Here is a 288,358-nt window from a genome sequence, read left to right as displayed (position 1 = left end):
CATGGAAGTTAATTGCCCAGTCACATAACCTCTAAAGAGCAGAATCAAGATCATAATCTAGAAATGTCAGGGTACTAACCCCACTGCTTCTCAATATGCTTCAAAGGGATTTTGTATGTTCCAGAAGCCCTCAGTAGAAGAGAGTAGTATAGTATATTATACCCTGCAGACGTTAATTCAATCAAGCTTTCTGCTGTATACTGACATTCCAAATGGAGATATCAATTTCTTTTGCATTTTATAGCAGGAATGAAAATAAGAATGAAATAAGAAGACTCCTGTATAGCAAAATGTCACCTTGAATGCCAGTGCTATAGTTTTCAAGTAGTTTGAGCCCAACATCATGTATTAGATCTTAAAACCCAATGTGAGAGCATAAACAGGTGAGGCCTTTGGGATGTGATCAGGTCATGAGGTGTCTGGGATTAGTGACCTTAGAAAAGGGCTGGGGAAATGCATGAGATCCATGTTGCTATTCTGCCAGGTGAGGACACCTGCCCTCCCCAGACACCAGATTTGCTGGCACCTTGACCGTGGATATCTCAGCCTCCAGAACTGTAAGAAATACATTTCTATTATTTGCAAATTACCTAGCCCATTGTGTTTTGTTAGAGCAGTACACACAGACTATCAGTCTAAGACTAAAACTTGTGTTTAGTTGATTTTTTGTTGAGCTCAAAGTTAATATTTTTGCCTTATCAGTTGCCTGGCAAATCAGTGGTTTTGTGGTCAGTTGTGCTTGGAAAATATCATGCACTGTTTTCTAGGGAATCTGCCATGAACAGCTCCAAACTGTTTCCCCTACTCCTCCTGAAATGGATGAATCATCTTACAAGTACAGGTGGTACTAAACCATTTTCCCATCTTGGAAATATTTTTTCAAGTCGGCTGTGGTCACTTCTGCACACAGGATCTGTAGGTTTCCTTTTTAAATGTACACATCCACGGAGCACAGAGGGGCAACTGACAAGCCACGTTTTTCCTCTTTGGATCTTTCTGCCAAACCCTTTTTGTCTTTTTAGCTGTGCCTTCACTAGGACACTGAGCCACTGAAATTGATCCCAAGACCCTTTGCATCCTCTGGACTCTAAAATCACGTTCTCTGTCTCGTTTATTAAATGATGTGTCTAAATTGTGGGACTTGACAAAGTAATTTCAGCGATGCAGTTGTGAGCAGAGTTAGCTACTGAGGAAGCAGGGGAGAGCTGGGTGCCGTGGCTGATTCCAGGGGCATTTGGGAAATATGAAAGTGAGATGAGTTGAACAGCACTGAAGAGCTGTCCGCAGGCCCCTCCACGGTTATGTGTCGTATAATATCATTTTTTGTATTTACTTTGTCATGGTGTTGGGGATTGAAGCCAGGGCATTCTCTCTCTGAGCTATACCCCCAGCCCTTTTTACTTTTTTGTTTTGAAGCAGGGTCTCACTAGGTTGCTGAGGCTGGTCTCAAACCTGTGATCCTCCTGTATAAGCTTCCCAAGTACTGGGGTTGCAGGTATGCACCACCAGGCCCAGTTTGAAGAGTCCCACAATATCTTAACCTAAAACAAAACAAAACACTGCTGTTTCTTTTTTCTTTGAGAATCATCAATGCCAAGGGAGCTATCTTAGGAGGTCTCTGACAATTTATCTTTGATGCATTTTTTTGTGGGGTCAGTCAACTTCATAGGCCTGTAACCTCTGTAGTTGTACAGGTTCCGGGGACTCAGAAGTCCTATATTTGATTTAATGAATTTTTAACAAAGGGCCCTATATTTTGTTTTGGCCTTAAGCCCTTCAAATTAGCTTGTCCTGAGCCTAAGAAATTTCCCCCGTTCTAGACATCAGAGTATCTAGGAAAATCCATACAGGTGCAAAGATTTTGCATCCGGAGAACATTTAGAAGCAACCTTTTTTTTTTTGGTGGTGGTACTGGGGTTTCTGGAAGCCCTTCTACCTCCGGGCTACACTACCAGACCTATTTTATATTTTTATTTGGAAACAGAGTCTTTTAAGCCAGTGCAGCTGGCTTCAAACCTGCGCAATCCTCCTGTCTTCGCCTCCCAAGCATGGGGATTACAAGCATGCGCCACCACGCCTGGCCTTAGAAACAACTTTTAAGGATATACTACAGTTTAATGTTAAAGCATCTGTCCCTTGATTTCAAAGAAAGGACATGTTTCTAAGTGGAGGACCCACTCTTGAGTGTCAGTGGAAAAGTAACTCTTATAACTAGCACTGTCGTCTGAAAGGAGGCAATACAGATCCCAAATCCTTCTTGGAATCCAGGTTCTAGCTGGAAACATGTGCTCCTAGTCTGCATGTAGAACAAGCTTTCAGATAAAGATCAGTAGCATTTTTGAGATAACTCTGAACATCCTTTTGATCGTTGAGGACTTACTGTTTTCTGGGCACTGGACCAGAAATGATTGATGGACAGTATCTTAATTTGGGTACCCCACAAAGCAAACCCCAAAGATTTGAGTGAAAGAGATTTATTGGAGAGGTAATCACTGGAAATCCTTATGGGAGAGCTGAGAAGTAAGAAATGAAGGAAACCAAAAACAGTGTGTTTTCATAGCGATTACTGCTATGGGCAACTAGTGCCCAATCTTAGTGGAGACCACTTAGTGGAGAAAGATAGGGTAGAGAATGCATTGGAATTGTCCCAAATAAGAACAAGGAGTTTATGCTTTACCCTTGACTCTAGGCTGTCTTTGGTTGAGGGCTGCCTCAGGTATATTTACAGCAAAATCTTCTTTACAAGAATAAGCATAGACCTTGGATGACAGAAAGCACTTGGCAAAGACTCACAAAGCACTTGCACTAAAAAAAACTGTTGGTGAGTTTGTGCTTTTTGAGTGTTAAAGGCAAGGGGATAATGGAAAGAATGACAAAAGTTGGGGCTTCTATTTTGGACAGGTTGGGAAGAGAAGCCTTTCTCAAGAGCCAACACTTGAGAAAAGACCTCTGTTTTCTCTTTTTTTCTTTCCTTCTCTCAAGAATGGAAGGCAGGCTTGGGATGCACCCTAGTGTGAATAATACCACAGCTTCAATTCCCAGTATTAAAGAAAAATTCTTAAACTCCTATAGAACACATAATAGGCAAAAGATGGAGATATACTCTGACCTTTGGTGTTTGATCATTTGGTTGCTTATGTTCTTGAATCCCTTTTTGAATACTGTGACATCTTTTCATATATATTCGTGGTTTTCCCAGTCATAGAACTTTAATAATCAAAGCATTAAAGTTCATAAAAGAAAAACCATTATCAAATTTAAAGTGAGGAAAATGTGTTCTAAAGCATGGCCACTTTTTTTTAAATTGGAAACTTTATTATGCATTTATTTATTTATTATTTTTGTTGAACCTGAGGGTTGAACCTAGGGCTCTGTGAATGCTAGACAAGTACTCTACCACTGAGCTACATCCCCAGCCCTCTATTAGGTGTTTTATCTATGTTCACTGTTTTTTTTTTTTTTTTTTTTTTTTTTTTTTTTTTTTTTGTGTGTGTGTGTGTGTGTGTGTGGTACTGGGGATGGAACCCAGGGGCATTGTACCTCCAGGCTACACTCCAAGACCTATTTTATATTTTATTTGGAAACAGGGTCTCTTAAGCCAGCGTGGCTGGCTTCGAACCTGTGTGATCCTCCTGTCTCTGCCTCCCAAGCACGGGGATTACAAGCGTGTGCCACCACGCCCGGTGTTATGTTCATTTTTAATTCGGTATATCTTCATATTCTTAAACAACTAAGAAAATAAATAACTTGAATAGGATTGTGAAGTAACATAAATTTCACATTAGAAAAAAAATATGATTCTCATTTATTTGTCAGAACATCAAGATAAAAAAGTATTCTTTATTTTAAACTGTCTGCAAAATGACTTGCTTTTTAAAATCGTTGTATAGGTAGTGCTATTAAAATATTTATGTTTTAAAAATATATTTTCTAGCAAAAAAACTGCTGAGGAGTAAATTTGGGAAATTTTACCTATACTTTTACTATAAAATATAATTTCAGGAAGCTTAGAAATCACCTTGTTTTCTCATTTCCTGACTTCAAATTGATGTAGTTATTTAATAGAACTCATAAGTCATTCTAATGGAATTTGCAGTGATCATAAAAGGAAAACGCATACGACTTATTAATTATGAGGAGATATTTGGCTTGTTAGCTCACTCACAGGATGGTTATCTCGTGCATGGTCTTTGTGCTATATGCAGAGTCTTTCGGTATATAGCATCTCTCCCTGGGCTACAAGCAATGTGCTCATGAAGCATGAACTTGTACTTTTCTTAGTGAAGAGATGGCAGAATTCTAGGATCACATTTAGAGAACAAGTCTTTCTCTGGAAACTCTTTTGGTTCAACTTAAGCCTAGAAAAATAGTCTTAAAAATAAAGTCCGACAATTCCTAGTATAGCAGGAGTTCAAAGAAAATTTATATTTTGCATCCACCGCCTGATTATTTACAAAATCATCCATCAGATTCTTTTCATCTGTGTCCTCCATTTGGGGCTCATTACCTGTTGATGTGGATATAAATCCCCTGGAGATCACATTAAACTCCAATTTTTCATCTACCAAAATTCAGATGATATCCATGCTTCTTTCTGGCCCACGGATAATTTTGAGGAACGAGGTTTCTGAGATGTTTAATTTTATGCATCAATGTGACTGGGCTAAAGGGTGCCCCGATTGATGATAAACATGATTTCTGGGTACATCTGCCAGGATGTTTCTGAAATTAATTCATGTTGAATTGGTAGGCTGAGTCCTACCTGCACTGTCCTCACCAGTTGAGGTGAACAGCATTCACAGTCCTTTGAGGACCTGAAAAGAATATAAGGTGGAGGACACATGGAATTCTCTCTCTGCTTGAGCTAGGACATCTGTCTTCTCCTGCCTTTTGACTTCGGTGTTCTTTTGTCTTGTGCTTTCTGATTCAGACTGAGATTATACCACTCTTGTCCCTGTTTCGTAGGCCTGTGACTCAGATGAAATCACATCATCAAATTTCCTGGTTTTCCAGCTCGCACTTAGCAAATTATGGGGCTTCTTGGCCTCTATAACTGGGTGATTCAATTCTCATAATAAATCATTTCTTATATACATCTATTGGTTCTGTTTCTCTGGAGAACCCTAATGCAATCTCGGATATTTTACTTCAGGATCCATCTGGCTTGACTGCAGGTACAAAACTATTTTGAAAGATATTGCCTCCTTTTGAAGAAAAGAGATTTTGTAGATAAAGTTTAGCCTGAAACTTCTGATGCAGATAATCATTTTCATGTGGCACTGGGAGGTTATCTTCTCAGATTCAGATGAAGAATTATAAGGAAGGGAGAAGTTCTCGGAATAACTGGTCTGGTATGCAGCCAGTGAAACTGCTGCTTCTCTACCTAGACTCACAGTTATTCAGGAAGGGTTTTCTCAAAGCTTTGAGGCTCCTGAACAATTGAATTTCCTGTCCTAGTAGGGGTCATAGTTCATGACTTCAGAAGGTTGCATCTGAGACATAATAAGTGATGCTAAAAGCCGAGGTCTAGTTTAAGCAGTAAGGGACTCTTGATGTTCAGGAAGGGATTGGTAGAGATTATGGAAGAAGTCCAGGTTGTAATTACAGAGGCAGGCACAGCTCTCTTCTCCTTAGCAACAGACTGTATGAGGGGAACGAAAGCCTGGCATAGCAGAGGTCCCTACAGAGAAATCTGTGTGGAGGCAGAGTCAGAAAGCAATTGAAACAAGTTTGCAGTAATGACTTTGGGGACCAGAGTGCCTAGTGAATGGAATAGGAGGGCCAGTATTATCAGAGGTGACCTCTGATTTGCAATTAAAATGGCTGTTGGCTATGTTAATGACACCTGGGTGGGAGGATTGTATAATGTGGGTGGTACTAAGTTGAAATTCTTTATCATGGACTTTGGATGGAGAAAAGTTTTTCCTCTGGTTCCTTGTAAGCACAGTAGTAACAGATGGTTGCTGCTTTCTTGCTGGTTTCTGTTCCCAGAGGAATAAAGTAGGAATTGGTGTTGAGAATTATCCTAGCAAAGATGTTGGCATTTGGACTGGCAGTTTAGGATAAAAAGGACATTGCTTTTGTATTCAGGCAAGGCAAGGAAGAGTAGTGAAAGTCATGAGGGCCAGCCAGAATCGCTTCTGCGACCTTGAGCAGACTAAATGACCTCTTTTAACACCATTTTGGTTCAATGTAATGAGGGTAGTAATGCCTACTTTAGGTGGGTTGGGTATGATGTCCATGAAGTGCCTAATAGAATATTTAGTACGTAGGTTCTAGTAATTGGATACATTATTTTAGAAAGGTATTTTGAAATACAGTTCGTGATTAGATTTCAAGATGATTAGATTTCAGAGTTCTAGAACTCTGAATTGAATTTAAACTTCAATCTCATTAGTGGGGTACAGCAACAGAGCATTGGACTTGTATGGGATGCAAGATGTTAGAACAAAATGCTCAAGTAGTAAGAAGACTGGCAAATTAATATATTCCACAAATGTGACAAAATAATAATTTATTTACAGAGCTCTTGGTACATTGAGGTGATAAGTAATACATCTATAGTGCTAAAAATCAGAAGACAGATAAGTTTTGGTAATTGTAGGAACTTACAGATTCTCTCCAGTTTCTTGTTTCATTCACCTTGATTGTGTGGATTTTGTTGTTGTTTGGTGTTTTTGTTTCTGGTTTTTTTTGGTGCTGGGGATCATATCCAGGGCCTGAGCAGTACTAGGCGATTGACTGATACTGAGCCTCACCCACAGCCCTCCAATCATGGGTGTGTGCACATGCGCGGTGCTGGGGCTTGAACCTGGGGGATTCTACCTCTCCACTGCACTTCCAACCCCATTTCATTTTGTTAATTTGAAACGGGGTTTCACTAAGTTGCCGAGGGCCTTGCTAAGGTGCTGAGGCTGGCCATGACCTGCAATCCTCCTTTTTTCATCCTCCCCAGAACTGGGATTGCAGGTGTACATCCCCAGTCTATCCAGTCACCTCTTAACATAATTTACTGTTGCCATCCACGGTTGATTGAGTACCCGTTAATCAATGGCAGACTCTCTGCGGGACTTGTAATAGGATTTGTGCTGTGTAGTACTGGAGTCATTTGCTACATGTGGCTATTTGGCACACAGCCTGTGGCCAGTCTGAGTTCTGTCCTGGTGTGTAAAATACACAGTGGATTATTTCTATTGGACAACAGTGGTCTAGACCACATGGAAACCACATAAGAAACTTCTGAAGAAATTGGAATAATCAAACTCCTTGTGATCAAGCTGAAATAATATAAAACCTCATACTGGCTTGGGGAGCTTCCTTATCTGAGATCTGTTGTCTTTTCTCAGAGAAGGATCCTGCTGCAAGTTAACTGAATTCCCCAAGGCAAACACTTTAGGTTTGTTCAGGTCTAGTCTCAGAGTCATAGTTAAGATAAAGTTTTCACATTATTTTATACTCAGCTTTCTGTCAACTTTGTTCTAAGTCACACCTGCTGACTATTATGTAAAACACAGTGTTTTATCTAAGGGGTATCTAAGGGGTGTCCCCCTTTACAACACATTTCTTTCTTTCATACACAATAAAAGAACATGAAACAAAAGAAGAATTATGAGGTGCACCTTTGGTCAACATTTATCTTGCTGTAAAAATGAAAAGTGAAATGGTATTGCAATTGTTGGTCCTCTTCCTTTGTAGAATATAGGGGATCAACAGAATAAACATGTTTTTTTTTTTTTTTTTTATTCTGAGTTGTTAGGGAGTTATTGAAAAGGACCAGCCGTCCTATTTCTGCAGCAGAACTAATGTGAACGGAGAATGGTAAATTAAATAAGGTCAAGATGACTTAGCCAGCTGCTCTGGGCATCTGAATGATCACTTGTGAGATGCAAGTAAATGGAGGGCCTGCTATTAAATAGAGTTATGGTTTTCAACTTGGAATGAACACAGCGATGTGGCTGAGTAGTCATATTAATGGGATATTTTGGGTCAGTCATTTGTCTTTACATTATCCCAGTTCTAGAAATGAGAATGATTAACAATGCACTCTAATCATGAGGAAGAGAGGCCAGCCTGTCGATAAATTGAAATTGAATAATGGGCTATGATCACTTCCACCAGCAAATCAGTATGTTCCTAAATTTTGATTTAACATTTTATTAATTTTTTAAAGACCATCTAGGAATATAGTGGAGGACTATTTTGAGCCTCATGCAAACTTTGGTGAATCCTCTTGAGAGGGTCATCTATGACTTTATGGGTGAGCTGAGCTTTAGGATTTCAAAGGTACTTAAGTATGGTTGGACTATACCCTAGCATAGTGTGTGTGTGTGTGTGTGTGTGTGTGTGTGTGTGTGTGTAGAAGGGAGATACTATATCAGTGGGACTCTGTTAACAAAAATGTTTTATGTTGAAGTTCTCTAAATTTCTTGAGAAATTCCAGAATAGTTTCTTTTCTTTATTTGTTTTAGTGTTGTAGGTTTTAGGATTATAGCATTAAGTCACCTTGACAAGCTCCTAGAATTATAGGGAAGTACATCGAGCCTGCTTTGGGGAAAGAAGGATATACAATGGCAGTATGTTTGCCTTCCCGCTCTAGCCCATTCCAACAATAATGGACAATTTCATTCATTCATTCATTCATTCATTCATTCAAGGAGCACTTATTTAATCACTGAAGGCACAGGAATGCCGTGGAAGGTAACTTTGAGGATATTTATAAAGGACAGTATGTTAAGTTCTTGGTTTGAAATGGGCTTTATCAATGTCTGTATCTCTGACAGAGTCCTGAGAACCACGTTAGCAGAGCATAGACCATTTTCTTCAGCTTTGGAATCTAAAGTCTGGGGTCAAAAAAATCTAGAAGAGAAATGATCCAGTGCTACTTACTATCTCATACTCTCCAGTCCTTCAAAATTATTCTGACTTCTTAAAAAAAAAACACACTATTATTTGTTGCTTAAAACATCAGGTTATCTTCAAACAGATGGGTTTGTTCTTACAACATCCTTCGTTTTCTGAAAAAAGGAACTGTGATTCATATTTCAAACTCCAGGTCTTCCAGATTTTTATTACTTCACACAATTGATAGTACATGGAACTTTTGAAATTATAATTCACTCATTTTGAGTCCTATCTTTCTGGGGGTGGTTCAGGTTCTTCAATGCATTCATCTTCATTTATTTACATTTCAATCAGGCTGTTTATTTGCTGTTAATCCATCCATCTGGATGATTTCTGTCAAACTCAGCCTACAACAGCTGATAGGGAACATATTACATAAAAGTCATTAAGGGCAGAAGAGAGAGAATGAGGCTCTGATTTCGATCTTTATTCCGAATTCTCAATATCTCTCCCTTGGTGATAGCAGCAGGCAGTCTGTCTCCTATCTTCAATCTTGACTCTTGAAGATTGAATGCCCAGTATTCAATATAGTCCTTGTGTCTCAGCTTCTTAAAAGATCCTTGTTAAAACAAACTGTTCATTGTTTTTTCAGACCAAGTGACTGTTACTTCTTTAACCTTTTTGATGCTAATTTTCAACTATGAAGTAATTTCTTTGCCTTATACTCCGAACGCAGTTCATGAGCCAAACCCATTGTCCCTGTGTTCAAGATGTAAACGGCATCCTACAGCTTTTCACAAAGTGAACTGTGACCTGCGTCAACTAAGCCTCTAACTTCACTCATGTGGACTCTTGTAGTAGCCTGTCAATTGGTTTCTCTGCCTTGTTCTTGGCATGCTGCAGCCAATTTCCAGACAGCCGACAAAAGTATTCCTTTAAAACTTAGGTCACATTGTGCAACCGTACTGATGGAAATGTTCAAATTGTTTCCTATTTATCTTGAAGTCAAAAGCATCAATGCCTGCCTGCAGGATCCGGCTTCCCTACCCTTCTGATTGCATCCCCTGCTAGTTTCCTCCTTGCTTACTCTGCTATGTCCCAGACATGTTGGTCTCTTCAGTCTTACAAAACACACATTCCCCACAGGGCCTTTGCACCCGCTGATTTCTCTTTCTGGAATCTTCTTCCTCTGGATTTTCATAAGATGTACTCTCTCATGTTTCTTAGGTGTTCATAATTCCAATTCATTAGTGACATCCTTTTTGAGGCCCTATCAAAAATGGTACCCACTATCCCTCTACCTAATTTGATAGAAATGTAATAAATATTTGTTGGGTGAGTGAAATCACCATTTTTTATGGAAAAATATTTAATTTCCTGTTCTATCTATGGGACTAGATAAGAAATGCATAAAATGATCCTCAGCATCAGAAAACAAGTAGATGTTACAACAAAGATGGTAAGAAATCAGACATGGTAAAAATTTTAAACTGTATATTTGATGTTCTCGAAATACAAAAAATAACCCAAAAGAATTAATTATTGAGAACTGGAAATCTCCCTAGTAGCAGCTAATTGCAATAATATCAGTAATCTATGTAAATATAATGTGGCCAGTACAGTTTCAGGTCTCAGTTTCATGAAATACTAGACAATCATTCTTCTATGATAAAATTTAAGCTATAAATATGCTTGACAAACTCTCTTTTATTGTAGAGTGTACCTTTATGTGTAGTGTGTGCATAACTATGTATCCATGCTTCAATTATCAGTGATTATTTTAAACTAATATACGCTATAAGGTGTTCAAGTCATTTCATAGTATTAAATAGAAATTCATCATTCTTGTTACTGATTCATAATCATTACTACATACAGGCACTTTTTATATACATTGAAATTTGTAGAAGGAATATATCTTCTAGAACCTGATATCTTGTATTGAATAACTGTGGATTTACTTAACTGCCTGTGTTTGTTGCCTTATCTCCAAAAGAGAGAAAATTATATATTTCTAGTTGAAAGGTAGAAATACAGAGTACTTTGAAATTCAATAGGTCTCAGATTTGTAATTCATTATGAGGTATCACATATTTATTACTAAGACTAAAATAAGAAAAGAGAAGGAAAAAGCAAACAGTATCAGGAGACTAAGTATGCACAGCAACTGAGATTCTGGGACTGCTGGTGGGAATGCAAAATGCAAAGTTTGGTTTTTCTTACTGTGCTCCACATAAACTTACATATAAATCAGAAGTGTTGCTTTTAGGTATTTACTTAAATGAACTAGAAACTTAATGCTTAACTCAAAATCTATGCCTCAATATTTATAGCAGTTCTTTTTATAACCACCAGGAAGTGGAAACAGTTCAGATATCTTTCAACCAGGAAATGAGAAAACGATTTTAATCCATACAATGAAATACTACTTTGTACAGAAAATTGTAGTATGCTAAGAGAAAGAAGCCAGAGTTAGACAAGAAAGGCTATATTCCTTATTTCATGAAAAAAAGAGCAGCATAGGAATATAAAACAGTCTAGTAGTTGTGCAATTTTGGATGGATAAAGGAAGTTTGGGGACAGTAATTGTTTTCTGTCTTGGTGGGTGGTTAGAGTACTGTATGCATTTGTCAAAACTCACAGAAATGATACCAGAAAGAGTGAATTTTAATACATGTGAATTAAAACTCTTAAAGATATACATTTGTATAATACTCTATACCCTGTGCTATTTGGTATTATTAAAGTTAAAACTTTGGATTCAGGCCTTCTTTTCAGTTGTATAAAGAAATAAAATTTTTTACTTATATTATTAAAATTACTTTTATAATATTTGTAAAAAATCTCTTAAAGATAGAGAATTAATTCTCTTGATCATTGAAACCAGTTGTGCTTATGAACCTAGGCTTTGATAAGAACTGAATGCCCTAGGTGGGTAAGCACATCCCAGTCTCATGTCTCCATTTCATTTGACTTTAGTGGCTCTGCTTTCCTGCAGTGACTTTATCTTTCTGCGGTGGTTACTTGAACTTTGATGCTCCTGCATGGCGATCAATGACAGAACTCCTTCCCCATCTTCCCAGAGTCCCCTTTATATTTCAGGGTCACCTTTCCAGCTGACTAGCCTAACTCCATGGTAGCAAGGCTTACAAAGACTGGGAGTGTCTCGTAGGTTTGAATCATAGACAAATTGGCTGCCTAAGTTCCTACCTAAAACTAAAGATAAGTGATAAGGAAACACAATCAGAGCACAATGTTGTCCATACAAATCACTCCTGGCTATGTATTTGGGACAGTACCTTTTAATATGGTACCTGTCTCAGGAGTCTCTGGCATTAGTGGCTATGTTCTGGGCTTTAAAGTTTGCAGAGTTCAGTTTCATCGATAAAAATCAAGCTATCACTGTACCCCAGTATTGGACTTCCATGAACCAGCTTCTGGTCTAATGGAACAGATGGTTGACCAGTTGTCTGTGGCAAAACAAAACAAAACAAAACAAAATAAAAGTCTGACAAATACAAATACCAGTCCAAACTTAACTCATAATGAGAAAACCTTAGGCTTTGGAGAGGTTCTTTAAGCTATACCATACTCATTTTTTATTCTCCTTGAAGGCTGAAAAATACATTCTGTTTGTAAAGAATGTAAATATATAAATGTTCTTGAGATCATGATTCTCCAGAGAAACCAGCCCAATTTCTATTTTTCTAGACTATTTTACATCCTTCAATGTTCACTGGGATACTTTTTTGCACCTGTTTTAAGAGTGCTTTAGACCTAGATTGATCATGAGACAGACTTTCTACCTGCAGCTGAGAAGTGAATCAGAACATTAAAATGAAATGGTTTTCTCTCTGGCATTCTGTTAGAGCAATAGCTCTTGAGTTTCCCATGATGCTATTCTTACTTGAATTTGCACAGATCATTTTCTCTCTATACATAGTAATTTGAGTGCAGGAGTAAAGGAGTGGGAGAAGACTGTAATTGAACACCCGCTCTGGGTTGCAGGAATGTGATAGGCACTTCTTGTGTATTATTCCATTTAACTTCACAAAAGCGGGCAAGGTGGATAATTTTGCTGCTTTGCAAACAAGGAAGCTAGGTCCAGGAGAGGTTAATTGACTTGTATTCTCAAAGATCGGTCTCTCTTGCTCCTAATCACACTCTCTCTAGACTCTTCTAGGCTCTATGTTGGAATACTGGTTCTCGTCTTGCTCTCACTTGCAAGAGGGGGTGGATTCCACAGGTCTTTTGAGCCCTGGAGCTTCTCCTTGGACCTGTTTGTCCCGTTTTATTTCTCAGAGTCCAGGGAGATTTGGCCTAATTCTGCAAATGTTTCAAAACTGTCATCAAATACTCAATCATCATTTGTTTCTTTTTCTCTTATGACAACCTTTGGAGGAAGATGGCGTTTCACAGGTCCATGGCTCTGAGCAGCAGACCCACAAGGCTCTCATATTTTAAAAATCTTCCTTCTAATCACCACAGAGAAAAGCCAAAGAGAACAAAAATTGCAAAATTTCAAAAATAGTTAAAGCCTTAGTCCTCAAGCCCAGTTTATGTAGCAGATAATTCCCAACACTTAGGTGCTATTCCTTCAAAGATACTAGAAGACTCTTTAACCAAAATTAGGTACTTATTTTTTTTAATTCTGGAAATTACAATCTAGAGCAAGTTTAAGGTGTCCTGCTGGTGAAATTCTTCAACCTACATTGGACTTGAAGTGACTCTCCAGTTCATTATGAATCTTCTAAAAGTAAAGATGTGTCATGTTAGAGGTAATGTGCTACCATCGGAGCTTGAAGAGTGGATAGTATAGTTAGTTTAAATCATTTTCACTGCTCAGTACTGGTAGTCAAATTACATATGACCATCGAACATTTGAAAAGTGACCAATCTGAAAAATGTTGTGTGGTATAAAACTACAAAGTGGATTTTAAAAACTTAGGAAAAAGTTGACTATCTCAATTTTTATATCAATTACATGTACACTGATTATATGAAAACATTTTATAGATACCAGGTTAAATACAGCATATTCTTTAAAATCACCTTTTTAAACTCTTATTTTCAGTCTGGGGATTCAAACCCAGGTCTTTGAATGAGCTGTGCAAGTACTCTATATTACTGAGCTCCTTCCTAGCCCCTACCTTTTTTGCCTTTTGAAACTTGTGTTTTTGAGGTTCTTATAGATGCACATTCGGATTATAATTATAATTATAATCTATCCTATATGATTTTCCCAAACTGTTGCTGTCTTACAGTATTGCAGTACAGTGGCACACCATGAAATTGACGTTGGTATGATTTACTGATATCGGTCTGATTTTGCAGTTTTACCTGCACTCGCTTATGTCTTATGTTCTAGGCAACTTAGCCATCTGTGCAGATGTGTATGGCCTCACCAAAAATAAGACGCAGGAGGATTCTGGCTTCATGTTTCTTTTTACTTTTTTAATGGTGCTACGAGAAAGTCCGACCTGACCTAAGTATCTTGTGTTTGTGACTTTTGTTGTGCGTCTCTTGGCACCATAGGACTGAGACACAGGTTCTACAAATGGTCTCTCCCCGGGGGGTATCTGGAAAGACATATAGATATATAAAATAATACAGATTTGTACTTTCCTGTTAATTCACTTAAAGAAGGTAGGTTTCCAGAAAGCTGATAAACGATTTTTTCTTTTTTTCCCTCAAAAAAAAAAAGCCAGTGAGGCAAATAAGTTTGGGAATCTGTAGTTAAAGACATGCTTGTTGGAAGTAATCAAAAAGCATATTTCTGTTACATTTTCTGTGCACTCCAGATATTCCTCTGTTGAATTATCTGTTTTATTTTGCTAACTCTAAACCAGGCTGCTTGGAAAAGAATAAGGGAATTGTGCCTTTAAAAAAAAAAATCATTTTGGGAGAGTGGGATCATCTGTGTCCCTCCCACTCCTTCCTCCTGATGTGTGTGTGTGTGTGTGTGTGTGTGTGTGTGTGTGTGTGTGTCTTTGAAACCTATGTGTTTCTGCCCAAAAAGAAACTTTTCATAAGGTTAGACAGCAAGAAGGGATATCTTGCCACCACTGCCCATGGTATTTAGCACACTGGCTTGAGACTAATTAAATGGCTCATATTTATCTGATATTTTATTCCTTTGGGCTCTAGAAACATTTTTTTTCCAACTTAAGCTTCACAAAGAAATCAGCTCAGTTAGCTTATGGTAGAGGCAAGAAGCAGGACACGGGGCACTTCAGAGCAGAATAGAACTAAGATAAAGGCTGATGCCATTTTCAATTAAAATTGCCTGGGGAAATGAGGTAGGCAGAGAATAATTACCTGGCTTGGCAGACACCCAGGCTTCTGTTCCCAGGTGCTGAGGGTTTTCTGGCGACCACAGCAGCCAAGGGCTTGGAGGGTTTTTGTGATCTCAGATATACTTGAATGTTCTGGTTGTGGCATATGCCTGTTTTAAGTCAAACTGTGTAGCATGAGATGTTCTAACAAATGCATCTCCATAAAAAAACAAGATTCCAAACAAACGATACAACAAAGCCTCAAATTAAAGAGATTTCTTGGACCAGATTCTTGTGATCTGGATTTGTGACCAACAGGATGCTGGAGCTGGGATTGATTAGAGGAAAAACCAACAATTTTAGTTGCTCACCTCCTCTGTGGAGGGCCTGGCACACCGGGAGTCCATGGTTTGCCAGTACCCAGAAAGACCACTGAGTAAATGTCAGCTGACACGTGGACCTTGTCCAGCAAGTTGTGGAAATGAGTCACTGAAAACAATTCTGTGTTGAATGCAAATGTCACGATTTAATATTGTATTCCCTACACTGACTCCACCTGCAGGACTCATTACCAGGGCAGCTAAGCGGGGCTTCCTAGGGTGTGTGCTGCCTGGTGGTGGTACCCAGAGTCATGCTGCCCCTGCTGCGGCTGGCTACACGTGATAGGAAACATTTGGGGTTACCGAACTATAGACCTTTCCTTTCTTATTCTCTAGAGGAGGCCCGATTTCTTCTCCACAGCTTTTCTCCTCTGCTTTTAGTGTTAGATTTTGCTATATTCCATTTTAAATTTTTTTTTATATTGTGAAAATTTCAAAATGGAACATGAAAGCCGGGCACAGTGGCAGTGGCAAAAGTCTATGATATCAGCTGCTTAGGAGGCTGAGGCAGGAGGATTGCCAGTTTGAGGCTGCCCTGGGTAATTTAGCCAGGCGCCGTGTCAAAATATAAAACTGGTCTGGAGTGGTGGCACACAGTTGCAATCCCCGTGCTTGGGAGGCGGAGACAGGAGGATCGCGCAGGTTTGAAGCCAGCCATGCTGGCCTAAGAGACCCTGTTTCCCAATAAAAATATAAAATAGGTCTGGGAGTGTAGCCCAGATAAGGATTTACAGGAACCCCAGTACCACCAAAACAATAATATATAAATAAATAGATAAATAAATAAATAAATAAAACTGGCCGGGCATGGTGGCACACGATTGTAATCTCAGCATTTGGGAGGCTGAGACAGGAGGATCGTGGTTCAAAGACAGCCTCAGCTACTACTTAGTGAGGCCTTTTGCAACTAAGTGAGACCCTGTTTCAAAATAAAGAATAAAAAAGTAGGTTTAGGGGTGCAGCTCAGAGGTAGAATGCCCCTGGATTCTATCCCCAGTACCACAAATATATATATAAATATATATATTATAACTGTGTTTATAGTTTAGCAGTAGAGTGTCCCTAGGTTCAGTCTCCAGTATGGAAGGAAAGAAGGAAAGAAGAAAGAAAGAAAGAAAGAAAGAAAGCCAGGTGTGGTATGCACACTTCTAATCCCAATACTTGGAAGTCTGAGACAAGAGAATCATGTGTTCACCGCCAGCCTCAGCTACTTAGTGAGGCCCCCTACAACTTAGTGAGACTCTGTTTCAAAAATAAAGAATAGAAAATAGGGCTGGGGGTATAGCTTAGAGGTAGAATGCCCCTGGGTTTCATTCCCAGTACCGTAAAAAAAAAAAAAAAAAAAAAAAGAAAAGGAAAAAAGGAAGAAAGAAAGAAAGAAAGAAAGAAAGAAAGAAAGAAAGGAAAAAAAGAAAAGAAAGAGAGAGAGAGAGAAAGCAGGCATATTGCAAGAGTATTTATATGAAGCACAAATGAGACAGAAGAGCTGGGTGCGGTGGCGCTTGCCTGTAATCCCAGTACTTTGGAGGCTGAGTCAGGAAGATCACAGGTTCAAAGCCTGTCTTAGCAACATAGGAAGGCGCTTAGCAACTTAACAAGATTCTGTTTCAAAATGAAAAAATAAAAAGGTCTGGAATTTGTAGCTTGGATGTAGAGTGCCCCTGAGATAATCTCCAGTAACACATAAGAAAAAAGAACGAGAAAGAAGAAATCAATTACATTTATTCTTTTCCCTTAAAAAAAAAAGATACAGGGAATAGAGGAATGCCGGCATTTATTTTGAAGACTGTAAGCATGCTTGAACAAGACGGTTGCTGGTTACCTATATATGTCTGTAAATTACACAACTAGGGCTATAGGGTACAGGTCCCAGTCTCCCCTTGGCCGGAGACATGTGCTGAATCTGTTTGAATGCAGTGCGTAGGTGTTTGGCCACCACTTTGTGCCATCTAATAGGTGGATAGTAGCTGGGCATGATGGCCACGCCTATATTTCTAGTACTTGGCAGGTTGAGACAGGAGGATCACGGGCTTAAGGCCAGCCTCAGCAACTCAGTGAGGCCCCCAGCAAGCTAGTAAGAATCTGTTTGAAAATTTAAAAAAAATTGGGGTGGAGTAGAATGCCCAAGGTTCAGGCACTAGTACATCCCTACCACATGTGTGTATGCACACACACACACACACACACACACACACACACACACACACAGAGAAGTAGTCCCTGTTTCATGGTGTGGAGCATAAGTGGGTGCAGAGCCAGGTACAGTTAGTTCCACAGAGAAAGGCCTCTGCAGCCAGTTTGTTAGGGTTCAGATCCATTCTCTTTGGCTGAACTGGAACATGATTCTGGACACATGAGGAAGCCACTCTGGCCCAGTCTCCTCACATGTAAAAGGTTTGCTGAGCTATACAGAGTTCACATATGCAAACATTGACGACAGCCTCAGCTACTTAGTGAGGCCCTTTGCAAATCAGTGAGACCCTGTTTTCAAATAAAGACTAAAAAGTAGGGCTGGGGGTGTAGCTCAGAGGTAGAATGCCCCACGGGTTCTATCCCCAGTACCACAAAAATAAAAAAAAATTAAAATTAAAAAGAACTTGGACTTAGTAATTTCTTGCCAGTGGGTAGTTACTGTGCTCACTTATTTTATGTCTTCTCAACTTGTCAAACAGTTCTGCTTCCAAATGATACATGTTAGAAGAGAGATTCCTTGAATATTTCTTTTTTTTTCTTAAAAAATCCCCCAAAACTCATGCTATATGCTAGAAGATGTACTAGACATACATTGTATTACCTTTTTAATATTTATTTATTTATTTTTGGGTTACAGGGGATTGAACCCAGGGGCCTCCGAGCTATATCCCCATCCCTATTTTTTAGTCTTTATTTTGAAACAGGGTCTCACTAAGCTGCCGAGGGCTTCACTAAGTAGCCGAGACTGGCCTCAAACCCAGATTCTCCTGTCTCAGTCTCCCAAGTACTGGGATTACATGTGTGCACCACCACGTTCAGCTACCTTTTTATTTTTAAATATTAAATGACCATATATTTGTTGACTCTGGGTAAATTCCAAATAACTTAGTTGAGTGAAAAAGCAGCTGAACTGGTTAAGACCATTTAAAAAATATAATTCAAAAAAGTTCAGCCCATCAGTTATTTGGTTACTGTTTTAACAAAGCTAACATTACTTACAATTTTCTTGTGTTTGCAGTCTTGTATATGATTTTTTAATATCAAATTTCTAGATATCTAATTTCATGAAGTTTAATTTAAGGTAAAGGAAACATCTCAGGAAGACTTAGAATTTGGTGGAGTACATGCGTTATTAGAGGTAGATAAAAGAATATTACTCTAGAGATGAAAGGGAGAATTAGTACTGGTACTTAGGGAGCGTAGACAGGAGGATCACAGGTTCGCAGCCTGCCTCAGTTACTTAGTAGGGCTTCTGCAACTTACTGAGACCTCTTTTAAAATAAGAATAAAAAATATGCCTGGGGGCATAGCTTGGAGGTGGAATGCCCTTGAGTTCTATCCTCAGTATTGCAAAAAAATTTATATATGTGTGTGTGTGTGTGTGTGTGTGTGTGTGTGTGTGTGTATTTATAATTTTATATATATATATATTTTTTTTTCTGGTTTTGACTTTTACATAACCTCTCTGCAGTTTAGTTAGCTTCCTTGTGATGTAACTCAGGTTCCAGCTTGAGAAGCACTGAAGCTAAATTGCATACCAGCAGCTAAATGTTCACTGGCAGAAACCTAAGGTGGTCTCCAAGGCGTCTGGCCCTGCCTCACACAGCCCGAACAGTCCAGAGCACTGACTGTTCACTCCCGTGAGGACTTTATCTACAGAGCACACTTGGCTTTAAGGAGATCTTGTCCTTCCTAGACCGTGGGGGACTGAGGAGAGAGCTAGAGATAGGGAGAGAAAGAGAGTCCTTGCAAAGTAGATTTTCCACTACTACTTTGAAGATGGCGGAGGCTGCCTGCAAGGCATGTGGGTGGCCTCTGCCAGGTGACAGCCAGAAAGGAAACAAACCTTGAGTTATATAACCACAAGAAAGGGGAATTTGCCCAACAACCTGCCTAAGCTCAGAAGTGGATCACTCCTCCGAACCTTCAGAGAGAAGTGAAGCTGACCCCACGCCCAGATTTCAGCCATGTAAAAACTGAACAGTGAACCCAGTGACGGTGTCTGGCCTTCTGACCTACAGAATTAGGAGCTCTTAGATGCCTGTTATTCTAAAGCACTGTGCTTGTGGCACACTGTTATGCACCCATAGAAAATGAACCCACGACGGAAATCTGGCAAAAAAAATGTAGGTCGGTAATTGCAAAGCCATTGCTATTATTTCAAGAAAACAAATTCGTATGCATGATGAGTTCCTATGAAGAGCTCCCACTTTTACATGTAGCCACTGTAAGTGACAGATGCAGCAGCTGTAACTTTTCTGTGCCATTTATAATGGTTTTAGACGCAGGGAGGGACACATGAACGGCTCAATAGCCCTCTCCTGGCCAGTCAATGATGATGGCAAAGGAAAACCTGGAGAGTGGGAAGGAGGAGTCCCTTCCATGCAGCAAAGGTTGCTGTTGGACTTTCCCGGAGGGATTACTCCCTCTGGCAGGGGGTGGAGTGAAGGGGTTTCTGGGTAGGCGTGCCCAGGAGGGCATCCTGCAAGTGAGCATGTGCGATCAGTTGGAAGGACAGAGAGAACTGGAGGGTGTGAGCTTTGTAAGTTCACCAGAGCTGTGTCTGTTTTGTTACCCAAAGCTGAGAGGACCGAGCCTGGCACATAGAGGATGCTCAATAAATATTTGTGTAGTGAATCTGAGGAGATTGTAAACCTATTAACACCTTATATGAACATATCAAATGTGATTGCCTTGGTAAAACTAGTTTCTAAGACTCGATTAGTTTTGATGTTGTGCACAGTACTGTTTAGGCCAACATGGTGGCCTCTTGGCCCATCCATTTCCTTTTTTGAATGTATTAGGTTCCACTTTTGCAATTCTGCAAATATTCCATGAAATCGACACTGGTGGACAACCATTAAAAGAGGATGAAAATCATAATATAGAGCTTATATACCCATTTATTTTTATTATCATTAAGAACAAAACTAGGTTTTCCTATAAATGGGACATGGGAAAGATGATATCCTTTACATATTTAAGCCATCCTATAAGCCAGCCATGGTGGTGCATGCTTGTAAACCCAGTACTTGGGAGTCAGAGACCGGAGGATTGCAGGTTTGCAGCCAGCCTCTGCAACTTAGTAAGACCCTCTGAAACTTAGACCCTGTTGTAAAATAAAATAAAAAAATAGGGCTGGGGATGTAGCTCAGAGTTGGAATACCTCTGGGTTCAATCCCCAGTACCCTTCTTCCCCCACCCCCCGCACACACACAAAATAAGCCATCCTTTAAATAGGAAATTGGGCAGATATGCTATCTGGGACGCTGGGACAAAGTAGGTCCAATTTCATTTGAGGGCTTCTTTGGAAGTCATTAGTTATGAATGAGAGCGGAGCAGGGCTCGATGTCTTCTGTGTTGTCTGGATTCCTTGCACTCTCAAATACTTGGAGGGTTTCTTTCCTCCATTGACCAAAATATTTTGCTATTGGCTAAGATTCCCTGTTGCTTTAAAATAATTGTGTGTTTAAATTCTGGCATTGCTAGCGGTGCTTTGCAGTAAGATGCTGGCGTTTTCTCATGGTGTGCTTGATTTCATACATGTGCCCTTTGGTAAGGTCAAAGCAGTTGTAGATTTCCCATTATGTGGAGTCCTCTGGAGAATCACAGTAGTAAGATTTTAAACATGGAGATGTTTACCATTTACCATGTTTTCTTAAAGAATGTGAATTGCTTTGCCATTTTTTAAAAAGCTAATTAATACTTTCTAACAGACTCCTTGGGATATGACCTTTGTTTTATAACTGCTTTAATGAAATATAATTTACACAATATAAAATTCAGCCTCTAAAAATGTCCAATTCAGTGGGTTTTTTAGCATATTCACGGCATTTTGCAACCATCTCCACAATCTAATCTTAGAACATTTCCATCACTCCAGAAAAGAATTCCCACACTCATTAGCTATCACCCTCTGTCTTTTCTGCCCCTTAGGTCCCAGAGAGCTGTGACCTGCTTTCTACCTCTTAGGATTTGCTTGTCCTGGACATTTCATATACATGAATGATACAATATATGGTCTTTGTAGCCAGGGACAGTGGTCTACACCTATAATTCTAGTATTAGAGAGGCTGAGACATGAGGATTAAAGGTTGGAGGCCAGGAGGTGGTAATTTAGTGAGAATTTATTTCAAAATAAAAAATAAAATAGAAGGAAAGGAGCTGAACCTTCCTGAGTTCAGAGTTCAATCCCTTAGAACACACATACACACACACACATGTGTATTTGTATATGTATGTATGTATGTATGTATGTATGTGTATTTGTATATGTATGTGCATGTATATACACACATATATACACATATATGTGCATGCAGTCTTTGTAATTGGCTTATTTCACCTAGCATATTTCTTGAAGTCATCCACATCTTCCACTCTATTGGATTGCATTTTTAAATTTCTGAATAATATTTCATGATGTGGCTATAACATTTTGTTAGTCCATTTATAGAATAATGGATTCTGGAATTGCCTTCACTTTTCCTGTTACTTATAATGCTGTTTGGAAAAATTTTATACAGCTTTCTGTATGGGTTCATTCTCTTGGGTGTTTATGGAGAAGTGGAATTGTTGGTCAGATGGCCACTCAATGTATAGCCCTTGGAGGACCTACCATTGGAGACTGTTTGCCTAAGTGTTGTATTGTTTTGCAGTCCCACCAGCAGTGCATCAGGGTTTCAGTTTCTCTAAGTTACCATCAAGCTTGTGATTATCTTTTGATCATAGTTTTCCTGCTGGTTATGGAGTATTATTGATCTGTGGTTTTGATTTACACTGCCCTGATAGTTGAGCATCTTTTAATGTATTTGAATATAAATATACTTTCTTTTTGGAGAAATGCCTATTCAGGTCATTTGCCCATTTTTAAATTGAGTTGTCTTTTTGTTGTTGTGTTGTAAGAATTTTTAGATTCTGGCTAAAAATGTCTTCTTTATCACATAAATAATTTACAAAACTTGTCTTCTGTGGATTGTCTTTTCGTTTTTCTTATCATATTCTTTGACACACAAAAGTCTTTAAAAAGATCTAACTTATCTATTTTCCTTTTGTTGTTTATACTTGGTGAGTTATGGCTAAGAATCCATTGCCTGACCTATGGTTAAAATGACTTACCTCAATGTAATATTTCTTTTTAAGAGTTTTATACAGTAGTCTGCTCTTGCCAGTGGGGAATTCATTACAAAATCAGTGGATGCCACAGATCTATTTAGCGGATCATACTAAACCCTGCATATGCTGTGTTTTTATTTTATATGCATGTCTGCAGTAAAATTTAATTTATAAATTAGGCATAGTACGAGATTAAATAATAACTAACATTACGATAGAATAATTAAGCTGGGCACGATGGCACATACCTATGATCCCAGTACTTGGGAGGTTGAGACCAGAGGATTGCAGGTTCAAAGCTAGAATCAGAAATTTAGTGAGCCCCTCAGCAACTTAGCAACACCCTGTTAAAAAAATAGAGCTGGGGGTGTAGCTTAGAGGTAAAATGCTGCTGGGTTCAATCTCCAGTACCATCTTGACAAAAAAAAAAAAATAGAACAACATACCAATATACTATGTAATAAAAGTTATATGAGTATCTCTGTCTCAATCAAAATATTGTATTTAATTTACCCTTCTTGTTTTCTGTGGGTAACTTAAACCATTGAAGGTTGAATCAAGGATTGAGTAGTATAGTTTTATATCTATGATCCAGTTTGAGCTAACTTTTGTATGTAGTGTGAGATAGGTGTCTACCTTCATTCATTTGCTCCAGTCATTCATATGATCCAGTTTGAGCTAACTTTTGTATATAGGGTGAGACAGGAGTCTACCTTCATTCGTTTGCCTCTGGCTATCCAGTTCTTCCAGCACCATTTGTTGAGTAGACCATCTCTCCCCACTGAAAGGGCTCAGTACCTTTATTGATTACAAAATAACTTTTGCTTCACTAGCATCAATACAATATTGTGATTTTGGTATTTTTATAGGGGTTCCTTCTGTATTAATGGGAAAATATCTTCTTTTGAATATAAAGCACAGAGACATGCATAAATACCCTCAGACATACGCCTCCACATACACTCATGCACATAGTCCTCCATTACCAGACTCCCTTTAACCCTTTGACGCCCAGAATAATAATATCCGAGTGAAACACTTGGTAGATGGGCGTCTTCATTCACATATGATTGTGACACCGTTGGTTACAGTAGTTTGCCTATGATATGCCAGCAGCCCAATGGTTCATGACAGACTTTCTGTTGCTTTGCTTCTCTGTAAGGCATCACACCACCAGCTTTCTCAAATCCTGCAATGTCCTAGGTATGCACCGGATTAGAAAGGTTTACATAGCAGTATGACATGTTATGCTGGATGGTCACAGTGGAATTAGAGAAAGGAAGGAACAATATGTGTTCAGTCTTTATGCCTTTGGTTACAAAAAGACTTGGACAGTCAGAGGTTTCTCAAAATGAGGAGCAAGATGTGGCAGGGTCATTAATCAGTGAGCTTTTTTGGAACTCAGCCAGTTTCATAGTCCTGAAATGCATTAAAAAAAAACAATGTAGTTTCACTTCTCAGCTCTAGGTGAGCCGTTCAATTATCCATTCCATAGGGGTTTACTGAGCATCCACTGATTGCAGGCTATGGATGCTGGGTGCTGGGATTCACGTGGTGGACTTTAGCACACACATAATACCTGTCCTTGGGATGTTTACTGTCCTATTTGTACATAACAGCCAATATAAATTAATGTAGAAAATGCTGTACAGGGGTAGAGGATGCTACCACAGGAACTAACATGGTCAGGGTGTTTGGGTTTGAATGCTAGCTCTGTGTAATTCTTTTCTTTTTTTCTCTCTTTCTTTCTCTTTCTTCTTCTTTCTTTCTTTCTTTCTTTCTTTCTTTCTTTCTCTCTCTCTCTTTCTTTCTTTCTTTCTTTCTTTCTTTCTTTCTTTCTTTCTTTCTTTTGCAGGAATGAGGGTGGAACCCAGGGGCATTCTAACTTCAAGCTACACCCCCAGCCCTATTTTTTATTCTTTATTTTGAAACAGGGTCTCACTGAGTTGCAAAGGGCCTCACTAAGTAGCTGAGGCTTTCTGCAAACCACGGTTTTCCTGTCTCAGCCTCCCAAATGCTGGGATTATGAGCGTGAGCCACCATGCCCAGCTCTGTGTGATTCTTGAATATTCCCCCAACTTCTCAGATTCTTCTTCTAAAAATGGGAATAATCACAGCACATACATTTTAGAGGCCTTTTGTGTGCTATATATGGTGATGCAGTGCGTGCTTAGAGCCTGGGTTATGGTGAATATTTATTACCTTAGGGAAATTAGTGTATATAGTATCACATATTTGCTAATTTTATACTTAAAATGGGATGATTCTTCATGTAGAAAGTTTTGGATGAATTGATTTTTTCCCAGTTGCAGTTGTGAAAGTAATATTTCACAGTAAAATATTATGTAATTGTTAAATGTTAGATTAACATTTTTGTTACCTCCTCTCAATACCAGCTCCCCAGAGGCAGCCAAGGGCTCTTTGCATATAACTGTGTTTGTGAGTTTACATTATAGGTGGTGAGGTTTGTATGGAACTTTTCAATGGAGTCACAGTGCACACTACTTATAGTTTTAAAAAGTAATAAAATGATGTGAGAATTGGTATCAGGACTGTCCATTTAGACCAGACTTGCTTCTTTTTTTATGGCATAGTCTTGTCTTATATGTCTGCACCGTCCATCCTGGGACCTCATTGAAGGACCCTGCTATAGACTTCTCCATATTTGGATGGCAGTCAGTATTCCAAATTCCACCTTTTATGGACATCTTTTTCCCTGATTTTGATTGCCAGTCTTTATGGGTTTACCTTCTTCGCACATGCAGCCGGGCTTTCTCTTAATTCTGTGTACTTCTGATACTACCTGCAACTCTCTTCATGCTCCACTTTGAAAAGACCTTGAAATTAAAATTTCAGCCAAAGCAGAAATCCAATGTCAAATCCAGAACCGAGGAAAACAGCTTATTAGCAAAGAAAATACAGGAGCATACATAAAAAGTAATGACTCTTTTGTGGGTAGATGCAGTTCCAGTGCAAATCTTTGCTGTTTAGCACTACACTTCTGGGAAAGGTTTCTTCCAGTTACAGTTCATCTAAGGACATTGGAAAGATTCTTGCAATTACAGTTCACCCGAGGACACTTTACTATCAATCAGGAAAAGGCAATTATATTTACTTTAAGAAGAATTCAGATAGCCTTGATGTTCACTTGCTGCTTAGTCTTTCACTAGATTAAGAGATTGAGTTGGAGGTGAACGGCATTGTAGAGGGGGGTGCATAAACCTTTCCAAATGGGCAAAGCCCTTACTATTCCCGATTTGATGACTGTATATTTTTGTTGCCTAGGACTACTGTTACTAGTTTTCTTTTTCTTTTTTCTTTTTAATTGGTGCATTGTAGTCATAAATTATAATGGGACACAGGATGGTAGAGGCATGCATGCACACGTCACTCATTTAGCCCTTCCCCAATCCCCATCTCATTCCCTCCCCCTTCCTTCTTCTCATGTTTGGCGTAGTGATGGGCTTTGATATGTTTGTGAATGCACATCGTGTGCATGAGGGCGATGTCACTAATTTCCTAATGTATCTTTCTGGTGTGTTTTTGGAATTATGTTGTCGATTCTGATTTGGAAGTGCAAAGGCTGTCAGCCGGAGAAGTCTGAAAGTCGTGGACACTGCCCTCTCTCATGTCTGTGCCTGTTTGCTTTGCAGGAGACGGGGCCGTGAGCGTGACCAAGTGGACGTCACTTGCCTTTGGTCCACAGGTGCCTGGTGAGTACTCAACAGCCAGTGGCAACACGTTGCGAGTGGTGAGGTTCTAGAGCTTTCCTTCTGCAAAACAAATCTCTTCAATCATACTCTTGTCACATCTGGAACCCCTCAAAACGTACCCACAGACGTATCTTTATGTAGAGGAGTAGTAAGCAAACCTTCTCAGGATTTTTTAGATTTTCACTTACTTATTCCAGTACTCACTTGAGCATTATGCCCATGGCTAAAGTTTCTCCTTGCTGTCTGAGTCAGTCTTGCCTACATTTATTAAGCACCAGATGTTATTAAAGTTGTGTTTTCTATAGTTCTTTCTGAGGAGAACTGTATGGAACCTTTCAGTCCTGTGTAGGTTTTGCTAAGATTTCCTTTAACCTGAAAAAAATCATAGCTGTGCTCATTGTCAGCTAGAACCCTCCGCTTGGAGTCTAATGCCTAGGGGAGGGATCGCAGTACATGTGTTCATGCTCCCCTAATGTTCCATGTTATAAACTTTTCACAAAATGTCAAAATGGTAACCAGCAATATTTTTATATTGGCAGTTTATTTCATTTGTCAACTGACACTTGCCCATGCTTTAGGTTAGAACCAGATTCCTAGCAAATATGATAGTCTGTTCTTTTCTGACCCCTTAATCAACTTACTATTAAAAAAAAAAGAATTGTACCACTTATCCTTTCTTCTTTTAGGAGATACAAACCCCTTTTATAGTGATCATGTGAATCAGCAGGAACTCCAGGTCCCAGACATTTGACATCTGTACTGTTTTCTGAGAGTGTTGTATATCATGTCACATACTTTATTATCTGTTGGCTTAACCTGTGGCTGACTTTCCTCCGGCCTTTCAGTGAGGGGAGGGGAGGAATCATATAACCTGACACTTCTTCCAAGGGATACGTGCTTAATGATGACATGAGAACTTCAAGACAGTAGATTTATTATCCAATGTTTCTACCTATTTTTAGTGAAGTGCACTATATATTACTGTTCACTAAGGATGACTCATAAACCTTGTCTCAGTAGGCAAAGCAGAGTTGAAGGGTGTTGAGTAATTTTAGGGTCTCTAAATCAGTGTAGACAGATCATCTACTTTTTATTCTGTTTTTATTACATTTTCTGGACTTTCCTCTTCCCTCATATAAGAGTTGTATCATAGGTCATTTTTTAATAATGTGCTTTCATTGGTGGATTATAATCTTATATCATAATGCAAATCACGTTAACAATGACATCCATGGACACAGACAGCAGTTGGTGCCCCCCACTCCCTGTCTCTCCATTACAGAATGAGACTGACATTGGTGTATTCATGTATATACACATAGTCAATGGTAGTATTTTCATTAGTGATCCTCAGTCTTCCTTCTCCCCTTCCCTTAGACCACCTCCCCAGCTCCACCAAGGTTTCTCCTCCATTCTCTGGAGTCCCTCTTATATACCATTACTCCCTAGCTTTTGAATATTAGAGAAAACATCTGTATCTTAAAGGGTTCCCATGAAGAATTATGGGTTTAATGAATATAAACACTTGATTCAAGTTAAAAAAAAAAAGAACCACAGGACCCAGAAGATGTTGGTTAAAATTTTAAGTTCAAAGAATTAATTCCTTTATATGAGGTGCATTTGATTTCATGAAGACTTGGGATGGTACCGGATTCTACAGCAACTAAAGTGGAGTGTGGGTCCCTCTCTCATCTCCATGCCCCAGGGGACTTGATTGGGCTTGGTGTCTCCTGGATTTTGGGCAATCTCTTTGTGTTAGTTTTATCCTCCTCCTCAACCCCAAAGAGACTTCTGTGTACCCCTCCATCCTCTCCTAAAAACAAGAAATAGCATTAGTTTCTATTCATGTAATATTCAATTTTTGGATACCCCAAATTGTTAGTTTTTTTTAAAGTACTGAACTGAGGTCTGATTCTTTTTATAATATCTTTCCACACTTAAAATATTAGACCCCAGAACTTGAATTTCTCTGTTTTTTTTTTGTCTTGAAATATCTCCTTTATTTCCCTGTGATTTCAACAGTGAGCAGCTCTGACCCCATGTTAGTCCTAAATGGTTTTTTTTAAGTTGATTAAATCCAAAATAGGCACTCAGAATATATTTGAATTTCTGTAGCGGTACATTGTAGATTTTGCTTATTTATGGGACAGTGAACTTAGCTTACTACCAGAGTTAGTCAATAAGCTGCTAAAATATAATACTTAGATAAAACAACCATTTTTGAGGAATTATCTTTACCCTTCTATTGCTAGCATGACAATAACTTTTGGGGAAGAGGGATTTATTAGTTCAATCAAACTACAAGCCACTTTGAAGTTTGAAATTCACATTGAGTTTGAATTTTACACCTAGGTAATTTTCAGTGAGTGGAACTTATACCTACATTAAGTTGGAAAAGTAAAATCTAGAATTTAAAAACTTTCCTTGAAAGAAAGAAAACAACCCTTAATAAGGGTTGTTCCCTCCTATAGGATTTTAGTTTGGAAGACATACTATTCTTTTGAAAAAAATTTACCTTGTGCATTGGGTGCTTTTGTCCTTTCCAAATGATTTTATAATTGTTGCTATTAAATACTGATTATTTTCAGAATGTATAACGTCAGTGTTAGGTGTGCAGTCCGCCAGACTTTGGTGTTGACTTCTCTCTGTTTTTACATCTACTTTAAAACCTTATGCACCATCCTCATCTGACTTCTCTTATATCTAGAGACACATACATTATGTCAATGATTAGCATATTTTCTCTAGAGCTAAGATCGGCATTTTAGGGCTACTGTACTGTTCCTTTGGAACAGAGATACCAAAGTGCTTACCTATCAAACCATGTATATTGCAGTTATTTCAAACTCTAACACATTGTAGATGCTCTGACCCAGGGCACAAGAGCAAACCCAGAAACCCAGAGTTTCTCATTTTCTGGATCACATCCTTGCATGCCAAGAGGCTGGCGCTGAGCATCGCAGAAGCAGGCCTGAGATGATGACTTCTGCACGAGTGTTTTATTAAATCCCTGGCGCATCAGTTTCCCGGGAAGCTAAGCACAATGCCCGCCCCAACTGATCCCTGGAAGAGCTCTGTAACAAGATTGTCAGAGCCAGTTCCACTTGGAGATGGCTTAGCTGGATTTCCCATTCCCCCATGGCTGTGGGCAGTTAAGATGGAGATAGGTTGTACATTTAAACTTCCAGACCCATGTGTGTTCTCCGCATTTACCAGTGAAGAAGCTCCAGTGGCTGAAAGGGGCTCCTCTTAAAAAGCTTGGGATCCATCCCTTAGAAGCCAAGCACACAAGGAGGGAGATGGGCATAGGGGTTGGTTGATAGAGACCCAGCGGGGTCTGGGCAGCACACTGACAGTGTCTGTTCCAGGGGGCAACATCTCACCTGTTTCTTGCCACCTGCAGGAACACTTGACATCTATATGGCCATTTCTTGGTATAAGTTAAGAACTTTCAGAACCAATATAAAATTTATTTTCTAGCTGGGCATGGGGAAACAGGCCTGTAATCCCAGTGCTTGAGAGTCTGAGATAGGGTTTGAGGCCAGCCTCAGCAATTTAGAGAGACCCTTAGCAACCTACTTCAAATTAATAAATAAAATAGGACTGGGGTTGTAACTCAGAGATATTGGATGTTTCTGGGTTCAATCCCTAGAACCAAGAGGAAGAAAAATTCACTTTCTTCCCCTGAGCCCTGAGAATACAGTAGGCTACTGCTTCAGAAATCTTAGCCCTAAAACGATGACAGTGTTGAGACACCTAGGTAATTTTCAGTGAGTTGAATTTTTACCTACGTTAAGTTGGAAAAGTAAAATCTAGAATTTAACAACTTTCCTTAGCCGGGCATGGTAATGCATACTTGTAATCCCCGCACTTGGGAGGCTGAGACAGGAGGATCGCGCAGTTTCGAAGCCAGCCTCAGCTACTTAGTGAGGCTCTCAGCAACTTAGTGAGACCCTCTTTCCAAATAAAATATAAAATAGGTCTGGGAGTATAGCCCGGAGGTAGAAAGCCTCTGGGTTCCACCCCCAGTACCACCAATAAATAAATAAATAAATAAATAACAATTTTCCTTAAACAAATGTCACCATGAATAATGATTTCAGTGTCTTGAAAAAAAGAGACCAGGAGACTGTTTGAAATTGTACAACTGGCATATAATCTTGCTAGAAACATTTTCAAGCATATTTATTAACTTAATTATTTTTGTTATTATTCTTTTAACGATCTTTATTTCCTAATAATTCACCCTTGCCTTTAAGAGCATTTTTCTTTATAGAAGCTTTTTAGGGAAATGTATGATATTTCCTTAGGTAGCTTCAATTTACTATCTCACAAAAGTTCATGTTTGCCCACCTAGTCTCTGAGACCAGTACTATTCAAAAGATAAATATGAGCCAGGTGTGATGGTCCACACCTGTAATTTTAGTATTGGGGAGGCTAAGACAGAAGGAGTACAGGTTCAAGACCAGCCTCAGCAAAGCCGGGTGTGGTGGCGCACGCTTGTAATCCCAGCATTTGGGAGGCTGAGACTAGAGGATCACGGTTCGCGGACAGCCTCAGCTACTTAGTGAGGCCCTCTGCAACTCAGTGAGACCCTGTTTCAAAATAAAGAATAAAAAATTGGTCAGGGGGTGTAGCTCGGAGGTCAAATGCCCCGTGTTCCATCTCCAGACCTGCAAAAAAAAAAAAAAAAAAGAAAAAGAAAAAGAAAAAAGACCAGCCTCAGCAATTTAGTAAAACCCTCAACAACAACAACCTAGTGGGAACTTGTTTCAAGAAAAAAAAATACAAAAGAATGAGGGTGTAGATCAGAGGTAGAATGTTCCTGTTACCTAAAGGGAAAAGAAAAGATACATATTAGCAGTATATAAAATTTAATATTTTCTATTGCCTCATTAAAGAAAAACAAACAGCTTATAGTCTCCTCAACAGAAACCTGAGAAATTCAAAATCATACATGAAATGTATTTGACTAAGATATCTGGCTTAGCATATCCAATTATCAGGTCACCATTTCATCAATATGAACATTACTGAGATTTATCATCTAATGTGCGTTGTATATTTACAACACATACAAATTCTCACTAATGATATTTCAAGTACACAAAAGCAACCTTTAACTCATGGCACTGTACTGAATAGTCTAGCTTTAGAATATTACAGAAAAACTCTGGTAAAAGTCTTTATTGGCTTTGACCTTAGACTATCAGTGTTCCAGACTCAACTTAGAATCCTCCTCAGTGAAGAAATTAGGCAGCCCTGTTATCCAATGAAAGTGAGTTCATCTGCCTGTCTTTTTCCATTTTTTGTGGTACTGTGGGTTGAACACAGGGGCAATCTGCTTCTGGGCTACACCTCCAGCCCTATTTTATTTTGAAACAGGGTCTCACTTAAGTTGCAGAGGGCCTGACCGAGTTGTTAAAGCTGGATGCAAGCCTCTAATCCTCTTGCTCAGCCTCCCAAATACTAGGGTTACAGATGTGTGCCACCGTGCCTGGCTAGCTCATCTGGCTTAGACGAGCCATTACTGTACTGAAATTCCTGTGGGCAAGATTTAGGGTTAAAAATTTGGATTTGACAGGTAAGATATTATTGATAGCCTCAGTACTGAAGAATTCTAGGGCTACTTCTTGGAAAAAGTGGGTCTTGAGTAGCATGTTGAATGTAGAAAGATTTTTTGAGGGAGAAAGAAGGAGTTTTTCAGGAATGGAAAAATATATGTATATATAATGTGTGTTAGGGGAAGATTCTAGAAAAGTACTTGCATATGAACTCTGGAGGCTACTGTGTTAAACGTACCATAGAAAGGTAGTTAGTGATCAAACTGATGGTGGGCTCAAAGACTTGGTTTTTGCTGTGTATGCAATGCAGATCACCATTTTCTAGTGGACATGTTGGGTTGGTTGGTTGTTGTCTAGCAAATCACTGGAGAATGTACTGACCTGCAATAATCCTAGTCACCTTTTAAACTCTGGGTTTTTTATAGGTCATAAGTTCATTGGGTAAGGGCTAAAGTGATGTGTGCATGTATGCCTCTGACATCTTGTAATCCATTAAGATGCATGACTATAATGCACCAGTAGAAAAATTAAAGATTAAAAAAGTTCGGGATGGGCTCAGCTGTGCATTTCTTGCTTGGGGGGTCTGTCATCCAGTTGCAGTTATGTGCAGCTGATATCGGAAGAGCAACAGGCTGGAGCAGTTGAGGTGGCTGGTACCTCTCTCTCTCTCTCTTCACGTAGCCTCCGGATTTCTCCAGGTCTCTTCGTGGATGCCTGTGGGCTTCCTCACAGCATGGCGGGTGCAGGGCAGGTAGGCTGCCTCCATGGGCTATGGTGTGATTATCCCAGCTGACTGTGTGACTTAGCCCGGGAAGTCAGGCCTCATCAGTCACATCCAGCACATTATTTTCATTGCAGATGAGTCACAAGTCTGCCCATTTCAAGAAGAGGAGACTGAAAAGTCCACCTCATGGAGGAAGGGGCATTAGGTCACATTGTATGACAAGAATGTTGCATTGCTTCTGGAAAAAATCTCATTTTTGGCAGGACCCTGGCCACTGCTACTGCTTTGTACAATGGCCCCCCTGAGCCATGCTCAGAGAAGGCTCTACCTGAGCACATTTATTCTTGGGCACAGTTATGCACAGGGCACTCTCTTCTTTCTTTACCTTGCAAGCTGGGCTGGGGGGACTTTAACAAAATCGAAAGTCTTCTTAGGCTCTGAAGAGCCAACACTAGCCCTTTCCTCTTTTGCATCCCCAAGTGTTAGACACCTCTTCCCCCAATGTTCTCCTTCCCTTCCTAATCTGTGGAAGGTTTGAGAGATGAGAGAGAGAGAGAGAAAAAAAAAAGAGCAAAAGCAAAGAGGAGAAAGAATTTTCTAACTTCTAACCCCTCTCGCCCAAAGGGCATCCCCCATCCTCATGCTCCTCTGCTCCAGAAGAGAGAGTTCTCCACTGTGGCCAACTGCCCACTCTTTCTTCCAGGCTTTTCACGATGGCTGTCTCTTGCTCTAGCTCCTGTCCAAGGCCACCTCGGTTGTCCTTCCTAAGTTGATTAGAAGAAGGGAGAGAGGGCACAGAGCCAACACATGACTTTGAGAGACAGTTTTCCTAGCAGTTGCTAAGGTCAGTATTCTGCCAAATGCTATTGTTCCTGATTTTCAAAGGCAGATTTCCACCCTTTTCTGGAAATCTCATCTGCACTTCAACTTGGGCCCCAGCGCTAGGTGCCTGGGAGCATTCATACCCTCTCCTTTCCCACCTTGCTTTTTATAGTTTGTTTGTTTTTTTTTTTTTTTTAGTATTACAACCTTCAACTAGAAATGATTATGAGAATACCAATGCCAGTCTCGTCTCGTTGTCTTTTATGGGGGAGGGCAGAGTGGGGACGGAGCCTGGGAAAGGCCACCAAGTGTTGTGTGCACGTGATGTCACGATCACTGTGAATTATATTATGATGTGAAACTATAATGCACCAACAAATGTATGAAGAGGCCAGTTGTGTAAGAGCGTAGGTGATGTGTGTTCAGTTCTGCAGACTTATTTACTAGGAAATGCATTTTATCTTCTTGTGGAACTGGAAGTTGAAACTAGGGATGCTGTACCACTGAGCTCTTTATGTTTTTATGAAAGAGGGTCCTGCTCAGTTGCTGAAGTTGGCTATGAATTAGTGTTCTTCCAGTCTCATTTTCCCGGGGACAGGGATTACAGGCATGCATCACCACGCCTGGCTTATAAAATGCATTTTAGAAACAGAAACCCAATAAAAGGGCTACTTATTGAAAAACACTGATGGAATTAAATATTAATTGCAAAATCTAGGTAGTAGATATATGACTGTAACCATCTACTATATGAATGAATATATATTGTAGAAAAGTAAACTCTTATTTATTTTAAAATAAAACTTAGAGGAGCATTAACCAGCAATTATAGTAGGGTAAGTTTGAAAACAGAATTTCAGTTTTTCATTCTAGCAGATGTTCAAGGCTTGTCCTGTTTTTCTGTTCAACTTTTAAAAGGTTATATTAGCATTATTATTTGTTCCAGCTTCAGTATTCCCTCAAGGTTCAAAGAAACTGGAAAAGGTCTGACAGTCTAGGATAGAAAAGTAGTCTAAAATGTTAGCTGGTGCCCTTATATTTCATAGTTTCTGTGACCGTGTCTTTGACAAACTGCATGTGAGCCCGCTATTGTGAAGTCGTTATATACTTGCCCACGGGCCCCCGTGGTGGTGGTGATGGTCGAACTTCTTGTTCCAAAAAAGGCTCTCTTGTCTCCTCACCCAGTCTCCATGCTTCCATTTTATTTTTATTTCTTTACTTTTATTGGTGCCTTTTTTGTCTCACGTCACGATGTGGTTTCTGGCGATACTGTGGTACCTGCACACAGCACTCAGTGGGCTTTCGCGACCCGCTCTCCCCTTGCCAGTACCGGGTACTGAGACTGACATTGGTATTTTTGCATATGTGCATACTGTCAGAGGAAGTGTTTCCTTCATTAATTCGGCTTCTCCCTTCCCCCTTTCCTAGACCCCTTCCTTGCTCCACTGGGGTTTCTTCTCTGTTATCTAAAGTCCTCCTTTTGCCCCAGTTACTCCCTCCTACATATGAGAGAAGACAGATGGCCCTTCACCTTCTGCGACTGGCTGAACTTCCTGTCCTCCAGCTCCATCCATTTTCCTACAAATGACATAATTTTGTTCTTCTTTATTGCTGAGTAGAATTTCATTGTGCATAAATCCTGAGAAGTCAAACAACAAATTCTTGTGAGAATGTGAGGAAATAAGGACTCTTATATGGTGGCATTGCAAATTAGTACAGCTCCTATGAAGATCAGTGTGGCGACTCCTCAGAAAACTAGAAATTGATTCACTGTACGGTCCAGTTACATGAGTCCTGGGTATCCTTCCAAAGTGACTGAAGTCAGAATATTATAGTAATACATGCCTACCCGTGTTTATAGCGGCACAATTCCTAATGCTTTCACTTTAGATTACATATCCTGGATCTTTCCTAGGTCTGAAACAGGGACTCCCTCTCCAACAGTGGAAGTGATTCTTTTGTTCGGTTTATTTCTATAGATGGGAGGAAGAAAAAAAAAAGAATGAATTTAATTTAGTTTCCTGCTACTTTTTTTTTGGAGGGTATTATCAATAGAGCCCATGGAACTTGTCACATTTGAAAGGCCCTTATCTAGTTTAGTGAAATAAACTCAGGAGCTGGCATCTTGCACTGGGCTCCAGCAGGAGAAGACAGCTTGCCGAGGACTGAGGACTCCACTAAGCGTCCCTGGAGAGGAGCCAGCCAGTGACCTTGGGCTCCAAGCACCAGGCACATCAGCTGTTTCATTCCTTTCCATATTTCATGGCCTTTGGGGGGATCACGTGTCACCAGAGCAGGTGAGGAGCAGTTTACTCCAGGGGCTCAGTCAGTGACAGGGCTGACACCATCTACTGACTCTTCCCATTATGGCTGGAGGATTTAGGATTTTACAGCAAGGACTCAGGCTGGGAGAAAGCAACCCTCCTGTGATGAACGAGCTGTACGAAACCCATACAGTGGCAGTGTGCTTTTCATACCCCTCGAGTGATAAAACAGTGGACCAGAATTTGGAGAGATGCTGTATATTTTTGCCTTGAAGCTATGTGATGAAAGAACCCTTATGGAATTGACAGAAAAATAGAATCCAAACCCACTTTCTTCAAGATATTAGACGTTAGTGAACACACTGGTCACTTTAAAAGTCTGTCACCTGTCTATCCATCAAGGTGTGAAACTGTAGGAACTCTGCAGCCTCAGGCCTTGTTTTTCCCATCTATAAAATGAACACGAGGTCATCTTTGTACTGTTTTGGCAAGTATGGACAAGAACATGGTGCACATAGGACCTGTCATATCATAAGTACTCAGTATTTTCATTCGAATGTTCTTTTAGTTTTTTTTGCGGATATTGACGTTAGACGAAACTCTCTCATGATGCTCAGAACTAATTTCTAGTTAACTCTGCTCGGTTCTCCTCTGCAGCCTCCTGCTCTTTCTTCTGGACAAACATGAACACACACACAGGGTCTGTAAGGATGGGGCTCAAGGAGCTCAAGCTGCTACTTGTCCTCACTTTGGGGCCCCCTCTTACCTGACGATGCTTGGCCCTCCAAGGCCTTACCAAGTGACATTTCTGTGGACTCTGGCCCACACACATGCGCTCCTCTTCTGTTAGAGGCCTGCCACCATCTTTACATTACTTCTTTTCACACATTCACACCATGCTTACTTCTTCCCTCTGTCCATATTTGCCAGCGCTCTGTGTTTCTTGGGCTCCAGTCTTACTGTAAGACCTCAGGTGCGTTTCCTGGTCTTGTCATCTTCCCTCTGCTTTCTTTCTTTCTTTTTTTAAACAGAAATTAAGTTTACATAATAATAAAAGTTAACCATGTGAAGCCAGGCATGGTCCTGCACACCTGTAATCCCAGTACTTGAGAGGCTGAGGCAGGGGGAATCACAGGTTCGTGGCCAGCCCCAGCAATTTAGTGAGGCCCTCAGCAACTGAGTGAGACCCTGTTTCAAAATAAAAAGGGCTGGGAATGTAGCTTGGGGATAGAATGCTATCCTTGACACCAAAATTAAATGGATAAATAAATAAATAAATAAATAAACAAATGCCACTTTAAAGTGAACAATTCAGTGTTATTTAATAAATTCATGATTATATATAACTATCACCCTATCTAGTTCTAATTTATTATTGCCTCCAAGGAAAAAAAAACTCCATACCCAATAACCAGTGGCTCCCCATTTTTCCTAGCCCTGGCCTCTGGCAACCATCAATTAGCATTGCATCTATATGGATTTATCTGTTGTATTTCATACAGAGAGTCATACAGTACGTGACCATTTGTGTGTATCTTTCCTTACCAGGCATACTGTTTTTACAAGTTCATTCATGTGATAGCAGTTATCACTATTTTGTTCCTTATTGTAACTGAATAATAGTGTTCATTATATGTATCACAATTTGTTTACCCGTTTATTCATGAATGAACATTCAGCCGTTTCCATCGTTGGGCCATTGTGAATAGTGCTGCTATGAATGTGTGCGTATGCAGGTATTTGAATCCGGTTTCAGTTCCTTGAAGTATCTACCTAGGAATGGAATGGAATTGCTGGAGGACATGGTAATTCTATATATAAAGCTTTGAAGAGCTATAAAAGTTTCTCATAGTGGCTGCATCATTTTATGTTACCACAAGAAATCTTGAAGGTTTTAATTTTTCCCCATTCCTGCCAACATTATTTTCCTTAGTTGTTTTTTGATTAGTTTTGTTTCTCAGTCTTTCTGGTGAATATGACATGGTACCTTGTTGGGGTTTTGATTAATATTTCCTAACAACTAACGATATTGTGCATTTTTTACTTGTTAACTGGCTATGTGATTAACTTTTTTGGAGAAATATTCTATTCACATACTTTGCCTTTTTAAAAAACTAGGAGTTTAATCCCGGGACACTACAACTAATAGAGCTACATCCCCAGACATTTTAAATTTTTCTTACGACAAATCTAACTAAACTGCCCAGGCTGGGCTGGAACTTGTGATCCTCCTGCCTCAGCCTCCCATGTAGCTGGGGTTACAGGTATGCACCTCTATGTTAAGCTCTCAGCCAATGTTTTAAGTGGATTCTTTGCCTTTTGGTTGCTGAATTCATTATAAGAGTTCCTTTTATTTTTTGTGGGTCTGGGGATGGAACCCAGGGCATTCGACCTCCAAGTTACACCCCCTGCCCTATTTTTTAGTCTTTTTATTTTTGTAACAGGATTTCACTGAGTTGCGAAGGGCCTCGCTAAGTAGCTGAGGCTGTCCGCGAACCACGATCCTCTGGTCTTAGCCTCCCGAATGCTGGGATTACAAGCATGCGCCACCACGACCGGATATAAGAGTTCTTTATATATTTCGGATACTTGATCCTTATCAGACAGGACTCGCAGATATTTTCTGCCATTCTGTAGCTTGTATTTTCACTTTCTTGGAAATACCTTTTAGTAAACAAATGTTTTAATTTTAAGTAAAATTCTCTTTCTTTCTTTCTTTCTTTCTTTCTTTCTTTCTTTCTTTCTTTCTTTCTTTCTTTCTTTCTTTCTTTCTTTCTTTGGTACTGGGGTTCCTGGAAGCCCTTCTACCTCCGGGCTATGCTCCCAGACCTATTTTTTATATATTTTTTTAATTTGAAAACAGGGTCTCTTAAGCCATCGCGGCTAACTCTGAACCTGCGTGATCCTCCTGTCTCCACCTCCCAAGCGCGGGGATTACAAGTGTGTGCCAACATGCCCGGCCCTTGTTGTTTCTTTTTTAACTGTCATATTTATGACCCATCCATATTCTGTTGTCATATTGACGAGCCCAAGGTAACATTCATTTACCCTGATTTACCCCGTGATTTCCTCTAAGGTTTTTAGTGTTAGCTCTCATATTTCGGCCATTGATTACTCTGCACATGATGTGAAGTTGAGGTTCACTCATTTGCCTGTGGCTAGCCAGTCATCTGAGACCATTAATGAAGGGGATATTCTTTCCTCGTGGCCTTGGTTCCCTTGTCAAGGAACCAAGGAATTATCAGATGTGTGGGGGTTTATTTTATGACTACCAAAATTCAAATCCATCGTTCTACCTGCTTATTCTTTGCTATGCCTTTCTAGTATGTTTGGAATTCAAGAAATGTAGATCTCTAAGTTTCTTTTTTTCAAATTTCTTTTCTTTCTTTTTCTTAATTGGTACTGGAGATTGAACTCTGGGACATTCTACCTTCACACTACACCCTCAGCGCTATCTTATTTTTCATTTTGAAATAGAATCTCACTAATTTGATGAATCTCACTAAATTGATGAGGCTGGCCTCAAACCTGCGATCCTTCTGTTTCAGCGTCCCAATCACTGGGATTAAAAGTGGGCACCACCAAGCCCGGCTTCCTTCTTTTATTATTGTTTTGGCTTGTAGTGAGTGATTCTTGAACTGTGACATTGTACCTCGAGACAAGACAGCAGCCCGGGTACAAACCCACGAGGTGCATGTGAGGTTATTGTGGGTATTCTAGGATACCAAAGGCCTTTTGCTTAATGGCACTGCATAGAAACCATGATGAGAACTACTTTGGTGATTTTCAAAGCAAAGCTGGAACATAGGCTGTTGGGTTGAAGCTGCTCATTAGAATTCAAGGAGCACCGGGCATGGTGGCGCACGCTTGTAATCCCCACGCTTGGGAGGTGGAGACAGGAGGATCGCGCAGGTTCGAAGCCAGCCGTGCTGGCGTAAGAGACCCTGTTTCAAAAATATAAAATAGGTCTGGGAGTGTAGCCCGGAGGTAGAAGGGCTTCCAGGAACCCCAGTACCACCAAAAAAAAAAAAAAAAAAAGAATTCAAGGAGCATGTTCCCGGGGCTTTTGAAAAGAGCCAATGTGCACCTTTTCCATGTGTGGTGGATAACTAGACATCATTTTGATTTGTGCCCATGTTCAACTGTATTTGTTATCATTTTCAATTGTATAATAATATTTTAAGACTATCCCATATAAGAACAAGATGTAACCTAGGCATCAATATCAGTAAGAAGTCAGAATTACGGTGAGACCGAGCAAGGTGGTTTTGCTGGTACCAGTTGCTGAGATGAGTCACATTTGTTTCTAGTATATTTGACCTCTGGTCCATTCCTCTGAGAGATGCTGGAGCCAGGTGGGGTTTCCTTTTGGAGAGAACTCTTAGCTGTGAGTTCTTTAAGCAACTATTCTTTAAGCATTTCTAGATGGTCCTTAAAGTCGTCATCCAGAAGGAGCTGAGAGGTTGTTCCTAGTGGATGGGAGAAAAGTTGTAATCCTGAGAGACTTTGACAATGACAGTGTAGGAGAGACACACACATGTCCTTTGGCCCATGCCCACACGTCAGTGAGATACAATTAGAAACAGGGTGTGTGTGTGTGTGTGTGTGTGTGTGTGTGTGTGTGTGTGTGTTATACATTCTTAAGCCTAGAGCATTCATTGAAGAAGTCAACTCTGCAGGGAGATGTGTTTGGATTAAACCAATTAAATGGGGGAAGGAAGAGGGCTAGAGCAAGATACCCAAGGAGGTTTGCCTCTGGCCCCTGTGGGCACTTGTGAATCTCAGATGTTTCTTTGTGTGCAGGTGAGAGAGGTACTTCTCTCCCTAGTGGCCTATGTTGGAAAAAAGTGTGGAGGAGGAGAGTTAGACTAGATTCCTGAGCCTCTCTTGCTCTGCAGAGGCCAGGCTGGGGGCCTGAAGTGCAGCCCATCCTGCAGTTCCCTCCTAGGACATCCCATGTCTTCATGTCTCACCAGCATGAATCCAGCTGGTGCTGAGTAGAACCCGTCTAATTCATACACTACGATATTTTGTTTTCTAGAAGGAAATGAGTCTTTAGAAGGACTAGCAACAGTATAACCCCATTAAACAGGTACCAAAAGAAACGGCCTTCTGTATGTAGGTGCTTCAGATCAGTTACAAGCGTGAACAGCTAACCTTTACAGCTGCTATCATGGATTTAGAAGTTCTACAAAGGACAGGTTTTAGGATGCTGTGCAGACGGGAAAGGGCACTGTCCTGTGCCCTTTTATTCACAGGATGTTCTAGAAGAGGCAGATGTAACCTTCAGTGACAGAGTAGACCAGTGGCTGTTTGCTTATTTTGCTTATGCAGAGTGAGTGTGTGTGTGTGTGTGTGTGTGTGTGTGTGTGTGTGTGTGTGTTAGTCTAGGAATGTTGGCAAAGGAGGCTGAAGGAACTTTTGGATTGTTGGACAGGGCAGAAACATCTGGATTGTGCTGCTTCTTCCTTGGCTATATTTTACTGAACATAACATGCACCTCAATGAATTTGGCAATTTGAGAGGAGTGATCCATCTTTCTCACTACAGAATATTACATTAGGACAATGTAAGATTTTTTTTATGACCATAAAGAAGGGACTTCAATTTAAGAGTAATGATTAAAACTTTCAAAATGCTACTTTGGGGCCAGAGGCTGCTGATTTATCTAAATTGCCCACTGATAGAAACAGTAGGCAAGAATAAGAAAACCTTTACAATCTTATCAAACTGTAAGATTGTAAAAAAAGAAAATTGTAAAATTGTAAGCTCGTAGAACTAAGCATCTTTTTCTTATTTATAAAATATGCTATTTTCTCTTTATTTGGTGGACTTATTATTTTATTTTATTTTATTTTATTTTATTTTATTTTATTGGTACACTATAGTTTCACACCATAATGTGGATCATATTGACAAGGGCATACATTCAAACAGGATCTTTTAAAACTAAATTTAGGGGCTGAATGTGGTGGAGCACTTCCTGTAAGCCCAGTTCTTGAGAGGCTAAAACAAGAGGGTTGCAGGTTCAAGGCCAACTTCAGCAAGTTAGTGAGACCCTATTTTAAAAAAAATAGTATTGGGGATGTAGCTCGTAGGTAGAAGGTCCTGGTTTCAATGCACAGTACCACAAAAAAAAAAAAAATGGGAGAATTTTTTGAACAAAGGTATAGAAGCCACAGTTGAATTCTGGTAGCTGCAGTCTGGTAAAGTGAATAGGTTGTTTCCAGCATTTGAAAGAGCTTAAAGGAGGTAAGATGAGGTTTATTGTGCATCGATGGAATATTACCAAAAATCAAATACTATCTTTGGTGAAAACCAGAGTGTTAAAGGGATCAAAGGTTTTATACTTAGTGAATCCAAGGGGGACAAAAGTAAATAAGAATGGGAGAAAAGCACTCCTTAACGTTATTTGGAAGTGCCTGCTCTAGTCATGTAAAAGATGTTGAAGGCTAAAATACTGCGCTAGCCTGCTCACCCTCCCATGTTTAGAAGATGAAGCTGAGAGAAAAGCCAGTCTGTTACATGTTTATTTGGGTTCAATGCTGGATGTAACTTCAAAAGAACAACTTCTTTTCTTTCAGCATCTAGGAGTTCATTAATTCCCAGATGCAATTCATACCCCCAGAGTGCTAGACACAGTGATTATATTGTCAAAGGCTGGTGGTGCTACAGCGGGAGGTGGATTTTGGTTCACTTCTTAACCAAATGGTAGTCTACTTGGTGTGACTACATGTATCTCATCTTAGTTGGATTCTGATCACTCAGAACTGAGTTTCAGATTTTACCTTTTAGTGCTTTAGTGTCGAATATGACGCAGACCTAGAAAATAATTGTATTTTCCTCTTCATTATTGTTTTCTAAATGATCATTTTTTTGTATTTGATGTCTATTCACTCATTTAGCAAATATTGATTGTGTGTCTATCATGCATCGAGCAAAATTCTAGGCACTTGGAAGAGAGCTGCAAATAAGATGAATCCCAGGTCTTACAGAGTAGTATTTTCTCATAGGGGGAGATAGAGAATAAAGATGTAAATAAACGTAAGAAGAGATAACCGGGGATGATATGCTGGTGACTGACTCTTGTAGTGTAGTTGATTCACTTGGACTTTTTTTTTTTTTTTTGGTGGTACTGGGGTTCCTGGAAGCCCTTCTACCTCCGGGCTACACTCCCAGACCTATTATATATTTTTGAAACAGGGTCTCTTCAAACCTGCGCGATCCTCCTGTCTCTGCCTCCCAAGTGCGGGGATTACAAGCATGTGCCACCACACCACGCCCGGCACCACTTGGACCTTTGGTCAAGCAAGATTGTCCTGCAAAGGTGACATTTATGCCAAGACACAAATGATACAAAAGTAGGACTATGAGGAACTGGCAGAAGAACTTTCTTTCTAGACAAAAGAACAGCAAGTGCAAAGGTTGTAAAGTAGAGATAGTGCGTTCAAATAACAATGACCAGTGGGTGCACCACAGGGGAAGACAGGATGGATGGCATCAGAGATGTGGGCAGCAGCAAGGTGCTTGGTCCTCTTTAGACTGGGTAGCCAGGTAGCCAGACATCGTGGTGCATGCCTGTAATCTTACTATACTACGTGAGAAACTGAGACAGGGCATCACAGGTTCAAGACCATTTTCAGTAACCTACAGAGACCCTGTTTCAAAGACAAAACAAAAAATAATTAAATTACATTAAATTCAAAAGGGCTGGGGATGTAGATTGGAGGTAGAATAGTCTTAGATTCAATCCTCAGTACCAAAAGACAAAAACAAAACCCAGATACTATTGCTGATCTGTGTTTGTTTTAAAAGGAATGAGAATCCTTTGATAGACATGATTTGTGAAAAATAAACTGGGAGTTTGGAGCTGGAGATAAGATTGGAAGCAGAAAATTGGAAGCAGTTAGGAGAATTTTATTAGTAACAGAAGAAAAAAGCCGTAGTCCTGAGTGCTGGAGGTGATGCTGGAGGGACCATCGGAAGCCTTCAGAACTATTTTGAAAGACATGGCACCAGCACATGAATTGGAAATGGACGGTGAGGGAGAAAGACACTGGGGATGGCTCGTGCTGTGCCAGATTAAACAGTGGGGAAGAAATTTCTGGAGATGAGAAAGCCTAGAGGGAAAACTATGAATTAAAAAAAAATTGTTCTGTTTAATCCTTAAAGTTTAATATTTTATTAAATATTCCAGTGGAAATGTCACGTAAGCAGTTGGATATAGGAGACCTACGGATGGAGTTGTGAATAAGGGAAACAAGGAGCAATTATAGCTTTGGGACCTATTCAGGCCTATGTACACTGAGACTGGTAAGGAGTAGGTTTAGGAGAATTATCATCGATGAAAAGGGCAAGAGAAGGCTGGAGTCTTGAGGCGACCATGTGAAATGGTCATTTCAGAGAGTAGAGTCACCATACTGAAGGAGGATTATTGGAAGAGGTTTGAGCGTTCGCGCTAGGTTTGTGGTTATGTTAGTTTAGAATGAAAGCTGACCGGTTTGGTCTGAATATTTCTCCAGCCTAGTTCACCTCTATGGCCAACCAGTGGCTCAGTGAACAAGGAATTTGGGTGAGATAATTCCTGGGGAATTAGCAAAGGTCACAAGAGAGGAGGGAAGGAAGCAAGTGTGTGAAGAGTACCGTACGGTGGACGATGGGACTTGGGATGGGGAGGAAGGGAAGAGGTGTGAGGATGATAATGGGTAATGAAAGAGGGGTAGGGCCGATGAAGTGTAGGTCTCAGTGAGATTGATTATTTTTGGGCTTGAACTTCCAGTTCAGGCTGAGCGTCCCTAAAGTAGAAACCTGAAATATGAAATGCTCCAAAATTTCAAACTTATTTAGGAGCCACCACAACTGGAAAATTTCAAACCTGACCTCCTGCGACGTGTCATGGTCAAAGTGCAAGCACACCAGAAATATTGTATCAAACTGTCCCCAGGCTGTGTGTGTGGTATATATGGAATATATATGAATTTCATGTTCAAATGAGAAGATTGTATAAACTCACTCCAAGGGTATGTATGTACATTGCATATGAAATAAGTGATTTTTATGTTTAGACTTGAGTACCATCCCCAAGATATTTCATTATGTATTTAAATATGCAAATATTACATATTTGCATTATATGAAATAGAGATAGTCTAAAGTCCAAACAAAATCTGTATTCTGAAACACTTTTGGCCCCAAGCATTTCAGATAAGAGATAATTGATCTGTAGTATACAAGATAATGAAGTCTGGGAAGAGGAGGGATGCTTGTATGTGATTTCAAAAGGGATTGGTACTGGAAAAAGGGGAAAAGTATTGGGATTACAGACATGTACCACCACTCCCCACTCCTCACCTTAATTTTGTTAGACCATACATGTTACAATACATTGGCTCAACAGAGAATGATGGCATATAATTGTAATCCCTGTCCTTGGGAGGCTGAGACAGGTGGAAGGCACGGTCCAAGACCAGTCTTAACAATTCAGCCAGACGCTCAGCAATCTAAAAGATTCTGTTTCAAAACAAAAACAGAAAAAAAGGTTGAGGATGTAGCTTGGAGATAAAATGTCCCTGGGTTCAATCTCCAGTACCACAAACAAAACAAACAAACAAACAAACAATAAATAACACTGGATTTGTAACAGTGCCCCTGGGTTCAATCCCCAGTGCCACACATACAATGTATTGACAAATAATAGAGCAGAAAAACATAGAGTAGTAGTATTTAAGATCCCTTTGACTGAGGGTAATATAAACTGACTCCATTTCTGTAGATCATACTTCTCCCTGTCGCAGAAAAACTGATTTCTAACAGCCAGCAAACCATTCATATTGTAGCCTTAGGCATTTCAAAAGACTGGTCCTTTAACCACTTGCTTTCAGAAATCTCTGGGAAGAGAGTGAATGGGCCAGCATTGATCCCAAGGCCTACCATGGGACCAGGGACCAGTCAGCCTTGGTTGGCAGAACCCCAGATGGGAAGGTGGGTTTTGGGGCAGATAAAGCAGACACCAGCTGGTTTATATGATGAAATGACTAAGAAAGGTGCAGGCGAGACACACTTTATGCTCAAACCTTTACTGAAGGGGAATGAGTGCAAATTAGACTCGCAGTCGTTGTGCTTGGCACTTTTCACACGCAGCCTGGATCTTGTTATTCTCTTACCTTTACAATCGAGTTCAGCAGGGAATCTATCAAGCTATTATTGCCTTTGTCTATTCAGGCCAAATATCTCCGTTGCTTAGGTGTCTTGGCTTATCTGTTGTTTGTGTATAAAATCTCTTTATTGGTGTGTAATTAACCTGCATTTAGAAAGTGCACAAATTATATAAAAAAAAAACTTTGGATTTTTCAGGAAGCAAATGCACCCAGGTAACTTGATAAAGAGAGAGGACAATCTCAGTAGCCCAGGAGCTTCTTCTGGTCACTCTTCCTTCTGTGAGGGTAACCTCTCTTGACTTTTTATACCATAGATTAATTTTGTCCCAACATTTTGATGTTTACATAGGAGATACGGTGAGCAGGTGTGCCAGAGCTGATGAACAGAGAACCTCATTTAAATGACCTGGACGTTTGTGCTTGCAAGGCCTGAAATTTTTGTTGCAGTTCACCTCTCCCAGAGCAAGGAAGAATAACCTTCCAGCATAAACAACTACATTACCCTCAAAGGCTGCTGGAAGTTATATAATGATATAAATTGACAGGACACAGGGTCCTTTTCTCCTCTCCAGGATTTTCCTCTGCTGTCTTGTTTTCATTTGGTTGTTTTTGGTTTCCTCTTTTCAAATGTGAATCACAGGAACATTTATAGCAAGAGTCCTGCGGGGAACAGCCTCCTTAGACCGGAGCTAATTGCACAAGGCAGTGTTTAATCTTTCATTTGTGTGTCCGTAATGGAGATGGCCTTCTGATAAAGTAACAGATGCCGACTTAAGTGCTCTTCTGTCCTCTGCAGCGGAGCAGGGCTGGGAGATGTCAGACGCACAGGCAGGGCTTTCCTGGACTCATTTGAATTGATGGGAGAGGCACTTACTCCAGGCAAGCAGGAGCATTCTAGGAGAGTTTCTATGGAAACTAACAATGTCAGATGAGATCAACGGCTGAGAGCTATTTCCTCCAAAGGCAGCGTAGGTTATATGGTTTTGGATAAAAGTTGGCTTGAAGGAAACAAAAGAATAAGATGATTTCTATCATGGCAAAGGACAACTGAAAGATGTTTCTTCTTTCTTCTTTCTTCTTTTTGTTACTGGAGACTGAACCCAAGGGCATTCTATCTCTGAGCTACACCCAAAGCCCTTTTGATTTTTTTTTTTTTTTGAAACAAGGTTTGTTAAGTTGCCTAGGCTTGCCTTGAATCCACTATCTTCCTGTCTCAGCCTCCCAAGTCCTGGGATCACAGGCATGCACCACTGGGCGTGGCACTGAGAGATACTTTATTTACTCAATAGCATATAGATTGCTGTGGTTATGTATCAGCCCATATAGGTCATTATGGCACCTATGTGATAGTTTATATTCTAGTAACTTCCTAAATAATACCTTAATGATGTATTTGCTATGTCTCTAAAATGCAGAGCATGGAATAATTGTGCCACTCTCCAATGAGTCTTAGGAGAGAACAAGTGGGAAAAGATTAAATAATTTTAAAACATGGACTTTTATGTATTATATAATTTATTTCTTCCTGATTCTCATGAGTGTTTTATATATTGCAGTATAATATACACACGAGAGAGAAGCACAAACACTAATTTAAGATATTTTTTCCATGGTACTGGGGAACCCAAGTGCATTCTACATCTGAGTTACACCCCACCCCTATTTTTTATTCTTTTTTTTTTTTTGAAGCAGGGTCTCACTGAGTTGCAGAGGGCCTCACTAAGTAGCTGACACTGTCCATGAACCAGATCCTCCTGTCTCAGCCTCCCCCATGCTGGGATTACAAGCTTGCGCTACCATGCCTGGCTCTAATGTAAGATCTTTTAACTGTATATATTTCTATGTAACTACTTCCCTGATCATGATGTGTGTGTGTGTGTGTGTGTGTGTGTGTGTGTGTGTGTGTGTGTAGATAGCCTGATGTGTGTATGTACACATACATGTTAATATTATCAAGTATGTGTCAAAAATACTCTCATCGACTCTTGCTTTTATTAGCTCTCTCTGTTTAAGGACCACTTGTTCATATATCTAACCTGGGCTGACATATACAATTGCTCACTTTGTATAATAATTAATCTGTGAAGCCATTAGGAACCAGTCTAGTTTCTAAGCGCTCAAAGGTACTTAGTAGACTTTCACTAACCTCCTTAGCAGAGTTCACTTAAGCAGGGTTGGCAGGCTGTCTTGCAATGCCTGTCAAGGAGGATGTCCCTGACTTACAGCAGCTGTCTTTGCTAGCTGAGCATCAATATACTCTCCCGATGCTTAGGAAACCCTTTCCTTTTATGAAGTGTTCCGCTAGGCATTGTCATCCACAAACATCAATCAGAATATGCCATCCTAAAGTTTCTAGACTACAGTAGAAGTTAAACAATGCAAATAAACAATTAAAACTCTATATAGAAGTTTCTAAAGTCTCTAAGAATGTAAAGACAACAACATGTCCAAGTATCTGTTCATGCTGAATCCTGAAGACAGATGGGTTTGGGCAGAGGAGCTAATGGAGACAGGAAAGGGCCATAAAAATGTAGAAAAAGAAAGAAGTTACGTATTTGCACCATAAGATTGCCAAATAGAAGTTATGGGATAAAAAAAAAATGGATGACGAAGCTCTTATTAAAGTAAGAAGGCCAGAATGCAATACTGAAAAGTTTAGACTTATCTGGTAGGAGTTTGCTCCTCCAGATATTGTCCGGGGACCAGCAGCATCACCTGGGAGCTTGTTAGAGATGCCCTACCTGATCTTATGCCTCTGAATATCTGGGATGAGGCTCAGCAGTCTGTTTTCACACGCTCTCCAGATACTTCTTTTTGCATGTACTTATCTAAGTGAGGTTGAAAGGTATAAGAACAGACATGCAAATAGCATTCCCTTCCCCATCCCAGCTTCTGCTCCTCCTCCCTCCCCAAACATGTTAGTGAGATTGCTAGTGATACCTTCGGAGATGGCCAGAACATTATTTGTCATTTCTAGGTAGTTCTTAATGTACACTCAAGTTTAAGAAGCAGGACACTAGACCACAGCTCCTGAGAATGCAAACCAGTAGTGTTGCCAAAATTTGCGCCACAAAAGAGAAATTATAAGTCGTGTTAATAGATATTTTGCACAAAAGTGACATGCTGTACTGAACACAGTTAGACATGTTTCATTATCATGAGACTCACAGCAGTCAAAATACTCTACTATAGATTGTGAGTGCCCCCAGAGGGAGTTACCTTATGCGGGCTTTTCTGAGATTGTTTTTATGAAATCCTTTCTTTCCTAGTATTTTTAATAAGAACTAGTGGGGGGATGAGTCTTGATTAGCACACTTTTAGGGATATACTATCATGGGCAGTGATGAGCCAGAAGAAGCTTTTCATCAGGAGAGGAATGGAGTAGCCTGAGGAGAACCAGGCTCCGGGAGCGATTTTGGCCATTGGGTTGGTTGGGAGGCTTAGGATAGGCGGTGGGATTTGGGAAGGAGAAAGTGATGGGCACCAGTATGGAGTCTTTGTGGAGAAGTCCAGGTGAAAGCTGGAGCAGCTGGAGTGGAGTGGTGTGCCAGAGCTAGCCGGCAAAAAGTACGGGTTCCGAAGAGAGGTGTGAGGATGAAGAATCCAACTCTTAAGAATTTGATTCCAAGAATTTTTAAATTCTTATGTGGGGGGGGTAGTGCACCAGTCTACCATCTCCACTGGCCAACCCCTGCTCCTGGGTCAATATTTCCTACTGGCCGACGACTGTTCCTGGGCCAATATTCTCTATTGGACTATGGGTTTATTTCTCTAGAGGTATTTATACAGTTACAGGTCAATCAATATCCTCATGCTGTCACCACCAGAATACAATAAAGACCAATCTAAAGCACATACATTATAGGTAGGTTAATCAGTACCCTCCTGCCATCACCACCTGATCTTCTTTCTCCCAGACCTTTTACTTTGAACTTTCCATGACCCCAAACCTCTGGGCGAAGAACAGTTAGCTGAATCAGAAATATTCTTTTAGGGGAAAACCTTAATGGCTTCCCACAGTGGTGATGTAGAGACATGCAGAGGTGGGGATATCGGAGGAAGGACTTTGCACTTGTGTACATAGAACCAGAATACACTATCTTTTCATTTGTCTGTAAGAAGTGCTGCCCTCGTTTCCATGTGAGCACGCAGCTCATGGCCCACGGAGATGGTTTCTGAAATCACAAGTGGTCGTTTGGCCACCGATCAGATTCCTGCCTCATTGGTGGTGCAGACTGCTAGACTTCTATGTGCTGTGGCATTGACATCCTAATTCATCCAAAGCTGAAGATGCAGGGAAGGCTAGAACCATCCAGGAGGCCAGGAGTAGTAGCCGCGCTGTAATTGAGGGGCACTGAATAAAAACAAGGAGGTCTAAGTAATTTGTTTTCTAGCCAGTGAGTTTGGGAAACTATGCCCTAAAGGGATGCCTCATTTTTGTGTGTGTCTGTATCTTTGTCTTTCCTGCTGGGCAGAGCACTGGGGAACAGCATGTTCTTTGATTTCCAAAGCTGATATTATCATTTGAGTCCTTCATACAGATGACAGTGTCACCGAGCATTGCCACATTTCTGAGTGACTGGTGCCTTGACTGGTTTTGAGACCACAATACCTGTCTCTGGGATTCTCCAGGGCATAAAAGGCAAGTGGAAATTGCTAGCAGTTCCTCATTAAGGAGGCTTTTAAGTGTAGGTTTTCCATCCTATAAATGATGGTACTCAAAGGTGATCAAATTATCTTTGAAGGACTTTTCTGAATTATCTTAGAAAATGTCCTTCTGGGCCTCTGGATTGCCAATGTGGTCATCTAGGGTGAATAATTATTCAGTAGGGAAAGTGAAACATTTTCATTTTTTAATAGAAGTAATATATGCACATGTTAAAAAATAGTGAAGGAAGACATAAGTGAAATGGATCAACTTCTACCCTCCTGCTCAAATCCTTGGAAGTAATAATTTAACTATTTCTGTTTTTAAATCCTGTGATCATTGCTATAACCCAGATTTATCTAAGTCTTCTAGTACGTCATTGATCAGTTTTAGAAACTGTCTATATTAACTTATTTAGTGAATAAATATTTAACTCATATAAACGACATCTTATTTTTTATTGTGTGTGTGTGTGTGTGTGTGTGTGTGTGTGTGTGCGCGCGTGTGTGTGTTTTACTGGGGATTGAACCCAGATGTGTTCTACCTCTGAGCTATACTCTCAGCCCTATTTTATTTATTTTTTAGCTTGAAATAAGATGTCACTAAGTTACTGAGGGTGGCTGTAAGCTTGTCATCCGTTTATTTCAGCCTCCTCTCAAGTTCTGGAATTGCAGGCATGCACCACCAAACTTTGTTTTAATTTTTGTATTTTTTAAAAAAGGATCTTGCTTGGTTAATTGAGTCTCACTACTTGCAGAGGCTGTCAGTGAACCTGCAATCCTCCTGTCTGAGCCTCCCAAGTTCTGGGGTTACAGGTGCGCACCACCATACCTGGCATACCTTGACTTTTATACTACAGTATATATACTACCGTTCTTCTGTCAGTGCTGTGTTTTGGATCCAGTAGCATCCTGTACTTTCTGCTTCTAATCTGTCAGCATTAGAAAGTCCAGCCTGACACTCTACCTTGTCAGATGGTGGCTTTTGATCCAGTGTCCTTCCTTTCAATTTTCTTTCTTTCTTCCCACTTCTTTTAATATTGATCCTCTTCCTGGCCAGGTATTCTAGCCTTTCCTTTGTTTTTCTTTATATTTTATATCATGATAGCTTCCCCCATGTTGTTAGGTGTTCATTACAAACTAAATTTTAATGGGTTCATAGAGTGTGGAGAAAAACATATAAGGTTCTTCGATGATGCTTCTTTGCAGACTAGCCTAACAAATTGACTTAACTCCAGTCTTTCATGGTGTGAGAGACTGCAAACTTACATACCAAGAGAGAAAACTTGTGTGTGTGTGTGCAGAAAAATCACATATACATGTTTGGAGGCTAAAAGGGTCAGAACTAATGGTAATAAACGGGAAGCTCAGCACCGCCTGCTTGTTGAGTATTCTCTTGGTCTCTGGGTATATTTCAGGACCCCTCATGGAGTAGGGTCTCCTGAACATTTAGGTTGACTCGGGTCAGAGAATGTTTTTTAGGACTGCACCTGGAGGGAATAGTGCAAGAGGGCCGGAGAGTGACGTCCAAGGTGTTTTGGGGTAGTTTGTTCTGAGAGCCGACAATAATGAGTGTTAACTATGTGTTAGAATCGCACTAACATACTGTCTGCCTCTGTTCCTTTCTGCCCAGTTGGCTCTTCCATTCTCTCTGCAACCCCAGTGTGTTGTAGATAATGTTATCACTTCAACATTTTAGCATTTGATTTTGCTTTTATGCTGTGTCTAAGTTTGATTCTCCCTCTGTCCCTGGGGGCAGAGCTCCAAGCTGTGCCCATCCACTGTGACCTGGCCCGTCAGGGTCTGGGAAGCTGCTTTTTCTCAGCTTTGATCTCTGTATAATACACTCATCCCTGCATGTGTCTCTATCTTCTATCTTGTCTGCAGTTCCTTTCTCTTAAGTTACTCGTCAGTTCTCTTCTTTTTTCTCCTCATTGTCATTTCATTGGTTTCCTGGGGCCTATGGAAAAAAAAGAGAGAAGGAGAAAGGAAAGACAAAAATATGAGTTGATTCAACAACCGTGGCCCTTATGGTCACTTTGTTATTTTTTGTGATCGGTTCTGATACACAGTGGATTTGGTTACTGCATTTCCTCCTGGTAGCGGAGAATCCATTTTGGGGATTCACTGAAAGGTTTTCCATTAAATCAGTTACATTTCTTCTTCCATTTTGTCCCTTTCTTTCCTTTAGTTTATGTAATGAAATATATTACCATAGAAGGAATGTTTAGGCTTAGTTTTCATAGAAATGTAAGCAAAACAATAAAAAAAATTAAGTAGGAAAAAATATCTGGTGTGTTTAGGTTTATTGTTTAACTATGAAGCATTGAAGGCATTTCTGATTTATTTGACAGTAGCAATGATTGTATGGCTGTAGTCAATACCATCACTCCTTTCACCTCTTCTCTGTGCATCCTGATCAATTTTTCTCTTTATTTCCTTCTTCCCTCCCCCCTCCCTCCATCCTTTTCTTCCTTTCTTCTTTCCTTTCTCTCTCTCTCTGAACCAAAGAGCCACCAGCACAATGGGAAGCAAAACTGGCCACTCATAAAAGAAAAGGAACTGAGGTGGGTGCTAACCAACCCCAAACATGATCATCCAGGTCAAGATAGTTGTGGGATGAATCAACACACATATGCAAGTCTCCGCCTGGAGCAGCCATGGGAATGAGAGGCTCTAAGCCCAGGGCACAGTCTGGAGGAGCCAAGATGGGGACAGCTCCTTCCCTAGAAAAGGTCTGAGCAGGAGCAAGGCAGGCGGGAGCCTATACAGGCAGTCGAGTTAAGGGGTTAGCAGAGGCATGAGTGGATGTCAGGACTGAATCCATTATCTCTGGTTACAGGGATACAATGATGCTATATAATCATCCCTCCAGAACCTTGGTTTATAACAGTAACATTTATTTTTGGTCACATCTTTAGGGTCAGCTGGGCACTTTGGTTTGAACGGGGCTTGTATGGGCTCCCTCATGTATTTGAGGTCAGCTACAGGTCAGTTGGGGGCTGCCTATGTTGGATTGCTTCAGTTGAGATAACTCAGATTCATTTCATGGGAATTCTCAGGGTCTGTCAGGTTGTTCCTGTTAGACCTATTAGCTTGTTAATGGCATCTGAGGAAAGTTCCTTAGGGAGGGAGAGAAGTATGCAAGGCCCCTTCCTCATCACAGAGGCCCAAACATGTCCCAATGCCATGTCCATAGTCAGAATGGGAAGAGACTTCAAAGTTATAGGACAGAGCACAAGGGTCCAGGGAGTGTATGAACTGGAGCCACAAAAGCAATCTGCCATAGGCTTCTATACTGAGTATTGTGCCCAGAAAAGTAGTTGGTCAGACTCATGGGTCTAGGAAATTCTCTAGGGCTCACAGGTTAGAAAAAAAGAAATTCAGCAATAGTTATTGTAAGATCAATTTTAAAAAGAAGGTTTGAGATGAAACTCCTTCCAGTCTTCTCCTTAAGGATCAAATGAAAACAAAGGGATGGCTCATGGGTCCCAGCCCAGCATGCCTCGATGCAATAACTCAATTCATGCCTTAAGGTAGATCATTCTGCCTGGGGAAATGTAATCCAATTCGATCCATGACGGGACTGTCTGAAGTTTAGGCATTCTTCTGTGTTCTTGAAGATTGACATAAAGGGGCTTGAAGCTCAGTGGGCAGAAATGAGACTCTCAAGTTTCTTTTTGTTTTTCCTGGACATAGTTTAGCTGGGGCTTTTCTGAATGTGGATGTATTTCTTCCACATACTCTACCTAAGTCAGGGAATGAGAATCTTTCTTTTTTTTTAAAGTGCTTTCTCCCAAGAAGCAACATAGACATCGGCTGACAACCTGTTAAAAAGGCAAATTCTCAAGCCCACCTTGAACACAAAGAGTCAGAAACTCTAGGGCTGGGACTCAGAGCCTGTGTTTTAACAGCCCATTGGTTGATTCTAATGCATGTTTGGTTTTGAGATAGTCAAATTAGGTTTGCATGTGACTTTGATATGTTCAGAGGGGAAAGGCTATCTAGACATATTTAAAAATAAAAATACAGCTGGGCGTGGTGGTGCACACTTGTAATCCCCGTGCTTGGGAGGCGGAGACAGGAGGATCGCGCAGGTTCGAAGCCAGCCGTGCTGGCTTAAGAGACCCTGTTTCCAAAAATAAAAAAGGATAAAATATGTCTGGGAGTGTAGCCTGTAGATAGAAGGGTTTCCAGGAACCCCAGTACCACCAAATAAATAAATAAATAAATAAATAAATAAATAAATAAATAAACAAACAACAAACAGACAAGGAATTTAGTTATATTTTATTTTCAACTCATTAATGAGTAAAATTTTTTAGTATAAATATGCTCCATGTGATATTTGGGATATACTTAATACCATTATTTTTTATTATTTGAAAATCAAATTTAACTGGCTGGTATGGGTTTTATCTGCCAATCCTAGAAAGAGGTGCAGGAAAAAAAATGCAGAAGGTCAAAAGAACAATCAAAATCATGAACAGGATAGAAAGATTTATAACTAACTCTAGGGAAAAGAACATTGGTGGAATTAGTAACTTGGAAAATTTTATTTAAAGGGAAGCTGTTGAGATATTCTTCGTGCCTCCTCAAATTAACCTAGAAGAAATTTCACTTAGAACAGACTTACTGCAAATAAATGACTTCAGTGGGGATCCTTAGTGATTTTGCGATTCTTGATAGTAGCTTGACGCATTTGGAAATTTCATGTGTGTAATTCAGCCAGTTGAAGCAGATAATTTCTCAAGACCCTTCAAGACTGCTCAACGCTTATTTGAATTAGCAATGTTTATGCCCTTTTTGTTGTTGTTATTGTTATTTTATGTTCAGAGATCTTTTATTATTTTTCAATTTTGAGTGTATCTGGAAGATTGGCAGGCATGTACACCGGTAATTTTAGTACTTAGGAGGCTGATACAGGAGAATTACAGGATTGAGGCCAGCCTCAGCAAGTTAGTGAGATACTGTTTCTAAACAAACAAACAAACAAACAAATAAATAAATAAATAAGAAGGACTAGGAGTCTACCTCAGAGGTGGAATCATGAATCAATCCCCAGTACCTCCTCCAAATAAATAAATAAATTAAATTAAGCAGAGTTTTTAAGAGGATGTTTTAAGCCCTATGTTGTGGTGCATGCCTGCAATTCTAGTACTTGGGAGGCTGAGACAAGAGGATCAAACGTTCCAGGTCAGCCTCAGAAGCTTAGCAAGATCCTGTTTCAAAATAAAAAAATAAAAGGTTCAGGAGTGTAACTCAGAAGTAGAATGCCCCTGGGTTAAATTCTCAGTATTAAAAAAAGAAAGAAGGAAAAAAAAAAGAATGCTTTAGAACTGGACTACATGGTTTCAAATCTGAGCTATGCTATGCAACTTTAGGCTAGTTTTGCCTCAAATTTTATTCTATAAATGGGAAATATTAATTATTATTTATAGGTTATTACGAGACTTCATTGAAATATAAGAACTATGCCTGAAACATAGTCTTCGTTAAGTGTTATATTATTTTTTTGTGTGTGGTACTGGGGATGGAACCCAGGGGCATTCTATCTCTGGGCTACAGCCCCAGCCCTATTTTTTATTCTTTATTTTGAAACAGGGTCTCTGAGTTGCAGGGGGCCTCACTAAATAGCTGTCTGCGAACTGCGATCCTCCTGTCTCAGCCTCCCAAATGCTGGGATTATAAGTGTGCGCTACCATGTCCGGCAAGTGTTATATAATTAAAGGTTTGAATCTCCTTATATATCCTGAGCATTCAGAGAGTTATATAAGCAAAAGACGGTATTCAGTGGCAGCCCATTGTCATGTATCAGAGAAGAAATGTCCCTTGTGAGTAATAACGGTCTGTCCCTCTGTGACCTCTAATCTTGAGGTGTTAGCTTAAGCTCATGAGGATCTTATTTTGTGGTATTACAGCATCTCAGTCACGAATCATTTCTCTTTTCTAGCCGAATGAACTTTCCCACATCTTCCAGAAACCCCCAAGAGGTTTTGGTTTCATTTCCTATTGCGTATTGAATTAAATTAAAACACTATAAAATAATGCCATATAATGTCACAGAGAATATAATGACATTTCCAAAATATTTTTGAGAAACTTGAACTCTAAATCAATTTAGTTCTGCTAGGAAGAATAAGGACTTATTCATGGAAAAAAATTTAATCTGCTGACCACTTTTTATTAAAATTATGGATCCAATTGAGATTAGTTATTTTCAGAAGCTTAAATTTTGAAGATGAAATCAGGTGATCTTATTTCTCAATTCTGGTAGGGAAGATAAAGTAATATTGGCTGCCTAGAACACGTCATTTCTGGCTATACTTAATTGAATCATCTGATGATAATCCCAGGTCTCTGGATGAACAATAAAGTATTTCGTCAGTTGCTTCAGGACTCTACTGAGATTTTTTGATTATTAATAAAATAAGGAATGTTTAAGTAGACTTTTTGTTGTTGTTTTGTTAAAATTATTACATTGCTTCTTTCAGTGAGGTTCCCTTTTGAATTTGCAAAATGATATGCACTCAGTCATACAGTGTTTGAATTTTGACAGCTTGTGGTGATGCCTGTTATTTTTCTTTCCATGACAATAATCCATTTTGTTGCTTACACACTGGCTATGAACATTGACATCTACTGTTCTTCCTGAGTCTGCGAGAGGACTGAGTGTTCTGAGGACTTTGGCCAGGCTTGATTGGTCTGTCTGGGCTCTATCACCTGTCTGCACAGTGGGTGACCGGCTGGTGCTTAGAAATGGACAGCCTCTTCCCTTGCACCTCTGAGAGTTGGCTAGTTGTGGGTTGACGATGGATAACTGGTCCATGAACCTCTCCTGGTCCAAAAGGCTTGTCCAGGGCTGAATAATACTTAATGATCCGCAAAATAAATAAGTATGTTATAGGTAGATATAGATTATACTCTGAAGAGTGCATGGGTTAAGTTCAAAGTTGATGTAATTGAGCCATTGTGGTTGTAATCTCATCAGTGGATAAATCCTTTATGATGCTTTTACTGAGTGGCAATCTAAGCAGGCATGTTGTAGGTGAAGAAGTGGGTACCTGAGGATGGTGCTTGAGTCTTTGAATCCCCTTTCTGCCACATTCTTTGCCTTTGGCCTTCATAATGTGAGAGCAGAACCTTGCTCTAGCCTTCCCTCTGTTTCTTGCCTCCATCTCCTGAGATCTATAGACCTGGCCTCACATGGACTGAACCTGGAATCTCCAAGAAACTTGGCAAATGAACCCTCCTTCCTGCAAGTTGTGTGCTCAGTTGTTTTGATTATAGCAGTAAGAATGTTGACTGAAAGCTGGGCGTGGTGGTGCATGCTTATAATCTCAGCATTTGAGAGGCTGAGACAGGAGGGTCGCAGTTCGCAGACAGCCTCAGCTACTTAGTGAGGCCCTCTGTAACTTAGTGCAACCCTATTTCAAAAAATAAAGAATAAAAATAGGGCAGGGGCTGTAGCTCAGAGGTCGAGTGCCCCTGGTTCCATCCCCAGACCCCCCCCCCACACACACACAAAGAATGTTGACCGAGACAACATAGGAATGCCAAAGGGAAAAAAAATCATATTATATGACAGCTATCATGGCACTAAGAATGAGCCATATATTGTGGCACAAGCCTATACTCTCAGTGCTTGCGTAGCTAAGACAAGAGGATTGCCAGTTGGAGGCCAGCCTAAGCAATTTAGCAAGACCCTGAGACACTTAGTGAAACTGTTTCAAAATAAAAACTAAAAATGGGCTGGGGTATAGCTTAGAAGTAGATTGAACCCCTAGGTTCAGTCAGCAGTTCCAAAAAAATATTGTGAATTAGGATCTAGTAGTACGTGTGCATCTTCTTATTAATGCATACAATGGTAGTAGCTAGCAGTAGTCTTTTTACCTACCTGTATTGTTGTAAAGTAGTAATGAGAGTACAAAGTATATCAAGGCACTTCAACAACCATAATGTGATACTAAAATATCTGTGGTTTCTATTGATGACAGAATTCTAGCTCCTGTTATTACTGCTATGATTTTTTACCTACGTCCAGGACTGAAGAACACTCTAGACTTTAAAGAGAAACGAGTGTAAACAATGATAACAACGATGCAGCTTGTTCCCTTCTGAGTTCACGGATCCCTGAATTCTCTAGAGTCCAAGTTAAGGAGACCTAAAAGCTTGATGTAGATCTAGCTCTAAGACAATTCACAGTGCGGTCCAATTGTCATCACATGAACTTGAGCCTAGGTTAAATATACTAAAGTAGTTTATGAAGTTATAGGTATGCACGAAAGTTCAGAACACTTGCATGTACACCAGAGCACCTAAGACATTGCACTCACGCTGGAGGAAGGGGGCGTGGGTGGCACAAGGTAAGTCCACCTAGTGATGTGTGCATGTATGAATGTAGGCATGTGTGCATATATGAGTTTATGCGTGTGTGCATGTATGAGTGTATGTGTGTGCATGTATGAGTGAATGTATGTGTGTATGTATGAGTATGTGTGTGTGTATGAGTGCATGTATGTGTGCATGTATGAGTGTATGTCTGTGTACATGTATGAGTGTATGCACACATCACTAGGTAGACTTCCCTGGGTGTCACCCCTTGAAACTGGCATTTTTAAAACGTGGTTGATGTTTGCAATTTTTTCTTTCAAGCCATCTAAGTGCTTTGACTGTGAGGCTTTTTTATTTCATTGAAATTAATACCAAATTTGGAAGTATTTTAGCACACAAGGCTAACTTGGGTAATTTCTTCATATGGGATAAAGAAATAGTTTGTAAGATTAGGTATAAATGTGGCAATCACGTGAAATTAGCACATAGTTTTTTTTATTAATTTGGCATCTTTTATACATATTAGACTGTAAAAAGAATTGGCTGCCTTTTAAGTGAAATTAACTTAGTAAAAATCACATAAAGGATTTATAGTATTTGTTTTTATGTTGTGTTTCATTGAATGAAGAATTTTAATCTGGTGTAGAGAATCTTTTATCACTGAGATTAATACCTTTATTTTGAATGTATTGAGCATCTAGTTATGTCTTCAGATTCTTTAAGGCCCATCTTTTTTTTTTTTTTTTTTTTTTTTGCTGAACTGGTTGTTGAACACAGGGGCATTCTACCTCTGAGCTATACCTCCAGCCCTATTTTTATTTTTTATTTTGAAATAGGGTCTCACTAAGTTGCAAAGGACCTCACTAAGTAGGTGAGGCTGTCTGTGAACCACTATCCTCTTGTCTCAGCCTCCCAAATGCTGAGATTACAAGTGGCACCACTGTGCCCAGTTTAAGGCCCAGCCTCAAGGCAGGTTCCTTCCGAAGCTTTCTCCGATCAGTATTAAATCCTGTTGCTGCTATAAACAGTCACCACAGAATTAATGATTTTAAACAACACAAATCTATCATCATATAATCACAGAATTCCAAAATCCAAGATGGGTCTCATGAGCCAAACTCAAGAGGTAGACAGTACTACACTCCTTTGTATGGGTTCTACGGGAAGGTCTTTTTCTTCATTCATTGGCTTGTGACTCTAGTCCATTTTCAAAACCATGAAGTCTTTTTTACAGTGCCATCTCTGTTTCTTATTCTTCTGTCTCTTTGTTCTGTGTTTCAGGTCCTTTGTGGTTACCCGAGTCCCCTTGACCATCCGGGAAAATCTCTTTATAGGATTGCTGAGTAGCAACCTGGATGTCTATCTTTACCTTCCACTCCACTCTGCTATGTCAGATGCCATGCTCACAGGCTCTGGGCACTAGGAAATGGGCACCCTCAAGGGGCTATTATTCTGCTTTCTATACCCTATAAGCCAGAAACAACCTATGTGCCTCTCAAAAGGTTTAGGCAGAAAACTTCCTCAAATCAATATTCATAGGGTGCTTTATTTCCCAATTATATTTTAAACTATGAAAAATGTAGCTCAATGGTAGAGGGATTGCCTAGTAGGCACAGGGCCCTGAGTTCAATACCCAGTACCAAGACAAGCCAGTTATGGGAAGGACAGCACTATGCCTCTATCCTATTTGTATTTTCCCCACCTTAGAAAAAGAGAAACAGAGATTTCATATAAAACGTGACAAAGACTCCATCAGTTAGAAAGGAGGACATTCAACCATAATCATATAGAAAAAGGAAATGCAAAAAGTGACATATTATCATCTGCATCATCCTCAGAGAAGGTGGAGTTCCTATGTAGCACAGTCTCTAAGCCATCGGTCATTTTGTTGTTCACAGAAATTGATCTACAGGTTATCATAAAGTTTTCACTAAAAGTTAATATTTGGTCATTAAACATTCTTCAGGGTCCTTTTGGTCTACCATGAATCAGTTCCTTGAAGCCGTATAAACGCTGGACCATCCTACCCTCACATCTGAATCTGTAGACTCTGGAATGTGGTTACACCGCACGATGGATGCTCCATAGGGGACCTTTCGGGTACCCAGCCTGCACTTGCCAGGTGGTAACCAGAGTCTTTCCTAAACTCTTTTAAAGCACTTCCCGAACACATGCAGCTCTTCTGTAAATTACTCGAGAGAGCAGAGGAAAGTGAATAAATTCTTCAATGTGTTCAGGAAGCCCGGATTTTCTCCCAAGTATTATCTTAAGAATGCATGTGGTTGTATCTTCTACTCCATGGTACATTTACATAGTTCTAAATGTAGTTTTAGAAGTTTTGAGTGTTGCACACCCAAAGGTTATTTTGAGATATGTGACCATATCTCATTCTTGCCATAGTTTTATGATGTGGGTAGGCATTATATTTCTGTCTTACAGATGAGGGATACAGCTCCTGGATGGTAACTGGCTTGTACATCATCGCTTAGCTGGTATGTTACATGGCAACAGAATGGGTAATTGGAATTTGCGATAACTCCACCCCAAACTTGTTACGTGTAACACATTCTGTACTATAAAACTACATTTTCCCTCACATGATTTGCAGATCATGATGTTTTCTGCTAACATGATCTAAATAATGCTCATCATACCCCCAACTGTGTTCCAGGACACATTAATCCAATGATGTTCTCTAAGAAAGTATTTTGTAATCAAATCTGTAATCAACAATATTTTCAAAATTAAAGAGTGAACTAGCAGAGTGGCAACTACATATCCAATAATAGAGAAACATATTTTAACATTTTATGCCTCAGCATCTTCCAAACAAAATCATATAACCCACAGAACCCTTGCTTTATGTACCCTTGCTATTACTTTTTTAGGAAGAACTGCAGATTTCTAGGTCCTAGATCCCCATTTGGCCATTTACAATTATACTTCCAACCATGGTATCAGGATGGAGCTGTTGCTAATGGGCAGAGGTTGGCATATTTTATACTGATGACACACCTCAAGTCCATTGCTAATGTTTATCGGATAAACTTGACCTGCATGTATATCTCATAAAAGTCACAACTTTTTAACTAATTGGTTAATTATAGCATTTAGATCTAAATAATTTTATGGGAGGAAGGATTCCCATTCGTCAATTGCTACATATATAATTAAGTGAAAGCTTTCCAATATCAAACATGTAGTAGCTTTTGAGAAGCAAGGTCCTTGTGATGGTTAATTTTATGCATCAAGTTGATTGGACTTGGACTAAAGGAGCATTATTTCTGGGTGTGTCTGTGAGGGTGTTTCCCAGGGAATTAGACGGAGTAAAGCTGATCACTTTCACCAACGTGAATGGGCACCATCAGTCCTCACCCGGAGGGTTTAAATAGAGTAGAAGAAGAGTGGATTTGCTTGACTTGGGACATCCATCTTCTCCTGCTTTGTCATCAGTGCTCCCCCGTGCAGGAGGCACCTTGCACATTGCCAGAACTCATCTTCCAGGTGCTCAGAATGCTGCAGTTGTTTTGCTGGTTATGTTCTGCCTCTTTCTTTAGGCTAAGCTTGAATGCAGTAGGCTTGAGTTCTGCCCATTTAAAGCAGCTCTCGATCGCTGGCTGGGGCGTGGTGGTGCACGCCTGTAATTCTAGTGCTTGGGAGGCTGAGACAGGAGGATCACAGGTTCAAGGACAACCTCAGTAAGTAGCAAGGCTCTCATCAACCCAGTGAGACCATGTTTCAAATTAAAAATAAAAATAGGACTGCGATTGTAGCTTGGAGGTTGAATGCCCCGAGTTTCAATCCTCAGTTAAAATAAATAAATAAATAAATAAATAAATAAATAAATAAATAAAGGCAGATTTTACTCTAGGAGCCTGAACTCACATGACCTCCTTGACCATATCCAGGTATATGTTAAGCTGTCTGCACTTTTCTGGGCCCCATAGAGACTAAACTGTGCATATACTTTAAAACATAGGCTTACAACTTTACATGTTTTGTTTCATACTAGAATGGCTCTGTTTCTCTTCTGAGGAAGGAACTTTAAAAGGACATATTTGAAAAAGTTGTTATTTTATTAGAAATCTTCCTCTGGCACCTTCTTATCAGCTCAAACAAAGCCATGTTGGAACAAAGACATATATGTATCCTTTAGACTCAGGGAAAAAGGATTTGAGCCATGGCCGTTTGAAATTCAACCTGTTTCTTGGTAGAGAAGCTTCTATGCAGAATACGTTTCCATCTTAAATATCTTCTTTTGAATTGAATAAAAGAACTTCCCTAAAATGTAGTGTGCATAATAAATGAAATAACTGTGTACAAGTCTGTATTTATTTGAAGAGAATTAAATTTCAAGTAGAACTCTTCAAACCCTTGTTAAGGTAAAAATATTTTTAATCTAAATTGTATAAAAAAGAATACAATAAATAAATAAACACTTGGTAAAATTTAAGAGTTAGCTAACAAAATGGATTTTTTGGCTTCCGTTAGGAAATTAGATCAGCATTTTAACAGTATAGATCCTGTTAATAACATCTCAGATTAGAGATGACAACTTTTTGAAATTTATTACAAGTGTTCTAGCTCCTATTTGGAGACCATCTCCAAAATATACTGTCACTTTTACACTATTAGAATTAAGAAATATCAGGAGGAACTGGACGAGATGGTGCATGGCTCTAACCCCAATACTTGGGAGGTTGAGACAGGAGGATCATGATTTTACAGCCAGCCCCAGCAATCTAGTGAGGCTATCAGCAACTTAGAGAGAGCTGGTTTCCAAATAAAAAAATAAGATGGGGCTAAAGGCGTTCCCCAGAACAACACATTTAAGAAAAGAAAGAAAAGACAAGTAAAGAAAAGAAAAGAAAAAAAGAGCACGAGAAACTACCTCACTTTTTAGAACACCATATATATTTTTCTTCTGTAGCCAAGCACTTCCTTCAGTAAAAGGAAAGGCAATAAATCGACATTATCTGTAGTAAAACATATATCTGTCCCTCACAGGGTGATGGCGGAAGGGTGTTGGTTTTCCTATTCCTGAAGAAAATATTCAGTAGAGAAGACAGAAAGCATGTATAGATAAAGGCAAGAGGGCTTTTGTTGTTGTTTGTTTTTTGTAACAGAAAATAAGGGGGGAATGAACACATATAATGTGGGGGGTGTGCTGTCCTGATTGAGAACACAGGCACAGAGCCACAGGCAGCTCCAGTGTCTCCCCTTTTATGATTTTGGCCCCTAGTTAGGTGCTCCACATTGGACAGTTTCCCCCTCCACCTTGACTGGCAGTTTGATTGGCCAATGGTGTTGCATACCCTTATCTGTTCTGTACCTGTTCCTTCCCACAGTTCCCCAGGATTGCCCACCAGAGGGGTCATCTATCGCAATGCCAATGATATCATAATGGCCTCAGTTTTACTCAGAGCACAGCACTGGGCCTGTTGCCCCTGGCCTTTCTCGTGGTTGGACTTCCTCCTACAGTTTCCTCTCCATAATTCCTTGCATTTGCTAATCAGCCATCTTATTCTGTCAATGGCCAGAGAGTGCTCTAAGGGCCACACTGTCGATGTTACAGTGACACAGCTCTGCCACTGTGTGAACGCAGCCATGGACAATATATAAATACAGGTGTGTCTGTGTTCTAATAAATCTTTTTTGACAAAAGTAGGTGGTCGGCTGGACTTGGCAGGTTTGTCAAACCCTGAAAGAAAGATCAGTGCCTTAATGCATGTGCCTTCTGTTGGATTAGTGCATCATGCATGACACTGCTTTAAGCCAGGCATGGGGATGCACACTTGCAATCTCAGTACTTGGGAGGCTGAGACAAAGAGGGTTGTTGGTTTGTGGCCAGCCTCGGCAATTTAGTGAGACACTCAGCAATATATTGAAGTTTTGTTTCAAAATAAAACAAACAAACAAAATTGTCCAAGGGGTCGTGTCGCTCCGGGGTAGGATGCCCCTGGGTTCAATACTGAATACTACAAAAATAAAAAATAAAATAAAAAAGCAAAGCGCCATATATTTTCAAATCCCAACCTGTGTTTAACTTTAAGAGCTTTTGGCAAGAGATTATTTTTTTCCCTGAGGTTAAAAAACAAAGGTGTTTTGTTTTTTTTTTAAAGGAGGAAGATATCGCTTTTATGGTCAAGCATTGAGTTCCTTGTGTACAAGTTCCTGGAGGAGAAACTGAAGTTTTGGTATTGCTAGTGAATCCTTTGGGAGTGATCTCTATGACTCCTACAGTACTACAGTGTATAGGTTCACATCGTGAACCCATGTAAGAGAAGGTGAGAGGTAGGTAACCCAGAGCTGACCCAAGAGCTAGGTGATGCTCTCAGAGCTCCAGCCTCCGACCCTGCTCATTCTGCAGCATCCTTTCTTGATAAGCCTTCATCCTGGTACCCACTGCTTTCTGGTTGCAAGATGGGTGTGGCACTTCTAGTTGTCACATGTGCTCTCTCAGCCACAAGAAAAAGGACACATGCCTAGTTATATTTAGTACAAAATTAGAGACTTGCCCTTCATACCTCAGCACTCATTGTGTTAGAGTAAACAGGGTGACAAGACTCTCCTTAATTTTAAGGAAGCCTTAGGAGGCAAGATGTTTTGGTTGTGATCACTGCCTTCACCCTCCTAAATCAGGAGAAAGGATGCTAGGTGGGCAGGTTGGGCACCATCTGCTCAGGCCGCTGTTCTTGTTTTGGTGGCTGTTATATTTCATTACAGATATTTAACATTGTATCATCTTCTCCCCTGGGCGGCATCTTGTTAAGTATCCAAGCATTGGCAGCTCTTTTGCCATCTGAATCAGAAAAGTAAATAAGATTATTCACATTTTTACATAGATGCCGGAGAATATGCATGTATAATCCCTTGAGAATGGTCTCTTTCAGCACTCCCATTTTCTCAGGATTTTCATTTTAGAGGATTTTTTTGTTTAGACGAGACCCTCAGATAAACATCCCTTAGCAAGGTATGAAGAAAAAGCAAAATTGAAGTCAACAGAATGCAAGTAGCACATTGAGCTTTGAGAGGAAGTCTGTGCTAGCGGAAGATGACTTCACCTTACAGCAAGATTTTATACACTCAGAGTACTTTAAGAAAAAAATAGTTACTCAGTAACTTTCTTAAAATATGGATCTGATACAAGCTTGAGAGAAAAGCAATTAAATAGGCACACAGAGAGCATTTTAGTTCTTGCTGGCTGTATCTTGGGATTCTTGTCCACCCCCTCTGAAGGCTGTATTCTTTTTCTGGAAACAGGACACTTAACTCACTTTTACTTAGGCATAGACTACCATAATAAGAAAGGATGAAGATACCTCCTCAGTTTTAACTGTGTCTTTGCTTTAGTAAGATGTCCTAAAAATGGTACCAGTGGGAATTATATGAAAATAAGCCTATTCAGTTTTTGTTTAGACTTTAAATGTAGGTGAAATTTGGTTCAACTTAATTCTATAATACTGAGTTAAGTCTAGAATCAGTTTCAATATATCTGTTATGATTGAATATAAACATGACTCTCTATTTCAGTTAAATCCTGACCCTAAAATAGAATATACTGTAGACCTTCAACTTTCATACTCTTAAAAACTAGAGTAAGAAAAAATATAGATCTGATACAAGAAAAAATATCAATCTTTAATCCAAATGGTTCATGGATTTTAGGTGGCCAGAATTGAGAGATCACCAAAAACCATGTCTAAGGAGATCAGAAACTGAATGGTCCTCATTTTTTTTTTTTTTTTTTTTTTTTTTGCGGGTCTGGGGATGGAACCCAGGGTCATTTTACCTCTGAGCTACAGGCCCTGCCCTATTTTCTATTCTTTATTTTGAAACCAGGTCTCACTGAGTTGCAGAGGGCCTCATTAAGTAGCTGAGGCTGTCCGCGAACTGCGATCCTCCGGTCTCAGCCTCCCGAATGCTGGGATTACAAGCATGCACCACCACGCCTGGCTAATGGTCCTCATTTTGATGAGAAGAAATGAAGAAGCTATGAGCCAGAGGAAGCAGAAGTACAGCAGGGAAGAGATCACAATAATTCTAAATTCTGTTGTCAGTAGTCAACAACAGACTCCCATGAAAAGAAAACGTCCAAGAGAAGGACTTTCTGCAGATTAAAAGTATGATTTCCATCCTCACATAAGTAGAAAAGAGAAGGATAATGGCTAACAGAAAAGTTTAAGAAAACCTCCAGAAAACAGGACAAAGGAACTAGAAATTGGAAAATAGGAGTGAAAAGTTGTGAAACTAGGAGATGTTTCCAAGTGGTCCTGCATCTTCAAATAGAGGGTCTAGAAGGAGAAACTGAAAAGGAAGTGGAAGAAATAATTAAAGGCACAGATACACTCACATGAATTTTTGAATTTTGTTAAAAAAAACAAACTTTAATTGCTTTAATCCTCAGACCAGCCTCCAAAATGCAAAATAGGATGAGAAAGAATAAGTATAGTGGTCTGGGGCAGGGTATGCAAGCTTAGTGCTTGCCTAGCTTGTGTGAGACCCCGAATTCAATCCTTAGTACCTGAAAGATAAGAAAAGGCAGAGCAGGAATGGACTAATAACAAAACGCAAGATATTTCAGAAAACCAAGGAATCAAAAGCTACTAGAGGATTCTGGAAACGAGAGTGAAGTGGGCAGTTTACAACAGTGATATTTTCAAAGGGACAAGAGAACAGCCTTCATGGTTTGAAAGGGAAAACATTTGGTCCTACAATTCTATTACCAGCTAAACTACAAATTCAATAGGGAGGAAAAATAAAAGATTTTCAGAAAATATGAGCCGGGCATGGTGGCGCACGCTTGTAATTCCAGCATTTTGGAGGCTGAGACAGGAGGATTGTGGTTGGTGTACAGCCTCAGCTACTTAGTGAAGCCTTTTGAAACTCAGTGAGACCCCGTTTCAAAAATAAAAGAATAAAAAATAGGGCTGGGGGTGTAGCTCGGAGGTAGAAAGCCCCTGGGTTCCATCCCCAGTATTGAAAAAACAAAAGAAGAAAGAAAGAAAGAAAGAAAGAAAAAGAAAAATATGAAACTAAAACATTTGATCATTTTCTGACCATTCCTGAAAGAAGGCAGCATAAAGCTGAGTATAACAAAAGAGAGAAATAATGATTACTAGATTGACTAAACCATGCAGTGACTTAGTTAACTAGGCATGCAATTAAGGAAAAAAAATCCAAGGCAATAGTTATTTTTCTTTAAGCTGTCAAGATGAAAACAGGATTTTTAGGAATCTCTAAACTATTAAAAACAAATGAAATTTCTATCACAGAAAGTGCGATGAAGCCGGGTGAGGTGGTGCACACTTGTAATCCATTTCCTTGGGAGGAGGAGACAGAAGGATAGCGGGTTTGTTTGAGGCCAGCCTCAGCAACTTAGACCCTGTTTCAAAATAAAAAATAAAATAAAATAAAAAGGGCTGGGGGGTGTAGCATGGAGTTAGAATGCCCCTGGGTTCAATTCCCAGTACCACAATAAATAAATACATACATACATACACACATACATACATACATATATACATACATAAATGCATAAATACATACATAAATACATACATAAATAAATAAATAGTATAGCAGATGTTCTTGGTGAACAGCTCTGGTTAGGATTCTTGACTGGCCTCGCCCCTCACTGTCTCTTAACGTTCTTTGCCCAGCACATGTCTGGCGACAGTATCACAGCCTTCTCTTCCTACCTACACTTAATACTTGTTTTGTTATTTTTCCAGAGAACTATCATATGCTTTTCAAGTTGCAAATGTTATTTCCCAAAATTAAAATCCATGTGTCAAACAAGCAAAGTTACCATGCAGAATATGGTATAAACAATATCACCATGACCACGTAGAGCTCTTTGGTTTGCTGTATGAGGTGGAGACGTACAAGGGAGGAAGAGGCTGTGAAGGAGGCAGCGGCGAGATGTGGACTCCTGAAGTAATTTTCAAGTTGATGAACCGAGAACTCGTGGTTTGAGCACATTTGCTAGAGGCACAGTTTCCAACAGGCAGCCTCACGCTGCCTGTAGTTCCCGAGTCACTGACGTGCCTTAGTTCAAATTGCGCTGTGCGAGTGCGGGATATATATGAGACTTCAAAGGCAGTTTGGAAAAAATATAGAACATCTCAGTTTTTATACTGATCACATATTGTACATATTGTGCTGATAATATTTTGAATATATTTGGCTAAATGATATATATTTTTATTCTCTTTTGTAGTTGCTAAGTTGCTAAGCATGCTAAGTGTGTGCTGTGCCAGAGAGCTAAACCCACATCCCTTTTTTCCCCCTTTTTTTCTTTTTCTTTTCTTTCTTTTTTTTTTTGTTTTTTCCCCAACGAGCATTAAGTTGGGACCACTTTTTCATGACTTTGATTATTCTTCGTAAGCATAGTTGTAATGACTGAAAAATAGATCATTCTGAAGAAATCAATTAAAATTATTCTAACAGTTTTAAGTTAGGAGTGAATGTATTGCATTTTCGTTATGATTAGAATTGAACATATTTATTCTTGTACTTAACTTTAAGTGTATAATTGATCCTGTAAGTAAGAAGATGATGAAATGTTGACCTTGTCATGACCAATGGCAGTTTTCTAAGTTGTTCACATTAGGTGAGCAGAAGTCTTCCTGCGGATGTAGAAACATATCTAAGATGTCATCTTTGATGAGAGCAGACTGGTTATGTACTTTTGTACCCACCAACAGGTGAAAACGCAGAAACTTCACTAATGCCAAATGGCTTGGCGCTGTCGCCTTGTCAATCTTAAGACAAAAATGAATTTATATTCTGTCCTTGTTTCAAGAGGGTAGAAGGCTATATTTTGCCTGCATGCTCCTCTTTTCTGTGCTGTTTACCTTTAACTGATGACTCACTGGACATTTGCCAGAATGGTCTAGGTGAATTCCACTTGTGTCAGTTCTCATACCTGTCATAAAAAGTCAGGTGTGGTAGTGATTTTGCAAAACCAGGTGGCGATTTGTGTCTGGTAGGGTAAGTAGATGAATGGGATGGAGTCTGGAAGGGGAAGGAATGGACCATCTGGGATATGGCATTCCGGGAGCTAGTGCCATTGCAGGTCATGCATTAAATTGTTTTAGGAAGTACAAGATCAGAGACATTTGGAGGATTATAATAGGAAAAAGTGTGATAAAACCAGATGGGAGATCAGAGAGGTAGTCAGGAGAGTGAGTGAGCAGCTAGAGGGAGGGATCTATAAAAGCGATGGCTCCCTCTGAACACCTGTGGGTTAGCCACCTGTCCCCTGAGGCAGGATGGGACTCACTGGCCTAGAGCAGAGTGGTTGAAGAAGACAAGCAGGGTTTCTTTTTACCTGGCAGGTAAGGTTAAAAAGGACCACTGTTCTATTAATAATATGGGGGTGCTCTTTTTACCTATATTGAAGAGGAAATAACTTGAACATAGGCATTTTACACTGGGTTATAAAAAATAATACAATAGATAATGTAGGCAAGCTGTTTCAAATAGAAGGGGGAAATGTAAGCAAACCAAACTTGAAATAGAGAGCCTTGCTGGACAAAGTCTGCTCTCTGAGCTAGCATCCTTATTATCAATGGAGAAACTGCAGAATCTCTGTCCCTCCTCCACGTTTGCTGAATCAGGATCTATACTTGCGTTTGTTTGTTTAATAAGATCTCTTGGTAATTCATTTACAGGTTAAAGTGTGAGAAGCCTGTTTTTGATAAAGCTGTTAGATCTGTAATGTCAGCTTTCCCCTTGATAAAGTATCTAGAGGATAATCTGTTCCAGTCTACTCATCTGTAATCAGATACCCAAAACTATTTTTTTCTTGGCAGTTTGCTCACTACTTATTTGAATTTAGGAATTAGTAGCTGTTGTTTTCATTATATTTTGCCTCGGGATTTTTAAGCCTTTTTTAAGCCTTTGTTTAAAAAAAGCTACTTAATATGTTTGCTTTTTTTCTTCTTTTTTTCTTATGACACTCTATCTCTGAGCTATACCCTCAGCCCTTTTTATTTTGTAGTTTGAAACAGTGTCTCACTAAATTGCAGAAAGCCTCCTTAGGATGCAGAGGCTGGCCATGAACCTGTGATCCTCCTGCCTCAGCCTCCCAAGTACTGAGATTACAGGTGTACGCTACCACACCCAACTACCATTTTCTTTTATGAAACTACCATGTCAGTCTGATTAATTTTAAGGTAGTTTATTGAACTTATTTAATATTAGTATTACTATCATCATCGTTATTATTATTGGTTTTAGTTTTCTTGTTGTCTGACCATTTCTTGTTGTCTGATCCAATTCCTTATAAGATGGGAATTGATAGGGTATTGATGGTTTGTGTTTGTTTTGTTTTGATTCATTGCTACCCCCGTCTGGGCCATAAAAAAAAAAAAAACATAAATTAGAAGGATAGCATTCAAATACAATAAATTGTCGATTATACTAATGTTGAATTGCAGTATTTCCTTTTATAAAGGAAACATTCTTTGAGCCCCCATTAATTCCAACTTTAAAACCTTTTAAATTAGCAGGGAAGAAGAGCTAACCCCACCCAGTGATCACCTCAGGGGAGGCATAGGTAGCCTCAGATTTCACAAGCAGAACAGAGCAAATTTCTTCTAAAATGATGGAAATGGATCATGACATGCTGTGTGAATATTCTTACTTGGTGCCTTGAAAAATTACCTTTTAATCACTTTATCTTAGATGCACTAGTCACAGTTCTCAGATACCAGGAATTTTCAGGCTCCTTCAGAAAATGGGAGTTCAAAACAAAATTTAACAGCTCCAAAATATGAGAAAAGGCTACAACATTAAAATGACTCATTGTTTCATTATATCTGGGCCACATATGGTATTTTATCAACCATTTTATTATGACGTATCAACTTGTGTCTTAAATCACCCTAGTGCCAGGTATATGAACTACACCTGCTCAGGGAGCATTGAGTTTTGGATATGATTTTGGGGTGGTGCCCCTCAAAAGAAGAATTTCTAAAGCTATGAAGATCCTAAAACACTGGCTTCTGGAGTTTATTACTTCCTTTCTTTTCTTCTATGATTACTTCATTTCTTCCTTTACTCTTTAGACAGAAAATTGGTGAAGGTTTTTTTTTAATTTTAATAGTGTAAATGTTTCATAAAAGGGCAATTTTTAGTCATTTTTCAATATGTTGTTTCTGTTATACAAAAGCAGTTCTTGCTTGATCTTTTGGAGAAATTACAACCCCAAAGTCTCATAAAAACATTTTTTATATGCTCTTATTTGAAACATTTGAATATACAAAAAGTATCCACTTTGAAATGGAGGTCAACATTAGGTTATTCAGTTAATGCATTTGATGGTAAAAGAAAACAATACAAAGAAAAATCAGCAAATACAAGTAACCAATATGTTGGCTTTGAGTTTGAGGAAGAACAGCTTACTTGTGGCTCCCATTGCCTGGAAAGGCACAGCTGGGACTATGGTCCAGCTGTCTGATGGTACTTGGGGTCTTGCTATCTTTCTGTTGAGTCTTCTGCTATGTTTGGCTTCACGTGTCAGTCATTGATAGCTGCAGGCTAATATCCCATAATACTAAAGCTAACAGAAGAATGCCAGTGAACAGAAGAATCTCCAGTGAAGTCTCAGAATTAAGCCTGTTAGCCACGGTTGTTCAGATCTAGGGTTGCATCTTTCCTGGCTGCAGGAGGTCATGGCCCAGGTTCCATACTTCCTTCTAAAGTGTCAGAGGAACCTCAGGAATTGAGATCAGGAGACCAGAGGATTTCAAAAAGAACATGAGGGCACTCTTAGAAAGAGGGAAGAGTGTTAAAGGGGCAAAACTACCAACCTCCACTACCATGAGGAGAAGTAAAGAAATGTAGCCCAGGATGAACTTCTTTCTCCTATGGAACTCAAATTATATGGAAGTCTTAGTCATTCCTTTACAAAAATGCACTGGGCCCCGGTCCTGCAGGGCATCTTCAGCCATGCGCCCATCACCCTCATCCTCACCAGTGCATTTCTCCTTCTAGCCCTGTTGTCATATACCTTGACCAAAAATGCTCTTCTTGTCTTTGCACTTGAGCAAGGCAGGCAAGGGTACCGAATTGCTCACATCTCCTCCCCAGATGTGTAACAGTGCAGTCAGATTGGTCCCTAGGCATCCCCAAATGAGGCTTGTTCCCGATACTTCAGGCAATGTTTACCAAGCCTCATGGGAACCTTTTCCTTAAACAAGTCTACAGCACTCATTTTAGGCTTAACTAATTTAGTTAATTGTTTAATAGAGAAGGAGATACATTTAGGACACCCCCCCACCCGCAGTGAACAACAGAAAATCCATAGAGAACATACTGACAGTTGATCAAGGGGTGTTTATTTTTATACTGTCTTCTTTATCAGTAATGAGAGTGGCCTGAACTTTGACCTCCTGCAACTAAAGATACAATGTTCTTGGTTTAGGAATGGACAGAATACCTACATCTGGCCAACCAGGACCAACAAGTGCAATTCTGAGACTTTATTGAGATAACGTAAGAAGCTGTATTTCTCCTGCTAAGGGAAATAATATTGGTATGTGAGCCTGGAGCTACCAACCGTAGAGAAAAATTAACTAAGCAACTAACTAACCAACTAATATATTTCATCATTCCAAGACAATGGTCAAGGAATGAGTGCCATGGAAAAGTCTAGAAGGTAGCTTCACTTTGGCCATAGATTGCTGAATTTAAATCGAACATCTCTAGAACTTCTTTGGGGACTATGACATGGAGACGTTTATAAATAAACTGCTTTTATATCAGCAGAAACCAAGGCAGGGAAAAGAAACCACTCTAGGTGTTTCTTGCAGAAAGAACTTAATAAAGGGGTTGGGTGCTGACAAAATGGTCTGCAACGCTAGAAACTGAGGAATGGTGTAGCCACCTCTAGACTTGAGTTGAAGGGTACACCACTTCTGCTGCAACTTCCTCTAAAACAGGCCTCTTTAGAACTTCTGTTGCCCAGAGCAGTAGCGGCAGGAAGATAGCCACTGCTCTTTAAATACTGGAGAGTTTCTAATTGGTGGACAACAGACACAAACGAGGCCTAGAAATTTAATATTTTGTCTTCTGGGCTCCCTAAGCAAGGAAGACTAGGAGAGTGGTGTGCAGAGATGAGCCACAGAATTTACTATAATTTTTTTAAACAATGGGGTCTACTGAGATTTTATTAATGAAGTCATTTTTGTTCCAGAGAAACCACCTGTATATGGCTATTTAAAATAATGTTAGGACTAAAACTTACTAAACAGTGAATTGTATATTTTTCTCTTTAAAGCTTATTTTTAACTTACAGAGAATAGAATTCATATTTTTGGCATAATTAAATATGTCTTGACAAACACGTGTTGGGCCACCATGGGCTACTTGGCATGCAGGACACTTTCATCACGCCAGGAAATTCCTCTCTGCTTTCTGTTTCCATTCAAATATTCTTCCCATCCATACCCCAATAACCATGGGTCAGTTCTCCATCACTGCTGCCTTGGCTTCTCCAGATTGTCAGAGAAGTAGAATTATATAGTGCGGATTGAGCTTGATATTAGTGGAGTGCATTGATTTTATCTGTGTGGTTATGTATGTAGATAATCCATTTCTTTTGTTGTCATTGAACACTAAATCACTGTATTATCATTTAGGACTTATATATTAAAGTATCATATATTTCCTGTTGTTCAGTGACATTCATATAGTTTTAAAATCACAAGAATATTATGAACTCTGCTTTATCTCATGATGATAATTTTTGTGTGTGTGTGGTACTGGAGGTGAAACCCAGAGGCTTTCTACCTCCTGGCTATCCTCCCAGACCTATTTTATATTTTATTTGGAAACAGGTTCTAACTGAGTTGCTAAGAGCCTCACTAAGTAGCTGAGGCTGGCTTTGAACCTGTGCGAAACTCCTGTCTCAGCCTCCCAAGTGCGGGGATTACAAGCATGCGCCACCACGCCTGGCTGATGATAATTTTTAAAATGAAGAAGGTAAACCGGGCATGGTGGTGCATGCTTGTGATCCCAGCATTCAGGAGGCTGAGACAGGAGAATCACAGTTTGTGGACAGCCTCCGCTACTTAGTGAGGCCCTCCACAACTTAGTGAGACTCGTTTTCAAAATAAAACATAAAAAATAAGGCAGGAAGTCAAATGCTTCTGGTTTCCATCCCCAGACCACCACCCCCAAAATGAAGAAGGTAAAATATTTTTTTAATGAGCCGGGTGTGGTGGCGCACGCTTGTAATCCCCGCGCTTGGGAGGCTGAGACAGGAGGATCGCACAGGTTCAAAGCGAGCCTCAGCTACTGAGTGAGGCTCTCAGCAACTTAGTGAGACCCTGTTTCCAAATAAAATATAAAAAAGGTCTGGGAGTATAGCCCGGAGGTAGAAAGCCTCTGGGTTCCACCCCCAGCACCACACACACAAAAAATAATAATAATGAATTCTTTGTTGATTGCTTCCATCCTAGAACTGAAAGGCCAACAAAAGCTACCTACATTTTAATTTGAAAAAAAATGGAATGATTTTTGGCCCTAACTAGAGAACCGTTCCTCTAGACAAATCTCACCACTTCTTGATGATTGAAGAAATAGGTTTATCATTTATAATAGTAAAAAGCATGATTAGCCAAAAGTTAAGGGAAAAAAAGTTAAATCATCTATTTTCAGGTTCCTAAAGACCTTATTGGGCAAAATGAAATTACCCAGCTATGAGCTTATCCAGCCCTAAAGGATTTATGCTCCATCTTTTTCCTGAAGGGTTCTGTGATTGTTCATTATTATCTCAGGTCTCGTGATTGTCCACTTTACCTCTTATTTGAATGTGCAAACCTGACACACCCTGAATGCTTTCTCACGCTCAGCTGAACTGTTAGGAGTAAAGAAGCTGTGAAGTCTGCTTCCGTTTCCTCATATAACATTCATCATGGCTCAGCCTTATGAGGTAGCTAATGTTATCATCAACATTTAGCAGGTCAGGAGGCTCACTTGAAAGAAGTTAAGTTCCTTTCCCCAAACTCACATCTTTCATTCAAGAATAACTTTTACTCCTGGGGCTATTTCTTAAGAAATCTATACTTATAACCACTAAGATTTGTTTCCCTTGGCATTCACGCTTGATGTCATTGAGGAAACCTTGAAGCTGTCAGTGCTTTATGTATACATCTAATTATGTGCTTCGGTAATTAAGTGCTTCTATAATTAAGACACCTGCTTATCTATGACTTATCTATTACTTGCCTCTAGAAATCATTTCTGAACAATGTAATTCATGGGTAAGGCATATCTTCTGTATAAAATGTTTTGTGAACCAATGAGATTGCTAAACAGAAACAAAGAGCTTCTTCTAGGGAAACACAGTGGATTTTTGGGGGGTTTTTCCTTTCTGCTCTCAGCATTGAACTCAAGGCCTCATGCATGCTAGGCAAATGCTTTACTGCTAAGCTCTATCCCCGGACTCCTTCCTTTGTTTTTGCTGCTGTATTTTATTTTGAGATAGGGGTCCCATTAAATTACCCAGGCCATCCTTGAACTTGTGATCTTCCTGATTCAGCCTCCTGAGTAGCTAGGATTGCAGGGGTGCACCACTGCACCTGGCTCATGGTGGCTTCTTTATAACAATGTGCCTAAGGTCAAAAGTCACATTTAATTCCCAGGCTAACCAAATTAGTTGGCGCTTTTTAAAAAGTGTGGGCTTATTGGATTTTGGAGGAATATAATTGGCCCCCAATGTATACAGACCTTCACACAGAGCTTTATTGCAATGGGTTTCTGCTTTATCATTTGAAATTAACTAGATGAAATTGAACCGGATTAAGGCTTTGGGCCTAAAGCATTACAAGTGCTTTGCCATTAAAGTGGACTGCTGATGATAATGCTTACTAATAATCAGAAATCTAAGATGCAGCTTCGCTGACAGCTTGGCATGCCGTTATGGTCCTGTTATGGTCCTCACCACAACAGGTCTGTCTCTCTCTCCCTCCATCTCTTCCCTCTGTCTTACTCCCCCTCCCCCAACACACTACATTAGATATAAGCCTGGACAGCACATTACACTGTGGCATGCCATATACTTGCTAGGTACTAATGGACAAAGTAAATAAGCTACAGGAGTTTTGCCCTTGGGGATGTTAATCAAATTATTTTTGAGTGTTTTCTGCTTCTGAGGGTGAATAGGTGTGACAGAGCTAACTGTGAGCATACCCTTAAAATAAAAGATGGTCTTGGTTGACATGTGGCAAAGTCAGCTTCTTCTTTAGGCTAATGAAAGGGCCCTCACAGTTTGCTTCCTGTTAGTAGAGAAGCTGACTTACCTGGGAGCTTCTGTTAACAGGGATTAATTTTTCTTTCCATTTGGCATCTCTTGGTACCTAGCACAGTGTTGAGTATACAGCAAGGTCCTATATTCTGTTTATAGAAAGGACTTCAAAGTTACATGTTAGGAAGTCTACCCACGCAATTCATAGGAAGCTGAGTATTCAGGAAGATGGAATTCTGAGGTTGATTTTAATCCTTGGTGTATATTTGTTTTAAATAGAATGTATTGAATTTTTGACGTAGGTCAAGTATCATGCAGGAAGAACAGTAATATAACTTATTTTTGCAAATCATACAATCAAGCTCATAAACGCTACAGATCAAGCATAAAATGATGCCACTACTACTTTTATTATTACTACTGTATAACATCTATTAAATACTAGATCTCTTTCTCAGTAATAGCTTCTTCTCTCTCTCTCTCTCTCTCTCTCTCTCTCTCTCTCTCTCTCTCTCTCTCTTTCTCTCTCACTCTACTGGGGATAGAGGAATTATCTGTGTCTCTAGTTCTCCTCTCCTCCCCTCTCCTCTTCTCTCCCCTCTCCTCCCCTCCCCTTTCTTCCCCTCCCCTCCCCTTCCCTTCCCTTCCCTTCCCTTCCCTTCCTTTCCCTTCCCTTCCTTCCCTTATCTTTTCTCTCTTCTCTCTTTCTTCCTGAGTATTTAGGAAGATGGAATTCTGTGGTTTATTTTAATACTTGGTGTATATTTATTTTAAATAAAATGTATTGAACTTTTCTCTCTTCTTTCTTCTCTACTCTTTTTTTTTTTTTCTCTTTTGAACAGGGTCCTACTAAGTCACTGAGGTCTTTGGTGAGTTTCTGAGGCTGAACTCAAACTTGAGATCCTCCTGTCTCAGCCGTCAAGTACTGGGATTACAGGCATCTGCCACCATGCCTGTCTCTTCTCAATCATTTCTATATCCACTTCTTTAATCCTTAAAACAGTTCTAATGAACGAGACACGTGATTATGTGAATATTCCCATTGTACAAATTAGGGAACTGAGGCACAAGGAGATTAAGCAACTTGATGAAGATCACAGGTCTATAAAAGGTGTGCCTGGCACAGATCCAGACAGATTGTCTGGAGTCACCTGCTTTGGGGAGAAGTAGAGGATCCCAGGTGACCCCCCACACACACACACTGCAACTGTGGGTTGTGGGTTAGAGAAGGCTCCCGAGAATCAATGACATTTGTGTTCAGTCATGAGCGATGTGTTGGGATTCACCAAATCAAGAAGGCTGAAGATAAGGGTGTAAGAATGTTCTATTTGCTACTTGGAATGTTGAGAGGGGAGGATCACAGATTCAAGATTAGCATGCAGCAACTTAGGGAGGATCTATTTGAATTTTCTTTTTAAGAAGGGCTGGTAGTGTAGCTTCGTGGTAGAGCAGCCTTAGCCTGACTCCCCAGACCCTGCTTCACCCCACCACACACACGTCGTTTGCATATAACCTCATGTACACAAAATAGTGTACACTGTGACTGGAGTATGTGTTTGGGGTTGGAGACGAGATGAGAGGAGTATGATACTGCAGTCCTTAAGCTGTGTTAGCAAATGGGGACTTTTATCTCGTGGATAATGGTGAGCCAGTAAAGGGCTTTTATCAAATAACATGACACAGTCTACATTTTTTTTAAATGAATGTTAGTTGGGCATCTGGGTAGAGATTGAAGGAAAGGAAAGGATCAAGGGAAGAACTTCAAGCCAAAACCTTAACTCTGAGCTTTTGCAGAAGCTCTGGAAGGAGTGATGCAGACCCCAGCTAGGGTGGGCGAGAAAGAAAGGTACACATTGAGAGATGCCGGTGGTGGGCTCACAGGACCTCATATCTGATAGAATAGACGGCAGAGAGGAGTTAGAGGGAGAGGTTGCCCATAGAGAATTTTAGAGAATAAATTTTGAATTTCACCATTTCCGTTCCAGGTCAGCATTTTATTTTATCTTAAATGCTGGAGGAATCGGTGTACATATTTTCTTTGGATTCATGTCCCATTTAAATTTCCCTTGTGATATGTAGTTCCTGAAGGTCATGTTACTAGTGCAGGCAGATTTTTTTCATTAAAATTCTATCCAAGGAGTCTCTTAATAATAGTAGTGCTACCTCTGCCCATTTGCTATCAGAAAGAGAATGAAATGTAAAACCAGGGTTAAAGAAATCATGCTTATCTTTTCTGACATAATGGGTGCCATGTATTCCTGAAGTATTAGTACTGAGTAAACCTTTCATCCCCTCTTTAGTCAGATTCTGACTTTATTCTACTTATACATCTAAGCACATGTTTGAAAATGCTTGCGTGTGAACCTTCGTGTGCGTTCATTTTTATATTGGAAAAATCATTCTTAAGCATAGAGTGATAAAGAAAAAACTCTCCTTTGTACTATGAAAAAATAGTGCCTTGCATTTCCCCCTGCCCTTTGTGTGTGTGTGTGTGGGGGGGGGGGGCGACTGGAGATTGACCCTGGAGGCATTCTACATTTGAGCTACATCCCCAGCCCTATATTTTAATTTTTATTTTGAAACAGGGTCTCGGTAGGTTAGTGAGAGTCTCACTACTTGCTCAATCTGTCCTCAAACCTATGATTAGCCTGTCTCAGCCTCCCAAGTACTGGGATTACAAGTATACCCCACCATGCCCAGCTTCTTCCTGCCCTTTGATTCTGATATGGGATACCCGGATAGAAGAAACTGCTCTTCGTTCTAGAGGGAGGTTTATCTCCTAGCTGACAGGTTTTTCTGTAGCTCAAGATTATCCAACCATTATCTCTCATTATTCAACAGCTTTTTCCCTACAATTCAGATTTTCTTTTTTTTTTTTTAATTGGGACATTGTATTCATACATCTTAATGGAGTGCAGGAATGTAGAGGCATACATGCATACATTACTCATTTATCCCTTCTCTAATACCCCCATTACCCCCTCCATCCTCATGTTTTTATTTTTATTTTTTATCATTTATTTATTTTTGTGGTACTGGGGTTCCTGGAAACCCTTCTACCTCTGGGCTACACTCTCAGACCTATTTTAACATTTTTATTTGGAAACAGGGTCTCCTAAGCCAGCGCGCGCGGCTGGCTTTGAACCTGTGTGATCCTCCTGTCTCCGCCTCCCAAGTGAGGGGATTACAAGCGTGTGCCACCACGGCTGGCCATCCTCATGTTTTTAAATGCCAAAATTCTGCCTTATTTAAGAATTTAAGCCATGCGTGGTGATGCACACTTGTAATCCCAGCATTTGGGAGGCTGAGACAAGAGGATCGTGGTTCACAGACAGCCTCTGCTACTTAGTGAGGGCCTCCTCAACTTAGCGAGACCCTGTTTGAAAATAAAGAATAAAAAAATAGGGCAGGGGTTGTAGCTCAGAGGTCAAATGCCCGGGATTCCATCCTCCGACCTGCAAAAAAAAAAAAAAAAAAAAAAAAGAATTAAAAAATTTGCACTAATTATTTGATTCTTTTCCCTTTTACTTTTTAAAATTCATTTACTCATGTCCAAGAAAGATGTTAACTATATTTTAGTTGCTTGAAAAAGTTCTTCTATATGGAACTCTTTGACTATAATGAAAGCTCTTTCAAAGTTTTTCATACAAGGAAAATAATGATGTCTACAACCACACAAACTGAGACTTAAATTTCTTAGGGAACGGCATTCCTTGGTGGGGAGAAAGCAAGTGGCATATGATCAAACTGGACCCTATTCATGTGAGTCCAATCGTTTGGAAGAGAGCGAGAGCCCTGCCTATTTAGGAAGTGCTTGCTTTGTCCAGGTAAGGGGTCAGCTGCTTAACATTTGTTATCTCATGGCTTTTCCAGGGCTTAAAGAATAAGATCTTTTTAGCCACAGATGAAAAAAAAAATGGGAGTTTTTGCCTAAGCTACTTCTCTAGTAGTGTACAAGGAAAGGATGGAGGCTAATTTGGACTCAGCTATTCTGATTTCAAAGTTTATGCCTTAAATGATGCACTGTACTTTAAAATGTACTTGGAGCTATTTTTAGGGAGCAACATGGTAGGGTGGTAGGGAAGACGAATGAGAAAAAAGGTTCAGTTGTTGGATATCAGGTAGTTGCTGGAAAAGGATGGCCAAGGATAGATAAGGGCTCAAATATAATTTATGTTTATTTTTTCTCCTCTTAATAGACAGATGAAGGGATTGGTGGGGCTTCCACATATTTTCTGCTATTCAGGATCCACTCTGAAGAGACCTCTGCCATGTCTGACATGTAGCTTCCTAGTCCAGCCAGGGATGAGCTGCAGCTGCAAAGAACAGAACGTAGAGAGGACTACGCACGTGTGGGCAGGTTTTCTGGTTCCTGCTAGGTCACCACAGACCACTTCCTTGCATCATTAATTGGTCAGAATTTGGGGGTGGGTTTCAAAAGAGGAGGAATAGATGGATTTTGCTGAACTGTCAGGGTCATGAATCGCTACTGTCAAGTCTCAGTGTCCTTGTTGATATTTTTTATTCTCCCATGAGAGAAGGATTGTTGTCTTATTTTATGAAGCAAGGAATTGGGATCAGAGGCCTCCTTCAAAGCCATGCAGCTCTGAAGGGGTGGAGCCCAAACTCCAGCCTGCTTCTGGTCCATTCCTCAGCCTGGCTCTGTCTTCCTATCATTTGGCATACATCATGTCTTGATCTAGCTTGCTGCCACAGCCTATTTCTTTTATAAGAAACAGTCCCAGAAATTAAGATTCCGATCCCATTTCTGTTTTATCCAAAAATGTAGCCCATGTTCTGGCAGCCTTGAGGTCACCACTGAACATGTTAGAAATGTGCAGTTTCAGCCTGGCATGGTGGCTCACGCCTATAATCTCTGTACTTGGGAGGCTGAGACAGGAGGATCACAGGTTTGAGGTCAGCTTTGGCAATGTAATGAGGCTCTCCACAACTTAGTGAGACCCTGTTTCAAAATTTTAAAAAATAATAATAAAAATAGGGCTGGGATATAGCTCAGAAGCAGAGTTCTGCCCCTGAGTTTGATCCCCAGTATTACAAAATAATTTAAAAAGTAATTTGTAATTGCAGTTCCTACTCTAACCTGCTGAATCAGATTGGTCATTCTGACAGGATACCCTGCCAATCTGGTTACAGAGGAGAGTTTGAAAAGTTCTCAATCATGTTCCTGGGAGTCAGTTTCTCAACCCGATCCTACTGGGTGACCATTGTCTTCCTTGGATGCATGAGAAGGACTGGTTGTGCGTTAGACACTCAAGGTTATAACCTCTTGCATGAAATTTCAGCCTTTATGAAGAGCAAACATATCCAAGCCAGAAAGGACTACTTAGCAAAGTCCTATCAAAACGCCGTGCAGCCCGTTTTAAGGAAGGCAAGAGCTGTTTCCATAGATAAGCCAAACAGGCCTGAGAAAAACAGAGGAAAAGAGAACTTTGCTGTTTTGATTTCTGGACAATGATTTGATTTTCTGAAAAGAACAGCTTTGTTTCACTCTTTCCCCAGGAACATAAGAATATGGAGTTCTTAGCCTCAGCCCATGCCTGTTTCCCTTCTGTGTCAGGGCAAAGCCAGATTAAAGACGCACGCTATCAAGCCATCTGACCTCCAATTCCAAATTCCCCGTGGTGGACCAATTACCAGCTTATCAGCTCTTAACCTTGCACCCGAGCTACAGAGGGCAAGTGTTGGTCAGAGTCATAAGAGTTAAGCGCAGTCAGGGAGGTCTTTCTTCTGGTGCCACACAAGTCCATGAGTCTCTTGGTGATAACTGGCTTTAGAGCACCATTCCCTGTCAAGGAGGGAGGAAGGATAATAAGGATAAAGGCCCCAACACCATGGATGCGGACTTCCTGTCTCGGGAACAGTGCCCCACAGCTCCCAATTCAGGGGACACACAGACCAGGCACTGTTTATTGTTTTGAAATAATAAAACTGTTTTCTGAAAGGTTTGCTCTCGTGATGAGCTTTCTCTGTGTCTGTGATTCCCTTAGAATAAACAAATCGGGAACGGCACCTCAGTTGTCCTAGGTGACCCCATGCACCCACAGCCTGCCTCTGGCCTTAGAAGGTAATTGTATGCTCTTTTTATTCAGTTAAATCTCACAGGCTGCTCAGAGCGAATGTTTCATCTTGCTTTCTGGGAGATTTGGGGGATAGAAACTCGCTTAAAGTCAGAGCAAACAGAACTTCAGTCACATGGAATTTCCCAGTTACAACTCAGGTCACCAAGCCATGGAGGCGAGGAGGAGGGAGAGGGGTGGCTCCTGATCCGCCAAGACTTTAACACGTGTCAGTGACCTACAGGAAGCTCAAATGATCTGTAAATCATTGCTGTGCTACGCTCCCCTGTTTCCTTACAGCCAGTTGAGCAAGAGTTGCTATTGACATTTCATTGGCAAGGTTTCCAGACAGGATTTGATCTGTAAGAACGACATCGCAAATGAGAACGGACTGCTTAGGCAGGACATCCAGAAACGAATTGTTCAAATACTTTAACTCAAGAGATGCACGAAAAATGGCCTCATTTATAAAGTTTCCCCAGCTGCCCTTCATGACAGGCTTCGCTCATCGCTGGGCACTGTGCACAGCCCTCTGCAAGTCTTTATCTACTCTCACCCTGACGAGGACCTGCAGGCACATATCATCAGCTCCTGCTTACAGCTTCAGGGAGCTGCGTAGGATCTCACGGCCAGCAGCCCGGAGACCCGGGGTTCCACTGTTGTCTAATGCATTAATGACTAATCACTAAGTACCAGGTGGCGGCTGACGTGCCGGATGAGCAGGCTGTCCTTATGTGCCCCGGTTCCCACAGGATATCTCGCTCACAGGATGCCTATTTAGGCGAGATGCCTAATAACTTTAGGAAACTGGGTTGATTTGGGGGTCTGTAGATTGGTGAGAGAATAGGAAAATCTCTAAAGACAGATGATAACGTTAAACCTAGGGTTAAACACTTTGCTTGCTAATTTATTCTTTTAGATTGTATGCTTACCTGAGCGCTTCCTGTGTACACGGTATCACGTGAATAAATTTCTCTGTGCATCTAAATGTTATTTCAAGCTTGGACACAAGTGAGAAGTAATTATAGTGTTAGATGGAAATGTTCCCTGCCCTGGAGAGGTTCCTATGAAGTGTTGTGAGATTTAAGCTGAGAGAGAGGATGAGCATACTTCAAGGGGATGTGACATTTGACATATCCTCCAATGATCAATAGGATCGTGCGGTGGCAAGAAAGATGGGTTGGGAAGTTCATTCGAGGCAGAGAGAACTAAGGAAAATGGAGAGGAGAGACTCGCCAGAAATTCAGCTAAAATTTCAAGTACACAGGCTAGTTCAGAGACATCAGCCACTGATTGTTTAAGCAACTTCCAAGGAGTTCATCATCGTTTGGATAATCTTTGATGAAAGTCGAAGTATTTTTAAATCCAGATAAGATATAATTTTTAAAAATCATACATGATCTGGGTGCAGTGGTGCACAGCTGTGATTCCAGTGCCGGGGAGGCAGAGGCAGGTGGATCACAGATTCCAGGCCAGCCTCCAACTTATAGAAACCCTAAGCAACTTAGTAAGACCTCAATTCAAAATGAAAGATAAAAAGGTCTAGCGGTGAAATGCAGAAGTAATATGCTGAGCCAGGCGTGGTGGCATAGTAATCCCAGCATTTGGGAGGCTGAGACAAGGAGGAGCCTGGTTCCTGGCCAGCCTTAGCAACTTAGTGAGGCCATCTACAATTTAGTGAGCCCTATTTCAAAATAAAGAGTAAAAAAAAATAGGGCTGGGGTGTAGCTCCAAGGTAGCATGCCCTGGGTTCCATCCCTAGTACTGCAAAATAATTAATAATAATAATAATAATAATAATAGTAATAGTAATAATAATATGCTTCTGGATTCAACCCCCACTACCAAAAATAAAAAATAAATTATTAAACATAGCCGGATGTAGTGGGGGCATACCTGTGATGCCAGCTACTCAGAAGGCAGAGGCAGGAGTATCACAAATTCAAGGCCAGCCTGGGCAACTTAGCAAATTTCAGTATCAAAATTATAAAGGATTGAGCTGGTAGTTTTGTGGTAGTGTCCCTGGATTTAATCCTCAGTAGACCCAAAGAAATGCATGAATCAAAATATGATATTGTACCTCATAAATACATATAACTATTATGAGTCAATCAAAACATTAAAAAAATTCATCAAGTATGTAAAAGTATACAAAGGAAGAACTTAGCAGAGAATCTTCACTCCAAAGAAACTTGTGGCTAACATTTGAGTATTTTCCCTTCAGATCTCTTGCTTTTGTTTCTATGCATTTTTTGAATAGCCAAAATCATGTATTATTACTTTCTGGCTTTTCATTTCAAATCATACTACCAGCATTTCCCCGTGTTATGAAAAGTTCTTTGAAACCAGAGCATTCAGTGGCTTGTACCGCTCCATCTCTTGGCTTTGCTGACTGCTAGGGCCTTCATTGATTTTACTCTGCCCTATCATTACATATTTAGAGTGTTGTGTGTTTTCCACTGTTACAAACTGGCTGTTGGCCAAATAATCCCTTTTCTATCTGGCGGATGGTAAAGCCCCCACGCTCAGAACCAGGCTGAGGTGAGGACTGATTGTTTCAGTTGCTGGGGCCAGTGGGAGCTAAGAGACGTCGGTGCATACAAAGCAGACGCCTATCGAGAAGAGAGGACCGTGGCGCTCCTTGGGTTAAATTAGGTCAATTAGTGGCTTAGGTCATGTCCCTGAGAACTTCCATCTGAGTGAGCTACTGACCTCTGGACCTCAGAAAAGGGAATCACTGCATTTCAAAGACCTCTGGTACTCTTCCCATTTCCTGAGGAAGTTTGGGCTGTTAGTAAAGGACCGAAAACATTGGCTTTTCACACTGGATTTCCTAGTTGAAGAGGCAGGAAGACCTATCCAAGGGCAAACATACTGTACTCTCTGCATGATCTGTGAGATGGGACAGGTAGGGGAGGGGGGAAGAAAAGGAGGAAGGGGAGTCTCTGTCCTAATATTGCGGGTTTCTTGTTCCCTCGTGGTTGGTGTTTGCAACCTGGATGGCATTCACTTTAGGTGGAAAGATTTTAAGAAAAGCCATGCCCACCTTGCTTGCATGGTTAGTGTGTCCAAACCCCCATTCATGCTTGTAACTTAATTCCTTGTCTGCTGTGAACCTGGTTTGCTTTTCAGTGACTCTTGCTGTATCTGGGGCTCTCTTCCTTTATGAAATTTTACTCTTATTTACCTTACAAAGGATGACTGGTTTGGAGAGAAGTGCAGGTCCCCAGGAGGCCTGCTACGGTAAGTTCAGCTGTACATCTGTTGTGAAGCCCTGCACAGGGGGTGCTTCAGCACTGCGCTTCCGTGGTGAACATGTGTTCCTAGCTGAACATGTGTTCCTAGCTGAACATGTGTTCCTAGCAACAGTGCCTGGAGGCACACTTGTGCTGTGGTTCAGCAAAGGAAGGAGACAGGAAGGAGATTCTTAGCTTAGGGCAAAGAAACATCTGTTCCATGGGATCAAAAAATTAAAAAACAAAACAAGGTATAGCACGTTTTACATAATAGATAAAGTATTCACAGTTTCTGCAGTATTAACTTCCCACATTATATCACATTTCTGACTTCTTAGAAACTACATTTTCTTAAAAAAAAAAAAAAAGAAGCTATTCTATTCAGTTTTTGAAAGCAGAATTTCCTAACTCTGATTCTGGGACTGGGTTATCTTTGTTTAAAGGTGAGCTCCACCGTTTAGTGGACTGTGACTTTGGACAAGCAATTCTTGCTGGGGACTTAGTTTTCCTCTCTGAAAAAATCAACGCAGTAGCATCACCTACCACGAAGCCTCTTTATACGTTAGATATAAGTGAACGTTTCAGAATGCAATATTGGAAGTAGAGTTAAGTACCTTAAAATGTGACTTTTAATGACTAGTGAATTTGTAAGTGATATTATGCATGTAAAATAAAATTTGGAAGCAGTATTATTCTTCCTCTGAGCCCGATCTGTAAGGCTAGGCTCATTATTATACTTAAAATAATTCATGGTTTGTTACATAACAGTGATGGAATGAAAATCCTCCAGACTCGGAGGGTTTAAAGTAATTGAACTGAACTGTGAAGCTAAATAGACGTATAAATAAAACTGATTTCTGAAATGTTTTACATTTATCATATAATACTTAATCACCTAAATTTTCTCAAAAGGTGTAGGTTCCTAGATTGAGAATGATAGCATACATTTAATCTGAAGTGTGGAGCTGATTGTCTTACCAAGTAACTTGAGAATGAGCTGAATTTTAGGTTCCCTGGAACGTTGCCTATAGCTAAATGGTTGATGTCTCGCCTTCTTATTTAGTTTAATTGAAAAAAATGGCATTGCAACATTAAACACAGTAACATTTTAATAAATAGTTCCTGATCACGTTATTTACCTAGACATTAATTTGCTAATAATACCAGGCACCCAAATTAAACAAAAAGTAAAGCACCTAGGAGTGAAGAATACAGCTATTATAAAAGGCTTGTCTGTATTCCCTGCTATAAAGTACTATTATAAAATAAAGCTACCCTCCCTCACTCTGGTCTAATGCCTTCGTTAACCACATCATCTTTGTCTTTCTTACTCATCTCTGTAGAGAGTAGAAGCTATAAATAAGAATTTGGAAGAAAGCAAGGCCAGCCATCAAACAAAATCTAGAATAAAGTGTAGACACCCAACTTCGTTATCCTATGACCTTTTCCCATCCACTCATTCAGTCTTTTCCCAAAGAGACTCTAATCATCTACTAAAGGACTCATGACTCTGCTGGGCACAGGACGTGGAGAAGCAAGTAGGAGATAGTTTTATAAATCAGATATAATAAAAATGTTTGTATTAAGTTGCTCATGGTAAAAATTTTTGTGCTCATAACAGTATCATCCCAAAATATAATGATACAGTTTTTCTTTTGCTTGAAAAATGAGAGATAGCTGACTTTTATAATGTTCCCATACTCCCACCCTGAATTGCTTACCTGGTTTCTATTTGCTCCCAACTTTCTTTCACTGGATTTTCTCTTTTCTTTTTGGGATCTTTTTAATATTGTTTAATAATATAATTTATATAATATGCTGGAATACTTGCTTGCTCATTCGAGTTATGCAAAACATTCTCATCCTATTCATTTTTTTCTTTTTAAAAATAATTTTCTATTGGTTTATTGTAATTGTACATGATCATGAGATTCATGATACATTAATATATGTGTGTATATTACTATATCTGTTCCCTTCCTTGTGCCTTTTTTTCTTTCTTCTCCTTCCTCATGCATGATCATTCCATTTTTTTCTTATTGCAGAAAGTGTATTGGTTAGCTTTGCTGAATAACAAACCACCTCAACATTGTGTGTATCTAGATTTAATAAAAATTTAGAGCATCTTTTTTTTTTTATGGTACTGGGGTTCCGGAAGCCCTTCTACCTTTGGGCTACACTCCCAGACTTATTTTATTTTTGGAAACAGGGTCTAATAAGGCAGCATGGCTGTCTTTGAGCCTGCGCAATCCTCCTGTCTCTGCCTCCCAAGCACAGGGATTACAAGCGTGTGCCACCACGCCTGGTTTAGAGCATCTTTATTTCTCCCAGTTCTCTGTTGTTTGGGTGCTTTGGCTGGGCCAAGAAGGCTCAATAAGGGCTGGATGATTTGGGATGACCTCACTCACATATCTGGGACCTTGGCTAGGATCGCTGGGTTGATTGAGGCTTCTCTTCATATGGTCTGACATCTTCTTCCCCTGGGCTCTTCCTGGCCTTTTAAACATGTAATCTCGGGGTTCCAGATGGAAACAAGCAGGAAAGGTCCAACGTGTAAGTGCTTTTCATTTCTCTGATTTGAAGTAGAGCAAATTATATCCCTAAACCTGTGTCAAAACCACATTGGAGGCAGTGGCCTGCATGTCTAGATGGGAGATGCTGCAGACTCCATGGCAAAGGGGTGTGGTTTCTGGAAAGGAAGGCTGTGGGGCTATATTTGGAGATGGTCTATCATGTTTAGAGAAAGAATAGTAAGTATTTGAGACCAGATGGAATACATTCTACATTGACTAGAACAAGTCACACTATCTCATACTCCCCTGTGAATATAAAGGAGGATGGTAGGTGAAGCCTTCTTTGGCCTTGGGTATAACTTTGTGTCAAATGACAAAGCTGTACTTCACTTAGTTACTCCCTCACAAAACCCATCCTAGCCTGTGAAAGCTAGCCATATTCAGACACCAATTTCCATAGTTAACCCTTATGTGATTTGAAGCTGGTCTTCTGGTAGGTAGGTATTTGGGGGAACGGTATATGGATATGAAGTGGTTTAGTTTTATAGAAAGAAATATGTCTGGTCTCCTGCCTGCTGCTGCCTGCAGTTCTCCAACCTCTCAAACATCTTACATTTCATCTATTCAGAGTCTGTATCTTTTATGGCCTAGTTGAAGGGCTTTCCCCAAGGACCCTTCCTGCCCAGGAGCAGGAGTTGTCATCTCATTGGTCTCCATATTCCTGTGAAATGTTAGATTTCTTGTGTGGTATTGTCCTTTTTTTTTTTTTTGGCGGTACTGGGGTTCCTGGAAGCCCTTCTACTTCCGGGCTACACTCCCAGACCTATTTATATATTTATATGTATGTATGTGTGTGTATGTATATATATATATATATATATATATATATATATATATATATATATATATATATGGTGGTACTGGGGTTCCTGGAAGCCCTTCTACCTCCGAGCTACACTCCCAGACCTATTTTATATTTTTGAAACAGGGGCTCTTTGGCCAGCGTGGCTGACTTCCAACCTGCGCAATCCTCCTGTCTCTGCCTCCCAAGTGCGGGGATTACAAGCGTGCGCCACCACGCCCGACTTGTGTTGTATTGTCTGCCTCCTCTTCTGCTTTGCTGAATTCCCATTCTTTAGTGTGGAGTCGACCCAGTATTGAATCCCACATAGTTTGGGTCCTACCAGGGACACAGTAAAATCATTCATAAATAATCCCTTGACAAAGAAGGACGCAATTATATTGAGCCCCACCGTCCTGGGTTTGACCTTTGTATTGTGTATTTTGATGTACTTGTGTTCTCTTTCTCTGCATCTTCCTGTTCTTCGGGTCACTGTCAAGTGTGGAATTCTGTTAACGTCTACATTACAGAAGGTTCCTAAAGTGAAGGCATGCCTTCATCCCAAGCGAATCTGCAGTGAGAACCAACAATGTACCACAAGTGTTTATGTGACAAAGACCCAGTGGACAAAGAAGAACATAAAGATGCTACTCTGGAGGAGAGATACAGCAAACAAACAAACTAGATACAAAAAATAGGTTATCAGAAACTGATATGTGTTCAGTAGAATGAAAAGGGCAGGCGAGGGGAAGAGAGATGGTGGTGGTGGTGGAATACTATCTTGTACTGAATGGCCAGGATGGGCTTCTCACACATGATGTCATTTAAAGTGTGGACTGAAAAGAGCAATTGTTTAGGAGTAAAGCAATCTAAACTTCTAGAGTGGCATATGCAAAGGCCCAGAGGCACAATAAGAATGGCCTACCTGAGGTACAGGAGAAAGTTTTTTGGGCCAAGTCAAGTAAGAGTGGGAAAGGATTAGGATGTGAGAGGAGAGACACGTGAAGCTGCATGATGTGACATCCTATAGACTGGCTCATAGCCCAGCAGAAATGGGGAGTCATATATGTTAATGGCAAGGAATCAAAAGTATTGAAAATCACAGGATTTCGAGAGAAAGGGGAAAGCAAGGAATGTGTACCTATCCTGTGAACCTTTTCTTTCATGTTATTCTTCATTTCTTTCTCCCAACATTGAACAGGTTTCTTGCCAGGCATAGTGGCACACACCTCTAATCTCTATACTTGAGAAGCTGAGACAGGAGGATCGCAGGTTCAGGGACAACCTCAGAAATTTAGCGAGACCCCGTTTCAAAATAGAAAGAGCTGGAAGTATAGCTCAGAGGCAGAATAACCTCCAGTTCGCCCAACAAAAAGAAAAAGAAAAAGAAAAAGAAAAAAACAGATTTCTCACCTTGTCCCCACCCCTATTTCCAAGGTTAACCCTGTTAGAAAATCTTTAATATCTATGAATATACAGTTGTACTCTGATATGTCCCGAGATGCCTTCTTGCACAGGCAAAAGAGAATTAGATCAAAACAAATAGCTTTTTGCTGGAAATTCTTGCTGTCTTACCAGCTAGTCTTTTTCAAAGTGTGTCCCTGTTTTATGTATTGCTTTTATCATAATTTAAGTTGTCAAAAAAGATGAGACTTTTGATCAGGTCTAGATAGCTTTGCTTACGTTGTTTTTGGTAGATAGACCCACCTGACTATATTATATAAATAAAAAGGAATGAGCAGGGAGCAGGTATGTAAGTGGCAGTGGTTTTAGTGTCATATGACTCCCAGTGGGCCCAGGTAGAGAGAAAGCATGGACTTTGAGCATGATAGAACAACCTGCAAGAAGAAGAAGATACTTTCTTTTTCACAGACTCATTTTTTTTATGAGGAAAGCCATCAGCTGAGAGTGGTGGCACAGGCTTGTAATCAGCATTTGGAAGGCTGAGACAGGAGGATCACGGTTCAAGGACAGCCTCAGCTACTTACTGAGGCCCTTTGCAACTCAGTGAGACCCTGTTTCAAAATAAAGAATAAAAATAGGGCTGGGGGTGTAGCTAGGAGGTAGAATGCCCCTGGGTTCCATCTCCAGTGACACACACACACACACACACACACACACACACACACACACACACGAAAGCCATCAAGAACAAGAGGCTTTGTTAAGTGTGATGAAAATAATTTTTTAAATTTGCTACAAAAGTGGCATATTGTAATAAATAATAAGTAAGTTAGAAATGTTTAGTTTTTTTTAAAAAAGAATTTGTAGTCAGTTTATAACATCATTATTTATAAGGCTAAATCAGACTTATTATGAAGGTATTTGTTTTCAATGTAATTTGGTTATAGCTGATTTATTGGTCAATAGTGGGCTATGGTATGCATTGTTGAGCCAAAGGAAAATTTGAATTACCATTTTTACTAGCTGTGGCCTTTGGTAAATGAAACCCGATTCTCACCCCTTCTGGCACAGCATAATTCTCCTTTCTAGAATTTATAGGAAATCTAAAAACTCCTTTCGAATGTCACTTTTATAATAAATGGACACACTGGGGTACATGCTTATTTATTACAGTAGTGTAGATCTGTTGTCCTCATTGTCAGAAAGGTAGTTAAATAAACTAATATCACAGAGGGTAATTGCTGCTCTGTGTGACCTGTGAAGCAGTTCTGTGGTCAAAAGCTTGAAAATAATACGGTCAAATACACGCATTTAAATTTTAATCCTTGAAGAGCTTTGTGGTATGTCTCTTCTCATCCATTTTACTGAGTGGGAAGCAAAAAACTAGAGTAAGTGTGGATCCATGGACACCCTAAGTGGGAAATGCGTCCTCAGATGGCCTGGCCATGGCGGCCAAGCTCACTGCTTCTTTGCAAAGGCTGGACACTACTTCCGCAGCTCCCAAGCATTCATTGTCTACTATAAAATAGAACAAGTCCATACATGCAGAGGGAGCTGTATTGTTCTGAGAACACTTCCCAACACATCATCTTTTCTACCTGGGAAAATTCATCCAGATAACATCAGAGACAGGTACAGCTGTCTTTAGACACAGAGACTCCTCGAAAATGGTTCCTGGGATTCTCTTTGGTTTCACAGTGATCCATTGAACCAGATCTTGAAATGAGTCCATCCCACTGGGCACGTACTTTTCTGACTAAACTACACCATTGTATTTCATAAACTTTTGAGATACCTTGTATAAGTATGTGAGTTATGGATATTTGACATAAACCTGGAGATTAGGATAGTGATTTTTTCTCATTTACTTCTTATTCCTTGGACAGAGATGTCTGTAGTTGGGTAACTTATGAAAAGTCAAAATGGCTAAGATGTAATTAACACATGTGGGGTGTATCCTCATTCATAAGCCTTCACACTTCCTCTGTAAAAGCGTTGCTGAAGAAATGAGTTCTTTTTAATGTATTAGGAGACTGTTAGGGATGTGGTGGGAGAGACAGATATGACTTTGGAAGGTGCCAATTAGAAAAGGTTCTTTGGCTTCTGGTTTTTCATCCTTATCACCTATTTCTTCAGAGCTAAAGCCTTAGTGTTCTGTTGTCTTAGAATAATTTAGCCCAAGAGAGAAAGTGCCAGGTTCGAGGTCAATCACTTATGCTTTGAGATGTGACACTACTTACAGAGAACTAAGGCTGCATCTCAAAGTGCTACATCTATCTTCACATCTAAGACACAAAACACAGTGGGGTTATAAGACCTATTCGGTGAGGGCCTCATGAATCATGACTTTGGGGGTGGAGGACCCCATGAGCTATTCAAATCTACAGAGAATTAAATAAGGAAAGAAAGCGTGAGGTCTAGCAGGAGTGAATTTTCCAGAGCACCCCTGTGCAGACCTTCCATCCCCTGGGCTTGGTATGTTGTCTAACCTGGCAGCCTTCTGTGGTCATCTTCCTGAATACCTGGCTACAGGCCTTTTCTGTTGTGATTGTGGGTGCTCTGTAAACTTCAAAGAAGACCTTTCTTCACCAAGGAGCATCATGATTTTCCAGCACATTTGCCAACAATAAAAAATTTATTTTGAAAAAAATTTTATGACAATATTTTCACACATTGCCAAATCAATCAACTTTATACCGTTCGTGGAATATATGACCCAGAGAACTTAAGATGCAGGCACAGGAGACTCAGTGACCTACGCACCAGGCCTTTCTCTCCTTCCATGACCACTCAAGTCATCAACGATGGTCTTAATAGACAGGAGGGATTATGAAGGTAAAGTTATTATTAGTGCCAGCCTCCCAAATGCTGGGCTTACAAGTGTGTGCCACATGCCCAGCTTGTTTTGATCATTCTAACCAGCTCCACACAGATAAGAAGAAGTTAACATGATAGAAAATTTTCTAAGTAAGTTCCAGGCATTTAATTTAAAAACATCATTATACAATTAGAATTTAATTGAGGGTGTAATTCAGTGGTAGAGCACACTTGTTTAACATGCGTCAACCTCTGGGTTCAATCCCTAGCTCTGCAAAAAAAAAAAAAAAAATCTTAAGTATATTAGTTTATTTTGATACAGGGATTCTTTTGTGCATGAAAGTGCCAATACAGAATGAACAGCTTTGATAAGCTGCCTCACAATTTTAGAGACTATGCAAAGTTAATCTCTAAGGACTCATATGCGGTGCTACCATTGTCCTTATTTTATTTTTATGCACCAAAGTTTTATCTCCTACTGTTCATCCAATTTGAAATTGGTTGTAATATTTGGAGAAAGTTAATACTGAGTCGTGCCAAAACCTTAATAAACTTAGTCTTGAGCTAATAATTCAGGCTCGTGGGGGATTTCTGTATGCTAAGATAGATTTTAATATTGTAGAAAGGCAATAATGACCTTTCCATGAAACCTTAATAAAATTACTTTGTGATACAACTGCTGGAGAGAAGGGAACTTGCTTAAAGAAGAGCAAGCATGATTTATCTGCATTTCATGATTTACCTTATATCTCATTTCTTCAGATCTCTGGTGTTTTTATTTCCCTTAAGCTAAACAACAGTAATTTCCATATTTGTAAACTAAAGAACAGGCAGGATTTTCAAAGACTCGTTTTCCCTTTGCACCAGTTCATTTAACTGTGCGTGGCGGTTGTCTTAGTATTTTTTTTATTTTTCAGTACTGGGGATGGAACCCAGGGGCATGTTATCTCTGAGCTACACCCCCAGCCCTACTTTTTATTATTTATTTTGAAACAGGATCTCACTGAGTTGCAGAGGGCCTCACTAAGTAGCTGAGGCTGGCTGAGAACTGTGATCCTCCTGTCCTAGTCTCCCAACTGCTGGGATTACAAGTGTGTGCCACATGCCCGGCTAGTTTTGATCATTCTAACCAGCTCCATGCTGCTAAGAGGAAGTTAACATGGCAGAAAATTTTCTAAGTAAGTTCCAGGTATTTAATTTAAAAATATCATTTTACAAGCCTGGCGTGGTGGTGGCGCACGCTTGTCATCCCAGCATTCGGGGGGCTGAGACAGGAGGATCATGGTTCGCTGAGAGCCTCAGCTACTTAGTGAGGCCCTTAGCAACTCACTGAGACCCTGTTTCAAAAATAAAGAATAAAAAGAGTGGCTGCGGAAGGTGTAGCTTGGAGGTACAATGCCCCTGGGTTCTACCCCAGTTCCACAAAAAATCAATCTCTCTCTCTCTCTCTCTCTCTCTCTCTCTCTCTCTCTCTCTCTCTCTCTCATCTATCTATCTATATATGTATGTGTATATATATATATATATATTTTTTTACAGTGGGTAAAGTGAGACATGACAAAGCTATATAGTAGCTAAGCCATATATAATGGTTTATGACACATGATGACTCAGGATATTGTATCCAGTTTATAAAATAAAATTGATGACTGTGTGACAGACACATGGAAGCTTCCCCAAATTAAAATGTTGGCTGGAAGCCTGAAATTGGAACTCTTTGTTTCCCAGAGACTGTCACATGGATGACCAAAACTGACCCAAATCTGAAACCCAGAGCTTTGACTTCAGAACAGTAGTTGTCAGTAGTTGGGGGCAGAAAACAGTCTTAGGAAGTGTAGCCAGTATGAATCACTGTGGTCTTAGCTGCCTTTTGTGGTCTCCTTGATGGCTTGACTGTTTCAAGGGCCTCTTTCAAGTCCACACATTGGAAAGATGATGGCTGCTTAAGTAGTAGGAAACTGTCCTCTTTATTAGCTCCAGCAGTGTTTGCGATCGGAAAATAGGACAGTCATTTCCCAGTCAATCTTTCCCCCTCTAACTACCACTTGAAATGTAATCAATATTCGCATACAGAATAAACATCAAGACACATTTCGCAGTGTATTTACAGAGAGGGCATGTCTAGACTGTGATGCAGAGGAACTTGAAAGAGGCTGATAATATCCTAGTGACTTGCACTCACCCACTTTGATTTTCTGAAAAGACATTAGAGGGACATTTAATCCCATCTCTCACCCAGCAAAGCAATCCCGTGATAACCTCCCAGAACAGAGGAACAGCAAGGTCCTTATGCGGATAAAAGTAACTACTTTGTGGAACAGCTCATGTCATTGTGAAATAATTCTAATTTTTCCAATGTTCATTTAAAGTCTATATTCCTGAGACCACTAATATTTGGTATGGAACCCTTTCTTCTGCATGAATATAGAATGTCTTTATTACTCCCACTTTCATGTGGATTTTTCTAGATACTAAACATATGTATCTTTTTTGCCCTTGCCTATGAACCAGAATGGTTTGGACCCCAGCAGTTAAAAAAAAATAAAGTGGTTCTTTCTCAGCTCCACGCATGTGTCTATGGGACCCTGCCCAATTTGCCTGAGGCTTCTGGGCCTCTGTTCCCACCCCATTAGCGGCAGAGCCCAATTAACAATGACATACTCCAAATCTTCTTTTACCACTGGTTGTTTAAGTGATGTAACTTCCATATCGTCCCCAGCACTCTATTGTGTTGATAAGGACACCTCCTAGGGACTTGGAGACAGAGGCAGGAGGATTGCAAGTTACAGGCTAGCCTAGGCAACCTAGGGGGATCCTGTCTCAAAATAAAAAATAAAAAGGGCTGCAAATATAGCTCAGGGGTAGAGTGTCCCTTAGTTTAATCCCCAGTAGTGCAATACTACATTTTTTTTAAAAAAAGATTGTGCTATGAAAAGCACTCTCAGCAATATAAGATCTGAATGTTTAATGAGATTATTATATCCTGTGATCATTGTCTTTCCTAAGATTGCATTAAGGTTGCCCAGTGGTACCCCTAGGGCCTTGGGACTACCTCTTAACCACTAGCTCATTAAGATTGAAGTTCACGCAAAGTTTAGATTTTTGTCTCATTAAAAGAGTAGTTTCCTTCGTCCTTCAGTTGTTTGTCTTGTGGTGCTAGGGAATGAGGCCAGAAGTACTTTACCTCTGAACTATACCACCAGCCATATATATTTTTTTTTATATTTGGAAACAGGTCAACCCTGATAGTGCTAGAATTATGATGTGTGCCTCCATGCCTGGCCAGGTGTTTTTTTTTTTTTTTTTTTTTACTTCCATTTTAGCAATATTTCTGTTACTATAGCTGAGACAATAGACTTGTGGAGAGAAAAGGTTTATTTTGGCTCACAGCTTTGGAGTTTCCAGCCCATAAGCCATTGCTCTTGGCCTGTGGTGCAGACACTGGTGAGGCAGGATATCATGGTAGGAATGTGTGATGGACCAAAGCTGTATACCTCATGGCCAGAAAACAAAAAGAGGAGGAGGAAGGGGCTGAGGCCCAATATCCTCTTCAAAGACATACCTCCTGCGGTGATCTGAGGACTTCCCACTTCCCATGTAGGGGGCTCCACCTCTTAAAGGCCCCACCACCTCCCAACAGCACTCTGGCTGGGAAGGAGCCTTTAACACATTGGCTTTTGGGGACATATAGACTCCAAACTATAGCATCCTTCATGAGGATCTCTGTGTTGCTTAGTACTTGGATATTTTAATTTGGTCCATTCTTCTGGCTGGGAGGCGGGGGAGCAGCCTCATGAGGAAAGCATACTGCCCAGGGTAAGCTGAAGGTGGGTTAAGAAAGATCAAAACCAAGATAAGGCTAGAGTTTGAAGACTCAAGGGTCCAGCTACTCAAAATAGTCAAGATAGATATCTTATTTAAAGACATTTACAGGAAGTCAGTAGTTAAGGGATGGTGAGAACAAATTAAGTTGGTTTTTTAAAAGAAATTTGGCCTTTGGAGAATGAGAAAGGTGGCCAAAATATATCTTAGTGATAACTTTTTTTTTTGAAACTTCAGAATAAAACTTCAGAACTACTTTTTTTTTTTTTTTTTTTTGGTGGCACTGGGGTTCCTGGAAGCCCTTCTACCTCAGGGCTACACTCCCAGACCTATTTTATATTTTTATTTGGAAACAAGGTCTTCTAAGCCAGCGTGGCTGGCTTCGAACCTGCATGATCCTCCTGTCTCCTCCTCCCAAGCACGGGGATTACAAGCGTGCGCCACCACACCCGGCCAACAACTACTTTTAAAACAATAATTAATTTAGTGACAGTCCATAAAACCTGATTCAACTTCTTTATGTAATGATCATAATTAAATACCATTTTGTTCTCTCTTTTACCTTGAGGGTTGTTTTCAAGTAGGGTGGACTAAAAATAAAAGCACATGTAATGGCTTAATCATATTTGTGATTTGACCAGTATTAAATATAGGCAACCACAATAATTTTGTTGAAAATGACCACTACAGATATTTCCAAAATAGCATTGTAAACCAATTAATGTCATGGAAAATGTGGCTAGATTCTTTTTTTTTTTTTTTAAGAAAAGCATGTTTTCCTATGACTTTAAACCAGCCTAAAAATAAAGTGATGGGGGCATAACTCAGAGGTAGAAGACTGGACTAGACTGTGTAATACTCTGGGTTCAGCAGCCAGTAGCCTCAAAATTAAATAGATTAAAATAAAATAGAAACAAAGCAACAAATTAAAGTCAGTGCTTTCTAAAAAGTGGACTATTTTTATTTAATTGGGACATTGAAATAAGAGAAATGTGAATTTGTTTTTCTTTTGCATAAAGTAAAATATTTCCTGATTTTGATGCTGAGGTATTATGGATAACGTCTGCCTTTAGGTGACTTAGAGATGAGAAATTGGAAGGTTATAGTCATCCTGACTTTTCCGTTATTGAGCTATTCCTTAGTTTTGGTTTAACTTTCTCTTATTAAAGCAGCTTGATTACTGTTCCAGGATAAGATGTTTTTTTCTTCTTCTGGCTACAAGCCACATCTTCAGAATGTTTTACTGATTTTAATGAACTTAGGTCATGAGGGTCACCCCCAGATTGACATTCTAGTCTTACCAGATTTGAGGGACGCTAAGCGTTTTCAGCCTACTTCCTAACTTAAATAGAATATGTAGACCAGGCTGCCTTGATGTTTGGTGCAAGCCTGGGAGCCCAGTACTTGGGAGGCCGAGACGGAAGGGTCACAGGTTCACGGACAGCCTCAGCAATTTAGGGATACTCTTAGCAACCTACCGAGACCCTGCTTCAAAATTTAAAAAAAATAAAGTAGGGTTGGGGGTGGAGCTTAGAGGTAGAATGCCCCTGGATTCATTTTCCAATACCAAACTTCCCCCCCCAAAAAGAGAGGAAGGATATGTAAAAACACATGGTGAAATGTATAGAAAGAGCTTGGAGAAGCTTGGGGAGTCAGTGGTCAGAGCCCAGGATATAAGCATTTAGAGGCAGCGGGGAAGGCGCCTGATGCTCATTCCTCCTGACTGCACGGAGGCCGACTTCTCTTGCCCATGACAATGCGTTTTCTTAGTCTCCAGGTTAGGGTGTCGACGTCATTCTGGTGCTTCTTGAAATTTGCCTGTGGTCTCCTAGCATTTTAGAGTATGCCAGGTCAAACTCTTTTCCCTGAAGAAACAAAATAATTGATTGCAGACACAAGGAACAAAACAACGTTCAGTAGTGGTGCTTATTAGTGCTGACACTCAGGGAGATGCAAGAACTTGTCCCACCAGGGTCAGGGAATTTAGTTAAAGAGGCGCAGTTTTTGCTATTTCCCAGCCTGGCCTGAATTAGAAGTTAGAGACATTTGCTAAAATAATATACGAGGGGAACTCTTGGGAATCACTTCACATCCAACTCTCTGACCTCTGGGATCCTTCCCGTTGCCTCTGGGCCTTGTTAGAGTGAGGGATGTTTTTCAGTTTCTATATAAGCCATGGAAGCAAACACACTTTAAATAATCAAGCGAAAGCACACAGCTTATGAAAGGGGCAATTATTTGAAGACTGTTGGCCTTACAAGGACTGGGCAAGCGTTTGGCATCCTGAAAGAGTGCTTTGATACTGAAGAGTTGTTGTAGAAATACCACTATGTCTTAACTCTGTGGGTTGCTCTTCAATACACAATAGTAATGCCTTGTTTTACAGCTACTCAGGCCCATTTGAATGTGGCTTTCATTTTAGAGATAAATTGTGTTTCCGGGGGAAACGTATGATTCTAAGATAACATCTACATTTATAATCTCCTTAACATTATCATTATAAGAGCCAGGTGTGGTGACGCGTGCCTGTAATCCTAGTACTTTGGAGGCGGAGACAGGAAGATCGCAGGTTCGGGGCTAGCCTCAGCACATTTGAGAGATCCTGTTTCAAAATTAAAAAATAAATAAATAAAATAGGGTGTAGCTCAGTGGTTGAATGCCCCTGGGTTTGATCTCCAGTATTAAATCAGAAACAAAAAGAAAGCATACTCCAAATAATGAAGGTAGAAGGGAGCAGACAAAGAATGTGTCATTGTGTATAATTTGCAGACAAGGAAACTAAGGCTCCGGAATTCGAAGGAGCTTTCTCCAGTTGCACAACTTCTTGGGACAGAGCTGTGCCTGGAATCCAGGTCATCTAGCTCAGGTGGCCCCTCTATTTCCATTCCAAGAGGCTGAACGAGTCATATTAATTTAATATTAATTGTGGAAACAGTGTAATGTATCATTTAAGTCAGACCTATTTTTTAAAGTATGGCTGAAATACTTATGGGACTCTAAATTGTGGATGTGTGAAATTCACTTTTTAATATCACATGAGAAGATTCATCCCAAGCTATGAGAACCTCAGAGGCTGCATGTGAAGTGCACAAAACAGCCTGGATTCCAGTCTCCCTGCTGGGCTAGCCAACAAGGCCAAGGCAGCGCCTGGATCGCCACCCAGCTCGTGTGCACAGTGTCACAAAGGGCACGGAGACGTTCCTTCCAGCCCTGCTTACGGTTCCTGTGAACTCTTTGCTTGGCCCTAGAAACCAAAGGCATACATGTTTTAGTAATTTTATATCTGCATGATAACCCCTACCGGACAGTGGAGTGCAAAGGAATAACCAAAGCAAGATGCTTTTACACAAAAGAAGAATAAAGTCTTGAAGGAATGGCAAGGGATGTCCAGACTAGGGCAGGAAATTCTAGGGGGGGCCACTGAGGGAGGTGGGGAAAGGTGGAGATGATAGGAGAAGGGGGGGGTTCTCCAGCAAGAGTACTTATCCAGGCTCATTACAGCCCTAATTGCCAATCTCTGTTGATCAGGGCTATTTTCCAGCCTTGGTATGGGGAGGATGCCCTTCTTAAAATAGTTGTTAGGGTTGGCTGTGTGTAGGAAACGTCAGGACAAATGGCCCTTTCTGAAGTCCCTGTCCTTCCATTGATTTCAACTTGAACTAACCAGTCCAGGCGACTTGAGATGGCTCCAACATAATGCCTCATTCACACGCGTGCATCAGCCACTTTCCCACCCCCGTTTGAAGTAACAGTTAATTAAGAATGGCAAACCTGGAGGGAGGAAATTGGAACTTAGCACTTCTTCCATGAAGTAACTTCGTTAAAGGATTTTGCATTCTTTTTCTTTTAGACTGATTGTATTTTGGGCATTTAACAAAAATGAGAGCTGGGCATGATGGTGCACACCTGTAATCTCTGTACTTGGGAAGCTGAGACAGAAGGATCGCAGGTTCAAAGAAAGCCTCAGCATCTTAGTGAAATGAAAAAATAAAAAAAGGCAGCGGGTATAGCCTGAAGGTAGAATGCTTCTGAGTTCAATCCCCAGTACGAAAAAATAAAAAATAAAAAGGACAATTTGGGATTTTTTTTTTTTTTTCGGGTCTGAGGATGGAACCCTGGACATTCAACCTCCGAGCTACAACCCTGCCCTCTTTTTTATTCTTTATTTTGAAACAGGGTCTCACTGAGTTGTAAAGGGCCTTGCTCAGTAGCTGAGGCTGTTCATGAACCATGATCCTCCGGTCTCAGCCTCCCGAATGCTGGGATTACAAGTGTGCACCACCACATCCAGCCTCAATTTGGGATTTTAAAAGAACTTACATAGATTAGGAAATAAAATGAACCTCCTCAAACCTTACATCCCAATTAATTTTTTTCACTGTCTCTATTGAGTTCCGTCATTGTCTTAAGTTTAAGATTTGAGGATTTCAGGGGGAACCATTCTGAACATATAAGGAGATATCTTTGTTTGAGATTTCATGTTTATTTTAGGTTAGATTTCTCTGACCAAAAGTTATTTTCAGACTGTGAATTAACATACTGAGATCGTTCATTTTAGATACTTTTAAAATTAAAAACTGAAGGAGAAATATTTTATTTTCTTTGTGTCTGGTCTGGGCTTAGTTCTAATATGCATAATCTTATACTTCATCCTCATCTTATGACGTCTGTATAATAATAGCAACAACCTATTTATAAAACTGCTTTGAGGACATTTAACTACAGGAATCTTGATTAAATTTAATAGCCCATTATGTGTGTGTATGCTTATTTCAATAAGAAAATAGTTTTTTTTTCAATAAATGACTCCTGATGGGCCTGGTGGAGCATACCTGTAATCTTAGTACTCAGGAGACTGAGAAAGAAGAATTAACAGATTTGAGGCCAGCCTCAACAACTTAGCAAAACCCTGCTGCAAAATAAAAAATAAAAATAATTTTGGGTCTAGCTCAGGGGTAGAATGCTCCTGGATTCAATTCCTGGTGTCCCCAATAAGTAAATAAGTAAGTAAGTATGATTGTTTGAGTGCTTGAATGTGTGCCTGCCCCTTTCCAAAGCAGCCTTTCCTTTTGTGCAAACTCACCTCTCGCAGCCCTCAGACTCTCTCCATACTCATGCCTGAGGCATCTTTCAGAAAGATTATCCGAGCGAAGATAAAATGAAAATCTTTCCTTTGAAACAGTCCGATAATTAAAAGCAAAACCGGGCCTCTAAAGATAGCTTTCTCTCTTAACAAGTATGATTTGTGTTGGTGATGCTTTGCCTAATAATCCTGGCAGTCAGTCCAAGGGCAAATGAAGGACGAAGGAGAGAAGACTTGGCTTACGTGAGTCTTAGGAATAGTCGAGGAGGTCACCTCTCAGAAAGCAATTTCTAGAGAAAAATCAAGCACATACCCAGGACGACATGTCCTCCTCTCTCCTCAAGAACCTGCTTATGGATCTGAGCAGTCCCTGCAGAGTCAGTGGTCAGAGATAGGGACTGAAGGGTGGGGCATAGGCCTGTACTTCTCTGGCCTTTCCCCGAGGCTCCCTACTCCCCCCTCCACACACACACACACACACCTTGACTATTCAGGACCTCCCATCAGTCGTACAAAGTGTGTTTCGGTGAACAAGACACTAAGAACGGAGGTGAGCTTGACCCAAGCAAGCCTCCATCCTCCCCAAGGAGGAAGACTTCATTCTCTCTGACCCAGAGCCCTGGGGTAAGAACTGTGGCCAGAGGAGCTTTTGTATAATGTTTGTGCCTCTCCTAAAATCACAGTTAATCTGCGTGAGTTTGCTATTTTGCTTTCTGTTTCTGCAGACCGGATCAGAGCACCTGAGGGGGGAGGGCTGCCTCTCTCCCGCACTGTGGTATGTGGCTAGCACCTGCTTCCAGGAAGAAGTCGTTGAGCCTGTGTACGCTCAAGTGTACACATCCACCATATGTCCCGTTCTGTCCTTGGACTAAGTGACAAGGTCTTCTTCCTTAGAAAGAGGAAAAAACCATCCATCCAAGCCAGGCAGGTGGCTCATGCTATAGTTCTACTTGCTGGGAGGCCGAGGAGCCCTGGAGCCCAGAGTTCAAAGTCAGCGAGGGAAACAGGGACCAGGAACCAGCACTGGCCTTTCATTTAGGTGTCCCAGGGTCACCTGATTTTATTTCTCAGGGATTTTGTATTTCTCAGGGCTACTGAGGTCAACTCTGTTTATCTGAAATACTCAGTAGTTGTAAAATACCTTCCATTCTTTGCTGTGTTCCTTCATGAGGAAGAACAGAAGTGTTTTATTTAAGAGGCATTAAAGATAATAAGGAAGATGTCTGTACTGTACTGCATTTGTAATATATTAAAGATACAAGACCCAATTTGTTATTAAGAAGTCAGAGAAAAGCCCAGTTAAATTATGTATTCCTTTTCTCAGGCTCCTACTGCATGCCCATGCTCGCACTCTTTGTACACACACGCACACACACGCACGGACACACACACAGCCATGCATTATGTTCTGAGAAATGTGTCCTCAGGTGGTTTTGTTGTGCAGACAGCACAGCGGGTACTTATGCAAACCTAGGTGGTAGAGGTCAGTCTCTTGACACGGTCTCTAGAGACATGGTGAACATGAGGTAGATGAGGCCGCTGGCCAGCAAGGTGCATCGTTTTGCAATAGCCATGCTCTTATAAGTAGAAGGGCTATACTCTAATAATTAAAAAGTATAGCCTGGGGTGCTGATGCATGCTCAGAGTGTTTGGAAGGATTGCTTGAGTCCTGAAGTTTGAGACCAGCCTGAGCAAACTAGTGAGACACCCTGTCTCAAAACCAAAGAGAAAACCTTTAAAAATAAGCATAGTGTAGTAAATACATAAACTAGTAACACGGGTGTTTACTGTTGTTCATCAAGTACTATGTACTAAGCTGTCTGTGTGCTGTTATACGCTTGGCATGGCCGTAAGTCTGCTTACACCAGCAGCACCGCAGACTGTGAGTAATACCTCTTGCTCTCATATCAGGGCCTCATGTCACTCGGCAGTAAGAATTGTTCAACTGTTTCATAAGCTCATGGGTCCACTGTGCTATGTGCAGTTCATCTGGACCAAACACTATTGTGTGGTGCAGGACTGTGCGTGGATATTTTAGAGGTTGTGTACTCTGACAAGCAAAAATTCCTTTATAGCAGGTGTTTTTTTTTTTTTTTTTGCAGTACTGGGGATGGAACCCAGAAGCATTCTACCTCTGAGCTATACTCCCAGCCCTATTTTTTATTCTTTATTTTGAAGACATGTCTCACTGAATTGCAGAGGGCCTCACTAAGTAGCTGAGACTGTCCGCGGACCTCCATCCTCCTGTCTCAGCCTCCCAAATGCTGGGATGACAAGCGTGCGCCACCACGCCCGGCAATGGCAGTTGTTTTAATCAGCACTCTTGCTGCTATGTCCCAAAACACCTGATAACAACTTAGTGGAAGGAGATTTCTTTGCTCACAGTTCTGGATATTACAAGGGTTCTGTCCAGAGCTCAGGACACTATGGGCTGGAAGTGGAAAGAGAGAAAGATAAGAGCACAGTGCACACCTGTTAGATCCCATTACATAGGAGCTTGAGGCAGGAGGATTGCAGGCTGGAGACTAGCTTCAGCAAAATACAAATTTGAGATCTTGTTCCAAAATAAAACTAAAGTGGGACTGGGGGTATAGTTCAGAGGTAGAATGAGAGAGGGGGGGGAGGAGAGAGAAGAAGAGGAAGAAGAAGAAGGAGAAGGAGAAGGAGAAGGAGAAAGAGGAGGAGGAGGGAGGGGAGGGGAGAGGAGAGAAGAGGAATATTTGTTCTCACATCACAGAGGCTGGAAGCAAGGAAGGCAGCCCATGAAAGGGGTTCCTAGATACACACACAGTCTGTGAGCACCTCCAGGGACCCACCTCCTCCAATCACACCCCACCTGCCTAGGTTACCACCCAGTAAATCTATTAAAAGGCATTCACCCACTGATGCGATTAGATTTGATGGCACCAGCTCTGAACACCAACACTTGAGGTTTAGGAAGGATTAATAAGCAAATGATAACTTCTGTTTCTCAAAGATCAAACTGCTGTTAGGCCAGAGACAGACCTATTCAGCGTGTAGGAATCTGACGCGCAGTAGACATGGCATGGGGTAGCCACATCCCAGCCACTACCTTTTAGAGCTTCCTCACTCGGACGTTGCCTGCACCCCCCAAAGAGACTAAACTTTCAGGGAAGAGGTAAGTAGCAAGGGATTCTCAGGTCATGGACAACTACCTTTAATGCTGTTTCATCCCCTTGGCATGGTTAGGAAGGGTTTGGAGAGCTGGCATCTGCACTAAGATGTCATTTCCAAAACATGCGACCAGCATCCGGTCATTTGAAACAAATTGGTTATCCTCTAAAGAAGCAATTCCACTTTATTATCTTTGAAAACTGATCACTGAGGTCTGAATTGTATTGTCAGGCCTCAGAACATGATACCCCAACATACGGCACATTGGCACACTGAGAATTTAAAGCTGGAGGGAATCGAGAGAACTGAGGAAGCAGAATGATCGCTCTCTGGCTTTCTCCCCTCTTCTCCCCTGAGAGACCCTCACGTGACAAAGAGTCCTGCCCTACACCCGGAAGAAAGGAATGGAGACAGAGATACAGAAAAGAGTCTGAACAAAGAGCCATTGCTAAGTGTACCCCAGTTTATTACCGGTAGATGACACTTTCCCTTGGTCTGGTTATATTTCTAACCACTGTCCACTCTCCATTAAACCTAAGCATAAAAACGCACAGGTTTAGCTGGGCATGGTGGTGCCTGCTCATAATCCCAGTACTTGGGAGGCTGAGACAGGAGGATCCAGGTTCGCGGACAGCCTCACCTATTTAGGCCCTTTGCAACTCAGTGAGACCCTGTTTCAAAATAAAGAATTTAAAAATCGGGCTGGGAGTATAGCTCAGAAGTAGAATGCTCCTGGGTTCCATCCCCAGTACTCCCCCGCAAAAAAATATTGCTGGAGGTGTGGCTTGGAGGTAAAATGCCCCTGAGTTCAATTCCCAATACTGTAATAATAATAATAATAATAATAATAATAATATAAAATTGGGAAATTGGATTGGGAATGTAGCTCAAAGACAGAACACCCCTAGGTTCAATCCCTAGTATGAACAATAACAACAACAACAACAACAACAACAACAACAACAACAACAACAAACAAAAATTCACAAGTTTCTTCTTTTCCTTTGGCTCTTCCTCTCTGAGGGATCTCATGCCACATAAAATATCTTAAAATAAATAGAATTGGTTTCACTTTGAACATAATCTTTCTTTTGCTATAGGGTGTCGATCACATATCTTGTGACAAGTGAGGAAAGATAGTGCCTTCTTCTTCTCTATGGTATGTGAACAGCCATTCATTATATGCAACTTAAGATAGTTCTCCAAGTACCCCACAAAACTAATCATGTTTTAGATATAGTTTGCGAAATCCTGCTAAAATGAAGCCTATGGCATTCTCATAAATATTACCTACTACATTTGTAAAGACAATTCTTTTACATATTCTTCCTAGCCGGGCGTGTTGGCACACGCTTCTAATCCCCGCACTTGGGAGGAGGATTGCGCAGGTTCATAGTCAGCCTTGCTGGCTTAAAAGAGACCCTGTTTCCAAATAAATAAAAAAAAATATATAAAACAGGTCTGGGAGTGTAGCCCGGAGGTTGAAGGGCTTCCAGGAACCCCAATACCACCAAAAAATATATTCTTACTCATCTATTTTTTTTTTGGGGGGGGATCTGGAGATGAAACCTAGGTGCATTTTACCTACGAACTACAGCCCCAGCCCTATTTTTTATTCGTTTTAGTTTTTGAAACAGCGTCTCACTGAGTTGTGAAGGGCCTTGCTAAGTAGCTGACACTGTCCGCAAACCATGATCCTCCAGTCTTAACCTCCTAAATGCTGGGATTACAAGCGTGTGCCACCATGCCTGGCTCATCTATTTTTTCTTTATTATTGTATTTAAAGAAAGTTTCACTTGTGTCTTAATCATGTTTAATATTGGAAGTGGGATAGAGACAAATAGTGTATGCCTGTTTTCTTTGCTTATTTTATTCCTGTTGTTTGTATTTTTGGAATAACCTCCAGGAAGTTATTTTGAATCACATGATGCTTTCACATAGATTAAACATGACTAAGGCGATAAGTTTCTTGTAATCAGTCTAGAATTCATGGAAGACTGATTCCAGCACCAACATAATCAGTTTTATTTCCAAATATCAGAGAAGCAGTGGTTTCGAGGTTAATCTACAATTTTTAAACATGTTACTGAGTAACTTCTTACCAAGAGGTGAATAAGATGTAGTCAGTACTAAGGTGTATGTGAAGACCTCTAGTGTATGGTCAAGGATTTAAATCCTAGAATGGAAAAGAGAACATTTTATAGCTTTATTGGTCTTTTCTTGTTATATGTTCTTGCCAGGAATTCCAACGGAAAACAGACATTATTTAAAAACTAATTTTTATAAAAAGAAGATTTTTTAATGCCAATATATTACTTTAGAGAACATTTTTCCTCTGAAAATAAAATGTATGGTCACTATGATTTTCTATATGTGAGAATATAGAAAAATATTAAAAGAAAATAAAAATCACCTAAAATTTTATTACCAAATGCAACTTCTGTTTGCATTTTGATATGTGTCTTGCTAGTCTTTTTCCTCTGTAAAATATGTATATGTACACCTGTGTGTGAAAGATATATATATATATATATATATGTATATATATATATATATATATATAATACATAACAATTTGGATCATACTTGCTTTTGTATTTGCTTAATAGCATGTTGAGGATATTTATATTTGCTTGACAAAAGTTGTGAATATTTTAGAAGATTTTCTAAACTTGCTATTGTTAAGCAAATAGCTATTCTTTTATAGGATTATTTTAATGAACAGAGAGTATATAAATGCTACAGTGTATTTAGCCAAGTACTTAGTTAGACTTAGTAAGGCAGTACTTCTCTACCATAAATGGCACAGCAGTATCTATGAGCATAATTTTGTGCATTTATTAGGATAGTCCTACTGGGAGAATTATTCAGTCAGGCAATATGGAAGTTTCAAGGTTATCAAAATGTACTGCAAAGTTCTTTTCTACTAAAGTATACTAGAAAATCCCTACCATAACCCTCAACGGTATTACCTATTATCATTTTCTTAATCCTAAACTCCTTATATCCCTCTCCAAGAGGCATTGTAATGGCTTGATGAAAATGGATGTATCTTTAGCAAACAGGGAAAATTATTATTGAGGATGCAATAGGTTGATGTCAAATTCGATTTTTTTACTTCATGTTATTTAAAAGCTCTGGGTGACCTGAAGTTGGACTGCTGATCTGTTTTTACAAATATAAGGATATCTTTAAAGACTAAAAGAGCAAGACAAAACAAAAACCTGATAGAGTCAATTAATTTACTTTTGGGCAGTGGAAATTTTTTCCCAAGTCTCTCTGTTCTGAAAAACGGTCTTGGCTATTCTCATCATGGGGTCATTTGAGGTCACGGGTTATTTAGTTTAATGGGATTGGTATGGTTGGATGCGGAAGGGATTAATTCCTTAGGGAGCTTCTTTGTTGTAAGCCTGAAGGTAAAAGATAAAAGTTACACTTCATAAAAATCCTAACTGTAGCATGGCCCTTTTATTTTCGCTTGAAAGCTACATTTTATCCAGTGGAAGGAAATGCTTTTTCAGATGAATTCATTCGTTCACAAATAGAAACGGAAAGTGGAGAAAACCTTGGTTGGATTGGGCAAAGCTATAGGGTTTATTTAAAATTTATTGTCAAGCGACAGAATTGATAGATTTGGAACCCAGGGAAGAATAGGCGGCAGAAATAATATCTTCACGGTTCGGTGGAGCTTTGGAATTGGACAGAGTTCTGAGAATTCATGTATAGATTTTATTTTACGTAGCACCTTTATGCCCATCTTTCCTCGATTCCGTTGAATGGACATATGTTAAATGACCATTCCTTTTGAATTAGAGTCACCTTCACTGTATTCCTATTTTCTGGCAACTTTCCGGGCTTTTTAAGAAAGTCATTTAGCTCCGACAGGCCCAGTGTACACGTTTCTTGGGGCTGCTGTAAAAAAAGTACTACCAAGTCGTAGCTGAAAACAATACAAATGTCCTGTGTCACAGTTCTCGAGGCCAGAAGTTGGACCTGCAGAGGTGGTCAAGGGCCTGTTGCCTTCAGGGTCTAGGGAAGCACCCTTCCTGGCCTCTTCCACCTTCTGGGGCCACCAGCACTCTTTCACTCATTGCTGAATTGCTCCAGTAGGTCTTCACAGATACGTGCCTCTTCTGTCTCTGACCAGTCTCCCTTTGCCTCCCTTTAATCAGGACACTGTGACAGTATTTAGGGACCAGTGGGATGATCCAGGATGATCTTTTCCATCTAAGATCTTTAAGTTCATTACATCTGTGAAGGGCTTTTTTGACCTCTAAGGTAATATTCACAGCAATTCGAGTGGGAACATCTTTGCAGAGCCATTGTTCAGCCTGTCGTACCCACACAGCTCAGACATACCTGATTTCACACCTCTCCTCTGTCCACTCTGCACCTCAGAATGAAACATGTGAGGCCAGGAGTGGTGGTGCATGCTTGTAATCTCAACCTTTAGGAGGCTGGACAGGAAGACTGCGGTTCGCGGACAGCCTCAGCTACTTAGTGAGGCCCTTTGCAACTCAGTGAGACCCTGTTTCATAATAAAGAATAAAAATAGGGTCAGGGTGTAGCTTAGATGTAGAATTCCTCCTGGGTTCCATCCCCAGTACTGCAAAATAAATAAATAAATAAATAAATAAATAAATAAATAAATAAAACATATGTCCAGAAACAAAAACACTCTTTGCCAAAACTTAACTTGAGTTGGCCTGGTACATTGTGGGGTACAGCATTGACCCCTAGCACATCTGAGTTAGGCATCTTTAGTAAGTCCTGAATACCACTTTGTAGGTCTAGCAAGGGATACTTTAAAAAAAGGGGGAACGTTTATTTTTTCCAGGTGACATGATCAAATCATCTGAAATCTTTATTCAAATTATCCCAAAGCCTATTTCAGGTCTCCACAGTACTAGTTTCTGGATTCACATGGTGCAAAATAAACTAAATACATCCCACTTTTGTGTGTTTCAGCTTAATTCAGCAAAACAGGTTTAACTTCTCATTTAAGTGCTATTTTTAGGTTTTCATGGTTAACCTGTATTGTGAGTGTCATATCATAGGCTTGAAGCTTTCAGACGTCAGATGGTGGTCTGAGCACCCAAGAAGAACATGTATTGAAGCCCTTTGGATGTTCATAGAGGCACACAACATGGACCCATCTGATTCCCCCATGCCAACTACATGCATGTCATCCTAAAGCTGGAGCCCCCACTTCATCCCTGTTCAGCTAGAATCAATTAATGACTGGCTCAGCATCCTTATTCTTTTGCTAAGGGGTACATGCATGTGGTAAAAATAGGGAGAAAGTAATGGAAATTGAGCTCATGTTAACTGTTAATAAGAATTATAAAAGTCAAAATGTATTTTCTGTATTTACCTTTGGCCTGACAGGTGTCAGGAAGTTACTAGACAGAGGGGGGAATGGATCAGCATTTAGAATGGCCTAGGAAGATTTGAGAAAGCTCTGATTATTAATAAATATATTTCAAATATTGGGTGAGAGGCAGATCTATGAAAGAACTCGGTTTCTGCCAAGAAGCAGGCAACTATTCCAATGTAAATTAACCTAGCTAAAGGTAATTAGCAAGTCGATAGGAGAGGGGAACTAGGACTTCCTCATCCTCATTCTAAAGATGGGTTTACAAAATTGGATAATCTAGCTAGGATGGGAGGAGGGGGTGGACCTTCATGAAAGGAGACACCTTGGCGGGAAAGTAAAGGGAGGAGCTTTACAGGGACTTTTACTACTTCAGAATTACGTGAAATAAGATGGAGGATGTCATGTCTATAAAAAGGCTGTTCTGTGTTTTGTACTTTGGTGATTTCATTTGAAGCACCCTTCATGCTACCCTTGGGTAACATGAGGCTATAAATGTCTTCTGTATTTCTATCTTCTTAATAAACTCCTCTAAATATTCAAAAAAATTCCTCTTGTAAATCTAGTGAGACAGCAGGTATAAAGGCGCAAGTCAGAGTAGCTGGAAGGCCTTCTTCGTGGGTGGTATGCATGTACTTTCTGACTATTTGGTCCCTAGGCAGCCCACCTTGGCTCCTGTGTGCTCCACCTACAACTTCTGCAGTTTCTTACCATCTTCTTTAGAAGGAACTTTATGTCATTAATTATGAAACAAGGTTACCTAGGATTCCCTTCTTCTTTTGTCCCCTACCTAACAAACTCTCTGCAGTCAAGGGGTGTTTCCGCTGTAGCCAGAGCAATAGCTAGTCTGTTCAGTTGCATAAGGTTCAAGAAACAATGAGACTATTTCAAAGGCCCTCTGGCCCCCTTCCAGGAACTGCTCCAGGTGTTTACACTGGAAAAGGTGCTGGGTTACCTATCAATTCCTCCACTGTGTCAATTCCCTTTACTTCCCTGGTTCTCCCCACCCAGGAAGGCAACTCCTGTCCTGTGGGCCTGTATGGGAAGGTGATGCCCTTTTAGGAGATGGGGGAGCCAATGGGACCAAGCAGTGCCTTCTAAGGGATGCCATGCAGGGTGTTTATGAAGCTGAACTGGGGGCATGGCATGGGAAAGCACTTTCGAATGGTTGAGCTGCAGGTGGGGACCGGAGATGATTGTCAAAAGGATGTAGTTCAGAAGTGCTACCCCTGCATGCCTTTAAACAGAAGTAACCTTTTGACCCTTTAACTTTCCCTGTAGCCAGTTGGACCTATAAGATATGCCTTCATTTGTTCCCTTTTAAAATCAGTTATCTGGTTCAAACCATTGTTAAATAGGATCGTCTAATCTGTAGATCATAGCTGTACCATCTAGGTAAAACAAACCAGTTACTGCCCCTAATCCTAGGCCTTCAGAAATAGTTCAGAGATTTCACAGAGAACAGATTCCCTTACCTCAGTTTAAAATCGGTAGAATGTGGGATTCTTTAACAGCATTTCTCCAAAATACCTCTACTTTGTGTAGAGCTCTCAAGCTATGAAAAAGAAAAATAAACAGCAAAGTGGTTTCTACCTCCGTTGCAGATCTCTTTTAGAAATTAGGGTCAAAATTCATTATACAACAAATCCAAAATTATTCTATCAGTTTCCACGTAATTCCTTCAAGTCCTTCATGTAATTAGACCATTTTTATAAAACCAGTTCTGAAGGAGGAAATGAGTATTTTAGTACTAAGGACAGTATGGAGGTCTCAAGGCCTCACACACTGGGTATTTATGTTGATCCTCAGAGAACTGGAATTGAACAAATGAACACTGAACATGGTATACACAATTGGATAAAAGTTTTCTTTTTATTTGAATATGAGCTTTTGGTAATCACATGCCCCATTGTTGCTACTTCTTTGGAAATGAAACCAAAGAATAAAATTGAAAGAAGTGAAAAGGTCATAGAACACATAAAGGTCTGCAGAGGAGAGACGCTTTGCCATCTTTCTCTGTAGCCTGGCAAATCAAGGCCACCATATTGTGTAGGGGTGTGTGTGTGTGTGTGTGTGTATGTGTGTGTGTGCACTGGGGACTAGACCTGGGGCAGTGTACAAGCTAAGCAGGCACTCAACCAGGAGCTGTTCCTCAGCCATCACCATGTTGTTTTTAACGTCTTTCATGGTAACATTTAGTTCTCCTATAGTGTTTATTGAAGAAGGTCTACAGGTACATTTTTCTCTGAAAATCTATTTCTCAGCACAGAAGGCATGAATGATGATATCCTTCTAAGTTTAGCCACAAGGAGAAGAAAAGTTGGGGTGAAGGGAAGGGATAAAGGTGAAACAACTTTTGCAAACACATAAAGCCTTTGATGGTCACTTGAGTTTTAATTCAGAATATCAGAAGAATAATGTGATACTCTTTTTTGTTTTTAGGTATTGAATCACATCATGGCCAAACCTTATGAATTTAACTGGCAGAAGGAAGTTCCTTCCTTTATGCAAGAAGGAGCAGTTTTTGACAGATATGAAGAGGTAAATGTGTGTTATATTTTTTCTCAAAACAGTCTAATAATATTTTAACCTTAATTACAGTGTTGAGTAAATATTTTTTGACAGAACTGAGAACATCTCTGAGGTTTATGAGTTCGAAGAGTTAGAAAGAGATAAGTTATTAGATATAAGAATGATACTAGAAATTGTTGAGTGCCCACGGCGTGCCAGATATAATCAAGACAATGATAGTATGATTTATTGAGTATACACCAAGTGCCAAACTGTCATCTAAGCATATGTTTGTATCATTTGTTCCGTTCCTCTCAACAACCCTACACGGTTGTTGCTATTATTATTCTGGTTTTATAGATGGATTTTATGTGCTAACGTTTTTTGCTTAATGAAGTGCTTTTGGCAGCCTTCCCATGGAAGCCACATAAATGTAACTGTGACTGGACTCTGTGCTCATCATTTGCTTTGGCCCATTTTCCTTGTGCAGACTGGGTTGACCAAAGCTTTGCAGGCCTCTGTCTCAATTGTGTTTTGTCCGTGCCCTTGCAAGGTGGTATTGGCTTGGGGCTCTCCATAAGCTGGGGCTTTGGGCTCTCATCTCTTAAACAAAGCTGGGTAGCTAGGTAAGTGAGAAGCTGACTCCTTTGCATGGGAAATTCATTGGTCCTCTTCGACTGTCCATGAGTTTGAGCCGTGTGATGGAATTGCAGTTGCTTTGAGGGTACAGTCAAAAGTAAACTTACTGAAGCCATTTAGAGACTGAAAATCTTTGTTCCTTTAAAAATCAAAGAAGACTGGGAATGGAACCACTGTTTGACCCAGCTGTACCATTTCTGGGTATCATTCCAAAGAAATCAAAATTAGACTATTATAGTGATGCAAGAATGGCCATGTTCACAGTAGCAAAAGTTAGAGAAGCAGCCTAGGTGTGTCAACAGATTACAAAACTGTGGTATGCACACATACATAATTTTACTCAGACATAACGAGGAACAAAATTACATCATTTGCAGAAAAATGGATGGAACTAGGGAATATTATACTAAGTGAGATTAGGCAGTCTCTGAAAGCGAAGGGTCATATGTTTTCTCTCATACAGGGAAGCTCGAGAGAAATTTGGAAACGAGAGACCAGAAATGTACCCAGAAATAGTACAGCTGGGTCATGCAGTGGTGGAGGAGGACTTAATATCAGGAACAGTCCAGATAATGCTATGTCAATAGAATCAGTGCTGATCTTAATAAACTCTATTGGGAGGGGGCAGCGGGACCTGGAGGGAAAAACACCGAGTGCCATCCACTTCTATGCTCCATCACTCTGAACCTCAGTATTATGTGTAATTACAATGCATCAGTAAAAGTATATTAAATTTTTAAAAAAATCAATGAAATGTATGTGGTAGCTGATTGACCAGTCCTCCCTGAGGTTCTGATTGTTAGATGCAGATACCATCTTTCTGTGAAGACTTCTCTGGGCTGAAATGACTGAGTTGTTGACTCGGTTTTCCAGAAATGTACTAAGACCCTCAGCAACTTAGCAAGACCCTGTTGTCAAAAGAAAAAAATAAAAAAACAGGGATGAGGGTATAGCTTAAGGATAGAATTACTGACTTAACCCATTATGTCATCAAATCCCAGAAATGCAAGTATGTTGTATGAAGCACACTTTTATTAAAGATTTGGTGGCAGCTGGGGTTAACTGAAGCACACGGCAGGACACACATTAAGATTAAAAGTCAGAGTTTGGCCTGGCAGCAGACGCCTGTAATTCTATATGAGATAGGAGGGTTGAGGTCTGAGACCAGCCTGCTAACTTTAGTGAGAACCCTTCTGTAAATAAAAAATATATATTCTATGTATTATATACTACATTAAGATATATATATATATATATATATATATATATATATATATATATTAAGAAAAGGGCAGATGGGTGTGATGGTGCATGGTTATAATACTTGGGAGGCTGAGACTGGAGGTTCATGGGTAACCTCAGCAACTTAGTGAGACCCTACTAAAATAAAGCTGAGGATGTAGCTCAGAGGTAGAATGCTCCTAGGTTCCATCCCCAATACCAGAAAAGAAACAAACAAACAAAAACTTACAAATACAAAATGGACTGGGGTTTTAGCTCAGAGGTAGAGCACGTGTTTAGCATGGATAAGGCCCTTGGTTCAATCCTTAGCACTGAAAAATACTAAATTACTATTACTACTACTACTACTACTACTACTACTACTAATAATAATAATAATAATAATAATAATAATAAAATAGAGAAAGTTAAAAGTCAGAGACCTCACTGAATAAATTTCACTAGCCAAGCTGATGTCTGAAGTTGTCTTTAATTGCCTTCTTTTGTCCTACTGAACCAAGATGCCTGTTCTTTTTTGTTTGTTTGTTTGTTTTTGTATTTTGAGGACTCCCTCCAGAGTCCTTTGCCAATTTACTCATTTCCTCTTCCTTATGTGCTCTCCAATTAAAAAAAAAATCTTACTCCCATGCCAAGCAAAACCTATGGGTCTCTTCTCACCAGAAACTTTTTGAGCCCCTTGGACTCCAGGCTCTTTTTCCAAACTTCCTGAGCTCTTCCCTCTTTCAAAGACTTTATAGAGCAATATATGGGCTTAAAATTAAATTTTAAAAGAGTTTCATTCTTAAGAAGGAGGCTGCTTCCCTGGGTGAGCCCTGTCAGGCAGAAACTCTGGCATTGGACATAGTCTGAACCTCTGCTGCCCATGGCAGTAGCCATTAGCCCCAGTCAGCTAGTTAGCACTTGAAATATGGTCTGTGGGGCTGAGGAACTGAGCTTAATTTCATTTAATTTTTATTAAACTTAAATTTATATATCACATGCCTATAGCTGGTGACTTCCTACTGGATGATGATAGTAATCAGCTCAAAGTACAACCAGATTTTAAAATATCCTCCTCCTCTCCCAGTGCAAAAAGCAAAAATAATATTTTTAGTTAGCTTCTTCATCAGAATCTTAACATTTCCATCAGTCATTTCTTCTTCATGGCAGCTAGAGTAGAAATTCCAATGTTTTATAGAACACTCACCTTAGCCACCAGTTCGCCTCCCCATACCACAAGTGTCCACTTGGGCTGCCCCTGTTCCTCACTCCTGGGGTTTCCTTATATCAGAGAGAAGCTGCACAGTCCCTTTTTCTGGTGAGAGAGGACAGAAATTACAGTACCTTGGTTTAGAGATCTTAACTTTCTTTAGTTCATGCTGGGGCCCAACCCAGGGCCTCACACATGGGAAGCAGGAGTTCTACACTGAGCCACATATCCAAACTCATTCCACGTCTGACTCTAGATCCAGCCAGCCTGTCATTCCATGAACTAGGATAATTGTTCCAACAATCAGATGCCTTTAATCAATGATGTTATAGGCAGAAGATGGCAGAAGAAATCAGAAACCGAGAATGGAAAGGAAGTTTGTCCTCTCAAAGTTACTTTCCTTATAAGGCCACAACAGGGAGACAGAGAAGTAGAAAAATAACTTGACTGGGTAACTTCAGGTTACCCCAGGTCACCTTCTATGTGTCAGGATTAAGGCATAAGGAACTCCTTTATCTTGCCTATTGGAACTGGCCTGTTTGGGAAACTTGGCCATGATTGCTCCCCTCATTTCTTGGAAGGTCTAAAAACAACGTGGTGATGTGGTACTTGAGCATGAGTGACTCCATCTTTTTTTTTTTTTTTTTTTGTGGGTCTGGGGATGGAACCTGGGGGCATTCTACCTCTGAGCTACACCCCCTGCCCTATTTTTTATTCTTTATTTTGAAACCAGGTCTACTGAGTTGCAGAGGGCCTCACTAAGAAGCTGAGGCTGTCCGCGAACTGGGATCCTCCAGGTCTCAGCCTCCCGAATGCTGGGATTACAAGCGTGCGCCACCACGCCATCTTAATGGATTTCTAGTTCTCACTCTACTGGGGCACGGTGAAGGAGCTTAGTCCTCTAGTGGGTACTGAACACTGCTCTGCCTGCTGTCCTCCCTGCCTTCTACCCAGTGTGCTCTTCCTGAGCTTACTGCTACTGCCAGGGAAACAGAAATCCTTACTTCAGTTTCCAGATGCCGAGGACAGTCAAGGCACAGGGTCCTAAAGAAGGCCAGAGTGGGACCAGACAGCTTTGGCCTCCTTCCAAGGCAGCTCTGAAATCCAGTTGTGGGGCACATGTGAAACTCAGCAAAAGCCCCAGCAGCCTACACACCCAGCAAAGCCTTTTGTCCAAATGTAATTTTTAGAACCCTAAAAAAATCAGAAACATTTTGACTGAAAGATTAATTCCTTGGTGAGGACACTCTTAGGATGGTAAAACTAGTTTGAGGAAGACAGTTTTATGTACTTAGGAAAGCAGAAACAATTTTCATCACTTAGATACAAAACAGGTTGATGCCTGATAGGGTAATAAAACTATCTATTATAGAATTGTTTTTTCCTATTAGAAACAAATTTTTATATGCTTTTCCATAGAACCAAAAACAATGACTAGGACAACAAAAACAACAAAAATACAACTTGCAACTTATCATTTTACCTGCAAAGAGTCTGATAACAAGCCCACCATGCATTTTTCTATAGAAACAAATCATTCTTAGGTGGGCCTCTTACACAGTGCTTCCAAATGAAACTGAAAAACATATATTTGTCTTTTTATCTTATTTGCAAGTTTTGGGTAATTTAATTTGTCTCTACAAAGTCATATTGAGCCCAAAGAATACAGAATAGAATTGTAGAATTATTACTAGTATTTCCACTGAAGGTCAGTCATAGGACGGGGTGCAGCGCAGTGGTAGATGCTTATCTAACATGTGTAGGACCCTGAGTTCCATGCCCAGCACTGCCAAATTAATTAGACAAATAAGCAAAGAACAAGCACACAACTTACAAGGCCTTGTAGGGCCCTCATCATGATAATCACAATAATACTATATATTTTTTTTAACTTTTAGAATCCACCTAAAGGTAGACAAAACATTTAATTATTATTATTGACCAAATAGAACAAAATATCATTCACCTGTAAAATGAGGGTTCCAACCAGTGGTGGAAAACGGGAGGGCCAGGAAAAAATGCAAGAAAACTCAGACGGTTTGTATTCTTGGTGGGAGCCAAGGTTGATAGTTGATGGTGCATGAAATAGAGTTCATGTCAATGGTGGGGGGCGGTTGCTGGGGCCTACACCCAAACAAACTGCACCCTCAGCCCTTTTATTTTGAAATGGTCACACTAAGTTGCTGAGATTTGTGTAAGTTGCCAAGGCTGACCTCCATATACTGTGATCCTTCTATCTCAGTCTACTAAGTACTAACAGGTGTGCACCACCATAACTAGCACAATTATCATCTTAAAGTGTAGAGGAACCAAAGACAGCCCATCACAAACCAAGAATAATACAGTTTTAACATTGAGGTATAGGTGAAAAAGTGAAGTTTAATTGCTGCATTTTTATCCCAAGTGACCTTTGACTTCAGTTATTGGCTGTCTTGATATAAGTCCACCTTTTTCAAGCTTCAATTTCTACTAGATTTGGTCATTTGAAACAAAAGGTTTTGATGTCACTTTTTGATATCAATACGGGTTTCTGAGTCTGGAGCTCCAGGCCTGCAGCAAGTGGCCCACCTGCCCTTCCAGCCCCAACCCTCCGCCTTCCCCATGGCCTTGTGGTCCTGAGAAAGTGGTGGAACATGTCCTTATGCTGTGAGAAGAGGAGAAAGAACGGGGCTTGAAGTGAGTAACCCAGAAACCTCAGAGAGGAGATCGGTTCAAGAGGAGTGTTGACTGACTAGTTGATCACAAATTTAAAACACAGTCAGATGTGGTGGCACATGCTTGTAATCCCAGCATTTGGGAGACTGAGACAGGAGGATCACCGTTCACAGCCAGCCTCAGCTATTTAATGAGGCCCTTTGCAACTCAGTGAGACTCTGTTTCAAAATAAAGAATAAGAAATAGGGCTGGGGGTATCACTTGGAGGTTGAATGACCCTGAGTTACATCCCCAGTACAGAGAGAGAGAGAGAGAGAGAGAGAGAGAGAAAGAAAGAAAGAAAGAAAGAAAGAAAGAGAAATTCACAGCATGCCTGTAATCCCAGTACTTGGGAGGCTGACCCAGGAGGATTGGAGGATCACAGGTTTGTGTCCAACCTCAGCTACTTAGTGACACCCTCTGCAACTTAGTGAGACCCTATTTCAAAATAAAAAAATAGGGCTGGAAGTATAGCTCAGAGGTAGAATTCCCCTGGGAATTGATCTTCAGTACCCCCAAAAAACAATTCCAAGCATAGCCAAGATGATGAGGGGTGAGCCCAGGGATTTTGCAAGGACCCAGGTGTGACAGCAGTGGTTTGCCCAGCTGGGGCAGGGAGTAGGTTATGGGTGCAGAGACTGAAGTTACAGAGATGGGCACCATCCACACCATAAGTGGCTTTGATTCCCAGCCCCAGGCTTGGGCATTCCACTCTGAAAGTCACAGGGGGACTTTGCTGGGCTTTCAGCAGGGAAGGTGTAAGGTCAGGAGGTCTCGTGCAGAGCAGACATGGCTGGATCCCTTGTGTCAATAGTCTGGGGGTGGAGGGGTGGAGGGCCAGAGGACAGCTGGTCACACACATGGGGAAATAGAGGAGGTTGTGAATATGGGAAGGAATTAGAGGATTTTCTAACTTGGTGGATGTAGAAGGTGAGGGTGAATAGGAGTTTGTGTGAAATCAAGTTGGGATCTCTCTTTCTCTATATCTGTCTGTCTGTCTCTCCTTTCTTTGGGCAAGCTGGGGATTAGACCCAGGTCCTTGCACGTGTTGGGCAAGCACTGTACCACTGAGCTCTGCTCCCAGTCCAAGGCTGGTGTTCCTGGCCCAGGAAGCTGGGCAGCTCTGATGTAAGGGAAAAAGTATTCAGGAGAATTACAGATTCACTGAGGTTGCTTTTAAGCTAAGACAAAGAAAGGTATTATCATTTCATCTTCTGGAGGAGCTAAGAAACATTTTGTACTTAATAAAATTCGCAGAAGGGTGAGTTAAAAATAAGCTAATCAGAAAAGGAATTGGAGAACAAAGTAAACCATCTAAGAGAATGAGCGAACAGGTGAATCTTCCCTCTGTCCTCCACTGCCAGGTGGCTTGGACATCCAGGTGGGATTAAAGACCGGGGTCCCCAGGAGTCTCCCCCACTCTGCTCCTGACTGGTTGGTGCTGCATTCTCAGGAAAGAGGACTTTTCTTAACGTACTCTTTGAAGGAGAGGTGTTTTATGCCAACAGTTATTTTAGATATTCATAACAATATTCTGCAGTGAGGCTCTCAACCTTTCTCCCTTCCCTGGGAATGGCATGAGCTGGGCTCAGGGATCTGCAGGCTGACCTCCACCTCCACCCTGTCTGCCCTTTATGTGAGAAGCCATTAAGGTTTTCGCCTAAAAAAATATTTCTGACTCAGCTAACTGTCCTTCACCCAGAGTCAACAAGGTTTGGGGTTATGGAAAGTTCAAAGTAAAAGGTCTGAGAGAAGATTAGAGGGTGATGTTCAAAGTAAAAGGTCTGCGAGAAGATCAGGTGGTGATGGCAGGAGGGTAGTGATTAACTTACCTGTAATGTATGTGCTTTGGATTGGTTGCTATTGTATTCCGGTGGTGATAGCACGAGGATGTTGATTGACCTGTAACTCTATAAATACCCCAGGAGTGGAGAGGCTGGGCAAGAGAGATGATAATGACCCAGAAGTAGGCATCGGCCAGTAGCTTGGCCAGTAAGTCGGCCCAATAGAGAATACTGACCCAGGAGTAGTCGTCAACCAGTAGAGATACTAACCCAGGAGCATGGGTTGGCCAGTAGAGAGAGTAAGCTGACCGCCCACATTATAATTAAATATTCTTTGACCCAAATTCTAAGAGTTGAATTCTTCATCCTCACGCCTCTCTTCAGAACCCATATTTTTGCCAGCTGGCTCCAGCAGGTGGTGGTCCTTACAGGGAGATTCTGAAACTGAGGATCCAGTGCAGGACACCGCTGAATAGAAAAAGAGCTCACTTGAAGACTTGCGGTGGCGGTGAAACCTGGGAATATATAATAGGTCATTAAAAAAGATGCTTTGAGCCGGGTATGGTGGCGCACACTTGTAATCCCAGCATTCGGGAGGCTGAGACCAGAGGATCGCGGTTCGCGGATAGCCACAGCTATTTAGTGAGGCTCTCTGCAACTCAGTGAGACCTGGTTTTAAAATAAAGAATAAAAAATAGGGCAGGGGGTGTAGCTCAGAGGTTGAATGCCCCTGGGTTCCATCCCCAGACCTGCAAAAAAAAAGAAAAAGAAAAAGAAAAAAGATCCTTGTGCTAGGGAAACTAAGACAGAAAATGAAGAGAGAAACTAAGATAAAAAATGAAGGCGCCTAACGTGTGACTTGTAATATACAATGGGTCAGAAGATTAGCTTTTTGTTTGGGGTTCATAGGTTAAAAGATACGCTTTTTGTTAAAGAAACTAAGAGAGAACACGAAGGTGCTTTGCTTTCACTTCCTAAGGAAGATGAGGATACTTTAGATACTGAAGAAGAGGAGCAGCTTGAGGAAACTGCTGCTCGGTACCACAGAAATGAGTTAGGGGCTTATCCAGACATTCCAAAAACGGAGTCACTGGAGCCCGATTTTTGTATAAAAATTAAAAGTAGCTGTAGAGACTTTAATTAAATGATTAGATCAGATAGCTCCTTCAAATAGTGAAAAAGAAGGATCTCAACAGTATTCTCCTATTATCAGCAATACGAACCTTCAAAATTCTCCCACTTTAGCATTTGCTAAACAAAGCAATGAAAAACACAGACCTTTATCTTTATTAAAATATCACCGCTTCAAGCAGCTATAAATCGGGCTGCAGAAAACGGAGAAGATACTAGAGGATTTAGAGTTTTTCCGGTTACTGAAGACGCTGATGGTTAAGGAGGTGTTCTTAGAGGACATAGACCCTTTCCTTTCAAATAATTAAAAGAATTAAAAACAGCTTGTGCTCAATATGGGTCAATGGCACCTTTTACTCAAGCCATGTTAGAATCTCTCTCCATGGACGCTTTGTGTCCTTCTAACTGGAAACAGATAGCCCAAGCCTGTTTATCAGGGGGTGAATTTTTTATTATGGAAGTCTGCATTTGCAGAACAGTGTCAATCCACAGCAGATTTAAACGTAGCTCAGGGAATACCCATAAATTTTGATATGTTAGCAGGAGAAGGACAGTTTAGGGAGACTGCTCAGCAATTAAAATTTAGTCTAGTTTCTTATGCTCAAACCAATGCTGTTACATGTTGAGCATGGAATAAGTTACCTTCTTCAGGAAAGCAAACTGAAGATCTTTCAAAAATAAGACAAGGACCAGACAAGCTATATCAGGATTTTGTAGCTAGGCTGTTACAAACTGCTAGCTGACTGATAGGTGACAGTGAAGCAGGGCTGTTACTCGTAAAGCAATTAGCCTTTGAGAATGCTAATACTGTTTGCCAAGCTGCCTTACGCCCTTTTAGAAAGAAAGGAGACCTGTCTGATTATATTTGGTTATGTTCAGATATAGGACCTGCATATACACAGGGATTAGCTATGGCTGCAGCATTACAAGGAAAAACTGTACAAGAAATCCTTTTCCAACAACATAAAAAAAAAATGGGACCTAAGAATAATATGGTTGAAAGCTATGGGTGTGGACAAGATGGTCATTTATTTAAGAATTGTCCACAGAGGCAGAGTGCTAGTAATAAATGAGAGCCAGGCTTATGCCCTTTAGGTAGAAGAGGGAAACATTGGGCTAAGGAATGTAAATCAAGGACTGATGCACAAGGGAATCAGCTCCTGTTGGGAAACAGGAGGAGGGGCCACCTCAGGCCCTGCAGCAACAATGTTATGGGGCACTTCAGACATTTGTACCACAGCAGGACAACTCTCAACAAAACAGTCTATTCAAGACTTATTCAGAGCAACCCCAGGCAGCACAGGATTGGACTTCTGCACCTCTACCTATACAGTATTAACTCCTGAAACGGGAATACAAGCCCTTCCTACTGGTGTTTATGGTCCTTTACCGAAAGAAACAATAGGATTGTTGTTAGGACAAAGTAATGTCACCATGAAGGGAATTATAGTAGCCCCTGGAATAGTTGATTCTGACTATGAAGGAGAAATAAAAATGATACGTTCTCCTCAAGGTATAGCTGTTATTAATGCAGGTCAATGACTGGCACAATTAGTATTGCTACATCAGGTGCAAACTAATAATAGTGCTCAGAGACCTAAATGAGGTAAAAGGGGATTTGGCTCATCAGATGCTTTTTGGACCCAAGCAATTGGAACTCAATGACCAGAATTAAAATTGTTTATTAATGGGAAAGAATTTTCAGGGTTATTAGACACGGGAGCAGATGTTTCTGTCATACCAGCTGATCTGCAGCTGATCTGTGGCCTAACAAATGGCCTAAGCATTCTTCCCTCACTCACCTTAAAGGCATAGGACAGATGCAAAACCCCGAACAAAGCAGTGATTGGCTTACTTGGAGAGATGAGGAAGGACATACTGGAGTTTTTCAGCCCTATATTGTTCCAGGACTTCCTGTCAACTTATGGGGCTGAGATGTTATGCAGAACATGGGTGTATATCTTTATAGCCCCAGCCCTATAGTGACACAACAAATGTTAGATCAAGGACTTATACTGGAGGAAGGTCTAGGGATAAATAATCAGGGTATTATAGAGCCTTTAAAGCTTCATTTACAACCCCCTCGAGCAGGTCTAGGTTATTTTACAAGGGGCTGTTGATCAGCCTGTACTCCATGCCAATCCTATTACTTGGAAAAACGAGGAACCAGTTTGGATTGATCAATGGCCCCTAACCTTAGAAAAAATAAAAGCCATGGAGCAGTTAGTACAGGAACAGCTTGACTACGGCCATATAGAAAGTTCTAACTCCCCTTGGAATTCACCCATATTTGTCATTAAGAAAAAATCTGGTAAGTGGAGACTGTTACAGGATTTAAGGCAAGTTAGTAAAACTATGGAATTAATGGGAGCTTTACAGCCTGGACTACCCAATCCATCAGCTATCCCCAAAGACACTTATAAAATAATTTTAGATTTAAAAGACTGCTTTCACACGATATCTTTAGCACAACGAGATTGTAAGAGATTTGCCTTTAGTGTTCCATCTACAAATTATAGAGCTCCTATGCAAAGGTATCAGTGGAAAGTGCTACCTCAGGGAATGGCCAATAGTCCAACTCTGTGTCAAAAATTTGTTGCAAAGGCTATAGCTACTGTCAGAAGATCCTATAAATCTGTATATATGATACATTATATGGATGATATTTTATTAGCACATACAGATGAAGGAATTTTGTTATCAGCTTATGCTACCTTACAAAAGCGTTCCAAAAAAAAGATGGGACTGGACAAAGAACTGCTAAAAATGTCAAAAAGATGGTACTGGACAAAGAACTGGTAAAAATGTCAAGATTACTTTGGATGGAGAATTGATAGTACAAAGACTGATAGTAACTGTATTTTGGACAAAGAATTGATACTTTTGGTTATGTTGGACAAAAAACTGTGGTATACTCTTATGTTTTTCTAGGGATTTCAAGAAGATGGGATGTCTGCAGTTGACACCCATGGTATTACAGACAAGTAGTAACTGTGCTATTAAAGGTTTGGTCTTGTGGGGCCCTGGTTACACAGGGAAAGAAGATAAAAATGTTAGCCCACTAATAACTTGTTTACCCTGTTAAACTGATTTGACATGTAAAAATCATAGTGTTAGTTGGAGAAAATGTCTTACTGAAATACCTCTTTTATATAATATTCCCAATACCTTGTTTATTAGAGACACGGGACAAAGTGTGGTCTTAGGACAAAGTAAAAACATTTTTATTTAGCAGAAGTGCACAATTTACATTTGAAAAGTACCCCTTATTTAAGAGGCTGGTAGTCAATGACAGGTAAGATTTCCCTGGGACAAGGAAACCTGAGACAGGATATACAGCTTAGCTCTGTATTATCCAAAGATGGATAATCCTTGGTACCTGAAGGAAACAACCTAAGACAGGCACAGTCTTCTTTGAATAATAATAAGAAAGGGGGGATTGTGGGAAGCCATTAAGGTTTTCCCCTAAAGGAATATTTCTGACTCAGCTGACTGTCCTTTGCCCAGAGTTAACAAGGTTTCGGGTTATGGAAAGTTCAAAGGAAAACGTCTGAGAGATCAGAGGGTAATAGCACGAGGGTACTGATTAACCTATTTGTAATATATGTGCTTTGGATTGGTCTCTATTGTATTCCGATGGTGATAGCATGGGGATGTTGATTGACCTGTAACTCTATAAATACCCCAGGAGTGGAGAGGCTGGGCAAGAGAGATGATATTGACCCAGAAGTAGGCATTGGCCAGTAGTTCGGCCAGTGAATCAGCCCAATAGAGAATACTGACCCAGGAGTAGTCGTCAACCAGTAGAGATACTGACCCAGGAGTAGTCGTCAACCAGTAGAGATAGTAGAGATAGTAGAGATAGTAGAGATAGTAGAGATAGCTGGCGACCCCCGACCAATAGAATTAAATATTCTTTGACTCAAATTCTAAGAGTTGAATTCTTCATCCTCACACCTCTCTTCAGAACCTGTACTTTTGCCGGCTGGCTCCGGCACCCTTAGAATCGCCTGAGGGCTTGCCCCCCACACACACACACACACAAAAACATGCCTGCTCCCTGCTGAGGTGGTGTCTAATGGGTCTCATTTAAGGCTCAGGCATTATTTTTTTTAAAAACTACATAGATAGGTCTAACACTGCCTTGAAGGATTACGTTTGGAATGTTGCTGGTGCTGTATTGGATAATGAGCCGAGAGTAAGTTACTGATCATCACATGTAGGTAAAAGGTGGGCATGGTGGTGTGTACCAGCTACTCCAGGGTGGCTGAGGCAGGAGGACTGCAAGTTCAAGATCTTGTCTCAAAAATAAGTAAAAAAAGAAAGAAGGAGGGAAAGAAGGAAGGTAGGAAGGGAGGGAGGGGATGGAGGAAAAAGGAAAGGAGAAGAGAGGAGAGAGGGCTAGCATGTTCAAGTCCTCAGCCTTGGTCCTCAACACTGCAAAAACAAACAAAACAAAACAAAGTGCTCCTTCAAAAACAGACTTGAGGGGAAAAATAAACACTTTTTCTATTAAAATATTCTAATTATAATTAGGGGTAGGAGGGTATGTGTATATATTTTAGGTGTATATCACATATTTAATATATTGTGTATGAAGTCTTATACTAAAGTCATTAGGCTACAACAAACTATAATTACCGCTTAGTGGTTAAACAGTCTTGAGTACAAAGGGCCTGTAAATGATGCAGATATGCACTTTGTTTTTACCAAAGCCATCGTTACTTATATCAGTTGTAATTATACGGCACTGCAAGAACAAATGAGAAAACATTTTCCTTGAGGAAATTTAGAGGAGGTCGGAAAATATAGAAGTTATTTTTCTAAAGTGATTGTCACTTGCAGATTAAACAGGATATAGTCACTTAACCCGGGTGCCAGCTTCTGTTTTATAAGGCCAAGACAGTAACCAAGACAAACAGAGCCACTGTCTTTGGGGACTTTATAGTCCAGTAGCAAAAGATGGGCAACAAACCAAAAAGCAATTAAATGAGCAATTCTGTGTATATGTGTGTGTGTGGGGGGGGTACTGGGAATGAAACTCAGGGGCATTCTACCTCTGAGCTACATCTACATCTTCAGCCCTATTTTTTATTCTTTAGTTTGAAACAGAGTCTCACTGAGTTGCAAAGGGCCTCACCAAGTAGCTGAGGCTGTCCACGAACCACTATCCTCCTATCTCAGCCTCCCAAATTCTGGGATTACAAGTGTATGCCACCAAGCCTGGCTGAGCAAGTCATTTTTTAGTGATGTTAAATGATGTTAAATTAATTACACCATAAGGAGAGTGATCATAGAGGCAGACTTTGAAGAGTAGAGAAGGGGGCAGTGGTTGTGGGTCAGGCAGGCAGAAGTTTACCTTGTGGCAGTTGAATGATAAAAAGGAACCAGTTTTGCCAAAAAGTAGGAAAGACATTGAAAGATGTGGCACCAGAGATCGCAAGGCTTTGAGGCAGACACAGATTTGTGCGCTGAAAGAGCAGAACCAAGTTTGCAATGGGCATGATGAACAGGGTCATGATAGAGAAGTTAGGCAGAGGTTCTGAGTTCTCAAAGCGAGGTCCCCAAACAAGCACCATTTACACCACCTAGAGCCTCATTAGAAATGCCAAGTCTAGAGCCCATCCCACTGCCCCACTGGAGCAGAAACTCCCAGGAGTGGCCCACCACAAAGGTTTCAAGGAGTCCTTCAAAGAAATTCAACACAAGCAAGCACACAAACCTATAATCCCAGGACTCGGAATGCAAGAAATGAGACAGAAGATTTGAGAACAGTGTTCATTAACTTAGTGAAACCCTGTTTCCAAATAAAATTAAAAATAGGGCTGGGGTGTAGCTCAGAGGTAGAACAATCCCCTAGGTTCCTTTCCCAGTACAGGAAGGGAAAAAAAAAGTTTGGTGCACGCTCAAGTAAAAGAATAAATGGTGTGGAGGCAGGCCGGGGAGGGCAGGTTTTGTTCTGAAGGATATCTGTGTGGTGCTGGCTTCAACATGGATTAACCTGATCTCATATATGGTTTGGAGACAGGTATTCTGGTAGGTGTTTGGAGAATGGCTTGTAAGGGAGGATGTGTTAGTTTTCTATCACTGTAACAAAATACCCGAGATAATTCACTTATAAAGAGAAAAGGCTTATTATGCTCAAAGCTTTGGAGGTTCTAGTCCATGATCAAGTGGATCCATTGCTGTGGACCTTTCCTGGGGGTGTCAGATGCAATTGCAGGAAGCATGTGGTGGAATAGGCCCTTTTGCCTTATTTCTGGGAGGCAAAAAAAAAAAAAAGATAAAGGGCAGACCTGGTTCTCACAATCCTCTTCAAGAGCACACCCTCAATGATCTGAGGGCCTATCATTAGACTATTTCTTCAGGAGGTACCACCATGTCCCACTAATGCCACCCTGGGGGTCAAATTGTTAACACATGCCAGGCGTGGTGGCGCACGCTTGTAATCCCCGCGCTTGGGAGGCGGAGACAGGAGGATCGCGCAGGTTCGAAGTCAGTTGTGCTGGTGTAAGAGACCCTGTTTCAAAAATATAAAATAGGTCTGGGAGTGTAGCCCGGAGGAAGAAGGGCTTCCAGGAACCCCAGTACCACCAAAAAAAAAAAAATTGTTAACACATGGGACTTTGGGGACATTCAAAGTCCTCCTATGATAGGAGGCCAACCAACCCCCATACTAAATTCTTGGGCCCAACTTTAAAAAGTATGTCATTGTTTGGGGCTGGGAACCAAACCCATGGCCTCATGCAACGAAAGCAAGCACTCTAACATTGAGCTGTACCCCTAACCCTCTCAAGAAATTTTCTTAACATCTTTGTACTAGAAAATAGGGGCTGGGAAGGGGAGTGGATCCTGAGAGCGTCAGTTTTACACCTAGTGATTCTAAGTCTGACTTCAGTCTCTTTTCTTGTCATCAAAGCCGCGTGACTTTTTCCTACTGATATAAGAAAACTGGCCAGGCAGCTAGGTATTACATCAGCTGGCCCAAACACTGGAACCACCCAAAGGAGCATAAGTTCCTGCCAGCCAGGCTTTTGCAAAAACACCCAAGCCTATTCCTTCCTCTAGCCCAGCCTTGAATAACAGTGCTGATAATGTTATCTGGGCTCTTTTACTCCCAAAGAGTAGAGCTCATTGTCACCTAGGCATCAGGCATTTAAGGAAAGGTCTGTGTGGCCTGGAAAATTATGGAAAATAAATGGACCCAAAGACAAAAGACTTTGGTTTGAGCCATGACCCTGGCTTCATAAGCTATGACCTTGAGCGTGTTCCTTAACCCCCAGTGAGCGTGGGTCTTTCTCAAAGGGATGCGATATTCCTATGCCACAAGACCTTACCAGGAGAGCATGAGGTGCCCGATGTCCGTGAATGCCACGTCAGTGTGAAGAGTCCACCATGGACCATGTCTGTTTTGTATTTCAAATGCTTATCCAGAGGGGGGAAAATGAGCCAATAAGTCAGTGAGCACCATTATAAACTATAAAGAGTTGTTACTAGCCAGGTCTAACATTAATAATCAAACTCCCAGACAGGTGTGGCACATGCCTGTAATCCCAGTCCTTGGGAGTCTGAGACAGGAAGGTCAAAGGTTCAAGGCCAGCCTCAGCTACTTATGCCCTTAGCAACTTATACTGAGACTCTGTTTGAAAATTCATAAAAGAAAAACTAAATAGGGCTGAGGTGTATCTCAGAGGCAGAATGCCCTTTGGTTCATTACCACCAATAAAAATAAAATAAAAGAGGAAATCAAGCTCCTAATAATCACATCCTACACCTGCTAATAGTAAATGACCTTTAGCCTCTCCCTCCTTTGATTGTCTGCCTTAACTCAGAGTGAGTGGTTAGTGAAGTAGCAGAAGTGCTGGATGATCGTGGGTTTTGCCACCCGGGTCCCTGACATGCATATGCTCCTTGTGGGTAAGTTTGGAAGAGCAGTTTCAATCACAGGGTCTGTGGGCCCCGCCCATCCCCATCTGCCTCCGAGTGTGAGCTAGAGGAGGAAGAAGCTGCTGTTGGAGAGAAGGAAGGGGCATTGTCGGCAGGACAGGCAGGGAGTGCCAGCCGTGCGGGTGGACAGCCCGTAACTTAAAGAATGCAGAAATTTGATTGTATTGGGATGAGCGCTCCATTTCTCTAGGGAAGAATTAGCAGACTCAGGCTGGACTGGCTACAAGATGGAATCAGAGGAGACACCAGCCTGGTAGCGTCTCACCAGGAGGCACAACCTCAAGTTGGAGCAAAAGGGAGGAAAGGGCCTCTGTTAGGAAAATGAAGAGATGAGGGCCTGAAAGGACTCCGTTACTGATGATAACTGCATCAGCCTTTGCTGACCACCCAAAGCACCTGACATAGGACAGCAGCCATGCCTGTGGTCCATGCGGCTGGGCCTCGGCTAGGTGCACACGCTTGGGCATTTGCTGAGTCACCTGGGAACTCTTACCTCCGCCCCACCTGCCTTCTCATCCTCCCCATGCAGGTACCACACAAGGGATGTGGATGCAGAGGGGGATGCAGGAACATGGCATTCTTACAAGCAACCTCACTTACGTTAGGTGCTCCCTAGGCAGTAGAGAATCCAAAAGGTTCAATGCACTTTTCTATAAATAAGCAGATACTGCTGATTTTAGGGTTGCCAGCTTAGACTTTAGCACAACATTTCTACTTTGTCACTATAGCACAAAACTAGCCATGGAACAAAAACAATATAAAAGCAAATGAATGCGCTGTGTTCCAGAAAAAAAATATTATTTTCAGAAACAGGTGGTAAACAAGCTTTGACCTGCTGGCAGGAACTCACTGACATCTAACTTAGAGGATAAATCATGCCATAGAGAGACAAATGGCAAATTGGTTTTGATGGTAACACTGAAATAATTTCAGTTTCAAGTCTGCCTCCTCATTTTCTCTGATGACTTTATTGTTGTGTTTTTAATTTAGCCATCCTCCTTTTCTTTTCCTTTGCTTGGAGAAATTCAGATTACTACAGAAAGTCATTACAGCTTTTTTCTGCAGGAAGAGTCCTTTCACCTGTCTTTTCTTTGCTTGTTTTTCTCATTTTATGTTTCTTCCCTCTCTGTGATGTTGCTTTGGGTTTGCTTTTCTTCATTTCTTCACAAAGGTGGAAGATAATTCTAGTTTGTGGAGGCCTCTCCTGCAGGAAGCAGTGTCTGAGTCAGTCTCATGGAAAATCCTTAATACCTAAAATCCGTGCTCCAAGGATACAGGCAGCTGGTTTGTGAGAACAGAAAACATGCATCCATTAGGAAACTAGTGATAGAAACCCAGGGTGGTGCTCATGAAAACACAACAAAACAGGAGGAAGTGTGTAAATGAGTCAATAAAAAAATATATAAAAATTTAGCCAAGCAACTCCTTACACCTGTCAGCTGCATTGAGCAGTTTAGTTAAAACATTTTAGTGGTAAAATTACAGTGCTAAATTCTCTCTGACTCCTTTTCGACTTACAGTAGAGATGGAAAATACCTGACATTAGTTACTCTGAGCCAGGCCTCTGGGCTGCAGGTGAACGTGGCGGTGGGGTCCGGGGCATCCTTATAATTAGCATTGATGAGTGAGCTTAGCCTTTAGGTCTCGAGGCCGATGGTAAAGAGGCCCAAAGCCCATCTTGACTTCATTCTTTTCCTATATCCTCTTCTGAATTGCCTGTTAATGCCTGAATCTTCTGTTAATGCCTGTGGTCTAGCCATTGAATTAATAGAGTCCATTCAAATATGAGCTAATGAACCGTCAGATAAAACATGCAGTGTATTTTAAAGTGAATCCTTTTGAAATTTATTCTCAAGTAGTAAAATCGCATGCCTTCAGGCCTGTGCAATTTCATGTGAGTTGATTCTGTTTGTAAAAATGATGAGGGGCTATTTTTATTAGTGTTCCTTGTTTGGGTGGTTTTGGAGAGGGTACTGCATCGGGGCTCTCTAGACAGAAGCAAAGGCTATTTATAGAGGTATAGGAATCCCTCCTGGAACTACAGATGCTGAGAAGTCCCATCACCTTCCTGTGGGCAGCTGGAGAGCCCACAGAGCCAGGGCTGTAGTGCCGGGCCACACCTGAAGGCTTGAGCACCAAGCCAGCGAGGTTATAAATCCCAGTCCGGGTCTGCAGGCTTTTAAGAACCAGGAGCTCCAGTGTCTGAAAGCAGAAGCTGGACATCCCAGCTCAGAGGCAGCAAAAGTCACCCTTCCTCCACCAAAACGATGAAGGCGCCCAGAGTGGGCGATACCCACTTGGACTGGTGAGGGTGGATGCTCTTTACTCAGTCCCCCAATTCAAATGCTAAGCTCTTCCAGAAGCGCTCTCACTATTATACCACAAAATAGTGTTTCGCAGCTCTCTGGGCACCCCTTAGCCCAGTCAAGATGATACATAAATTAACTATCACAAGTTATCGTTATTAGTATTTTAGTGCTTACAGTAGAAATATCCACCACTGTGAGACTCGCTAGGTGCTGGACCTTGTGTCTGGCAAATGGGGTACAAGCATCATTTCTTTTAGGCTCCGTAACCGCCCTGTTGTTAAGGAGGCCTTCCGCATTGCAATCTACAGTCTTCAAAACTGGGGCTTAAAATGGTTCAACATCTTCCTAGAGGGGCCACAGGCTGGTCACAGGCTGAACAGAAAGGTCCCTACTATTCAGCGGCTCTCTGAGGATGGTGCAGACCAGCAGCATCAGCAACGCTTGGGAACTTGTTAGAAATACGTGTTCTAAGAACCTTCAGACACTGCAATAGACCCTTCCCGGTAGTTTGGTGGTGCAGTCCAAGTGTGAGAATTACTAGGCACACAGCAAGGTAAGGAGTATTAGTCTTACTTAAGGAAAAAATATCCATTTAAACTCTTTTAGGGCATAATCTTTCTCAAACAGTCAGTGCCAATAAAAGAAGAAAACACTATTGAACACAAAAGCTTCTTTTTCTAGGCTGGACATTTTGCAGTTATGCCCTTCTATGTATGAGGTACGGTGCAAAGTACTGGATGGCAGTGTCTTTAAATTCACAGCTGAGCCAGACGTGGTGACGTACGTAGGCCTGTAATCCCAGTACTTTAGGAGGGTGAAACAGGAGGATCACAGGTTTGAGGCCAGCGTCAACAACTTAGCAAGACCCCCCAGTAATTTACCCAGACCCTGTTTTAAAATAAAAACTGAAAGGGGCTGAGGCGTAGCTCAGAGGTAGAATGCCCTTGGATTCAATCCTGGGTACCACAAAAACAAAACAAAACAAAACAAAACCCCCTCAGGTGGAGGTGAGGATCAAGGGAAATTATTTTCCGTAAGTTTAAGATGAGGAAGAGAAGCTTGGATCGCTGAAGGGGTTTCTGACTAAAGCCGCGTGGTGAGCGCCGGGGCCCATCTCCAGAATCGCCGTGCTGATTTGAGAGCATACAACGCTCCCAGCTGCCTGCTTCCTTCCTGTCAGAGGCTGCAGCAGAGAAACGGATTTTTGAAGTCATGTTTGACCGTGGAACATATAGAACTAAAAGAAATCTGTCCAAATTTTAGTAATGAAAGCTAAGACCAAAGACCCGCTTAACCCTTTCACTTACCGCTAGCTTCATCCGCCCAAGACTGCAGTGATTACAGTACTAAGTTCCTAATCCAATTCTTTCCGGGAAATGAGAATGCAAGGAATCTATTTTGTAATATAATTGCCCCTGGTGCTCTTAAGAGCACTAATATCTCTAATATCTCTCCCTTATGATGAATAAAAACGAGCCTACAAGGAAAGAAAAGAATTAACCAGGGCTTTTTAGGTCTATAATTATGCTCAGGGATAAAACTGTAGGTAAAATGAACTATATGAAAAGAACATAGTATTTCCTTGCCGTCGGTAGAAATAGACATAAGATATTCTCAGCAGGAGAGCCTGTCTTTTTCACCCTTAATATTGGCCTTGATCAATTATTAAGAAGCATGTGGCTTGTTGACGTCTCTCTTTTATAGACAGCATTTTCTCTGAAATGGTGCTTTGTTTGATGGCAGATATATTTGCTGGAGCCAGTGGGCAGAGACAGGCTAGACTCCCTGGTGTCCCGACCACAGCTCCGGGTCCCTTCTACTGCCCCCCTGCTCGGCTTTTCTTGTCCAAGTACCTAAAAGGGCAAGCGATTCTTGTAATTTGGATGAGATGCAAAAATAAAAAATAAAAAAAATAAGGAGCCTAGCTTGTAAATGCTCACTAGAGCCAAGTTGCCAGGATATTGTTTGCAAATAAAGAAAGGGCTTTTGTACTAAGTGGTATTTAGGGCCGAATCTTTGCCAGAGAGCTCTTTCCAAAAGCTTAAAATACACACAGTCGGTTAAGGGCATGGGTTTGGAGTTCAACAGAAATCGGTTCAGTTTGGGCTTTGCTACTCGGGGCTGTGGACTTGAACCAGTCTTGGACCACTAACCACTAAACCTCATTGTCCTTATGGCAAACCTGAGATCAGTAGCACCTATCTTGCGTTGCTGTTGAAAGGAATGAGCGAGATGGATCCTTTTCAGAATAGAAGGCGGTGTCTCTCTTCTGCTTTAAATTTTCAGGAGTGTCCCACCTCATCGCAAGTAATTTCCCTGGTCCTTTTTGTTACCTACACAAGACCTCTCATGTTGGGGCCACTTCACTGTTCCATCCATGTTTCCTAGACAGACAGGTGCACTCTGACCTCAGGGCATTTGCACTTGCTGCCCCCTATCCGGACAGTGCTCTCACCATGACCGTCACAGTCATGGTTCACGCTTTCACGTCATCAGACTCTGCTCAAATATCACTCCCTCCAAAAGGCCTCCTCTCTCACCCAACCCACCTAAATGCACAGGCCCCTCACTCCTGGGAATTGCTTTTTACCTTTGTTATTTGTTACTACTCAGTAGATTATGGTTTGTTTTGGTTTATTTGCTTTGGGTTTTTTTATTCTTTTTTCTTTTATTGTTGTTCATTGCAAAAATACCCCCAGCGATATTAATCTTGAGAGCAGCGAATTTGTCTTTATTTCCTGCTGTCCCCCCAGTAGGGAATTCATTCTTCACTCAGACATTTCATTAGCACCTACTATGATCCACCAATTCTTTAGTTACATATTCAAGACACAAAACTATTGCTACCTAAATGTTTCCTATTTTGTAAGGAATTTCAAGGATCCCAAAGAAATTGGAATTGAACATGCTATTTGAAGATCTGGCAAAAATGATTAGCAGAAAATACAGTCTGTGGCAGCCATTCAGTATGTAGCGTAAATCTCCTTTCAGGAGAAAGTGGTCTGAAGTCAGCCTCCGGGTGCCACAGCGCCACCACCAGGCAGGGATGGTCCATGGCAGCTCCCAACACTTGGGCCTGGCAGGGGCAGTGAGCCTTTTTGCTCCTGGTGACGTTCCTCTGGAGGGTGTTCTTGGCTCCAGTGCTCCTGTCCACCTGTGGGCTCTGTTCTGAGAGTTGTACCACACTCAGATTCTAAGCCGCTTCCTCCTCAGTAGTCCCCAGTCCTCCCTCCTCGCTTCTCACAGTGAGGTTGGAGGCCCTCCCTGCCTGCCTCTGATCCCCCCCCCTTTTAGAGAAGATGCCCGCATCTTCTCTAACTGGGCACAGTGGCCCGCGCCTGTAATCTCAGTACTTGGCAGGGAGGCTGAAACAGGAGGATCACAGGTTCAAGTCCAGCCTCAGCTACTTAGCAAGACCCTTTTTATAAATTAATAATAAAAAGGGCTGGAGGTGTATCTCCGAGATGTCCCTGGGTTCAATCTCCAGTACCCAAAACAAGGCAAAAGCAGGCATCTGTCCTAATAAGCCTCTCAGGTCCAGCTTTCTCCTGCCGTGTGTTTCTCAGTGGCCCGACGGGCATGGCGGCCCTTCTCCAGTAGGCGCCACAGACTCGGCCTTCAGCTGGGCTGCCTTGGGTCTGAGGCTGGGTCTGGGCTCTGCACAGTGCTCTAGGCGGAGCAGCAGTCCTTGTTTGATGCCCCAGGCCTTGTCACACTTCTTTTAGAAGTGATGCAAAGCCACAAAGCCCACATTGGCCCCAAGTGCTGGGTGGAGGCTCAAATCTAAGCTCTTCCAGAAGACAGAAGCGCAAAGGGGGGATAGCACGCACCTGCTGGGAAGAAGAGCCTTCCCAAGCTGACTGCGAGGCCAGCATGCAGAGGAAGTCCCTGGAGTCGCTGGGGTGGGTTTGCTGTCAGTGACTCTGTCCACACCCTCATGCCTGTGCAGAGGTAGTACTGAGCATTCTTTCCTAGACCTGCCTTTTTAGTCCCAGCTCTTCTATATCACTGTGTTTTTAGTTGCATGAAAGTAGTTATTCTGGAATGAATTGCAATTTCATTAGAAATATTTGCTTGACTAAAAAGGATCGCAGTCACATTTCAAGCATGTCTCCTGTTGTTTCTAGAATTGTTTTGTGGCAGGGGAGGGAGAAGTGTGCCATATTTTGATTTTAATATTTATTGCAAATATTGATTACAGATCCTTTTTATTTGCCCCCTAGCTCAGAATAAGCGAGTTCTCTCTAATTTGTTCTTCTTTAGTGGCTAAGGGAACCATTTTGACTAATATGACATTTTTTCTTACCAAAGAAAGTTAATTTGAGTAACTACCCACTCCCCTCGAAGACAAGTTTTATTTTTTGATTTTTATTTCTTTCTTCTCCAACCCAGAGGTGGTTGTTGAGTATTTTGGGGCTAATTTGTTTAGTGTTCTCTGGCAGGAACCAAGGATTCCACTTGTGTGTCCAGCATTCAAGCCCTCACAGAATCTTGAGTATTCAGGTTTTACTTCTAACAGCAGAGATGTTTCAGGGAGAAGAAAGACAAAAAGAGGCAGATACAATGAGTTAGGCATCTCAAACAGGCTCACCTTACAAATTAAGTCTTGGGGATTGAACATCTTTATCTTGAAGTAAAGGGGAAAACAGGAATTTATAGCTATTAATGACCACAAGATAAGCAATTGGAAACAGTTTGGCCCCTGTGAGGTGGGTAATCTGAGGGATTCCTTTTTGCCCAAGTTTAAATTTTACTTGAAGCTGGGTATGATGGTACATGCCTATAATCCCCGTACTTGGGAGGCAGAAACAGGAGAATCACAGGTTCGAGGCCAGCTTCAAGAACTTAACAAGGGCTTTGGCACTTAGTGAGACTGTTTTTAAATAAAAATAAAATAATAGATCTGAGGATGTAGCTTGAAGGTAGGATGCTCCTAAGTTTAATCTCTAGTTACAGAGAGAGAGAGAGAGAGAGAGAGAGAGAGAGAGAGAGAGAGAGAAAAGAAGAAGAAGAAGAAGAAGAAGAAGAAGAAGAAGAAGAAGAAGAAGAAGAAGAAGAAAGGAGAGGAGAGGAGAGGAGAGGAGAGGAGAGGAGAGAGAGAGAGAGAGAGAGAGAGAGAGAGAGAGAGAGAGAGAGATAGAGATTTGAAAAAGTAAATCATACTAGAGTTGAACAAGCTCTCGCAGAGTCAGAGTCCAGGAAGTTGCTGAGACACTGAGTCTTAGTCTGACTGACCTGCTATAACAAAATACAACGAACCAGACAGCTCTAAAGAGCAAATGTGTTTCTCACTATTCTTGAGGATGAGGAGTCCAACAGAGGTGTCTGGTGAGGCTCCTTCCAGATCACTAGACGTCATTGTCTTGCTTTGTTCTTGCATGGTGGAAGAGATAAGGGGTTCCTTCTGGAGCCTTTCTTTTTATAGAGTTATGATCTCATTCATCTCCTCAAAGCTCCTGTCTCCTAATTCCATCACCTTGGGGTTTCAGTATCCTTTTTATCATCCCAGATATTTAGAATTTTCCAATTGTAATTCTTTGAGAACCCTATCAGTTTGATCTCAATTTTTCCAGTTTTCAGATAGGAAAATGAAGCTGCCCCAGGCTGATCAGCTTTGCTGCCAAAGTTCTCCAGCAGGTCCCTGGCGAGGAACTGGCATGCAGGAACTGTTAACTAACACAAGGCTGAGGCCCCAAAGCCACGTGGAGAGCTGTCTCCTCTGATGGTCCTCTTTCTCAAGAACCTTGTTGAGGTGCAAATGCCCTCACTGTGTTCCTCTTCTCTCTGTCTAGTTACAGACTCAAAGAAGAGCCCAGTAACAAGGAATATTAAATTGAATGGAGTTGAAACTGTTATTAGCCAGTCAAAAATAGTTGTCCATTGTTGTTCATAAGGCCTGACCTTACCCTACTTATGGGCGCAAATTTCATTCCAGAAGATATGGCCACGTGCAATTAACTTGAGTACTTTTGGTAGAAGAGATAGCAGGAGAGAAAGAATAAGAAATAACCACAAGTCACCATCAAAATCAACTCCTTGCTCTCCCTGTCTTGCACCAAAATATTTCCTGGCTTTTCAGCATGCTCAGTTTTCTGCCAGTCCACACAAGAAGAAAGGCTATTCAATTTTACTTAGCAATAACTTTTTAAATTGAAAGGAAGAATATTTTTAATCTAAGTCAATTTAAAATAACTGAAATCTTTGACAGGTTGTGATATAGAATAATGTGCAAAGCAGTGTATTTTGGGAAAACCTACTAAAAATAAGGCAGCACACAGCCTACCCCTGCGGTCTGTCCTTGGTGAGCTGGGGAGATATCTAGAAGGCCGTAGGTATCCTAAGCCCCTCAGAGCAGGGATCTTTGGGCCAGACATAGCTTTCAACAGTAGTAATTCCAGCCAAAGCGATGCTTCTCTACTCCCTTGCACAGAAGCCCTCCAGCCACCACTTGGCCTGTATTTTTCACAAATGGAGCTCCTGGCCATTTCTAGCTTTGTTTCTTATGGTCTAAGAAAAGAGTTGGGTTGGATCAGCTAACAGGCCCTTGAGCTCTGAGGAATAAAAACTGAGTGATATGAGAACTGAAATCCTGGACTCCCTGGGAGAAGTTCTATCATGGTTTATTTCCTAACCAGAAAGTTCTTTTACTGTTTGTTAACTGTGAAACAGATTTGCAAAGGCCAAGGAGCCTGGCCTTTTTTGAGGATGGTTTCCCCTGCAGTGCCCAGCTCTCTGCAAAAGAATTTTTCTCACAGTGGGACTTAGGATATGACTGCTTTGGTCCTGGCTAGGGAATTACAGCCCAATTTCTGGTTAGGAGGTACCTATGTGAAATTTAACTGTGCTTAAGGAAAAAAGAGCAGAGATGATGTGCCTTCACTTACTGGTCAGGTCCTATTAGTCTGGCAGTGGGAGGTGAAAAGAGACCTCAGTTGATTGTTCTGGCTCCTTTCAAGTGGTTGCTTCAGATTACTCAGATTTGCTCTCTGATTTCTCATGCGTAGTTCGAACAAGTTTAGGCTGGAAATATTTCAGCTGCCCTTGATGAGCTTATTGTGGGCTTTGTTGTATAACTTGTCTTTAGTGTCAGTCTGGGCTTTTTGGTGAGGTCTCCCTGGAGAATTTCTTTTGCTTCTAACAACCGATATGGTTTTATCTTATGGGCTGGGTTGACATCTGGTAAATGCACCTAGGCCTACCCCCACCCTTTCAGCCTATGTTGCTAAGGAACCCAAAGCTTAACTAGTATCCTGTTATGCCTATGGGGGGCCTTATAACCAGGGTTTCTGAGAGTGATTTTATTCAGGTCCTTTTTTCACTTATCTATCTTATTTTTCTTCTCCTTCCTCAGATTTCCTATCCTTGTTTGTTGTTGTCATTGGGTTTGTTTTTTTTTGTTTATTTGTTTGATTTGATTTGGATGCTAGGGATTGAACCCAGGGGCGTTATACCTCTGAGCTACATCCCCATCCCCCTTATAAGTATTTTGCCTGGAGACAGGATCTTTCCAAGTTACTGGGTTTAATCCCGAACCCATGATCCTCCCAAATACTGGGATTATAGGCAGGTGCCACTACACCCAGCCTCCTATTTTATTTTAAAAAATGATTTCTTTTCAGGAGCATTTAAGTGGTGTTTCTGGTCCAATTAGGATTCCCGGGAGGTGCCTGAAAGCCACCCCCAACCACTAAAGTAAGTTCCATGAATTACAAAAAGGTGTCACTTCCTCCAGGCAGACTGGAAACCTTGTATTTATACTTGTGTCCGTGCAGCCCAAAGACTGACTCACAGGTTCTGAGCTTGGTGTCCTCTCTTCAATTTGAGCAATTTCTTGTTGATCTCTTTTACATATTGGCCCACTATAAAACATTTAATTTGAAAAAATCATTTGTTCATTCACTTTTTTTATTCATTGAATTCAGTGGTGGTTATCTTGATGTGCCAGGTACTAGAAATCTGAAGGTGAACAAGACTACTTCAAGTCATCTACCCTCATGCGGGTGGTTAATATTGTGAGAGCTCATCAATAAATTGATAAACAAAGAAATTAAAGAACTACAGCCTGGGAATGGTGTTAGTAAGGAAATAATCAGCATGCTGTTTCAGCAAATAAAATGAGAGACACATTAAGAAATGGGGGGAGGCCTCTCCAAAGAGGAGATCATTAAATCAAGTAAGAGAAAGAGGAGCCAGATACTCCAAAAAGAAGAAGAGGTTTCTGGGCAGGAAGAGAGACAAGTGCAAAGGCCTGGTGGCTACAGAGAACTTGAGGTTATTCAAGGAGAACGGTTCTGATGCTAGTGAACAAGAAGGAGGGCAAAGAACAGAAAGTGGCATGAAATAAAACCCAAAGGGCTTAGACGATACAGGATCTGCTCAGCCATGGTTAGGAGTTTAAAATGCCATTCTAAATATTATAATGGCAATCCGTTGATTTATGATTTTAATGAACTGATTCAAATTTGAAAGAATCCATCTAGATCCTGTGGGAAGAAAGTGTGGGAGTGGGAAGACAAATCCATAGGAATGAAGAGAATGGTTTGGATCCCAGTCATGGTTGTAGAGGTAAAGTAATGTGGGCATGCATGGAAAATGCCATGGAAACAGACTTATTAAGGAAGGTAAGAGGAAAAGATGGTGCAAGGCTGAGTGTCAGGTAGACTCTAGTAGCATTTGTTGAACTAAGGAAGTCTTCTGATGGAGAAACCAAAAGAGGGGCGAGGGTGTAAAGAGTTATTTATTTTTATTTTTTTATGCTACTGGGGATGGAACCCCCTTGCTTTGAAACAAGGTCTCACTAAGTTGCAGAGGGCCTCACTAAGTAGCTGATCCTCCTGTGTCAGCCTCCCAAATGCTGGGATTACAAGCACGTGCCACCGTACACTGTGGTTGTAAAGAGTTTACATGTGCAATCTGGTGCCGTGGCAGATACCTGTGATCCCAGCCACTGGAGAGGCCGAGGCAGGAGGATTGTGAGTGTGAGACTGACCCGACAACATAGTGAGATCTCATCTCAAAGACAGATAAAATAAAATGCAAATACGACGTGGAGATTTTGAGATATCCAGGTGGATGGGTTGTTGATTAGAGGGTTAAACTTCTGAATTAAAATTCACAGAGGTCTGGGCTACCGTTTTAAATTTGGGAGTCATTAGTAAATAGATGATATGAAAGTCATAAGATTTAAAGAGATCTAGAAATGGCAATGGAAATGAGGATTCCCAGAACCGAGTCCTGGGAATATTTAGAAGATGGGTACAAAAGGAAAAAAGCAGAAAATGAGATTGAGGGAAGAGAACAATACCAAGATATCAAGAATGGAGAGCATTTCCACTGGGCATGGTGGTGGTGCATATCTGCAATCCCAGTACTTGACTGAGACAGGAAGATCACAGGTTTGAGGCCAGTCTCAACAACTTATTGAGACCCTGTTTCAAAATAAAAATAAAATAGGGCTGGAGCTGTGTCTTAGCGGTAGAATGCTTCTAGGTTCAACATGAGGTTGAACCTAGTACTACAAAATAAATAGTAAAGAGTGGAGAATATTTCAAGAAGAACAGTCCATCTCTCAGAAGTCAAATCACACCTCTGCACTATATTTGATGCATGGAGAACTGGCTGTAGATGTTTCAGAGAGTGATAGAAATGCAGGTCAAATGGAGTTGGTCAAAGATGGTTTGAAAGAGAGGTAAAGATGCATCCTAGGATCTTTGCACTGGTAGGAATGGTCTAACAGAAAGAAAAGAAAAAAATATGTGCGTTGAACGTCACATAGGAGGACTGAGCTCCCTCATGCAAGAAGGGTAGCTCACCTTTGATAGGAGGTTAGGAAGGAAGAAGTTGAGGGACTTCCCTCTGATGGCTTCTTCCTAATCAATGTAGCACTATAATTGGCAGGAAGTAACCGGGTCATCTTCAAATGTTTACTTGGAATTAGGTGCTAGGGGGCACATAATTAATCACGGTGGTTTATTTCTTGTAGTTTTACTCTGTAAATACCATTTTAGGACATACTTCTGAACATTGTACATCCGAATTCCTCACTATTATATGAGGATATGGCTTGAGAAATATCCCAAAATGTGTTTTTTGTGTCTTAATTAGTTGATGCTTCTGATCTCTTAATTAGTAACATTATGAACCTGTAGCCTTTTTGGTAAAGTTTAATACCTTTTGCGTGACATTTGTGACTTCTTCAGTGACCCAGCTCTTATCTCTGTTTCAACTCATCTCCTGCCTCTCCCTGAAGGTATTGTAACCACAACCTTAGAGCAAGACTGAATGTGCTTCCAAATTCTTATCTCTTTGCCTGCCTTGAGGATCCACTACAGTATCAACTTCAAGGTTAAGCCCTTTCAAAAAGGCTGAACTGATCCAAAATTCCATTTTGAGGGCCAAAAAATGTCACATTGTTGGTGTTTTCCTATTGCTAGTAATTGGCCACCACAGTTACAGCTCTGTGCCACTCATGATTGTTAACAGCTAGCATCTGCTGAGCTGACCCTCTGCTCTGTACTCCACAATCCCTGTCTCATGTATTTCCCAGGACAAATCCACAAGTTAGGTGTAAACACTTCCACTTATATGACAGAGATTCTGAGAGGTAGGAAGGGTTTTTCTAGAAGCTCAATAAAAATGGTGGAACTGTGTTTTGACTCCAAAGGCAGAGAGATATCATGCCCTTGTCTCTGTCTCACTAATTGCTTACCTGCAGCACCTAGCAGAAGCCTGGGATGCTGTTGGGATACATTCTGTACTTCTTCGTCTGCCAGAAAATTACCCAAGCAAACTGAAGGCTAGCTTTGTTCACAGCCCCCAGGACTCTAAACTCTGCCACTTTATGGTGGCCCAATATCTTGACATTAGATTTTCCTTGATTAATGTTGCTGTTGCCGTTGGAACTTAGCAAAGATAAATTTTGATGAGCAAAACTGAGAAGTGTGCCTAAAATATTGATCCTGTAACTTCTGTTTATTTGTTATAAAGTTATCATCTTGATCCCCATTGGCCAGCTGGGTTCCTACTTGGTGGCATCAACAGGAACTAGGAAGTCAAGTTCTTTGGATCATGAGGAGAGTGAAGAGATTCTTCAGAGCACGGGGCCAGGCCTCTGTGTAATGCAGAGGGCACAGGCCATCTTGGGTCATTTTCTTAACACTATTTCTATCACTGACAGAGAATTTTCTCAATATTCTCAAACACAGTGATATTCTCAAACTAAAGACCAGAATCCATTGGCCTGTCTGTGGTAATCTGCTTGGCTAATATTTCTTCTCGACTCAAATGTTGATTATGGCCGGGCGCGGTGGCGCACGCTTGTCATCCCCGCGCTTGGGAGGCAGAGACAGGAGGATGGCGCAGGTTCGAAGCCAGCCACGCGCGCTGGCTTAGGAGACCCTGTTCCCAAATAAAACTGTAAAAAAAATAGGTCTGGGAGTGTAGCCTGGAGGTAGAAGGGCTTCCAGGAACCCCAGTACCACCAAGAAAAAAAAAATGTTGATTATATAGTAGTTTTTCACTGAGTTTCTGGTGTCAAAGCCCTTAACTCTGGTTTTCTTTTTTTTTTCTTTTTTTTTTTTTTTTTTGGTGGTACTGGGGTTCCCGGAAGCCCTTCTACCTCTGGACTACACTCCCAGACCTATTTTATATTTTTATTTGGAAACAGGGTCTCTTAAGCCAGCGTGCCTGGCTTTGAACCTGCGCGATCCTCCTGTCTTCACCTCCCAAACGCAGGGATTACAAGCGTGCGCCACCACGCCCGGCAACACTGGTTTTCAAATTGTTTTGTGCGACAGAATCACCCAAAGGTCTTGTCAAAACACAGATCTCTGGGCCCTGATGTATGTATGTATGTGTTCATGCATACATTGTGTGTGTGTGTGTGTGTGTGTGTGTTTATGGATATGTGTGTATATATATATATGTATATATATGTATATATATATATGTGTGTGTGTGTGTGTGTGTGTGTACACACACACACACACACACATATGTTTTTGTGATGCTGGGGATGGAACATCTACCCATAAGCTATACATTTCCAACTTTTTGTTTTATTTTGAGACAGAGTCTTGCTAAGTTACCCAGGCTAGCCTCAGATTTGTGATCCTCCTGCCCTGGCCTCCTGAGTAAATGGGGTTACAGGAATGCAATACCGTGCCCAGCTTGCCCTGATTTTTTGCCTAATGTTAGATACAGACACTGGTTTCTGTTGAATGGAGGGAGATGAACCAGGGGGATGAACCTGTACAGCTTTCTTTCTAAGTACATTTTTACCCCAAGATCTTAGAGAAACTTTATTCTGTATGATCTTCAGAACATCAGTGTCATTTATTTTCAAAACTTTTACAGGAAGATGCCCTATTAAATTGCTCTGTCTTCCAGGAGGATTGCACGGGTTCAAAGCCAGCCTCAGTTACTTAATGAGCCTCTCAGCAACTTAGTGAGACCCCGTTTCCATACAAAATATAAAAATAAGTCTGGGAGGATAGCCCGGAGGTAGAAAGCCACGGGGTTCCCTCAGTATCACACATATAAAAAAATTGCTCTGTTTTTCATTATAAAAAATACAAAATGAAATGTTCCATAACATTGTAAGAAATATTGATATAAAAATCAGGATGTAAAAGGGTAATTTCTCATTTTTTCTTTGTTTAGAGGCTCAAAGACTTTTTCATTTCCATTAGCTCCAGAGTTTCATGAGTCATTAAAATCAACATTTCTTTTGAATAGGAATCCTTCGTGTTTGAACCCAACTGCCTCTTCAAAGTGGATGAATTCGGCTTCTTTCTGACCTGGAAAAGCGAAGGCAAGGTATGGTCCAGGAGCAGCCAGGCTTCTTCCTGCTTCATGGCTTCCACCATTCCATTTCTCAACAAGGAGACTAAATGTCTCTTGAGTGCGTGCACTCTACACTTGTTCTTTCCGTCAAGATGTTTAGACACCTGCTTCCACGTGTTACAGATTGAGGATCAACAATATTATCCTGCCCTTCACAAATCGTAATGCAGGTGCAATCATGCATTAAAAAAACAAAAGTTACAAGTCATTTTAGTGTTGTGAAAGAGAAGTTTAGATTGTTTTAAGAGCTTACAACTAGCAGGTCTGATTTAATCTTGAGAGATAGGAAGATTTCCCAGAAAAAGATGTTCAAGCTGAAATCGAATACAGTTTCTTAAGAACATGAAAACTCCTGCGGTGGATTCTGCGCCTTTATTAGAAACCAATAGGAAAAAAATATTAAAAGGGTATTCAGCTCACTTAATTTGATATTTAAATTCGATATATGGCACAATATTTATTTTTTATTTTTTTATTACAGTACAAGGGATAGAACCCAGGGGCACTCTATCACTGAGCTATATCCCAATCCCATTTAAAATTTTTATGTATGTATGTATTTATTTATTTGTTTATTTATTTATTTGTTTATTTATTTATTTATTTTTGGTGGTACTGCGGGTAGAACCCAGAGGCTTTCTACCTCCAGACTATACTCCCAGACCTATTTTTATATATTATTTGGAAACAGGATCTCACTAAGTAGTTGAGAGCCTCAATAAGTAGCTGAGGCTGGCTTCAAACCTGCGCGATTCTCCTGTCTCAGCCTCCCAAGCGCGGGGATTACAAGCGTGCGCCACCACGCCCGGCCAAATTTTTTTTTTTTTTTTTTTTTTTTAGACAGGGTCTCACTATGTTTCAGAGGCTGGCTTTGAACTTTAATTCTCCTGCCTCAGCCTCTTGAATAACTGGGATTACAGACATGTGCCAGGGCACCTGACACAATATATGCACGAATATGTGAGCCACATTTAAGAAAACTTGAAATGGAGTTATACGAAGTCAGCTCATACCTTCGTGATATTTCATGTAGATATATGTTTAATAACACACAGGCATTATTAGCAATATCAAATGTGTAAAAAGAACAGTGTTTTGTAAATATTTAAGCAGTTATTCTGAGTTGCATTTGTGTACATATTTGAAGTAGAAAGTGTGGGGCATTGATTGTTCATTTCGTCTTCACTCACTATTTTATCTTACTCTAATCAGCACTGGTTTTTCATCAGAGATGTTTGCTACGCACTTGGTGCCATAGTCTGGTAGAATTTAAGCTCACTGCTGACTGTGTTCTCTCTGCAGGAAGGACAAGTGCTAGAATGTTCCCTCATCAACAGTATTCGGTTGGGAGCCACACCAAAGGTACCTGGGACTGTTTTGTGATTTTTCTAATAGATTCATGGAGACTGTAAAGGCTTTCCTGAATGGTATTTAACTTGCTACTTCTCTGAAATCGTCAGCTGGAAATTAAGAATGGACACATGTTAGAAATTTTCCCACCCAAGCCAGGCATGGTGGCATCCATTTATCCCAGCATTTGAGAGGCTGAGACGGGAGGATCGCGGTTCCCGGCCAGACTCAGCTACTTAGTGAGGCCCTCTTCAAATCAGTGAGACCTTGTTTCAAAATAAAGAATAAAATATAGGGCTGGGGTTGTAGCTTGGAGGTAGAATGGCCCTGGGTTCTATCCCCAGTACCACAAAAAAAAAAAAAAAAGAATTTTTTCCACCTATAACTAGTGGGTGATTGTATTGTTTGTATTGCATTTTCTTTAGCTACACTAGGAATATTTTGAACCCTTGAAAACCCTTGCATGATACAATATTAAAGAAACAGCCCTCTTTACTGGATTTTAATTTTAGAAGCCCTTCCCCTTTTTAGCAAACAGCTAAATGTGGAAATTTAAATGTCTGGGGTGATTTCTTATCCCTGCACCTGTTCATTCAGACCTTGGCCCATGTAGACTTCTCTCAAAGCCCTGTCTCCCTCTCAGCAGCAAGCAAAAAGCACCAAGCAGGACACAGAAGTCAGTCTTTTCCACACTGATCGATGTGTTTGAATAAGAAGCTATTTGCATATTGGTGCTAGGAATTTCAAAGATGATACTTTATATAATATTCCTGCACACTGCTATTTCCTTTTCCAAAACAGCCCTGCAGGTTTTTAGCTGTGCAAAACAAAATCACATTCCTTACTTTGTTTTTGTTTTGTCGTTTTAAAGCTATCCTCTTTTGCGTTAGTTAAGCTTTCTGTGTAACTATATGTTGGCATTTCCTCCTGAGTGCTTTGGGAGAACAAAGACACTATTTTATTTATGAATTAGGGTAAACTTTCACAGATTTCTTTCTAGTCGTGGAGAATACCATGACTTGTAGAGATGAAAATATTACCTCTTTGTATATATCCAAGCTACTTGGTCTCATTTTTCCAGAATAAATCATGGCAGCTGGTGGGGGCAACACCATGTTTATTTATGGGGAATGTCTGTCTTCTGATTAGAACCCCCTTGAGTCTTTGTGGACAAAAGAAGACCCTAGTCATAGTCTTTCCTACTTAATAATGATAGCCAGAAATCTAAACAGACCTTCATACTGGCTTTTTTTTAACTCAAACATTCAAAATCATGCCTTTATTATCAAAAGATTTTAATTAACGTATAGTGGTAGAATCTCACCGCTATAAGTAGATTTTAGAATAGTATCTGGGCATGTTAGATTGAGGAAAAGATAACAGCAACATGTGTCCTTATGTATATTTTTATGTCAACTATACTTTCTTGATATGATGTTTTCATCCATACTCTGATCTAATTTTTTTTCCGATTTGTCTACCTCTTTTTAGGATCCCAAAATTCTAGCTGCCCTTGAAGCTGTCGGAAAATCAGAAAATGACCTGGAAGGGCGGATAGTTTGTGTCTGCAGTGGTACAGACCTTGTGAACATTAGTTTCACTTACATGGTTGCTGAAAACCCAGAAGTAACTAAGGTAGCCTCAAAACATCCTCCCTTCCTTTCTCCCATGTGTATATATGCCGTGTGTCATTTCTAATGTATAGTGTTATTATATATTTTTATATCATGTAATCATTTATATTTCTGGAAGTTTCCATTGAGATGCTGGAATGTTCATGTAGAAAAGAAAGATTTAGAAAATCCGAGCTCAAATTTTTGCAGCAAGTGCAATACCCATTTTAGTAAGTCACTTATACAAGCCCAGATACCTGCTACAGTATGTAGAAAACCCAGCCCAGGACTTCTCAAATTTGAATGTCCCTAGCAATCCCCTGGAATCTGGTAATATGCGGATTCAGTAGGTCTGACGTGGGAATAACAGTCTCATTTTCTGGCAAGTTCCCAGGTGATATGGATGCTGCTGGGCAGTTTGAGGGACAAAGGACTAGGTTGGCACTGATCAGTAGAAATACGGTGTGAACCACACATGTAAAGTTCAGTCCCTAGACACACACACACACACACACACACACACACACACACACACACGTGCGCGCACGCGTGCGCCTTTTTTCTGTCTCATGGTGGTGGTTCTTTTGTTTTTTTGCTATTGTTCCATGTCACCTTGCTTTAGGAAAATAGATTTTGCAGGGCCTTCAAGTTTTGATTACTCTGCTCAGATCAGCACCTGGTTTGAATAGGTCCTTTAACCTTGATCTCAACAGTGCTCCTGCTTCTTGTAGTCACAGCCTACATCCTTGGGAACAAAGGTCTTTTGAGTGGCTATTTTGCTTTAGCAACATCCAATTCTGGAAACCCACGCTGGCTACTGACAAAAAGAGACTTGCTAATCACATACAGATATCTAGTCATCTGAGATTCTGCAGAAGGACCGTTTCACAAATTTGTGTTTCCTGGCTTTTGTCAACTTGTATTGTCAGTTCATGTTAGAAGGAACAGTGCGGTAGTCTGCGCTCAAGAGTTCAGGCATGGGGGCCAGATTGCCTGGGTGCAAAGCCTTGTCTTTCAGCTTACCAGATGTGTGATGTAGAGATGCAGCTTACCTCTTTGTGTGTTATTTCCTTTTTAGAAGAAATATTTAGGAAATTTGGGCTCAATATCATATACCTCTACTGAGTGGGATCTGAAGTCCCAGACCACACCTTTCTCCCTTCTCCCTGCTCTTCCCATAATTGTCTCCATCTCAACGGCTCTGTCATCTCTGCTGCTGAGACCACAAACAGCTCCCTCTCATGCCCTGCATCAGGTCATCAACACATGCTCTGCACAGTATGTCTGGCTGCTTCTCAGCACCACCATCGCTGCATCATGGTACAGGCCAAGACTGTTTCTCCCCACTCTTCAGAGGCCCTAGGTGGTGGCTTGGCCTTGAGCTCGGAGTCCGTTTTCTAAAGAGTAGATAGAGCGTTTTAAAATGTCATTCAGATCTGTCTCCCTCCACTGCTCAGAACCCACCATGGCCTGCATTGCCAGCAGGTCCCACCTCACCTCCTCCCCCTCCTGCCTTCATCTGGCTCTCAAGGACTTTGCATTTCCTGTGCTCTCTGCCTGCAGCACACTCTCTCCCTTGGTGTATGCACTGCCTTCTTTCTTGCTCATATCCCTCAGGTCTCTGCTGGTATGTGCTCAGCAGGAGATTTCCCGTCTCCTCCTGCTTTTTGCTCTGCAGCCCTTACCACTACGTACCCACCTTATTATATTCATGGGTCAGTTTATTTTCTTTCTAGGTCTTCACGAGGGCAGTTGTCCTGTTCACTGCTGTATCCCCACCACCTGGACTAGTCAGTGCCCAGTATTTAGCAAATTCTTGATAAGGACTTGTTTTCTTGAGTTATTTATGTTGACTCAATCAATAAGGCTGGCCTCAGTGATAAGTATATATAACAGTTCCTTCTTATTCACAGAGAGTAGGTTCCAAGACCCCACCAGCAATGGATGTCTGAAATCATGGATAGTATTAAACCCACTAGGTAGTATTTTTTTTGTACGTACTTATAATAAAGATTAATTTGTTCATTAAACACAGTAAGAGATCAACAATAACTATAAGAAAATAGAACAGTTATAGCAGTATACTGCAATAAAATTGCCAGCATCACTACCCTTTGCTTAGGGGTCATTATTTAGTAAAATAGGAGTTACCTGGACACAGGCAATATGTTGACAGTTGATCTGGTAACAGAAATGGTTCCTGCGTGACTCGGTGACTAACAAGGAGAACGTGGCATATACAGGGTGGATATGTGGGACAAAGAGACAATTCACATCTCCAGGAGGGTGGCATGGGACTTCATCCCTCTAGTCAGGAAGTGCAGTTTTACCTTGTATGAATTACTTGTTTCTGGAGCTTTCCATGTGATATTTTTCAGTCTAGGGATCACTGCGGAAAGTGAAACGGTGAATAAGAGCTATCACCATTATATGGCATACTCCTCGATTCTGTACAGGCCAGTTTAAGAAAATGATCTTTTGACCACCAGACTAGAAAAATGTGATTCAACGATAGTCTAAATGGAACCAAGGGACCTGGGATCCTGGGGTTTTATTTTTAGCTACATTTCAGGATATAACAAGACTGTTGCTGCTAAGAGTCCATGACAAGACTGAAGGGTTTGACCCTGGTGACTTGGCCTCTTTCCAATTTGGATCATTATATCTTACTTACCTAAATCCTTCCTGCTGTTCCGGTTAGAAATTTTAGCTTTCATTTCCTCTCCTGAAAAGCCCTCTGTTAAAAAGGATTGCTAACAAATTGCTGCCACTTTTACTCCAAACCAAGCGTGCCTTTGGTTAATTGGTGTGTCTCGTATGCCATGTAGCTTAAAAACATTTTAGAGTAAAAGTAACCACAGAAAGAAGGCATTTTCTTGTTTTTCCCCCCCTGAATTGTAATAAAACTCTTTCATATTTTCCCCTGAATCATCCCCATGTCTTTAGCCATTTTTATTATAAACTACACAAATAATTTAATGCTGTGCATTATAAAAACGATATCAAGTTAGAAAATCAACTGCAGTTTTTCTTTGGTATTTTTTTCCTTCTCTGAATCCTGCTAGCTCAGAGGGATTTCAGGCTCCGGAGACACGAAGGGAGTTCAGATGTCTTTCATTAAGTTACAGCTGGCAGTGCCTTGCAAACCGTACTGTACACAAGATTGAAAGGAAACCCTCATTTAAGATTTCCACAAATAAGTCTCTTATTTTATACCGAGTTGCATTTTCCTTTGATTACAAAAATAAGCTGTTATTATGAGGTTCAAAATGCAGAGATTGGGGCCCAGTTTAGACAATTTCCAGACTGCTCATTATACTTGATGCAGGTTGTAAATATTTGGCAAACTCGATAAATTCTGCTTTGTGACGAAGTTGCCAAATACGATCATGAGTAACTACTATAGAAACTAAAGTCTAAAAAACATAAAGTTCAGTAATCTATGGCAGATGACAAAATATTATTTTTAAAAATTGAGTTGAATATCAAAATTGCCTTGCTGAAGTTGAATTATGTTTAGTAGAAAGCTTACTTTTTTTTCACTTATTACCTCCTGCTGGCTAACATTCTTCAGGCCCAGGGCTCCAGCTAGTGACTCAACTGATATTCAAATAAGGTGCTACCACAAGGATCAGTCCTTGGGCCCAAGATCACCTTGGGGCTTCGTAGAAATGCAAATTATCAGGCCCCACCCCAGACTAATGTTTCTAAAATTCTGGGAGTGAAGCCCAGTTATGTCTTAACAAACTTCATGGGTGATTACGGTGTTGATAGGTAAAATTTGGGGCATATTGATTCAGGGTACAGATTTAGACCAAAATCATCCCATTTGGGCCCAAGCTAGTTTTTATCAAATTAACTACAACACAAAGAAAGACCTGTGAACCTGTCTGTTCTGCCAGCCTAGCCAGTGTTTAGAATTCACGAAGAACAAGAAAGGGCATATTGAAGTGAACCAGTTTCTGTGACTTTAGAAATGTTTTTCTTTCAAAGCACCATACAAAAATGCCTTTTCCCTCTCACGGGACTGTGCATCATACCCAGACAGGGCTACCTATGTGCCATGTAGCACTCTACCATGGAACTACCCTCCCAGCCCCCAGAATGCCTTATCTTTAAGTGCAGTTTTAATTGTGTTATATAGGCCGGTGGTTCTCAGATCCCAAGCAGCTCCAGCAACACCTGGAGATGCAGAACTTTTCAGAGCAGCAGATTCTTAAGTCCAGCATCCGCTCCATATCCTAACTGGCCCCTGGGGTTCCCATGCACATTCAAGTAGGAAGACCACCTCCTTGTGGAAAAGCCCAGGCAGGATCATCTGTATCCTGCCTTTTTTGTGGAAGCCTGGAAGCACTTATCATTGGCTGGCTGGCTCAGTTAACGGCGTGTGTTGTAAGAGAAAACTCAGAGTGGAGTTAGTGTTTCAGTCATATTAATCATGATTAAAATACCAATTTACTCAGGTACACAAGAATCATAACATGGCGGAACACAGGTAGTAATAAGCCAAAGTGAAGAACAGATTTTAGGTATGATTAATTGAGAGTACAAGGCTACTTGTAATCAAAAGTTGCAGGTCTTGTTACTTGAGGAACAGGTGACTTTGTTTAAAATATGTTCTCTAATGGATCTGTCACTCGCCCTGCGGTGGATCAGATAATGTGAACAAGATCACACAGGACGCCAGGACTGTACAGGGCCAGCCGTGGCCTCACGGTCCCCGCACTCCACAGCTCTTGTCCCTCGAAGCTCTGAAAATTGCTATCTTGCTCTTGAAACCCCTTGACTGTTGCTTATTTATGGCACTTTATTTTGTGCTGGAATGAATTAAGAGTTCCTTGTCAAAATGCATGTTCAGGAGTGTGGGTGCTGGAGCTAACGGGGGTTTTATAGTTAGTTCAGGACTTTTGTCATTTCTGTCAGTGAGGTTTCCGTGGAATAGTAAGAGAAGCCAAAAGAGAAGGGAGGCCGGAGCCTGGGCTCAGCTCCCTGCTTGTCCAACCGCAAGGACAGGAGCCCAGGAGTATGGCAAAATCATTTGACCATCTCAAGGACGGTGCGCTTTGACTGGTGTTTCCTGAATACCAACAGTATTGGTCATGGGAGTGCAACTACACACAGTACGTTCTATGTGGAATGTGCACAAGAGTAAAAAATAAAAATAAAAATCCTTTAGAATGCATTATCCCAGCTTCTGTGTATTTTTAAAAATTACATTGATATTCACATACTATAAAATTAACCAGGTAAAAATGAACAATTCATTTCTATTTAGTACATTCGAATATTGTGCAATTTACCACCCCTATCTAGGTCCAAAACATTTTTATCATCCAAAAGGGAACCCTGTGTTCATTAAGCAGTTCACCGCATCTCCTAGAGCCTCTGGTGATCATACAGTTGTGTCTTTTTAATGCACACACAATTTTAATTTATATCCAGTTGGTCTCATGGTGTTTATAGAGTTTAATATAGCACATTTTTAATCATATTTACCATTTTAAAATGTTTTCGTGTGCATTTTCTTGGTCTTTAATATTTTGTGTTGAGTTTAACTAAGTCACTGTAAATCCTTCTGACCTTTGAGGTGCATCTTCTTGTTTTCTGCTTTGGAAACCTTCCAGCCTCCTGGGCACTTCTGTGTGGAATGCCATGACCTTCGTGGGACATGTGGTTTTCATTGTTGGGTCTGTCTCACCACAGTGTTTCTTGAATCATAACAGTTCCATCAGAAGAGACTGTAGGCCCAGCCCAGAGCAGCTCGGTTTGCCATAATTGCAAGTGTTATCAAATGGCTCCACCAAGGGAATACAGAACGACTTCCTCTAATTGTATCAGATGCATAATTTAATGGCTAGATTTCACCTTTTAGCCCTTGGGAGAGAAAATGTCACTAGCTCTAAACTGCTTCTGTTTTCCACAGAGCTCCATTTTTTTTTTTTACTGCTGGTATATATTGTTATTGGGAATATAACAGATGTGTAACATGGGCCTATCTGTATGTCTTTTTAACCTCTGGGATATAATTAAGAGGGGGGAATGCTTGAGGTTGAGTAGGACACCTCATTCTACATGAGAGTCTAGACTTGATTGCTTCTGTACTCTATAGCGTGAAATAAGTAACATAATCATAATTAGGAGTTTGCAGGTATGGCCTTTGCATAGCCAGTGTGTGAATAATGATATATTTTAAAAGTGTTGTTTAAACAACCAAACATGACCGCTGTTCACAGCGAATTGTCAAGTGGTCCCCAAAGCTGAAGGTTTTATCTGACACTTGACAGAAAATGTTTGCTGACCACTCCTAATAACGCAAGTTGAGCTTCCTTAACTCAAAAATTCAGTATCCAAAATGCTCTCAAACTCAGTACATTTCCGCATAGACATGAGGCCAAGCAATGGAAAATTCCACCCTTGACTTCATAGGTTGCAATCAAAATATAGACACACTAAAAATAGCATATAAAAGTACCTTTGAACTATGTGGAGAAGGTACAAATGAATTCTGTGTCTAGACTTGGGTTTCATCCCCAAATATCTCATTATGTATATATTATGTACATGCAAATATCATGAAATCTGAAGAAATCCCAAATACCTCTGTTCCCAAGCATTTTTGACAAGGGATACCCAACTTGTAACTATGAGAACCACATAAGCAAGAATTTTAGTTCTTGTTATGTGTCCGACACTGTGTAGTATGTTTTGCATGCATTATTTATCCGGCCCAGCCACTTCACAGGATGGATATTATGATCACCCTCATTTCCCAGAGGCAGAAATAGGCCCAGAGAGGCTGAATAAGTCGCCAAGGGTCACACAGCTTGTAAGTGCTGTTTTGAACCCCAGCAGTGACTCCACTTCAGTTTGAAAGTTGACTCATTTTACCCACCTGAGTAAAGACTGAGGCAGGAGTAGCCCCTTCTTCCTATAACACAGTAAGTTTTTTATGCAACACCTAGGGGAATGTTTAAATATGGCCATCTGTGGGCAATGTCATAGAGAAGCACATCTCAAATTGAGGGGCCATTCAGCTAGTTTCAAAAACTTCTATTTTTTTTATTGACTTAAAATCTTTCAGAACTGTTGCTATATGGAGAAAAAAGTCAGCAGATGATGTCATAGAGACATTATTCAGCCCGTCATTTTAAAAGAAGTTCAAACATCGATCCATCCTCGCATTCATTTCATTCATTTTAGCACAAATATTCTCTTTATTTTCTGTTTTCCTCCTATAACACTCCCCTTTTATTTGATGTGTATGTGTGATGGAGACTTTTTTTTTTTTTAGCAATTAGAAAATTAGATAATAAAACTCCGGCTCACTGGTTCAGATTCTTTGTAAGGACTCATGTTGAAAGTTCTGTTAAGTTCATAGCATCACCGATAGATTTCGTTTTGCTTGAAAGATACAGGTTGATGTTGCCTAGAAATTAGAGGCTTCTTTATCCATTATATTTACCACAGCAACTCAGTGGGTAGCATGGGATGAACCTTGAAATACTGTTTACTTTGGCATGACTTAATCTTCCAACATTGTCAGCTGGCACAGGTAGGGAAGAATGTGACCTTGGGGGTTGTAAATGTCAGTCCTCAACCAAAGAAACAATTCCATGGATGCCTTTATTTATTTATTTATTTATTTATTTATTTATTTTATTTTGATGGTACTGGAATGGAACCCAGAGACTTTCTACCTCTGGGCTATAGTCCCAGACCTATTTTATATTTTATTTGGAAACAGGGTCTCACTAAGTTTCTGAGAGCCTCACTAAGTAGCTGAGGCTGGCTTTCGAACCTGTGCGATCCTCCCGTCTCACCCTCCCAAGTGTGAGGATAAGAAGCATGACCCATGGACACATTTTAATTCATATCTGTTTGCTCATGCCTTACTACTAGGGCTTTGCAGATTTGACAGAATTGAGACTATTATATAGTCTCAATTTATAATAGACTATTATATAGTCTCAATTTATAATAGACTATTATATAGTCTAATATATAAGAGAGAGAGAGAGAGAGAGAGAGAGAGAGAGAGAGAGAGAGAGAGAGAGAGAGAGAGCATATACATATATATGCTTTGAAAACATTGGTAGTTTCTGACTGGCATAGGTTGACTGATGCTTTTGGTTTTTCTCAGAATTCTTCAATTATTTTAGAGCTCTCCATATGGAGACTGGGGTGGGAACCCTTCTTCCTATAACACAGTATGATTGTCATGTACTGCCTAGGAAAGTGTTTGAATGTGGCTATCTGTGGGCAATGTAGTAATAGAGAAGCACGTTCCATTTATGTGGAATCCACTGAATACCTCATTTTCTTTCTCAATGATCTCTAGAGTTTGTGATTTCTAGAACAGACTGTGACTGTGAATTTTAAGGCACTAAAGATTATCATATATTGTTTATCTAGAGCCAGTAAGCACAGACAGATATAAGGCATTCATGTATGCTGAATGTATATATATTTTCTTACTCCTGATTGTTATATATGTAACAGTCTATTTTTGGAAGTAGATGTGGTTTTAGGGGATAAGATTCTATAGGTCCAATAGGACATCCTTACAGGGTACCTATAGAGTCAGGCTTGAGCAAGGCAGAGATGGCCTCTTCGGAATGCTAATGAACAGAAACCCATTTGGTATAGGAATTTGACAAGTCTGCCTCTGAATCACCACCAGGAACAGCAAGGTGTCCTTGCCTTTCTAGTGACTATTTAGAGGTCCATTTGGAACCAACCAACCAGTTGTCAGGATACCGAGTGAGGCTGACAGCCTGTTTGGGCTGTCTGGAGTGACTGAAACAATTGTGACTAGGAATGTATAAATATTATTCAGGCCCATCTAGTGCTATCTTTCAAACACAGCCACCCATACTCACAGCTGGCAGCTCATTTCCTGTCCAAACATTCATCCACCATGCTAGGAAAATGGCTTAGGAATTAGAGGGCACTTAATACACTCCTCCTTCATCTTTTACCAACTTCACCATGTGGACACAGTATGCCAGATGGTAAATTTGTATTACCTGGAGGAAGATCTCACTCTGTCAAGAAGTTCCCAGTTGCTCTTTCTCCTTGCCCCCCACCCCCACTTTTCTTTAGAAATTTAAAAGAAGCTGTATGCAAATTGCTGTTGAATTTCCAGGGGCCTTTGTGGATTAACTCTCTAATGGTTTGGGGAGACAAAACTAATTTCAGAAGTCTTATGCTGTGGGCTGTTATCATAAGCTCACAAATTCACCTTGCATTCTGGCTATATCAGCTGGATGTGTCAAGGACAGACTTTTAGCTCCAATATCATGCAGGAAATTCTTCACAGGCTGTTATCTTGCACACTTCTTTCTTATAGCAATAGTTTGTGGTAAATTTCAAATTTCTGGTTTGTTTTCATTGTCTCTACTGTCCATGATCTGGCTATTTGCCTCTTTCCCATGGGTATACAAGAATTTCTAACACTAACATCCCTCCCTTTCAGGACCTGTACTTAGTACCTGAATTTCTCTACCTGACAGAACCAGGAAAAAGGAATTGACATAAAAAAGAAAAATTGTTTTTTTTTCTTAACATGGTTTAGAAGTTGGTCGGTGTTATACAAATGTTGGTAGTCAGCTCCCACTCAATTTTAGGGTGGATTTTGCATCCTAGATAATAAGTATGTTTGAAGGATAAGATGCTAAGGCTGTTTGGTAGATTTTGCTTGTATCACCAGTCTTGGCACCTTCTATCTCTTCCCCTGGGTTTCCTAATTCCTGGGCCTTAGTCCTTCCTTGGTCAGATATCTTGGGAATGCAAGACTTTGGGTCTTCAGCCTATAGTTTCTCATGTTACTAGGCTGGCTTCGGCCCTAGTCCTCAATTTGATGATTGGACATTCCGAGTCATATTCTACTATCCTATCCCCATCCTGGGAAGTGAACCTTTATTTGGTTTCTGTACACAGTAGTTCTCCCAAGAAGCCCACGCAGAGACCAAGTCTCTCTTAATTTTATGCATAATTCTTTCAAGCAGGAGGAGCTGTTACTTCTAAAAGGCATCCTCTGAGCCATCTCCCTGCTGTCTGATGGGATTATGGATATCAGCAGCTACCTCATGCATTTCCCACGGCTGAATCTCAGACTTATTAAATCCAAACCCATAGTTTAACAAAATCACCGGGGAATCCTAATGTGCATTAAAGTTGGAAGAACACTTGTCTATACCAAATATAACTCGCATTACCTAGTTCAGTGGTCCTCAATTGTAGGCTCACATTTGAATTATCTAGAGCATTTAAACAGTAGGCTTAGGCACACTTCAGGTATTAATCAGATTCTCTACAGGTGGATCCAGGCTTCTAAAATGTTTTATAAGCTTCTCGGGTGATTCTAACATATAAGAGGTGCCAGAAACTACTAATCAGATCTCCAAGTGCTATCTACAGTTTCCTCTTTAGCAACGTACCAGTTGGAAATCTCTTCCCCTAGCCTGCACTCCAAGTTACATATGGACAATTTCATGCCAACTAATTCCATCCTCTTGATGAAATGAACTGGATTCATTTACAATGCCTTTGTAGAACAACAGGAGAAAACATGTTGGCGTTCTATCCACAGTGTTTATTAGTGTTAGAATCTGAGCCACTGCCTCTATTTTGTGGCCGGCTATAACTTCAAGTGCTTTCCTAAAACTAAGTTTCTAGTTTAATATGAAGGTGCATATATTTCACTGTACAGTATTTATCTGGAGATTTGTGAGATGTACTTTATAACTAATCTTATCTTAGAGATTAGACTCTATGGAAATCTTTATTGGAAAAGCTCCATAGTTTGCACCAAGGGCAAGGAAATAGGTCTTGTTCCCCTTCTCCAGGGCCATTTAGTCTTACCCAGATGCACAGCACACAGCTGTATTTCCAGTTATATAAATTCCTGACCTAATCAGATAAAAAGTAATTGATAGAATATTTAGGCACCTAGAGAATAGCCAGGTGAAATATGCCCTGCCTTTTTCTAATCTCCCTTCTCCTAAGCAAATCACAAATAAAAGCACTGCATGGATCAAATTGTAGGAGTTGCAGGTACCAAGAAGTTCCCACTTTTAAATACTGCTGATGGTCTCACCCAGCGATCATTCTCAGAGCTGACAAAGGGGCAATTCACATCACCACACACAGCATCCTGCCTTCTCTTGTTTCCACAAACAAGAAATAAGATTTTTATTCCCCTAAATGTGCGAGTCAGAATTTTCATTCTAGTGATCATAGATTTGTTCAGGCCAAATAAGTAAGGTGGGGTAAAAACAAAACAAAACAATCAGAAATGGGGGGAGGGATCTTTTAACGCCATCCCTGCATCACTAGAAGGACAGCTATCCTATTATGAAGGCAGAGTAGGAAACATCAGCCCCCTTAGGAAACAGCTTTATTCTGACTGTGTGTGTTCCCCCACCCCAACTCACATATTAACTCTTAAACTCCAAGTTGATGGCTTTAGAGGGTGAGAGTGAGTGGCCTTGAGAAAAGATGAGGCCAGGAAGCTGGGGCTTTTATTTTTCAGAACACACAAACCATTTATTGATTAAATTCACCTCCTTGCATGGGTGCAGTTCGTGGTACCCCCAAAACAGTATGATAATACCATCATAGAACACTGACCACAGATCACTCTAATACATACGATAATAGTAGAAAAGCATGGGATGTAAAAATTAGTAAAATGTGATACAGAGACATGACGAAAGGACACACTGTTGGAAAAAAATGGTGCTGATGGACTTGCCACAATCTTTTATTTATGTTTTTTTATAATAAAATTGATTTTACTGTGTAGAAAATACTGAAAATTTTAAGTCTCTAATCTGATAAAGATTCTGTGCAACAAATATTTTTCTCGGATATATTTTGTTTATATAACTTACATTAAAAAAAAGAAAATGGGCCCTGATAGATGCCCTGCCCTGGTGGCATGTGAGGACACGGTAAGAAGGCACCATCTATGAGCCAGAAATTGGGTGCTCACCAAACACCTTGTTTTCTGGTTCCTTGATATTAGACTTCCCAGTCTCTAGAACTCTGGGAAGTAAATTTCTTTTGTTTATAAGCTACCCAGTGCATTTTATTATAGCAGCCTTTGAACAGACTAAGACAGAAATCGCGCTGAGACGTTACTTCGTAGGCAATGGAAGAAACCTCCAAATTGGGAGAGGCTGCTCTTAGGACCTGTGCTTCTCCAACTCATGTACACACAAAGCACTTGGAAACCTCCTTAAATGAAGAATCTGACCCCGTGGGGCTGGGAGGAGACCTGAGACTCTGTGTTTCAGTAGCTCCCAAGAGACATTCATTCTCTTGGTCTAGGAACCATCTTTTTTGAATCGTATGAGTTTAGAACAGTGAGTTTGCAGACAAATCACCTGGAAGGCTTATTACTCAAAAACAGTTTCCTGGGGCAGAGGGTATAGATCAGTTGGTAGAGCCGCTTGCCAAGCATGCATGAGGCCTTGGGTTCAATCACCAGCACCCCCAGCCATACCTCACAAGTCCCTATTCAACCCTAGAAACTGATTCCGGAGGTCTGCCCTAATTATTTGCATTTGAACAATGCCCAGGCGATCCTACTGCTGCGGATCCCTGAATGCTTAAATAATGCGTCTCTTCAATTTAGGAGCACTCAGCTGAGATGCTGGCACTGCCTCCAGTAGTAGCCTGCTCACTAAAAGCACAGCCAACACCAAAAGATTATGGAGTAGGCTGCTGATTCATCCTAAAGAAAGTCACACAGCAAACTCACTCGGAGAATGCATGTGGTCTCTGTTCTTGTTTGCTCTGGAACAAAAGCTACAGATATGATTGGGATAAATAACTAAGAATTCCTTTTGAAGTGGAGCTAATTATCTTGGGGACTAGTTATTTGAGGACAACAAAACTATTTGTGCATAGAAAAAAAATAGAAGGACAAAGCAAAATGTTGGTTTTTCTCTTCATATGAATAAAGAGATTTGGGGTAATGTATACTTTTTGCCGTATTTGTCTTGGCTTTAAATTGTCTTATGAAACATTTAAGTATTTCAGTATTGTTTTCATTACCAGCAAAAGTAAAAACCAACTAATTTTTTTTTTCTTGGTATTGGGCTTGAACTGAGGCATTATACCTTCGAGCTACACCCCCAGCCCATTTTTCTTTTTTATTATTTGGAGACTGGGTCTCGCTTGATGAGTCTCACTACTTGCTGAGGCTATCCTCCAACCTGTGATCCTCTTGTTTCAGCCTCCCAAGTTCTGGAATTACAAGCATGTGGCACCACACCCAGCCCCAACTAATATTTTTAAAGGGGGAAAAAAGTGAAATATATGCTATATATAGTGGCCTAGTTTTATTGTGTCTGGTCTCTTTACATTCTTTGCATGGGAAAAGGATTCTTTTTGTCTGTGATAGCTCTACTGTTCTGAGAGCAGTGGAAATAGGTAAGAGTAGTATATAAATTCCACATTTGCCTGGAAGCTAGACACTGCCTGCTTGGGGGTGATTAAGTTCACTGAGTTCCAGAAATTAGAGGCAGCTCCCTTCCCCTAAATGATCCCACACAAAATTTCTTAAAAGAATGTCCCCCTTCTGAAGGAGAAAAGGTGAAATATGCTTTAAGTGAATGTAGGAAAAGCTGGAAAGTATTAAAAACAAGAGTACCAGGGGTATAGCTCAGTGGTAGAATGCATGCCTAATATACAAGATCCCTGGGTTCATTGGACAAGCACTAAAGATAGGAGGAAGAAATGCAAGAATGGCAGCTTGCTAGAGAGGTGGGAGCCTCGAGCACCAGATCCCTCCTGTGGTCTGGTTCCCTAGCACCCAGGCTGTGCAGGGCGCTCAGGCAGCTGGATCAGAAGGAAAGAAGGCAGACACCCAGTGTGGCAGGAACCCTGAATGGAACTCCATCTAGCCAATGCGTATGTCCAAAGAATTCAAGGATGCGTGCCTGGGGGGAGTGTCCAGGTGATTATCATATCAGCTTATTTTTCCGCAATTCAAAAAGATTTAGATATAAGTCACCAGGTTTTGTTTTGTTTTGTTTCCGTTTTGTTTGTGCTTCTGTAAGTCCAAAGGTGGAGAAGTTGATGGGTTTCTAGTTCTCACAGGGGAAAACTTTCCAGCAAAACTAGGACTCTACTGACACCTGCTGGCATCTCATCTCTTTTATGTTTAAAAAAGAATAAAGCAAGACAAAGAAGCAGTAATAGTTTCCCAACAGTCCTTAGGCCTTAATATGCTAAGTTTCCTTGACACTTGATAATAGAAGGAAAGGTCTGAAGGGACCTTTTCCACGTCATCAAGGGAAGAGTGTGGACAAGCCACCAAGTGCTATTACCTCTACATGAAGGGCTGACCTGGAATTCACGTGACCCCTCTGCTCTGAGCCCGCTGTTTTGTGACCTTGGACAAGGCCCTTGGTCTAGCTTTCAGCATCACAGGGAGCAAGAGACAGCATCCTCCTGTCCCATTGCCTCCTCAGTCCTCCGTGGATGCTGGTAGCATTTGCTGCTACCTAAAGACTGGGGTCCATCACTGGAAGCGTTGGCCTCAGAAGTCGCTCTCAGTTACGTTTTCATTCAAATACACAAGATTCTTTACCAGTGTTGTATTTTCAAGAGGTGGATGACAGTTGTTTAAGGCTTCTCAAAGCCCCTCATCTCGAGAATTTATTTCTACAACACAACAAAATTAGATGATCCCCGGAAAGCATATTCTCACTAAATTGTCTACTTTTTTTTTTTAACCCTAGAAAACTATGAACTTTGTTTTGTGTTTTGGAACATATCCCAAACCTTCAGGTTGAGAAAAATGCTTCTCAGTTAATGCCAACCAGATTATTTGTGCTTTTTCTGTCTGGTCTTGGGAAACTCTGTGTGGGCCTGTGGTTTGTCAGGCCAATAACAGGATATTTGATAATCTCCAGGGAGTTTTAGTCCACATTTAGCCTGACAGAGGAAGAGAGGTCTGATGACGAAAAATAAGCCAGGCATTTCTTTCATGCTACTCTTTCTTCTTCTTCCCTCAGAATCCTGACTTCGCCATCATGCTCGCGCAGGCTTTAGATTCTATTTATAGTTCTCAGAAAATAGTCTTTGATAGTTGCAAAGGGAAGTTTGTGTGCTAGAGCTCCCCAGTCTTCCCTCAGAAACCTGTTTGGACTGATTACAGCACAAAGAAAGAGTAAAAAAAAAAAATACCATTAGAATCACCCCATCAGGATGGCTTGGATCAAAGAGCCCAGAAAACAATAAGTATTATTAGTGAGGTTACAGGAAAACTACAAACCATGTATACTATTGGCAGGCATGTAAAAATGGTACAGTTGCTATGGAAAAGAGTATAATGGGTCCTCAAAAAATTAAAAATAGGTTATCAGATGATCCTGCCATTCCACTTCTAGGTATTTATCCAAAAGAACCAAAAACAGGACCCAGAGAAACTCCTAAACCAATGTTCTCAGAAGCATTATTCATAAAGCCAAAGAACAGAAACAACCCAAGCATTTACTCACAAAGGAATGGGTTAGCACAATGTGGAATATACCTACAATAGAATATTATTCAGTCTTTAGAAGACAGGAATTCTGACACATGCTAAAACACAGATGGACTTTGAGGACATTATGCTAGGTGAAATAAGTAAGAAAAGGACAAATCCTATATAATTCCACTTATTTGAGGTGTCTCAAATAGTGAAATCAGGTGTCCTCCAAGTGCCAAAGGAAGAAAGGAATGAAGAGTTATGGTTAAATAGGTAAAGTTCCAGTTTTGAGAATGCAAATGTTTGTGAAGATGGGTGGTTCCATAATAAGCTGAATGTACTTACTGCCAGTGGACTCTTCACTAAAGATGGTTAAGATCAAATAAAGATCATTTCAGTTCTCTTCCTATTTGATTCCTTTGACTTCCTTCTCTTGCCTTATACTCTGGCCAGAGTTTCAAGTAATATATTGAAACGGAGTGGTGATATTGGGTATTCTTGTCTTGTTCTTGCTTTTAAAGGGAATTATTGTAATTTTTCCACATTTAATATGATGTTGGCTTTGGGTTTATTGTATATTTCCTTTATGATGTTGAGGCAAATTTCTTCTGTTTCGGTTTTCTACAGTTTCTTTAAAATGAATGTGTATATGAGTTTTTCAAAGCTTTTTTTTGGCATCTGTATAAATGATCATGTGATTTTTGTCAAATTATGTGTAGTGATTTGTATATATTGAATCAGTCTTACATCCCAGGAATGAAATCAACTTGGTCATAGTGTACAATTTTTTGATATGGTTTTGAATGCATATCACTTGTATTTTGCTTATAATTTTTGCATCTATTTTTTGCGGGTCTGGAAATGGATCCCAGGGGCATTCGGCCTCTGAGCTATACCCCCAGTCCTATTTTTTATTCTTTATTTTGAAATAGGGTCTCACTAAATTGCAGAGGGTCTCATTAAGTAGCTGAGGCTATCCACAAACCACAGTCCTCTGGTCTCAGCCTCCCGAATGCTGGGATTATAAGCGTGTGTCAACACATCCATCTTTTGCATCTCTGTTTATGAAGGATATTGGTCTATATTTTTTTTTCTTGAGGTATCATTGTTTGGTTTTGGTATTAAGGTGATACAGGTTTCATAGGAGTTTGGGAGAATTCAATTTCTTTCTATTTCATCGAATAATTTGTGAAGTATTGGTTTTAGTTCTATAAAGATTTTGTAGAATTCTGCTGGGAATCAGTCTGGACTTTGACTTTTCTTTGATGGAAGGCCTTTTTAATGCTCTTTCTGTCTTGTTACTTGCCATTGGTTGATTTAGGTTTTCTATATCCTCTTGGCTCAATATAGGGAGATTGTATTTGTCTAGAAAATTTTTATTTCTTTTTTCTTTTTCAAGACATGATCCTATAATTGGTAGACCCAAATAACTCAACCAAAAGATGTCTATAGCTGATTAACAAATTCAGCAAGGTAGCAGGATACAAAAATCATTAGTTTTCTATCCACCATTAATTTACTGAAAAGAAATCTGAAAAACAATTTCATTTACAATAATCTCAAAAAATACCAAAAATAAATCTAACCAAGAAGGTAAAAGACCCCTATAATGAAATTATAACATACTAGATAGAAAAATTGAATAAAATCTTAAAAAATAGAATGACCTCCCCTGATCTTGAATATGCATAATAACTATCAAAATAGCCTTTCTACCAAAACTGAGCTACAGATTCAATGCAAACCCTATTAAAATATCAATGTTATTCTTCACAGTGCTAGAAACATCAATCCTAAAATTTATATGAGAAAAAAGATCCAGAATATCCAAAGCAATTCTTGGTAATAAGAACCATGCAAGAAGTATCATGATACCTAACTTCAAATTATACTATGGAGCTATAGTAATAAAAACAGCATGATGTTGGTACAAAAACAGACACATAGAACTGTGAAACATAATAGAAGACACAGAAACAGTTCCACACACCAATAGTCAGTTGATTTTTGAAAGTTGCCAAAAGCATATGGAAGACAACCTTTAAACAAATGGTGTTGGGAAAACTGTTTATGCATTTGTGGAAAATGACATTAAACTCCAACCTCTCACACTACAAAAAAGTCAACTCAAGATGTATCAAAGACCTGGAAATTAGGCCAGAGATTTTACATTTAGGCATAGGTAGAAACTTCCTCAATAAGACCCTCAAAGCTCAGGAAATTAAGAATTAATAAATGAGATGACATTAAATTTTTTTTTTTTTGGTACTGGGGTTCCTGGAAGCCCTTTACCTCCGGGCTACACTCCCAGACCTATTTTTATATTTTTATTTAGAAACAGGGTCTCCTAAGCCAGCGCGCGCGGCTGGCTTCGAACCTGCGCAATCCTCCTGTCTCCACCTCCCAAGCGTGGGGATTACAAGCGTGCGCCACCACGCCCGGCTGACATTAAATTTTAAAAAGTTCTATGCATCAAAGACAACCATCAAAAATATAAAGACAGAGACTTCTGAAAGGGAGATGATCTTTTTTATCTACTCTTCTGAGTATGTTAGAGCACTAACATTCAGAATATAAGAAGAACTTAAAGACTTAACACTAAAAAAGCAAATAACCCAATCAAGAAATGGGCAATTGAACTAAACAGACAATTCACAAAAAGAAAAAATACAAGTGGCCAATAAATGTATGGAAAAAATGTTCAATATCATTAGAATCAGGGAGATGCAAATCAAGCTATACTGAGATTCCATATAACCCCAATTAGAACAGCAATCATCAAGAATATAAACAACAATAAATGCTGGTGGGGATGTAGAGAAACTGGAACTCATTTACACCGTGGGTGAAATTGCAAATTAGTGTAGTCATTATGGAGATCGCTGTGAAGATTCTTCAGAAAACTGGAAATGGATCCATCATATGATCCATATGAACCTGAGTGTATTTCCAAAGGGACCAGAATAAAAATATTATGGTGAATGAATACCCATGTTTATAGCAGCACAAGTTACAAGAGCCTAATTATGGGAGCTTCCTAGTTGTTCATTAACAGATGAATGGATTACAGAAGTATAGGATATGCACATAATGAAATTCTAACAAAAAAATTAACTCATTTGCAGAAAAACATATGGACCTGGAGAAGTTTAAGTGAGATTTAGTCAATCACAGAGACTAAAGGCTCGTATGTTTTTTTCTCATATGTGGAAGCTAGGGAGTAGTTGGGATACAAGTTGAACTTTAGAGAATGGAGAAGTTCCTGTGGAGCGATGGAGGGGATCTAGAGGAAGGGAAAAGTAATGAAGGATACATTTCCATTGATGTTATATACATATGTAGAATTATCAATGTCAAGCTCACTATCATGTGTGAAGGGGAGAAAGCCAGGAGGAAGTGCTGCATGAATGTAGGTCCCTTCTAAATTATATTATGATGTGAGACTACAATGTACCAATAAGATCATATAGAATCATCTAAAACCATATACATATATTATTAAGATGGTAACTTTTAGGTTATGGGTATTTTACAACAGTGAAAATTAAAATAAATTAAATAGCAAAACCCCAAACACGCTCATAACTCAGTCATCACCTCTGGCTCTTTCAAGGAAAAGGCCACTTGCAAAGTGGAAAACCTACTCAACTTTGTTACACTGTCCAACAGAAGATTCTGTGGTCCTTATCTGTAAATGTTCCTTATCTATAGTCTCCAATATGGCCACCGTCAGCACCATTAGCTCTTGAACACTTGAAATGTGACTACTACAATTGAGACACTAATTTTATACTCAGTCTAAACTCAAAAGTATCATCTGCGCAGGATGCAGGTAGGCCTTATGTCTATATTACTATCCATTCCAAAACAGTTTCTCTTTCTCAGAACTAAGCAATAAGCCAAAGAAGTCAGGCTATAAATCTAAGAAGGTAAGGAATCAGCTTATGTATGGGCCATAATTCTGTTTAACCTACAACGTCAGTTTGATCCAAAGCGTTTCACTGAGGGTGTGATTCTTTTGTGGCGTTCGTTGGCATCAGTTATTGGATCTGAGAGCACAGTTGGCCTTAGATCACAGGGCAGCCTTTTCTAGTAAAATGCCCTTTTAGAGATCCAAATTCCTTCACTGCCATGCTCAATCTCCCTGCACATTTCCTTGTAAATCCATGGAGTGATGGTATGAATTACAACCGAGGCCCAAGTCCTTATACAGAAATTATGTGGACTCATCGCTGCTTGGTCTGGGTACCCTGGCGATTAAGAAATCTTTTACTATCCAAGGCTTTACTGAAAAACACAGACAGGTTAGATACATAACAAACCCAAACTGAGAAAGTAACACAATCCAAACCAAAGACCCATACACATCCATTCTCTAAAACAGGAACACTAGACATGTCTCTACTATATGGTATTATATTGTATTGTATAATATTGCCTCGAAAGACCTGAAATTGCAGCAACTGAAAGCAGGCTTATATTTAAATGGACTACAATTAGAAGGCTTAGCAAGCCAGGCAGTGGGTAGCATTCCTTTGTGACAACCCAGTATTTTATGACACCGTAGATGCCACATTTATCTTCATGGAAATAATGAAAGCTGTTTATTAAAGAATAAAATGTGAGAATGTAAAATGTAGATGACTATGTGGCAAGAAGGGGATAAAAGATGAGTTTATATTTTTATTACACACAGTGGATATGGGCTATCTAGGAAAGCCCACCATATTTGGCTATAGCAGAGTTGCTCACAGACAATGTTTTCTTCTTCTTTCTCTTTCAGCAATGGGTAGAAGGCCTGAGATCAATCATACACAACTTCAGGGCCAACAATGTCAGTCCAATGACATGCCTCAAGAAACAGTGAGTTTTCTTTGCATCACTCTTTGTACTCAGAAATCATTAAATAAATGATCAGATTAGGAGATGAACCTGTATAAGTGATAAGACTAGTTTCTGCCTGCCTTTGGTCTTTCACCCCTAACCTTGGAGAATAAATTGACCAATATGCAGCTGTACTATTCAAACCACCTGCCAGAGCATGCATGGAGAACACTCAGGATTGAACTCCGGGGCATTCTATCTCTGAGCTATAGCCCTAACCCTTTTTATTTGTTTATTTATTTACTTATTTTATTTTGAAACAGGGTCTCACTAGGTTGTTGAGTCTTGATAAATTGCTGAGGTTGGTTTTGAACCTGTGATCCTTCTGTCTTAGCTTCTCAGGTTCTGGGATTACTAACACATGCCACCATATCCAGCAATCAGTTATTCTTTACACAGCACTAGTTCTTTTAATTTTATACTATCCTTCCAACTTGACTTAAGACAGAAGAAGGAGACTCTATAGATGAACAAATAAGGCAACCTAACTGAGGGGGGGGGGAGAGGGAAACTCTCTAAAGCACACGATGTACTTAAACATATCAAAGTCAATCACTAAGCCAAGCATGGGAAGGAAGGAGAGGGAGGGAGTGGGGTAGGAATTGGGTAAGGGCTAATTGGGTGATATGTGTGTATGTCTCCACCATCTTTTATCCCATCAAGATGTAGTACTACAATGTACCAATAAAAAATCTACAAAAATGTAAGAAAACCAATAAAAAAAGAAGCTTTACCAAGTCATCATGTTCTGCAGATTGGCAGAGTATGATTGACGTGAAACAGCAAGAATGGGAACCATTAGCTAAGCACAATCCAAGCTCCAAAGTACAAATAAATGTTCTGGGTTCCCATGAGTCCTGAGAACATGAAGAGCAAGGAGTTTCCCACCATGATGGTGACCTCCTCTTCCTGTTGAAGATTAAGGATGGTGGCCATTCAGTCTACGTCGTAGCACTGGGAGTTGAAAGTAGGGAGTCTCTGTTCATCCGCGGGACATGGATGGCCGGTGTCGCCTACAGTTGCATGTCCTATCCCCGTAGTATCTCAGTAAAGAGCAATAATTACCACAAGAATATTTTGCTTAGTGCAAGCACCCCATTTGCTGATTCATCGAGGGTTGCCAGATAAAATATAGGTCCCTCAGTTAAATATGAACTTCAGAAAAGTAACAGATAATATTTTACAAGTATGTTCCAAATATGAGATAGGACAAAATTACACTAAAATATTATGTTACTTTTCTGAAACTCACATTTAGCTGAAGGTCCTATGTTTTTATTTGCTTTATCTGACAATCCTAAATTCATTTTGTACTACATAATTGTCTGATTTTTTTTGTAATAGATGTTCTTTGAATAAATTTCCTTGTAAAGTTTTTACACTGAATTGAAGTTGTTTGACCTAATAAACTTTAAAATGGTGTTGTTGCTATTGTTTTCCAGCTGGATGAAATTGGCATTCATGACCAACACAACTGGTAAAATTCCAGTTAGGAGGTAAGTAGTCATTCCTGGCCACGCTCCATGCCCTTGGATCACCCTTTGCAACACCAGACCAAAGATGAAGCCCTCTCCAAATATTGTACGCTGTCTTTAACCTATTTCTCGAAGCTGAATTTGAATCATTTGTCAAATGCTGTGTTCAAATTGTAAAAATCACATGCGAAAGCAAAGATGCATTTCTTCCTTAGGTCAGTGTTTTGATAAATGAAAGAATATCTGAAACTATAGCAATTTTTTAAAATCTTCAAATGATTGAGGTTTTAGGAGTTAAATTTCTTTACCATACTTCTAATGAGCTGCCATTAGCTGAGATGGAAGGTGTGGAATCTTTGCACTGTCTTGTGCTTCCTCTGGGCCATGTCTTCTCCTGTTTGGTCTTGTGCTCATCCAGGGCTCAGGCAGGCGAGGTGCTATCTTAGTTTAAGGTGCTGTAGCAAAGTACCACAGTCCGGGTGACTAGCAAGAGAAATTTTGGTTTGATTTGTTTCATGGTTTTGGAGTTTGGCAATCCAAGACGACAGCACCAACCTGGCCCAGCTCTGGTAAGGGCTTCTCTTCATGCCCTGGCTGCACCTTCACATTATGGAAATAGGGAAAAAGAGCTCTGTGCTGTTCCTTGTATAAGGCACAAATCCCACTTATGACCTGGTCACCTCCCAAAGGCCTCACCCACGAATGCTATCACATTGGTGTTAGGTTAAGATTGGGTTTGAACTTCAGCCCCACATGTGCTTCAGAGAGGTTCCATCCTGTCTTACCCCGCTCAAGTTAAGAGTCACAAAGGCAAAAAACAGTAAGGTTCAGAAAGGGAGAGGAAGCTGAGTATGGTGGTGCACACTTGTAATCCCAGCATTTGAGAGGCTGAGACAGGAGGATCGCTAGTCGCAGCCAGCCTCAGCTACTTAGTGAGGCCATTTGCAACTCAGTGAGACCCTGTTTCAAAATAAAGAATAAAAAATAGGGCTGGGTGTGTAGCTTGGAGGAAGAATGCCCCTGGGTTCCATCCCCAGTACCACAAAAAAAGAGAAAGAAAGAAAGGAAAGGAAGGAAGGAAGGAAGAAAGAAAGGAAAGAAGGAAAGAAAGAAGGAAAGAAAGAAAGAAAGAAAGAAAGAAAGAAAGAAAGAAAGAAAGAAAGAAAGAAAGAAAGGACACAAGCCAGAGATGTGCCCTTCTTGCTCCTGTTCTTTAACACTGGTGTTGACATATTTCACCCTCAGGATTCCTCCTGCATCCTTTTCTGCTTTCAACTGCTTTCAGGATTGAGGGTTTGTGTGTGTCTCTGTGTGTAAATTTGGAAGCTCTTCTGGTGGTAGTTATGGGAATTCTTTACCAAATCCTTCCATCTATTTTTGCTAAGCGTTTATGTAACATCATGGGGATCCTGGAAGCTGGGCTGAGCCCCAGAGCATCAGATATCTACAGGAAGTGAGGAGGGATTTGGCTTTGTGAATCTAAGTTTACCACCTGAATCACACACAGGCTCCCCAGATGCCAGCCTATGCCTCTAGGATTCTCCAGACTCAGGTTCATGTTGACATCTTCTCTGGACATCACTTTGAAAGAGAAGTGAACTGACAAATGAGAAATGAAACACAGAACTACTGGGTCAAATACTGTCTCTTGCAGATGCAGTAAACAGATCTCAAAGTACATAGTATTTGTATGAATGTCAGCAACTCCTGTCCATTTCCAAATCTTATTTTTCTTTCTACCTACCCAGCCATGTCTTGTTGTTGTTGTTGTTGAATGAACCCAGGGATATTCTACCTTTGAGCTACAACCCAGCTGTATTATTTATTTATTTATTTTTGAAATAGCATCTCACTAGGTTGCTGAGGCCGGCCTTAAACCTGTAATCATCCTGTCTCTCTCTTCCAAGTACTGGGATTACAGGTGTGCCACTGTGCCCAGAAACTTCTGTTCTTAGTGTCCATTCTGCATCTCTGTGCAAGTGTCTCCATACACAGACAAAATTACTCTTGTCACAATGAAGAGAATTAAATCTAGAAATCTTTTTGGGGAAAGGATATTGAGGATTGAACTTGGAGGCATTCTACCACTGAGCTATACCCCTAGTCCTTTTTGTTATTTTTTTTTTAATTTTGAAATAAGGTCTCACTAAGTTACAGAAGCTTGCCCCAAACCTGCCATTCTCCTTTCTCAGCCTCCCAAGTACTAAGATTATAAGTGAGGACCACCACATCTGATATCATCGTTTTCCTTAATTCTATAGGTTATAAGAATCATGAACTTATAAGAATTCATGTGACCATGACTGAAATATTTATGAGAAGTATACAATCACGAAAAAGACCTTGTGCAATACTTTTTATTTAACCTTGTAAAGGGCATAGAGGTCACAGAGCTCATGCATCTGTTGACTTTACAAAACTATATAGAAGATTCTCCAGTTTTATTTAATAACTTAGTAGCAAATCAACTTTATGTCTTTTTTAGGGCTTATTTTTAAAAGCCTTGTTAGCACCCTTGACTCATGGTTGTTGACAAAAACGCTTTAAACGGACCCTTGTTTTATTGAAGAGCCTTTGTTCAGTTGAGCAATAGAAGGACACTCATCTTTATGTATCTCAACATCCTACAGCTGTTGCTATAGAGAGAGTGCATTCTTATTTGAAATCGATATTGAGGTAATAACCCCAAGCTTCAGGGAGCGCTTCAAGCCATGTGGATGGGCTCAAGCGTCATTGGATCTGTTTGCCACACTTTACTGACCTGCCTTTCTTTCTGAGATAAGGCTCAGGAAATGGACAAAATAGAAAGACATAGATTGCAATCGAAGCACTTCTAAGGAGCAGTTCCGATTCCATCTGTGTGAATCCTGTCCATCAAGCTGTGTTTATACAAGCACAGGAGTCTCTTCTGGTTGGATTTATCCATATCTAGCATGCTCACATACAGAACTCTTACCATGTTTTGGGTAGAAATAGCCTCGGCACTCTGGCATCATCCTGAGTTCCCTTTGACGTGGACTCTCCGGTGCTTGCCAGTACTAACAGGTGTTTGACACAAGACATCTGCGATTCGGGGGCTGTTTGTTAGAGTTGATAGAGAGTTGATTCCAAGCCAACCCCAAATGGATAACTCTCCAGGTGGACAAGCTGCCAAGCACTAGGTGGAAATTGTTCTGGATGTTTTAATGGACAGAAAGAGTAAACGTTTTAAAAATGTCATTTTATCACTATTATTCTGGACCTTTAAAAATGGAAACTATTAGCATAGCATATATCATGTTAGAAGGTATCTGGCCTCGGAGTCATCGCTTGAGAATAGCCTCTGCTCTTCAGCATTGAACCAAAAAGTCATCTCAGGCAAACTACAGGAATAACAAATGAAGGGAGTCTCACTTTTTTCTCTTCTTTTCCTCCTCCCTCTCTCTCTCCCTCCCTCCCTCCCTCCCTCCCTTTTCCCCCTCCCTCTCCCCCTCTCTCTTTCTATCTCTTTCAGCACTGGGGATTGAATTCAGAGCCATTGTCTCTGCCAGCTACACCCCCAGGCTTATTTAACTTAATATATTTTTTATTTTGAAATAGAGTCTCAGTAAGTTGCCGAGCACCTTGCTAAGTTGTTGAGGCTAGCCTTAAACCTGCAATCCTCCTGTCTCAGTCTCCCAAGTACTGGGATCAGAGGCATGCAGCACCATGGCTGGCTCTTCTTTTATTCTTTTTTTTTTTATTGGTGCATTGTAGTCATATATCTTAATGGAGTACAAGGTGGTCGAGGCATACATGCACACATCCTCCCATTGGACCAAAGGTTTGAAACTCTCCCTTCCCTTGATTGTTCCTGTAGGATGGTCTGGTGGCTAGAGGGTCGAGTAATGGCAGCAGGGCAGTTGTTGTGGGCATTGGTGGGAGGAGGTCCTGACAGACACAGCAGTGTGAACAGAGGCCAAGGGCCTCAGGCACTATCACAGTAGCCCAGTCCTGTGTAATCCATGTCCTGAAGGGCTGGCAGCCTGTGAGGAGGGTCAGTTCTTCAAGAGTCTTCTGTGACTTTTTGCTTTTATAATGTTCCTTTTGAAGAAAGGGCAGTGGCTTGTTTGGATTCAATAGAAATCTCATTGAGCACCTATTAGCTGTGAAGTACTGAGCTGAACTCCTTGGGCATGAGGCTATAAATATATAAAAACCTGAATAAATCACCTTCCTTCTATAAACACTGTACTTTGTAAACATGCAATGTTCCCATGAAATACCACCGTGATGTTGTCTAAAATGTCCTATGATAAATATGTTTCTCTCAAGACCTTGGTTAAAGGGCAGCCTTAGGGAGACACAAAGATTTCACAAATTGCACAACCCTCCTCTTCCTCTGCTCCTAAGTGAATCACTTTAAATACTCAAGAATGATTCAGGGGTTGGGATGGAGCTCAGAGGTAGAGTGCTTGCCTAGGGCTCTTGGGTTCCATCCTGGCCCTGGGGTTCTGTCCACAGGCCCTGGGTTCCATCAGGTGCCCGGAACAAAAGAAATTGATGCCACTTCCAGGAAATGGTCTCTTTGGGTTTTTTTACTTCCATTTTCTATTCTGGGTTTGTCGCTTTTAGAATAAAGGGAGAACATTTGTGCTAAGGTTACCAACCCGCCTCAAGAAAAGGTTGGCCTCCCTTGCCTTTCCCCCTTTCTCTTCCAGCCTTCTTTTTCAAGGTTCTGTTTCTTGGCTTCTAGCCAAGTACTTGCCAAAAGAGCCGATGGCTGTGCACTTATCTTTTCCTATAGAGCCCAAATGCTCTTTTAACCCCAAAGCTCAGGCTCCATACTTATTCACTCATGGACATGTTGATCATTTTTATCTTGTTGTCATGCCAAGACCATCCAAGCCCAAGAGAGGCCTCGGTTAACTGGGATACTCCTGAGATTTCCATGCAGAGATTTTCCTCCTGATTATAGTTGCCTGCCAAGGGTCTATAGTTTTTACATTAACATATCATTTTTGTACAAGAAAGACACTCCAAAGAGCTGTTTCCTCTGAATTAGAAAGGTTAGAGCTGAGTGTGGTGGTTTATGCCTATAACCCCCGTACTTGGGAGGCTGAGGCAGGAGGATCACAAATTTGAGACCAAACTCAGCCACTTAAGGAGACCCTCAACAACTCAGTGAGACCCTGTTTCAAAATAAAAGACAAAAATGGATGTGTATTGTGGAGTGTATCTTGGAGGCAGAATGCCCCTACTTCATTTGCCAGCACCAAAAAAAAGTTAGATAAGATAAATTGTATCTCACACTAATTCAATGTATAAAATTGCATCAGCTCTTTAGACGTGAGAACAATTGGGCATGGCTCGCTCTGTACTAGAAATCTGTGAACCAGTTTATTTGATGTCACACACCTGTGCCCCGTCTGTCCATTCATAGGTCTCCCTCTACGTAAATACAGCTGTCTCGAGCACTCTTAAAAGTGTGCTTCTGGAAGTCTTCTTGGACGTAGCATGAAACAATAAAGCTTTGACTGAACACATAATAGTTCATTTACCTAAAACTGCTTCCTCCTGATCTATTTTGGGAAACTGCACTCTGGAGTTGAAGTGGAGTTTGCTCCCATTCATCAAGACTAACCTGCTGTCAGTGCTTAGGCATGGAGTCTGCCTTTCACTTAACAGGAATGGCGGAACGCATAGAGGTCGGACATGTGGTGCTTTAGGTGCTCATAGAAATTCTGTACCCAAGCTCTGCAGATGAAACTAAGCTCCATCCTCAAGTCAAAGCTGGACTTCTGAATTTAGAGTTTAAATGATCATGGTTACATGTTCCTTGGGCTTCCAACCAGGGAGTGAGTGAGGGTCCCTTTGTGTTGACTTCCAAGACACCAAGTCATTTCTTACTCTGAGAGTCACCAATGCCTTCATAATGAGGAGTGTCTCTCATACTTTCACAAACACCAGGAGACATGCTCATTACGGTGTTATGCGTTTGACTAGCCCTGATACTGCTGCACCAGCTAAAAGGCTATTCCAAAACACCAGATGGCAGTAGTGCCACAATGCTATATAAAAATTTTTTATTGCTGCATTGTAGTTGTACATCTTAATGGAGTTCAAGATGGTAGAGGCATACATGCACACATCAATCAATTAGCCCTTCCCCAATTCCCACCCCATTCCCTCCCCCTCCCTCCTTCTCTTGTTTGACTTAGTGATTGACTTTGATATGTTTGTGAATGTACATCATGTACTTTAGGGAATTTCTCTCTTTTCACTTTCCATCCCCCTCAGGTTGCCTTATTTGCTCATCTGTAGTTTCTGATTCTTTGTCTAGAGGCCCTCCTATGGCTCATTTTCTCCCTAGTTTCCACATATTAGGGAAAGCATCTGATTTCTTATTTTTTGTGACTGAATAATCTCACTGAGCATGACCTCCAGTTCCATCCATTTCCCTATAAATGACTTAATTTTGTTCTTCTTTATGGCTGAGTAAAATTTCATTCCATGCACACATTCCATAATTTTGTAATCCATTCATCTGTTTATGGAAATCTTGTCTGATTCCATAGTTTGGCAAGGGTGATTTGTGCAGCTATGAACATAGATACGCATGTATTGGTTTGGCAGTTTGGTTTCCATTGTCTTGCGTAGATACCCAGAAGTGGTAGTAGGTTTGTTACCATTCTTCTGAGGATCCTTTATACTGTTTTCCAAAGTGGTTGCACTAATTTGCAATCCCACCACCAGTACAGGAAACTTATAGAACCCCCATTCAGACAAGATCAGAGAAAAGGTTCACCACACCACATATTAGCCACAACGCAATTGAAGCACTAAATAATTGTCTCCCTGCGCCCAAACCTATCACTTTCATAATAAAGCCCCCAATCCTTGAGACAGTTGGCATTGCAGAGGACTCAAGAGTGATTAGCCTGCATATAAAATGAAAATATATCTCATAACATGTCTCTATGAGAGGAGCCATGCAAATTCGGATAGCAGCGATAATGGGCTGGGCTAAATTCTATGGGACTCTCCTTTCCCTAGGTCCAGACATTGTTCAACATGAGATTTTTATTATAGAGCTATTGTTCTGTCTTCCACATTCCTGTTCTTTCTAAGAAAATAGTGTCTTATGGCCAAAATGGTTCTTCATTGTTTTTGTCTGACCATGTATATCCCTATGGTCCCCCCACGTTCCCCAGCATCTAAGGGGACCATTTTCTGAGAATTAAGTTGCATCATTAGCAAAATAAGTTCTGGTAACTAGAGGAAGATAGGAGGATCTAATTTGGGGAATGAAAAGCACCTAGATATGAGTTTTATTGTCTTTTTTCTCTTTTTCCAGTCCCACCATTCTTAGGATTTCTTGGGTCTTTGCATCAGAGAAAGTACAATGAACAGTAACTTGAATTTGTCTTTCTTTCTTTCCTGCCCTAGTATTACTAGAACCTTTGCCTCGGGGAAAACAGAAAAGGTGATCTTTCAAGCGCTCAAGGAGTTAGGTCTTCCCAGTGGAAAGGTATTCACTAACTTAATGTGTTTCTAAAAAACCATTTCGTTTATAGCTTTCATATGTGATGAGGTAGATTATGTACATTAAACTGATTTCAGTTAAACTCACAATTAGATTCAGTGACATATAGGACAGTTAATGTTCTCTTCGCCATCTTCTCTTTTCCTGTCCATTTTAAACTGTTTTAAAATTAAACTCGTTAACTTCAAAACGATTGTTGTCAGTTTTATTACCATAAGGAAATGAAAGCTGGGCTGTTTGTAACACAGTTTATTGAGTTTATGTTAGGAAAGCCAGCTTATGTTAGGGAACCTGGTCTCAACTAATAAACTAACAAATAAATTCCGTTTTTTGTGATGGCCTGGCCATATTTTATGAAGATTTCCTCCCCACACCAAATATTTGTGTCTGGGGCCCTTCAGATTTAATACCATTGAAATTAATTTGTGAACTGCAAGGATGACTTAAGCCTGTGACTATTCTAACAAGTACAATTTAAAATACACATTTTAGTATAAGTAAAATCATACGTGGTCATCCTAAGCCCCTTTCTATAGTCTTCTGAAAATTTGCAAAAAGAACCATATTAGATATTATACTTTATTTATCGGTATCCTCTAAGCAGGCATTTAATTTTCTCCCTCCAGGAGAGCCAAAGAAAATATTTTTCTACGATTGTCCTTTAGGTTGTTTCCCAGAGAAATCTTGCTGCAGCCAGATGTTTGCAGGTGCAAACCATGAACTCTTGGTAACTAGAAGTTCTCATTTACACCTGCTGTGGTCTAGCAGCATGGCCTAGAAGCTGGCCTTCTGGCTTCTGGCATTCCAAGTGATCAACACTTTGCTTTATGACCCCGTAGATTCTCACCCTCTGAGAGAAGAAAAGATCCGATGATTTCTGATATACCCTTTCATTCTTTACAGAACGATGAAATTGAGCCTGCTGCATTTACTTATGAGAAGTTCTATGAACTGACACAAAAGATTTGTCCTCGGACAGATATAGAAGATCTTTTTAGAAAAATGTAAGTTCCCATTATGAGAAAGTATTATGTTAATTGTATTCTTGTCATTTTAGATTTTTAAAAATATTTTTGCCATAATATTTTAGTATAGTATGTTGGTAGTACTAGGGATATCTAGACAAGGTGACATTTATACCCCTTAGCTTATCAGTGAGTTTTTGAGAAACTTTGACATAAATTAATTTCAGCACCTGGACCTTCCCCCCCGCCCCTGGCATTGGCTTTACTAACTACCTACAACGTTAACCTGCTCCTTTAGGTATTAACCCATTATGTGAACTAACTAGATTCAATTTGGAATGTTAATATGTTGATATGTTGTTGAAAAGTCCATTCATTCCAAAGTATTCAAATGGATGACTTACATGTTGTTTTTGAAATAACACCGTTTGAGCATGCGAAAGAATTGCAGACATTATTAGTGAGATAGCGGGAATGATTTTCCTCTGTCGTTGTTGGGTTTCTCCCCCTTACAAACAGTCTCTGGCCATTGTAAGAACTGACCACTATTACAGGGTTAGCAAATAAGTTTAGGGTTATCATCAACAAATGTCAACATGTAAATCGTACCTTCTGGAGCATCATATACAAAAACTTACTTTTTCTAATAAATTTCTTTTCAGCAATGGAGACAAAACTGATTATTTAACGGTAGACCAATTAGTGAGCTTTCTAAATGAAGTAAGCTTTTTCATACATTAACTCCATGAAGTCTGTGTGCAGTGGCTCGCTTCCTGGTGTCCTCATTGCATGCCGTATCCCCCGCCCTGTTTGCTTCGCTTCTGACCTGCTGATCTTTCCATGATGGCTTTACCAGGTGCAAAAATCAGCTGCTGCCCGTGCGTTCATGTGCTCCCTACCTGTTGGCTTTGCACACCGCTTTTTTGTTGGTTTCTCGCTGTGATGTGTAGCTCTGGTTCTGTGTGTATGTGTGAATTTTATAATATATTTATTTAATTAAATGTGTCTATGTTTTTTTTTTGCAAGATGATATTTAAGGTACATTTTTCCCCCTGTTACTTTCATTAAGTAAAAAGAGAATGGATTGAGTTTATAACAATGTAGTTGGATTCTCCATTGCTAACTTATACCTTTGCATGGGCTGAAAAGCTTTATTTTTGTCTTTTAATGAATTGCATGTGTAAAAAAAAAATGTAGGTTCAAATAGAATATTTTGACAAGCAAAATACTTAAGTTCCTGGGTGAAAATGATATATAGAGTATTAGGCCAATTTGATTGCAGGTTAAATCTTTACTTTTCATTTTTATAATAAGCTCAGAGCTAATTTTAGAACTTGACTCACTTAGCAACCAAACCAATTGACAAAATCCGCGTAAGCACAAGAGAAAAATATTTCAGAACAAGTAAAGGTCACAACTTTTATTACAGCTAAAATGAACTTTTTTGAATTTTTTTATTTACATGTTCAAAAATAGTATTTACTCTGCAGCAAAACCCATCAAAGCTACTATTAATTCACACAGGAAAAAAATCACTTTTCTTTCCAATGCATGAATAATAAGAAGAGTTTGAGTGAGGAATTGACTACATTTTTTGTTTCCAAAATAATTTAAGTTAATCATCATACCATATAAGGAAAAATTATTAGGCTGGGAGGTACTGGTGAGTGGTGCCATCATGTTTAGCATGTGCAAGTTCCTGTGTTTGATACCCAGCATCCAGGAGAAGAAAAGATGGTTTTATGCTAGACAGAAACTACTGAAGATGGTCCACGATGTGCCACTTTGTAGAAACCACATTTGCGCCAAAGATCCTCTCTTTTCATTCCTTGTGGGGGTTCACTGGCTCCCAGGTTCCAGGTTCACACTAATGCACTGATGAAAGAAAGAGGAGGGACCCTACCTATCTGCATGGATGCCTCCACTCTTTAAATAATCCTTTCAGTGCCATACAGTATTTATTGTACTTGAAAACATTTCAAGTCCTTCCATGTGCTAGATTTTAGTCCCGTGAATACGATTTTCATAATCTTTACCCAGGTATTATCCACATTCTTCTGCTACCCATGTGCTCAGAAGTGAAACTGCCTTGCTTTTATTTCCTTAACCCCTTGCCCCCTTCCTCTTTTTGTTGGCTTTGTTTTGTTTTGTTCCCCTCAGCTGCTTCATACACTCTGGTTCATTGATGATCTTAAACTTGGTGAGATGGGCAAGAATCCAGCTTCCTACTAAAGAGGGAAAAGTTTAGTAGCAAGGAGAAAAACTTCCACGCCATCAATTTGTGCCTTTCTAAAAGGAGGTTTCTTTGTGCTTTGGGATGAAGGTGGCATCCAGCCACCTATTCGGCAGAGACCATCATACAAATTTTGCTGTCAAACACAGAAATATTCCCAAAGACAGGTGCTGTCTGCATTGGCTTTTATCTGATGCATTTTTTTTTTGGTGGTACTGGGGTTCCTGGAAACCCTTCTACCTTCAGGCTACACTCCCAGACACACACACACACACACACACACACACACACACACACACACACACATATATGCATATATATATATATTTTTTTTTTTTGAAACAGGGTCTCTTAAGCTAGAACAGCTGGCTTTGAACCTGCGCAATCCTCCTGTCTCCGCCTCCCAAGCGCGGGTATTACAAGCGTGCGCCACCACGCCCGGCCCGATGCATTTCTTTATATGAATTGTTTTTGTTAGTCTACAATAGTCACTCTTGCAATTCTTAGAATATATTTTAATCTTAATTTAAAAAACTTTATTTATTAAAAACTTTTAAGTATTTAACTTAAAGAAAATATGATCCCCCGTATTTTCTTGCTCTGCCATCTATATTCTGCATTATTAGGCAAGTTTTTAACTCTCACTTTTATAGTGGATAACTGTATTCTTTTGTTCTTTTGTTTCTTTGGTTTTTATGTTTTCTTCAATTTGGTCTTTCTTTAACAGTAAGAAGGTAAATGAGTTTTTGAGTGGGTCTGATGGAGTCAGCATGATTCTAGAATTCTTTAGGTCCTTAGAGTCTTAAGACAGTCCAGGACTATGTATAGCCTTTACTTTTTATCAAAATATCTGTCCTGAATCTCTTTCTTTTCTGTCCTAGTGGACAAAACTTTGAGTCTCCTTGAACAAGTTGCCAAAACCAGAGAGCATTCTTTCAGTTCCTCTTTTCAGAGTCTAGCTCTTACCCATTTGCTCTCTCCAAAATAAAAAAAAGCTTATCTTTAAATCATAATGACTAATCATCAATTTTAATATAGAAGAGAATATAGTGGCCAACTATGAACATAACTATGCTGTGTTACATTTTAAATCTCATAATGAAAGCAGACAGAGTGAACACAGACAAGAAACAACCCTTAGAGGGATCCTGACCCAAGAAATTAGACCTCAATATTCTCAAAATGCCCTAGACCCTAATTTCAACAAGCCAGTAGTCACCATGACATTGGAAGCCCCAGACCATGTGCTAAGACAAAGAAAAAATTAAAAAACACCAGAATATATAAGACCCAAGTTTCTGTATTTGCAGATATTGGTGGTCTACTCAGATATCAAAGGAAGTCAACTGATATACTCTTTTAATTTATATGAAATTCATCAAGGTAATCAGAGAATTAATCAGAAAAGTAAAACTCAATAGACAGATGTGAAACAGCATTACTGGAGTGGACCAGATAATAAGAGAATGCATTTTCCTAAATGTATTCCTTTGTATTAGCAAAAGCCATCTGGCTCCTGCCCTCTTCCAGCCTGTCAATCTCTGACTCTTGCTATGGGATTTTCTGTTCAGCATATCTTCAGGAGGTGAGAAGGAAAGAAGAGACAGTGGGTCATTTACTGTCTTGGTCTCTGTGTAAGGAATTGTGCCACCTCCTCCCTTTCCATGCTGCCCACACTACCATCTTGTCAGTGATAACGTTAGACCTGCCTCCTCACCTGCTTCTCAGTATCTCCTTGGTCATTGCTCCCCAGTGTGTGGTCCATGGGCCACACATTGGGCGCCACGCTGGTGACCTCTGGGAGCTTGTTGGGAATGCACAATCTTGGGCTTCACCCAGGCTTGCTGAGTCAAAATATTTATTTAATAAGATATTCAGGTGATTTGTCTGCACATTAAGGTTTGTGAAGTATTATCTAGTGGGTTCTGGATTCTCCCCTTATCCCAACCTGGGATGCTTAGTGTGAATTGGAAGAATATAAGAGTAGTATATAAATTCTGGTATTTTCCATAAAAGATTTAGCATGGAATCCATCACATCTAAAGTATTGCCACAGCTATGTCTCTGAGTCCCATCCAATATAGAGAAGGAAAAATTTCCCCCCAAATTTATGAAAGTTTCCCCCAAAATTTCCCCCAAAATTCCAAAGCTGGAATCTGGGAGAACTAGTAGAGGCACTTGTTGGGAATTGCCACGTGGGGAGATCTTGGATGTGGCAGAACTAATTGAAATCCCAGGGCTCCTTTTCTCTTTCTCGTGAGAAGCTAAATTGATTTTAGTGTTACCTTGATTACCTATTTTACTTCTTACAAAGAGGATAAGAATTGAGGGCCTGAAGAAATGAGGAGTGCCTACAGGATAGGAGAAAGATCAAAATGAGAAGAGAAAAGGGGTCTTAGAGGGCCACCTGACTCAGAATTGAGCTTTATTTTTCTTGTCACTGATTATCAGACCCCAGCTTCACACATATATGATCAAATTAAGGATAAATCTCATTTCTTAATTTTTACTAGTTAGGAGTATATGGGAAAGGACCTAGGATCTCTTTTCTTTCACAATATCTTTATTCTTTAATGCATAGGCAGAGAACAGGAAGGAAGAGGTATTTGATCTTATAAGTAAGCTTATCCTTGCCAATTGTTTCTTTCTCATTTTTCTGTATTTGAATATTATTTACATCAATATTCATCTCTCCCAGTGCTACTTGGATTGCAGTCAGTTCTCAGGACTAAGTTATGGGGACTTCTCCATTATCATCTCATTTTCTCAGGCACAATTTTGTGATGTATTTTTAGAAGCTATTTAGAACCTCATTTTACAAAGCACTGGGTACCATGACATGTATAGCCTGGGAACATTGTTTATCTGGCTGAAAACTGGTGGTTCCTCCGAGCTGTGAAGAATTGAGTCCACCACGCTGTGTTTAAGTGGAACTTTTCTGCAACTCTGAGATTACCTGGACCAGATTTTCTCCTTCTTGTATTTTTAGATAAACATTACGGTTTTGTACAAACCTTACTATTTGTTTTCCTGTCTCTGGGTTATTCAGATTGTGCTGTGCTAACCCTCTTAAAATGTGAAAATTTTAGGAAAGGCAAATGATTATATTATCTGGTAGAGCGGATACAAAAACAAAGGCAATTTCATATTGTCTGCACTGTATGCTTATCTTCTGTGAGCATAATTTTCTAAATAGAGAATTATGATACATTCATTTGTAGGACATGACTTCCTTATCTATTGCATCTAATAGGTGGTCTAATGGATATTGTGTTCTCTGTCTATGTATATAGTGTGCGTGGGGGGGGGGGTACTGGAGATGGAACCCAGGGGCATTCTACCTCTGAGCTATACCCCTAGCCCTAATTTTTTTTTTTTTTTTTTTGCAGTGCTGGGGATAGAACCCAGTGGCATTCTACCTCTGAGCTTCACCCCAGCCCTATTTATTATTCTTTATTTTGAAACAGGGTCTCACTGAGTTGCAGAGGGCCTCACTATGTAGCTGAGGCTGGCAGCGAACCACGATCCCCTTGTCTCAGCCTATCAAATGCTGGGATTACAGGTTTGCACTACTACTCCTGGCTTATCTACTAGTTAATGGAGTTTAACTGGGAGGACATTTAAAGTGGATATTCTTGTGAAACTTAGGTACCTTTATTTGCCCACAAGTATGCAAATGTGTTAAAATGCATACCTTTTCAGGTTAGTTCAGTGATGCTTACATTTGATTACATCAGCAGCAGGATTGCTTAAAAAGTGTATTAAAACACAGATTGATGGGTTCTACCTCAGAGAATCATATGGGTAGGTTTGAAAATGGGCCTAAGAATCTATTTCTATCAAGCTTCCGGGCAATGACAATGTGATGACCGCTACTCACCTCACAGGGCACTTCAAGTAGCACAATGCTGAAACACACATATGTGTGTGTATGTATGTGTGTGTGTGTGTGTGTGTGTATATATATATATATATATATATATACCAATCAAGATGTCTGAATTCCTTCTCCTTTTTTCCTTGCGCTTGATTTCTTCTCCCCCTGTAGCTGAAACCCTTCTTCTCTTGCTTTTTAATTCATACGGATTTGGCCCATCATCTCTCTAAGCCCAGAATACTTACCAATGACTTTAAGTCAGAAGACTTAATTTTAACCAGGAAGAGAAATTTGGTAGTCAACTATGAACATGACTGCTCCAGAGTCTGAAAAGGATCTTTTCCCTTAAAGAGGGAAAAGCAAAGTGCCTAGAAAGAGGGTTGTTGTTGTTGTTGTTATTATTATTATTTGTATATTTTTTGCTCTTAGAACAGTGCATCTCACCCAAGTGGAGCCTGTCTTTCCCTTGAATAATAGGCTCTGTTGCATGACGGCACCAGTTTCTCAATCAGATGTAGCATGCCCTCACCTGCCTGGCATTCCATGGTCCACCTCTGATTTCTCTTTCTCTGCATATCCTGTTACTTTTCTTCTTTATAATCTCATGGCCTGTTATTAATATAACAGTTTCTGCTCTTTCATATGCATGGATGTGAGCTGTTGTGAGCTGAAATTTTTTTAGATTACAGCAGAAGCATGCTTCATTGGGAGAAGTTGCAAAAAAATATACTGATTCCTTCTAAGTCAGCACTCTTAACGTAATGGTGGGGAGGTGCAGGAACTAGAAAAGCCTAGGGCCACCTGTGGTTTAGGAAATGACATCAAGCACTCTTTTGGCCAAAGGCATTCATTCTATGTATCGTCCTCTTTACCAGTGGGGAAGCGCAATCCATATGAACGCCTAACTGTTTCTCCTTCAATGCCCCTCTAATGATGCATTTTCAAGAAGGTGCATATATTTGGGTAAAGAGTTTTTGCTAAGGTTCAATTCACTGACCAGGTGTTATTCACATCTGCTTATTTGTCATTATCCCATGGAAATTTTATCTATTTACTTATTTATTGGAGCAATAACCAAGGATACAATGCAATCCTGGAAGTTTTATCTATTATTTATTAATTGGCAGAATAACCAAGGGCACAGTGCAACCCTGCCACTCACAGTGAACAAGAGAAGTTTAATGGATCCCCTGCTTCCAGATAGACAGACACACACACACACACACACACACACACACACACACACCACGGGAACACACATGAGATTGTAACTGAGCCAGCTGGTAAATGGACTTGCTGCCCTTCCTGTGAATTCAGGAGAGCATCACTGCAGGAAGCGTGTTGCTCCTCGTGCCTCATGCAGTGCCAGGAGCATCAAAGGTGTCCATCTAAAAAGGACAATATCACCCCCGTGTCCTCATTGTCCATGTACTCTCTTACCTGGACAGCTTTCTCAGGGAAAGTTGAGTTACATTTCATAGTAAAAAAGTTGCCTCTGAACTGAAGCATCTGATATTTAAATCCATATTTTATATGGTGTATAGCTTATCTATAGCCTTATGCGGATTTTCATCATAACCGCAGATTCGTTTGGGAAAACAAATTACATGGACTCAAGAAAATGAAGTTTGCAGAGTGCCCAAGAAACCTCTTAGTAGTCTAGAAATTTATAATGAAAAAAAAATGAGGGATGCTTGTCTAACATTAGAGAATTTTTTATTGCTTTTGACAGTTAATATCTGATCTATTTATTCATTTGAACTATGTTGTTTTTGTTTTTTTTTTGCATTTTACACTTCCAAGCTGCTTTTAATATTTTTTTAAAGTAGTTTGGCTTCGCTTTTTACTGATATTTATGCCAAATGTCCTCCCTGGTATGGAAAATAGGACACAATACAACACACACATGATATCATGTAGCCTTAAACTTTTGATGGAAGAGAAAATAAGGATTTTCTCTCTCTCATTCAGTGAGAGGAACCAACAAAATACTCCCAAATTTGGACCTTTTGAAGTGTGTTGTGTGGAGAAAGAATGAAAGGCAATGAAATCCAGTCTTTGTCATTATAAACATGGTAGTCTAGTTAATATCTTGTTTTAAAGATTCTGCACTTACAAGTGTGAAATGGCTCAAGGGCGTGAAATGTCAACCTAAATGCAGTTATTTTCTCATCATAGCATCAACGAGATCCTCGACTGAATGAAATTTTATTTCCATTTTATGATGTTAAAAGGGCAATGCAGATTATTGAGATGTATGAGCCTGATGAAGATTTGAAGAAAAAAGGTAACACACATTTTTAAAGAATGTTATTTTTTTAAAGAAACAAGAAAATATGCAACATTTAATGCCTACCGATTTTTCATTCAAGCTCTCTGTATGTGATTTAGAGCTCCCTGGAGTTGAGAATTAGTGACTGATTATTTTATTCTTGCTCTTAAATAGTATAAATTATACCTGCCATCAAAAGTGGTCCAATTTTTTTATTGTATCATTGGACACATTATAATGGTATTTTCCCCATATGTTTTCTTATGTGTGACTTTAATTTTGCATATTGCTAAAAATGTAAAAATGTCCACTAAAGCCTCTATTTGCAATCAGTGAAAAGGATTTCTGTCAGATGAAAATTTGCACCTTCTCTTTCTCCTTTTTTTTTTCCCACCAAGACAAATAAATTTAACACACGATTTGATGTTCCCTCTCCCCTCTTTTGACCTCTGGAATTGAAGCTTAAAAAACAAAACAAAGCAAATAAAAAAACAATTGATATGAAATTAAATCGTCAGGATTCACTTTAGCAGATTGTTGCCATTTCTGGACCTTTGTCCCTTCCAGTGAAGCTTTGAAAACAATGTGCTGTCCAAATATTTGTCAAAAGAAAGTCGTGGAGAAGAATCTGAAGGTCAGTGCGGCCGCAGAGGGAAGCAGCCACAGAGCGTGGGAGGGCTCACCGGGAGGCTACTGGCCTCGCCTATGAGTGGAGCCTGAAAGGAGATCCAGGCTGAGATTCTGTCTGTCCCATGCACTTGTGACTCTCAGGTCCTCATTTTTTTCCTTTTTGGTTGTTTCTTTTTTGTATCTAATGTCAGTGAAGGTAGCTGAAAAGTTTTGCATTCTCTGTACCCACACAGAACCTGTTCATAGGTATGGCTGGCCCGCCATGCCCCATGAGTTTTCCCTTGGATGTAGTCATTTACACTTTTTGCTACTGCTGCTGCACCTACTTATTTTCAGCAAGAGTGCTTAGTTACCTCTTCATCAATATTCTGAATAGCATAATGGATTCTGCATTGCGTGCAGTTAAGGCAGAGGAAGATCTGTGGCAGGAGATGATGTGATTCTTGTCACTACCCTGTCACAGTGGGACCTACAGCAAGGAAATGGACTCTGGGGGAACGGTTTCCCTGGTTGTAAGATGGTGAAGATCATGAATTCCTTTTCTAGTATTTCTCTTTCCTCCTGTTACTTTTTTTTTTTTTTTTTTTGAAGGCTGGAGATTAGACCCAAGGTCATTTAAAAAATTTGTAGAGAGCTGACGGAGTGCCAAGCACTGTGTGAGATGCTGGGAATTCCAATATGAATCAGGAATGCCCCCTGCCTTGTAGGCAGCTGTGAGACATTCAAAGGGGAAGACTCGTGACTCAATAATCCGTTGGCAGTGTGATTCAGTTATGATAGATGTGTGTCTTTCGTTATTTCTAAAGTCCTTCCAACTTCTAAAAGTTTACCAGATGACCACAGAACATAGCTAAAAGTGGAGCTAGAGAATCTTTTATTTCCTAAACTGGCTGTCAGCATGGCCCAGAGCTCAGTGCTCAGCCCTCTATTCCCTCTGCACTGAGTCCTCATGCAGACCCATGTTTTTGGTTTCTTCTGTATGCATTTGACTTTCAGATGGAACTGTCCAGTCCTATCCTCTAACAAAGTATAGGCCTGCAGTAGAGTTGCCCACTTAGATCTTCAGTGGGCATTTCCAGTATTATGTGTATACCCTGCTTTGATTCTCCCTGTCCCCGATCCGATCCTTCTCCAGCCTACAAAATGGTGCCCTTATTCACTCAGCATTTCGAGTCAAAGCCCTTGGAGTCATCCCAGACTTTATTTGTTCTTTCACATCCTATCCAATCCATTAGCAAAGTCTGTAAGATCGGGCCTCAAAATAAATCACATGTCATCATCTCGTCCTACCAGACCACCCCAGCCCACATCATCCCTCTCTGGGGTACCAGTTGACTTCTAGTCAGTCTTTGTCCTACTCAGTGCTATGTGCTACACAGCAGCCAGAGTAAACATTCTTAAAACCAATTCAGTGATGTTATTCCACCCTTCAACCCCATCCACCCAACATTTCCCAACACACTTATAATAAAATCTCAAGTACTTAGTGAAGACCAAAGGCCTGCCCATGTTGCCTTTGGCTACCTCTGTGACCTCATTGCCAGCCGCTTTCCCTCGGGGTCCCTCTCCATCTTACTGTCATCGGTCAAACTTGACACACACATGCCTGCATCTAGATCTTTGCACTTGCTGATCCTTCTGCCTGGGATGCCTCACCCCTGCTGTGAATGTGGCTTGCTGTGTGTGTGTGTGTGTGTGTGTGTGTGTGTGTGTGTGTGTGCGTGCATTTCTGTCTCGGCAGGGTCTTCACCAGCCACAGTAAACACAACATCCTGCCAGACTTCATCATCCTTCCTACTGCCTTGCCTTCCTAGCACTTTCATGACATTATATGTATTTGTTCATTATTTATCTTTCACGTGAATGTCATGAGGGCAAGACTTGATTTTTTCTATTACTCCATCTTCTCCAGGGCTTCAAAATCTACTTGCGTTTAGAATAGATGAGTATGGGGCTGGGATGTAGCTCAGTGGCAAAGCGCTTGCCTGCAAAGTGCACTGCCCTGGATTTGATCTCCAGTCTAAAAAAGGCACGTAAAAAGCCCCCTCCCCATTAGGATGGATGAGTATGCCCCAAAAGAGAAGGATGCAGACTTTTTTTTTTGCATGCCTTCAGATTTAATCAGAAATGACCTAAATATCAATCAATAGAATAAATGGTTAGTGAATTACAGTATATTCCTATATGAACTACTGTATACTTAGTGAAAAATAAATGAACACGAGCTACATATATCAACTGGATAAATTTCAATAAGGTACGTAGTAAAAGCACCAACTTCAGATGCACACAGGGGGATAGTTCTTCCCTGAATTTAAAAATACTCAACATGATCTATTTGAATAAAGGTATATGTGGTGAAACTGTAAAACTATTTGGGGAATGTCAAACACAAAAGCCACAATAGTGGTTTTCTAGATGGCAGGAGAAATAGAGAATTGAGCTGAAGCACACAGGGCACTGCACTAGCATTGCTGCAAACTGTTAACTTTATCTCACAAGTTTGCAGTATGGGTCCATGGCCGTTTATGAAACTGTCATCTGTACATTTCAGTAAACATGAAATAGGTTCATAAATTACAAATGCTTAGAAAAAATAAGCAAAATGATAAAGACGCCATCAGTGGGTAGGGTAGGAAAAGATGTGGCAGTGCCTCTTGTTTGTTGTGCAGCTAGCACGCGCCCATGCCCCAGGTGTGACAGAAATGAACAGTGGTTCTTGGACCGCTTTTCAGTGGCCCCCGAATACTCTTTTCACTGGCCTCATATCGTGTATTTTAGATAAAAGAGGAAAGTCAGATTGTTTAAATTCAGAGAGGCCATGACCTCCAGGAAAAATTCTTTTCTCCCATCTGATAAAAACTGGTAATGACTTGCAATGAATATGCTTTCTATTTGACAAAGACCTCCTCTCCTATGTATTCTCGTTTACTATTCATGATCGTTCTGGGAAGTGGATAGGACCAGTATCTGTCCCCATCTGGTAGAAGAGGAGCCCAAGGAATATATGGCAAAATCAAAGCTAAAGAAAATCCCTTTCACCCCTTCACCATTACTTATAGCTCTGTGTTTCTGAACTTTGAGGACCATGTACTTCTACCATCTACCTAGTCATAGAATGTCTGGCGTTACTTATGATGTGTCATTTGATTATCTTGTTAAATTTCTGAAAGACGAATGTGCTGGGAAAAAAAGTGTACGAAGGAGTTTTTCTCTTATTGACTGTTTAAGCTGCCTCGTCTTCTGTGAATAAAATGAGATGTACCTCCTCAGAGCTACAAGTGCTAAGATGTTCTTTCTCCCCTAGGCCTTATATCAAGTGATGGGTTTTGCAGATATCTGATGTCAGATGAAAATGCCCCAGTCTTCCTAGATCGTTTAGAGCTTTATCAAGAAATGGACCATCCTCTGGCTCACTATTTCATCAGTTCTTCCCATAACACCTATCTCACCGGCCGACAGTTTGGTGGGAAGTCTTCGGTAGAAATGTACAGACAGGTTCTCCTGGCTGGTTGCAGGTCAGAAACTCAAAGATGGCATTTTTTAAAATATCAGATGCGTTTTAATTTGGAGTCAACCCCTTATTCATAGGGGATATGCTCTAATACTCTCAATGGATGCCTGAAACCAAAAGAGTATACTCTGTTTTCTTCTATTCATACATACCGAGGATGAAGTATAATTTATAAGTTAAGTACCATAGATATTAATGGCAATAATAATAAAATAGAGCAATATAGTGCAATAAAATCGGCTCCATCTCTCCCATTGTGCTTTGGGGCCATTACTTGAGCTCAGGTTCAATATTCTTGGACACAAGCACTAATTAGAACACAAGTACTGATAGGCAGGTCGAGTATACAGAGTGGATGCGCTGGACGGTGGAATGATTCACATCCTAATGGAGCCATTACTTGAAGACGAGCACTGTGATACCACAGCACTGTCAGTTGATCTGATAGTCAAGAAGGTCACTGAGTGAGAAATGAAAAGGGAGTATATGCAGAGTGGATACGCTGGACACGGGAATGAGCCACAACTTAGGCTGAACAGTGAGGTGACAAGAGATCCATCATGTTCCTCAGAATGATGTACACTTTAAAGCTTTTGGAATTTTTCAGTAAAAATTTGAGACCACTATTGACCATATGTTACTGAAACATCGGAAAGGAAGGACTACTCGAATGTACTTTTCTCTTAAGTAGGGAATAGAAATCAGTCAAAACAACACTTGTCCTTCTCTGTAATGGATGATGATAGTCATTTAACCTTGAGAAAGAAAGGTACTTCCAGAAAGGCCTAGAGCATGTTATGATTCAATAGGTTTTATTTTTGCTATAAATTTAAATAGGCCCCCAAAGTTTAAAAGAATAAATAAATAAAATATATGCATTTTAAGAAGTCACGTTAAGTTTTCTACTGATTATATTTTCTTGGAAATTCAGTGTTATTTAATGGTAAAAGTTTATAAATACAATTCTCTGATAATAGAGATCACTGAAAATGCTTTTTTGTAAAAATGGGCAAATAATTAAGATTAAAATATGGCAAAAGTACCAAAAGTGCAAAATAAGAAGTATGGTTACATTATGGTCTATATATCTTCTGCTTACCAATTAAGCAGTACTTTACTTTGGTTTCTAGCTTGTGATCTTAGTTTATGGAAATACTTTAAAAGCAATTAACTATATCCCTACTTCTGTTCACAACTTTCTCTGAACACTTCGGTATTAATCACCAAGATAGTAAGAACATTTTCTATTATTGTGAAAGTACATTATTCCACCTAACGCAAAAAATAATTTTGCTGGGCATGGTGGTACATGCTTGTAGTCTCAATACATGGGAGGCTCAATCCTGGGGATCACAGGTTCATGCATGGCCAGCCTCAGCAGTTTATTGATGCCTTCTGAAACTTAGTGAAATCCTGTTTTAAAATAAAATAAAATAGGGCTGTGAGTGTAGCTCAGAGGTAGAATGCCCCTGGGTTCAATCCTTAGCATCACACACTAAAAAACAATAATGATGATAATTTTAATGTTGTCTCAACCCAGCCTGTATTTGGATTTCCCCAGATGCCCTCAAACTGTTGTTTCTCACACCTTTGTCATAAACAAAATTGCATCCAGAACCAAGTTTCTTGTATTTCTTTAATCTGACTGAGCCCCTCTTTCATGACACCAACCTGATGCAAAGTATAGGCCATAAAATAGCCATGTTATGTAATCCGTGCAATTTCTGCGCAACAAGAAAACATAGTATTTTGCTGTCTTACTTCAACTATGTGTACACGCTGTTTTATCGTAAGGATTCAGCGTTTAATTTCACTGTGCTCCTAGGTGTGTTGAACTTGACTGTTGGGATGGAAAAGGTGAAGATCAAGAACCGATAATAACACATGGAAAAGCGATGTGTACAGACATCCTTTTTAAGGTACATTCTGCATGGTGGAACTGGAGAACAGTATGCTAAGTGAGATTAGTCAGTCACAAAATTAAGAAATCAGATGCTGTCTCTAATATGAGGAAGCTAGGGAGAAAATGGATCATAGGAGGAACGCTAGAGGAAGGAGATACTAAGATGAGAAGATAAGGTGACCTGACTGAGGAGCAAGGGAGGGGGAAGAGCGAAATTCCCTAGTATCCATGATGTACATTCACAGACATTTCAAAGTCAATTACTAAGCCAGACATGAGAAGGAGGGAGGGGAGGAAATGGGGTGGGAATTGGGGAAGGGCTGAGTGAGTGACGTGTGCATGTGTGCCTCCACCATCTTGTACTCCATTAAGATGTATGACTACAGTGCACTAATAAAATTAATAATAATAAATGAATTAGCCCATTACAGCTTTTTCAAGACTACTGCAGAAATGCAGGAAGCAGGGAGATGGAGACTGAAAGACAAATCATATTTCTTTCTTCCAGTTTTGGGGATACCTGAAAGACAAATGTTGTCTACACTTTAATGTTCCCTTCATGCTCTTATTCCTGCTTCCAACTGGCGACTGTAACAGAGTCTACCAAGTTTTTCTTGCCTTAAAAACAGCCTTTCATATGTTTATCTACTTACTTGCTTACTTACTTTGCATTCTTACTGAGCACTCTAAGGTGACACAAAAATGAATCACGGGGAGAGTACATTATAAACAGGACCTATAAAAGTAAGAGAATACATTAATGACATTAGTTTATGAATGCCTGTCAAGATATTTTATAAACTTGAATAAACATGTGATTCATATGATCCATAAAAGAGAAGCATAGTTATTCTCAGAAATGACACCAGTGAAAATTTTTCTCTCAAGTGTTCTTATCCAGAAGAATCTGCAGTTTTATAAATGAACCTCTCACTGATGGCCTTTGTGTAATCTCCATGTATGACTTAAAGGCAGGTTTCATACAGTATTCTTCAATATGCCCATGATATCCTGCCAAAAATAAGTCGAACAACAACAACAACAAAAATAATCACGAGGAAATTCTGTAGTTTGCAATGTTTGAAACATCAGTCTCTGTTAGTCTGTTGTAGCATAGAGTACATACTACAATATCTAAACAATTGGATCTCAACCCTACATGCGAAAACCTGCCAGAGATGTTTGCAAAAACACAGCAGCCTCAGCCCTATATCCGCAATACCCTATGCATTTAATTTCCCCTAGCCAGAGATGTAGATGGGTTTTGATCAGTAATGATTCAAGATTTTGCTTCCTAAAAACAACCAGGAGTATATTCAAGTGGGAAGCTATAAATTTGTACGCCCTGACAAACCAACTGGAACTTTATGGCCTCTTTAGAGAATTAAGGAGCCTCTTCAGCAGAGTGTAAAACAAAGCCATTTCTTTTCAGTGTGGACAGAGCAGAGGTGAACCCAAACATGTAGCCAAAGTTTTCCTCAGAGAGTAACTCTTGGTCAACTCAGGTACACAATCAAGTTCTCCTTTTTTTAAATTTTTTATATTAGTGCATTGTAGTCATACATCTTAATGGGGTACAAGATGGTAGAGGCATACATGCTCACATCACTCAGTTTTACCTGAGAAATAGTGTTAAGCAAGAATAACTAAATGACCGACACAGTCATAAAGATGCTTCCACAAAGCATTACAAGATTACCTAACCTCAGTTATTATCATTTCAAGTGGATTTCCCTAGATAACTATTATAAAATATTTTTTCTGGCTCACTGAGTGATGATACTTGCCCTGTGGTTAGCTACTGCTCAATAGGTAGTTGGGGATTTTTTCCCCCAAATATGATTCTGTGATTGGAGAACTATTGACTTGAAGTCTTTTTTTTTTTTTTTTTTTTTTTTTTTTGTACTGGGGGTAGAACTCAGGGCATTTTACCTCCAAACTATACCCGTAGCCTTTCTGTAATTTTTTGTTTTGAAACAGGATCTCACTAGGTTTCTGAGACTATGTTGCTGAGACTGTCCTACAACCTGTGATCCTCTCGTCTCAGCCTCCCAAATATGAAAATTATAGGTATGCACCACCATACCTAGCTTCTTTTATTTTTTTTCTAAAGGTAGCAGAGACAAGGACCAACCATCTGATAAGGCCTTTCTTAGTTCATGCAGGTAGTAAATAGGGGATACATTCAGCTCATTCAAAAGTTAATAAATTAAAAAAATTAATATAAGTTTTATTTTTCCAAATACAACTTGGCTGAACCTATTAGTGTCTATTAAAAATACAGAACACTTAAAAAAAGAAGTTGTTAACTGCAATGAATAAAACACGCCCTGTAAACACTCCCTGTTTTACCCCACATGCTGCTTGACTAAAGAAAACTCCTTCGCCAGACTCTTCCTTTTTAGCCAGGCTAATATGAATAAAAAAAATTTTGCACGCATCAGTACACAAAGATCTACATTGAATTAATAAAATGTAGCCTAAGAATGACTCCCATACTCTGAGAAAAGTCCATAGAAGCTTCCAGCCGTCTTTATGGGTTTACTAACACATTTCTCGAGAAGTGGGGGGAATTAAAGTGCGATCTCTCATGAAAAATCACTGTGTCAAAGCTTGGTTGCTCCCCAAGAAGTGTGGTGAACACTGAGCCCCTAGCTTGGCATAGTATCAGGTAAGGACTTGGCTGCTCACGTAGGTTAAATCTTCTGTTAGTTGACAGTACCATAATTCTGGAGATGTAAAAGATAACTTTGGGAATAATGGCCATTAACCATTAACTACACCCTGGGTCTACCCCCAAGGGCCTGGGGCTGTAGCGGTTTCAAGGTAGACAGATTCTCCAGGTCTGAATTACTGAAATTGACTTTCTCCAAATAGTTTCTGGTACCTTAATTTTTAAATCTTTTCTCTTATTAACACTCTTTATTTTTTTTTGAAGGATGTAATTCAAGCCATCAAGGAAACTGCATTCGTCACATCTGAATATCCTGTAATCCTCTCCTTTGAAAATCACTGCAGGTATAATGCTTTTTTTTTCTACTCTAAGTCTCTCAAGTAGCCATGTTTCCTAGTCCATTGCCCTCATCGCTGCTCTGAATCTTTTAGAATAACTGAGTAGCTCTGTTAAGTTCTAAGTGCCAGAGATTGTCCAGTAAGAACACATAGTCTTATGCAAAGACACTTCCCCTTTCCCCAAGAAAGTTATCTTCCTGAGTTTAAGAAACACATGCTCTGACAAAAGGTCAGAGATGGACACCTTGCTAATAGTTCCATTGAGTTGGAAGATTTGACAAAAACTCAAAAAAACATTTTTTGTATTCTAGCCAGGTTTTAGTTTGGGGGTTCTTCTTTCTAAAGTGCACCAGCTAACATTCGTGGTATCTGAAAGAACATCTCTCATCAGGGTTCTGAGGACAATCGTGCATTTTGTGAAGTGGGAGCATTTAATTGCCTTGGAATGGGTTTTTCTTATTCTTGGACAGTTAATGGATGTTTGACTTTACAAATACCACTTCTTTCTCTCCAGCAAATATCAACAGTACAAGATGTCCAAATATTGTGAAGATCTATTTGGAGATCTCCTGTTGAAACAAGCACTTGAATCACATCCAGTATGTATTTTTAGCAAACGATATTTCCAGCATGAATGGATTTGTTTTGAAATTCATTTTTGAAGGGTCAAGTAGCACTGGAGGACTGATGCTAAAGATTTTCATATTTGTTTAAATTCTTTAGTACAAAAGGCATTTATCATGCTTCCAAAAGATGAAGATATATATATATATATATATATATATACACATACATACACACACATATGCATACATATATATATAATATCTGGCACAATTTAATTTGGAAGATACTGGGATCTCATAGTTTCAATTCCGTAAAGCATCCAGACCACTAGATTCTGCAATCATTATTTTTTATTTTTTATTTTTATGTAGATCATATTGAAAATGCCATACATTCAGACTGTACTTGGGGTACTCTCTGCCCCCACTTCTCCTTCCCCCCCTCCCAAAAATGAGTGTCGAGGTTGACCATGCTACATTCATACCATGACACATATTCGAATGTAGCTCCTCCATTAATCAACCTCAGCCTTCTTCCTCTCCTACCCGTTCATTCTAGCTTTGCTGAGGTTTCCCCTCCATTATCTGGAGTCCCACTGGTATTTCTAATACTCTCTAATTTGGGAATATTAGAGAGAACATATGTCCCTTCTCTTGCCATTCTTGACTGACCTCACAACATAATCTTCTCCATCTCCAGGTCTTTCTTGCGAATGACATGATTTTGTTCTTGTTTATAGCTGAGTAGAATTACATTGTGTGTATTTCCCATAATTTTGCAATTCATTCATCTGTTGATAGAGACCTAGGTTGGTTCCATATTTTGGCTTTTACTAATTGTGCTGCTATGAACATGGGTATGCATATGTTACTGTAGTTCTCTGATTTAGGCTCAACAGTCCAACATATAGGCACAGGCAGTAACTTTCTCAAAAAGACCTCCAAAGCCAGGAAATTAATGGGTTAACAAGTGGGATGGCATCAAACTAAAAAGTTTCTTCTCATCAAAAGAAACTATCAAGAACCTAAAGAGAGCCAGGCGTGGTGGCAGACGCGTGTAATCCCAGCATTCAGGAGGCTGAGACTGGAGGATCGCGGTTCGCGGACAGCCTCAGCTACTTAGTGAGGCCCTCTGCAACTCAGTGAGACCCTGTTTCAAAATAAAGAATAAAAAAATAGGGCAGGGGGTGTAGCTCGGAGGTCAAATACCCCTGGGTTCCATCCCCAGACCCGCAAAAAAAAAAAAAAAAAAAAAAAAAAACCCTAAAGAGAAAGCCTACAGAATGGGAGATCTTTACTAGCCGCCACTCTGATAGAGGGCTAATATCCAGATTATACAAAGAGCTCAAAAGACTCTACACTAGCAAAACAAATAACCCAATCAAGAAATGGGCAACCGAACTGAATAGACACTTCACAAAAGAAGAGATACAAAGGGCCAATTGATACATGAAAGGATGTTCAATATTGTTAGCCATCAGGGAGATGCAAATCAAAACTACACTGAGATTCCACCCCAATCAGAGTGGCAAGTATAAAGAAACCAAATAACAAATGTGGTTAGGATGTGGGGAAAGAGGGACTCTTTTATACTGTTGGTGGGAGTGCAAACTAGTTCAGCCACTTTGGAAATCAGTGTGGAGATTCTTTAGAAAACTGGGAATAGATCCCCCATATGATCCAGCTATACCAATCCTGGGTATCTTCCCAAAGGGGTTGAAATCAGAAAACTACATTAACATATGCAATCATCTTTGGGAACTGTAAACAAATAAACAAACAAAAACCAACCAAGGCCAGGGATACACCCACAGGTTGATTTAATGGCCCCAGGATCATCCTTCATTCTGGTGTATTATAAAAGCCTGCGAGGTATGGTGGTGCATGCCTATAATCCCAGTACTTGGGTGGCTGAGACAGAGTGATCATAGGTTCCGGGCCAGCCTCTGCAACTTATTAAGGTTCTCAACAAGTTAGTGAGACCCTGTTTTAAATTAAAAAAAAAAATGCCAGGCGTGGTGGCGCACGCTTGTAATCCCCACACTTGGGAGGCGGAGATAGGAGGATAGCGCAGGTTCGAAGCCTGATGCGCTGGCTTAAGAAACCCTGTTTCCAAAAATAGGTCTGGGAGTGTAGCCCGGAGGTAGAAGGACTTCCAGAAACCCCAGTACCACCAAAAATAAAAAAATAAATAATAATAATAATAATAAAGGGCTGGGGATGTAGCACAGTGGTAGGATATCCCTCGGTTCAATCCCCAGTTAAAAAAAAAAAAAAAGTAAAAAAGAATAAAGCCCTGCAGGTGGACAGATGTTTTCCCAGGCTTCCAAACCTATGGAAGCCTGTTGCTGTGGAAAATGCCCTAGATTAATGTGGCAATATTCTGAAGTTCAAGTTTCCCACTCCAAAACAAATCTGAGGACATCTAACATCATATGTATGCCTACCAATGTCTTCATAAGGGATAAGTGTATTAACCTATGGCCCATAGATGAGTTTTACAAGGTCTTTGAATTCATTCTAATTGCATGTAATGTTTAATATATGATTATTCCATTACATTTTTGTAAGCATCCATGACCTCTGAGAGGTCAAGATACACTGTCACAAGTTGTCATGAGTAGCAAAACAGTTCATGAAAATGTAGAAAACACTCTATGATAATGAAATATTTGACACTCCTGATACGCAGCTCCTGACAGGCCCACGAGCAAGGTGGCAGGAGGTAGGAGGGAATAAATGACAGGGACTAACAAGGAGAGGTGCTTTGTGCCACCTGCGAATTCTTTGGGGGAGTTAACAATGAGTATTTTTTTTTTTTCTTTTCAGAATTCCACCTGTGAAAAAAATGTGAAGCTGGGCGTGGTGGCGCATGCTTGTAATCCCAGCATTTGGGAGGCTGAGACTGGAGGATCCTGGTTTGCGGACAGTCTCAGCTACTTAGGACTTTTGTAACTCAGTGAAACCCGGTTTCAAAATAAAAATAAAAAATAGGGAATATTTTTATTTGGAAACAGGGTCTCTTAAGCCAGTGAGGCTGGTTTCAAACCTGAACGATCCTCCTCTCTCTGCCTCCCAAGCATGAGGATTACAAGCATGCGCCACCACACCCAGCTATTTTTAACATATCGAAGTCAAACCACTAAGCCAAGCAAGGGAAGGAGGGATGGGGAGGGAATGGGGTGCGAATTGGGTAGGGGTTAAATCAGTGAAGTGTACATGTACGTCCACACAAGTTTTTTACCCCAATATGATGTATGAATATAATGCACCAATAAAATTTTTTTAAAAAAAATAGGGCTAGGGTTGTAGCTCAGAGGTAGAATGCCCCAGGGTTCCATCCTCAGTACCTAAAAAAAAAAAAAAAATGTGAACCACAAGGCCACCTCCCCTCACCATCAGTCTGCTGGAACAGTTGAAGCAGGAGTCTGCCCCACACCCTGAAAGCACGCCCTGTTCCTCTGCGGACTGACCTGACTTTCCACAGCCTGCACCCCAGCTTCTGGCCTGCAAGCTCTGGGCACCGGAGTCTGCTTGTTCCAAACATGAAGTGCCAGAGAATTAACACCCCCGCTGAGTGCTCCATCACTCCCGAGATTAGCGGATTCTGAGCACCTGTTCCCCTCACTCGCCCAGGGCCCCCTCAGCAGGATGGAGCTCATTTTCCACAGTGATAACTTGCTTGATAACACACCTTTGACTGGCTGCCTGTCCTCTTTTTCTCAGTTTCCTACTCCTCTGTTGGAGTCTTCCAAATAAACTACTAATGCATTAATCCAGAGGCTGATTCTATGGGAACCCAAACCAAGACACATCCCTGATTCATTTTAGCATTAATATTATTTTAATACTAGAGATCAAACTAAGGGATGTTTTACCACTGCACTGCACCCCATCATCATCATCATCTTATTATTATTATTATTATTATTATTGTTGTTGTTGTTGTTGTTGTTGTTGTTGTAATTTGACAAGGTCTTGTTACTTGCTTAGCCCTGATCCTTCTTGCTCAGCCTCCTGAGTAGCTGAGATTGTAGGTGCGTTCCACTGAGCCTGTCTATTTTCTTGTTACTTATTTCCTTGGTACTTGCTTTTGTAGAAAGACCACTATATTCTTAATGAATTGGCATGCACATACACGAAAGGGGTTATAGCAATCATAGGTAGTGCCCAAGGGAGGAAGATGTGTTCTTTGCACTAAAGGTCTTTTCATCTTGAGTGCTGAGGTGGGAGTGGAGACAGGGCACAAAGAATAAACACATAATAGAAAGAAGATGGCCTCGGATACACTGAATTTCATTGGAGAAGTCTTGGTGCAAGAAAGATGCCTGGAGGAAATGGTTGCGCCAGGCTGCCTGGAGGAAGCATCCTTTCAGCCAAGACTTAAACTTGAGGCAGGGCAGACATAGTAACGCACAATGCTTTGCTTTTCACATGTGGGACAAAAATTAGTTTTGAAAATGAGTGGCCATAAAGGAGGAAGGGTTACAGGTGAGGGTATCGATGATGGATGGGCGGGGAGCAGACAGTTCTGTAGATCAGAGGTAATAACATAACAGGCATCTCCTCTGCAGGTATAAATTCAAGTAAATAAAGCCACAGCAGAGTTATGTTTTCCTTAGTTCAGACCATTCTTGCATCCCTTGGTTCTTCTGTTGGACTCGCAAAGCCAAAACCCAAGGGTTGAGTTGAATAAGCCTTCTGAGCAGACAGTCTTGCTACAGTCCAGCACCTGGAGGGTCTGGGGAAGACTCACCTGGCGAAGGGCATTCAGGCCCCAGGAGGCCCGTGATCACTTGTGCTTAACCAGGGACCTAAAGGGCACAGGGTATGAATTAGAGCAGGACCTTCTCCCCACTGCCAGCCAGGTCAGCCCCTGCTCCACTGAGGAAGCAGGAGCGGCCTGAGGATCCCAAGTTTGCCATTTTATTAAGGCAAAACTGGGAGCAATGGGCTCGTTTGTTTGCAGAGTGCAAGCATGAAATGGTGCAGAGCGCCATCTACTGGACGTTGGGTTGTATGGCTCCTGGCCAAGCTCATCTCAGGCTGGAAACCAGGAAGGAGAAGCACACACAGCCCCGCCACTAATTGCAGCTCTGTTTGTCTATCTCTAGCTTGAAGCAGGCAGGCCCCTGCCATCCCCCAACGACCTCAAAAGGAAAATACTCATCAAAAATAAGCGGCTAAAACCTGAAGTCGAAAAGAGTAAGCCAAACGCACATAAATGGAAGCACGTGTAATGTGTTTGTACAGTTCAGCTGTCTTAAGTGAAATTAATTGGAAAACCACTGAATTTGGGGATGGGAGAATAATAGAATGGTGTTGTTATGAATATTTTCTGGTCAAAGTCACATTTTCATTTAAATTCAGTTTTTATACCAAATCATTCAATCGGTGGGGAAACATATTCTTATATTTATATTCTAGAATTTGGAGGGATCCTAAAGAAAAATGAGAACAAACATTATTTTCTATTGGGATATGTCTTGTTATACTTTATTTTAAAAAATCATACTCTCTCCAGTGATATATTGTTGTGTCCCAGAAATATCCTTATTGCTGGCTATTGGCTATGTTTTATGTATGCCCAACTAATAGAAGAAAACTGTTTTTTTTTTCTTTTTTTTTGTGAGCTGGGCAAGGTGGCATATGCTTGTAATCCTAGCATTTGGGGGGCTGAGACAGGAGGATTGCAGTTGGCCACCAGCCTCAGCTGCTTAGTGAGGCCCTTTGCAACTCAGTGAGACCCTGTTTCAAAATAAAGAATAAAAAAATAGCACTGGGCATGTAGTTTGGAGGTAGAATGCCTCTGGGTTCCATCCCCAGTACTGACTGAAAAAAAAAAAAGTTGTATCTTTTTGATAATTTGTACATCATGATTTATGATTTGTCCTTATATGTTTTCCCATTTAAATATAATTTCGTTTACCTCTCTTATAAGATCTCTTTAATTATTTGGATAATAACATCAGTTACATTAGTTGCAAGTATTTTTTCCCAATGTTTTCCTGATCTCCACTGTATATGTCTCTTTTCTATCACTTCACCGCCATCCTTCATATATTTCAGTCCGTGCCAGATTTTCCCAATTCTGGGCGTTTTTAGCTGGCTTTGAATCCTGAGCCCTTCCCTTCCTGGGCGTAGTGCGTGTGGAGGTCCCATGCTCATTACAACGCAAGACCAGCAGGAATGGATGAGACAATAACCATGAGCGTGGCCAGGAGGGACTGAATAACAAATGTCTTTCTCCTTTTCATTTCTTTCATCTCGCCTCGATCTTAAAGTCCAAGTTTTGTAAGCAGTCTAACATTTATTGCCATCTTCCTTGTTTATTGATGTTAACAGAACAGCTCGAAGCTTTGAAAAGTATGATGGAGGCTGGAGAATCGGCTGCTCCGGCAAGCATCTTAGAGGATGACAATGAAGAGGAAATAGAAAGTGGTGAGTGGTCCTTTCACATGACACGTTACACAAGGACTTAGTACAGGAAGAGTCTGTGAACCCTTTTGTGTAATGATAACATTACCGTCTGTAATATTCAGGTGTATATTTATATAGGTCAACCCTAATAATTCATTATTCCTAGTATTTTTTCAGAAGATATTTCTTATTCCTCGGGCTATTGGCTTGTAGTGGTTGAATCATCTCCCTTTGTGTTGCGTGTTCAGCCATTCAGCAAAAATTTTGAGCAAGAGACCAAGACTCGGAGTACTTGCTGGAGCAGACAGGCATTGGAATAAAATGTGTACTGCACAGTCTCTTCCTAGAAACAGAAATGTGAGCTTCATGTTGTTACTGTTGACATATGGTAGGCAAGGAACAGAGAATGAGGGAGCATTCAGGAACTTGGAACTCAGTCGGTATTAAAATTTCACTTTCAGGTTAGAGGGAAAGCTGAGTGGCAGGGCACTTGCTTAGCATGCAGAAGCTGAGGGCTCAATCCCTAGCACCAGCAAACAAACAAACAAAAATTCAAGTTCAAATTCTTTGAAACAACCAACTCATCAGAATTATCTATATAAATAAACAATTTCAACAGATGTAGAATTGCCTGAATATTTGAAGATTTTGCTAGTATCTACTTTACTTTTGTCATACAGCCACAACCATAATTTTTGTTTGAACTTGGAGCCCTAGGTGTAGCTCAGAAGTAGAGGTTTTGCCTAGCATATACAAAGCAAATAAACAAAACAAACAAAACATATATGCATATAAATTAAAATAGGTTATTTGAAAGTTGGGGATTTTTCAGAAATTTATTATTCATCATGAGACTTGACCAATGAAATGACTTGGACCTGCTTTGATTAGACAGTGCCTTGAGTGTATAAGAATGGCTTGGGACTAAATAATTTAGAAATACTGTAGCCAGGCGTGATGGCACACACTTGTAATCCCAGCATTTGGGAGGCTGAGTTTGGAGAATCACGGTTCACAGACAGCCTCAGCTACTTAGTGAGGCCCTCCACAACTTAGTGAGACCCTGTTTCAAAATAAAGAATAAAGATAGGGCAGGGGGTGTAGCCCGGAGGTCAAATGCCCATTGTTTCTATCCTCAGACCCGCAAAAAAAAATATATATATATATATATATACACACACACACACACACACACACACACACACACACATACATATATATATTATAGAAACTTTTCACTTATATTCAAATGATGCCTATAATGGTTATATTATACTGGGCAATAAACACTCCCAGCTTTAGGAGGCTTAGAAAAATGCTTTTGAATTACCACTGATAGTTTTGTGGGTTGCCTTGACTCAAGTTGCTGGACCTCCCTTGGGGAGTTTCTCGTGCCATTGCTAGCAGGTGACATCTGGGGCTGACACTGTCTGAAGGTCCTGTAAGGTTGGTATCGAGGTGACTCACTCACAGGGCTGGCACCTGATGTGGCTGCCTGCTGGGATTGCTGAGCAGAGGACACCCTGTGGTCTCTCTGTGTGGTTTAGGCTTCTCACAGTGTAGTGGCTAACTTCCTGGATGGAGCATCTTAGAGCCTGTATCCCAAAAGGAAGGAAGGAAGAGCTGCTAAATTGTTTCAGAGCTATGCCTGGAGCCGGCACAGCATCATGTCCTCTCTGTTTTATCCATCAAGGCAATCTTAGTGCCTTGAACTTAGATGCCCAAGTTCAAGGGTCAGGGGAATGACAAGGTCACATTGTAGAGGAGCACAATAAAAGGCAGCTATCGATGCAGCTGTCTGGAAAATACAATAGGCAACACTTCCTATTACATTATTTTACATTGTTTCAAATAAACTTAAATAAGATTTAAGAATAGAATAGCAAATATGTCAAAAATACTCCTGAAACACAAAAAGATGGATATTAAAGATAGTATTTTAAATGCAGATTAAATTTTAAAAATGGCAACCAAAAACATGTAAGGCATTACTATTATCAATAATAGTAATAATGTGAAAATAATGTGATAAATTATCAAGAAAATGTTAATAATGATAATTACTACTATTGTTATACTAAATGTGTACCAGCTCACATCACTGTCCTATCTAATCTTTATACAGCCCAATAAGTAGATTTTATTATATACATCTTCCAGATGAGGAATTTGAAGCTCAGAAAGGTTACACATTTTACCCATGGTACTACAACTGGTAAGCATGGCGCTAAGATTCTGTCCCAGAATTGCCTGACTTGAGGATAAAGGCTTCGTATAACATACAGTACTATCCTCCTAATATAGAAACTGAAGAGTACACAGATATGTAAAGGGATTGTTAAATATATTTTTGAAAAGGAAAAAAGTACAACTGGTAAAAGTCAGGTATAATATTTCCTGGACACAACTAGTAATCTAAAATGAGGGTCAGTGTGACCCCACTTAACCATTTTTAAGGGTTCTTCCCAACCTTCTAGGTACATAGATTAATGAACCTTTCAGGCAGAAAAAGATTAGCCTCTAATGACTATAGTATTCCAAAATGTATTGGTTAAATTTTGCCTAGAATAACCACATGAAACAGCACACAAACAGGAAAATACCTTAAAAGACAGGAACACACACTGCATAGATGACAGAATCATCCATCAAATTTTTCCTTAAGGGCATAGAGACCTCTGTTGGCCCAGTTATGCACCTGAGTTTTTGGTTCTTTCAAATCCATGGCTTTAGAGCCGGTCAGTCAGTTGACTTATAATGACCTTGGTGTCCCAGTTAGGATTCTATCTACACAGGTGACAAGAGTCTCTAAATATATCAACAGAGCAGGCAAGAGGAAACCCAGAATAGTTTAAGAGGGAAGGCCTGCTTAGAGGCTGTAGAAAATAGAAAAGTCTCCAGGTGTGGGGGTACATGCCTGTAATACCACTGGTGCAGGAGACCAAGACAGGAGGATTGCAAGTTGGAGGCCAGCCTGGGCAACTTGGTGAGACCCTGTCCAAAATTATTTAAAGAGGGAAGAAGGCTGGGAATGTAGCTTGGTGATAAAGTGCACCTCAATTCCATCCCTGGTACTGCGAAAAAGAAAATGGAAAAGGCTCTTAGTCAGTGAAAGCTAGTGCCCCGCCATTGGGCTAGATTTAGACTTGGAGGGACACAGGCCTATGAAACAAGCAGTGGGGAATACCAAGATTGTGTGTGGTTTTGGGCATCTGTGCACTCAGGCACACTCCAGAAATGATGGCATGTATCCATGTACTTAAAAGTACTAGATATTAAGCTTTGTATGGGGCACACTTTTTGCCTTCAGTAGTTTACATCTAGCCAGGCAGGTACAGGTTGAGTATCCCTTATCCAAACTACTGGACACCAGAAGAATTTCAGATTTGGAGGTTTTACGGATTTTGAAATATTTGCATTGACATTTCCAATTGAGTACTTCTAACTTTAAAATATGAAGTCCAATATGCTTTGACATCTGAAAACTTTTAAGTGCTGACATCATGCTGTCATGGCACACATGCTAGGTGTGCTTCACCTTTATATGGAATGGAAATAGTGATGGTGGGATGTTTTCAAATCTCAATGGCAGCCCATAGGTCATGGAAACCTTGGGTCATGTTCTACCCAGGATTCTGAACAAGGTCTGAATGTTGGCCAGTAATTTGGCTTCATATATTTTCCTTTTGTCTTTCGCACAGCTGACCAAGAGGAAGAAGCTCACCCCGAATATAAATTTGGAAGTGAACTTTCTGCTGATGACTTGGTTCATAAGGAAGCTGTTGCTAACAGCGTCAAGAAGGTCAGAGTCTTCATGCCCCTTTTCTTTCATGACAAGGAGCTATTATGAATTTTTAGAAATGTGACAACTACAAGAGACTAAAGTAGCCTATCATTCCTTCTAATTGTTCAGGATAAAAGTCGCGGCTGACTGTCACAATATTATGTTAAAAAGGATATTTAAATTAGTCATTAGTCATGCTCAGTATTGATCATTGCACATTTGGACAGTCTCCTTTAAATACTCTTTATTACAGGATGGTAAGTAGGTAGGTAGGGGAACAAAGAGCAGCATCCCAGGGACAACGGTCATCCTGTTGAAGTCATCAGGAATATGACCCCTGAACATCATAGGTCAAGCCTTCAGTAGGGAACTCATCTTGCTAGTTAACCATCTCCCTCCAAATATAGAGCAAGCATAAAAACATTTCTAGTCATTAATTCAAGAAAAATAGTAAGTGCCTACTATTTTTCAGGAATAGTCCAAGCCACAATGACCTAAAGAAAGGTCAAAGCACTTACTGCTCTTAGATAGCTTCAGTCTTCTATAGGGAAGCAACTGGGAAACAGACAAAAAACAAATAGGCCGTCGGCAATTTTTTTTGATAAGTTATTATGAAAAAAAAAAAACAAGAGTACAAAATTGGAGACTAATGAGAAGGCAGAAATAAGGAAACTAGAACCTATAGTTCTATAGCAAGAAATAGAGGAATAAATGTCCACACAAAGAGACCAAAACAATAGTAACAACAAGAGAGAGGTGAGTGCAGTGGGTTGAATGAGGGGTTCAGTGAAACAAGATGAGATGAGGTGGGTAGAAAAAACTGGATGATGTGTGACCTTGGAGACTCCCATGGAAAATACAAAATTCAAGTGAAATATGAAGCCATTGGAAAAAAAGAGGCTGGATGTGAGTTTCAGATTATGATGTTTACAATATAGAGGTTAGTTTAGCAGGAAACAAAAGCAAAGGCAGGAAAAGCATTTAGGACAGGCTACAACTAGGCCAGCCCCAGGTGACTAACTGGGCTGTAGAAATGGAGAGTTTGAATGGTTTCAAGCTATATTAAGGAAGCCAAGGTGGTACAGCTCACTGATGGGTTGGATGTTGGGGATGAGGGAGAAAGAAGAAACCAAATGATGCTCTAGAGTCCTTGTCTGAGGAACTGGGTAGAAAGGGGTATTATTCGCCAAAGCACAACAAACTGGAAGAGAAAGAACTCAGGAGTTCCAAATGGGACAGGCAGCCTGAGACGCCTGTGAGATATTCCAGGGGAGCTGCCAAGAAGGTTTGTATGGCATTGACATCCGACTCTTCGAGCTCATTTCCTATCTAACCTTGGGTAAGTGACTTAACCTCCGCTTGTCTTACTTTCCTCACCTCCAAAGAAAAGATAATACTTATTTTATTGAATAACTATGAAGAGTAAATAAGCTTCTCTAGTTCCTGGCACTAAGTAGCTTCTATAAAAATATTAACTGATGCTATGCTTTCATCATTTTTATCCTCTTTGACATTATCATCATCATCCTCACCAGCATCATCCTCACCTGTACCTAGAACAGAGGTCAAGCTACAGAAATAAGTTTGGATTTTAATACATTGTATGTGAAGCAATATTTACTGAAATGACCTATAGGGAGAGATGGAAAAGAGTCCCTTGTGGAAACCTGGTCACAAGTAGGCTCACAGGAGAGGAGCCAGAAAAGAAGAGCTGAGTATGACCCATAGAAGTAAAAGGTTATTCAGGCAATACCATGAAGGAAACAAGGAGGACAGTGAGAATAGAAGGACCTTCTGTTTGACTGTTGAATGCTGTTGAGCGGCTGAATAAGAAGACTCAGATCCAGGCCTGGTAGTACATGCTTGTAGTCCCAGGATTTGGGAGTCTGAGACAGGAGGATTGCAGTTCTCAGACAGCCTCAGCTACTTAATGAGGGCTTTTACAACTCAATGAGATCTTGTTTCAAAATACAGTATAAAAAATATGGCTGGAAATGTAGCTCAGAGGCAGAATTCTCCTGGGTCCCATCCCTAGTACCTAAAACACAAAAAGAAGAAGAAAAAGACTCAGGGTGTATAGCCTATGCTTTTGGAAAGTTTTTCTGTGGAGGGGAGCAAGAAATGAGCTCGTGGCTAATGGATACCTGAGGAGTCCACATTTTTAGGGTGAATGAATTAGTGTGTAGTGTGTACCACATTGCTGGCAATGGTAGAAAGGAAGAGATTAGTCTTGCAGTGGAGAAAGGGGATGATTCCTGGGAATTTCTTGAGAAGATGAGGTGACTGGGATCATGGTGATTGAAAGGTGTGGTGCTGATGGGCACAGGGACACTTACTCTGTGAAGACAGTGGACAGGGATGCAGGTAGATGGTGTCGTGGTAGCAGATATGAGAGTATTTGTCTGATAATCAAAGTCAAAGAAACATTGCCATTACTCTCTACTTTTCCGACATGGGGAATTGTGACTAGTTTGAGAATGCTGAGTGTCTACTAAGACTCAAAGAGTGTTGCTATACTAAATAAAGTCTTCTTTGTAAATCCTTTCTTAGTTTGTGTTGCTCTAACAAAAGTACCATGGCCTTAGTTGACTTAAGTGACAGAACTTTATTTCTCATAGTTCTGAAGACTGGGGAGTCCAAAATCAAGGTGTTACCCAGTTGTTCCTGGTGAGAGCCCAGTTAAGTCATCACAAGATGGAGAGCACTCTCCTCTCCCCCCCCCTCTGTCTCTCTGTCTCTCTGTCTCTCTTCTCTCTCTCTCTCTCTCTCTCTCTCTCTCTCTCATCTCTCTCTCTGTCTCTCTCTCTCTCTCTGTCTCTCTCTCGTTCTCTCTCAAGTTTGAAGTTTCTACTGAATACATATTATAAAGTCAAAAACTTATAAGTCAAACCATCTTGAAGACCATCTTACTACCACATTGGGAGTTTAAGTTTTGACATATGAATTTGGTGGAGACATGAACATTGAATCCATACCACATACACAGACATGAACATGGAATACTGAAGTGTAACCATTCATGGTCACCTTGATGTATCAGGAGAGGTGGCCACACTGATTATCCATTTCCCCAGCTCCATGGTTAAACCATAAATGAAATTATCATATTGACTTAACTCAGTAAGTAAAGACTGTCAACAAATAAGAGAAACATTAAGAGTAGCTCTTCTGTAGTTTTAAGCAGTGAGGTCATCATACATTTTCAGAACTTGTTTTTGTTCATGGCTTTATGTCATCAATAATTTTCCATCTTTTTTTCCTTCTTCTTTTTTCTTTTTCCTTTTTTTCATTTTCCTTTTTTTTTTCTTTTTTGTGGTACTGGGGATTGAGCCCAGGATAACTCTACCTCTGAACTATACTCCCACTGCTATTTTATTTTTTATTTTAAAACAGTGTCTCGCTAAGTTGCTGAGAGCGTCCCTAAGTTGCAGAGGCTGGCTTCGAACCTGTGGTCCTCCTGACTCAGCCTCTTAACTTCTGGGATTACAAGCATGTGCCACTACACGAGGCTGCTTCCTAACAAATAAAAATAACAACATGTTTACATAAACTTATTTAATATTTACATACCTAGCACTAAAACGTTGAAAATTTTCACGTTAGGGAATAAACAAACCATTTTCTTTCTCTGATTTAGACCTCAGATGACCTTGAACATGAAAACAACAAAAAGGTAACAATATAATTCTCTTGGGCATTTCACTTTCATTAGGAAATACCTCCATATGGCCCTCCAATGTTGGACATTTTATACTAGGTCTTACGGTTACTCTATCTCCCCTAAACTGTGGTTATGTCAGGCTTAGTGTTTATACATATGCTAATTATATCCTCTATACATCTAATTATAAAAATCTTCAAAGGGAAGAATCACAGTGATAAAATGATTAAATCCTGATATAAACACTAAACTAGGGCAGATAAGGTAATTTTCCTAAAAATAGTGCTTAATGCAATAGGGTAATTTCTTAGAATTGGAGATTTCAGTCCTAGTAGAGGGTTATATAATAAGCACATTGAATGTGAAAATAAAAATGACCTAATAGCTCACTGTATCCATAATATAGTGAAATAGAAGTGATCTTGGCTCTGACTACATTGATATTGTGAAAGATTATTACGTAAGTTCACATTGCATACCACCTAGAGTTTTTACTTGATTTATTAAGAGGTATTTCTTATGTTAAGAAGGTAAAGTTACATTTTCATTTTCTTTTATTCTCTTTAAATGTTCTTCATGATGATTCAAATGTCTTCCTCAGTAAGAGTATATGGTCTATTGTACTGTACAGTAGTGAGACTGACAGCAGTCATGAGTAGAGATTTTTCCTGGACCTCTTACCCCGGCAAGCTTCAGGAAATTCTGCCTTGCTGTCTGTGGGGTCCTGGTCCTGTCTTAGAGTGATAATCTGTGTTTTTACTGTCTAAGCATTCCATTTGAAAAAAGTATACATCAATCTGGTTATGGTCCCAAAATACAAAGACATACATGTTCCTCTTAGCCTAGAATTCCAGAAGGCTGTGATATCTATAGTACACGGGTTGAGCTTTGGTCATTGTCATTTATTAGCTAGATTATATGAATCCTCAAGGCTTCTATCCTCTCATGTGGCCCCCAGGCGGTATAATAATCCTCACACCTGATGACAATAATGAGGTTGAGCTGCAATAATGAGGTTCCTGGGACACAAACAACACCAGTGTTATTTATTATCATTAAACACACAGGAAGATGTGGCCCTTCCCCTTATTTGGAGTTTTGGGGCAGTGAGACATATGAAGAAAATGATAAAAACAAAAAAAGTCAGATTATTTGGTTGTCTCTGACTTTTATCAGTGAAATAAGTTCGATGATTTAGGATTCTCAGATTGTTACCATCAGTTAAACACATGGTCTGACCATATTTATCATTCATGGGTTAAATGCGTAACTAAATAATTTATCCACCCAGAATAAATCTGTGCGGGAAATGAAGCTTTTCAACGTTGCCAATAAACTGTTGGTCATTTTTGAAGGCCTTAGTTTTAAATTTTCAGTTTCTTAAGAGACGGGGGGCTCTTGCTGTGCGGCTCAGGTTGGCCTTGACCTAGGCTCTGCTGATCATCCTGCCTCAGCCTTCCCCATACTGGAGACAACAGGCATTATTTCTGTTGTTGGTTTGGGTAGTTGTGATTTCTCATAAAGTAAATAAAATAAAATTTTCTCTATGTAAAGTAATACAATTTCAGTATGTCCTATGTAGCAAGGTATCCGTTTTATGAACAAGCTCTTCATTTCAATACCATGAACCACTGTGTCTGTGGCTAGGATTCTAGAGCAGCAGTGCTGTTGAGTGGTCCTCAGAGCAGCCTGTCACATCACCAGCTCCTGAGAACTCCTCGAGAGTTGCAGATCATGGGCCTCATCCATCTCCTTGCAGCAGAAACTCTCAAGCTGGGGCCCATAAATCTGTTTTTCCACAAGTCCTCTGGGTGATCCTAACACACACTAAAGTTTAAGAGTTTTTGACTTTGTGACTACTTGTGAAAACACGAGTGATCACATTACTGTGCATATCTCAGCTGTGCTATGAAGCCCCGATGTATTTTCATGAATATTTTAAAGTTCTTTGAAGATCTAACAATATCCTAAACATGTAAAATAAGCTTAGTATCATCTGACTGCTTCCTTTTGCATCATTTGGAGTTGTAATAGACACTAAACTTTTAAATTTTCCTTGGGCATAATTAAGGTCCTTTATCATTGAGCTCATGCGAGTGCAAATTATGTTTAGTCAGGAGGTCTGCGGCATGTATCTGAGCCCTGCTGAAGCTATCTCTTGTCTTCATTGTGCTTGCAGGGCCTGGTCACGGTAGAAGATGAGCAGGCATGGATGGCATCTTATAAATATGTAGGTGCTACCACTAACATCCATCCATATTTGTCCACGATGATCAACTACGCGCAGCCCGTAAAGTTTCAAGGTTTCCATGTGGCTGAAGGTAAAGTCCGAGGTTTAGGCAATGATATTTTTTCTCTGCTTCTCTTTGGTTCTGCTGATGAGCTGTGATCTGACTCCCGCTGTTTTCCTTTTGGGGGAAGGGGACTGTGCCACAGCAACTTAATTTTGTTGTCATTCTCTGCACCATCCACATGGTGGCTCTGAGAGACCATGAACTTGGTAGACCTTGTGTTCTACATGCTTGAATAAGACTTCTTATGGTGGTTACTATTTCAATAACCCTTTGTTCATACATGAATGTATGAACATGAATTGCTTCCATTGCTTACACTGATGTAAATACTATGGGAAGGGAAGGGAGAGGGGTGGGAACCAAAGGGAATCATGCCATAAATGCTCTCTGTACCTACGTATTTGTCACTTTGAGCTTCACTATGATGTATTACATTTCACCAATATAAATAAGTAAATGTATAGATTTAAAAATGACTTATTTACTCATTCTTCTTTAAAAATAATTATCTTTTGATTGATACATAATAATTTTACATATTCATAAAATGCAGTGTAATGTATACAGTGAATCATTCGTGGTTGTCTGAGTCTGGGGATAGTGGGGACAGAGATGGGGGAAGAGGTTGGTGAGTTTGGTATAATATTTCAGTGAAATAGGAGGATTATTTTCTGGTTTTCTATGACACAATTATCTTAACAAGCTCTAAGACATTATTTCTTAATAGCTGGTTTCCAAAAATATATATTTTCATAATATTTTTTGGCTGAAAAGGCATCCTCATAAAAAATTTATATTCCAGGGGTGATTGTGGCAATTGGGGTACATGTAATTTGTTTAATGACTATAACTTTGATTCGGTGCATTTTTTTTTTTAAGTTAGTTGTTTCTACCCACAAAATGTTCATGAAAATAAGAGCGACTGACTTGACCATGTAACATTGGCCACTAAACCTTGTGATTCAGGATATAATTATATTCACTGCCTGTTATTCTTGGAGGATTTCTGAGTGTGCCTTCACTTTTGTCTTACAGAACGAAATATTCATTATAACATGTCATCTTTTAATGAGTCCGTTGGTCTTGGCTATTTGAAGACACATGCGATTGAATTTGTAAAGTATCCTCATGTATGACCTGGAGTGAGGGGTTGGTGCACTTTTGGTTTGGCAAGGGTCTCCTAAATAGAACAGTGGCTAATATTTAATCGTGATTGTAGAGATAATAAAGTAGTAAGTGTGAAAGGACACCGCAGTTGTGCTAACCTGCCAAAATGCAAGCTGTTTTCAGACCTCTGCAGTGTCAGATGGGCTTTTTCTCAATATCATTTATAAAATCGCCCCGTGTTGTGTTGTGTATGTGTTTGTCATTGTGACTGATACCTCTGCTGTTCTAGCTCTTTGTTTTATATTTATCCAGGATGTAGTACTTTTTGTTGTTGTTTTCCTTAATAAGTTATACAGTTATAACAAACGGCAAATGAGTCGCATTTACCCCAAGGGAGGCCGAGTCGATTCCAGTAATTACATGCCTCAGATTTTCTGGAACGCTGGCTGCCAGATGGTTTCACTGAACTATCAAACCCCAGGTAGGAGCTGATGTCCAGTGACCCCTAATTCCATGGGAATGCTTTGACAAGATGATGTTGGGAGTTGCCATCAGTTGGCTGGGGGCATGTTTTAAGGAAAGCAGACATATGGCAAGGCAATGTTTTCTTGAAGTTACAGAATGGTGGGAAATTAAATATCAAAATAGAGTAATAATACAATGTTGGAAGATAATGTTTTGATATTAGTGAAATTTATTTTGTAAGTGTCATGACTATTCTGCTAAACATTATCTCTTAGTCCTAAATATTTCTAATATATCTATCTTCTTTTAGAACCAAATGTGTTATCTTTGTTTCCAGAGGCAGAATTTAGTGAGAAGAATTTAAATATCTTTGTACAGTAACTAAATTCCATTTCTCCTTGGAAAATACCCTGGCCATTGTGAAATTCAACAAATATCAATACCACAGTGGCACCTCATTTCCAAAATACAGAATTTTATCAAGTAAATTACTCTAAAATGTTGTGTAAGGTGTTATATATTCTTAGAGGTATGAATATAAAAATTGAGCCTCCTAGGTATAATCAAAACCGAGTTTCCCATATAAAATGATTATTTTTTTGGACAGAGAATGAACAGTTTTATAAATATATAGTTTAAAAGTTTTCAAATTTAAGAGTCTAGGATCACAATATTAAGATTAGGGGTAGTAAAATGGAAGAGATAGACATATGCCAAAAATCTATTCATTTTATATGGCTAATTCTCCAACCGGGCTTTTAAAACTGGCACAACAAAACAAAACCCATAAGCAGAGAAAAAATTTGTTTTCAGTCCTTTGTTATTCCTATATGATGATAACCCCCATGTTTTCCAATTTGGAAACCTTTTCGTTCCTAGTGTATCTACCATATTTCACAATCCCTGACCATCTTGTTTCATATTATTTGGACTGACTGGAAGGTCCTTTGACATTGATCTCTTTGTCTTGGGCCTGAGATGTCTGTCCTTCACATTCTTTGAGCCTCTTTTGTGGCCAGAAGCTCCCTCTACAAGACAGACGCACCACTGTGTTTGTGACTCCAGAGTTCTCCCTAGGTGAGATGTGACCAGGTGTCAGTGCAAACCCAAGTGTTTTCAGCATGGATAAAAGAAGAAGGCACTGCAGCCTCACTTTTATAAAAGAGGGATCAGAGCCAGGCATGGTGGCACACACCTGTAATCCCAGTATATGAGAGGCTGAGACAGGAGGATCACAGGTTTAAGGCTAGCCTGTATAACTGAGGAAGGCTTTTAGCAACTTAGTGAGACCCTGCTTCAAAAAGAATACTACTACTACTACTACTACTACTACTACTAATAATAATAATAATAATAATAATAATAATATAAATAAAATAGATCTGGGCATGTATCTTGGAGGTAGAATGCCTCTGGGTTCAATTCCTTAATATTACAAAAGGAATGGGGGGCGGAGAGAGAGAAAGGGAGAAAGGGAGAGAAAAGAAGAGAAAGAGAAAGGGAAAGGGGTCAAGTTATTATTTTTTTTTTGCGAGTGAATTCATAATGGGGATTATATGGTCCTAAAACAGTTAATTCACTAGGCCAGCTTGTGCTTTATTCTATGCTGTTACATTTAACCACAACACTTTGACAAAGAAAGAATCTGTCTGCTTTTCCATTTCTTGTGCTGATAAGAAAAATAAAAAGAAAATTTCTCTGCTTGCAAAAGAAAAATTAAATCCCAGGGCCTGTCAGTGTAGACTCCACTAGAAGAATTCTTCCTACATCTTTTTTTAAATTTTAGTTTTGAAACAGCTTGTCACTAAGCTGCTAAGGCCGGACTTGAACCTGTGATTCTCCTGTCTCAGCCTCCAAGTATTAGGATTACAGGTGCTCCAGGCACTCCTCTAGTTTTTATTGCTTTTGAATCAAGTTAGGTGTTCATGCTGATTCCAGTGTTCCTTGGTCTCCTCTTCCTCTGGAGTTGTAAGACAGCTACGTACTCATATGATAGAAAGTTGGACATCTCTGCTCTCAGTATTAAATGAACCATTGTGAGCCGGGCATGGTGGCACACGCTTGTCATCCCCGCGCTTGGGAGGCAGAGACAGGAGGATCGCGCAGGTTTGAAGCCAGCCACGTGCGTTGGCTTAGGAGACCCTGTTTCCAAATAAAAATGTAAAAATAGGTCTGGGAGTGTAGCCCGGAGGTAGAAGGGCTTCCAGGAACCCCAGTACCACCAAAAAATAAAAATAAAAAAAATAAATGAACCATTGTGTGATTCAAGTGTCAAATCCATTTTCAAAGCTATTCCAGAATGATTTTTATGAAAACGTACTTTATGTTTAAATTAGACGTGAGGTCATTTTAGCATAGAAAAAGTTATGTGCCTTAAACAGAGACAAGGATGCTGTGTGGTATTAAAGAAGGACCTTTGGGCCTAGGAGCCCTCTGATTTCTATTGTTTAAATTCTGTCAGGATCTTCTTTGTCCAGGGAGATGAGATGCTAAATTATTTTTGTCTCTTGACAGATTTAGCAATGCAGTTAAATCAGGGGAAATTTGAGTATAATGGATCGTGCGGGTGAGTAATGTGATTTAAACTGTTGTCACCTAGTTTCCGGGTTCAATACTAAGGCTTGAATGAAACTATATCATTTTTAATTAGGGCCTGCTGAATGTAAGCTGGGTTTGAGGCATGGGATAGAAACAAATGAAATGCCTAGGAAGATTATGTTTGCAAATATCACACTCTCCATCTGTTTTACTAAGGAGTTTTTTTAAAAAAAAAAACACAACTTAGCAATTCATAATAGACACTCTAGAGTTTAATTATTTCTTTTTAAATTCAGTAGTGGAGGTTTATATCTGAAATGCAATGATACTTGCTCAATTTGGATATCATCTGTAGACAGGATATTAAATATGTATATATTTGCTGACCACAAATATAGGAGGGAAGTTAATTTCATATGTAATGAAGTTGTGAGTGTCAAGTTGAATTTAATTCAGTTGGGGATAAACCTTTATTCTCTCTTGATTCCTTTGCATGTCTTGTGAATAGCAATTGTCAAAAATAATGCGGTGGATATTGTTCTAGTTTACTTACATAGCCCTCTTTAAAATATGTCAGCCAAGACTTAAATAGGAAATATCAATTCTACTGAACCCCTGAAGAAATGAAAATATGAAGTTACAGTTCTATCAAGATGAAAACACTCTGGCCATGTTTTACATATGTCTGTCCTTCAGTAGCACTACAGGTGAATAGTCCCAGACCATAGTGCATATGGCTCTAGACTAAGCTAATGGAGTCCACCCCATCCCAGTGGTACCACCAGGAAGCTCTGGATGGTGACTTATCAGTGAGGTATCCTCATTTTTATCACTGAAAGCAACCAGTTTATCTGCAGTTGTAGAGTTAGTACACACTTCATACCTCTGCCAGGCTGACAGATGGTACCTGCTAGCCGTGTCACATACACACCAGTGACAGCCCTGCTGCTTGAATCAGCCACCGTGTATGTACCTGAAACATGCAATGCATTTTCCTCCGCTGTATGCTCTGAAAGAAATCAAAATTATAGAGTTAGGAAGAAAAGAGCCAAATGTATACTAACAAATGCACTGGCAGAATTCTTGCTCAAACTGGATTCTACACAGAGAGAAGAAAGCTCAAGGCTGGTCAAGTCAAAAGGACTTGGGAGCCCACAAAAGATGTGACCAATGGAGGAAGTCTGCCAACCCCTGTCTTGTTCCAGGAAAGAGACATTCTTCTTTCCTTTGAACACAGCGCGCCCTCCATGGCAGGTGTTAGTGTCTGAAGCTTAGGATTATCTAAAAGGGTAAGGTCACTCTCTTCCATCCTCAGGGTCCTTTGAGTGGAGGCCTAGCTCTGAAATTCCAGAGGAGGAAAATGAAAGGAAGCATTCAGCGTTTCACATAGTGAGTGTTTTTGTTTTTGTAAAAGCTACCAGTAAAATACACTCCTTCTGTGCTTTTGTTCTACCAGGTATCTTCTCAAACCAGATTTCATGAGGCGACCTGACCGGACATTTGACCCCTTCTCTGAAACCCCTGTTGATGGGGTCATTGCAGCCACATGCTCTGTGCAGGTAAGGCCCTGATCATCACAGACCATGTGACTGCGTATGCAAATGGTCCTCAAAAGGAATCACATTAAAACAGTTCATGTCGAGCTGCAAGATCCATGTGTTACTCTCAACTTTGACTTAAATTTCTCCCTTTTTTCATGTAAGATGCATTTTTCACTAATAAAAGTATAAGCTACATTGTGTGAAAGATACCATCAAAAAGGTATTAAGTATGTGATTACATTTATATAAAATTCTTGAAAATGTGAGCAATAGTGACAATGGATGCCTATGGACAGCAACGGAAAGAGAGATAGATTACAAAAGAACTCAAATAAACTTTTTGAAGAGATTAAAATATTTGCATTCTTAGTTTCACAGATGTGCCCAAACCTAATCGTTCACTTTAGTAAACTGTACAGTTTATTGTATGTCAGTAATGTCTCAAAAAGTTCTTTCAAAGCTACTAGTTATAAAATAATGTGAAAAAAACTAATAAATGGCAATAGTCTTTTGAAAAGTAAATGAAAAAAATAGTCACACCATAACTTTTATAGTGCATGGACTATGATACTGGTCATAGCTGACTAATGTCAAAATTGGTAAAGAATAACAGGCAAATCTTAGCATTGTTTTTCTTTCTGCACATCTCTTTTCAAAGCATTTAAAAGAATTCAGTATTAAGTATAGAATTTCAGAGCTGTGAAGTGATCTTGAGGTGTATCTGAATCCATCACCTCATCTTGTAGGTGTGGCCACTTAGAGAGGCCAAGATGCCGTGAGCATGATCCTGTGACTGACAAGATGCTGTGCTCTCTGTATTGTATGATGCATAGTTCCCTCATACATTTTTATACACTTCTAGAAGGCGGAAATTCCACCTCAAGCTATTTTTCCCAGTTATATATATAGTTATTCAACAATAGATTAGTTTTCTAAGGAATGAATACAGTAGTTCCACTGTTAATTCAGATCGTCCCCCCAAACAGAATTAACGTCCTGGTTGTGGCCTGGTACTGATATTACTCAGAGTTTGCTTCTATCTCATCCTATGTCTCTGTTACTGCAGGTCATATCAGGGCAATTCCTATCAGATAAGAAAATTGGTACATACGTAGAAGTGGACATGTATGGGTTGCCCACCGACACTATACGTAAGGAATTCCGAACTCGCATGGTTATGAACAATGGACTGAATCCCGTTTACAATGAAGAATCATTCGTGTTTCGTAAGGTAGGGTGTTATCCATGTGTCAAGGCCACTCTAATAACTTGGGAGCCATGATTTAGTGCAGAGAAACTACATGATGCAGGAACACTTATGTTACGGTGATGGATAGCTGCTGCTGCTTTTTTTTGGGGGGATAGGGTGGGTACCGGGGATGGAACCCAGGGGCATTCTACCTCCAAACTACACCCCCAGCCCTAGATTTAGTCTTTTTATGTTTTGAAACAGGGCTCTCACTGAGTTGTGAAGGGCCTCGCTAAGTAGCTGAGGCTGTCCACAAATTGTCATCCTCCTGTCTCCACCTCCTGAATGCTGGGATTACAAGCGTGCACCACCACTCCTGGTGTAATAGATAACTTCTGTAGCTATCAATTGATTATTATTTCTGGTTGGCATGTGTGGATTGGACTCTCTGCCTTGGAGGTACCCACCTCCAGGAGACAATGCTCAAACACAAGCTACTTAGAATATGTCCTCACTGGTGAACACCATCATACCTTGTGAAGCTTTTCTCTGCCCTAGAAGTATCTAGCAACTTGCACTCTTCCTTTAGCCAAGAGATTAGGTTAAGATGCTCTTTCCCAAACTGAGGTCCATAAATGTCATTACATGAGTTAGTATAGTTGTTCCCTTCACAAAGTGTGGTTCCTGTTGCCACTCACAAGTTCTGTGTTTATGGGTAATTTTCAGTGTTCTACTTTTTTTTCCATAATACTTTATGCTAGATCCCAAGAGCAATCACGGTGATTCCCTCTAATGTTCAGTTTTTAGCATCTTGATAATTTGCCCCTTATTTTTCTTATAAATTAAAGCTGCATTGAAAAAATTCATGCACTGGCAGTGTTATCTCTAAGATGAAATTTTTACTCTTCGTTCTGTGGTCCTGACCAAAATGATGGAGTGTTTCTTCTCTAAGTACAAGGGTTCATGAAATTCTGCTCTATTCACATGTCACAGAACCCAGATAATTAGTTTTCTTTAAAATAGGAATTATCCATTTCTGAATAAAATAACTGCCTTAGAGATAACAAATTATGGGAGATCAATGCAGGTTGATAAAGCAGGCCATTTGGGGATTTAGGTTCACCTGTGATTTGAATAACATCATCCATGCAACTCACTCTTACCCTTTGCATTCTTGTCAGTGTGTGGCATAAATGAACTATGATTGGCCCATTTTTCTTTTTTTTATTTTTAAATTAAATTTGTTAAAACTATATCTATTGCTGGTATGGAATAGTTTTATCTGGAATAATTAATAACCCTTGTACACATTTCTAAACATTCAGAAAGTTTTCTCAGCCATTTCTCTTTTTTTAATAACAAAGGAAATATCCAACTTTTTGATGTAATATTCCTTGTCCCAGAAACAAAATGCCAGTTCTGGATCCTTCGCTGTTCTTGAGAAAATCAATTGTCTTTCACCAATATCAAGTGCTTTAACTGTCTTTTTTTTTTCTTTTTTGTTGTTTTGGGTGTTTTTTTTTTTTCCACTAATATCACAAGACAACAGTGGCAAAACAGAGTCCCTCATTCACGGAAAATAAGAAAAGCTGGCAGAATTTTAGCTAATATTCTCCTTTTTATCTTCATCAAATTGGAATTATATTATTTCCTCTAGATATAAACAGGCAAATAACCCATTGCTTAGCTTTAGACAGAACCAAAATGTCCTAGTTGTTCTCAGCCAAATAAAAAGTCATTAAGTGTGATTAAACACATTGAATTTTCTTTTCCATGTTGCAGTTTTTCATCTTAATAGGGATTCTGCCATCTAAACTCAGACTGTATGCCATTTATCCAGTTTAGGGATGGCAGAAATAGATGTCTTGTAATCAACATGTATTAATATTTCTTGTTCTTTTTTTTTTCATGCGTGTGTTGTATTGAGGATTTAATCCAGGGACATTCTACCTCCGAACTATACTCCCAGATCTATTTTATTCTTTATTTTGAAACAAGAGTCTCACTAAGTTGCAGAGAGCCTTACTAAGTTGCTGAGGCTGACCACAAACCTGCAATCCTTCTGTCTCAGTCTCCCAAGTACTGGGATTACAAGTGTGTGCCACGATGCCTTTCTTAATATTTCTTGAGATAAAAGTAAATCAATGTTTCTAGCTGCTCCCTCTTTCTCTAACATCCCAAAATGTGCTAAAAATTAAGAAGTGAAAGAAACAAGAATTCAAATTGATATATAAACTGTCTTTACACATTTTCTCAAAGATGTCTTACATATTTTTTTTTAAAATAGGTATGGTTAGATGTCAGTGCAGCCCAGGTAGTAAGTGGATTATAGGGTTGGGAGTGAAGAGCTTCAATGTCCAGGAGCCAGTCCGTCACTGACAACCGTTAGTCAGGAAAACTCGCTTGGTTTCTCAGAGGCTCCTTTTTCTCACCCACGACATGAGTGGAGATGGGAAAGATGACAAGGGTTGTGGTGATAATCTTTAACACCTGCACTTTGCCGAGATAATTTCCAGGAAACCTGTCCCAGTTACCTTTCTCGTTGTCTTAAGTGTTTTGGTTTACCAAATATGCTTTAGAAATACAAATGAATACTGGGTTTATTTTTGCCATGAAGAGGTGCTTATGAGCAGCATGGATGTAGTCCAGATTCCGAACACCAAGTCTGTTCTTTGCCTGCAGGTGATCTTGCCTGACCTGGCTGTCTTGAGGATAGCAGTGTATGACGACAACAACAGGCTGATTGGCCAGAGGATCCTTCCGCTGGACGGCCTCCAAGCAGGCTACCGGCACATTTCCCTTCGAAACGAGGGAAACAAACCACTATCACTGCCAACAATTTTCTGCAACATTGTTCTTAAAACATATGTGCCTGATGGGTTTGGAGGTAAGATAAACATGGGGTCACAGTGCATGAGGTCCTAAATTACCAAGTTGTAAAACTTTCTGACTCTGCTACAAAAAGTAAAGATGGTGCCGCCTGTACCTGCTGGTGCCAAGCACGCTGCGGCCCTGATAGAAATCAAAGATAACTAGTAACCTCAGGTTCATTGTAATAAATAAAAGGGCAAGGCTAGCTTATTATCTCTGTCTTCACTTGTTTTTGTTTGTTTGTTTGTTTGTTTGTTTGTTTTTGGTGGTACTGGGGTTCCTGGAAGCCCTTCTACCTCCGGGCTATACTCCCAGACCTATTTTTATATTTTTTATTTGGAAACAGGGTCTCTTAAGCCAGCGCAGCTGGCTTCGAACCAGCGCGATCCTCCTGTCTCCACCTCCCAAGCGCGGGGATTACAAGCGTGCGCCACCACTCCGGGCTCTTCACTTGTTTTGATATGTTGTGCTTTTATACGATACTGCAAAAATGAAAAAATAATCTGCAACTATCTTAGCATTTGGAATCACTAACAGATGACCTCAGTTAACATGCCTGGATTTTCTTCCAAATCCACAAGAGAGGTCAGTTTCATATAAAATCCCAGTCATCTGCCTACATTGGCTTTACTAAGGTAATCCGTGGGAAGAACCCAAACTAGACCAAGTCAGGATTTTTCTTGCACTCCCAGCAGCCTCCAGTAAGCCAGGAATGTTAAAAGAAAACAATTGTCTTCTATATTCTCAGTCTGTCAAGCCTTACAGAAACATCTACATGACATTAGCATAGAGCTGAAGGCCTAACTCTCCACTGATTCCTGGGGGCCTTGGAAACATGATGTAAACCCTCAAACCCCTCGTTCTCTCACCCTCCCTCCTACCTTTCAGCCTAAGTGCTTATCCATACAGTATTTAACAAAGCTGGAGAATTTGTATGCAGATGAGTATGTGTCTATAGGTATGCATCTATAGATAAAGATAAAATTCCTATACTGTGCTGGAGTACAACACTATTTTGTTAGGGTAATGTAGGGTTATTTGGTTGTTTGTGTTTTACAATATATACTTCTCTGAGAGTTGATTTTCTGCAAATAATTATTGACCATAACAACTTGATTGCAAGTTTAAAAAGTGAATTAAAGCATAAAGGAGTTTTGAGTCACAAAATTCATAGTAATAACTTTTTCCCTCTTTTATTTAGTTTTTCATAAAAAGGAAGCATATTAGTAGCTACAGTATTCAGTAACAATAAAAGTACCCATAGAAGAGGGTGCTGTCTGTTGTTCTGGGTAAGTGGATTAGAAAAGGAGGCAGGAAGCTAACATGGTGCTGCACACCTGTAATCCCAATACTTGGGAAGCTGAGACAGAAAGATCACAGGTTCAAGACCAGCCTCAGCAATTTAGTGGGACTCTCAGCAACCTAGTGAGACATTGTTTCAAAACTAAAAAGGGCTGGAGGTGTAGCTTAGAGGTACAAATCAGAGATACATGTTCTTGGGTTCAATCTCCAGTGTCACAAAAAGAAAAGGAAAGAGAGAAAAGAGGAAAGAAGAAAGAAAGGAAAGAAAGAAAGAAGGAAGGAAAGAAAGGAGAAAGAAAAGAGAAGGGAATGAAGGAAGGGAAGAAGGAAGGGAGGGAGGGAGGGAGGGAGGGAGGAAGGAAGAAAGGAAGGAAGGAAGGAAGGAAGGACGGACAGACAGGAATGTGTGTTTAGGATTTATATCCCAGGAAATTGCCTGCCTGGCAACACAGCAGCTACCATAAGGCATCAGTTGATGAGCTAAATCTCATTTTACATATTTGAGCTTATAAGACAGGAGTATGTAGTAAGTATCTAATACTATTTTTGTGTGTTACTGAGGGAAGAGCCCAGGAGCTTTCTACCTCCAGGCTATACTCCCAAATTTATTTTATATTTTATTTAGAAACAGGGTCTCATTAAGTTGCTGAGAACCTCACTAAGTAGCTGAGGCTGGCTTCGAATCTGTGTGATCCTCCTGTCTCCGCCTACTAAGCAGGGATTACAAGCATGCACCACCGTGCCCAGCCTTCTAATACATTTTAGAAATAGTTACATAAACTCATATGTGAAAGGTTGAAAATAGAGTTAGGGAGTTTAGGAGGGAGGTAAAAACACCAACCGGGTTATCAGAGACTGCTGCTTTATTCATACCTGACCCAGCACTCTCCGGGGAGTCAGCTGGCCATCGGGGAAGAGACCGATGGGCCACACATCTGGAGAGTAGTGCATAGTCCTGATTGGCCAGCTGAGTCACGTGGTGGATCAGAGGCACCGATGTCTTATAGGCCTGCCGATTCTCTCAGGACATCTCTAGTCTTGCAATCTCAAGTGTGTCTTGCAGCACCTGTAGTCTCGCAATCTCTCTGCTTCTGTCTTCCGGGTTTCCGCCTCCTGTTCCTGCTGCAACATCACGTGGGGTAGGGGAGGGACCCGACTTATCAATATGGTAGAAAATTTTAAAGTTTTGCCCCTGCATGGGTTAAATTTCAAGTGAAATGATAATTTCTTTCTGGGAAATAAGCCATTTGATTAGAAAAAAGAAAAATATCATTTGGTTACCTCCTACTTTGAATCAAGCACTTTATATGAGAGCGTCCAAAAAATGTGCAAGTGTTCTGCATGGGTGTGGGCAGATGCAGATCTAAGCTCAGAAATAATTCTATTTATAATGTAACTTATTGCCAGTATCAACATTTAACTATTGATCCAAACTAATCTCTTGAATAATTGTCCTGTGAACCTTCTTCCCTACCATGTCTTGGCTACTCTCTTTTTAGCAAAAGTATTTGAAATTTTATACCGTATCAAGATTGATGAAATTCTTCAGTTGATATCAAAACCTCACATTTGACATTCAAAGACGGCCTGTTCAGAATTCTCTGGTCATCACTTTTATATATGAAGAAACCCAGGGCAGAGGTTACAAGACCTAAGGGTCTTACTTGAAGAGAACAAAAGAGGAGCATCCTTTTTTTCAAAATTTCTGGTCATCTTCATAGCCCCTTGACTTACACAATCAGTTCACATTTCAGCCATTTAGCTAGCCCCCCCCATCCAGACCTAAGTCCTTACATACTGAACCAGTGAGAGAGAAAATCTGTTGAGTCTATGTTCCCGAGAGTATTTATATTCTCTGTTGATTCCATAGAACAAGTTCAAAATGAACTGAACTATCATGCACCACATTTGCTAGGAAAAAAGGAAAGTTGTCAATATACATCGTGACATTTTTATTTGGCTAAAGAAAGATAATGTGGATCTGTTACTTCATTCCACAAATATGTATAAGAGGCTTATCCTCTTAGAGTTGCTAAAATATGTATCAGAAAGCAATTCTAATAGCACAAAGAATAGAAGAAAGCGCCACCAGAAACCCTCTGCCCATAGTGAGCTACTGCTTATGTCCCGTTGCATTTTTTCTATTTTATTTTTAATAAAATTGTATCTTACTGTACATATTTGCTTGGAATTCTAATATTTTTCTTTTCACATAATAGAAAATATATTTCCAGGTCATGAAAGATTTTTATGTTGTTTTCAGTCTCCTAGAATTCCATTTTATGCATGCCTTAATTTAGTTATTTATAAGCATTAATGCCATTTTTATTTTTATTTCTTATAAACAGCATTATACCTGAGAACCCTAAATGTAAAGTTTGTGAATATTTTCTAAATATATATTCTTTAAAGTGGATTTGCTGTACTAAGAAGCATATATGTAATTAAAGCTTCACTTATAAATTGCCAAATAATCAGCATATGATAAACTTTTAAACATCTACTAGTTTAATCAGAAAATATGTCATTTTATTGATGTATTCACTTTTAAAACTATTTTTCTCAAAAGAAGAGATATATTGATGCCAGCAGGAGTAGTGGCTTGTAATCCCAGCATTTGGGAGGCCAAGTTGGTTCCATATTTTGGCTTTTGCGAATTGTGCTGCTATGAACATGGGTATGCATATGTTACTGTAGTTCTCTGATTTCAACCCCTTTGGAAAGATACCCAGGAGTGGTAGAGCTGGATTATATGATGGATCCATTCCCAGTTTTCTAAGGAATCTCCACACTGATCTACAGAACAGTTTCTTTAAATTCCATATGAACTACCTGCTCTCACTCACCATAGCAAATTCTTGCTTCTAAAAACTGCTTACATTTGCTGGCTTGGTGGTGCACGCTTGTAATCCTAGCATTTGGGAGGCTGAGACAGGAGGATCATGGTTCTCGGACAGCCTCAGCTACTTAGTGAGGCTCCTTGCAACTCAGTGGGATGCTGTTTCAAAATAAAGAATAAAAAATAGGACTGAGAGTGCAGCTCAGAGATAGAATGCCTCTGGGTTCCATCCCCAGTACCGCCCCCTCCAAATGCTTACATTTTACTAGTTATGAGTGTAAAAATGGTGTTTCATCTTTTCACCTTGAACAATTTTGAGTCAGATTGAATATATTTGCATATGTTTTTTGGTCACTGGTATTATTTTCCCAAAAAAGTTCCCGTCTAGTTTCCTTTTCTGTTTTTTTTTTTAATTTGGTTATTCTTACTTTCTCTAATTGTTTAATCAAATTTTAATTTTTATAACATCTCTCTGGAATAATTTTCAAAGTGGTCTCAAATATATTTCAGTGTCTTGATAGAGTTTTATGAGTGTAATAGTAAGGACCCAATGCCTGTGTGTTTTCCTTGGATGATGGTTCTATGTCATTAAGACCACATGGCTGGTAGATGAGATGGCTCCTGGCTGTCCGACCTTGTACTCATTAAGCACAACACTATACCCTAGTGCTCTTGTTGCATGGAATAACAGTCTTCCTATGTTATACATGAGGATCAGGGAGCCCCGTGGAAAAATGCTGACCATAGCAGCCCCTCCCATTGTTTTATTTTTTTATTTTTAACAAGCCAAAAAATCTGGTGGTTCTCTTTTCTTCTCCATAACTAACTCTTCAGTTTGTTAAAATGCTGCAGTAAATAACTGCAGCATAAGCAATCTATCATCATAGGAAATCTCTTAATCTCATGCCTACTAAGAAGTTTCAGAGTCCCAATGCCTTGGTAATGTTACATGTTTGTTATTGAACACCAGCAATGCTGTATTGTAGGTGATGTTTTTAATCTTTTATCAAACCCATTTTTATTAATTATCAATTTTATTAACTATTCATTTTTATTAATATGCCACTTCTGTGTAATATTCTAAAACATAATATCTAAACTATATAGTACTATCATAGCAACTATTTGTGTGACTACAGTATAGTTTGGGGTATTTTTTATAGTTTGATCTTTATTATTTTAAATCTTAGCAATACCAGATGGGTAGCATCATTTCATAAGAACTGAAAAAAAGTTTTTAAGCCTTTTCCAACTTAGGATGATTCTAAGAAATGACTTGGGCATGTACTGGAGTTCCTAGTCATCTGTGTATTGAGGATCTCATCTATGAGGTCACCATTTGGTGATGGATCCCACAGATGAGAAACTTGGCTGCCTTTGCAATTGCTCTTATTTAATTCTGCCCATCTGCATCTGGTGCTGTTTAGAGACTCTGAACTCTGGTTGCCCTGGCTCCCTCTCAACATGAGATAGGTCTAGAGACCATTTTCTTCACTCTTCCCCTGTTCTGCTCCCTGTAGGAAACAGAGGTGGCAGGGGTTTCAGTATAATCGCTTCCCCTCCGCATTAATATAGTACAGTAACTCCCCAAAGAAAGAAATAACAAAAGTGATATCTGACTCCATTTTCCATTGCTATAACAGAACACCTGAGAGTAAGTAATTAATAAAGAAGAGAGGTTTATTTAACTTATAGATCCAGGAGCTAGAAATCCAAGACACGGCCACTGCATCTGCATCAGCCTTTGGTGAGGTCTTGTGTTGCAGCACATGTGTGGGAAAAGCAGAAGGGCTGGTGGGTTTGTGCCAAAAGAGCAAGGGTGACAAATGGGACTAGGTGCTGTAACCCTGTACTTCAAGATGCCTAACCCACTCCTTCAGAAACCATCTTAATCCCTTCGTGAGTGTGTGGCCCTCTACCAGCACCTCTCATTATCATTATATTTGGTGATTAAATTTCATTGTGCGTTTTGGTGGGGGCAGACCACATCCAAACCACAGCAGCAGGCTACCATGAGATTCTAAACTTCCATAGAATTTCATTTCTGGTGTAAAATCTTTGGGCTAAAGAACATCACTGAATTCCCTTAATTAACAGAAACTACATTTTGACAAAATCAAGAAGATATTAACATTTAGGAGAGGGATTGCTTGGAACGAATCAAGAAGCCTTGGTTTAATTATCTCAATATTATTTTGGTACTGAGCAGAAAGACAAATAGTCCAGGTTTTTACACCCAACTTCATGCCCAAAATAGAAATACGAGCTTGGGTGCTAAGGACCCTTCCTGCTTTGTCAAGCTCAGCGGGTCTGGGAGCACTGCAGTAGTCTTTGCCCTTTTTCTGAGGATGTGCATGCTCTCAGAACCTACCTGCCATCAGCATTGTATTTAAATGCTACTCAGATCTGGGTTTCATGAGCCTCTCAGCACCTGCCTCCCTGAGCAGCGCGCATGCTTACTTCTGTGACTCCAGATGTGTCCCCTTTCTTCCACACCGAGGCTGTTTGATGTAAGTGAAGAGGAAGTGACTGTTGGTTTTATTTGTCCATTTTCCCCTGTCCGCCTCCCTTCTGATTAAGGATACATCCAGGGGGTAGGCGGAGTGAATCTTGTTCACGCTGCCCACATCTTCACAGGGTTGTTTTCCAATCTCTTTCCAAAGATAGCTGGATGTTTCTTACAGCAGACATTACTAGAAGAGCTTCTAAAGCTATAGTGACATTCCTAGGGTGGTGATGGGGTTTGTCTCAGGGCTTCCTGTTGCAATTTAAAGTTGTTCCATTTTCTCCTCTCCTTTGTGACTACCAGAATGTCATGTTCTTTCTATTAAATATTTGTTAAAGAGAATTTGCATGCTGACAGTGACATCTTTTTTCGTTCTGAGGATTGAACCCAGGGCCTCACACATGTGATATTCGTGTCTCTTCTGAACTTCAGAAAATATTAGAAAGAATTTCAAGAAGAAAATCTCTGGAGGGAGAGAAAACAGGATGGATTATGTTGCAAGACTTTGAAGGGATTGGAGATGTGGCTCAGAGATAGATCATTGGCCTAACGCATGTGAAGCCCTGGGTTCAATCTCTCTAGTGCTGCAAAATAAATAAGCAAATTGGAGATTGAAAGATTGAGTAAATTGTAACAGGCACCTTATTAAGCACTTCTCCAAGATGCCCATGAATATCCCAATGAGGGGAAAAGTATAAGTATTGTCTGGTCTTATATGACCATTGGATACTATTGTCCTGGGCTTGTGTACAATCTATGGCCATAGAAAACGCAGATTAGGGAATGGTTAATCATTTTGTAGCTAACAGAGTAAATTCAAAATAATGCTTATGGTATCTGTTGATCAATATTAGCGCCACTTTGCAGCCAGTAAGGAAACATGTATTTTTCTTTTGTCTCTATCTCTTGGTGATAGACAGGATAGCATGGGGAACCAGGGCCAGAAGTGCTCAGAGGCTTGAGATGGAGACTAGGTGCCGTGGTTGGTGCTCAGCACACAGGCAGCCAAATGCCCCCTAAATCAGTGGCCAAACAAACAAACGAACAAACGAACAAAACTTGAACTCTTCTGAAAAGTCAATAAGTATCTGGAAGTCTGTGTTCACGAATTGTGTATTCTCTTTAGTCCTTAGGGACACCTAAATTGATGCTTTCAACTCTATATGAAGGTAAGGAAGAGGGGGTAGGAGGGAGGGAACCTTTTGGAAATGGCACCAGTCCCAGAAATAGATGGTATTTTTTTAAAAAAATAAAGATAAGTAATGCTTCATTTGAATCTAGAAAAAAGGCAAATAAGGAAAAGCAAATGAGTTTCTTTTTAAAACGAAAGATTCCGGAGCCCCTGCTGTGCCCTCCCTGAACCCAGGATATTTTAGCTCCCCGTGTGGGTTCTCTGCTGTCAAGAACTTGTGCTTGCACCTCCCTCCTCTGTTAGATGCATGGTGTGTCTGGCCTGGAAAGGTCTATTCACACACCAACCCATGTTCATCAACATTTAAAAATTCTTTTTTAATATAGTTTTATAATCCCAGCATTTGGGAGGCTGAGACAGGAGGATCATGGTTCGCAGACAGCCTCAGCTACTCAGTGAGGCCCTTTGCAACTCAGTGAGACCCTTTTGCAAAATAAAGAATATAAAATAGGGCTGGGGCTGTAGCTCGGAGGTAGAATGCCCCTGGGCTCCATCCACAGTCCCACAATAATATACTCTTATTAGTGCACTGTCATTATAAGTCACCATGAAGTTCGTAGCGGTAGAACATACACGCACACTACACTTGGTGGGTTTTCCTCAGATCCTGCCCTGCTCCCTCCCTCCCTTCCACAGACATTATTGATAACTTAATACATATCCATAGGGTTGTTTGCACTTTTTCCTCCACCTTCTTCTCCAGGTCCCCACCTACCATACTCCTGCTCTCTCTCCTCACCCATCCGAGGTTCTTTTTGCTCCCTACTTTCTCTGTAGCTTCCACCCTTCTCTTCCACCCTCTCTGTAGCCTCCACCTTTCTGAGACTCGTGGAGCTCACCTAGCATAATATTCTCTAGTTCCATACATTTTCCTACCAATGACATAATTTGTTCTTTTTTTTTTTTTTTTTTTTTTTTCAAGAAAAGAAACATTTATTATTTGCATTGATTGTTCCATTCAATTCAACAAATTTATACATGAGTGAGTAAAACATAGTTTTCATTAAGAAGATTACATTCTGTTAGGATGTGGTAGGCACTAATGATTTTTTTGTTTTGTTTTGTTTTTTTTTGTTTTGTTTTTTTTTTTAATTTTATTTTATTGGTGCACTGTATTCATACATCATAGTGGGATACAAACTTTTGTAGACATACATGCACACATCGCCCAGTCAGCCCCCACCCGATCCCCACCCCATTCTCTCCCCATCCCTCCTTCCCATGCTTGGCTTAGTGGTTGACATCTAGTATTATAGCAATTTATCCAAAATTAACAATGATAATCTCACATAACAGTTTCATTTGTCTGATACCAAGCGTTTGATGATTTAAAGATAGCATTTCAATATTTCTTTTTGCTTTCTTTCTTACTAGAGCATATTTTTTTCTGTTTTTTTAGGTGAAACTATCATATATTTATATATTTATTTTTCAGAAAAAAATCTATCTTAATATGGAGTATGAATTCTAGATACCCAAAACGATCTTGAAAAAGAACAAAGCTAGCAGATATATATTTTCTGATTTCAAACCATATAAAGCTACAATAATTGAAACAGTGTAGTACTGTTCTAAAGGCAGATATATAGACCATTGGAGTTAAATACAAGCCTAGAGCTAAATTCTTCCCTATATTGTCAAGTTATTTTTGACAAGGTTTCCACGAACATTTGGTGGTGGAAATAATAATCTTTTAACTAAATATTGTTGAAAAATAATAATTACATGGAAAAGAATAAAATTGGACCTTTACCTAATCCCACATACAAGTATTAACTCAAAATAGATAAAAGACCTAAATATAAATCTTAAGACTATAAACTTTTAGGAGAAAATCTGGGTCATAAAACCTCACAACATTGAAATTGGCAGTGATTTCTTGGATATGATTTCAATGGCACAGGCAACAGAAGAATATACAAACTCCCTAAAAAATAAAAAAAATATTGTATATCCAAAGACAATGTAAACAGAGTTAAAAGTTACTAATAGAATTGGATAAAATATTTCCAAATGCTATATCTGAAGGTATATTAATATTCCAACTAGAAATCCTAAAAATTAACAACAATAAAGGCAAACAATACAACTTAGAGATAGGTAAAAGACTAACATAAATAATGAATCTCCACAGATAACCAATCTTAGTTGTCTGTTGGATGGAAACTCTTGTTTCTCTGGTTCTGGTGAGTGTTACCTATTTCTTCTTTGTAGTTAATCTCTTTGAGTATTTTCTCTAGCGCTGGTTTTGAAGACATAAATTCCTTCAGTTTCTCTTTGTCATGGAAGCTTCTTATTTCTCCATCTAATTTGATAGAAAGTTTTGCTGGATAGGAAATTTTTGGCTGGAAGTTGTTTTCTTTCAGAGTTTGGAATATGTTACTCCAAGCCCTTCTGGCTCTCATGACTTGGAATCTGACATTGAAGAAATATGGGCCCATCTTAAGAGAGCTAACCTAAGAATAATTGGAATAGAGGAGGGAAAAGAAAGTGATACCAAAGGGATCAACAATCTCTTCAAGGAAGTAATAGCAGAAAATTTTCCAAATATAGAGCAAGAGGTTGATACACAGATCCAGGAAACTTATAGAACTCCCTTTAGACAGGATCCGAGAAGAGGATCTCCACGCCATATAATTGTCAAAATGACCAATGTGGAAGCCAAGCAGAGAATCTTAAAGGCAACAAAAACAAAGGGCCAAGTGACATTCAGAGGCAAACCAATTAGAATCACTCCAGACTTCCCAAAACATAATTTGTTCTTTATGGCTGAATAAAATTGCATTCTGTGTAAAGACTATATTTTTACATTTTCTTTATCCAGTCCTCTTCTGACAGACACCTAGCCTGGTTCCGTAATTTGGCCCTTGTGATCATACTGCCATAAACATGGATATGTGTGTATCGCTATAATATTCTGACCTCGATTCCTCTGGAAAGACACCCAGCAGGATAGAGCTGGCTCGTAGGGTGGTTCCATTCCTGGTCTCCTGATCGCCAAAGTGGCTGAACTAATTTTAATCCCATCCACACTGCTTCTTTTGCTGGTCTAGGGTGGAACCCAGGAGCATTCAGCCTCCAAGCCCTATTTTTTATTCTTTATTTTGAAACAGGGTCTCACTAAGTTGCGGAGGGCCTCACTAAGTAGCAGAGGCTTTTCTTGAGCTGTGATCCTCCTGTCTTAGCCTCCAGAATGCTGGGATTACAAGCGTGCGCCACCATGCCTGGCCCCACCAACAGTGTTTAAGGGTTCTAATTTCCTCACATCCTTGCCAGCGTTTGTTATTGTTTGTATTCTCAAAATTAGTTCTTGCAGCAGTTGCTTGTCTTGAGGTGCAGTGAGCTAAATAGGCTATGCCAGCCCACAGTGTCCCCCAACCAAGGAGATGAAGCCCACTGAAATATCATATTGGCACCCAAAAAAAAAGAGACCAGATTTACTTGAATATACAAATATGCCATATTTATTTAACTACTTCAAGTCATTTTTCTGCACTGAGGCAAGTAAAAAATATTTGCAAGCAGAGTTATGCAAGTATTGTGTGACATATTTGAGGTATAATTTCTCATTTCCTAATTATATATTATTTTAAATGTAGTTATTAAAATCAATTTCCTTTTTTATACGTAGCACTCTATCTTCTGCCTACCACTTCCCTCCCTCTTTCTCTCTCTCTCTCTCTCTCTCTCTCTCTCTCTCTCTCTCTCTCTCTCTCTCTTTCTCTCACACATAAACACACACACACACACACACACACACACACACACACACACACATACATATTCAGGTATATATGCTGGCGGATAAGCTGAGTCCAATGAGAAAATTACCTTAAAAAAGTGAAGGCATACCTTGGTGCTCCCAATTACTGAATTCTTTGTCCTTTGCAGAAATAGAAAAAAGTTGGTTGGAACTGTCCTGGGTATTCAGGTGCTGTCTTTCGGCACTGACCTATAATTCCAGCTGAAGAATGGGTACCAGCTACCACAAGACAGAACTAGACAGCTTACAAATATCTAATTGCTATTAGAAATGGCCATGAATGAATCACCCATTTCACATTCTGCTCATTTGAGCCTTATCCACAGCCCTGAGTGTTTAATATAGGATTACAGGATCTGGTGGCATAAGATCCCATAGGTTCTAGAATTGCTGATATTGGTAATTCAGGATTGTTTTAAGTAATATTTATCCAGAAAGCAGATACATATGCAGCATCTTATTTTCCTGTGTAAAAGTCCACTAGTACACAAGCCTGCAGCAGACGATGGGCAAGAACATCCCATCCATCTTGTGTGTGAGGTAGTAAACAGTGTACAGAGTCAGCTAGGTCCCAATTGTGTAGGACCAGCCCTGGAATCCAAGACTGAGCTACAAAAAACAGAGAGAATTCCACTGAGATTCGGTGGGCGGGGGGTTTCCCTGAGATCAAACTGACAGGACCTAGGGAGGCCTTAGGGGCTGGTGGTCCCTCCCTGTTAACAGGGATTAAGATAAAGCCTTCCTTGTAAACCTCAGTCTATGACTTGGTGTTTAAGTAACAACAGTGTTTGTCTCATAATACATAGTCAGGTTAATAGCTGTCTTACATCTTCTCTGTATTTGTTTCCCAAGAACACCATACCAATAGGCACAGATACTTGCTCCTCATGGTTCCAGAGGCCAAAAGTCTAAAACGAAGCAGTCAGCCAGGCCATGCTGCTGTGGGGCTCTTGGCAAGAAGCCTGCTGCCCTCCTTCCCGACTTCGGTGGCCCCAGCTCCTTGGCTTGTAGGGCACCACTCCAGTCTCTGCCTTCAGGATCACTTGACCTTTTTGTCTATGTGCACCCTTTCTCCTTCTTATGAAGATGCTCGTCACTAGATTTACAGCCTGACCTAACCCAGAATGATCTCTTTTCTATCCTTAAGTAAAACAAGTAGAGACCCTTTTTTATAAATAAGGCCATATTCTGAGGTTCTGGATAGACAGGAATTTGAGGCAAGGGGATTTTCCTATCCAGCCTACCTTCTTAACTCTGCTTCATTTTCTAAGTACTCATGTTATTCATAAATAATTCTCTGATAACTTTCTTAAAGTTTATTAAAGCAAGATATCACATCAAAGAATGAAATGAACCATGATTCTTCCATCTTAGCTACTTTCACTTTTACGTATTTTTGGTATAATGTTTCCCCTATACCAGGGGGTATAGCTTGGAGGTTCCACCCCCAGACCTGCAAAAAAGAAACAGTGTTGATGGGACTAAAATAAATCTTGTCAGGAATTCCCATCAGGTATATAAATTATTATGCAACAGAAAGGTTTATTTTCTAATAAAGTTTTCTGTACTAAGATACTCCTTGAAATGTCATATTTTACTGAAAATTTGAAAGCCCATCTAAATACTACCAGTAGAGAATAGTTTGATACATAAGGTAAGTGAGATATCATCCATCCACCAAAAATAACTTAAAAAATATGGATATAAGAAACCCTAATCATAAGCCGGGTGTGTGGAGCACACATGTAATTCAGGTACTTGGGAGACTGAAACAAGAGGATCACAGGTTTGTGGCGAGCCGCAGCTACTTAGTGAGGCCTTCTGCAACTTGGTGAGCCCTTCCTGTTTTGAAATAAAGAATGAAAAAATAGAGCTGGGGATGTACCTTAGAGGCAGAATGCCCCTGGGTTCCATCCCCAGTTCCTCTAAAAATAAAAGAAAGAACCCCTAATTATAAATCGTAATTAATAAAAAAGCAGATTACATAACTTTAAATAATATATGAATTCATTTTACATACCAAAAATATGTAAAAGTGAGAGTAGCTAAGGTGGAAGGAGGATGGTTCATTTTGTTCTCTGATGTGATGTCTTGCTTTCTTGGTCTTAAATGACTAAAGATTAAAGTACTATCTGTTATTTTTAATGGAGGGACTTCTAGTCATCTCTCCAAAATTCCATGAGCTCTCTTCAGGCCCCTGCACTGATTATACCTTGTTAAAGATAAGCAAGAATTTATTCTCTAACAGGCTAGGAAACAAGCAGGTTGCTTATGAAATGTGCCTTTGGGATCATACAGGAGGTAAAGTGCCCTCTGTGGTTGCCTGCCAAGAGGCCTGGACTGGGATTATTTCTTCCAGGGAAGGGCAGGAAAGTTCAGGGGGCACGAGTTCAACCTTACCTTTCCCCATAAGAGTGTGGAGGAATGGAAGAAGAGGCATTAGGGAGGTGGGCACAGTGGGGCTAAAAATCCAGCTTTGCTGAGTCATGAGTGTGTTAAAGGGAGGGTGAAGGCCACTCCCTGGAGTTCAGATGACTTATGAGCAAACCCACGTACTGCTCCCACCACGTCATCTCCTGGCTGGTGACCAGTGACCACAGAGCGCTAGGGGCTGAGTCATCATCAGAGATCAGAGGAGGCTGCATAACTTCTCACATCTTCATTATGAAATGCAGCAGACCCTCTGTCATCTCCCCAGATGTTGGCCGACTTCAGCACCGCGGACAGCATTGCTGGTGTGGAAGTATTGCTTGAGGGTCCCTGGTTGATCATGTGTGTGGGGGGAGAGAGAGAGAAAGAGGGGGGATGGGAGAGAGAGAGAAAGGAGGAAGAGGAGGGGGGAGGAGGAGGAGGAGGAGGAGGAGGAGGAGGAGGAGGAAAGAGTGCAGCTCTGTGATACAGAGACCAAATCGTCACCTCCAGAGCCTGCTAGATGCTCTTAGCACCACCACCTGTGGACAGTCAGGACTTAGGTCCCTTGATATGAAGCATACTAAGTCACAGCACCTCCTGTGCAGTACCTTGCACCAAAAGAGAAAGTCAAGCCTTAGAGCTAGACCACACAACAAGAAAGCACAGAGATAAACTCAGAATGTGGGTCATTTTTATAGGGCACCTGGTATATTTCTTCAACATGTCCATGCATTACAATAAAACAAACAGAAGAGGCATAATTCTAGATTAAAATACACCTAAGAGTCATTATTATCAGAGATATAGTGGGATTTTTTTTGCAGTTCTAGGGACTGAACCCAGGGTGCTCTACTACCAAGCCAGATATATCAATAGATGATAGATAGATGATAGATAGATAGATAGATAGATAGATAGATAGATGATAGATAGGTAACTTGGTAGTAGGGTGGGATATATAATATCCCACCCAGTTTTATTTTTTATTTAATTTTGAAAAAGAATCTCACTAAGTTTCCCAGGCTGGCCTCAAACTTTCCATCTTCCGGCCTCAACTTCCTGACTCTCTAAGGTAACAGGCATGTGCTTCCATATGCTGTCAACTTTGTATCTTGATTCAAATAAAGTAACTATAATGATGGGAGATATTAAGATGGGCTGTGTCTTATGGGAAGGAATTACTGCCAAATTTGTTGAATGAAATATTGGTGTTCTTGATTCTGGAAGAAAATCCCCTTCTTCAGTAGAGATGCATAAAGAAGTAATTAAGAATTATATGCTCCATCTCTAGTACCGCAAAAAAAGAATTATATGCTATGATACATGGAATTTCCCATAAAATATTTCAGATATAAGGAAAGAATAAAGGCAAGGTGTCAAGCAAACATTACAATTGTATGATCTTCATCAGCAGTATATGAGTAGGGATTTTTCTTTTACCTCTTTCATGGATACTTAATATTTTTCATAAAAAGAGTAAAAATAAATACATTCATAGAACATTATCTTTCAAAATATAATTATGTTGATTTTTTTTTCCTGAGCAAGGTCTAAAAATTAGTCAATCGGGCCTGGTAGTACATGCCTGTAATCCCAGTATGGGGTTCTGAGACAGGAGGAATCACAGGTTTGTGTCCAGCTTTGACAGTATAGGGAAGCCCTCTGCAAATTAGTGAGATCCTGTTTCAATTTTCTAAAAAATAGGGCTGGACATGTAGCTCAGAGATTGAATATCCCTTGGGTTCAACCACCAGTACAAAAAGCAAAAAAAAAAGCATTTTCAAGAGGCAGGATTTTCTTATGATCCATCTCTGATTCGGATACCCAGAAACGGATATTCTCATACATCAGTGATAGGAGAAAAAAATGACAATATTTTAGTAAAAAAGAATTGAAAGTATTCCATCTATGTGATTAAGGAACTGGACAAAGAAAACATTGTCATTCAGAAAAAGGAATATTTAAGTACCTACAAGTGATGGCATAAATCTAAGTTGCCAATATGGAAGTGTTTCTATGATCTGTGACATTAAGAATAAAATGGTGCCAAAAACTATGAGTTCATTTAAAGTTTTACATCTGGAAAGATACAAGCAATAAATGACTGTAGCTGCCTCCTAGATATAGATAGGATTGGCAGGAAAGGTAGTATTAGCTTTCTGCTTTATATATTTGAATGTTTACCATGTGGATATATTACTTTATCTTATAAAAAGGAAAAGAAAACATTTAAACTGACAGAATTATATGACCCATGTGCTAACTGAGGGAAATAATCTTAAAAAGAAAGGTGATTCTACAGCTAGGTATGGTGGTGCACATATGTAGTATCCGTAATTGAGAGGTGAGCCAGGAGGACTATAGGTTCGAGGCCAGCCTTAGCAAGACCCTCTGCAACTTAATAAGACCCTTTTTCAAAATAAAAAATAAAATAGAACTGAGGATTTAGCTCAGAGGTAGAATGATCTTGGCTTCAATCATCCCCAGTACCTACCAAAAAAAAAAAAAAAAAAAAAGTGATTCTGCCAGGGAACAAGTTACAAATTTTACAAACTTAGACAATTTAAAAAATCATAAATTATCCAATGTTTTAAGGAGAGTAAATATTCCTTCTATAGTGTTAAAATTTTTACATATGTCTATGAAATTCTGAAAGTACTTAGAATGCTTCAAACAATGTTATATAAAAGATGGAATTTTCCTGTTTCTTTTTCAGTGCAAGTTATAGCTGAGATAGAAGCAAAATTAGCCCGAAATACACATTAGACTTCTAAATTTAAAAATAAGACAGTGTTAATGGCTTTTATACTTTCACTGTTTTTCTTCACCATCTCACTGAATTCTCATGAGAGCCCTGCAGGGTAGGTGGTATCTGCTCTAGTTTTCACGTGGAGAAGCTGAGACTAGGAACACTAACCAACTTGCTTCAAGTTACACAGTAAATAAAGAGACAAGATTGCAAGGCAACTCAGTTTCCCCTCCTACTCTGTTGTCCTTGTCTGGGGGAAAATTCAGAGAAAAAACGTCATCTGATCTTTGACTCCTGCCTTTCCTTATCCCTCATTTTCTAAAATTGACTGTGTTTTCTTTCTTTCTTTTTAACTGTATCTTATATTCTAGGAAAAAATACTCAACAGAAGGCATAACAGATGTCCAGGATTGCGGATAGTTCATTAGCTAAATTTTCGTGATAAATATAAGTTTTCAGTATAAGGGAATTAACAGCTCTTTTTTTTTTTTCTTCTTCAGATATTGTGGATGCTTTATCAGACCCAAAGAAATTTCTTTCAATTACAGAAAAGAGAGCAGACCAAATGAGAGCAATGGGCATTGAAACTGTAAGTAGAAATAGTAGATTAAAGATGGCCGAGTTGGGGGAGTTTGGTTGTCGGTGGTTACAAAAGCAAGAAAAAGTAATTAGTATAGTAAGTTTAAAGGGTGTGTTTAAACCTCCACTTATAATTCAGCAATAGTTTCTAGGGTTTAACAAATTTAAGTTACAAGGATATAGCAAATTTAGTGAAATATGGCTACCGTAAGAAAGAGCCACTTTATTCCCAGTGTCTGAAAACATCTGGAGCCTCCTGCCCCATTAGAAGTGAAATGGAAAACATCCTTGATGCTATTACGAAAGTTTAAAAAATATCTGTAGGCTGGGCATAGTGGCGCACACTTGTAATCCTCATGCTTGGGAGGCGGAGACAGGAGGATCACGTAGTTTGAAGCCAGCCTCGCTGGCTTAAGAGACTCTGTTTCCAAATAAAAATATAAAAAGTAGGTGTCTGGGAGTGTAGCCCAGAGATAGAAGGGTTTCCAGGAGCCCCAGTACCACCAATATATGCGTGTATATATATGTAGTAGCTGGGTAAGGGGGCACATACCTATAGTCCCAGTACTTAGGAGGCTGAGACAGGAGGATTGCAGGATCGAGTCCAGCCTTAGCAATTTGGCAAGACTCTTGGCAAATTAGCAATACTCTATTTCAAAGCCAAAAATTAAAAGAGGTCTGAGGGTATAACTCAAAGGTAGAATTCCCCTGGGTTCAATCCAAAAAGAAATGAAAACTAAATAAATAAAATATAGAATGTATTTGAAATACAAACTAATCCCATGAATTAATGAAAATGGTGTTTATCATTGTTTCTTCACTTTTTACCCTTGCAGCCTAACCTCCCATTCCATTGTTTACTTGAGGTTGTTTTTGTTTGTTTTGTTTTGTTTTGTTTGTGGTGCTGGAGATGGAACCCAGGGGCATTCTACCTCCAAGCCAGAGCCCCAGCCCTGTTTTTTATTCTTTATTTTGAAACAGGGTCTCACTGATTTGCAAAGGACCTCACTAAGTAGCTGAGGCTGTCCACGAACCATGATCCTCCTTTCTCAGCCTCCTGGGCTTATAAAAAAAACATTTAAAAACACTTGTGGTTGTTTATAAATGTTCTTTATAAGCTTGGCATGGTAGGACATGCTTATAAACTCGGCATTCAGGAGGCTGAGACAGGAGGATCATGGTTCGTGGACGGCCTCAGCTACTTAGCAATGTCCTTGGCAACTCAGTGAGACTGTTTCAGAATTTTAAAAGGACTAAAAAAATAGGGCTGGGGGTATAGTTTAGAGGTACTGTGCCCCTGAGTTCCATCCCCGGTACCGCAAAATAAATAAATAAAAATAAAATAAATAAATGTTCCTTATACCTGGAGAATATTATATTAAGTGAGATTAGCCAGCCACAGAAAGTGAAGGGTCATATATTTTCCCTCATATGTGGAAGTTAGGGTGTAATCGGGATAAAAGAGAGACTTGAGGTAAAGGAGCAGAAACTCCAATGCAGTTTACAGAGGGGATCTATGGAAGGGTAGCCGTGGTGTTGGGAGAGTTAATGAAGCAAACGCTACCATTAGCATTATTTACGTGTAAAAATTTATCAATGCCAAGCTGGATATCATGTGTGGGGAAGAGAATGAAATGGGAAGGGAGCTGAGGAGCAGCTCACCAAGGGCCATGTGAATGGATGTCCCTGTCACTCTGAACTACATACTGATGTGACACTTGTACCATGCACCAATAAAAGTATATTTAAAAACAATGTTCCCTGTATCAAACTCCTCTGTTTAGAATGGAAGCAGCAGCCTCTCCAGGAGCTAGGAAAGAGAAAGTATGTCTTTTTTTTTTTTTTTTGGTGGTACTGGGGATGGAACCCAGGGGCTTTTCTACCTTCGGGCTATACTCCCAGACCTATTTTATATTTTGTTTGGAAACAGGGTCTCACTAAGTTGCTGAGAGCCTCACTAAGTAGCTGAGGCTGGCTTCGAATCTGCGCGACCCTCCTGTCTCAGCCTCCCAAGCACTGGGATTACAAGCCTGTGCCACCACACCCGACTATATATCTTTCTTTAAAAAAAAGTTGCACCTTCTTTCCTGGCCTTATCCTTAGCCTTACACCTAAGGAAACTACATACTCCTACCAGGAGTAGTGTCCTTTAAAAGAGTATATGTCTACAAAGAGGAATAGGATAAGATGAGGGGGACAGGCTGGGTTACCTGAATCAAGAATGTGCAAGATAGTTGACCTTGAGTAGCATTCAAATGTTTCTGTTCCAGAGTGATATCGCCGATGTGCCCAGTGACACTTCCAAGAATGACAAGAAGGGAAAGGCCAATGCAGCCAAAGCCAACGTGACCCCTCAGAGCAGCTCGGAGCTGAGGCCCACCACCACGGCTGCTCTGGGCTCCGGCATGGAAGCCAAGAAGGGTGAGCGACAGTTGGTGGGCTCCTCTCTCCTCCAGCGACTTCAGCTTCTCTCAAGAATCTTTGAAAAAGAGACCCAGAATTGTTCATTTTGCCAATTTTAATTGCACTGTAAAACTCAAAAGCAGCATATTTTCTTGTGGATTGAGAAACTGCTTAACTTCCCTGTGTCAGTAGGGGAGTCAACATTTGTATTTCATCTTCCAGTGCCCCTGTACCTGAGTTTTATGGGGTACTATAGCTAGAATTTTGGAAAATGTTTAAATTTAGTGTCTTTTATGGGCTCTCACACAGTAACATTAGGATTGCTAACAAAAGGCTAATTAATAGTATTAATTAGCCTTAGCATTGCTAAATTCATAGTATTGATGGCAAAATTAACAGTATTATTTAACATTAGTATTGCTTAAAAGGGCTTATTAATGAAGGCTCTCACACAGTAACATTAGTATTGCTAACTCATGTCCACTGTCTTCAACAGATTGTCATCTGTCGTATCTAGCCAGGCTCATAAGCCAAGAATTGTGATGGGACATTTCCAAATTCCTTTCCTGGTCACCTCCCCTCATACATAGATATTTAGCTACATGATTATTTACTTGTGTAGTTATCAGATGGGCATTCAAAGGCCATTTCCATGTGGTGACCTGTGGGTAACAAAAGCTCCTGAAGGTGTGGGCACATGGAGTGGTCAGTCTCCCAGCCAAATGTACTGGGTACCTCAGGTTGGCTTCCATCCTAATTGCCCAGGTACTAGGTTCTATAGGCATGGTGCCCATCACACATTGGTAATTAAACATTTTAAATGTCCTCCTTGACCACGAACCATTTACTGAACTCTTCTTACTTTAATAAGAATCTCTCCATCACTAATAGTTTTTTACTCAGTACATGCAGTTCCCATTTATACACGAATTCGGTGTCCTTGATATGAGGAACTCAAATTATTCACACACTTAAGTGCACACAGTGCTGCTGCTTAAGGTAGAAAAATGATGGGCTTTCCCAACTCAAAACAGCAGAGCAATTTTGCAGGAATCCAGGTGTACGTTAAGCTTTGTGAAACAAATTAGAAAATGAGATTGCACAAAAGGAGTCAAATCGGTACTGGCTCTGCAGCTGTTTGTCTTGTTCTTTCCTAAAAAGAACGTGGAGCAACGTGATGATCCAGGCTTTGGACATTCCGTTCCGGCCAGAGTCATTACGAACATTAGTCACTTAGACCGAGGTGGACAGTGGAAAAGGAGGGTGTTCCATCAAAGCTCTTACCTCACACCCACTAGTACTGAAAGGCAGGCGTAATTATGGTGCGTTGAGTGGCCTGAAAATCAGGGTGAGCAGCTTGCAAAGAACAAAAGTGTCACTGGTTCTGGAAGGGAACACGGTGTGTTTAGAAAGAACTACTTCACCTCTGGTTCCAAGCACGGCTGCCTTGGAAGAAGCCAAGAAGCTGCTACTCTACTTTCAACTTTTCTGCAGAGGAGGGTCTGTCTGCTGTTTCATTTTGGCATTTTATTCAGAGACTCGCAAGCCTACTTGACTTCTTAGTGCTGGGTTCTACCGGAAATGCTCGCATCTCTTCCTGGGCCTGACCCGACTGGGGGGAGGGTAAGGATAGTCCTCCCACAGCAACCAGCTCAGACTGTGTCATGAGGGCTGAGAACTCAGAACAGGAAATGAGAGGCGGCCCTCCCAGCAAGGACCCCAGAGAAGACTTAAGGATAATACCCTAGTTGATCGGGGCCTTAAAACAGATCTGATTTGAACAAGAAAGAAAACAAATGAAAAAGAACATGAGCATCAACTAGGCACAGAGAAATGGGTCGTAGTAGGTAGTGGTAAGTAGTTCATTCTCTTTGGTCCTGAAAAGGATTCCGTGATCACCCCAAGAAGGCAGTGGGGAACAAGAACCAGTGATAGATCCTAAAATGATTAATAGAGTCTCAGCAGGAGAATTTACTGAGATACGGAGATGCTAAGAATTGGTACAAATGCCTTTATGGTAGCAATTACCATACTATATTTATAGCAGGTGGACAGCCAGAGACTGGTAACTGCAGGTGAGAGATAGCTCTCCATCAATGTGTCCCCGGAGCCAGTGGAAAAGGACAGAGTGGACAGTGGACAGACCCTGTAGCCTCTTTTCTCAGGAAACAGATGGCTTATGGATGAATGACAAGTGGAGCCTGGCTTCAGCTGGAAGTTGTCAAAGGAAAGAAGAGGAAGGAGAATAGAGATGAGCTGGTAGCTTGGTTATGGGTCCAGGTGAACTAAGGGTTAGCAGTCACTCAGAGACTTCAAGGTTAGGTCCCAGAGATGGAGATAAGAGAAGTAGAGGAGTCCAGAGGAAGAAGTGCTTCAGTAAGGAAGGCGATTCTGGGCCTGGACATCTTTGAGTTCAGGCCGTCATGGATACATCTGAGCAGAAACATGTGTTGGCACATCTGTGATAGGTCAAGGGGAGGATGGAAGGACTGAGTAAGAACAAGGGGTTAAAACATCTCAGCTCCTGGTTAATTTCCTAATTAGATAGAGAGAAAACAAGTCATTTTTAGGGGATGGATACGAATATTTAGGCAGTATAAAAAGAAAATAGAGAAGTATGTAAGAATTCATTTTGAGAAGGAGTTGTGGATAGGTCTAGAGATGTCGTGACTAAGAATTCCTATTGGGCTAGGTTTGCTTGGAGGAGGACAGTGGAAATGGGGCTAGAAAAACGTGAGGACCTCAGACTACAGTGCTCGTTCTGGTGGACCAGTAACACATCAGTAGAAACTAAGGAAGAGAAGTGGATGGAAAAGGAGAGAGAGGGGTGCGTGTTGGAACCCGGCTCCAAGGAAGAGCTGCCGGGAGAGGGCGTGGTAGGTGGCAGGAGACAGCATTTGTTGCAAAAGTCCATGATGGGGAAGCATTGGGGAGTTCTAAACTGCTTCTCCCAGACACGCAGGGGTGACTGCACCCACACCATTTCACGTCCCCGTTGGTGGTGAGAACAAGGGATTTAAAAAAACTCAGCTCAGCCGGGCGTGGTGGCGCACGCTTGTAATCCCCGTGCTTGGGAGGCAGAGACAGGAGGATCACGCAGGTTTGAAGCCAGCCACGCGCGCTGGCTTAGGAGACCCTGTTTCCAAATAAAAATGTAAAAATAGGTCTGGGAGTGTAGACCGGAGGTAGAAGGGCTTCCAGGAACTCCAGTACCACACACAAAAATAAACAAATAAATAAATAAACGAAAAAACTCAGCTCTTGGTTAATTTCCAAATTAGGGATTGAGAGAAAACAAGTTATTTTTAAGGAGCTATGTTGTGAAATACAAAATCTTTATGTAATGAAACTTTAGTTAGCCAGTCTTCAAAGCTCTGCTTTCATAGTTATCCAACTTTCATACCAGGGAAGCCTGTGGACTTGTGCCATCGCAGGTGTTAGCCCGGAGCCACATATGAAATAAATAATAGTAATGGGTTCCCTACCAGCAGTTGACATAATAAGTTAAGGTATTTAATTTAATTTGAGCCTAAGCAGTAATCCTTGGATCTGTCAGTCTCTCTAGACACATTTCAGGTGCTCGGGAGTCTCGCATGGCTGGTGGTTCTCAGTTGGACACTTCCGTCCTCGAGCATTTCTTCTAGCATCAAAAGTCCTATCGGCTGCATAGCTCTAGGCAGAGAGAAGGAACTGAGCATGTATTGTGTCTTGATTTGTGCAATGCGGCTTTCTTCCTAATTAATTCACTTATAAGAATCAAAATTCAAATCCTTACGAATTGTTTGTGCCTTTCTCTAACAATGCAAAATGAGAGTGAGTAGGGTGTATGTTTTTGCAGATTCTTGTTCATCAAGCTTTAGAAAAAGAAAGCCCAGTGAGTCTGGGTCAAACTCGTGGTATTTGTTAAACCCCTGAAGGAACTCACATGAACCCCAAGTCCTGTGTGTTCATCTTACAGACCAGGGAGAACTGAGACCTAAGGATACCTAGCTCTTACCTGTGCGAGGATTTACTTTCCCACACTACACGGCCTTCTCACTCACTCTCTGCCATAAAGCAGAAAGGTAGCTTGTGAGGTCAGACACAAGAGATCAGAGAAGGACCCCACATGCCCTCCACACCCTTATCTGAAACGTTATAGATCCCAGCACTGACTTGTCTCTGCTCCCGCCCACACGCCGGATGTGCATATCTTAAACAGCCCAACTGAAAAACAAGAGCCTGGGACTTGGTTCCTCTGTTTCCTGACTGTGTCGGACATGGCCTTTGGGATTCTCATGGAAATCAATTATAGTACAGAGTGCGCATTCATTTTGTTTTCCTAAGATGAAAATCTGCAGTCAAACAGAACCTGTCAGGGATTATTCTACAACTGTGGTTGCCATGACAACACCTGGGCCAGTGTTATTTAAATAGTAGGATGACTGAGTACATTACTCCGGGTTCTCCTGCAGCATCCGTTATACAATAATTTGATTACATTGTCTCCTATATGTGAAAGTCATTGCCTTGCTCAACAGAATATTGCTTAAAAACTAAGATTAAATTTGGTAAAATAAAGATGCTAAAAAGCGGTTTTATTCTTTGATGCTGATTAAGTTGGGAACAGAGTTGGAAACTGGTTGACTGTGATGATGTGCCTTGAGATGCAAAGGTAAAGATAACTATGATAGATGCTGTTGAGCCCAATCTGATCTCACTTATGAGATCTGCTCAGCCCATTCTTAAGCTGTTAAGAGTGTTGGCTGACTGGAAATTATAGTTGCTCTTTCCCCAGATAGGTGCCTCAGCACTATGGGAGTTCCCTTGCCTGAAAAGTTTTACAAAACCTCTGAAGCTCTTGGCTGATTCACTTGAAGTCACAAAAGGTCCAGCCTCCTTTCATCCTGGAAGAGTGACTTTGAGTACCATTTACCAGTATGGTCAGCTACAGAACTCCCACAGGGTCAGGCTGAGCCCAGATATCGACTACAAATACACCTTGCCTTCTCTCTGCACCCTAGCCACAATCTCTGTCTCCCTTAGACTTTTCTCCTGAGAGTCAGCGCTCAGCAAACCACATGTATACTACTCTGATTTTCAGGCTCTCCTCGTGGGAACCTAAGACAACACGTATTTCAATGTTCTGGTTCAGTTCTTTATGATAGGAATTTCAAGATGTTTATATCTCTGAGCATGCATGTAAAGCTGTTTCAAAGTATTTCGATGAGTTTCAAAACTGTGAATTTTATAGGAACAGTGATTTTCTTAAAATTTAACCTCCATGGTAACTTTTTTGTGACTTTTTTAAGGTATTGAACTTATCCCTCAAGTGAGGATAGAAGATTTAAAGCAGATGAAGGTAAAAATATCTGACCATTTTGCAAACACCCTTGCATTATGTGTATTAGTAAAATCTCTATCTTTTTTCTTTACCAAGTGCAATCGTTCTGGCTATAAAAATACTAATCTTGGATTATCATTTTTACTTTCACAGGCTTACTTGAAACATTTAAAGAAACAACAGAAAGAACTAAATTCTTTAAAGAAGAAACATGCAAAGGTATGATGTGTGTTGTGTGCACCTGTGTGTGTTTAACTTTGTTGACTCATTTGAGCTTTGCTTCCGGCTCTCTAACAAAAAAACTACGGCTTCTGTTTTGTATGACGTGGGGTTCAATCATTCATAGCCAAAAACACTAGTTAGAAGCCAATCCTAGCTAACTAGATAGCAGTACCTTCATTTTAACTGACCAGTGGTGAAATTAAAAGATATGTTCCATGATTTATACTCTGTATTTCTAACAGTTGTTTTAAAAAAATAACGAAAGCCGGGCATGGTGGCGCACGCTTGTAATCCCGCGCTTGGGAGGCTGAGACAGGAGGATCGTGCAGGTTCGAAGCCAGCCTCAGCTACTTAGTGAGGCTCTCAGCAACTTAGTGAGACCCTGTTTCCAAATAAAATATTAAATGGGTCTGGGAGTATAGCCCGGAGGTAGAAAGCCTCTGGGTTCCATCCCCAGTACCACACACATAAAAATAAATTGAATAAATAAATAAATAAAATAAAAGAATAACAAAGCATCACATACTTAAAATTTGTTTCACTAATAATATGATTTCATATAAACACTGGGGTATAGCCTGGTGAAGATCAGCTCACAGTCATAGCTGCAGGTCACCTAAGTTCCCTGAGTAATCAGCACCCAAGAGTTTGGCATGCACAGTACATGGAGGATGGTGGGCTAGAGTCCCCACTTGTGATACGGAAGGAGGGGCTGTTTTCCACTTTACCCCAGGGTTGTATAAGGCCTGATCAGGTGCCTACTTCTGAAATATCTTTATTCTTTTCTTTTTACTCGTAAGAAGAAATCCTTTTGACAACGATTGGGGGAAATTTGAAGAGCTAGTTGCAAGATTTATAGAATAGTAGGGGGTGGCCCCAGGAATTCCCCAAGTGGTTGAGAAACTTTCTAGCTCTCAAACAAGAGTCGTCTTCCCAAACCTTTTCTCATAGAGAAAGGAGAAAATGCAATCTTTCCTTCCCAAGATGTATAGCAACAACTCCTTCTGCTGCTGGAAGGACAGAGTGCTTTTCCATGAAGGAAACTAAAAGCCAGGGAAATGTCTCCCCTTAATTTGAAAAGATTTCCATTTCTTTCATATTCTTAATTTCTTCCTTTTTTGTTATTTTTCGGGAGATGGGGTTGAAATCAGGAGCATTCTACTTCGGAGCTACACCCTAAACCTTTTTATTCATTTTTTTTAATGTCTCACTAAATTGCTGAAGCTGACCTCAAACCTGCGACCCTCCTGTCTTAGCCTCCCAAGTACTGAGATTACAGGCACGCCTGGCTAGTATTCTCATTTCTTCAAGCTCTGAGTGGAGCCTCACAACAAGCCATTTCTGTAGCTTTATCTCACTCCAGACACCAAGACACAAAGAGTTCTTCTTGGAAGCCTGCCATTTCTTTATTTCTTTATTTTTATTCTTGTATCCTTTTATCGGTGCATTATAGTCTCATTTAATAATGTGGTTCACAGTGATAGTAACACATGCACACAACACTTGGTGGGCTTTCCCCTGGCTCCCTCCCCACGCCCTCCTTTCCAATACAAGATATGGAGATTGGCATTGATACTGTCACATATGTACATATTATCAACGTAAGTGATTCCTTCATTAATTTCCTCCTCTTCTCCCCACCTCTTCCCGTAAACCACCTCCCTGGCTCTGCTGGAGTTCCTCTGGTATACTGATTATTCCCTAGCTTGTGCATAGGAGAGAAAAGTTGGGCCTAAACTTGGCATATTAATATTCCCTTTATTATTGAATCGATGGTTCAGCCAATTTGCTGGTGGGGACAGAGGTCACTTCCTAAGTTCACACAGGAGTAATTCCACACAGTAGAATTCATTTCATTGCCCAATGGGAAAATGCTGTGTATTGTTATAATAATGGGGTTATGAGAGACATATTTTGAAAGCAGATATTTCAGTTTTGTTGCTTATTTGAAATAAGCTAGAATTTGAAAAAGCAACAACAAAAAGACAGAGGTCAGTGAATAAGAGAGAATGCATGTTAGATGACTTTAATTATTAGAAATAGAGTTTGGTTGGTGTCCATATGCCACAGCATTATGTAACAGAGTTCCCTTGCATTTCAAGTGTATCTTTTTCATTGAGCAGATACCTCAATGATCTTTTGGCTGATTGGAATTGTAAAGTTTTTGGCCTCATTTAATATTTCCTTGAGGCATGAGCAGGAAACGTACTATGACTAATAATAATAATAACATTAAGAGTGACTACAAATTTTTCATATTTTTCTAGATACCGTTCAACACTTTATATGCATTGTCTTGTTTAATGAAGTCAATTCTACTTAAGTTCCCATCTGCACCTGAGGAAATTAAGGATTATTGAGGACAAGCACTTTAACTAATATCCCAGAGTTAGGGAGCATCAGAGCTGGTAATTGAATCCAATTCATCTCATTCACAATGCATACACTTCTGGCATAATTCTGTGTAGGATATTGGATGCCCTGTAAGTAAACAAGCTTCCCTTCATTGGGTCAAATGCAGTGATAACGCCTGGGGTGTTAAGAAAATGCTCTATCTTCTTTGGACAGTGCTGATATAATAGTTATCCCAACAGTTACTAAGGAAGACATTGCAAGTTGACATACATCATACATTACATTTGTCAGTCGATTCTCTTGTCTAACTTTGAGCCAAACTCAATTCCAATGGACTCAATTCAGTTAACAGGCCCATCTCCTTAATCAGGAAAGGGCCAAGGTGCTACATCATTTTTCTGTGAGACAGTTTAGAAGTGACATTAGTAGATCTTCCCCTCTTCCTCAGATGCCCCAGGCTTCATTCCATCCATCATCTTCTTCCTAGTTATCAGGAAAATATCTCAATCACTGACCAGTGAATCCCAAATGGCCGGACACATCTAAATTGAATTCATAAACAGGAAAGAACCTCAAATTTCTTGAAGCCCCCACAAGATAATAAGGCATAAAAGATGTTAAATATCCCCAAGTCTAACTGTCTAAATTTGGGGTAGACTTTAATGGCTTTCGTGTGCATTCTTTTGGGGAAAGCATCAGCCTTCAAATTTCTCTGGAGTAAGTAACAAAGCCTAAGCTCCACCATGAAATAGATATAGCTTGCCTACTCCTTTGCAGAATGCTTTCAGAAGCATTTCAGAGAAGAAGAATATATTTCACTTTATTTTTATATCTTCATACACTTCAGACATTCTTCTCCCACATTAAATACACAGGGGACCCACTTTTTTATTCAGTCTGTGTTGGCACAGTAATTCATAAAATAGGAATTCTAGAGTCTTTTATGTGAACTGCTTATGACTAATAAAGCTAACATTTATTTAGTGCCACTTTTGTGTCACATTTTTCATAGATATTCTCAAACCCTCGCAATATTCCTAGAAGCTAAATAATATTCTCCACATTTTAGACATGAATATGAAATTCAGAGAAAGGGAATCCTTTGCTCAGAGCCATAGAAAGTAGGTAAATGCTGGCTATAATCCCCATTTGTCGACTTCTGACACCCGTATCTTCTACTATTTACTACATCATGTAATTTTGTAAAAAAGATCATAAAAATCATTACCTAATTTTATAAAAAGAGAAAAAAGTTTTGATCTATTTTAATTGTCCAAATGCTTTGCAAATCATTATTGTCAAATAATTAGATAATGTTGCCGGGCGTGGTGGCGCACGCTTGTAATCCCTGCGCTTGGGAGGCGGAGACAGGAGGATCGCACAGGTTCGAAGCCAGCCAGGCTGGCTTAAGAGACCCTGTTTCCAAACAAAAGTATAAAATAGGTCTGGGAGTGTAGCCCAAGGGTAGAAGGGTTTCCAGGAACCCCAGTACCACCAAACAAACAAACAAATGATTAGATATGTCTACAAAACTTCTGTATTTTTGGTCTATAATATTTTCTTAATATCTTCTACTTCTCATCTAAGCCAATTTATAAGATGAAAGGTACATAGAAATATTTCATTATCCATAAATACTTATGTGCTTGTCTTTAAAACAGAAAAATGAAAAACCAGTGAAGGAGAGTGGAAGGGTGCAGTGAATTTGCTACTATTGGACGCACTTGGTACCTGAGCTCCTCTTCACCTTGTTTAACCTAATTCATTTTTTTTTTTTTTGCCAACACATTTTGGTAAATGCTAGTAATGGTTAATACTAGCTAGTACATGTTGATGTTTATTTAAGCCTTTGCTCTCAGATATTCTTGTAACAATTACATAAAGGAATACTATAACTATATTGACTTGTATCATTTAGTTTTTGCTGGGTAATAAACTATGCTGAAATGTAATGATAAACAACAACCATTTATTTAGCTTGTAGTGTGTGTGTGTGTGTGTGTGTGTGTGTGTGTGTGTGTGTGTGTGTGTGTTTACTGGGTATTGAACCAAGGGACATTTATCTTTGAATTATATACCCACCCACATTTTTTAATTTTTCAAACTTTATTGGTGCATTGTAGTCATACATCTTAATGGAGTACAAGATGGTGGAGGAATACGTGCACACATCATCCAATTCCCTTCCCAGTCCTTCCCCCTCCCTCCTAGATGAAGAAGGAGATACTATAGATGAGCAAATAAGGCAACCTGCGAGGATGGGAGGGGGAAGAGAGGAATTCTCTAGTGTTCATGATGTACATTAACAAACATATTTTTATTTTTATTTTGAAACAAGGTCTAGGTTGATGAGAGTCCCACTACTTGCTGAGGCCGTTCTCGAACCTATGATCCTCCTGTCTCAACCTCCTAAGTACTGGGGTGACAGGCATGCACCACCACTCCTGGCTATTAGCTTGCAGTTTGGGGAGTCAGTCGCTTGGGCTGGCTTTGGCTAAATGGCCCCTCACTGGATTTTCCATGTGTCTGTTGTCACTTGTCAGTATGACAGGTAGAAGCCATATAGGCAGCTGGCTGACTGAGGAGGGCCTCTGCTAACCTGCTTTTTCTCTGTGGTACTTCATTGTCCTTCAGGCTAGTCCAGCTTATTAACATGGCAGCGGTCCCAAGAAACCAACCAGGACATGCAAGTTTTCTCAAGGCCTTAGAACTAGCACACCACCATTTTCTCCTTCTCATTTGGCTAAAACAAGTTGTAAGTCTGGCCTAGATTCCAGGGATGAGGACTTCACCTCTTGACAGATGACAAAAGTCATATTGTAAATCAGTGTAGCTATAGAGAAGGAAATCATTGTGAGCATTTTTGCAGTCAAGCAACCATTGGACAGATGAGATCATGTGTGCTTAATGAAAGTACCACTTGACTAAATAACCTGGTTTTTAAATGAAGGATCCAAGGTTTGAACAAAATTGGGTCCAACCTGAGAATTCAGGCACTTCACCTGGCTCTTCAACTACTCAGTTGTATCTGAGATTTCCCATGCTAGTTTTTCTTTCCACACATTATATTAACGGTCCCAGTTACTGGTGTGTGTGTGTGTGTGTGTGTGTGTGTGTGTGTGTGTGTGTGTTACTGGGGATTGAATTCAGGGGCATTCTACATCTCAGCTCCACCCTCAGCCCTATTTTTTAAATTTTTTCTTTTAAAATAGAATCCCACTAAATTGCTGAAGGCCTCACTAAGTTGCTGAGGCTGGCTGCGAACCTGCGCTCCTCCGATCTCAGCCTCCCAAGTACTGGAATTACAAGCTACAGTTACTGACTTTTAAGAGCAATTATGAGACTTTCTGAGCACAAGCATTTTGGTTTCCTTTGTGACAGGTGTTTCAATATATGATTGTTGGGCCAAGAGCCAGATTTCTCCCAGAAATGCATATTCCTGTGTCTAGCTGAGACTTCTTCAGCAAAGTCTGGGAAATGCATTTTAAATATGCTTCTTTCCTTTGTACACTGTATTATGAGAACTGCTTCTGTAGGAACATTATTTAGCACTCTTTCCTATGCCTGGGCCTTCCTTATTAGAAGCCCCACTATTTGCCGGCAAGATGCAGATCAGACCTCCTTAAGGAAACAGAGGCTTTACTACACCAGTCACCAAGCAGAAGTGAGAAAAGCTTCCTGTGGAAAGCTTCAGCTCTTTTATAATAGTTTTGATGCTAAGATTTGCTACCCCACAACCTTGGTTATATAGTAAATTACCAAAAAGAGAAGACGGCCTGGGCTGCCTTTTTCTCTGTCAAAGTTAATGAAACTTTGACACTTAGTAGCTAAGAACATGGACCAGTCCTTAGCCCATATTTGGTGACTGTTGGAAGAGCTCCTCTCTATACATGTCAGCCTAGGTAAATAAGTCTACTGATCTCCAGAACTAAAGAGAAGTAGAACATCCATGAACTAAGTCCCAGTGTTTAAGAAAATAATGTGTATTTCAAGAGGGATTATTTCTAAGCTTGGAGATTAGCTATAGGTCAAGAAAAAAGTATGGTATGAACATGAGAATCTGAAATTTGCAAAAGATAGGTAGGAAAATGGTATGTTGTTTTTTGATTGGATACCGAGAAGACTAGGGTAATGTCCCTTGAAGTCCCAAATGAGATCAAGATGCTCATGAAAATACCTATTTCTTGGAAAATGGTGAGTCAATTGCTTTGACACTCTAAATGCATCTGGCAATTAGACTTGTACTTGTGTCTCACTTTCTAGAACCAGCTCTTGAATTTGAAGTGGAAACTAGCGTGATGGTTTTCAAGTATTTATTAGATGAGACAGAGAAAACACAGATCTAATCAACAGTAATTCCACCCTATCCCATGACTCATTGAGTTCCAGAGCTGGGGTTACTTCCATTAGGAGACAGGCATGCTTTTCAATTGTTTAAAGTGGTCAAATCCTTAAAGCAAAAAAAAAAAAAAAAAAAAAAAGTAAAACACAAAGTTAAACAGATATCCCCATAACATGTTAGAAGCGAATTACAATTGAGATGCATGTGAGGACCAAGGAGGACGTAAAGGAAGGTGGCCAGGTCTGATCAGAAGCATTTACTCACGTCCAAGGGCCAGTTAACTTCCGCTTCTGTTGTTGCTGCCTCCAGAGTATTAGATCAGCTGGGTTCTCTAAGGAAGCGTCACCAAATCTTATATTAATTTTGTTTTTAATATTGTCCTCTAATTCAATTTCTTTTTTTTTTTTACTTTTTATTGGTACATTGTAGTCATACCTCTTAGTGGGGTACAAGATGGTGGAGGCATACATGCACACATCACCCAATTAGCCCTTCCCCAATTCTTGCCCCAATCCCTCCCTCTCCCTCCTTCCCATGTTTGGTTTAGTGATTGACTTTGATATGTTTGTGAATGTACATCAACCAATAAATCTCTTCTTTTTTTTTTTTTTTTTGGTACTGGGGATAGAACCCAGGGGCATTCTTCCACCAAGCAGCACCTTCAGCCCTATTTTTTATTCTTTATTTTTGAAACAGGGTCTCATTGAGTTGCAGAGGGCCTTACTAAGTAGCTGAGACTATCTGCAAACCGCTATCCTCCTGTCTCAGCCTCCCAAATGCTGGGATTACAAGCGTGTGCCACCACGCCCGGCTAATCAATCTCTTCTTGAAATACCCTATAAGCCAAGAAAAAATTATCTTAAAAACTATATATGCAGGCTGAATGCAGCCCTTTGGCACAGCAACAACTTTAAATGAGTTAGATAATATGTCTGAGGAACCTACTAAAATCTGACATTCAGTTAAAGCTACTAGTTAAAAATTAGCTCTTGTTATGCAATCTATATAGCTAGCAATAATTAGTCCACTGTTAACCTCATTGTAATTCATGCAAAGACCTGGAGAAGAGATCCGAAATTCTGATAGGAAGCTGAAAGGGGCAAAGGTGCTGAAGCTCCCTACAGAGTCAGCCTACTGTTAATCTCTGAGATGCACACCTAGCAACCTGATTTACTCAAATTTTTTCAGCACTATCTGTGGTGTAAAGATTCATGTGCCTGGTCTCACTGGTCACATCAATGAATCGTAGCAGCAGGTTTCCCAAAAGAAGCTGAATTTATTTCTCAGACTTGCAAATTCAGCTGAAAGATTTTCATTATTTTACCCCAAAATGTCCCCACTAAGATTGATATGAAGTCAACACATTAATTTTGGTACTCTTATCCTGAATGAATTTTTAAAAACATCGTACTTCTTTGATAGTGTCTCATGACACCATCAAAAGAAAAAATCTAAAAGAATAAAATAAATGATACTTTTTTTTTTAGATGCAGTGAGCTGACAGAGCATTTTCTGGCTCCTTTGTCTTATAGAACTGGAAGCTGAGGCTTGACCAGAGAGTCAAAGGGAATCAATAATTAGGATCCCTGTTCTTTTCTGAACGAATTGATGTCCGGGGGCCAAATCATACTGAAATACTTCAGTAATCACTGCCTACCACATAAGGGTGGGGTGTGGAAAGGAACAGAGGACCATTTTTCAAAGCCATCTTTCTTTTGCCTTGTATTCACTGTAACCATTTTAATATAATATGCTTCTAATTTTTCAAGTTATTTGACATATACTAGGTAACCTTGCAACCCCTCAGCAACTCATAAATTCGGCTAGGCAAAGGTATCTTGCTCAGTTTTCTAACAAAGAACATTGAGATTTTGAAAAAAATCTATATGTGTTACATAAGATCACTTGGTTAATTATTGGCAGAGTTGAGACCAGAACCCAATGTCGTTTTGCTACCTCTAATGCTACTTTTTTTATTCATGTTAGAAATGTTTGCATATGCATCGAGCATCGACTTTATTCTTGGCTTTGTTACTGGTAAACAAAGAAGTTTGTTTTTTTTTTCCCCTGCCTTTGGGGAGCATTATCACATATGCTTAAGTCCATTAAGAACAGCTTTATGGTACAGGCTGCCTCAGTCCCTACATCTAATGGGGTTAATTAGGTTCATAGAATATGTTCTTAGGAAATCCTCTGTGTGAGCTTATTTCCAGTCTTAACATCCTTCGCTTTTCCTGTGCTCCTCCTGCATCTTTAAAGAAACAGTCTTCTCCATCCCTTTTTCAATGATGACTTGCAAGAGACATAAGAATGTGGCATCTCTACTATGTTTGGAGTCTTGCAGAAAATCCCTAATTTATTGTTTTAGGAATATTAGCCAAGCAGGATGATTTCCAAATCGTAGAGGGCTAGCAGCATTTTAGTAGGGGTTTTACAGCTCATCAGGAGCAGTTCTACACATTCAGGAATACATCCCTGTGTTACTGTGCTCCGGGAGTGCACAGTATAAAGGAATAAACTTGCAGGAAAAGTTTTATGGCTTAATTGATCTGATGCCCATGGCCACTCCCTGTATGTCATGAGTACTGAGTTGCATACATAGATTTGTATGCCATTCTATCTTGAAAATGATACAAAAGGCATTTAAAATATGGTTTGAATTAGATTTACTTTTAACCCTATCAGCTCAAGGAAGTAGGTGACTTATCCCAATTATAAAGATGAACAGACTTTTCCCAGAAATAGAGACCAAGAAACCTGGATTTAACCTACATGATGCCAATTTGCAAAAGCTCTGATTGAAATGTCTTTGCAACACAAAGATGCATACACTGGTAATATGGCTGTATCTGTGGGGTGTCCCAGTTACAAAGTAAACATGGCATTGTTACATATAACTCTTTGGCCCTGAATAACAGGAAGGTAGCATTACCTTTGGCCCCATCATTAAGTTTCTAGAACTTTCCAACTGGCACCACCCTCTTCTACTCCCTTTTCCAAAGACAAGAATGCTGAGACCTCATGCACCAATGCCCTGCTGAACAATTTATGTATAAATTAATTATAGATCTGTTAATTTACTAACAGAGCTGGAGAAATAAGAAAGTTTCATTAAAATTAACAATCCCTCCCCCTTGTGTATCATGAAATCGTTTAAAGACATTTATGAGTTTAGTTTGCTTGAAGCCAAGCCTATCTCAGGAAGAAAATTATGTTTGTTTTTAAGTCACTGGATACGTCTTTAAATAAGCAAAAGGAAATATGCCTGTGAGAGTGGTTATATAGCCCAAACATCTACCCATTGCGGTCTTAAATGCTGCTTGATTTCTTTAAGTCTCTCAAGAGTAAGACTAGTCTGCAACAGCAGTATCAGTTAGAGGTGTGTGATATGATTGGGCTCATTATCTCTGTGTTCAGGAGACTGAGCTGCCAACTAAATCTGATTCCATATAAGTCACTGGCTTAGCCAAATGCCTTTCTCATAGTCCATGGAAGAAATAATGTCTGTAGAAAAGGAGCTATTTTATTTGTAGCCTTAATTTTAGTGAGGAAGTGAAGCTGATCAGAAAGTATTCTAAATGTCGATGACACTGAAGGCCAGAGCTCCTGAACTTATCAGCTTCGTGAGTGCGAGTGTGTCTGGAAGGAACTCGGTAAAGGATCCAGTGAGGTAGATTAAGTTGAACCGACAGCAACAGCCACAGTGGTGTTTCTCCTTGTAGAATGATGGTTGTGGGGCACTGCAAAATGCATCACGTGCGAAAAACCCAAGTCCCATAATGGATAGTTGTATTTGGCAAACAAGTACAAATATGATGGATGAAATTAAGAGTTTGAGACCAGTGTGTAAAAGGGACAGTCAACGAGGTGTGTCAGGCAGCAGAAGATTGAGTAGGAGGAAATTACACAAAGCGTATTCGTAGAAGCAAGGACTCTGAGTGGCTGGCATTGCCTGCAGTGAGCAGGCTGCATTCTGAGGTTGGTGTGTCCATTGGACTGAGGCTGGAGATGCCTGTGAACAGGAAACTCTTGTGATGACTGGGAGACTGGAGTTCTACATAGTTCTCAGACTCATGAGAGCTGCTCAGGATGCCAGCCCTGCACTGTCAAATTAAACAAGGCATTGTTACATATATAACTCTTTGGCCCTGAACCCACAGACCGATACCATTACCTTTGTCTCCATTATTGAGTTTCTAAGCCCCCGCTAAAGGTCCAGCTCATAACCTCAGTTCTTCTCGCTCAGGAGCACAGTACCATGCAGAAGCTACACTGCACGCAAGTTGACAAAATCGTGGCGCAGTATGACAAGGAGAAATCAGCTCATGAGAAAATCCTGGAGAAGGCCATGAAGAAAAAGGGGTAATGCTGTCCATTCCCTTCTGAGGATGCTGTCCCTCTTGACACTTTTTTTTTTTTTTTTTGTCTCCTTACTACAGTTGACTGTTCAAGCCAAGGAAGAATTTAGTGTTGGCTCAGATTTCATCATCAAAAAGTATTCCTGAAAAATAAGGGACTCATTCAATCTGGCCCACTCGGGCATCATAACAGGACAAAGCATCAGTGGACTCTTTTTTGGTTTGGAAAAGGTCCTCTGCAGAGGTCCTGCAGCCTACTTATTCACTGTAATTAAGTTGTAGTAGGAAAAAAAATCTTAGCTACAAATAATTGGAAAGATACTTTCCTGCTCTGAGAATTGATTTTAACTTTTGACTTTATAAATAATTGTAAATGTACATAAAAAGTTGCAAAAATGCAATAGTACCCCCTTAACTGCAGTTTCACTTCCTGTGATTTAAGTTGCCTGTGCTCAAGCATAACCCCCAAAATATTAAAATATTAAATGGAAAATTTCAGGGAAAAAAGTCACAAAATAACTTTTATTACAGTATGTGTGTGTGTGTGTGTGTGTGTGTGTGTGTGTGTGTGTGTGTGTGTGATGCTGGGGATGAAACCCAGGGGCGTTCTACCTCCGAGCTACACCCCCAGCCCTATTTTTTATTTTTCATTTTTGAAACAGAGTCTCACTAAGTAGCTGAGGCTGGCCACGAATTTATAATCCTCCTGTCTCAGCCTCCCAAGTACTGGGATTACAGGCATGCACCACCACGTCTGGCTTATTACAGTTTATCCTTAAGATGGTTCTACTTTTCTATAAGTTATTATTGTTAATGTCTTACTGTGCATAATTTACAAAATCAATCTTACTGTAGGCATGCATGTATAGGAAAAATATAGTATAATTCAGGACTATCTGTGGTCTCAGGTATCCACTAGGGATCTTGGAACATATTCCCCTGTGGATCAGGGAATGCTGCTGTATTGAGAAGTTTCCATATCCTTTTTACTCAGTTTACCTAAATGTTAACATCTCCCATAACCATAGTACAGTTGTCAGACCACAGAATCAACCTTGACATCCATTAATCAAATAGTAGTGCTTTTTAAAATTCCCCAGTCTTTGCACCAGTGCCCTTTTCTCTGCTCCAGGATCAGTGCTGGAATTTCACATTGCATTTATTCTCTCCTCAATCTCCTCCAGTCTGTGGTCTACCCTCAGTCTCTATCTTTGCCTTTTCTTTCACTTGGGAAGAGCACCTACTGCTCAGTTAGTTTGCAAAGTGGCTTTCCTTTGGGATTTGATATTTTCTCCTGATGAGAGGAAGTCTGTGTGTCTTTGACAGGCAAACACAGAAACAAGGCTGCTTCCTTCTCAACTCATATTAGGGGTGCGCAGTGTTGGACTGTCTCATCAGTGGCATTAATGATCTGGGTCAGTTGGTTAAGGAGATATGGGACAGATTTCAGCATTGTAACATTAGCAGCTTTACCCTTTATAATTAATAAATATTTTCAGAAAGATGCTGTGGGATTATGCATGTACTCTATTTCTCTGAGATGCTGTGTATGGCCCAGCCTTGTCTTCCTTCTCTAGATTGCTCTAATGTTTAATCTCCTTCCTCAAATCCTTGCTGGTATTTTATTGTCTCCTACAGCCTTTGGCATGAGAGAAAAGGAGAAAAAGAATTACTTTCTCCTACCTGTCATTGTCATTACCCCCCCCTGCTCCTCCTCCTCCTCTTCCTCCTCCTCCTCTTCTTCCTCCTCCTCCTCTTCCTCCTCCTCCTCTTCCTCTTCCTCCTCTTTCTCCTCCTCCTCTTCCTCCCCCTCCTCTTCTTCCTCCTCCTCTTCCTCTTCCTCCTCTTTCTCCTCCTCCTCTTCCTCCTCTTCTTCCTCCTCCTCCTCTTTCTCCTCCTCCTCTTTCTCCTCTTCTCCTTCACATTTAAGTATTGTCTTCCTCTTAAAGACTTTAGTATGCGAGAAAAGGAGAAAAATAATTACCTAGGAGACTCTGAAAACAGAACTGATTGCATCTGTGTATAATTTCTGGTCCCAAAAGTCTGATTTTATTTTCCTTGAGGGCCAAATGACACTCAAGCAAATAATCAAGTAAATAATAAAGTACTGATGTGCTCAGATGTCAGGCCCCACTTTTGGAGAGGTACCTTCACTTTTGTTACAGTTTTGTTTTCCAGAAACATACAAATCAGGCATTAAGAAGAGTGCATCATAGTCTGTCTCTTGTTTTCCCTGTTGTTTTTGTGGTGTATCACAGCAGCAGAACCATTGTTTTGAAAACCTTGCAATGCATATTTGAAGTGAGTCAGGCCAAGTTCATGGCTCGTGTTGCCATATTGGTGGTGAATGTATTTTGAGGAGCTGTGACACTTCTAAACTTCTAACTTCCTTCCTTCCTTCCTTCTTTCCTTCCTTCCTTCCTTCCTTCCTTCCTTCCTTCCTTCCTTCCTTCCTCTGTTCAATTGAAAGATAGACATAAACCCTAACATCATGCTTTTAAGGAGCAAATTTTTGACAACTTATGATACTATCCAAAAAGAAACTTATTTTACTCAAAAGTAACTTTTTTCAAAAATGTTTTATGTATTTTTTTAGGATAACTACATTGAAATTTTCTTTCCATGTTTTTAAATCAAAATCTTTTTTAAGGAAATTTCAGGCTCAAGCACTGTAAGTTTTTGTGCGCAAAAAAATATCATAGTTTCCGAAATTAATAATACTGCCTCTAGAAATCAAAGAATGGATATCACTTTACTTCATTATTGTTTTTACTCTCAAAAGTAGAGTCAAAATGACGTTTGTTGTAAGTTGTTTCTCATCTAATACTTAGCCCCTGAGTCAGCCTTTTGAACAATCTTGAGACCCCTCAACAAAGTAAACCGTCATTTACCCTGAGTGTAGATGACACTGAAAAAAAAAAAAAATCTTCCTACAGATTTCTTCCTGAACTTTACTGCCAAACTCACACTGCCTCCAGGCTCTGCAGAGAGTGTTTTCCAAATACTTTAAATAATAGAAGTCTTAATAATAAATACATTAAAAGTTCAAAATCAGGCATCAAATCCTCTCCTTTGAAGAGTCATATCTGCCTAGACTTTTTATTCAAGCCAAATTGCTAAAATGGCCATGGAAGGGGGAAACTATTATAATCTTTGGGGCTTTCTAAGGCAAGATTCATTTCTAAAACAAATACAGATCACCTTTGACTTTAGATCATTCAGCATAGAATTTTCCAATTTTACGATGGTGTAATGGCAGTGTAGAATTCAGATCTTTTTCTGGACTAGCAATATAGTTTATATAGATTGTGATCTGTGGTACAATAATTCTTTGAGGCTGGGCAGCAGCTCCCAGAGAGCCACGCGGTCTCAGAGAAACAGCCTGCAGGGGATTTGGTTGCTAAGCCAAGATGTTTGGTAGGTTAGCTGGATTCGATGTATTTTCAAGCTTAATGGTATTTTCAGCTTATGCTATGCCTATTAGATGTGACTTCATCATTAGTCAAGACTCATGGTGAGAACAAAATAGAACATAGGAGCTTTATTCAAGTGCTCTGGAGCAGTGATCTAAGGACATAACTATGTCTCTCCTTTGATTTCTACTCAATGTCTTTGAGGTGACAGGAGAAAATGAATGAGGGGGAAAAGAAGGCCAAGATAAAGTTGGGAAAATTTCAAATTACAGAAATTATTTTGCATAGTTAGAGAATAAATATTATGATACAAGAGAAAAATGTATAATCTTGATTTTTAATATTACAGGAGTCCTTAGCTTATGTTAACAGATAGAACCATTGGTGAAAACCTATCATTGCATTTACTGTGAAAGATTTTGTCTATAATTAGAGGAATGTTTCTACCATGCCCCAAACTTAATGAATAGCAGACCAGAAACAGTATGCTCTGTGCCAGCCAATGAGAAGTAATAGACTTGATGAGAGAACTCAAAATTTTAGAGTTATGCGCCTCTCAGAGAAATGCTCAATTAATAATATAATGAAGCATTCTGATTTGGGCTATAATAAGCCAGAGCATACATGCTGCAGACAGAAGCTCAGGACCTGTCCTTGTTTCAGCAACGATATGAAAAGGAAAACATAATCATTGAAATAGGCAGTAATGGTTGCTGGGCAATTGCCTAGCCTGTATTTCTTATCCACAATAGAATAAGAAGCAAAAATTACCCTATGATGCCAGGAAATGCTATTTTCTTCCTCACTGGCATGTTTAAAAGACAAAAATCTGGCTTTGCAACCAAAAATGTAAGAATTGGAAATTCAAGGCTGAAGAGCTATTTTCCAGTCATCATCCCAAATAATATTTTATCAAATAAATGAAAAAATAGCTTGAAGAAAAATAGGAACCAAAATGGAAACTCTGACAACAGACCCTCAACAATGAAATAATTGCTAGGTCTGAAGTATCTCTTTGTGTAGTGGTTGAATTGAGTAATCATGATACAGATAATATTTTGTAAGGTGTGAATCTATTACTCGAGAAACTGATGCTGCCCAATGAGCCATGGTGGCATCCCATGTTTGATGAATATATTATCTTCATCAGAACGCTTTGTTTTGAAGGCCTGAGGGAACTGGAAGATATCTAATTTCTGGCATGCATTTGCAATTTTCAGGGGAAGTAATTGTCTTGAAATGAAAAAAGAAACAGAAATTAAAATTCAGACGCTGACATCAGATCACAAATCTAAGGTAAGAAAATGATCAGATTTATAGCAGAGACCCGGAAGACACTTTGCAGCTGTGTTGTGTTGTGTTGTGTTGTGTCGTGTTTTGTTTTGTTTTGTTTTGTTTTGTTTTAGCAGAGGTACCTGGCACCAATCTGGCAAAAACAGTAGCCTGGAACTGGTCTGAGAAGAAAGGGGATACAGGGTTCCTGTTTGTGCCAGGTTTATTGGCCTTGAGAAAAGTTGCTTATTGGGATATCTTTTCTGTCTTGTCTATGAAAATATGCTAACAATATTTATGTTGTCTGATACTGATGCAACCAGTGAAACTCAACTAAAAAGACTAGAAGAAAATACTGTTTAAAACACAGAATATACTTCCAGATAGAAGAAACACCAAGTGTCTGACAGAAAAGCACTGAAATTGGGGCTTGAGTACCTGTTTAAAATTTATGCCATCTCTACTGTGGAAATTGGGATGAGAGAAACCAGGGGTTGATGTTCTAAGACATGAGCCTAATAACTTGCATTTTTCCAAAATCAGGACAAAATAGGAGATTGAAAGACCTTAATTAAGATTATGGGCATTTGGAGACTAAAAGGCTAATGCTCAAGAAAGAATACAATTATTTCAGCAGTAATAAATTTGAAAGAAAAATATCTTAAAGAAAGCTCCCAGCTGTGGCTTTTGGTCTAACCAGCCAGCGTCCGTGTGCCTCTATGCAGCTCTTTTATCCGACACAGTAGCCCCGCAGCGTGCGTGCATCGACCACACTGTTCTAGATTAAGTTCTGGGTGCTGTATATTTTGTAGAATATAAACTCTTTGGAGGCAGTAATCTGTGTGTCTTTGAGAGCTGTTTCCCACTCTTTCCCTCCTTAAGTATAATACCCGAGAATTAATGCTTTATGTAGCCTGCCATGATTTTTAGATGCTTTGCCTAAACAAAAAAAAAAAAAAAGGAAGCCCTGGCAATGATATCAGTTTGCTTCTGCTTCATAATAAGCTGCCAACATTTAGTGCCTTAAAACAACTACCATTTACTAGCACACCATTCAGTGGGTCAGGAGTTGGGGCTCTGCTCTCCTGGGTGGTTCTTCTGAATTTGCCAGGCTCTCTCGTGTGCCAACAGGCAGCTGGGGGTTGGTTGCTGGCCTCACTTGTGTATCTGGTGGCTTCCTGGATTCTGGTTATCTTTTCCCATACTGTCTCTCAGTCTCCAGCAGGCTAGCACAGGCTCAGTCACAGGGGACCAAGCACAACAGAAGGGTAAGCTCCTTCCAAACCTCTGCTTGCATTACATTTGCTATGGTCTCATGGACTAAAGGCAGTCAGAAGATCAGCTATATTCAAGGAGGAGAAATAGACTTGAGATGTTGACAAGAGGATCCACAGAACAACATTGCAGAGAGTCTGGATACTGAAAGGGGAGGACTTTTTACCCCAGTATTTGTTAGGAATGGTGCAGTAAGTCATGATCCATGGATAAGAGCTCTCTGCTCATACCTGTTGCTGGGTAAAAGTGGAGCTGAAAAAAATACAAGGCAGTAAAGATAATTCTGATGCTACTGATCAAGGAGACTAAGGGCCGGGCACATCAGAGTGTGCAAGCAAAGCAGGAAGATAACGAGTCATGGTTAAGTATCCAGAACTAAAGCGATTGATTGGTGTTAATAATCAATGGCTTCCTGATTCCCATAGATTGGTAAACATTATTTTTGATGGTCTTAGATGTCTATGGATTCACTAGGTTAATTGGTGGGAGGGATTCAAAGTACATGAATGATATAGTACTTTCAGTCCATACCTGACCAGGAGCATTTCAGACAACACCACCTTCCTTCCCCAAACAGGTCAAAGAGATCGTGGCACAGCACACAAAGGAGTGGTCGGAAATGATTAACACTCACAGTGCTGAGGAGCAAGAGATCCGGGATCTGCACCTTAACCAACAATGTGAGCTGCTTAGAAAGCTGCTAATCAACGCTCACGAGCAGCAGACCCAGCAGCTGAAGCTGTCTCATGACAGGTAGGAGAGTCAGTCATCCCCAAAGGAAATGTGTGTGTGTGTGTGTGTGTGTGTGTGTTTGTGAAAGAGAGAGAGAATATACGTGTATATGTATGTGTGTGTGCACACTAATAAAATTAATAAAACCAGCTTGGCATTAAATGTTGAGATAGGAGGAGTACAAGTTGTTTAAGGCTATCCCAGCAACTTAGACCCTCAGCAACTTAGCAACACCTTGATTCAAAGTAAATAGGTAGCTATAGATATAGATATTGGTTCGGGCTATAGCTCAGGTAGAATGCCCTGGATTCAATCCCCAATGCCAAGAAAAAAAAAAAAAAAAGGCATAGGCTCTACCAGCAAAAAAGTATTGGCAATACGTAATTACATTAAAAGTGAAATCAAAGTAGCCAGGCGTGGTGGCGCACACTTGTAAATCTTCATTTTTAAAATCATCATCATCAGCCAGGTGTGGGGCACACGCTTGTAATCCCCACACTTGGGAGGCTGAGACAGGAGTTTCACACAGGTTCAAAGCCAGCCTCAGCTATTAGTGAGGCTCTCAGCAACTTAGTGAGACCCTGTTTCCAAATAAAACAGAAAATATGTCTGGGAATATAGCCTGGAGGTAGAAAGCTCATGGGTTCCATGCCTAGTACCACACACACACACAAAAAGTGAAATCAAAGTATAGGTAGCACTATATACGTACAAAAATGATCACATCCGCTGAGACCATGCAGCCCAGAGAAGGCCCACCTCCTGAGACTGGTCCTGGAGGCTTTGCAGAAAAGTAGTACTGGAGCTGGGCTTTCAAAGTGGATCTTGAAGAAGAAAAGAATCTGAGAAGAAGAAACCAACAGTGGAGCTCCTAGAGTTACTCTAGAGTTACTCCGATCACTCAGAGACTAACTTTGGAGAGAGCATCCTTTTTGCTTCTGTAATCATTAGGGCCTCTGTGAATTTTAGGAAGATGGGTCCTATTAAGAAACACCAAAGAAGTATCAGTTTACTTTGCCTCTTCCTACTTCAACCAAGTAAATATTGCATTTGAAATCCTGCAAAGGTTGTCAGACATAGTGGTACACACATCTGAAATCCCAGTACTGAGAAGGCTGAGAAAAGGAGAATTGCATGTTCCCAGCCAGCCTCAGCAATTTAGTGAGGCCCTTTGCAACTGTGTTTTAAAATAAAATATAAAGTAAGGATGGGGTATAGCTTGGGGTAAAATGTTCCTGGATTCAATCTCTAGTACTACAAAAAATAAATAAAATAAATGAAAAAGGTGAGGTGGAGCTAAGAGGTATAGTACCTGTTGGTTCAACTCCCCCCCAAAAAAAAGAAAAGAAAAGAAAAAAAGTACTGTGAAGATTGAGCTGTGCTCTTCCCTGGACAGAGTGTGTCTGTATCAGTGGCTTCTGGTTCTCACAGCCCTGTGGCAGCTTGCTTCCTACACAGGGCCCACCACGGGCCATGGTGTGGGTGTGCCAATGTACACAAAAGAATAGAAAGGAGAGGAAACATAAAAGCTTTGAAAATACCAACTGCATAATTGTCTGGCTGCATATCCCAATCCTCGACCTTATTTTAGAGTGATCAGTGGTGTCATTAGAAAATCAAGTCCTTTTGCCAACATTTCAAATCCTCCTTTGAGGCAACTGAGTGAGTTACAACATTCTGGGGGATAATAATTTCCTGGGGGATAATGTCCTGCACTCCACTCCGTGCAGTTGAAAGTATTCTAGCTGGTGGTATGGCATTAGAGGTTCCTTTTCTATCTTCCCTTAGACATGTTCTTGATTCACTATGCAAAATAATCTGTTCATCTTTCTGCTTGTGTTGTTATAATGTCTGAATTTAGGTGACACCTAAATTCAAAGATTCAAAGATTGTTTTTACAGCATAAGGCACTCTCGCCCCTTTCTTGGAATTGTTTTATTTGAAATGAGTCTCATTAAGTTGTCTAGGCTGGCCTTGAACTCAGGATCCTCCTGCTTCGGGCCTCCTGAGGAGCTGGGATTACAGGTAAGCACCACTGCCTTTAGCAGCCATAAGACACTTTTACAATCATTTTTGTAGTTGAATAAAGAATTAAAAATAGCCTCAAAAAGAAAGCATCATCTGAAAGAAATTTACTAAGTTAATTCTTGAATTTCTTAGGAAGTCATTTGAAAAAAGCATAAACTAGATACTAATATACCTTAAAAAATAAATCCAGTTGGGCGTGGTGGCGCACACTTGTAATCCCTGCGCTTGGGAGACAGAGACAGGAGGATTGCACAGGTTTGAAGCCAGCCGCTCTGGCTTAAGAGACCCTGTTTCCAAATAAAAAGTATATTAAAAAAAAATAGGTCTGGGAGTATAACCTGAAGGTAGAAGGGTTTCCAGGAACCCCAGTACCACCAAAAAAATAATAATAATAATAAATAAATAAATAAATAAATCCACAGCAGAAGTATCTTTCAAAGTAATAAGTGTTTAAAGATTTTTCTCAAATGCCTGCTGGTTGTTTTTCTTTTATGCTATGTCAACTGTAATTCTTGGTTAAAATTCCATGCTTTCTTAACATTTGTTAGCAACATTTGGTTATGAGTGTTTACTGAATGAATGAATGAATGAATGAATGAATGAATGATCAGTTTGTGAAACAGATTGTGAAAATTGTTGAGAGTGATTTCCCTGTGTCCAGAGTTTCTATGCATATCCCTGATGCTGTGGCTTTGAGGTGGCTGACTGAACAGCTCTCCATTTCAGGGTAGTCCCTCCTTTTCATGAAAAGCAAAACACTGTTCCTAAATTACTGGACTCACCAGTCTTGGGGGTGCATGCTTGTAATCCCAGCATTTGGGAGGCAGGACAGGAGGGTGAGGGTTCAAGGACAGCCTCAGCTGCTTAGTGAGGCCCTCTGCAGCTCAGTGAGACCCTGTTTCAAAAAATTTTTTTTTGTGGTACTGGGGTTCCTGGAAGTCCTTCTACCTCCAGGCTACACTCCCAGACCTATTTTTTTTATATTTTTATTTGGAAACAGGGTCTCTTAAGCCAGCACGACTGACTTCGAACCTGCGCGATCCTCCTGTCTCTGCCTCCCAAGCACGGGGATTACAAGCGTGCGCCACCACGCCCGGCTCAAAATTTTTATTTAAAGTCTATAAAAAAAATAGGCCTTTGGTGTAGCTCAGAGAGTCAATATCCCTGGGTTCCATCCCCGGTACCACACACACACACACAAAAAAAAATTACTGGACTCTTTGGCTCTCCAACTACAGCAAGTCTTCAAGGAGAGCTCCATAGATTTAAAACACCAAATTCTTTGTCATCACATCTGTTTTTGTCTTCTGATACCTTTATTGCACATATAAATGATTTATGTGAATGTCTGCCCTGCACAGATGCTTGTGCACACACACCAGCAGTCACTTGGAAGCTTACTATTTTTGCTTTCTTGTGCTTTCTAGAATCCCATTATTCTCTTTCACCCCCACAGGATATCAGAACCAGGAAGGTCCCTTGCAAGGGTTAAAATCCTGTCATCTTCTGGTCCATCTGGTCTTCAATAATGTGGGGGTGATGCTGAAAATCCTCCTTGTTTACACGCAGGATGTCTCTTCTCCACTGGCCACCACACCGCTTCAACACTAGGCTGCCCACCACCCCTCCGGGACCGGCAGCCACAGACCCTGGGCTCCTTCCCTCCTTTCCCAAAATACAAAATAACTCAGCCAGGTGTGGTAGCAACACTTGTAATCCCAATACTTGAGAGTCTGAGATAGGAGGATGGCAGGTTCGAGGCCAGCCTCAGCTACTTAGTGAGGCCCTCTTCAACTTAGTGAGAACTTGTTTCAAAATAAAGAATAAAATAAGGCTGGGGGTATAGCTCGGAGAGAGAATGCCACTGGGTTCCATCTCCAGTTCTGTGCCAAAAAAAAAAAAAATTCAAAATAGCTTAATGAAAGCATGAAAAGTGAACCCGGTCCTGTTATTACACAGAGAATTTGTTTTTGCTTCATATTTTTAAAATTATGGTTAACTATACATCATGTAAGATGTACTGCGGTGGCCATTTTTAAGCACTTGGCATTAAGTTACATTCACAGCGCCGTTTACCCATCATAGTGACCCACTTCTGTAACTTTTTATCTCCCTCAAGTGAAACTCGGCTCCCATTAAACACTAACTCTTCTCCTCTGCCTCCCCAATTGTTTGCATTTAATACATAGGGAAAGCAAGGAAATGCGAGCCCACCAGGCTAAGATTTCTATGGAAAATAGCAAAGCCATCAGCCAGGACAAATCTATCAAGAATAAAGCAGAACGGGAAAGGTAAGTGTGCGAACGCTCTCCGCAGGAATATCCATTGACTTGAAGCTGGTCTTGAAGCAACACTGACATGTCTCTGGGCACACATGCGCTTAACTGAGACACAGCACTGATGGCCGACTAATTCTCCCATTCTAAACTGCTATGGAGATTTACATGACTGCCCTAGAACGGTAGTCCCCAATGTCATCTGACTGCTTCCAACTGCAATAAAATAAAGTTGCATTCAATATATGTGTGCTCATGTATAAACAAAATTGTAATAGAATTTGATGTCATGATATAACTCTAAAGTAATATAGCTCCATCTTTCACATGTTTTGTTGGGTCATCCTGCATGTGACTCACCAGCCCAGGTGTAAGAACGTCCCTTCTGAATGGGGCGTTCTGAATTGCAGAGGGCAGTGCAGTCTTCTTCCTTGGATTTGTTTTCAACTGTCCTTAAAATCAGGGATTATCTTAAAAGCGCCTATCCCAGTTTTCTGGTTTAACCTTGTGGTAGGTAAATTTTCTGGAAAGACAGACAGTCTGGTTACATGTAATTTACTAAGAAAGGGATCTTTGGTCAGGCAAGATGGCACATGCCTATAATCCTAGAATTGGGAGACTAAGACAGGAGGATTGCAGGGTGAGGACAGCCTCAGCAAATCCTCAGCAACCTAGTGAAACCCTGGTTCAAAATTAAAACATAATAAATAGAGAGGGCTGGAGGTATAGTTCAAAGGTAGAATGTCACTAGATTCAATCCCCTGTATTTCAAAAAACAGAGAAAAGAGAAAGGGAGGAAGGAGGGAGGGAAGAAAGGAAGGAAAGAAGGAAGGAAGGAAGGAAGGAAGGAAGGAAGGAAGGAAGGAAGGAAGGAAGTTAGTTTTAAGTAAAGAAAGTGAAGGATACAGGAGCTCAGTAGGGCTGTGGTATCAGCTAGGGTCCCCTTGTGCCCGATCCCAACCTCTGGAATATACATTACACAGGGATCTGTCCCTAACTGAAGCAAGGGTGTCTGGTTTTCATAGTTCAGTCATTGGCTGCTGAATGTTGAGGGCAAGGTATGTGTCTTTTAGAGATGGTGGCAGGTGCAAGCTTTTTAACTGCAGCTCATAACAGGGATCTGAGGGCACATCCTTCGCCACGATGCCCAAGAGAAACAGCCATCAGCACTTAGTGCCCAGGAAGGGAAAATAACTCTTTTGCCTTCTGTGCTCACCCTCTGCCTCTGAAAATGCTGTCAGCTCCGTAACCAAGAGCCTTGGGTTAGTGCATTAGCAGTTAGGGACAGCAGGCTTCCCTGTCCCTGGAGGAGGAATACCTAGCCAGAGGTGGCTTTTGGTCTGAAGTCTGTGTACCAAGTTTGGCCTGAAAGACTTTTATGCTACAGAAAGTACAGGATGCTCTGAGCATGATAAACCCACAACACGAGTGGAGAAATTCAGGTCATTCCTCTGTGAACCACAGGCTGAACTGCTAAAGGATTTGTAACTAAAAAGGGAAGCCTCCACGTTGGCCTTCCTCTGCCACCCGGCCTTCTCTGGATATCTAATGTTTCATCCCTGTTTCCAACACACCAAAACTATGGTCCAACTACCTGGATATCTTTGATTTTTAGAACACATTTCAATTATTGAATGATATACTAAGTACTGTTAAAAAAAAACAAGTATATAAAATATAAAACATATAACACATCTTTTGTGCTGAAAGTTTGTTTGAATAAATACCATTGGAAAGTAATGGGCCCAAAAGAGGATGTGGAATTCCATGATAATTTTGACCTGGAGATGAATTGGCCTTTCACCACTTTGACCAATCCAATTTTGAATCAATGTGGAAAGTTATTTTTGTCTCACAATAAGAAGGCTCTAGAGAACTTGTTAATCATTGGTACCAATGCCTGTTCTCACCATGATGTAGTATGTCACCAGTTCTTGTTTACCTTTAAAAGGTGCCAACCTCTCAATGTTATTCTCAGAGAAGGAACTTGGTTTAAATGTCTTATATACATGAGAATCTTACCATCTTTTTCAGCTCAAAAAAATATCAAAAATCCCAGCCATATAAAGAAGCCTCATCAATTTGAATTGTTTTAGACTGTCTAAAGAAGCAAAATAAAGAATTAAGCATGATAAATGTGCTAATTACCAAACATTTCTATCATTTCCTTTTCAAATATGTTACATAGTGGGCTTTAGCTTGACTTAGGTCAAATAATCTTTAATTCTAAGTTATAGCTAACTCAATTAGCAAATATTTAAAACTTATTTTCCTTATTTTGACATTTATTTAGTGTAACTTGGTATCTAGTGAAAGGTGGTTCCAAAGCAACAAAGCTTGTTTAAAAAATAATAATTTTTGTGGGCCAAATGTTTAATTATCTTTCTCCTAAAACTGAGAAATAAAATTAAAAATGTATCGAAGCACTAAGAAAGACATAGGGACTAGTAAGTATACTATTCTTAAATCAAAGACATTAATAGAAACAAAACATCATTTATAACTGTGGCAAGGAGAGCCCTATTTATCAACATACAAGGTAGCTAACATGACATTTAGGTAAAAAACATAGCCTAGGTGTGTATATTCTTTAGATATGAACATTAATGAGCTGAACAGTAAAGAAGGTAAAAAGCAATAAGCAGAGTAAGCCCAAAGATATCAGACAGAAAGAAACAATAAAAGGCATAAATTACTAAAATAGAAAAAAAGCAGTAGAAAACACTCACAAAAATTGTGGTAGTGTTATTGGAAATACTCTACCAAAAAAAAATAGTTTTTGTTAATGAAGTGAAGATGTGATAGTTTGTTTATAAGTGGAAAAATCCATACAACAAATAAAATAATGGAATAGTTTAAAACAGGGCTTTACAATTTGTGACTAAATAAACTAAAGAAAGAAACCTAGAATATGCTACTTTGGGGGTAAAATTTAAAAACACACAAAGCAATACCTACAGCATCAGCATCACCAGGGGGCTGGTTAGAAAGGCACATCAGGGCAGGACTTTGTGGGGGGTCCAGCAGTGTGTGTTATTGATGGCACCCTGGGGTGATTTGTATGCACAGGAAATTTGGAGAAGTCCTAAAATACATTGCACATGGACATATACATTTACAGTTTAAAATATTAAAATGTGGATGAGAAAGCTCACACCAAATTCAGAACAGTGATTCACACTTCTGGAGAGAGAGGAAGCAGGAAAAGAGAATTGGGAAAAGTATAAACGGAGTCCTAACTAAATCTGTTACACTTTATTTCCTTTGAAATGAGATCACAGCAAAAACCTTAATGTTGATTAGTCCGAATGATGTCTATTCAAATTTTTTTTGTGTTTTCTCTGTATGTCATATATTTGAAAATGCTGTAATAAAAAGGAGTATTAATCCTATCTAAATAATTAAATAAGCATAGCTGATTCTTATTGCCATAACTTAATTACTTTCCAATAGCCGTGCTAACTTTTCTTGTGTCTATTATTTTTAGGCGAGTCAGGGAATTAAACAGCAGCAACACTAAAAAGTTTCTAGAAGAAAGAAAGAGAGTAAGTATGATATATTTAGAGAGAGACACCTTGAAAAAACTGTAAACAGTAACTCATGCTTAGATACCAACTTTCTAACTAATTTGTTCAACTTTTCTATACATTAAACATTCCATCTTCACTGTTCAGTAAAAACTAATCACACTTATTAATGTCCTTACGGTAATTATTTGACACCAACTTATATAAAAAATTAAGACTGGTATCAGTCATGCATGAGTATTATTTTTTCTTTTCTTAATTTTATTAGGGAAGATCTTCCTAATGAGAATTATAGATTTAGGAGCCAGGCGTGGTGACACATGCTTGTAATCCCAGTACTTGCGAGGCTGAGGCAGGAAGATCCGGGTTTGGGGCCGGCCTCAGCTACTTAATGAGGCCCTCTGCAACTTAGTGAGACCCTGTTTTAAAAAAATCAGACTGGGTGTGTAGCTGGGTAATAAAATGCTCCTGAGCTCAATTCCCAGCAAACACACACACACACACACACACACACACACACACACACACACAATAGATTTAAACTTTTCCAGTTTTCTGACTTTTTTATTTTTTTGAATTATGATGTCTATCACTGAAATTATAAATTTATAAATCATTCTTCATCCATAAATTTTAAGATTATCATCCATATTTGTTTTTTTTTTTTTTTTTTTTTTTGGTGGTACTGGGGTTCCTGGAAGCCCTTCTACCTCCGGGCTACACTCCCAGACCTATTTTTACATTGTTATTTGGAAACAGGGTCTCCTAAGCCAGCGCGTGTGGCTGGCTTTGAACCTGCGCGATCCTCCTGTCTCTGCCTCCCAAACGCGGGGATTACAAGCGTGTGCCACCACGCCCGGCTAGATTATCATCCATATTTATCTGAATTTTTTTTCTGTTTTCAGCTTGCAATGAAGCAGTCCAAAGAAATGGATCAATTGAAAAAAGTCCAACTTGAGCACCTAGAATTTTTAGAGAAACAGAATGAGCAGGTATTTTACTTAAAATACATAAAACCATGCAGGCAGAGAGTCTGTGCAGCCCAGGGACCCTACTGCTAAAGCCGGTGGCCCAAGTAGGGTCATGGGAAAGGGGCTAGCAGCATTTGCTGCCCAATTAACTGTATTTTCTCCATTTCATGCAAAAAGAACAAAAAGTATCTTTTTTGAAGTGGCTGTGGAGGAAAGGATCATCATTTGAATATAGTATGAAAATCCTAAGAACCACATTAGTAGAAGTGTATGGACAAGAAAATAGGGGTTACAAAGTAACCTCATTTTTATTTAGAGTTTTATAATTTTCAAGCTACAGGCAAGTAGTATTACATTTTAAAAAACAATTAAGAGAAACCACCTATTTTCAATGTTAACCAGAAATGAAATTATAAAACCTTCCTATGGCATATAAGTGAGATCCATAAATCTATAAACCACCCAGTGTGCCTGGACACCACACTCTTAGTGTTTTCTCCCAGCAAAACATTAAGAAAAGGAGTACACACAAATAGCTATCCAAACTCCAACTGTACAATTAATTACCAACACCAGAATTAATGCATTTTCCCCTGGAGCATGCTACAGGTGGGCTCTGTTGCAGATGGGCCCCAGACCAGCAGCCATCAGATGCCTTTCAGAACAACATTGCAACTTGATGGAAGTGCCTCCAGCTTACACGGCAACATGGCCGTGAGGAAGGGATTACACTTCAGACTCTTCTCAGTTTAGATTTCACTCTAGTTGTTCTTTCTAGAAATTTACCTCAATTTAGAAACTATAAGGAAATTTCAATGAAATAGGTACTCGACTACATTGTTCTTTCTGATCCTTTCTCATCTATAAATCAATCCTATTTGAGGTCTGTTTATTCGAAGTAAGTAGTTCCTATTAAAGAATGCATGAGTAGGAATTACGTTAAAAAGTACCTTTAAGAAAGTAAAACAAACTGGGCGTGGTGTGGCACACCTGTCATCCCAGTACTTGGAAGGCTGAGATAGAAGGATCGGGTGTAGGTTCAAGGCCAGCCTCAACAATTTAGTGAGGTTCTCAGCAACTTAGAAAGACCCTGTTTCAAAGTGAAAATAAAAATAAAATAGAGCTGGTAGTATAGCTCAGAGATCAAACACTCCTGAGTCCAATCGAAAAGAAGGAAGGATTTTTTTTTCTGTATTGCAAGTAGATAACAAATTCAACTTCTGGTTTTCAGATTCTTTATTTTTGGGTGGACAGAAGAAAGATTTATCAATATACTTCTGAGTCATGTTTCACATTTCTTTTTCTGCTAAGTACTTCTATTCATGATCCCCAAGGGAAACAATCACTACCTGTTTGCTGTCCTATAAGCCCAAATCTTTTGACCAATTCATAGGTACATTGCATTCTGGTACAGGTTATGTAACTTGTGTTTTTACTCTTAAAGTGCTTCCCAGAAAGTGTTTCTATGGAAACGTGAGATATTGAGTAGGGTTACAGCCATCATCTCCAAAGCTTTTGAACCCACTTTAGTAATTCAAGGGTAGGTGGGGATGAAGATGCTCTTGAGAAGGCCTTTTTTTTTTTTAACAAAAATTCTTCTTATAAGAAGGGCACATCAAAAAGGTAAGATGCAAGGTACAGTTATGTTTTAACTATCTAAATTAAGAAAGTACTTAGAAACGATCGTGTTGCTTAGCAACAAGTTTGACTAAAGAATGTAAATGTGTGCTAAAAATTACTCATCGCTACAATGGTGGCGTAGAGCAGAACAAAAGAATTCAGTTTTCTAGTGTTACTAGTTTCAGAGCCAGAGTAAATAAAAAAATCAGTTTCTGAGTTTTTATATTGATGCATGGGTCATTCAAACTACATTGGAAGTCTTGCATTAAATTACTGAATTAGTAATAGTTGTTTATAGAGAGAATGCTGGCTTTTTGCTCCTCAAATTCATAGAATACTTTTAGGTATGTCACAAGTAATATCTACCACCCACAACTGATACTTTAAGTCACCAGAGTTTAGGAAAGCAGAGAATATGAAAATCCTTGAGTCTTGATGAAGACTTAATGAAATTGAAGGAAAAGAAATTAAAGATGTCATTTTGAACCTTGTGGCAAATATAGAATTTGGATTTGAATTTCTCTGTTATGTTTTGCTTTACAAATGTGGCCTGTTCTGTAACAAATCAAATCCCAGGTCTTTCTAGTGTTTTGATTATTTATTTATTTATTTAAAGGTCAGGAAGTGCTCAATTCACGGTTCCTTATGGTATAACACCATTGTAAGCATAGGCCAAAAGATACCTTGATTTCCTTTCTTCCCTCATAAAAGACAAGGTCTGGAACCAATTCACAATCAATTAAACATTAGCAAATATCAATTACCTGTCTCCAGACAATTTTTAACTTTTAGAACCATCTCCCAAACTATTGTTAAGCCCCAAGACTTCTGTTTCTAGGCCAAAGTAAAATTAAAGATCATCTCATAATATTCCTCTTTATGGCTTCTTACTGCTAAACTCTGACCTTATTCCTATACATTCTCTCAAGTGCCCCCAAACCGCACACCAATGCCAAAATAAAACATGGGTGAATCTATGTAATTAACTAGACCAGTGTCAAGGACTTTGTAAGAAACAACACAAGCAGCTTTATGTTTGGTTCCTTATCCTTGATCCTAAGTTCATATGTCCTCTGCAAAGCTACCTGATGGCCTGGTCTACTTGGCCAGTCAATAATTCACTCCAAACTCCAAAGGCCAGGGAGTTTTTTCTTCCTCTGTTTTCCCTATAGACTTCTCAAGACCTCCCAGCCACATAGTATCTCATCCATCTTGACATGTGCCATTTCAAACATTAATAACTCCATTATTGTTGCACTCAAGTCTTCAAATTGATTTTTTTCATCAATTTTATCATTTAATAAAGCGAGGTAAAGGGTTCAGCTAAAGGTTGGGTTCTCTGCTAGCCACTATGAAAGAAAAGTTCATCCTGGGAAAATAGGCATTAGTTGTATGTTTTGTTTTTATTTATTTATTTTCTGTTGAGATCAACTTGGGAAAAGTTTGTCATAGATGGGTGTGTACATGTTTTATTCTTAGCATTTTTGCTTTTCTGTATAGAGTTTTGCATTCATTTCTCAAATTCACTTCAATACTCATTTATTTTCTTTGTTTCGTATGTATGACTCAATTTTGACATTACTATTTTTGTACAAACAGCTTTTGAAATCCTGTCATGCAGTATCCCAAACGCAAGGTAGGCCTGAGACTCTGATGAGCAAGCTACTGCTTTCCCTCTCTCATACTTTCTGTGCAGTCCCCGCTGATGAATCACACCTGGTCAGAACTAATATGTTAAGGGTTTGAACTTCAAGGCTTGACTGTTTCATGCTTGGGTTTCTGATGTAATCTTTCACCTGAAATACCCCAAATCTTTAGACAATTATTTCTCATGGCATTTTAGCCAGCTTTTCCAATTGCAGATCTGGGAAATAGGTCATGGTAATAAGACAACCCAGACATCAATAACAGTGGTTATATATGTGTTATGTAGAACCCCTCCCTCACAAAGCTAAGACTGGGGCACAGAATCACAAATGTTAATATGACTCCACCTATTTTTTTTTAACTCACCTCACTGCACATTGGTTGTTTTTAATGACAAAGAGCCATGGTCAGTGTGTAGCGATAATATGCAATGTCTTCTGCCATGTTCTCTGCTAAGTTAAATCTCCCAAGGATCCTAATTACCCCTCTTAAAGTGACCATATAATTTATTGTTTGAACCAGAAACAAGGAATTATTGTGAAAGGAAACATTGCTCATAATAGCCAGGCATATGATGGAATTGTCGCAGGCAAATGGAAATGAATGGTCACCCTGCTTATGCAAGAGCTTAGCTCTCAGAATGATCTATTAATGTCATGCAATGATGTTCAGTATTGCCCTTAACTGCTAAAGGGGGAGAAGTCTAGAGAACCTTTTGTAACTACTTGCTGAACTTCAAGTTAATTAGTTTCCAGTGGTGATAATGTTTCATCATCATTTTTATGAATACTGTTTGTGTCATGGTTTCATGTTTGTATATTTTTCTCCATTTCTTCATTTTTCTATTAGATGTATTTACTATATGTCATGCATAAAATATGATCTGGGTAGAGAGGACCTTTCAGCCTAAATGTATGCAGATATAATTGTTCATTGTTTCTATATCCATCCTCACCAAAATTAAATTGAAAGCTACAATATAAGAATAATTAAAAAAACACTGTATGACTTATGGGTTAAACTAATTTTGTCACAGGACTTTATTTAGAAAACTTATATTCATCCAGCATGATCTAGAGTTGACCAAACCCTCCTTCTGACCTCCTTGTTTAGTTAGAATACCAAAGCAGACGCAAAAAATAGTGCCAGAGCATTTAGAATCTTCCTCTGACTTACACCTTTATGCCTCCACTTCTCCATTGCGACTTGCCCTTTATTTCAGGGTGTCAGTGAAAAGGGGAAAGGGTGCCTTTTCTTCTCTCCAAAGGTGTGTGCAGTTGGGATGGGCAGATCATCTAGGCAGTAGTTGTAGCTGGAAAGTAAAAGTTGAAATGAACTATCTGATTTTCCTTATGCTGCCCAGGAGCTATTACCTCTATCTGACCCCTTCCCACCTCTCAAAGAAGCTGGTTATCCTAATGACAGTCTTAATTCATAAGATTGAACTCGTCACAGCCGACTTCCTGGCAGTTCATAAAAATAAATTGCCAGAGAAGGAGCAAGAACCCCCAGGGATACAGCTTGAACATTGAGACTCCTAGAACCCTTCATGTTTCTGCAAATGTTTAAGAATGCTCCTGTTCTATTTACAGGACACTTCTACCAGCCTAACATAATATGCTCTTACTTGACCTTTTCCAGCAGTTAGATTCTTTGAAAGTTATTTTCAAATTTTAGGCAATTGGGGGAGTAAATTTGACAAAAGCAACACTTGTTCTAAAAATGATAACATTGTCCACACACAGTCAAGGCAGTGTGTCCGACTGTAAAAACTAAATCCAACACTTTGATGTGACATAGTCTTATCAGGTGACTGGCTCAACTTCTTCTCAAGTGGTTTTCCTGGTATTAGGTAGAGCAGTTATTTCCAAACTTGAGTGTGCATAACAGTTTCCTGGAACTCTTGTAAAAATGCAGATTTGAATCCAGTAGGTCTTCTGATCTTTCGTATTTCTGAGATCCTGCATTTCTTCGAGGTCCCAGGGAATGTTGATGCTGCTGGTCCATGGACAACACCTTGAGTAGGATATAGTAAGGATATCAGCTTAAGGGGAGCAGAGAGGCCAGAGTTGTTGAATGCCTTTGGGACAGGATTCCAACATGTAAGGCCATGTTTCTGGTGTTATAGGCGAAGGAGATGCAGCAGATGGTGAAATTGGAAGCCGAGATGGACCGCAGACCAGCAACAGTAGTGTGAAACTCCAAAATGCAAACTGAAGCAAGAAAACCACAAAACATCAAAAGATCACTCCCAACTTCTGGACAAAACATCCACGGACGAAAGCTATTTTCTTTTGTGTTTCCTTTATGTGTAGACAAGATGTTACCTGAAATCACAGAGACTCAGAATGACTTATGGATTTCCATTTAACGATTTGCGTATTGAAGTTTCTTTACCAACCCAAAGTAGCTGCAAATCTACAAAAATCTCCTGTTCCAATAAGGCAGAGTTTAAGTGTTGATAATACAACTTAAACATGTTTGCTGTGAGAAACCATCACAAGTAAATGAGCTTGGTGTTAACAACTCTGCTTTGTGGTGCATTTAGAACATGTTTGAGTGGCAGCAAAAAAAAAAAAATAGTGCATTAGCAGTTTAATAGCAAGTGCATGCACTAGAACAAAACAAAAACTCTGTCTACAAATTTATTAGCAGAAGTTGTGGTCTGAAAGACAAATAATTTTGCAGAATTTTTCTCTAAGTTACCTCATCAGTAAGTGCCATGTCTTTACCATGCTGTAAGAAGCTAATTTCCTGTAAAAGTTGTGGAAATTATTAGAACAATATAGAACAGAAGAGTGTACCTGTGCCAAAACTCATCACTGCTCAAAGGGAAACTCTGTTAGGTCCATTCAAGGAAGTTTACACCTGGCACTGCATTATAGGAATTGCTTCAGCAGATTCCAGATATTATAATTCACTATTACACCATAATGATTGTGAAGTGGTTATTGGCAAACGTTTGTAAATGTGACCATGTATAAAATATTTATACTTCTTAATTCACACTGTCATAGAGCAAAATCATCTAAGCATTGCCACAAGACAAGATTAGTAAACAGGAATACTAGAACTATGTTTTGCATGATACACAAGCACCAGTTAAGACTAACTCATTCAGACACAATTAACCTAATGCCAAATCAATACTGGTTAAATAAATGTATGGCACAGAATATAATTTGACTACCAAGACTTTTAGCATACTGAAAAAGTCTATATATATGTGTATATGAATTATGTGGGCATTCTTGATACTTCAAGTTCTAGTTTGAAAAATACATAACTAATTTAATTTTACACAAAAATATTTATGCAGATTTTCAGAATTTCATATCAGGAAATACCTTTTTATGTCTGTTAAATATCCAAACAATTTGCTACAGTGTTACTTTGCATGGTCTTTCTGCCTGCTGTCCTCTTGACGCAGACAGTGCATGAAGAAGTTTAACACTGGGACCCGAGCCACGGCACTAAAGCCTGGAGCGCATGGAGACCTGGTAGCCTAGAACCAATCAGATCACTGATGTTAGGGCACAAAACGCCAACTGAATTGTTGTATATGCTTGTACAAATCGATCCTGTGTGTTCCTCTTGAACAAAGCAGAGAAAATGATGACGCCGTCAATATCGAAATTCAACTTCCAACTTCTCTAATAAAAAATGAAAACACATCTGACACTGGTCAGAGTATTTTCTTCCAGGATGCTTTCTCATGAGCTTGTTGCCTTGTTCTTGAATAATGACTTTATTATTTCCGAAAAGGACTTAGTTTATGCTCCCAACATGCCCTCCCCACAATAACACAAAGCACACTGATTCTACTTAGCTTACTCAGGCAATGGACTTGATTTTTCTTTTTCTTGCATTTATTATTTGAGCTGTCTTCATTAAAATGTCTTTGGTTCCCACCTCCCTTATCTGTAAAATAAGGAAGACAGATTACACATCTTTTAGCACTAACATGTGAAAAAAAAAGTGGTTAAATCCCCACTTAGATTGTCAATTTTCAAAGATTATGATTGGCTTCTCTTCATCAAATCAAATGGCCTCATCCAAGAGCTCAGGTTAAGTCCCCTTCTAAAGTCCTTGCCAGAGTCACTTGACTCTTCCTGTCTTTGCTTTTGAGAACTACTAATTTCCCCCCTTTTTGATCATTTCATATCTGCTTTTCATCCCCTTCCTCCATCATAAAAAGCAATTCAAAAAAAGAAAGAAATCTTTCTTTTCCTTTTTTTTATTTTTTGTGGTACTGATGATTGAACCTCGGGGAATTCTATATCCAAGCTACACCCCCAGCCTTATTTTATTTTTATTTTGAATCAAAATTTTATAGGTTGATGAGCGTGCCACTACTTGCTTAGGCTGTTCTCAAACCTTCAATCCTCCTGTCTCAGCCTCCCTAGTACTGGGATTACAAGTGTATGTTTTTCCATGGGTGTTTGATTTATTCATATATCTTCAATTTATATTTATCTGCACATATTCTAATCTATGACTTCTTCCTTGATCATCTTCCCCTAAGCTCTGGTTTTTTTTTCAGATTGCCAAGTGTTAAATAAACAGCCCATGTGCAAATTGCATGTAATTAATTAGAGAGAGAGAGAGAGAGAGAGAGAGAGAGAGAGAGAGAGAGAGAGAGAGAGAGACCCACTCTCCATCTGTCCTCTCCCATGATTTTGATAGTCCATAGCCGATGCCAGACCTTGGGGCAGTATTGTTCTGCTCTGTGTCATTTGCTCCCATCGTCAATCTGTTGATCAATTCTGTGAACTCTAGACTCCCTGTCTTGTGAACTTCCTCTCCTCCCTTACAACTTCTCTCATTCCTTAACACCCAGAATGTTAATGTTCCTAGTCACTTCTCTTGCCCTCCAAGTCCCTTCTCCACACAGATTAATCTCCTAAATGACAGCTCTAATCATGTTACCATTCTGTTTGTAAATGTGAAATTCCTATTCGCTATCTAAAGAGGAAGGTTAGAATTACCAAAAACAACAGTTTATAGCCCCAGCCTGCCCACTCACAGATGCCAGTCTGAATGTATCACTACTCTCTATTCACAGACACACAACACACACACACACATACACACACACACACATTTTCTAGCTACATTCCATAATAATGTTCTATAAATACTTAAAAAGCAACTTCCAAGACTGAGGATACAACTCATGGTTAGAGTGCTTACCTAGCATGCATAAGACCCTGTGTTCAATTCCTCAGCACTGCGAAACAAAAATCAAAACGAAACAAAATCCTTCTGAAATCGCCACCTGCACAAAGCTCCCTTGTTCCCCAAAGCAAGAAGTAGTCTACACTTCCTAATGCATCTATTTATACTTTTTTTTGGTACTGGGGATTGAATCCAGGGGCAGTCTACCTCCAGGCTACATCCCCAACCCTTTTTATTTTGAAACAGGTAGGCTTTTGCTAAGTTGACAAGTGTGTCCTCAAACCTGCCATTTTCCTGTCTCAGCCTCCCAAGGACTGGGATTCACAGGCATGCACCACCACTCCTTTTTAATTTATACTTTTTTTAAAGTGCAAGACTTAACTTTAAAGTTAAGACTTATCCATCATTCTAGACTAATTTTTTCAGATTTCATTTGCTTCTATTTTTAATATTAATTTTATTATTATTTCAGCATCTTATTTATTACAAAAGCAAAAATCTAAAGTACCTCTACAGTTACATATATAATACATTGATAGAATTGGTTTGAACAGAAATAAGGTTTTCCATGCACAAATGCGGAAGACTGAATAAAAGGCATGGGAAGATTCTATAATAATTAAGAGCTTAATAAGATAGAGATTAAATAGTAGCTGTTTTTGTCTTATACAGATATGGGCCTGATATAAAAAGATAATAGTGAAGACTTGTTTAAGTGTAGGAAAGGTATAAAGCTTATTTTTATTTATAAGTTATGTTGTTCAAGTAATTTGCACTTAATGCAACCAAACTAGCAGATCAAGAATTTTGTGCTGGACTCAGTGATGCATGCCTGCAATTCCAGTGACTCTAGGGATGGGAGTAGAAGAATTGCAAGTTCAAGGTCAATCAAGGCAGCTTAGCAAGACCCTGTCTCAAAAAAGGAAAAAGAACTGGGAGTGTAGCTCAATGGCAGGGCACCTCTAGTTAAATCCCCAGTACCGCAAAATAGAAAAACAATTTGTTCAACTATGTAATAACAAAATTGTTATCAATTTATTAATGTCATGTAAGCCCGGAGTGCTGAGAAGGCAAATTATTTTTAATTATTTTAAAAACTGACATAATGAGTGTGTATACTGTATTTTGGGGATACCGTGTGATTTTTTTTTCTGGTGCTAGGGGCTGAACTTAGGGTACTCTACCTCTGAGTTAAACCCACAGACCACCTTTTTTTTTTTTACCTTGAAAAAGGGCCCTGCCAAGTCACTGAGGCTGGCCTCGAACCTGTGATCCTCCTGTCTCAGCCCTCCAAACACTGCGACCACAGGCATGAGCCACCATGTGATGTTTTGACACGTGTATACATTTTGTAATGGAAAAATCCAAGTGTCTAATGCATTCATCACCTCATACATTTGTCATTTCTTGGTGATGAGTTTATTTGCTTTTCAAAGAAGTTGATACTTCTTTAATGACTACTTACATTATTTTCTGTGAGATAAATTTTAGAATTTGTGCCTGGGTAGCCTCGTAGACAGGAAATGTCTTTGAAAACCTTAACGAAAGTCTAAAATGACCTTTTGGTAATGTGTCTAAAATTCCAAGAGAAACAATATTCTACAATTCTGGCAGTGTCCTTTTAAGATAGTCCCAACTATGGCCAAGGCTGTCGGGCACTAGTAGCGTGGCCTCATCATCACAAGGAGTGACCATGGAGAGTGGGGTTGCCTGAATCATGTCATTATTGAAGTTATTTTATTTAGGGATGCCTCATTTCAAACCCCAAATAACTCCTCATGCACCATTACTTTTGTAAGACTATCAGAGAACCTTACGTTTTTCAGCCTTCTTTTTTCCCAGTACTTTGACCTTCAAGCTACACCCCAAGCCCTAATTTTTATTCTTTATTTTGAAGCAGGGTCTCACTGAGTTGCAAAGGGCCTCACTAAGTAGCTGAGGCTGTCCTCAAACCGCAATCCTCCTTTCTCATTCTCCCGAATGCTGGGATTACAAGTGTACACCATCACACCTAGCTTTCAATTTTTTCTTGATGCTTGGTGTTCAACAAAGTCTCAAGCACAAACTTTAATAATTGTATCTTTAATGTCATAATAAATCTGAATCGATGCCTCTGGGATGAATATTTGTGAGCCACCTCCTGTAATAATATTTTGTAAAGAGTGTTCTGCTCCACAGGTTTGAATAATGAAAACATATTGGAGGAGGGAACAAGGAGGTGGTTTAAAATAGCAGCATTATTGATTTTACATTAAAAGAAAAAATAGGGGTGTCTGTACCCATCTCAGCAAATGATGTCTCTTCTGCTCTTCTCTGCTCTCTCAGAATGCAGAGTGAAGGACAGTCCCTGGTTTACTTTACCCTGGAAGGGTTTTGATTCTCCACCACAATGCAATAAAAATTTTGGGGAAAAATGTCAAAGGAGGCCAAATTAATACTTTATTATCTAGTCACTGACACTGTGACCCAAGCTTTGAGTGAATTAGAATATACCAAACCACTGAACTACATCTACATTCACAAACATAACAAAGTCAACCACTAAGGGAGGGGGAGGGGATGGGGTGGGAACTGGGAAGGGCTAAATGAGTGATGTGTGCATGTATGCCTCCACCATCTTGTATGCCAATGCACCAATTAAAAACTTAAAATTTTTAAAAAAGAATATACCAAAACATAAAGGGAAAGTGGAGAATTTAACTATGGTTCAACCCTGAACTTGATATCACATAATGGGAATGAGGAAATATAATACTGATGAATCAAAATGCTTACTATTTATCCTTGTTTGTTTGTTTGGGCTGATTTCATCTTGGGTTTTGGTACTGGGGATTAAACCCAGCGGCATTCTACCTCTGAACTACACCGTGACCCTATTTTACTTTTTTTTATTATTTTTTATTATTTTTTGGTGGTACTGGGGTTCCTGGAAGCCCTTCTACCTCTGGGCTACACTCCCAGACCTATTTTCTATATTTTTGAAACAGGGTCTCTTAAGCCAGCATGGCTGGCCTCGATCCTCCTGCCTCTGCCTCCCAAGCGCGGGGATTACAAGTGTGCGCCACCATGCCCGGCTATTATACTTTTTATTTTGAAACAGGGTCTCTCTAGGTTTCTTAGGGTCTTGCTGAATTGCTGAGATTGGCCTCAAATCTTTGATCCTCCTGTCAAAGCCTCTCAAGTATTGAGATTACAGGCATGCATTACCATACCTAGATAACATATATTTAATGTTCTCAGGATTTACACACAACTTTTTACACTTCTGTATTTAATTTTTCCCTCAATGAAACCTTAGTATTTTGCTAAGATGTGGTGCTCATAACATTGATCTCTACAGGATGTACTATATTATGTGTTCACTTCTACTACCTTCACTGATGGATATGGACAGTTATGTTAGACATATCTTCATCAAACTCACATTATTTTTATTGATTAAATATTTATGAGGCGCTCACTCTTTTTAAATTCTTTTATTGGTGCATTGTAGTCATACACCTTAATGGGGTACAAGATGGTGGGGGCAGACATACACACATCCCCCAGTTAGCCCCTACCTGATTCCTCTCCACTGCCTCCCCATCCCTCCTTCTCATGTTTTACTTAGTGATTGACATTGATATGTCCGTTAAAAGTACATCATGTGCATTAGAGAATGTTCCTCTTCACCCCTCCTATTTCCTCTGGTAGGTTGCCTTATTTGCTCACCCATATACACTACACTTTTAGTTTTATTTGAATGGCAATGTATTATTTAGAAAAATGATCAGCAATTGCAGTGTTAGGTCATGCCTACCCAGTAGATGGATTACACTAATGGCCACACGTATCATGTACTATGTCCAATGTCCTGCACCGTGAACTTGACCACATCATTTGCTTTGGCTGACAGGGTGGCAGCAAACTTCACTCAAGCAGAGGCACATCCTTGTTCTTCCCTTTGGATCTCTGCCACTGCTATGAGACCAGGTAGAGCCTGGGCAGCTGGCAGAAGTGGAAGATCTGTGGAGTTGAGTATCATCAATGCACAGCTGATGCATGAGCCCACAGCACATCACCCATGCTTTTCCCAGACCATGGGACCACTCAGCTAGCCCATGCGCTCATGAGAAATAGTAAGTGAATGTTGATTTGAGCCTCTGAGATGCAGGGTTATTTGGTATACAGAAATATCGGATCCAACTCAAGTCTGGGAGTAGAAAGCCCTAGAGACCGCACACTTTAAAAAGCTAATGGAGTCGGGCGTGGTGGCGCACGCTTGTAATCCCAATGCTTGGGAGGCTGATAGGAGGATCGTACAGGTTTGAAGCCAGCCTCGGCTACTTAGTGAGGCTCTCAGCAACTTAGTGAGGCCCCGTTTCCAAACAAAATATAAAATAGGTCTGGGAAATAAATATAAAATATGTATATATATAATATATATAATATAAATAAATATAAATAATAAAATATAAAATAGGCCTAGAAAAGCCCCTGGGTTCCACCCCCAGTACCACACATACACACACACACACACACACACACACACACACACACTAAGCCACTGGAATCACTGCTATCAGTGAGAATGATTTTCTCCTGCACTGAGTGATGCTAACTCCACTGAACTACAAAGCCTTGTGTTCAATGTCTTTGCATGACATCTGCCCAGGTCTGTTTTCTTTCATAACTTTCTGTGGCTCTATTTGTTTTTTTCTCTAATCTGAACTGGTGGTGTTTTCAACTAATTTTCTCATCCGACAATCACCTTCTGCTTTAACTTCCCTGCCTCCCTATCCCCTTACTCCTCCCTATATAACATGTTTTTTTAAATAAACATTTTATTGGTGCACTGTAATTACACATCATAAATACAAAGTGATACAAACAAACATGCCCACATCACTTACCCCGCTAGCCTCTTCCCAGTACACCTAGTGATATTGGCAATCATACCTTCATATATATATATATATATATATATATATATATATATATATAATTGATTTGAGCCTCTGAGATGCATCATATATATATGATTTGAGATCATATATATATGAT

At 40.1% G+C, this 288,358-nt stretch overlaps 1 protein-coding gene across 4 annotated transcripts; it reads left to right on the top strand.

Annotated features, from left to right (window-relative positions):
- Positions 1-114,047: 114,047 nt before the first annotated feature.
- Positions 114,048-280,354, top strand: PLCB4 (phospholipase C beta 4; the record flags this gene model as incomplete). Of its 4 annotated transcripts, XM_080716779.1 has the most annotated exons (37): positions 114,048-114,131; positions 145,772-145,852; positions 147,182-147,241; positions 148,721-148,864; positions 169,110-169,189; positions 170,653-170,706; positions 178,093-178,174; positions 179,093-179,193; positions 179,817-179,874; positions 187,443-187,551; positions 191,474-191,684; positions 193,506-193,599; positions 196,522-196,601; positions 197,110-197,194; positions 202,276-202,366; positions 203,507-203,602; positions 207,283-207,383; positions 211,003-211,038; positions 213,206-213,347; positions 214,356-214,440; positions 214,784-214,908; positions 217,407-217,458; positions 218,887-218,989; positions 220,038-220,202; positions 222,843-223,047; positions 240,295-240,383; positions 242,644-242,794; positions 248,068-248,117; positions 248,253-248,318; positions 259,265-259,380; positions 264,010-264,085; positions 265,914-266,089; positions 270,286-270,387; positions 273,860-273,917; positions 274,805-274,891; positions 278,090-278,126; positions 280,266-280,354. In XM_080716779.1, the coding sequence occupies 37 exons, from the start codon at positions 114,048-114,050 to the stop codon at positions 280,352-280,354; spliced, it is 3,621 nt and encodes a 1,206-aa protein (XP_080572905.1). The 4 variants fall into 4 exon arrangements, with proteins under 4 accessions (XP_080572905.1, XP_080572906.1, XP_080572907.1 ...); XM_080716780.1 differs by lacking the exon at positions 211,003-211,038; XM_080716781.1 differs by lacking the exon at positions 278,090-278,126 and having other exon boundaries at positions 280,266-280,334.
- Positions 280,355-288,358: the final 8,004 nt, after the last annotated feature.

Source organism: Muscardinus avellanarius, assembly GCF_963383645.1.
Source record: "Muscardinus avellanarius genome assembly, chromosome: 19".
Lineage (NCBI taxonomy): Eukaryota > Metazoa > Chordata > Mammalia > Rodentia > Gliridae > Muscardinus > Muscardinus avellanarius.
Note: the sequence above shows the minus strand (reverse complement) of the source record. Positions and strands in the feature narration are given on the sequence as shown.